General features: G+C 43.1%; 4 protein-coding genes across 4 annotated transcripts; all 4 read right to left on the bottom strand.

Annotated features, from left to right (window-relative positions):
* Positions 1-42,186: 42,186 nt before the first annotated feature.
* dicer1 (dicer 1, ribonuclease type III) lies at positions 42,187-63,327 on the bottom strand. The gene is made up of 27 exons (XM_070919886.1): positions 63,194-63,327; positions 62,828-62,990; positions 62,579-62,709; positions 62,127-62,261; positions 61,866-62,026; positions 61,529-61,697; positions 60,921-61,393; positions 60,579-60,711; positions 59,720-59,962; positions 59,447-59,601; positions 59,224-59,356; positions 58,543-58,618; positions 58,264-58,403; positions 56,731-56,910; positions 56,429-56,642; positions 56,156-56,309; positions 55,840-56,022; positions 55,321-55,426; positions 53,771-53,946; positions 52,844-53,609; positions 51,768-51,920; positions 49,325-49,960; positions 47,770-48,025; positions 46,121-46,389; positions 43,428-43,590; positions 43,189-43,264; positions 42,187-42,482 (listed from the first exon to the last, which is right to left on the bottom strand). Exons 1-27 carry the CDS (start codon positions 63,305-63,307, stop codon positions 42,317-42,319), a joined length of 5,724 nt encoding a protein of 1,907 aa, XP_070775987.1. The 5' UTR covers positions 63,308-63,327; the 3' UTR covers positions 42,187-42,316.
* A 12,288-nt stretch (positions 63,328-75,615) lies between these two features.
* Positions 75,616-115,097, bottom strand: clmna (calmin a). Its single transcript, XM_070920988.1, has 13 exons — positions 114,892-115,097; positions 91,330-91,391; positions 87,713-87,808; positions 87,490-87,573; positions 87,178-87,270; positions 84,930-85,126; positions 84,558-84,751; positions 83,412-83,494; positions 81,007-83,301; positions 79,290-79,450; positions 77,958-78,048; positions 77,781-77,839; positions 75,616-75,843 (listed from the first exon to the last, which is right to left on the bottom strand). The coding sequence occupies exons 1-13, from the start codon at positions 114,974-114,976 to the stop codon at positions 75,720-75,722; spliced, it is 3,624 nt and encodes a 1,207-aa protein (XP_070777089.1). The 5' UTR covers positions 114,977-115,097; the 3' UTR covers positions 75,616-75,719.
* Positions 115,098-133,381: 18,284 nt separating this feature from the next.
* syne3 (spectrin repeat containing, nuclear envelope family member 3) lies at positions 133,382-170,595 on the bottom strand. Its single transcript, XM_070920608.1, has 18 exons — positions 170,537-170,595; positions 168,255-168,412; positions 167,786-167,958; positions 166,684-166,993; positions 164,089-164,244; positions 163,154-163,513; positions 157,343-157,479; positions 151,573-151,747; positions 150,209-150,391; positions 148,591-148,734; positions 147,418-147,552; positions 145,926-146,087; positions 145,114-145,286; positions 143,306-143,969; positions 140,541-140,684; positions 139,407-139,592; positions 138,516-138,566; positions 133,382-133,627 (listed from the first exon to the last, which is right to left on the bottom strand). The coding sequence occupies exons 2-18, from the start codon at positions 168,396-168,398 to the stop codon at positions 133,445-133,447; spliced, it is 3,480 nt and encodes a 1,159-aa protein (XP_070776709.1). The 5' UTR covers positions 168,399-168,412; positions 170,537-170,595; the 3' UTR covers positions 133,382-133,444.
* A 13,688-nt stretch (positions 170,596-184,283) lies between these two features.
* gabrr2a (gamma-aminobutyric acid type A receptor subunit rho2a) lies at positions 184,284-222,090 on the bottom strand. Its single transcript, XM_070919963.1, is given in 10 exon segments — positions 184,284-184,619; positions 186,847-187,055; positions 188,546-188,698; positions 190,246-190,386; positions 196,405-196,487; positions 199,309-199,532; positions 203,195-203,262; positions 218,810-218,916; positions 221,913-222,039; positions 222,042-222,090. Coding segments are annotated over 10 exon segments (1,497 nt in total).
* Positions 222,091-268,244: the final 46,154 nt, after the last annotated feature.

Genomic DNA, 268,244 nt, shown 5'->3' with positions numbered 1-268,244 from the left:
GCCTGTTTTTACAATAAGAGTTTTTAAGTCATTTTCATTTCATTCCAAAAATGTCAAAAAAGTGTCCAATGTTTTTCCAAAGTCAGTTTTTATTTTACCCAATGACTCATGATACTTCCTTTTAATCACTAAGCCTTTTCTCCGTCAACCAAGACGAATACAGACAGTTATGTGATTGGCTGGTTGCTTTTTCAGGCCGAAACAACAGCATTTTATAATCTTTTTTTTTTTAATTTTGAACACTTTGAGACTCCAAAGAAATGTTCTTCCACTCTTTCGATTCATTTTTGTATTGGTTCAGAACTAGAATCAGAATCAGAAATACTTTAACGGGGTGGGGGGGGGGGGGGGGGGTTATACAGTACCGGTGCTCCCATTCAAGAGTAGAAAGTAGCACACATTTTGAAATAAGAGTATGTACAAAATAAGATATAAAAAATAAGAAATAGAAAATAAAAAATATACACATTTACAATATTTAAGTGAAAAAAGTGAAAAATAAAAAAATATATATATATACAATAACAATGCATATATATATATATATACATATCTGTATTGCACTGTTTAAAGAATAAATAATGAGATAGTATATGGCAGGTGAAGTAGTTCCAGATTTTCAGTCAATTTTCAGTCAAAGTTGAGAGAAGGACTGAAGAACACAAAAGTAAAACAAAAGTTTTGAGGTATCGGATGTCAAGAAAGCTCAAGAAATGTATTATTGTGAGTATTGATAAAGCTCTTTAACATGAATGACTGTGCCGCATGTTTAGTTTTGATTACTTTAAAACACGTGTGTTAAAATCAGTTGTGATAGTGATGAATCATTTCAGGGACTAAATCAAAGTTATAAATGTGTTTGGATTACACACTGTTCAATTATACATTTTGGCCTTACGGTCACCAGGGGCCCCCAAATAAAAGTATTTATTCTACGTGTAATTGTACCTGGTGGTTGCTTTTAAAAAAGTTTTCAGGGAAAAAACAAGAACATCGGTTTGCAACGGTTTGAAACATCAAACCGAACTGCTGATGAACAGTGGCCTCTATGGAGACAAGTGGCAACCACAGAGTAATCTTTATTTGTATATTAACACTCTGAAATAATTCATGTATTTATTATATTCGGTGACCCTGAGTGGAACCACAAACAGATTACAAAAAATGTCAAATGTTATCCATGACCTGCTAAAATAGCGTAGCATAGCAATAGCACAACTTGAGAGTCATAAAGTGAGTCACAAACTGATTCACTGATGTCAGTTAGAAATATATTCCTGAAGTTTGCTAAAATTACCTAACTTTAGCCACCATAAGCTACTGGTCATACCAGACCAAGTTAGACCGTAGCAAACCTCTGAAATGTATATTATACAATAAACCACTGATGCAACGTTGTGGTATCTTTTCCGTATGACTTATAATCTCAAAGAACACTGAATTTTTAGAAAAGTCAGGCCGGGGTGGAGGGTTAGGGCATGTGGCACCCCAAAAAAAAGCCCCGTTTGTTCCTCTGGTCTTGGTCAAGTAAACCACAAGTTAGTGAGTAACTGCTTTTCTGTCCCACTGTGACTCTTGCTGACCATTTAGTGACCACGGTTCGGTATGTACCTCGGTTTTGGGGGTCACGGTTCGGTTACTAACCACCTGTAACTAACCAGGGAACTAACTGTGATTCCCCCATAGAGTGGATCTAAATGTTATTGAGCTGGCAACCACCAGGCCAGCTAGCACGCTACAGCTAGCAGACAACAACTGGTGAACTGCCAAAACGCTCTGGGTAAAACAAGTAATTCTTCAGGTCACAGGTCGTACCGATCCAAGGAAGTTTCAGGGGCGGTTCAGGACAAATACACGTACCGTTACACGCCTAGTGTTTTGAGCCCGTCCATCAGCACCACACCAGTGGACATTATGTCATAGTCCAAGCTCAAGTGGAGGGAAAGGGGTCACCAGCAGTCTCTGACCCCACTGCCTTAGATCTCCGAAAAAACAAAAGTCCCAGGAACCGACAGCGTGAGAAAACGTCCAGTCCACAGCAAGCAGTGGGTACAGCGTTCACCAGTGTCTCGCGTGCGTAGGTGTGATGTCTCAAAGCACTGGTCCGAATTCAACAAAACCCTGTGACTGATGTGCCTTGCCATTGTATTTACGTGTTGAATCATTTAACGGGGGGAGATTTGGCAGCGTCGTCATCCCCTCTCCCAGATTTGGAAAAGTAATAAATTCTCATTTGCCGTTCCTGGACGGAAGCAAAGGAACACTCGGATTAATCAGAAGGTTTTGGTTTTGGCGTAAATATGTTGACAGAAATGGAAAAACACTTCCTGCTGGAGTGAACAGAGTACTTGCTAGGTGAGATTTGGCTCTTTTTGCGCTAATGTGGAGCAGGTCCACTGTACAGAAGCTATGAGAGTACAACAAGTACAACTTAATTCAAACGTTATTGTTTGAAAATGACAATGTCTGTTTTGGATTTAAAGGGAAGTGGCTTTCCCCGCTTGATGATTAGGTTCTGTAAATGCATTTTTGAGGGAATTGATTTATCGCGTTTATTGCAAAACATCTCTCGAGACCTTTGTCTTAATTATTAGAACCGAAACGGACATATTCCACGTGGACATGACATGGCTGTGTTCCAACCACAGACTCAGTTCTTCCTCAGGCAAAGGTGAATGATAGGTGAGCACACCTGGATTTGATAGACAATTCACGGCGATGGGTCACATCGACTTACCAACTAATTGAGCCTAAATGATGATGTTGGCCTTTATTTAGAAATGTCAGGTTTGCTTTTGGCCTCATATTCTTGCTTGCACAAGGCGTGTTTTACTGCAGCTACCCTCATTTCTATGTACAATGTCGGCAATGTTCAGCGCCCCCGCGTCCTTAAACCCCTAGAAGATGTCAAACACACACAATTGTTTCTGGCGTTATCTTTATAAGTGTGAGGGCAGTGTAAGACTTTGACAGTGTACATGCACTTTTCTTGACATATTAGTTGCACACCTGCATATCTGACTTTCTGATTTATTCACCAAATCAGCAGTATGAAACACGAAGCAAAGCGTTCCCAAAAGTATATGAAGTTTGCATGGGAAGACTGAGAAAATTGGGTACGAGTTTAACTGTGATCTAATCAGGAGATTGACTACAAATACCAGCAGACCTTCCAGAAGGACCGTCTGTGGCTGAAACAAACGGCAGTCACTCACTACTCAAGTCGGGGTTTTTTTTTCAGAAGATACTTTTGCACTCTGACGCAGCAGACTGCTGTTTTCGGGTCCCGTGTCCTACCGACAGTCCACGGTCATTCCCTGACCTTGACCAAGTGGTTATAACTTTCACCTTGGCAACAAAAGGTTCCCCTGATCTTAGTCCTAGATCTAAGTACTCATTGGAATGACCTTTACCTTTATCGTCGAAGCGTCCTTGTGCAGGACGCTGAACCCTAAGTCGCTCCCGATTGGGGGGGCGGCACCTTGCACGGCAGCCCGGTCGCCATCGGTGTGTGAATGAGACCCGAACTGAACTTTATATTTATCTTTTTCTTTTTTTCTTTTGTATCTAAAACTTCAATAACAACAGTGTCAGATCAGAAAATTGCTCAAACAACATATTTTGTTGTTCTTTTGACTTGTGCATTTTGGTTTTATCATGCAAGTTTGTTTTTACTTACTTTGGCTACTTGGTTTGACCTCAGACAGGGAGAAGCTGTTGACGCCTGTGTGTTTGCTAACTAATGAGATTATGCAGAGCGCTCGCAGCCTCTCTGCCCCCCACCCCCCGCGGATTAATGTCTGTTGTCTCACCATTATGTTAAGCAGCCACATTAAGAGGAGAAGTTGTCATCCCATCACCGAGTGTTTTTTCCTGTGTCTAATAGGCCTCTCTGCACTAATGAACCTATGATTAATTAAAACATGACCCCCCCCCCCCCCCCCCCCCCCCCCCCCCTTTGAGCACTCCTGTGGCAGGGTACATGGCTGTGTTACATGTGGCGAAGGGGCTGGGGGTTCAAGGTCCAGCTCCCATTACATCATTCTACCCACATGCTGAGCTGGGACTCAGTGATGTCACTCAGTTTACCCAGCGTCCAAGCCGTTTGTTTTCCTATGAGTAGCCCTTTTGTTTATTTTCATAATTCTGAATATCACTCTTTGCCAGTTTTACATCGGCTCTAAAACTCAATTAGCTTAATGTCTCTTGCGTTCTACCGGCGCTGCTGCGAGCCCCTGAAAAGTGCCTATTAAAAAAAAAAAAAAACACCCATTTCTGACACTTTGTTTGCTTTGCAGGCCTCAATTATCAATGCACCAGCACCTTTTACGGGACCCCTGGCTGCAAGGTTTTAAGAGCTCCAGGCGATGGTTAGATCTGTGATTTTTCTAGGGCTTTCCAAGGAGGAACCTTGGGGGGCGCTAAACACCTTCACCGCTGCCAATGTGAAAGTCACCAAACACACACACACACAAAAAAAAAAAAACGAGGCAGAAACCCCTTTCTTTTCTTTTTTTTCTTTTAGGGCCCCGAAGACGTAATTTCACAGAACAACAACCTCCCTCCTTCCTGATAGCCGTTAGCCTCCAGATGATCCACAGTGAAATTATACAGCTCAGATGTATTCCAAGAGCATTAATTGAGAGAGCAAGATACGGCATCCTGACCCGCCTCCAGGGGGGTGCTCCAATAGCAGACGGATTGGGTTCAAATTATCTGGCTGTCTTGGTGACTTAGGATGTCAAACTGATAAGATACTGTGACTGTGTCCACACGGCGCACAATAATACAACATAATCAAGGGGGGAAAAAAATTGCACTTCCTCATACCGAGCCTTATACTTATTACCTCACCCGAGGTAATTGTTCAGTTCTGCAGGGACATTATTCTGAGTGAAGGCATCAGCATCATGCTATAAATTCTACCTATGAGTTGGGGGGAGGGGGAGGGGGGTTGAAAGTCCAAGTTCAGTGAGAGTGCAGTGCTGAAGCAGGGGCATGCAGCCGGCTCTGGGTTTCATCTGATTTGCGGTGGCAATAAAAAAATAAAAAAAATAACAAAAAAAAAAAACTTCTTTAAAATCAACGGGCCACATGCCGGTCGCCTCAGATCTGTTTTGGATTGAAAATAGGATTAATGTGCTGAAGTGTGATTAGAATGGTTAAAACACGATTAATTGGATCAGACTCCAATTGCCCGGGGAGCTGGGGAGGTGGAGGTGTACAAGTGCGTTTGTGTGTCAGGGTGTTTCTGGACGGGTTCCAGCTGAACCAAGTGAACAAAGCGCACTAACTGTCCAGGATTTTCCATGTCTCTCCTCCTGTGTGTGTGTGTGTGTGTGTGTGTGTGTGCGCGCACAAGTGCCTTTTCCCTTTGCATTTTCTCATAGCCAGCTTGTCTCAGAGCAGATTGAACACAGCTGAGAATGTTGGTCTAGGCCTGCAGCGCACCATCCTGGGGGAATAGGCAGGAACCACGAGGCCGGACTTGGCTCGCCCCGCGACGGCTGAAGACTGCCATGCACCCGGGGCAGGGGTCCAGGTGGGATCGGCTGGGGAGAGGGGAGTAATTTGGGGGTTATTTAAAATGATCTATTAAACCCCTGAACTTTAATCAGGGTTGCTACTACACTGACAGCCGTGATTTACCTACGAATCAGTAGGACGAGGATGGGAGGGGATGGATGGGCTCAAAATGGGACCGCTTCGTCTGAATCATTTTCCAGGGCACCGGGGTTGCGGCGTTAGCATTTGATGAGGCCTGAGCAAAAGCAACGATGGCTCTTAAGAAATCTGCATTCCTTTCCAAATGCAGCGGCTCAACATCATCCACGTCTGGCTGTTGACAAAGAAATTGCTTTATTATCCTTTTCCATCAGCGCAGCCTCCCGGTATTAGCACGTCCAGGCTTGAGGGAGAGCGCTCGGCGCGGTGAACAGGCAACCTTGGTCTTGTCAGCGCGAGCCAGAATACCCCACACACACACACACACTCACACACACACACACAGGGAGCAGACCCCCACTTGTTTGAGTTCCGCGTAAATACAGGCCGTGAGCTCTGACGGACAACGAAAGTCAAACTGGTTTAAGGAGGGCCGACGTAGCCAGAAAGCAGAACCCCGAGCTCTCACAGGTCATTACCGCTGCCTGGCCTGTCACTGGGGTAATTGAAAAACCACAGGGGTGTGATGTAATCCGCCGCCAGATTACCAGCCAAGTACACACATAAACATACAATCATCACAGAACAAGGACCAGGACAAACCGATAAACACATAGTCATGGACACGGTGAACCTGTGGGCAACCAGCTTCATAAAAAGCTCTTGGCGGGTTGATATCACTGCTAATCAAACCACTCAGTTTTAGAATTTCTCCATTTCACATGCATAACCGCCGCGGACCTCTGTGACCACTGTTTACAGCTGACATGTTTGTTTCTTCCCGTGATTGGCTTCCTGCACAGACCAGTTGTTAAGAGTTTCGAAAACACCAAAATCAGAAGTTCAGATGATGTTTGCAGCCACGCAGATGCGCTACCCGCCGTATTCTGGATGTCTGTCCACACCTCGAAATAAAAATGCTCAGTCTTCGGCTACGGCAGCTCAACAAAAGTGTTTTGTAACTGGCACACTAGAAGCTGGCATTAAAAAAAAAAAAGCCTGCCATCACGGCCTCCTCTTGGCTGCATCCCACTTTCCTCCCCGATCTCTCTCCCTCTCTCTCTCCCAACAATTCGGCACGCTCTGCTCGTCCATGTCGCCTTGACACGATAAATTGTCCAAATGGGGACAACAGCGTCGGCGGTCTCTCCCCTCGAAGACGTGCGCTCCGCTGGGCACATGAAAAGAGACTAGAAGTAAGTTATGTGAAGGACGAAATGTTTTGATCCCCTCACTGGCTTCCCACCCAATTCTGTCATGGGGGAAAGGGGGAGTTTCGGACGCCTTTACGTGTCTTCAAAAATGCAGTTTGCTAACGAGCTCATTGTGTTTATACTCTATATCTATCTGTCCGTATATCTATATCTATCTATATTCTCTTCAAAGTGAAGCTCAGCGGTGGTGACGTTGAAGTCATGCGACCTTGGTGGAGTTCCTTTACAGCCTAACGTTAGCTTTTTTACTTCTGGTGATTCCATTTACGCTTCAGAAATTCTAAAAGTGGTGTTCATTAGTGACGATTATCTTGCCAAACAAAACGTGTGAGTATCGTAAACATGTAGTATGTATGGAAAAAAATCCCATTGGCTTTTTGGGAGCCAGGGTGGTGCTAACTGCAGACATACGTCACCCCTGCAGCACGCTGTTGACTAACGGACTGAAGACACTTTCAACTATTTTGGCTGTTTTCTATGCAGTTTTTTTTGTTTGTGTGTGTGGCAATAAAAACGATAAGACATGCCACATAGGACATAAACAGGAAATATTTTCACTAAACGGTAACAGCAGTCTGTCACGAATGTGGGGAGATTGACCTATGCAGGACTGATGTGACGCTCCCGGCCTGAATTATTATTATCCCAGCCTGGCCCTGACTGCCATAAAAAACACATTTTCTCTACATTTGGAGCCGACAGGTTGTCCAATTTTATTTAACCTCCCTCAATTGGACAAAAGGATTATTTGTTACATAACCTCGCCCCGATGGCTCACCATCGCCGCTGTAACATGGTGACCTGAGGACGAAGATCCTTACTATCCCATAAAAGTATATGGAGTCAGGCAGCTGGAGCTAATAAACGGCTGCTGAACCCTGTAAAACCTTTATAAGTTCCTGCGTGAGGGTGAACAGGGAGTTTAAAAAAAAACAAAAAAAAAAACAGGATGAACGCAGGGGGAAGGCACCAATAAATCTGCGAGGATTAGGATTGAAAACAGGGATCATACGTTTACTGTCAGAATGAGTCGGCCGCGTCTTCTGTCATGCTTGCTGGGTGGCTCTGACAGGGATGGTGTAAATTGTCCAGGCTGGCCACACAGATATAGACAGCTTCTCAGAAAATCACTTTTAACCTTTTAACCAGGCTAAAAGTGCTCCCACCAGAAAATAAGTAGGTGTAATGGGAAGAAAGGAGAAAAAAGAAGAAAAAAAAACCCAAAAAAACCCTAACCAGCACTTATTTGAGTGTTCCAATCCAAATACCCACCATCTACTTGGCAAACACCTTCACAGTGAAAGAGTCATGCTTTATGAGAGTGTTAGATGAATTAACAAATTGCAACGCAAACGAGAAACATGCCTGCAAGTTAAAAAAAAAAAAAAAAAGTTTGTCAGGTTTCCAGTAGACCCCCGCCACCCCTTCCATCTCCCTGGAATCGTAGCCCTGACTCTAAAAGTCAAGTCAAGCATTGCAAGGGCGGTTTGTGACATATGCCCCCCCACCCCCTCTTTTTTTTTTTTTTTTTTTTTTTTAAGTCGAAGCGTTTCTCCCCATTAGATTTATAATGTTCCGTAGTTTCCGAGAGAGCCAAACATTAGCAAGTTGCAGGATTTTGGCCCCAAGGAGACGCATGTAGTGGCTGCGTCCTGACAGCAGAGTAATATGCGCTGTCAGGAGAATTCAGACGCGGCGGGACTTAAAGGGAGGCTTCGCTGATGCCTGTCTGTAATTGCCCCCAGGTCACGGCCGCGGCTTCACTGCAGATGACCCAGGCAGGCATTATATATTATTACAAGACAAGGACTTCAAAACCCCTCATAAAATGAACTATCAAGGGTATTTCTCCCAACTTTTAGCTCTGGAGGCCTGCATTTTGTAAAAATCAAGAACCCCCCTCACCCCCTGCCTCTTCTCTGTGTACATACCCCCCCCCCCCGTCATTTCTTAACATTAATTCCCTTTTCATCTGAGCGAGAGCAGAGCAAGGCAAGACTCTCTCAGCACATGCCGAGGAGTGAGGGGCTGGAGCACTGAGAGCAACTCAGACTTAAGTATTTTTTCTGAGCGGGATCCAAAGATGACCTGGCTAATGGGGAAATATCTTAGCCCATAACGCCACAGCCCAAGGCGCTTTCTCTCCCGACTCAGTTATGTTAAGCATCAAAAAAAAAATATCCCAGACTTGGCTCACTGATCGGGACACTCGGGGCCTTTGCTCTTTTTTTCATGGTTAACACCCGTCCGCCTGTCCGCTCATTTAGAGACAATCGGCTCTTCCCGAAAATGGCCGCCTTGCAGGGAGACGCGAACCTCGCAGGTCACATGGAAGACGATGCCTAAAACACATGTGGACACGTCAAAAACGTCCTAAAGACTGAGGAGTCTTTGATGAGGTATTTGGAAATGGCCATCAGGTTCATTTGATTAATGCTCCTTTTAAACGGCCCACTCCCACCGTGTTCCCAGTCCAACTGTATGAGCGTGACATGTGGACTATTACTGATAACTCTGCTTGTTGAAAAGCTTTGGTTAAGTGGATCGAAAAATCCCAGCGAGGGCTATCGTATATCTGTTGGAAACCAGACCGTAGGTTTTTTTTTTTTTTCATGCAACACTTAATCCCTTTTTTCCATTACGAAGCGAACGCACAACTCTTTTTTTTTTTTTTTTTTAATTCTTCAGCAATATGTTACCATAAGAATGTCTGTGATTTGTGACTAAAGAAATGAAAGTGCATAAGGGGATTTGAGAAAATAGCTTATTGTTTAATGGCGTATTTTTCCTATTTTTGCAGGGCTTATTTTCACATTTAGCCCACTTTAATGCCGACCTGCGCGACCTCTGTGTAAAACATGCGAACGCCCCACAATCCTGATCATTACAAGAAATCACACAAGCATTTACATTCCTCCATTCTCTCCTCTCAAAGGGCTGTGGGGGAAGGCGCACTGATTGCAAACGGCATTTTCACGCATTCGCAGCTACAACTGTGACAAACTTGATCGGCCCGGTGTGTTTTCAGAATTTCTTCATTTGGACAATTCTGCGGGTCACAATTGAACAACATCCAGTTCAAGTTCATTTGAGTGGCAATCTCATCCAAAAGCAAGCACCTTACAAAGTGGCAGGGATTGAAGCACCCAACCCTGCTCTACCCTGCTCTAGTCCCAACCCTCACTTTCCACCATGCCGAAAGTGAGGGTTGGGATGGTAGTTGGGTGTGTAGCGCATCATGTAGGAGTTTGACTTCAGTCATAGATCTGCGACGTTTGCTTTTCTAAACGCTGCTACGACTGTTGCCTAACCATAACCAGGTGTTTAGTTGCCTAACCCTACCCTTGCCAGTTTGTTTGCCATGACTACAACCTTTCCCTAGCCATGAACGTATAGTTGCCTAACCTTAACCAGGCGTTTAGTTGCCTAACCCTACCTTAACCAGGCATTTAATTGCCTAACCCTACCCTTGCCAGTTTGTTCGCCATGACTACAACCTTTCCCTAGCCACAAACATATAGCTGCCATGTATGCAGATATTGTACAAAACAATACAAAATCTGAACAAAATATTGTCATTCAACACAGTCCATGATTCTGCAGAATGGCCCAGTAGTAATGTTCTGGAGATGGGTCATGACAAAATGAAATGTGTAAATCACAGACAAAGCATGTCATTGGAATCACACACAGCTGTTGTGAGCAAACTCTAAACTCTATACAGCCACCTTTCAAGCCTGAGAGAGAGCAGTGCATAATCAAAAGATGGATTTTTGAGTGGGGGTATCGCTTCTCAGACCTGGCCTGTGTATCAGCCAAGGACTGATAGAGACATTCAATCCCTGCTCATCCAGACGAAGCAGGCTTTTAAGGCTCGGGGGCCGAGAGGAGGCTCGACACGTCCAGAGGAAGCTGAAGAGAAAGATTAGAATGCATCCCGGGAGAACACTGAGGGTCAACTTCGGCACAACAACCCGAAGGAGGTGTGGAGTGGGCCTCAAACAACAAGAGTTTGACTCAGGTGCCCCATCACACCCCTCTCCTGCACTCTCCTCCCTGCCCCCGCCCCGCAAAAACCACCAGTGCTTTCATTGACCTCTCACATAATGAAAACCTTTGAGGGACTGGTCCCACCAGCACCTGAAGCCGCTGGTGGATGACCCTCAGGACCCCTTTACAGTTCACTTGATGACTGAGACTGGTGATGACTCCAGTCTCAGCCAACGTGGTGGTTTCCGAGGCCCACAGCAGGATGGTCACCCCTCATGGACTCATAGATACACTCATGTACATTTTTATTCCTTTTCTGTTTCCTGCATACCTTGGCTGCTGTGAGACTGAAACCTCCCTAAGGGATAAATAAAGAGCTACCTTACCCATTCCAATTTTCATGAAACCTTCTAACCTTCAACCTAAAGTGAACCATCTGTAAGCTAATACCTTGAGCTAACTACTTGATTTATGGAGCTTGTTCAGAGCACTTCACAGACTGGAAATGAGTACCTACCTGACAGGCTGAATGTGTGGTAAAAGGCATCTGAGGAACAGTGGACTCTGTAGCCATTTCATGGTAATTTTCGGCAACAAACTTTTGTAGAACATTTTTACTCTTAACTGAAACTATTATGTAACTTTTCCGTTTATTCTTTTTCTGTAAGTCTGTTCTTAAAAACATTTTTTGAAAACAGCGAGACAGTCGTCTGGCTCACCGGATGTAGGCTGCTGGGATAAGTCTGGTGTCTATTTCGGTAGGCACTCAGCTCCCCTTCCGCTACCTGCACGTTCCTGTTTTCAGTGTCCCCGTCACTACGTGAAACAGCGTCACCAACACCACCAACATCCGAGCTAGCAGTCCCCCCTCTGAAAATGGCAGGTTTTGACAAAGATTCGGTTCGTTTGTGGTTTTAACGGGTCCAGGGTATAAGTATAGGCAGGCCTCACCTCTGTAACGCCGATGATCAAGTTGTGTTCGTCTTTTTTAACTGCAAAAGTTGTAAAATCACGTCTACAGATGCCGTTTACTGTTTTATGTGGCATTTTCTTTACCGGGGATTTAATCATTTTAATGTTAAATGTTCCACCAAAACCACCGAAAGGTTCCTCCCCAGACACTGTTTTGCAAGGGCACCGTCGCTGCGTCCTGGGCTTAGCGCCCTGGGCTTAGCGCCGCCCAAAGACAATTGTGATTGGTTGAAAGAGAAACAAGTAACAGCATCTACGCTAACCTCTTTAGCTAGCTGCCAGTAGTTCCTCTTAGGACGCCGATCGGTCCAAAGAGGAACTACTGGCAGCTAGCTAAAGTGGTTAGCGTAGATGCTGCTAAAGGATCAGTTATATCAGAAGTATTTCTTCAATGACAGAAGAGCAAAGAACGGCACTGAAGGCCCTTCTCAACGTCTTACGGTTCGTTGTTCCGATTGGTTGAGGTTAGTCCGTGACAGACGGGTGGTTCGTCCAATCCCCTGTTGAACATTTGCTGAACTCGCCTGCCCTTTTCCAAACAGGTCCAAAGGACGACTTCTCGCGTCTCGCATCAGGTTAGACACATAAAGAACGCACTAAGCAAATAGCCGTTTGGGAGCCAAATGATCTGGCTCGCTGAAACTGAGTCCTAATTCCCGTCGCAGCATTATGATCCATGGGTCATGTGAAAAAAAGCTATTGATTACTACTAATTGCAATCTTGCACCAAAGGCTGCAACAAACTCTACCGAAGGTGAAGAAATCGCCCGTGCTTCAGGAGAGCAGGCCGAGCAGAAAGCCTCACCACTTGGTGTTGGTGCATTATTCATACAGCTGCAACCACGGACATCTCATCCAGCATTATGAAAGCTAGAATACGTAAGCTTCAGATAAACAGTCCTATACTGTAATGCATTCCATGCCAGATTGCCTTAATGTCCCACCGCTCTTTTTGATGCTTTCCTGAGCTGTAAGGCCCTTATCATCTCCCCTAATGCATAGGTAATCACATGTGTGTCAGTTCTCACCACTTCCCCCCGTGACAGGCCAATCGGCCAGGCCACTCCAAACATGAAAAACATCCTTTTTACAACCTGTTTTTTCTTATTCTTCCAAAGCCTGTGATGGACACCCAGGGAGAGGCTGTGTGACACTGATGGCTGGGTGAGGGCATCATTTCCATGAGTAAAAATATCAAGCCCTGTCAGACCTGTCAGCTCTTCCGCACACCATCACACAAACACACACACACACACACACACACACACACTCAAAACATGCTGCGAAAGCCTGCGCAACGCCCATGTCTCGAGATATGTTTTTTTTTTTTTTTTCTCCTTTTTTGTGTGCGAGTGTCAAATGGATGCAGCGCCTCATGAGAAGAAAGAAAGCATTCGTATTCACACTTGAGGGGCCGGCGGGACGACTCCTCTTCGCTCAGTGTCAGGTGGTTTACCGTTCGGCTGGCCCGGGGTTGGGGGGGTGGCTGGGCCCAGAGCAGACGCAGAGAAATGGCAGCACTTAGCCCCGGCGCGAGTCATTTTGTTTTCAGCTGGCACCGTTTACAGACACTCTGTGGGCTAAAGAGCTTTGTGGAGGGAAAAAGTCATTTGTCTCGTGTGTTTTGTTTTCCTTCATTTTTGTTTTGTTTTTTTGTTGACTTGCGTTTATTTTTTCCGTGGACATGTGGCAAATGATCATTCAGGAAATGTGGAAAAATGATAACGCATTCTGTTAGCGCACAGACTCGGGGGGGTCATATGCTGGTACCTTTTACACGTATTTTTTATATTTCCAGATATTAGATACATGAACCCACTTGGGCCTTGCGTGCAGGTATGCTGAGGTCTAGTCCCTCCGCTTTTTGGATGGATCTTTCATATTTTATTTATTTAGTTAGCTGTGCAGCCAAGTTTTATTTAAATTGGGGCATTCGCACGTATCCCAACATTTCTCTGGAAAACAGTTCATAGCACAAACTAAACTGTAGCTGAAAAGAACGGATGGTTTCATCTATACTTTGTACTATAGCACACACTGCACTGAATTTCTTTCCAGGAAACTCTAAAAAGTTATTCGGAAATGATCCTAGTGTCCACAATATGAAGTCTAAATCCAAATCTTTTATTTATTCAGTCGTTTGTTTTAGCCTGAATGTAGTTCAATTGAAGTATAAGGAGTTTAAAATCCTGGGAACTTGCCTGGCAAAATATATAAGTATGTTTTTAACAGCAGTCTAGTGCTGTAACACCCAAATTCATTCCCAGAAAAATGTTGTTTTTATCTTTATTATGCTCATAACCTTTTTTTTTGCTGCTAATGAATACCTGATCTCATGTCACATTGGGAAATTAATTCAACTTTAAGATTGAGATACTCAACCAGCCGACTATAATATAATATCCTTTTACAACATGAATCATATCATTTCCTGACTCCCAATTTATCCTATTGTTTTGTTGTTGTTGTTGTTGTTGTTTTTTACAGTTGCCTGCATTTATAGCACATCTCTAATAAACAAAAGAGAACAGTTGTTATAAAAATGAAGCGAGAGCAGTGAAAGGGGTGAAAAAAGAAAAAGAAAAAAGTGCAGTATTCAATAACGCCAGTGTGCACCGGCGGCACAACACGGAAGCTGACATCTGTGTCAAAGCAGTAGACATTCCATGATTGAAAAGGAGCAGAGAAACATTCTTATATAACCACAATATTAAAATCCTTTTTGCGCTCACAACACACGCACATATACCGTCATCAATGTGCTGAGACACTTTATGGACACTTTAGTCTTTATTTATCCTCGAGCTTATGCTCCATGGCCATAGAAAATGTCATTTTGAATAAACTGAAGGTATGACTTATGATGAGTCGGACTCCACTTTCAATATATATGGTATCATCTATGGTTTTATATATAGTTTTATATGGTATTATATATAGTTTTATATATAGTATTATATGGTATTATATATGGTATCATCTATGGTTTTATACATAGTTTTACATATAGTATTATATGGTATTATATATGTTTTATATATAGTATTATATATGGTATTGTAGGAAAACAACATGTCACGATGTATGACATATTACTATATTATATATAGTATATATATTATATATGAAGTATCATATGGTACTATATGTGGTATTATATGGTATTATATATGGTATCATCTATGGTTTTATATATAGTTTTATATATAGTATTATATGGTATGTATCATCTATGGTTTTATATATAGTATTATATGGTATTATATATGGTATCATCTATGGTTTTATATATGGTTTTATATATAGTTTTACATATAGTAATGGTATATAATACCAGCATTACATATGGTATTATATATGTTTTATATATAGTATTATATATGGTATTGTAGGAAAACAACATGTCACGATGTATGACATATTACTATATTATATATAGTATATATATTATATATGAAGTATCATATGGTACTATATGTGGTATTATATGGTATTATATATGGTATCATCTATGGTTTTATATATAGTATTATATGGTATGTATCATCTATGGTTTTATATATAGTTTTATATATAGTATTATATGGTATGTATCATCTATGGTTTTATATATAGTATTATATGGTATTATATATGGTTTTATATATAGTTTTATATATAGTATTATATGGTGTTATATATGGTATATATGGTATTGTAGTTTGGAAAACAACATGTCATGATGTATGACATATTACTATATTATATATATTACATACATACATATTTTTGTACACATACACACATGTGAACAAACATACAAATGGATGCATATTGTATAAATATATATCCACATGATTTCATCTATTTCAGTTTACACAGCGCAGCCAGTTCGCCCATTTTCTCTCACAGACTATAAGCCTATCAGCAAAATATATATATAGGAGAATCGTAACAAAAAAAAATAATAATCCAATATTGTCATTATTTTTATGATTAATAATCAGAGCCCTGCATTCTATCCCATATGATAACATACTTAGGATGCCTCATCAGCGCCCTTTCAAGTGGAAAAGCAGAATTTGCGTTCGTGCTGTCTGACACTTGTGGCAGCTGCGAATGAAGTGAAAATACACAACCTCTTCGTAAAAGGGTCGGTCAGCCCGTTGCCCCCCACCATGACCTTTCTGGCTGTTTCACCCACCAGTATAGAACCAAACACTGAGGGAGAAAAATGCACAAACAATTGCTGTGGGGGGGGGGAACAAAAATAAAAAAGTGGCGGTCAGACCTCGAAGGCTTGCGCTTCATTTGTCCGCTGTCCGATGAGTTTGACTTGAATATCAATCCAGCAATTAGCTTGGGGGGGGGGGGGGGGGGGGGGGCATCCTCTCACCTCCCCTCCAACCCATCCAGCCATCCATCCACCTCCACCTCTACCCACCCCCTGCCGTTGTACTTGAAGGAATCCACTGTAAAAATGTGATGGAAGAGATTAATTCAGATTATCAAGTGAAAGGGGCCCCTCGGGTCCTCACTGCTGATATGTTTTCCCTGCATTCGGGGTGGGGTGGGGTGGGGTGGGGGGGGCTAATAAGGAAAGCAAACACAGATATCACTGCTTCGTATTTGAGGACAATTGTTGCTGATGAGTTGGATGGATAAGGAGCGGAGGATGTGGAGGAAATTGGGCTCCGGGGCTCCGTCTGCGGCCCCGGCGGGAGGCTGCTGGGTAAACTAGCTTGAATAACAAATGAGTTGTGCTGAGGATTTGGCTAATCATCTCAGGCCGCCGCCCCAGGACAACTGGACTTATCAGAGAGGGAGGGGGAGAGAGAGAGAGAGAGAGACCCAGCACTTGAACTGCGGACCCTGGGCCCTAATTAACGGCGACCGCAAATGAAAAGCAGCTGGCAATAATTACATAATTAAAGTGCCTTTGGGGGGGAAAGAAAAGCATAATTTCTGCAGCCATCGCCATAAATCTTGTGCTGTCCGAGCCCATACGTTTAACATGAACTTTTCCCCGAGCAGGTTAATGCATTACTCATATAAAAAAAAAAAAAAAAAAAACACAGTATCCCTTTGTGTTTTGCTTGGACCTGCTTAATAACAAAAGAGCATATAGGCCCGGGCTGGGCTGGGGTGGGCCGGGCCGGGCCGGGCCGGGCCGGGGCGGATCACTGTGCCCCTCGAGCGTGTCAGAGAGCTGCTGAAGCGTGAAGGTCGGCGACACCTCCTCTTTACCGCCACGCGTGAACTTTCTCTCCCTTCTTCTTCTAATTCTTCTTCTTCTTCTTCTTCTTCTTCTATTGCCCTGCTTGTGCCACAGCAGACGTGTTGCCGGGGGCACAAGGCGCGTCCCCGGGCAAGGAGCAAGCGAGCGACGGCAAGGAACAGTTTCATTGCGACATTTGGTTTTACTTTACTTGGATAATTCCACTTGCCCCCCCCCCCCAGCCACCGACAGATGAGCAATTAAGCAATTACACCCATTTCACAAAGTAAAGCCATAAACACCTCCAAGTGTATTATTGTGAGTAGGCGCAGCACGTTCCGCCGGGGGCCCTCGCCCCCGTGATCTTTTGTCAAGGTGCTCTCGGGGATGATTAATAGTTTAATTTCCCAAAATTATTTAGACACACAAATCATTTGATACAACGAGGGGGGCTATTACCACATCTTGTAATAGACGTGTTGCAATGATGAAAGCTTTAATTTGTTTGTGGAGCACTTACAGGGGTTAGAAAAGGCACCTAGCCACTGCCGCCCCCGCACCCCCCCCCACCCCCACCTCCCCATCATCATCATCAATCATGTGTCACTTAACAGAAGTGTTATATTATGGGAGAAATGTAGATATGCCCGGCTTTAAATGCCTGCCGCCCGACAGCTGGATCTCTCTGCGCGAGTCTCTTTGAGTCTCTGCTTACTGTTTTCACTGTAAAGGAAATTACAAGCAGTCGTCTGGCGGCGGGAGGATTTGATTTGTGTAATTAAAGAGGAGAGACACACTCTGAAGGGTATTCGTTGGATGTGTGGAGATTTGTGGACGTTGTAGAATGGCAGGAAGAGAGGGGATGAAATACAGGTATTGTGGATTTTTTCACACACACACACACACACACACAAAAAAAAATGGTATAACAGATCACAAGACAGTGCAGCCTTCTCCGACGTACGGAAGACAAAAGTGGCTGTGAGTTGTTGAATTCTCTTTTTTTTTCTTTTTTTTTTTTTAGATCTATTTGTTCTTATCTCTTATTTACTTTGTTAAACCCCCCCCCCCTCCATTAGATTCATTCATTCATGAGGCTGGTAAAGAGACATTTATTAGGTTGAGGTCTTTAATTATGGAAGGAGATGAAGGGAAAGAGTGGGGCCTGACTGGACATGGTCCAGCCTCTTATTTATTGTCTTAACATCTAAAAATAAGACTTCGAGCTATTTTGAATGAAAAAACAAACAAAAAAAACAGTCACTCCAGATATCGAGATCATGAGAAAATTAAGTCATGATCAAGACCTTTAAAATGGGGGCCGGTCGTGTTTGTTATGTGAGCGCTCTTCGCGGCCGCATTAGATGAAAAGACGAGACAGCCCCTTGAGAAGCGGGCAAACGTGTTCTTGCAGAGGTGCCGAGTGCTGTGTGTGCAGTTCAAGCGGATTTACAAAGCTCCGTGCTGCTCAAGGTCGTCAAGGGAGTCTCCTCAGCTGAAGGTCAGGAGTGCCCCCCCACCCCCCTCTTCTACCAGACCTCTGTTTTCTTTTCCACAACCAGAGATGATGTCTTGTCGCGTCACAGACGAGTTCAAAAGGTGGCGCGGAATATGACGCTGAAAGACGTTCCTGCGTTAAAGCTAACCATTGTGGGGGGGGGGGTTTCTCTCTCGCTCTCTCTCTCTACAGGGAGGATTTAAACAGTCCACATTCTCCTGCACCCAGCCCATGCGGGCGCTCTGCACTGTCAGTGAGTTCTCTGCGCCTGTTCCTTTCTAACCGGCCTTGTTGACACATCAGCGTGCTGCCACACAAACGCAGACCTGATTGGGACCATGAGTTGTTCCAGCGCATTTCAAGCATCTTGACAGACTTCAGGGTTAAGATGTTCTGAATTAGATTTGAATTACAACCACTAAATGCCCCTGTCAAAGCTAATTACGGCTGACACTGCCCATGTGCGTTTCGGCTCGCTCGCTCTTACAGGGGGAAGGCGCAGAGGCTCAAACAAAGAAATACTCCGAAAGGCATCGCCCCAGAAATTGTCGCAGCGTAAAAAAGGGTAATGGGGGAGGTATTTCTCCGCTAAGAATCAGCTAATCCACGCTCAGTCTCCGGGCCGCGGAAAGTCTGTCACCCGAGGTGTTGCCCTGCCAATAAAAGCCAAATGGCGTCGTTCAGAGGTAAGACGACGTTCTTTCAACGTACTTTCTTCTCGTACATTATTTGACGCGTTTCAGCAGGTCAAATCCCCGCCGGGTCCGTCATGACACGTCCCTCCCCATGTGACGACAGAGACCGGTGGTTTTTTGGCGTGGAGCTCAACACATAGCGCTGGTTCAGACGGAGGGAGCTTTCAGGACGCAGGTAAATCTACCCCCTCCCACGGCTGCAGATGTTTAAGCTCAGTCTTCCTGACACAGTAATTGTCTGGGGTGGGGGGGGGGGGGGGTGGGGGTAGGTGGTGCCCGAGGTATCCTTAAACAACGGTCAGCGCCGCATGAGAGAGAGAAATGAAAGGAACGATGAAGTGAATTAAAATTCTTGGGTGAAACGGTGAAAATAAACAGCGTGCCTGAAACAGTCCACAGAGGGGGGGTGGGGGGGGGCTCTGTGATTTCTCAGACGTCCCGGACTGCCAGTGCTGACGTCGCGCCGAAGCCGCTCTCTCTCTCACTCCGCTGACAGCTCAGGTGTGAAGGTTTCACCTTCTGCCACCCCCCCTGCCTCCATTTACCTTTACATGTCCCAGATCCCAATCGTTTTTTGGGGTTTTCTTCCCTTCATTTTTAAATTTGTGTAGAAGTTTCCATCAAAATGTAGCGCAGGTTTTACCCGAATTTCCAGAAAATGCACGTACATGTTTTCCATCCCATAATGCAATTATTAGGAGTCAGTTATATATATGTGTATATACATGTATATATACATACACACACGTGCTGACAAGAATGACAACCAAAAGCACAAATATAAGACCCAGGTTGTGAAAGAAAACCCTTTAAAATCAGGCCTTTAAAGGGTCAGTTCAAGCCAATATAATGGGCTGGAGGTAAGAGAGAATTTCCCAACCTCGCCTCCCCATCAGGCTTTTACTTTTGCATCAGTGTGTTAAACCAGTCCTTTTACCCTTCAACCTGTGGCTCTACAAATTCATCCTGACTGCCAGAGAAGGTGTGCGACGCCTGGAAGATGGAGATTCAGGCATTAAGAGGTCAGGGAGAATGAACCAGGACAGGCTCCTTAAATGTGAAAGTGAACATTTATTCTTAGATTTGACTGGAAGTCTGGAATATGCCGCTTTTGTAATATTCACCGTGTTGCAACGTTTCATCAAACGGTATTCCAGAAGTCTTTGTGCGTTGTTGGGTTACAGCTTTTCCTGAACTTGGAGATTTTTGAAAAGTCACATAACATGATCCCAGGGTTGAATTATAGGTTTTAAATCAGACTCTTAAATCCTTAAATCATTACCGCCTTTAATTCCGGTTTGTCCCCAAACCGGGGCCTTCACCTTCACTACGACGTCCCGCTCTAAGAGTCAGACTCAGAACCTCATCTGCATCGTATCAGCGGCTGTGGAGCGCTTGGCCGAGTAGCGACATGTTTGTGCCGGTAACATTTTTGTTTATAGTGGAGAATAAAAATGTTAAATCACCTCCGTCGCTGCCAACAGAAATTTCGGAATGTTTTTTAAAACCGAGCATTAATGCCCTTACGTCATTTTCGTACAGGCGTGTTATTGTTTTCTCTCGAATATCGTTTTGGAGACCGGCGCGGTTTATGCGTGTTTACTATGGCTCTCACGAGCTCTGATGTAATTCGACTCTTAAAAAACAGGTCCAGCAACACCTCATTACTCGCTGAGGTAGCCCTGCTGTTGCCTTTGCCCCCTCAACCTCTCGAGGTGCCCATTTCGTGACGCAAACAGGACCCCCCCCCCTTTTTTTTTTCACAGCCCCCCCCCCCCCCCGCCCTCACACAATGCAACAGCCTGCCACTGACCTGTGCAGCTACCTCCCCTCCCTCTGCACATCGGTGTGCATTACATACAGCAAGTGCAAATTAGGTTACTGAGTAATATCCACAGAGCCGGGGCCTGTGGGTCTCCAGACAGCGCTCATGAAGCATGTTTAAGGAAAACAGTTACCGAGCTGTTATTATCAGGGGTAGGATTAGAGCGGGTTTTGGCTGGCCATAAATATATCACAGCTTCATTAAACACGGACAGCACTGGAGGGGAAAAATGAATGGGACAGAGGGGAGGGGGGGTTTGAGAAGGGTGTTGTGGGGGGCCCCTGTAAGTTTGGTGTTTAGGATGGGGGTTGCGGACAAAGCTTCGCTAATTCTCTTATTCTGGACTTGAAGGGGGGTAGATAGGAGCGTTTGCGAGGCCTGAAAAGCCTTCCCATCTGAAAGCCCCCCCACCCCCCCTCCTTCATTCAAGGGCCTCCCCCCCTGCGCTGCAGCTCTGCCCCGGGCCGCTCTGGGAAGGGCACTAAACAGCTGAGGAACGAAAGCCGAGAGAGGCCTGAGCCAGTTCAACCCAAAGTGGAGCCTTGATTTGGCCCATTTATGCCTCATCATAGGCCGGCGGAGTCTCCTCTTACAGCGCCGGTGAAGCGTCGCCTGTTCGGCCAAATTAGCTTTAATGCAGTTTAGGGATATTGCCCAAACAACCAGTTGCAAGTTCAGAGGGATTACTTTGTCTGAAACAATTCAGCTTGATGGCCTCCAAAAGGGGGAAAAGTGCAAAATGCAGGGAGGCCGAACAAATAAAAGTAAATAGACAAATAGTACATTTAGTTCATGAAACGTCTCTATAAAGATTTGCATACATTTGAGCAGCTATAATTACGTTTACCTAAACGTAAAACCTACATTAATGGATGTTTCTGGCCCAGAAGACTAGCAGTTAATGTCACGTCACGTCAACTATTCCACTGCTATTATAACGTGTGATATATTATCACCTTAAAGTTCTTGAAGCTAACGCGTTGGCAAAGGGTTCAGGGTCTTGCTCAATGACACTTCGACGTGCGGACGAGGGAAGGCGGGGATCGAACCCCCCAAAACCCGCTCTACCCTGCTCTACCTCCCGTGCGACAGTGCTAACCAGGTGCTAACCTGCTTACCAGGGTAGGTAATGGCCTTCAAAAAGCCTTGCGGCCCCACCCCTGCGCCACTTGCTCGGGTTCGCCCTCGACCTCACGAACCAGGTAGGTAGTCCACCGCCATTTCAACGTATCTCCTGTGTGGATTGCAGCTACCGTAGGTTTGCTGAAGTACTTGTAGATACATGCACATGTACTGAAAAAGTTCTCCATACCCCAAACGTGACACTTGCCCCATCATAACTCACCATCACATTGTTCACACGGTTACTCTTATCCACATAGCGAAGCACAATAGAGATACTTCGGCATCCGGTGTGGTCTTTGGTCCAGCGGTTAGAGAGGCACTCAAGCGCTGACGGCATGCGCCTGCCACGATGCTAGGTGATCCAGCCGGGGCCTGGTGTCATGTTAGTTGTTTTGTTTAGCCTGAACCAATCGGTAGCGAAAGATGCCAATGTATCCGGCCCTCCGGCGATCCCAAACAACAACGAGTTCCGCCGGATGACAGAGCCCTGCAGGTGTGCCAGTGGCAGCTGATGATAACCATTTATTCATTTATTTATTGGCTCTAACTTCTGGGATAATTGTTAAAAACTGGACGGAGCGGTTTGTTGCGTTTGCCGTAACATTTTTGCGGATGCTTATATTACGTATTGTGCTGTGCAACCTTAGTGTCTTTTTTAACTATGTTGATTTCACCGACGTGAAAGAAAGTGGCCGTTGTAGCTAGGTAGCTAGCTAGCCATGTAGGGGGCGTCCCCAGTCTTTTTCTTTTTTTTTACCGGGCTTATTTGAACCGCTACACGGATTGGGGAGGTAAGTGGTGATTCAGAGGTCTGGATCGCAGACTATGTAAAGAGCTCCGTGGAGCTGAGGGGGGGAAACTGATGTGGAGTTGGTGGTAATTCTCCGTGGGATCGTCACTGTGAATTACCCCTGTCACATTAGACATAGTCATAATCAAACAGAACTACGTTGCCACCCTGAACGCCGTTAGAACCTGCACGCCATCTGTCAAAGGCCTCGTGCAAATATATACCACTGCAAATCAACTCAATGTTAAAGCTGTATGGGGCCGGTACAGAGGTATTTACAGCAGGAGGAGAAGCCGCCCTAATAACACTGTAATATTATACTTAGGCTCCTTGTTTTTCTTTCAAAAAGTGCATGTGTCATGTTGGGCTCCCTCCTACAAAATAGGAATTGAGGGTACTGCACCGCGGCATGTCTGCCTGGCTCGCGAACAGACGGTCCAAATGGAACCCGGGTCCCATCTCTCTGCCCAAAATGGCACGGTTGTTAAGAAGGATAAAACACATGAGACGAGAGGCTCGGAGATCAGATTATCATTAAGTATCACCAGATCCCCTGGTATTTTGTCGAAGATTTTGGTATTAAATCGCCGCTTCAAAGTGGCTAATTACGCTAAGTCCTGATTTCATGGTCACAGCTGCACTGTATTACCAATCACAACAGTTCGACACAGACTGCTGCGCTTTTTTTTTTTCCCCCCCTGCACGCGGAGATGCTGTGGCTTATCTATGGCGGTATTGAATGTCACCGAGATGCTCAGCAGAACCATCTGGACTGACAACTCCGTCTCATCTTCATCAGCCTCGGCCGGTCACCGCAGCCGAGACCCAGATTCCAGGGGTTTTACCCAAAAAAAACGAAGCGAGTTTTGTTCCCCCGCCTCCCTCCACCGCTTTCCCTTCGCAGCCCGTTTTCCGCAACCCACTCGCACTTTAAGCAACGATCACGCTCGATCAACAAGCCGCTGGGAGTCCTGTTATGTGAGCGCATATGAGGAGATACTTCATTTAAAGAATGATAACATTTATTGACATAGTGCACAATATGGAAGTTGAAGACAATAAAGGGTCTTTGGCGATTAGACCCCATCATGACGTCATGTTTTCAGGGGGCTAGTGATGCCAAGTCTAGACTCTGGTGGTGGCAGTGGCGGTGAATGGGTGAAGAGCAATTGTTGAAGACCTGGATGGATGGAGATGTGGAGCAGGACTTCTGATGACCTCACCGGAAGGACCAATGGTTAAGACTGGTTGTGATGAGGGCAGGTTACGGGTCCTTGAGAGAGCATGAATGTCCTGGACACACTTCGTGACGCTGGAATTAGAATGTGAGATATTATTTAGAGGTATTGTAGGTGCCCTCTAAGTTGAAATTTCAACCGAGGGTGGGGCAGGAGGCAAGGTAATGGAGAGTCCTAAAAGGAAGTTGTTCATCCTCTGGGGAGCACGTACATGTCATGGCAATCTGGTCATTAAATTTGGACATTTCTTTTATGAAAGCAAAGATTTTGGTGCTGCTGGGTTCCTGAAATCATTGACAGATCTGAGCAAGAGACATCCTGTTCTGGACCACAGTTAACCAAACCTCCCCTGTGTTTTTAAAACATTTTATGAGCTGTTTGGTTGGCGACTGAGGTCAACTTTTGAGTGGTGGAGCGATGATTGATTTTTTAAATTTTATTTTATTCATGTTTACGTGAATTTGAGAAACAAGTTACACCCTGACGTAGATTCCAGGCCTCGTGGTGGTGGTGCTGTTACAGCTAATCTGAGGCCTGACATGGTGTCCAGTGCGTCTAACCACAAAATGATTCACTGTGCATGATCTTGTTATTCTATTTTAGTATTCCCTGCACTGTGGGTTGAATCCTCATTTCTGCTTGAGAAATCCTTTTGGTTCCTAACCCACTCAGTCCAGCTCCCTCCTCTCCACAAATACCAACGGGGGCCTTGTTGGTTTGTCCAACCAGCGTTGTCCCCTGTTCTTCTTGGTTGTTTTGCTCCTCACAGGTGCAGTAGGAAAATGGTGGCTACTGTTTGTTGTAGTCATCCATGCCGTGAACATGACAGCTCCCCAAAAGTGAAGCCAAAACGTCTCGGTCCGCCCCCTCTCGGCTGGCTGCAGTATAGGTCATAAGCCCCACCCCCTCCATGTTAGCGGATGGGACGTGGGCCAAACTTAAAAAAAAAAAATCAAGGTACATGCAAATACATTTTTCCCAAAGATGGTTTCTGTCTTATCACGCTGATGTCATGATTGACAGCTGAGATTGACTGTGGTGTGCAGTCGGGCGGGACCTCGATACCACGGCTCCAACCCCCCCCCCCGCCCCCCCGATCACCACTGCGCAGACTCTGGCTCCAAATGGCGCCACCAGCGGCCGTCTCCGGGAGAGTTTGTCAGGATTTGCCATATTTTGGTATTATGAAAATATGATTTAAACGGCACAAGACTTTATTGAGCCTCAGAGGGCAAATTCCAAAAATGCTCACAGTATGTTGCAGAACACTATGTACCAGCTCCCTCCCACCACCCACAGTCCATACAGTAACACATCAGTCTAGATTATGCTAAACAATTGTGTGTCCAGGTCACATAAACGTACATAAATGTCTGTTAACTAACTGTAACTGTTAAACACGTGACCTTTTTGCAAGTCGTTTCCTCAAAGTCTGACATTGTGTTAACCACTGTTTAAAGGCAGCCTCTCACACACACACACACACACACACACACACACACACACACACACACACACAGAACCAAATCCTCCAAATGTCACTGCCAATCCCTTCCTCCTGCGCCGGTTCCTGGTCAGCAGTGTAAACGCGATACTCAGGCGGAGGAGCCTGGCGCGATCAGTGTCTAATTTAAACCGACACACCAATTGCTGTGGTCCAACGCTCAAAGTACACAACAATCATTCGACTTAGTTTCTCTTCGAATAAATGCATGTCTGCTGCCCGCGTGCTATGCCTTCAGAGTACTGGGCACAATCAAACTAATATTTTTGTCTTGAGTTACCAATGGCTAATAATCATGGGCTAACATAGTGGAAATATTAAGCTCAGCCCCACTCAGCTGTGCTCCTCCGCAGAGGCAGGATGCCATTTTGGCCTAGGACGGCTCATGTAACAAAGTGCAGGACGTGCCTTTCAGACTAGAAACTGTCGTGCCGTGGAGCACGTCAAACCAAACACAACTGCTGGCTCAACTGGAGTCGGAGTTCTGGGGTCACAAGGAATACCAGCAGCGCCGTAAACTCATCTGAACCTTTATTTACCCTGAGGATAAAGGAAGGAATGGAAGAGGAGTCCCGGGAATGTAGCTTTACAATACGACCTATGTTTTTATATTAATAATGGATCAAATGATTGCACATAGACCGACCACCTAGAGTCTGGTTCTGTGCTTGCTCATGTTTGGAACTGTTGGGTCTCTACATAAACTTAAATTTATGCTAAGCTAGGCTAACCACACCCCAACAGCAGCTCTGTACTTAAAGGTGGGAACAAAGTCCTGTTTATATTCAGCGTTTCCCACCAATACACACAGGCACGCAAGTGCAAGCAAAAAAGCGTTACTGATTAGAGGGACACCTTCTGCGCGCAGGAGCCACAACTGCAAACATTTCTATACACCAAAGGCGGTTCTGTGGGCTCCGAGAATTCGGTGTGCGTCTGAGCAGGTGTTCGGCAAAAATTTGTTTTGTGGTTGCCAAGAATGCAAGCTGTTATCAGGGCCAGAGGAGGGCATACAAAATATTAAGATTTTTGGTTAATAAATGTGAATAAGGACTATTTAGTTGTTCCAGTTTGTCATTTGCCTAATAAATAACAATGCAATTTTTAGTTGGAAACAAGTTTTTGACAGATTTCTAAAATATTTGTGTTTTCTCATTTTTATGACAGGTGGTCTAATAAATTTGTTAAGCACTGTATATATATATATATATATATATATATATATTTACATCCATGTTTGCTTGCTAGCAGTTTTCTTCTTCACTGCAATACTGCCACCAGCTATACCAACCACAGACATCATTTCAGGCACCTAACCAAAAACCCATTCAAAAAAAACCCCCCCACTGACTTCCGGGTTTTTGGTCTCCCTCCTGCTGCACCCCGTGCGTAATAAGCAAACAGGCGAAACGCACAAGGTGGAAATGGTTCCAAGCAGGGGTGGGAACGAAAGAGACGCCTCAATTTAAGGAAGTCCCCCCCCCCCCCGCCATGCTGTCTAACTTGCCGCCTTCTTCCGCCCGTTTGTTTGCTCCTCCCATGAGTCCTCACAACGTTCTCCCCCCACAGACCAACATTTTAAAGGTTCGGAGGGTCATTTGTCTAAAATTCAGCTACTTGCTATTAAAGGATCGGTCCTTTGAGCTCTTAAACAGAAAGCAAGAAGTGCTCTCGGAGGGAAGAAAAAACTTTTGATATCTTTTGATGAAATCTTTTGATATTATTGATGGCTTTCTGGTTAATAGAGGTTTGACATCATGAAATGTCTTCTCGGATGAATACACAGTCTTGTGGGAGGAGATTAAATCAGATTTGTGTTTGAATGAAGTGCACAATTAGTCGAAACGCAATGAGAAATGTAGTGACAGCTTGTGGTCTACGAACACAAGGACGGAGCCCGGCGCTGATATGTTTTTCAAGTATTATTATCTGTATAATAAGGGTTTTTTTTTTTTTCTTCCAGGAGAGTTGACGTGTCTCAAGTGATAACACACACACACACACACACACACACACACACACACACACACACACACACACACACGCGCGTCTGACGGTGTCGGAGTATCCATTTCCATCAGCCAAACCCTAACATCATACTTTTACACTGTGATTCACCCCCTCTAGTTCAGCTGGGCTCATATCATATTTAAAGTCGGCTATGATTGAGTCCCCCCCCCCGTCGATGGCGTATTTCTCATTTAGGTTAAATCAAAGAGACGTGGTGTCAGACCTAACCACCGCTCATTACCATCATCGCGGGAGTACAGCCGGCAATTTACCTGCGGAGACGTGGTAATGCTGAATGGAAATAGGCCGAGCAGGAGCTGAAATGATATTTTTAATTATGTAGCACCTCTCCCGCCGCTCCCATGCTGTTGCACGAGCCTCCAACGCCCCAAACCTCATTTCAATATTTGCGTCTCATCAGGCCAGAGGGGAAGAGTGTTTGAGGGGGCGAGGGAGGGGAGGGAGGGAGGGGGGGGGGGGGACCTGTTTGGGCAGAGGGTGGTGAACGTCTCCACACAGCCGACGTCTGCACAAACAAAGCAGCAGTGGGCGCAGCACTGCGCACGGTCGACATTGTGTTGATTATCTGCCTAAGCGGGCGCCGTCGGCCCATTTTCCCACTCGCTAACACTCTCTAAGGCTTCAATCAACAGCTTGATTCTCATTTGCTTCTGGTTTGCGCTGGTTTTCGCCAAGGAGGCTGAAGCTGCTGTGAGGTCAGGTGCTACTGACAGCGACGACGACGACGACGACGACAACGACAACAACAGCAGCCCGAAGCTGGAAACAAAAACAGTCAGTCAAACTTCAGGAAGAATCACACCACCACCCTCACAACCCATGTCACACTTTATAAGAATTGCATTGCCAATGAAGGTTTGATTTATTCAAATATATTATATGTTTATTATATATACGTTATATAATGACAATAATTATAATAACACATTTAGAATGTTTGCGTGTACACGTATAACACAGTCAACACCAACAGATAACGTGGCATCAACGTGAACATTCGTAGGTAACATAGCTGTTATTTGTTGCACTTGCACCGCGTGACATTAAAACGGGTATTTACAGACTTGGAACTGGGCCCACAATGGAACCGGCCATCCGAACCCTGACCCTCTAGTTCAGGGAGATCATCTTCCACCTGCTGGATTTACCCCCAGCGACAACGGCACCTCCATATTCCCGGGCATACACTTGCTCACATTGATGGGATGGAATCACTGAGACATTCTAGGTTTGAAATAAGGTCTGCGGTTACACACAAGCTGGTGAGGTTTCAACGTTTTGTTCTACGACATAAAATACGTCAGTAGACACCCCCACTCGCAAACTTTGAAGCTTTTTACGCGTCTTAAAAAAGGCGGTTTGCTAACAAGTGGCTACATGAGACTACAGAGGTTGTCGCGGACACTAAACGTCTTCACACCGAACACACCACACACACAATCCACATACTCTGAATGTATAACAAATGGTGCAATACCCATACCTCTCCATGTGCAATACAGTACAATCCCGCCACCTTCATTTCTTTCTTCTGTGAACTTGTAAACCTGTAAATTTGTAAACTACAGTTGTTCTTTTAGTTTTAGTAGCTTTTTCGCCTTTTCTTATTATTTTTATGTATTACATCTTGATTTTCTACTCATCTCTATTGCACTCTCCTGTACGCTGCTGGAACAATGCAAATTTATCCCGCTGAGGGATCAATAAAAGATTATCTTATCTCTTTTCTTATCTCTTAACTAAATATTAAGACCTGTAGATGCACGGTGCCATTGTTCAATATGTCATTTCTTGCTTTGTCATCGCTTATATTCGCGCATTAGGCCTCTGTAGGACCAGTAATATTTGCAAAGTGCCCCTTGGCAAAATGTTGGCATAGTACCCAGTAGGTATTCACAGTCCATCGCTGTCCGTCACACTGGAACTAAGTGTCACCGTCCAAGTACAAAGCGAGACAGGGACAGGGGGCGTGACAAAGTGATTCATTTAGATTTTGGTCTCCATGTGTCTGTGAACTGTCTCGGCTTCACATGAAAACCTCCCAGAATGCCACAGGGCTTTGGAGTTGGAGACTCAACAAGACGTTGCGAGGTGTGTGTTTTGCGGAGTGAGACACTTTAGCACTGACTGGGGACCTCGGCTCTGCAGGTCACAGCACAAAATGTTTCATTTCATGGGGGGGAGAGGCAATGGAGGCAGAACCCCCCCCCCCCACATCCACTCCATCCTTCAACTCGCATATTTATTCACGGGTTCTCTTTTGTTTTCACAGCGCAGAATAAATGGCTCATGTGACACAGCACTAGTCTGCACATTATCAACACAGGCAATAAGTCACCATTAAGCCTGCTCATTCCCACACAGCAAACCCCCCCACCCCCACCCCCACCTCCACCCTTCACAAACCAGCTTGACCTTATTTACATTCGCCGACAGGAAACTACGCATCAGTCAGATGTTCAATTACACTGTTGCACAAGAATGATTTGGCAGAGAGCGTGATGCATTCAGGGCCACCACGTGGCCAATATGAACATCTGACCCTCAGAATACAAGGGGTGTGGGGGTTCAGCAGTTTTAAGGCATCGTCATGTGTAATTCAGTCTTCATGCAGAGTGAAGGCACAGATCAGCCACTCAGAGTATACATGAGTCACTGTCCCATATTAGACCTATTTGATTGTAAGTGCATAATTAACAATCAAGCTGAAGACTACTGTGACACCTTTCTGGCTGGACTGCCAGCGTGCACATGCAACCCCCCCCCCCCCCCCGAACTCAGTCTTCAGATCATTTCCTTACATTCGATTCATATAAGATACTGAGCATAAAAAACCTTGCTTGCGCAGGTTCTAGGAAGCCCATTTGCAACCTTTATAGTACGTCAGTGAGCGCGTTTGTGGTTTTGACAGTAAAAACACATTATGTTTTTTCCCCGAATCCGATTTGTATGTGTTTTTTGGGTCCAATATGCTGATACAGAATGCCAAAGGACAATCAGGACATTCACCCGCATGGATGGATGCATGGCACAATGCAAATAAACACACTCGACAAAGCGAAGATGTCCTTTGCAGATAAGTCCCAAGAAACAAAAGCAACTCAAAGGACGTTCCCACAATCATGAGTTCAGAACTCAGAGTTAGGGTTAACAATAAACAAAAGGCAACGGTTCAGTTCCCTTCAGTTTTCCCCCATGAGTGAGACCTCTCTCTTTTTTCTTTTTTTTTTTTAAGTTAGTTCACTTCAGTTTTAGTTCCGTTTTTTTCCCCCCCACACACTGAGTAAATCCTCTTCCCCCAACAATATCACATAACCATCACTTTAAAAAAAACAACTCAGGGATAGGCCATGGAACGAAAAATATATATATATATATATATATACATATATATACACACACTGTGTTCCAAATTATTATGCAAGTAGTATTTCAGTTAAATAAGCTTTTTTTTTTTGTTTTTCAATAAAACGTTTCGCTTGTGTTGTTTCTCCTGTCTGTTTAAAACACTGACATCAATTTCAGACAGGTTTGATAATTCATTTGGCAGTTGAGCCTAGTTAAAGAGAAAACTACTTAAGGAGGTTGTTCCACATTGTTAAGCAAGTCGCAGGTTTCATGCAATATGGGGAGAAAGAAAGATCCTCCTGCAGATGAAAAGCGTGAAATATTGCAATGTCTTGCAAAAGGTATGAAAACACTGGAAATTTCACGAAAACTTAAGAGAGATCATCGTACTGTGAAAAGATATGTGTGTGATTCAGAGCGCAGACGGGTTCCTTCAGATAAAGGTGTATCGAGGAAGATTTCTGTCAAGCAAATACATCGTATTAAGAGAGCAGCTGTTAAAAAGCCACTGCTGAGCAGCAAACGGGTATTTGAAGCTGCTGGTGCCTCTGGAGTCCCCAAGAACCTCTCGATGCAGGATCCTTCAGAGGCTTGCAGTTGCGCATAAAGCTGTATTTCGGCCACCCCGAACCAATGCTCGCAAGGAGAAACGTTTGCAGTGGGCTCAGAAATACATGAAGACCAATTTTCAAACAGTTTTATTCACCGATGAATGCCGTGCCACACTGGATGGTCCAGATGGATGGAGTTCTGGATGACAAGGAGGTGGTGGAGTGATGTTTTGGGCTGGAATAATGGGGAGTGAGCTGGTAGGCCCCGAAGGTGTCAAAATGAACCTCTGCAAAATATGTGGAGTTCCTAACTGATCATTTCCTGCCATGGTATAAAAAGAAGAACCATGCCTTCCGGAGTAAAATCATTGCCATGCAAGACAATGCACCATCCCATGCTGCACAAAAACACCATTGAGTCCTTGGCTGCTATGGGCATAAAGGGAGAGAAAATCATGGTGTGGCCCCCATCATCCCCTGACCTCAACCCTATTGAGAACCTGTGGAGCATCCTTGAAATGAAGATCTATGAGGGTGGGCGGAGAGTTGTGAAGGTGATATCCAAGAAGGGCTCCTATGTTAACATGTAACTTGACCTGTAAAGATGTTTTTGATTGAAATAGTATTTATTTAGAGAAAAAAAAAATCTCCTAATGCAGAAAACACAACAGATTCTTTATAACCTATTGAATGCTTTGAAACTCTGTTGTGCATAATAATTTGGAACACTGTATTTTGAGTTATTTATATGATATAATAGAGCCATACCCGATATCTGTACCAAATGTGAGAAGGGAAAGGGTACACTTTTCCACTGTATTTGGCAGTGTACTGAAATACAAAAATTTTGGCAAGAAGTGAAACAATGCATCCAAGACATTTTACAGATTCAAGTACCCTTAGTCCCACAGCTGTTTATATTAGGTTTATACCCAAATAATTTGAAAATTAAAAAGAATCAACGAATATTTGTAGATTTAAGCATATTATTGGCAAAAAGAGTAATAGCCCTCTCATGGAAAAACATCAGAAGACCAAGAGTAAGCAGATGGTTGTCCGAGCTATCTACAACTCTCCCTTTAGAGAAAATTACTTATACAATAAAACATCAACAACATAATTTCCATCAGATCTGGGACCCCTTCATATACTACATAACGGGAACAGACTTGACGCATATGATGGAAGTGCCTGGGGTCGGGTAGATAGTGGCCCTCCGCAGTGACCAATATAACAGAAATGTGTTTTGATTTTTTTTTTTCTATAAAACGGACTAGAATAGAGTATAACTCACTGAACTGATACCCAACCAAGAACTGGAATAATATGGGAGGAAATCGGTTTGTTTTGTTTAATATGTATTTGTTTTTTTTTTTGTTAAGTTGTAAAAATCAATAAAAAGAATGTTGGTAAAAAAAAATAAATAAATAAAAAACACTGTGGTCATCATCTGAAGTTTTGTTTCATAAAATCCTGATTATAATATAATTGTTGAGGATTAAAAAAAAAAAATCGGGCCGACTGTCATTTGCATTGACTATTCAGGAAAAACGAAGAAAAACAGCATATGCATAATAATTTGGAACACAGTGTATATATATATATATATATATGAAATGGTAGAAGAAAACAATCAGAATACAGTTATTGCTCTGCAAGTCATTTGTTTGATCAAATAAATGTAGAAATATATTGTTGTATATAGAAGTTGTAGTGAGTTCATATATATCATCTTTATTAGTGTGTTTTGTTTTGTTTTTTCCCATTACAGGCTAACTGCTATGGCTCCTTGCTGATGGAAACGATGATGAGGTGTGGACGCGGGTGACGCTTTCAACACTTTAAACTGATGTCTGTTTGTTTGAACGTAACAGCTGGTGATCATCGTGATTTTGACAGCGGAGGATGCAACAGACTCTGCATCTCTCATCAGTCGCTCGCGGGGTCTTCGGGTTAGACATAGCCACATTGTTCAAAAGATTGTTGCTTGATAAATACATTTGATTTAAACATTACACAAAACATGTGAAGGACTTGCATTGCGAAAGAGACGGCGGTAAATAAAGGTCCATCAACTTCCCAGCACAGACACTTTAAGTAGAGTTGTTGTGGATTTGAAGCGTAAATGGAATCGTTTCAAAATCGAAGTAAAAAAAAGCTAACGTTAGGCTATAAAGGAGCTACACCACTTCGACGTCACCACCGCTGAGCTTCACTTTTAAAGAGAATATAGATAGATATAGATATATAGACAGATAGATACAGAGTGTAAACACAACGAGGCTGTAAAGGCGGCACTAGTGAGTAGATGACTTTCCGTGTTCGGCATGAATGTAGTCTCACGTAGCCGCTCGTTAGCAGCCCGCCTTTTTTAAGACACGGAAAAGCTTCAGAATTCACGAGTGGGGGGTATCTGCTGACGTATTTTACGTCGTAGAACAAAGGCATTTAACCAAAAAAACATTCAAAAAAAAAAAAAAAAAAAACCCCACTGACTTCCAGACGAGGGAACCGGGAGTGTAAAGAGGCCGACTCACTTACAGGTTTTAGGACTCGTTCCTGCAGCGCCCTATAGCACTTCCTGGGCACTTTCTCTATGGGCTTGCACAATGTGAAAGCTATGCAGAAGATCCAGGTAACTTTATACTTGGGAAATAAAACATTTTTTTCTTGGTCTCATGTGCCACTGAGCCACTTTTAATAGGAATGAACTGGATAACTGGTGATACTGGACTCTTTCGAGCTTAATTTCTGTGCTACCTGCAAACCGTCTCGGTTCACCTCATCGAACGAGACGAGTCTCCTAAGAGTCCTTAAAATCTCTAACCACAAAGGCTTCACCTCATATCCGCCCCGAGAGTGCGAGCAGATTAGGGGGAAACGGCTGCTGACCTCAGAGTCAGATCTCAGATGCTTCCATTCGTTGATGCAGGAGGGTCGACTACACTGCAGTTGTGCGGGAACAGCAGCAGCCGGGGATCGCAGGGCGAGACCCTCTATTTCATCTGCGAGCGATGGACACATTGTGAGTTCTTCAAACACATAAAAAATGATAAGTGATTGTACTCACGTCGCCATGATGCGAGAGTCAGCAGCACCTCGGACGGAGCCAATATAGTGGGTGCCGCTGACGAGTCTCAGGGCCAGCGCACGCTGGGGGAGCTGGCCAGGTGATGTGCAGGTCTCTGCTCAGCGCCACAGCATGCCGAGAGGACATGGACCTGAGGTGTCAACATTTGCTCGACCTTAATCGGCGAGTTCACTGGGCAGTAAGGTCGTTTCATTCCTGCAGGCGTCTTCAATGTTGTCCAGGTTTTACGTTAAAAGGATCATTCTGTTTTATTACAACTTGAGTTCAACAAAACTAGCTCGAGTCACGGGGTCCACTTACTTGCTTGCTCATGGGGGAACTTTTGAACTTTTGCAAACTTCCCCACTGACGGGGAAGTAATAAAGGAATCTCTTATCTTGAGGCAACACCGACAAGCCTGGGACGATATGGTTGAAAGCTCCGGAGCGAGCTAGTAAGTGGCCCCTGACACCACGTCAAGAGGTCTCTCAAACTTACCTGGAAGTGAAAAGGAGGAAAGACGACGAAGTGATTGCTGCTGGGGGGCCCCTGGGAGCCTTGGGGGTGGGGGGCACATCCCTGGTTCGTGTCTGGCCTGGGATCTGTGTTGCATGTCATTCCCCATCTCTCTTAACTTACCATAGTTCGTCTTCATACCTGAAGCCGTCTCCTGTGTGAAACTGAAACACCACTGTTCCATGAAATTCACAGTCTACAACAAATGAACAGTTGACGATTTGACCAGAAGGTGGCACTAGAGGAAAGCTTTTCTCTTTGGTGTCATAAAGGAACAGCTTCGTTCTCCCTGGTCTGGAGCATGCCACCAGAATAGCCTTTTCTCCCTTTTTTCCCCCCCCGTGTTTAATTATAAACATGTCATCATAATTTGTAGAAATGTATGGTTTTTAGTGAGAGTCACACCGGAACTACTTCTAGACGCACCACAATGTGTGTTACACGTTTTGGTAAGTGTCAGGTGCAACCAAACCTGGCCACCTCACTGTGATCACGGCGCACATGGCTGCTTGTTTGTCAAGAAATAGTTCCAGCACCTAACACCACTAAAACCAAAGTTGTTTTTTTGTTGTTTTTTTAATACAGATTAAACAAATGACATAGCACGCTCATCAGTGAGCCTCAGAGCTGTTGAGAGGTGTATTTGTGAACTTTGGACAAAGCCAGGCTGGCTGCTTTCGGTCTGCATGCTAAGCTAGGCTAACCAGGTTTCATTTCAGCTCTATATATATGTACACAGTGCTTAACAAATTTATTAGACCACCTATCATAAAAATGAGGAAACACAAATATTTAATATATATATGTCAAAAACTTGTTATAAACAAAAAATTGTATTGTTATTTATTAGGCAAATAACAAACTGCAACAACTAAATAGTCCTTATTCACATATATTAACCAAAAATCTTGCAACCACAAAACATATATATATATATATATATATATTTTTTTTTTTTTTTATTCGGGAACACCACCAGAGTAGCTCTGCATGATTCACAGTTGAACCAGATTTAGCTAGTAGCTAATTTCCATCAGGGTCCTACCTCCAGATGTCAGATCACCAGCTTCTCCACATTCATCATCTGGGGGGGAACATGAGTATCCACATTTCAGCAAAAAAAAAATGTTTTTTTTTTAATTAAAATCTTTCCAGTAGTTTGTCGAGACAAATATCACATTAACAACAACAGTCAATGAACCCCCACAGGACCACAGGTTGAATGACCATACCATTACTTTTATTGTAGATATACTGGGCTACAATTATAAAAAAAAAAAAAAAAAAAAATTCCAAACAGAAACAAAATTAAAGGTATTTGTGATCCATAAGGTGCAGACCGCAAACCACTGCAGCACGGTATTACAGTATGAGTGAGGAGTGAGTTTCTCTTCCCGATGTCCCTTAAACATTTGCTGCAGGTTGTGATGGCCCACAATCCCCCCCCCCCACTAACTAATAACAGTTCATCGCTCCGTCTGTTTAGCTCCACTCTGCTGGTGTTCTGCTGCTCGGTGAACCCCCCCCAACCCACCCACCCACCAAACAGTCACCGTCGGTGTTGTATGCTGGCTTTATGAGATCAATATCTTGCTGCCAAAAGAGTCCCCACCACCCCCAACACCCCCACTTTCACTGTTATCGAGGGCATTTTCAGGTCTCTGTTAACACTGATCACGCTTCACCATGGCCCTTACAGGAAAAATCCACCCCTGAAAACACATAATACTGTTGGAGACCATGCTGGCTTCTCAGGGCTCATTCTCTTTTGTTTGGTGGCGTTATTTTATTTTTAATTAAAAATTTTCTCCCAACGCCTGACGAATACTCCAGATCCGCTTCCTGTAAAAAGTAAAAAAAAAAAAAGCACTTCCAAGGGATGTTTGAATCACTGTGGATGATAAACTTTAAACATCAAATTGATTTGACGATAAAATAAAAAAATTCAAAAAACGGAAGCTAAAAGCGTCGCAAAAAAAGAAACTCACCCATGGTAGGAAATCTAGTTTCTCGTTTGTGAGTAGGCGAGTGCAAAGTTTATCTGGCACTTTTCAGATTGAGAGTTTACACGGGGGAAAAACATGACAAAACCTACAAAATGCAGTTCATTGTTTAAGATTAAACCATGCAGGGCTGTAACTGACGCTCGAGGTAAATATTTGAAGTACTTTTGGTCAAAAGGTCAAAATGACATCCACAGTGCTTCAACATTATGTTATATATTAATAGAACATGATAAAGTCCCTGCAGCGTGAATACTCTTTACAGGCAGCAAAAAGGTGTCTTTTCTTTTTGTCAACAAACCCAAAATAAAAAAAATAAAATAAAATCTTGTCGAAGAGGCAGATTTTTTACCATCTCTGGCTTGCGTCCCATTTCCGGAGGCCTCCTATCTCAAAAAGGACTGCAAGTTCCTGTCCACTCCGAACCTTAGCGCACAGTGGATTCTGGGATACTTAAGACCACAACGGAGAACTTCGGATTGTTGAGCTACAGATCTCGGCTGCAGATGACCTTGCGTTAGGGCTGTCACTAAGGGACCCCGCCAAAATGTACAATAATTGGATAGAAATGATTCAACCGCAAGCTCCACAGCCCCCAGTTCACGGGGAATTCACAAACCGGTGTATAAGAAGACTAAGTCAACACCGCCACAAGAAGCGACCGACGCGTCATTGTGGTCTAGGATTTATCCAAAGAGCACAGCAACAGGTTTGAGTGGATTTTTCCTCTAAGTTCCCAATCAGAAGGGAGCCAGGGGAGGTCCCGTCCCCGTCCCGTATTCCAAGCGGAAACACAGCACGGGTAGAAAAAAAAAGAAAAAAAGAGAGAGGCTGGGAGCGTCGCTCGGATGATGGTCCGTATCAAAGCAGTCAGAGGAGGGTTCAACCAGAGTGTCAGTTCGTCGTTCAAGTCATGATCGGGACGCGGCAGTTTCGACTCGCAATTCATTTCCGAAAACTGTTTTAAGGCAGGGCGCGTCGGCCAGACATTTTAGCCCCAAAATTGCAGAGACTCTTTTTTTTTTTTTTTTTTTAACAGTGTATTTATCAAGATGGCGACTCACAGGCACATTTTCATCTCCCCCACTCCCCCAGCCCCTTACTCTCTCTTGTTTTGTTTTGTTGTTTTTAAAACAGGTTTCGTATAATACCAGCGATTGAAACAGCAGCAAAGCCTGAACCACAAGTTAGTCCTCTTAACATTACGGCATCTTATATACACCCCCTCCCCCCTCCCATCTTTCACTCCCTTTCACACTCTGACAATGAGGTAAAGTATGGCGCCCAAGTGCAATGCTCAATTGTGCTACATGTACAAAAAAGAAAATAGGAAAACAAAATCCGCCCGTACATAGTCCGCTCTGAGTAACACGGGACTACATCGGCTTCAGCACTCCCACACACACACACACACACCTTCCTCCACAATAAACCCCCCCCCCCCCCCCCCCAAAAAAAAAAGGTTGTTGGATGATGATGCCACTTAAGTTTGCGATCCGTATTTTCATCAGTCACAGGCCAAAAAAAAAAAAAAAAAAAGGAAAGGTGGATGTGGCACCGTATGAGTGATTTCACATTCTGGTTTAGCAACCGGCCCCCCCGCCCCCAGACTTTGAGATAATTAGTGTGTTGAGCCAGAGCAAAAGTCTAAAATGGCTGTGTGTGTGTGTGTGTGCACTATAGACTGAGGTGTTGGAAGATATGTGTGACTGGAGGGAGGGAAGGGGGGGGCAGATACACAAATCTGACAATATCTCTCTTAACGGGGGGGGGGTAAATCTTAACAAAAAAAAAAAATGCACAGCCCCAGATGTCAGGGTTTTTCAGGGTTTACATAAGGTGGACAGGAGGGTCAGACACCTTGCGCTTGAGAAATAACGTCAGATTGCACTCTTTTAACATGCGACGCATGCATGATTTCGCAAACTCCTGCTGCCGTTTTTTGGCACCCCCTGACGTCCAGCTGTTGGCAGACGACAGAAATAAAAGATCAGTCCCCAGCACAGTGGATTTAAATGTGTTGCTTTTCGCTCACGTGAACCTTTTGGAAGAGCTTCATCCCCTCAGAGGCACACTGAGTGACCGAGAGTCGCGAATCCTAAAACGTGACAGTCTGCTGTTTCTACAAGTGGCTTTCACTGGTTATTGTTCCTATTTCATTCTTGGTTTTTTTTTTTGGGCTGACCTGAACAGCCATTTAATCAAAGGTTTAAGGTGCTGGATAAGGTGCCTGCTTCAAATGGAAATGGAGGGACCACCAAGACCGGATTAAGCCTCAATACTGGGCCGCAACTGACCAATGTCTCTTTCTCTCTCTCTCTCTACTTGCATCATGCATTTGTGAGTTAACATTCAGTTCATGGTAACTTCTTTAAACACAAGATAATAAATAATAAAACCTCCTTAAGGTCTTATATTTCGGGTCCAAAGGGGTCCTGAGTAATAATGCAGGTGTCGCCCCGTCAATGTAGTTTGTGCTGTGCTTTATTGGCACACTGCGTAATTACAAAATAAGTGTACAATTGATCAAATAACTCATTGCCGCATAGTGAACCGGAGCGTCTGGATCCTATATGGACCGCCCCTTTGTGATCTGAATTGAAATCCGGTCTGTGCTGTCACTGATCTCCCACAGAGAAGGCACTGGGAGTTTCGCTTGACGTGGGACACGAGGGGCCCGTCGACTCAGTGGAGAGAGATATGTGTGTTGCGTGATGTAGACGGTATAGTCAGAACAGCTCAAAGACTTCTTTGTCAACAAATGTTGACTTTCAAGTGCACCATCCTGAGGTAGAAGGGGTGGGATCCCATGACTGTGAATTGGGTCTCAGATGGCTATACTAACACAGTTTGGAAACCACATGGGTATGGGTTAGGGTTAGGGTTCTCTTCCAACCCTTACACGTGAAGATGCGTTTTAAAGAAATAAGTCAAGTACCCCCCACCCCCTTACAAGAGTGCAATCTGATACCTCCACAAGCATTCACACCATCTGACCCATCGATCCTCTGTCTTTATCTGGATTTCAAAAAACAGATTCTCAACTGATGGGATTAATAGCTAATGAATGGGGAAACAAATCAATCATCAAGTGTCAACCTCAAGGTTGGGAGGGGGGCGGGCGAAGAGACGACAATGCAGCTCCTCCTCTACAGCTCGATGGCTGACGCACAGGTCAACCAAACCAAACAGATTTCCAGAAAAAAAAAAAAAAAAAAGGTCAAATAAAGAGGTATTATAGTTACAGTGCAAAAAAAGATGAGAAATTCAAGCTTAATACAAAAAACATAGCACCAAACAAAAAAAAACAAAAAAAGAAGAAAAAACAAACAAACAAAACAACCATAGACAAGAAAATGCATGCAATTAACTGAGGTATTCAAGTGAAAAAAAAAAAGGGCTTATTGATGAGAAGACATTAGGCGAGAAGCGAAATTTGTCCGAACAGAAACCACAATAAAAAAAAATTAAATAAAAAAAAAAAGGCTGGTATCCTTATCCCTAGGAAACGACTTCAACCTCATAGCATCACATCTGTTACAGCTTTGGTAAGATACGGCATGTGAGGAAACACTAGTGTGTTGAAAAATGAATTGGCCTCCCCCCCACCACCCACCCACCCACCCACCCCCACACAAAGACTTGTATTTTGAAAAGATTCTCCGAAAACTTAATGCGAGTATCCAATTCGTAGAAAAGTCTGCAGCATATTGAGCTTTCTTCTTCTTCTTATATCAAAAACTGGATCGATTCGCTCCGCAGTAAAGACATTTTTTAATTGTTTTAAGTGCGCAAGAATGACTTGATTCAATTCCATCTATTCTCTGTATCAAAAAGAAAAACACACGTTAAAACCGAATCATCATAGGTATAATGCCATAAACACCTAATCTCGTTCTCAACACACGCTCTGGAATATATATCCATAGATTTTGAACATTTATAGAAGCCGTCCAGTTTGTCATGGTTTATACATAAGCTACAAGAACATGCAACCTCAAGTGCGGTTAAAAACTAGTTTTAAATTACAGTAACTGGGAATGTTGAAATTCCGATCCCGTGTTTTTTTTGTTGGTTTTTTTTTTTTTTTTTTGCAGGATATGAGGGTGAGCCTTAGCACCTAAGGCCGAAGAATATCATTCGTGTATTTTATCATTATTTGTTTTTTAATATATATATGTATATATATATACATATATATATATATATTTATATACTTTGCTACGTATATGATTTTGGTGTCAATGTGACCACACAATTCTCAAAAAGTAACAGACCCCCCCCCCCTAATGGAATAAGTGCAAAAAAAAGAAAAAAAAGAAAAAAAAAAAGATTAAGAATACCATTTCAAGACAGATTTCAGACAGAAGCGCCACCAGTGCTTTTTTTTTTTTTTTGTTGCTTCCAGTGGTATCCGTTAGCCACGTCTGTCGTTAGCGCTCGCAGATAAAACGCTTTAAAACTGACTGGCACTGGTGCACAGGCTGAGGAGTTTAGCGTTTGTTTTTTTTTTTGTTTGTTTGTGTTTTGTTTTTTTTTGTTGTTTGTTTTTCCTTCCTACATACTTTGATTTACACCTTTGATTGAACTATGTACAATCTAATACTACACAATAAGCATAAGCCTCGTCTCACTGGCATGGAGGTTAACCAAAACAAGACCCCAAAAAAAAAATCAAAAAACAGTGAGGAATAGACATTGCGACCTGACCACCCCCCCCCCCCCCACCACCCCTTTTTTTTCCTCTTTTAAAACACTTTGCTTAACGTTAATAAAGCACTCATGTGATTACACAAAGCAGAGAGGGGAAAGTAAAGATTGTGTTTGCGCAAAAAAAAAAAAAAAAATGAAGGAAAAAAAAAAAGATCCGATGTGAAATCTGTTGTGAGATCAGTCTGTTTATTTTGTTGCGGTCTCCACACAGTGTCCCCCCCCCCCCCCCCCCCCCCCCCCGGCTGCCTTGGTTTGTGCCGTTGTGGGCTGAAGATACAGGGCTAGCATCGCGTTAACGTCGGGGGAAGCCGACGCCGCAGTTTTCTCTCCCCCTCCGTTAGCGTTCCGTAGCTTAGGTGCTAAATGCTGAGCTCAGTTGTTTTGGACCTGAGGTTGATTGGCTTTGAGGCTGCGCAGAGCTCGTCGCGCCGCCGCCGACTTGGCGATCCGGTAGCTGCGGCCGACTCCTTTAAACTTGCCCTTACCGACGACCTCCACCGTGACCCGGACTTTCCCGTCATACGTTCTCTCTGCAGGGCTGCACACAGGGGAAAGGCAACAGGGTCTCAGATTTGGACAGGATTTGGATATTTCCTTAATGTGACAATTCTGATTTACAGCCAATAATGGCACATCCTGATATTTGTGCTACGATTATAAAATGAGTTTTATGGCTGCGTAACAATGCCCTGCTATAGACTTGTTCCAGGCATTTAACAGACGTCCAGACGAGGGAACCGGAAGTTTAAAAATGCTGACTCATTCCCGGGTTTTTTGGGACTTATTCCTGCAGCACCTCTATTCCAATATTGCATGTGTCACATGTGTTTTTATATAAATGCCATTCAGACCATTTTGGTTATTAAGGCTGCACGTTTATGATTTACAGTCGACACGATTCAATTGATTTTTCAATATCTCTGAGAACAAAATGCATTTGTCGTAACTGAACGTCAGAAATTGGCAGAAAACCGCGTCTACATATAAACTCTAAATAAACTTTACAGTTTAACTTCAAATATAATATATATATATATTTTTTTTTTCATCAACATATGACTTGACATGAAACAGGTGCATCTTTTCTGCATGAACACAATAAACTTGTGAATGAAAGTCATAACGCTACGCTAACACCAAATGGTATTTACCCCCTAGCTCATGACGATGTAATGTAATGACAGCCATCAAAAATAAATAAATAAATAAAAATAAGAGTTCTGTGGGAGGTGTTGATCTCCTACCTGAACTTGGCAGTTTCTGGTTCCATCTCGAGCAGCTCCCTCACAGGAGAGCGTGGCACGTTGGCAGAGAATTTCTCTGGAGGGGGGAGGGGGGTGGAGGGTTACGAGGTAAAACATCACATAAAAACCATCCTCAGACCTTTAATTCTTCAAATTGTCAACAACCCGTCCCCCCCCCCCCCCCCCCACACTCATGTATACAGAAGGACAGAAATAAATGTGCTTTCGCTCTTCCTCACCTATAAGTGGCCTCATCATTGGATAATACACTTGCCACACCGTCTCCAGTGACATCCTGCTGTCCATGTAAATTGCTCCGGCTAACGACTCAAAGATATCCCCCATGGCCTTAGGGACCTCGATGTCCTCCTCCTTCTCCTCGTCTTCTTCAGAGCGTCGCAGCTGCCAGCAAAAAAAAAAAGATGGGTGATGTGGACAAAATAAAATGTACACTTAGGTGGTGAAGCAGACTGAAAAACAACACGTCTTTAATGAACAAACACTTTGAGCGACTAGCCTTTAACCCTTTGAACCCTGCAATGGAAATGGTCCGCCAGTGCCTATATAGGAATTTTAGCTTATTGTGACGTCATTTCTTCAAAATGCTTCATATCCCTAAAATCCGTACAGCCTAAGCTAAAAGGTAATGTAAGTCAACATACCATAACTATTGATAAAAGTATTGAAATTGTGTCATTAAATAAAGGAAATACTAAAATCTATTGAACCTAATGAATCTAAATGAACACACAAAAGATCCAAAAGACTTCAAAATGTAGAAACATAAACAAAATATTAAACACTCCTTAAGTTATTTGAAACACAGACATTTTTAGTTTCTCAATACTTATTCTTAAATGTGTAAATTTAGTGCAATACATTTATATATATATATATATATATATATATAGACATACATTGCTGTTGCATATATATTTTACTTATATTTTTCACTTAAATATTGTAAATGTGTGTATTTTTTTATTTTCTATTTGTTATTTTTATATTTTGTACATACTTTTATTTCTAAATTTATGCTGCTTTCTAATCTTGAATGGGAGCACCGGTACTGTACAATCCCCCCCCCCCCCCGGGGAAGGATTTCTGATTCTGATTCTCTCTCTGCCGTTATGATCAACGCTGAAACCATCAAGGCGAGCTGTCGACATGTGCAGTCAAATCAGGCCGATCCTTTCCACGTGCAATTTCGGTGTTCAATCAGTTGCAGCGCGGTGGCTCGGTTGGAGACATAGATATGGAGACGGAGATGGCCGTCTTGTTTGGATCTCTTGGTTGATCTCGCACAGGAGCCAATCAGGACTTGAATACATTTTTTTTTGTACAGTGCAAAAAAAACTTCTCAGATTCTTTGTCAGACCCTGCTATAGTTGCATTTATTCGACACTTATTTACAGAAAATCCACAATACTCCGCCGGGATACTTGCCACTGGGCCTTTTTTCAAGGGTTTAAACAGCCTTATAGAGGTTTGGGGCACCCATTCACACCCCCCATTGCCTCTGCTGCTGAGGCCTCGCTGAGCTAGCAGCCCGGCTCTCTGACCCCACCACCTGGGCCGCCGGTGAAGGTGGAGACTATTTAACTATGGTTCTATGAATTCCGAACAAGCACCAGATTTATACCTCGGCACCGACATGGCTGAAACGCATCCAGCATGGACAGTCAGTGCAAGTCTGGGTTTGAGTGTTTTTTTTTTGTTTGTTTTTTAAATAATGAAGGGGCGTAACCCTCTAGACCTCAGTAGAATTCTATAACGCTGCAGCAGTTCACAGAGAACCCTCACTTAAATCAGCGTTTTCCTACTTAATCCAAACAAGCAACTTTTTCTCGAAAGCATTACGAAACAGACAATCACAAGTTGTTTTCGTTCCTAAAACACCACTTCCTCTTTTAATTTGATACCAAACATGTGGCACGTGTAGCTTTTTAGACCGAGTTTGATTCAACACCAGATAAAACTAAACAAAAAAAAAAAAAAACTTGCACTGAAACTTGTGTAAATAGCTATTTCCTGTAACTTCATTTTTTTTTTTTTATCACATCTTTGATTTTGAGCAACAACAAAAAAAAAAAGTGACCTCGCAATGTCTTATGCGTTTTCCATGACGCACGGAGGTCAGGGTCTCTCTCACGACACAATCTTACGGCATACATTAGATTCTAAAGACGGGGGCGCTTAGGTTTTTTAAAAAAATTTTTACATTTACAAGTGGAAACTGGGCGGAAATCCACAAGTATTTCCGGTTCCGCTTATTGATGACAACTTGAAGTATCTACAATACAAGGCTCAGGACTTTATTTTCCGTGTTTTGACGCTCTGGGAATGGTTTTAAAATGACGGGCGCTCCCGGGGCCCTATGGGGTCTAGAGGGTTAAACCTGTTTTTTTTTGTTTTTTTTTAAAGTATCCGATACAAGGCTACAGACATTCTCAACTGACAGACTCTCAGTCCGACTGTTAATGCACCGACACTCCATGGAGCAGTTAAAAGCATGCTACATTAGCAGCTTCATCATGATACTGTTACTCTTACTTGATCGCCAGTGATTACTGCAGCATATTTCTTTACTATCAGCGTGCTTGTGTACGTGCCTGCTCTCCCTGAGGCGCAGAAGTAACTCTCAAGCACAATGGGAGGAGATCTGGTGCCAAGATAGCCATTTCCAGGCAAATTAAATCCAACTGCATTTTCTCTTCGGTACGGAAATCATTGGAATATGAAACAGATTCATAGAAGCTGACAGTCTTGTTATTCAGGCAGGCCTTTTTGAATGCTGATTGTTATTTTTTGGATGGGGGGGGGGGGGGGGCAACTAGAACACAAAGATTGGGTTTCTTGCTACAGGGCTTTGTTGTTCAGTACCGATGCTAGCTGCTGTTTTTGGTCGAAACGGGGGGGGGGGGGGACTCACCTCGGAGTCCATGCCTTGCATCTCATTCTTCTCCAACTGAAACTGCACAAAGTCGTCGATGACGTGGAAAAGCTCAGGTGAGATGGCCTTGAAGTACTTGTGGTAGTCGTACTTGACGGCCAGAGAGGCAAAGATGGTGTTGTTGACGAGTGCTGAGCGCAAGTCGGTCAGCACACCGGGGGAGTGCTGCCGCGGGTCTTCATAAAGGTGCTTTGTTATGAGGTAGTCTAGAATTGCATCGCCAAGGAACTCCAGCCGCTGGTAACAATCTGAAGCGAAAGGAAAGCCAAGAGCAGTCAGATATGTGGGCAGGTGAAATATACATTTGCAGAGCACATTCACGCACTGACTAAACACGGATCACATGACTGCACAGAGGAAATGGGAAATGTAATCTGAAAAGGGGTCACTTGTAGTGACGAACCCTAGTTATTTCGCCCTGACTGGCTCGGGAACACGGCAGCTAAAAGAGCCAAGTTGGTGGAGACCAAACCGGTGAATATTGGACTTGCATCCATCAAGATTTGGTTGGCACCAGCTATTCATAAATCCATTGCAAGGTTTGTGTGGGAAAGCCCCTTTCTAAGTTCTTAGTAACGTGTGAATGGTTTCAAACAAGCGTTTTGCTAAATTGGGTTGCACAATTTAAGACATCACAACCTGTAACATAACTTTCCAAAACCAACCATTTTAGGAGGCTGAGGGACATATTAAACTTAACTGCGGATCCTTCGTAAATAGTAAGTATGCGTTTGTTTCATTTCTATCTGCATACATATTAGCGAATATTATTTGTTTATTTTGTCAAATTTTACGGGCATGACATTTTGTAGTTTGAGGCATATCGTGTTATTTGGTTAAGTGTAATTAACAATATATATAAAGTTTAGATCATTATCGAACAGCTTTTTGATAAAATGTAAGGTTTAAGGTGTGTCGACCATATCGATAATACCACTTTTATTCTTAAGGCTGAACTGCCAATATAGTGTTTCTGTGGTGCAACCAATTTTACTTTAGTGTAGAAATCTACCCAGGATACGTCTGAACTTCCAAACAGTGAGGCCATACAAATAACTCAGACTGTTGAATGTGTCTTTCGGCAACTGTTTGGTAGATGGTAAATGATCATCAAACTGGATTCCCATTTCGATGGAGACGAGCAGCGCCTAAAGCTGGATTTATGGTCGCCGTAGTGTCTCTACGCCAATGGCGAAGGCTCCGCAAGCTGTCGCGGCGCGTGGTCGTGCGCACCTCGGGACTGGCCCGAGCCGGTACGCCATTTCAAGTGCCTCTACGACCCCCTTCCACGAGAGACCACAGAGGACAACCACCACATTTAATAGATAAAAACAGCAGAGCAAATAAAACATGAGCTTGCAGATTCGCTTTGGTTCGCAGGCTAAGGTTTTAATCGAAATGTGGCGAAAATGTTAAATGTTAAGAAAATCTGCAAAAGAAAACGCGAATGAATGCATGTTTCCATCCACGACCATTATGCCAACATTAGGAGTCGATGTGTCGAGATGAAACAGCTGGTGGCGCTAATATTCCATTCGGGTGCCTTTTTTTTGTTTTGTTGTAAAAATAGGTGGATGGGAACCTACCTAATGCTAAAACTGTCCTGATGCTGTGGGGTGAAGTCTGACCTGTGATGGTGTTGTAATGGTAGGAAGCGTGGGTGAAGGCTTGCAGGAGGTAAGCCTTGTTCTGAAAGGTGTAGTTGATCTTTCTTTCGAAGTTCTCGAAGCCGGAGATGAGGTGGTTGAGAGTTCGCTCTGCGTCTGGGTGGTCCAGCATGCAGCGGGGCGGGATCTTCAGCCAGCCGTAGCACAGGTCGATGGTTGTGGTCTGACGGCTCTGCACCATTGTCCCTTTCAGGGTCCCTCTCTCCAATGGTAACACCTGTTGCCATCAAAAACAAGATTTTAATACCTCTGTCATTTAAAAAAAAAATCATATTTATTCCCAAATAGTGGCCCGGGGTTTTAATTCACCTCCACTGCACAGGGTAACAGGCCTTTGTCGGTTCCCATCTGGTACTTGCTATTGATACTATGGACGTTGCTATTGCCATCTGGTGGCACATGTAAGTTACTGCAAAATACGGTTTGCTGAGACATTAACACCCATACGCTGAAATAGGACACAGCGCTTGTTTGTGGCGACCACCCCCGGCCATTATTTGAGACCCTGCTTTTATTTGACTCCCAGTATTTACCATCTGATCCTCTTTTTTTTTTTTTTACTTATTATTGTTTTACTGTATATCACTTGCAACATCGTTTTTTTCTAAAAGAGCCATATCATTCAAAATTAACTAATTTTTTCTGTGCTCAATGTGTTCTGACAAGACTCAATAGGCTTTCTCTTGGGACAGATGTGAACTTCCAACACCTGGTTGGACAAAATGCACCCATCACTAGCCTGTCATTGGTCAAACTAGAAGCAGTCGTTAACTCGTGCTTAATTTTACACATTCTGATTCCTTGTTTTAAATCATTGCTCATAGGTCAGCCAGCTGTTCCCCAATTGGTCCAGCTTCTAGCCACCAGGCTAAACTATTCTAGCTTTAGGACGAAGTAACGGCATTTCTGCATGGGCAGACAAGTACGTGTGAGCCTTACATTTTGAAACGGTTTCCAAATGTGGGTGGGTAATGAATCCTGCAGTGGCTGCTTGGTCACAACGATGGCTGAAGAGCAAAACCTCCTATCTGAAAAATGCACTTTTTTGAGAAAACTAAAAAAAAAAAACTTGTTTTCTTGCAGAATGCTTTTTGTTAAGGATACCCAATACATAATACACTGTTTTTGGACTATATTACTATATTATGTGTTAACAATACCGACTAGATATTAGTGCCTCGCAAAGTGCATAGTTTTTGAAACCATTTTAAAATTCACTGATAATATTTTTGTTGGGATGCAAATGACCCAACACCAAATACAGTAAAGAAAATGCCATCAACGAAAGTTGGTTGGCAAAAGCTAAAGACAGCCGACTGCAAATGACTTTAAAATGCAGCACAGTGGCAGTGTCTCTGAAATTCTACGTCTGTTGTGTTTCTCCACTATTTTATCAAGGTTTTATCTCTCTTTCAAATTTGTCACTTGCCTATATATCGAGCAGTACACTGAGCCAAGGTATTGTTGCCGAATCATGCACTCTTGAGACAGAGCAGCGTGAGAGGTCCTAGCTCACCTTGAGGCCCAGTGAGCAGAGGAACATCTGTGCGGCTCTCTCCCCACAGCTGGTCAGGTAGCAGCCCAGCAGAGCCTCCACGCAGTCGGCGATGCTCTTGTCGGCGATGCACTGCTCCGTGTGCAGGTCGTAGGAGATGGACTGCTTGCCGAGCTCGACGCCGCAGTTCTCCTCCGACGGGTTCCAAAAGCCCACCACAAAGTCGTCCTCCTCACCGGCCTTGCTGGGGTCCAGGTAGCACATGGCGTCCCACGAGCTGTAGTCGAACTCCTCGGCGGAGGGCCCGCTGGGCGCTGGCTCTGAGGGGTAGTGGGCTGTGGTGGGATGGAGGGGCTTCTTGGGGGCCTTCCACTCGTACGGAGACTCCATGGCGGGAGAGGAGCCCGAGGATTGGGCGAGAGGGGGAGGGAAGCCGCTCAGGGAGATCTTCTTCCCGAACGCACCAGATCCCAGCAACATGCTGTCAATGAATTTGATGTGCTCCTTGTAATACTCCAGATCGTCCTCCATGTTGACTTCATCCTTTGGCTCGTCCTTCAACATCAGCTCGCCGTCCTCGTCCAGCTCCTCGCCCTCCTCATCCTCCTCATCGTAGTCGTTTACAGGCCGCCCGTTGGCCAGAGGCTCCTCTTTGGCCTGGATGATGGGAAGGAAGGAAGGAAAACAGATTTCAAGTAAAAGAGGAAACTAAAGAGTCGTGACTAAGTACTGACGTGGAGTCTGATTTTGAGGTATTTAGGTGTCTCCATTAAAATGACCCTTCCTGGTGTAGGGGTTCCAGCAAGAGTTGGTCATCAAACCAAACCCATGAGACACACACACACATTATTATAGTGGTTAAACACTCGGGCTAGGTCATCAATGTCAGCTCTTCAACAGAAAAGGTACAAAGAACCTTGCTACACACAGGTTAGCCATGTTATCTAGCCGAGCTAACTACCATCCATTGTTATCGCGTGTGCTTAATGCGGCTGCAACTTCTCAGCTGCTCGACTTGATGATTCAAATCATGAAGTTTAGAGGGGCAGCCCCGATGAGCGCTTCGTCACACCGCACAAGGCCACATGTTTTCATGTGTGAGGCAATTGTTGAAACTGCCACCTAACGACAAGAGCTGACACTACTGCTGATTGATCAACTCGTCGACTGACATGAAATTCTTCCGCAACAATTTTCATAACCAATTTAATGTTCGACTTTCCCGAAAACCCGGCTTCTCCAGTCTGAGGGTTTTGCTACTTTTCTTAATAAATCGATTATATTTATATTATTGTAAACTGAATATCTTTGGGACTGTTGGTCAGACTAAACAAGACATTTGAAAACATCATTTTTTATTTTTTTTACCGTTTTCTGACATTTCATGGACGAATATGAACTTATAAGACAAAAAATTTGATTCATCATTAATATCACTGATTATAAATAACAATTCTAACATTTTTGTTTTGGCTGAGCTTGTCGGAGTAGGCAATGGAGATAAAAATCTCGTAACTCTGCGTTTGGAATTTCATATTATGTTCATTCATATTAATCCAAAATCCAAATCCAATACAGTCATTAAATCAGCCCCACAATGGTCCGATGCTCATAGAGGTCGAAAGATATTAACAAGATAGCTATGGTTGGTGTCAACTGTCAGCTGCTAAACTTATATTGTCTCATGGTATCTATCACCCTAGGGCTGCGACTAATGACTTTCATCATCGATTAATGTCTGCAAAAAGTTAAGAAATTGCGAAAAATGCTCGTCACGATTTCCCAGAGACCAAAGTGACGCCTTCAAATTGCTTCTTTTGTCCCAACCGACAGTCCAAAACCCCAAAGACTCTTCATTTACTGGCATAAACAACAAAGAAAAGCAACAAATCCTCACATTTAAGAAGCTTGAACGTCATGAGGGTGACTGTCATTGACTGTGTAGGCAGCGGTTTGATCCAATACTGGGTTGTGATGGATGAATAAACATTTTGAACTTTTGCCTAAATTCCTCTCCTGTATTTTATGCTGTTTTGTTTATGCACTTTGAGCCGCTTTTCCGGCGCCAAGTGCTACATAAAGAAATCATCATCTTGGTGTAATAGAATTCCATATTTGTTGTAATTTATAACATTCATTACAGTACATGTAGGAGTCTATAGTCAAGGGCTATGGGACTTAATACCAAAAAACAAACATGTTGCCATACAAGGTGAAAGTCTGCCCTCTAGTGGCCTGACAACATCATAACACTGACAACATCTATGACAGAAATGAATGGATGAATGGCCTAGGCCTTATCAATCCTATGTCTAACCTTTCCAGATGCCTACTGCTAATTCTTAGTTAAATCCCCAACCCTAAATCCAGCACTCTGAAGAAGTTAGAGCTAAGAAAAATGTCCTCACGCTGCAGGTGCACAGAGTGTACAAAGCAGCGCAGTGTAAAGTAACAGAGCACTGACCTCCTCTGAATCCAGTTTGTCTGTGCTGCTCTTGTCCTGGTTGACCACGTAGCCTGGAGGCAGCCAGTTGACAGGGGGGTCAAAGATGGACACCACCATCCTGCTGGGGAGCCCCTTCTTCTTCCCCAGACGGTATAGGTTACAGTTGCTCACCTGGATATGGGCAGACCAAAAAGGGGACCGTCACCATCACCACCATCATACCGCAGCTTTAACAGTCAAGTGTGATCGTTTTCTGATGCTGACTGATATCGCTGGTATCTTGGTTGACCCAGCTGACCAATCAGAAGCTGCATTGAGTGTTTGTGGATCTGTGCAACAACATTCAGTACCACAACAATTCTATATTGTAGTAGGTAACACTTTATTTTATTTTTTTTACAGATCCCATAGTTTACTGCTAATTCCTAGAAAGGAAGTTCTTCAGTCATTAATCAACCAAATAGTTCCAGGAGTACTCGAGCAACCGGAACTGAACTCCAGAGCCATGAAGATTAGTAACATTTGTTTGATAGTGGATTTAAAAAAAAAAAAAGAAGAAGCTAATTCACAATCACTCACTCTCTGTATCTCTATGTTCTAAAGTTCTAAAAAAGTTCTTAGGAGTAGAGGAGACTTCTTAAAAGGTTCTTTGTCCCTTGGGAAAGTTCCTGCGGTAGAAACGGGGCATTTGATTTTAGCAGCTAAAAAAAGGAAAATTCCTCTGGAAATCAACCGTTTTTTAAGTTTGGTGCACATTTGGAATAACATAAACACATGCACCTGAATATATCAATCCATTTATTTGGGGTTTTTTTCTGGAGCTTTCTTCTTTCTCGAGGCCTTCATGAGCGGAGGGAGTTTGCTTCAATGAGATGGTTTCAGTATCATCACGTAAGGTAAGTACGGAATCTCCATGACAAATGAGCAAACTCCATCCCGCTGATGAAAACCACAAAATAAGGATAAAAGCTCCCCAAAAAACAAACAAACATGTAAGTGGATCTCAAGAAGTTTCTGCCTGTCGATTCTGACCACAACTGTTATTTCACTTACGATGCCCCATCGCCTTTATGATAAGTCGTGACCCCTCTCACCTTCTTGCTGCGCATGTAGCTGAGTCGTCCCTCGTGAGCGTCGGGGTAGGTACAGAACAGGTACGTGGTGATGGCATGCTTGAGGAAAGAGTCTCCGAGCATCTCCAGCCGCTCCAGGTTGAAGCCGTCGCTGGCATTGGATAGCGTCAAGGCCTGCAGGATAAGGCCCGGGTTGGGCCCCAGGCTTTTGGGGGAGTCTCCTGCCTGGGCTCTGTGCTGGGGAACAGCGACAAGGTCAGGAGAAGGTGCTGTGGGAGGGTTGGGACCCGTGGCTGCCCGGCTGCAGACTGAGGTAGCTTTATTTGTGTGGTCAGACGTCCTCCCCGGTGTACATTCATCACTAGGCTGTGGAGGACTGGAGCTGGGCTTCTTCAAGCTGTGAGAGGGCTGCACGGGAACTGAGGTAGTGGTTTGCATTGATTCAGGGCTCTGCAGCCCAGGGGAGCTGGGCTGGGAGCGTTGGCAATTGTCATGTTGGTGAAGGTGCTCATCTTGGTGGCCGTTGTCGTCACAGTTGGCGACTAGGGCAGTGCCGTTGGTTAGGTTCCTCGTGCAGGTGGCTTCTCCGGGCTCAAGGGCCGCGAGGGGCCCTTGCTCCAGCAGGGAAGAGTGGTGACTACTGGGATGTGTTAGGAAATTGGGGTCAAGGTTTACAGTCTCTTGGTGCTTACAGTGACCGTCACCATCCTCGCTGCAGGACTCGGGACAGAAGATGAATGTTTTGCTGTCGATAGACCTCTTCCAGCCAAAGTCCAGGTTCGGATACCTGCCACATAAAAAAACAGACCATCCATGAGTGTGTTTACCCACACACATACTCTAAATATGAAGAGAACGCAAGTATATTTCCCATGTCAGGCGGGTTTTGTGTCTGGATCTTACATTAAACACTGAACTCATATGTTGTGTGGTGTATGTAACAGGGACCTGAAGTCAGGGGGGAGGGTCTGGGCTCCCACTCCAGCCTCACTGGCTGTTTGGGCTCTGAGCTCCTCGGCGGTCAGGAGGCAGTGGAGGCGGTAGAGGATGCTGGGCAGACACACTGCTTTCCTCCACAGGGAGGCGGGGATGGGGTGGATGGCACACAGCTCTGGGACCAGGATCTGACAAACAACACACTGTTAGACTGGGACTGCTGTAAGTAAAGAATGTACGTAAGGTGATGTAGCTTAAACTCATTTCTGGAAGCGAAGTACACACTCGAGTAGTGACTATACTGAATCTGGATCAGAATAGATGCATACATCGGAATCCGGGTTTAACGTTAAAGATGCGACCGCATCAATACGTGGACCCCTGGATCGATCTAAATGTACTAAGAACCGGCAGACGGCCCGATTCTAAAGTTACAAATCGGTTGACTGAAGCTTTGATGCAAATTCTGCACAGCGTCTCCGCTCTTGTAATAGGTCAAAAGGTCAGCGAGAGTAACGTTAGCGCCGAAAAGGTGCGAGGTAACAACAAAACATGTCCGGCACGGTTCACAGTGCGCCATCAAATCTAAAGTTTGGAAGACGTTTGTATTTCTTGAGAAGTCAGGAAAACTGGGCAAAAGTCTGGCCGTTTGTGAGGTCTGTAGAACAGCGACGTATCGCAACACTCCTACCTACGCGGCGGGCGTTTCGGTTTACCCGAAGTCGAGTGACCCTGTTAACTGGCGACTCTCAGCCGAACGCGTCTGTTGTTGTCGTAGTTACGACAGCCGTTGAAAACAGCAAGCTAATACGTAGCTGTCCTCGGAGATGCCTCTTTGTTCAGTTTTTCATCAAAACGCACCTATTTGATGAGTCTCTGGAGTCTTGTTTGAGGAAACGTGTCACGTAGGCGACTAACACTCACAACACATTTTGAACGTTGCTTGTTGTCACATAATTTGTTGTCAGTCTGTTTGAGGGATTCCCGGGTCTTTTATGAAATATACAGTATCTATTTGAAGGTATGCAATGCTGCTTTTATAGAATTAGCTTCGTTGTTTTTTTTCTTTCTCTATTTTAACACCCTGCATGTATCTATGGGACCACACATTATAGACAGTGCACAGTATTTAATGGGCGGGGGTGTGAATCCAGCCTCTGAATGATCGCGCTGCTCTGTTCAAACGGCTAGAGTTTAGGAATGACGACTGGGTGGTTTTGGACTGTATCAGCCACCTTTTACCGCGGAGCAGAGAGACGTGGGTGTTGTGTGTGGACACCGCTGTCAACAACAACAATCAGATGACTTAAAATACTGTCCTGTCGGAAGAAAAAAAAAAACTAATGCTAAATTAAAAATCAGGCTCCAAAATCAACACTGATCACTGTTGGCGGGGGTGTGTTGTTTCAGGTAGAGGTGAGTGGATGAATTGCAAAACAAGGGCGGTTTAACAACAAACAACAACAATCCGATCACGATCTGTGAGTTTAAAGGTTTATCAGACTCACTCAAACGAATGAGGTTTTTTTCCCAGCAAAGTGACCACAAAGGCAGCCGTATACCTGTTTGTTCTGCAGACTCTCCCACTTGGCCTTCCTCTTTTCCGCACTGCTGAGAGGCAGGGCTTTGCCCTTCTGGTTCAGGTGCCGAGGGGTCAGTAGGTTCAGTCTGAGAGCACAAAAAAATGAACTCGTCAGGACTCGACAAAAAGAGGCATGCTTACAAAGTGCTGTCGTTGCACTGTGGCTTTACGACACTGTGCTAAATCACATTATAATACACAAGACTGATTCAAGATATTCTATGTTTTATGCATTCTTCATCCTCCATCAAAATTCTGGTGTGTTATGCTTGTAGTGGCTAATGTAGCCTGGAGCTTTTAGCCCCAAGCAGATGAGGAGCACAACACCTGTTTACACTTGGATGTGTAAAGTTCCCCTCTAAGACATTGTGTAAAACCTGCACAAACTCAGGAAAAAATGAATTGAATCATCACATCCCACTGCTAGAAAGTGGAACAGCGGTTTACAGCTATATCAACTGTCATGACGTCATGACCCCCCGACCCCCGCGCTGCTGACCTGGATGAGGTGTGGTCCACGTCCAGAAGCGGCTGGTTCAGGTTGGACAGGTCCAAGTTGTACTTGGTTTTGTAGTACTCAGCGAATGTCTCGTACTCCGGCGAGGGAAACTTGCTGAGCGGCGTCAGGTCTGTGTACACGTCGGCGACGTAGAAGCGGTGAGGCTGGTCGAAGTTACGATACCTGGGGGAGGAGCAGCGGTGACAAGTCATGAAGCTCAAACCGGTGTTCTATTGTTTCCATGTCAGTTTGCTCCTCGTGCATCGCGGTATCTGATAAAGACTCAGTCCTCAGCAAAAGTAACCTAAAGTGGTACCTTGGAATGATGACAGCATCCTGGTAGTCCTCAAGTTTGAAGGTGAAGGGGTTCTGCTTGGTGTACTGAGTGGTAGGAATGCCAGTGCGGGCCTCAGACTTCTCAATGTCCTCCATGAACTTAAAGTCCATATCTAGTGTGTTGGAGTCCCCAACTGAATGAGCCAACGGAGCAGCAGAGAAGAGGACAACGGAAGGAAACCAATAAGCATCTCTACACATCTGGGGAAAAAGGAATCCATCAAGTTAAACCGAGCGAATTGACTCTACTCACCGACATTCAGAGGTAGAACGCAGTAAGCCGAGTCAGCCAGCGTGGGCTTGAACTCCAGTGCAGGTTTCTCCAGGCGGAGGATGTGGGAGAAGATGTACTGGTGCAGGCGGGTGATGAGGTCGAGCTGGGCTGCGGTGAGCGTGAAGCCGGACTTCTGCAGCTCGATGGAGATGGTCACCTCACCCGAGCGCGTGTACACCGGGAAATGGGGGATCTGGACAAAAGGAAAGCATCGGTTACCGTCCATGACCGCGGTGAGAGCAGCAATTTCGCTCTTTTGAGAAGTGACTCGGGCGACGCACTCGAGGTATGGGTTTGGCAGTCAGGATGCCGAAGCACCTGGTGGTGTCCTCCGGTGGGTACAGCTTCCTTCTGCGGAAGTTGAGTTCGTCGGGGAGAGGGGTGGTGAGGACCATCCCGATCACATATAGGTAGTAAGTCTGCTCCGGTACGGCGTAACTGTCCCGCAGACACTCTGGTATCTGGAGAGGACAAAAAGAGGACGACAAGAGGAGGACATTTACAAAATTCTACAGAAAAAGCACGACATAAATAAATCAGAAATCCTCAAACAAATAAATGTAGACTGGCCTTCTGGATTAAGTCAATTTGACATTATTATCATTTTCGAGTACTATGAAAGGTGAAACATGGAATCAAACACATCACTTTCGGGGAGCTGCCACGTCGTCCATCTTCATACACAGTCTTAATGGTTTCGACTGACAGGGCCAGAGATCAGTTTAAACAGTTTAACAATGATATGACGTGCTTAGAAATTCAACTGAGGACATTTTTTGAATGCGGTGCACTATTCTGTCATTCACTCAACTACAATCTGCTGACTGGCTGAACATAATGCCATCAAACTGATCTGATCATCTGTGACTTTCCAGACATGGAAATAACACAGTGTGGTGTTTCTTACTAGCTCAAGCTATAGTTATATTGCAGTATAGTAGCCAACTCGTGGCACTGATGTAAACCGGCTACAGTTCAATACATTTGCCAGGTTCAGTTTTCTTTATGGCCAGCAAAGTCGACAGTGAGCAACTGAACTTTTAAAAGCTTGTGTTCTTAATTAGGGATGCAAATTTAGATTTTTTTTTTTTCCCTGAGCGATAGCTGACCCTCATTAACCAACAATATTAAAATGTTTAGATTGGACAAATGTCTGTGACCCATTAAAAACAAATGCCTTTTCTTTTCTTTTTTTCATAAGAAAGGGTTTATTTTTCTATGTGCAACGGCAGCACAAACGACGACTGTCCATGAGGATTCACATATCGACTCACATTGAATCCCCCGGCGCTGAGACATAATTGCCTAGCAAACAGTAGCCAGACTTTTGTAACAGGCTAATTCCTGATCAAAAACTGCAGGCAGGTCAGCAAAACGAAAACTTGTCGTTGCATTTTTCAGACATAGAAAATAAACAGTGTGTCGATATGCTCTGGGGTTAGTCTGGTGCGCAGTATGGTGATGTTTAACTGATAGTATAAAATCGGTCAAAATTCTTACATTAATGGTTGAACATCCCTCGTTCTAATTCAAACAGTTTCTCTTGCAGTTTGAAAATGAACGTAAAAATGATCAATTGTTAAACCCGTGACAAAGACGCCATATGAGTAGTATATCAGTGATAAAAGTTTGCATTCTTAGAACAACATGCCCATTTCCCGTCAAATCCGCACCCAAGAAGTCAGTCTGACGGGCCAAAGCTATTCAGAGTTTGTAACTGTACAAATAAATTGTTTGAATATTGCTTTTGCTTTGAGATGCATCCCATTAAGAGTCAGTGAAGTCTTAAATGTAATGGGACAAGACGTTCTTACGGCTTTAGGGTAGCACTGCCTCCGCTTGGTAGAGCCAGGCCGGCCTGGTACGCTGGTCTCCTCCTCATCGTGGAGGTCCAGCTCCTCCTCGTACTTCACTGTCTCCTTCCCCACCGGCATCAGGTGATCATCCAGCTCACCTGGGTGGGTGGGTGGGTGGGAGGGAAGTAAAGCAAGCTATGGCTCAAGATGCTAAAGCAGATGCAGGGGAAATGTTCTATAGAGGCTGGCAGTGAATAGTTTCCCCCAAATCATGCAAAATCTCATTTCTGGTTTTACCTATTTTGTGGAGTTTCTCACAGCATACTAGTGCAACTGCTTTCTCTGCCAGTCTGGCACAGTTCATTGTAGGACCCTGTAAAGACAGTGACACTTTACCAAAATGAATGAACCTGGAGAAGTTGTTCATTCTTAGTAAATCCCCAGGAGGGAGCCTGGAAGAAGTACCCCGTATTAGTGTACACTGATGAAATCAAAGAGTGTTGAAATGTAACCCATCACCAAAAGTCTTAAAGAGGACCTGTTATGCTTTTCCTTATTTTATGACATATATGTAATGTTACAATGTCGGATATTCACACTAAATATTGCCAAAGTTGCCAAATAATGAGGTAAACGTATGTAAAAGTAATCCAGGCACAGACCAGATGTTTATGTTTATGTCAGCGTTGCTTAGTAAACGTTAGGTTTACAGTTTGCCTTTGGAAATTCTTTCAAAGATTTCCGGAACTTGGCCGGGCCAATCAAAAGAAAGTGGGCTTTTAGGGAGGCGGGCCTTAAAGAGCTTGTTTCAGACAGATGGTGAACTGAGGCGCTGCAGGAAGGGCCAGCAGAAGATAAAGAAGGACTTTTTTTGAACTGAATCAAGCAAAGCTACTCTAGTGGAATCACAAAATGAAAATATAGAGCTGGAAATTAGCTTAATAGGTCCCCTTGAAAAAGGTCGATGTTCTTCCTTACCTTAACAGGAACTCGCAGAGGGGAGTTGATGGGTAAATAGAGTGTGGACTGGAAACGCCCGTCCTGCGTCTCCTTAGTTTTACACTTAGGTGCTAAGTGGGTGAATGGGTCACTGGGAAGCCGAGCACAATACCTGAGCACCAGAGCAAAAAGAAAAAAAAGACATTAACAAACGTTATTTTAAAGCTGATTAAAGTTTGTTCATGAGAAACAGTCACCCTGCCTGTTAATGTGTCCGATGGCCGTGTTGATGGTGACCCGGGGACCTCCATCCTCAGATCGAAGCACGTAGGGCGGGAGGATGTTGTCATCGTCCAGCACCTGCTCCACTTCATACTCGCTCACCTCCACCGACTTGGAGCACTTGTTCCTTAAGATCTGCTCAACATTGAAATGACCGTCATCGTCACTACCGTGGCCGTTTCAAAATGTATTCTAATGTTGTTCAAATAATCGACTACTACCGAAATCAAACGAGACGAAGAGAACAGGTTACCTTCTCTATGGCCTTGTAGGTGGTGAGATCCTCCTCGAAGGCTTTGGTCCTCTCGCTGTCGGCCAGCATAATATAGTTGGAGACGGGCGCTCGAGCTCTGCCTTTGGACTGGACATAGGACCTGTACTCTGTGGGCAGGTCAAACCGCACCACCAGGTTGCACTTTGGAATATCCACGCCTTCCTCGACGATGCTGGTGGCGATCAGCAGGTTAGTTTCGTGAGCCCGGAATTTGCGGAGAACCTGCGAGAGACAAAGAAAATCGGGTCTTGATACGGAATGCTTTCCTCGCTAATTTATTGGCCGCGATAATGACAAAATTCTCACTACCTTGATGGGACAGGAAATGACTAATGTCAAGCTAAATACGATCAATTTGTAGCGCTGGACAGTAGAACAGAATCTCGATATTTCATTTTTTTTTTTTTTTTTAGACGCAATTGAATTAAAATACAAATGTACCATCAAAATCCTAAAAATTCTGGTTAGGTGGCTGCATAGCCCATAGCAACAGGCTGCCAAGGACTGTTACAATTAACAGCACTGACATCAAAGCCAATTGATCACTACAGAACCATAGACTGTATATAAAGATGGACGACATGGCGGTTCCCCAAAAGTGAAGCAAAAACATTTTAATTAGTTATTTGGTGCTATGAAAAGGGGGTGAAACGTCATGATTGACAGCTGTGACGGACTGTGGTGTGTATGGGCGGGACTCACACAGCGTCCAACTAGTGTGGACAGTGTGTAAGAATGCAAGAGTGACTAATTGAGTGAATGAATTTGGAACACGGATACGAGAGGTATGCGTCTCCAGCAGTCCAGTAACATAGCCACGTGGTTTCTGTCGGCATACCTCCTCCTGTTTCCTGAACTCCACCTCCATCTGCTTGTTCCGCGGCTGGTTCTTGCCGATGCTGTGGCCGGTGATGAAGTTGCTGCTGATGTAAGCCAGCTCCGGGTCCTGCTTCCCCGCCTCTTTGATCAGACTGACGAAAGAAACACAGACGTTGACACAAACATTTTACAGTTTCTCTCAGCTGTTCACAGGGGACCTACGAGTCATTTCTTATAAAACAGTGTATTCAACATGGCCAAGAGCCGTCTACTACACATTAAAGGCCACAAGCAAGCATACATGAAAGTATAGTAAATAGAAAATCTGGATTATTTTCAGTTTAAGATGACAGAGCCCTACCGATTAAGGACGACAGCTGTGTAACGCCTCTCCACAAAGATGATCCCACACAGGATGTTGGTGAACGGTGAGGGAAAGTTGGCTTCGGGCCTCTCTTTGGACTCCACCTCCTCATCCTCATCCTCATCCTCGGAGTCGCTCCAGGACACATAGTTGTCCTGGTTGCGGTTGTTGTACCACTCCACGCTTTCGAACTGCTGCCGCTCGAAGGGCTTGTACTCGTGCAGGATCTCGAGCAGGCGGAGGACCTTGGGGGTGACGAACTTGAGGTCCAACGAGGCGGGGGAGAAGTGCTCCTCGCAGAGGGCGTGCACTTTGCGCAGGATGGTGTCGGTGAAGAGCAGAAACTTGCGGTTGAGCTCCTCCTGCTCATGTTTGATGTACTTCTGGAGCTCCCGCACCATGATGCCCGCCGCCTTATCTGCACACCAGGGTCCCAGCACCTGCAGCACGGCCCGGCAGTCACTCAGGACCTGGATGGGACAGAGACGGTGTGAACTGTTTAGGTTTTCGTCTCAAAACAGAAGCCTGCTTCTGCCCGGAAACAAGGCTGATGAGAGCGGAGGATGCGGGGCCGGAAAACCAAACAAGTTTAACCACTTCCTGACCTGTTTGGAGATGAATGTGGGATCGCGGTCATCTCTGGCAACAGATATGTTGCAGTCATTCAGGAAGTGGAGAGCTTCGTCCAGCTCCGCCTGCAGACAAGAGGAGAGGCCACTCTTATCCAAGTAGGGGCCACAGTCCAAAACCACTTCTCTTGGCTGAGAGGCGTATCTGAAATACAATACAGTGCACGGGTTACTTCAGCATAGACCTATGAGTGATTGTGACTGTGAAGTAGTTCTGCCTTGTTTGAATGGACTGTAATCAGTGAAATCATATGTTGCAACACATTTAGCCATAGATGTGGTTGTTCACCCGATATAGAATGGCTTGTCGTACCTGTCCAGGACCACAAGGTCAGTGGCAGTTTCAGCGTTGCTCTTCAGGATTCTCTCCAGATTCTGGATTTTCTGCTCCAGTTCCGACGGGTCGCACTTCCCATTCAGGATGGAAGCTGTGAGACCCAGGATACGAGGACTGCACGAGCAGCCCTCGAACAGCTGCAGAGACACGAGAGAGGAGAGCCAGGTCATTCGCAATCCCCTTGGAGCTTGGACTGCTCGCCGAGTCCTGCATTTCACTCTGAATCCACAATCTCACCTTCATTATCTCACAGTAGGGGTGGTCTGTGATGGCCAGGTGACAATCATCAAAAACCACCAGGTTGATTTTAGACAACTGTAAGATTTGATTCCTCAGAACATGCAGGAATATGTGGCAAGTCATGACCAGCACCTGTATGAGAGAAAGTTGATAATCATAGGAGAGAAGAGAAATATTATTGTCAACAGTGATCACAGTGTGATTCAGTCTGACTATAAAATGACACTTAATGAAGGTGCAAATAACTAAGGCTGCCCCGCTGAGAATTTGAATCACCAGTCCTGAGTCCACGTTGTCAGTGGACGCCTTATTTGGTTTGCCATTGACTATAGAACAACTTAGGACAGCCGCATAGGCCTATACCCGACAAACGTCTGTAAGAATGGCTTCATACTAGCTCCATACTTACATGTTGTGACAGTGTTAACTTATGAGAATGTTCGGCACACCTGATTCTCAATTATCTCTCGACTCCACCGTTGGCCGGTCCATGCTGAGGTCTCCTCCAAATCTGTGTACTCTCCCACCTGGAGGTCAGAGTGAGTCCTGACTGCAGCTGCTTGCTGGACTACACACAAAGCTGGACAATGTGGACCAGAGACACAGTAAACTAAATTAAAATCACTCAATGAACAATGACGACGAAAGTACTATGGTGGCACATCGAAACAATAGCAGGTGCCGTGTACCGCAGGTACCTGTGTTCACCAGAAAAACGGTCCTCTTCGCATTCTCTTGGTAATGTCCACGGATTTGGTGGGAGAGCTCTTTTGTTAGAAGTACTGCAATAAAGGTCTTCCCTGAGCCAGTATTTAAGCAGACGATAGTATTATGTTCAAGAGCTGCTTCAAGAAGTTCTACCTGTGGAGGAAGGTTCAGTTTTACAGATGGTGAGCTGATGGAGGACAGTGTCGAAAAATAAAACTAAAATAAATTACAATACTAATCGATTAAAACAAAAGAATAGCAATGACAAGCTCTTAATTTGTTATTCGCTGTTATTAATGCCATAGTCTGTACATTATATACAATAGATCGAGCAGCAAGTCAAACACATCCATTACCTGATATTTCCTAGGTGTATAGATGTTATCATGGATAGCCTCCTGCTGCCATGGCAGACCAAAGAAAGGCCCCATGGGTGAAGTGGCAGGAGTGACGAGCTGTAGGCCTGCCATGCTTCAAAAGAGGTGGAGGTGAGGGGGCTGGGCTCCTCCAGTCGTCCACTTTATCTCATTTCATCATCCTCGTCTTTTCAGAGGTTCACTGGCGGGGGAGATGAGCATACTTTAGGAATGTGCTGTAAACGGCAGATACGACAGGTGACATTCAGAAAGCTGTAAAACCACATCAACAAAGCCAGGGGTGAGAAGGGACACCTCAGGCACACACACGGCAGCCAGCAGCACATCTACCGTTGAGAGCTTCTGGCACAGATACCTGGAACAATGTTGTTGAACCAGTGATGGCTAGGAACGCAGTTGTTTTAACCGGTTTAAGAGCTATGTTCTTTGACCAGAAGACATCTGTTGATTGATGTTGAAAATGACCAGAGAATGTACAGAGCTCAAAAACAGAAGTCGAAAACAGCTGGCTTAGAATGTGAGAGCAGCTTGTTTAGACCATGACAACGGCTTGTTTTGAGCCTCTTTAGATAGAGACTGAGAACAGCTTATTTGGAACTTGTTTAGAATGTGAGGACAGCTGGTTTAGAGCTTATTTAGAACGTGAAAACTGCTTGTTTAGAGCTTGTTTAGAATGTGAGAACAGCTTGTTTGGAATGGGAGAACAGCTTATTTAGAGCTTGTTTAGAATGTGAGAACAGCTTGTTTAGAGCTTGTTTAGAATGTGAAAACAGCTTGTTTAGAGCTTGTTTAGAATGTGAGAACAGCTTGTTTGGAATGGGAGAACAGCTTATTTAGAGCTCGTTTAGAATGTGAGAACAGCTTGTTTAGAAGGTGAGAACAGCTTGTTTAGAACATTGGAATGTGAGAACAGCTTGTTTAGAGCTCGTTTAGAATGTGAGAACAGCTTGTTTAGAATGTGAGAACAGCTTGTTTAGAACTTTGGAATGTGGGAACAGCTTGTTTAGAGTTTAAGAACAGCTTGTTTAGAATGTGAGAACAGCTTGTTTACAAAGTGAGAACAGCTTGTTTAGAGCTTGCTTAGAATGTGAGAACAGCTTGTTTAGAATGTGAGAACACGTCGTTTAGAGCTTGTTTAGACCTTGCTTAGAATGTGAGAACAGCTTGTTTAGATTATGAGAACAGCTTGTTTAGAGCTCATTTAGATTGTGAGAACAGCTTTTTTAGAATGTGAGAACAGCTTCTTTGGAGCTTGCTTATTCATTTCTCAAATTGAATCCTCTATCTGTGTTTTAGACATTATTCCAACTATGTTTTTTAAAAGATGTATTCCCCACTGTTGGTCATTTTATCCTATTGATTAACTGTTCTGACTCCTGTCAATTTTCCTAATGGTTTCAAACATGCAATTATTCGACCATTACTGAAAAAACATAATCTGGATCCCCTATTACTCAGTAATTACAGACCAGTGGCGCAGTGGTTAGCACTGTGGTACGGGAGGTAGAGCAGGGTAGAGCGGGTTGGGGGTTCTATCCTGAACACTGAACCCTAAGTTGCACCTTTCATGGCAGCTCGGTCGCCATCAGTATGTGAATGAGACTTAGCTGTAAAGCACTATATAAGAGAGATCAGTTACCATTTATGTTCATACCTCTCCAATAGAACCTTCTCTGTTTTTAAAGCAAAAGTCTGTTCCTCTGTTGCTCAATTTAATTGTGGTATTAGTCAAGGGTCCATTCTTGGCCCACTGTTGTTTTCAATATACATGCTTCCTCCCAGCCAGATAATTCAGCGTCTCCCACCACTGTTTGATTCCCTGACTAAACATATAAAGGCAAGCTGCAAGAAATCTTGGGAGTAATTTGTGATACAGATCTCGGTTTAGAGGTTCAAGTGAAGAATGTTGTCCAGTCATTCTTCTTTCAGCTCCAGCAAATCTCACAATCAGGTCCGTCATGTCTCCTACTGATTTACGAAAGGTCTGTTCGAGCCCTCAGACTGTGGAACGCTCTGCCTATTGAGATCAGACAGGCTACATCATTGGCGTCTTTTAAATCACTTCTTAAAACTTTCTTTTATAGGAGAGGGTTTCTGAATATTTAATATGTTGTTGGGTTTATCATCCCACTCTTGCCACATTGCTTTTTAACTTTGTTATCCCCAGTGTTGTTTTGATTTGTTTTTGTCTTTATCTTTTTTTATCTTTATTTTTTTTTTCCTGTAAAGCACTGTAATCTTGCTAAACAAATGCCACATAAATTAAGTTTATTATTATTATCATTATTATAAGAGCTTAATAAGCTTTCTTAGAATGTGAGAACATCTCGTTTGGAGATCGAAAATAGCTTGTTTGGAGCTTGAGAGCAGCTTGTGCTAAAAGAGAAGCTGAATAGGCTGGAATAACGCAAAACAGAATGAATGTCTTAGGAAACATACTTACAGGTAACAACTGAAACTTTCTGGATAAGCAGACAACACTTAATCTGGGCTTCATGATAAAATATCTCTTAATCAACTGCTGATGTTCCCCCACATTTAGGTGGAAATAGACCTGAGAGAAACCAGAGAAACAGAGGGCATTGTTATACTAATGCATTTCAGACGTAGAAGCCTATATGATGTACTGTTACACTCAAAAGTAAAACCTCTCACCTCTACACAAATGGAAAGTGACAGGGGATGTGACTGGGTCCTTCAGCTCTGCAAAAACAAAAGCAGAGAGCAAAATGAGAATGGTAAGGTGCTGCTAGGTGCCAGGTGCTGACGGAGGTACATTGTGCAGAGGGAAGAAGGATCCATCACGAGAGTAAGACAAGCTTTTCAACACATTTTTTTCCTTTTTTTTTGACACAGCCTAAAATCACCACCAGACCACATGTGGCCATACTGTGAAGACCGCTAAGCTCCCACACAGCTGTAACCAATCCCAGCAGTCAGCAACACAAGCCTTTATATTAATGGAGGCTGCTCACATTTGCCGTTGATTAAAAACATAACCCTTAACTTAACGCTCATCTATGGAGCAGCGTCAAAGAAGTGGATCAAATCGAACGTGACGATATGTTGGTCTGTGCCAAGAAAGAGGTTTCAAACCAGAACAGAACGGACACGAGGGATTCAAATACTGGCAAGTTGTCAACACTCGCGTAAGGCATTCAAGGAGAGAGGTTCAAGCTCAGTGTGGCTTAAGATAATTGTGGACCACCGCCGGGACCAAGACTACCTGCCTCTTTTGAGCTGCATTTTCTACACTATTACTAGCAGATCATCACAGCAAAGAACACCTTTTCCTGTACTATTACTGCCATTTGAAAATATACCAGCATCAGCATATAGCCAGATAGCCACTTCCCTGAGTACTGTGCTTTGATTCATTCTTCTTCTTCTTCTTCTTCTTCTTCAGTACGTAGAGTGACACTCAACACAAGCTAACGTTACCTAGCAACCTTAGCTTGCAAGCCAAACAGTCAGTAACACAGACACTTCCTTTGAGACATTTAGGGATGATGTCAAGGAGGAAAGGTAAAAGCCAAAAAACCCTCAGCAGTCTTTTCCTCATTGCCATCACCTCCAGTGTTTAAAAAGCTCCACCGAGTCAACAGCGTTAGCCGGAGACTGCATAGTTTAATGCAACGCGTTAGCAATACGACTTTGCTTGCTTTCACTTTGGCCCCGTCATTTTTATTTATTTTTTTTGACTCGAGTCCTCACGAAGGAGAGGACACAATTAAAAGCAATCGGAACGCATCAAGGGCCTCAAAGTGATCAATTTGGATCTCTTGGTTGATCTAGCACAGTAGCCAATCAGGACTTGAATACATTTTGAGTGCAAAAACTTAAGATATTATTTATTTGAATTTCTGTTGTTGTTGTTGTTGAAAACGCAGCATTCCAAGACTGTACATCGTCAGATTCTTTGACGGACCCTGCTATAGTTGTTGACTTTCTTTTTTTTTTTCTTCTTCTTTTTTTTTTTAAAATGTGTGTTGAATAAACCAGACTCCCATCAGCAGATACTCACCACCAGTCCTAACAACTTTTCTGGGGGAAACCCTGGTTAGGGAACACATAGATGACTATTTAAAAAGGTGAAAAACAAAGCATATGACAAGCCAAAGGCTATACACATACAATATGCACATTGTAGTGCATTACAATACTTTGGCCACATGCATGATTTGTGCACAATGACTTTTGCGTGGTGCAAATCGTTCTGCATAGTGTAGTGCAGAAGTAATGAGTGCCGGGGCCCAACAGGCCTCATCAAGGTGAAACTGTGAGTCTTATCGTGATGTCAATTTAAAATGAGTGACACAGGACAGAAGGGCAGAAGCAGAAGCAGAAGCATGACAAGAATCAACATTCATAACCTGACTTGCATAAGAATTCACACAACAAAACTAGTTTGTGTGTTCAGATGTTTGCACACTGTGCTGGATACAGTCTTAAGAGTTACAGAAATGTTAGGTCAACGAAATGGTAAAAAAAAAAAAAAAAAAATATATATATATATATATATATATTATTATTATTCATTTCCAGAGAATAATAGAAGTGTTGGTCTGAAAGGGGCTTAAATTGCCTTAATCCCAATGTCATCTTTAAAATGACTGATTCCCATATGGACATGCCCGGGTCCCGCTGTTTTTGCACAGGGGGCTGCTGGCTGCGTCTCTGGCAGCTATGTGAAGCAAGACACGCACGCCGAACACAATGTCCAGCTCATCAGGCAGAACAATTCATTTTCACTACAATCACATCCAGCAGTTGTCATTAACTCTCTGACCTCGGGCCAGCGTGACATTGATTTCTGTGACTGTCCGCCGAACGCCGCGTTAAACCAGTTACTGACCACTGTTATTTGTACACCGTATTAGCCCCCTCTGTCAAAATGCAAGCAGGAACTCGTACGCCATTAGCTGGACACTTGACCATCGCGTTCAAGCTACTGACGGAGACCACGCTCAGCAACATTAGCTAACTTAGCTAGCTAGCAACTAAGCAGCTCTATTCTCTGCCAAGCATTTGAAGAAAACTGGCCGGGTTAATGCACACGGACATAACATGCGAGCAAGTTGGTTCAATATTTGGAGATGCCTGCTTGAAATTATCTGCACGCTAAAGAGCGACAAAGCCCCCCCCCCCCCAGGTCCCTGGCCTCATTATTGGTGGCAAAGTATGAACCGTGACGTTAGCTTAACTACAGTGACAAACTGCTGGGTGCTAACGTTGCCATATGATAAATTAGCGTATTTACGTTGCATTAGTTCAGCTGATACTGTGTTGTAAAGGAAGACTACTACTATTGAAATACGCAAACAATGTCCAGACAGCCTATTATCCGCTTACATAGCGTTACCGACTGGGCAAAGACTCGCAAAACTGCAATGGAAACCCTCTTGCAGCGTTCAACAGGGTAACTTAACCTAGCATGGCTAGCGAACGTCAAATCAAACGGATCGCGCCTGTCTGGAACCGGTTATTGACCTGGTTATTTTAACGGTCAAAGGCATGCCTATAGCCTATATCTGAGGGTGCTTGCCGGGCCCCGACCGTGTGATTTATGGAGCTAAACTGAAACATGGCTTCACCCCCCAAAAATTTACAGCTTCTAATGCAACACAACGTCTGGACAGTATCTGCAGCCACCATGCACCTTTACCATGTCAGCCAGCCACCTAGCTTGCTAGCTAGCTAACAGCTAGCAAGGCCAACACATGCAAAAGAGTAACGTTATTCCAGAAAGACAAATTCTGTAAGTCGATACATAGCCTTACCGGAAGTATGTTTTTCAATTGATCGTCTTGGCTAAAAATACTTGAGATCATTCGCTGGATGTCCTGACTTCCAGTCACTCTTGCTGTTCCGATTTGGTGGCTACTCGTCCACGATAGGACCACTTCCTTTCACCTGGGCCTCTGCTACGCCAAAACATGAACGTAAACGACGCAAACTGCCGGCCGCACCCTGGCACGCCACTCTACTAAAGCGAACGAGAATCCCCGTCCTTCGTAATGTGCTGGACGTCTGGAGATCCGCACAGTTCCAGTGTCACTGGCCTCATTCGAGGGAAAAACAGAAGAAAACCGATGTCTGACTTCACATGCGAGCTAAATTATTTTAGAGCAGCAAAAACAAAAAAAAAAAAAGTAGTTGCTTTATTTGCTGGTGTTGACATCACGCTCATTCTATTTTGCTTTGTTTAAAAAAAAAAAAAAAAAATTATGAAACATTAAAGGGCATTAACACTTGGATTTAGCTGAATAACGATTACACATTGAAATATAACATACATATAAATTAAATAATTGACTCAACTGTTACAAATATGAAAACTAAATAAAATGCCAAGGCTTTATTCATCCCTAGAGGGGAAATTAGCATCCGGTATAAACACTGTGATACTTGCATCACATAGCTGTTTTCAGTTTGGATATGTATGCTGTATCTGTCCCTATGAAATACACTATAAATGAAATAATTACATTATATGTTTAAGCATTGAGGCCGTAGTTAGTGGCGGTGGGGTACTTGACTGCATTATATTCAGAGGTGTTTATATTCTATCATCCAATGGAATATTAGATTCTAATATTCTATTCCTCTCTGCGTCTCAACATAATGTGGTCCAGTTTAACAGCACCTCTAACTGTGGCCTCATCAAAAATAAACAGTAGGGTTGAATGTACAGATTTCTGACAATATCAAAACAAAAACTGAATGTGAAATGCAGTGTTTGCACCACAGCGCTGAGGCAATCTGTTCCCATGACATGAGAAACAGCTGAAAAGCAAAAAAAAAAAAAAAAAATTAATAAGTGATGCATACATGAACATGAGAATACATGGCACTGAGAAATTGTGAGGGAATTAGTCTTCTCTCTAATGGCATACAAGATGTGGTGACAGCTCTCTCCAGCAGAAATTTTATTAAATTGCAAATTATGCATTATCTGTAAAAAAAGCAAATCAAGCTGACACAGTTAAAGATGTATTCTTATAACTTGTACATAATATACAGAAAAGAAGTTTGATTACAAATAATAAATACAATTGAAAGTATTTGATTAAAGTTGTAAAGCAAAAGTTTTCTAATCATCAAGTTATTAAGAAATTGCTTAGAAAAGTAAAGAGTAGATACAAAATTATTTAGGATTTTTGTTCAGCCTTCCTGAAGTTGTTGTGTTACATGGTGTCCTCTAGATGGCGGCATTTACCACATATAGGCATAGGAGAGTTGCCGTTCAGTTCGAAGACCTACAAAGTGCATCTGGGTATCATTGGCAGATCCTTTAGATGTCTGTATAGTTGTCTTACAACTTTATAAGCAACCAATAAGCAATCAATCCACCTCTCCTTCCCTACAAAAGGCCTGCAGAAAAAAAGGGCACGCTCAGTACTCTAATATCCATTTAACACTACCTGGAACTGGTTCTGAGGCAGACTTCACATAAAAAAAAGAGACCTTTTCTGAATGAATTCATTTGTATTAGATGCATTTCTGTGACACACAGAACAAGACACAAATCTGGAAAATAACGATTTGCTCTATCTTTGTTTATCAAAGCAAATATGAGGACAAAAACAGGAAAAAGAAACGTCGACCCTATTCTATTCTGTGGATCAAATTGCTGCGACCATCTGAAAGCAATAGTGGCCTAATATAATGCAACTTTCTACACAGTTAATTTCAGTTCTTTTATACATTTGCTTGGCTGCATATCACTGAACGTGATCTCTTAATGTTGCTATCTAATTTTAAAGTTGCAGAACTCCAAGGCAAGCTGAAAATGACACACGTCTGACATATTGTCGACGTTAGCATTCATTTGGGGTCGTGTTTGTGGCCACCTGACGAATGTAAGTCCAGCAGTCACTCTCTCTCAACTCTGGTTTGGTCTCGACCAACTACTGAACCAAAACAGTACATTTTCTTTTGGGTCCTAAAACCAAAAACCAGCAACTGAAAGAGGCAAAAAAAAAAACTGAGGGCAACTGCAGCGTTGGGCGATAAGTCTCATCGCTACGAGCCACCTCTGCAGCTTTAAATTGAAAAGCAACCTGAATAACATGGTGAAAACTTAAAAACCATATCTCCTTCATGTTAAGCCTTGCATGTTAATAACTTTAAACTATTCACAGACATCTAAAGGATCTGCCCAGATAGTAGTAGTGGGAAAACAAAACACACACACACAACAAGAGACAAAGGGTTTAAAACATGTCATTTATTGCACTTGGCTGATGCTGTTGAAACAATTAGAACAATTGAGGTTACAATACAAAAGCTAATAGGCTTTTACTAGGTCAGTCCTTTCAGTGTTTTGGTGGTGGGGGTGGTGGTGGTGGTGGTATTGGGGCGTGGGTGGCCGGTATGGTCCTGTGGACATGGTCACTGGAGACACAAACACACACACACACACACAGTCACACAGTTCACTGTATCCTTGTAAAAAACCTTAAACTGCCCTGTACCTCTTTCCTTAACTCCTATCCCAGACTCTGAAGGACCACCCTCAGTACTTTGGGACTCTGGCCAGCTGGTGGCCTTACCCAGTGTATCTTGGGGATAATTGGGACTAAAAATCATCTGTGCATGAAAAACCATTTTAACATTGCTAATTAGCAGCGTGTCGAGTCGTTGTGGGTGGCACTTTGGCAATCGAAAGGTAAATCTGGCACAAACCAATAGTTTCCCGGTCCCTTAAACAACCCTGGAAAGTTAAGTCATGTATGGAGCATTAACTCACTTTTAACTCATATTTAGGATCCCGCTAAATACCTAAAATGACTTAACACTCGTCATAACACTAAAAAACACAAGGATTAATTGCCTACCTTTATATACTGGAGTAAGATGACTGATGAACCAAAAGCACCCATTTGCCTTGACTCAAATCTGAACTCAGTTCCATAACAAAGTCATTTTACAAATCTAATATCAGCTCTTAGCCTAACCTAAATGTAACCCTTATTCTAACCTTAATTGCAAGGAGGTTCCACATGAAGACCTCATTCTTGTCTAAATCCTCGGGCCATGGGTCGTCAGTATGACATATAATTATGTTTTGATCTCGGCGTTGATAAGGTTTCACAGAGGAAAATATGTTACAGATCCAAGTGATATGAATTTTTTAACATAACCAAGTAGCTGAAATACGGATATTCTGAGATTCTAATTCAGACATTAGCAGGTAACGACTGCAAACACAGATACAAACAATGAAAAAAACATGACTGTATATACTAAATGAAACTGTTGGCAGCACAATGTTTAGTGCGAATGGGGCTGACGGTGTGCCTGAACCTATTACAGTGTAATTATACTTTTGACTCTTAAAAACCTGACAGATTCAAAACCCTGCAGAGACTCCTTCAAAGTAAATGGAAAAAAGAATGAATTTTTGTTGTCATCATTTCATTATAGTGACTAAATGTACTTTACTGAGTCATTTATACAAACGGGAGCCATTAAGGGGAAGAGCAGGGTACTTATTATATCTATTTTTTTCTTACCACAATGATAGGTAATCATCACATCCCATCTGATCATCATGTGGAGAAAGTTTGTGTAACAAGATCAAAAAATAATTATATGACGATAACGCTTGCGAACCTACTGACTTTCTCTACAACCCTAATCCTAGAACTAAACTAGCCCTTGGTGGAAGTGAGGAACGGCTCTGTAAAACTGAGCTCTGTTCCATTTCCATATTAAGCAGTGATTCTCTGATCCTCTGACTCTGAGTATATAGCATATTCTAATAATGCAGACATGCGGACTCAACCCACTGGACTTTTTTGCAAGCCTGCCTCCTAAAAATGATGTTCATATTTGCGACGGAGACGAGCTGTTCACGGAAGCATCCGGAAAAAAATTTGCAAGATGTTCACGCTGAAAGTATTCACAAAGAGTTGACTTGTGTATTTCATTCATTTTCGTATCACATCCAGCGGTGGACAGTAACACTAAGTACTGTAGTATTTTGAGGTACTTATACTCTTGAGTATTTCCCTTTTATGGCGCTTTACACTTCTGCTCCACTACATTTATCTGACAACTTTGGTTACTAGTTACTTTTCAGAGATTTAACATTGGAAAAAAAAAAAATATGATAAGCTTTTGTTAAAAAAAAAACCCCAAAAAACTAAACAATTTGTTCTCAATACTTGGCCTGTGACAAAAATAAAAGTGTAGTCGGGGCTCCTCGACAAATTACCCCTGTAACGTCTCTATAACGTCTCTATAACGTAATGGTTTAGTTCAAATAACTTTCCGAGGCCCAAAAAAGTAAAAATGATCCAATACATTCAGATCGGTATATCAGAAGCTCTTTTCTTTCTTTCCCCTTTGGAGGGGGGCCGGAGTTGGGAACCACTGGGCTAAACTGGCTAACTTCACATAAAGTGGTTAAAGTGGATATGAAACTTTTAACTTTACTTAAGTAAGGATTTTGAGCGATGGAGTGCTTTTACATTGTTGTATTGGTACTTTTACCTAAATAAACCGTGTGACGGTCAGTTTGTGGTGATGACCAACTGGCACTTTGTTTTGAAAAGTGCTCCTGGAAAGAGCTTGAAATGGGGCCTGGAAGTCGGATTGCCCTGTCAGACTTTTCCAAGGTCAAGAATGACGTGTCCTGCTTCATGTATGAATCTTTAGAGAAACGTTTTTTTGTTCTCTCTTTTCGAAGCGGTATTCCAAGGTTTGATTCCTGTTAGTACAAAACGGCAACGTGCATTGACCTCTTGTAAACGACGCTGCACTATGACAGCGTTAGCACATAGTTTCCGAACCCGTTTGCATTTAGTAAATAATATGGAATTGGGACAGAGCTCTTGGTTCTCACAAGGATAAAAGTACAAAAAACAAATCCACACACACACACACACACACACACACACACACACACACACACACACACTGGATATGGTGCACTGTGCTATAGGGATGACCCAGTTTGTATCGAACTGGAATGAATGGCTTTTCTTTTTCTTTTCTTTTTTGCTTCCCACTCGGTCGGTATCTATATTCAGAGTAAACAGAGACCTTCGCTCACTGGTCAGCCGGTGCGGTAAGAATGATCGAATGAAAGGATGTTCGTGTTGTCGTAGTGCTTCATTACAGACATTGTTCAAAAAAAAAAAAAAAAAAAAAAAAAAACATATAGAAAGGTGCTCCATTGTAAAGCATTCTCTTTTTCATCGACAGCCTTGGACAAGCTCGGGCGTAGCTTAATCACATAAAACATTTCTTTCGTCATAAAACTTTTTAGAAACCCATTCATACAGCATGTGAGCCATAAAATATTACAAATACATATTCTGCCTATAACTATTTTACAATATAGAGCTGGGCGACGCTTTAGTACGGGACTTATACCAGACGTTCTATGTGTTAAAAAACCAACATTTCATTATTGGGCTTGTGGTGAGTTGTGCACTTTCTGTATTAGCACTTCCAACACTATCTTTGGCAGTTTTCTTCAAAAAGTGTGGCAGATCCCAAAAAAACACCCCTTCATTCAGACTGATCAGTAAGCCCAGTTTCTACTAACAGCCCGAAGCGGTTCATCTGGGTTAAATGGCTATTCAGATAGGCAACTGTGCATCCATACATCCATAGTATATATATCTCTATCTACAAATCAGAGCGCGCTGTACAGTCACGTGGAAGGTCAGCTCTGTCGGCTTTGCACAGCAATAAACTTCCAGAGTGTCTTTAAAACACGGGCAGGTCTGCCGCTGACGTTGGAGATTTCCAGGATGAAATTGTAATATTTTGAGAAGACAAGGAAAAGGTAAGAGATAAAGCTGTAATTTAGCAAGAAAAAGTCATAATATTGTGAGAATGCGTCTGAATTACCGATTCATTCTTCTTAAATCTTTTATAACAAAATAGTGTATTCTCAAAATATTACGACTTTTCCTTATAAAATTACAATGTTATCTTGTAAGATGTTTTCTCAGAATTACAGCTTTAATTTTTGTTAACATTATGACTTTATCTTGTGAAATTTGCGAAATTCTATTTTCATAACATTATGACTTTTTTCCTCAAAACTATGATTTTTTTTCCTTCTAAGCATTGTGACCTTTTCTCAAAATATTGCAACGTTTCTCTCGAGATCTCAGACTTCATTCCCCCCCCCCCCAGCAATGGCCCTAATACATTTTCGTACAGATGACTTCAAGCCACATCGAAAGCTAAAAAGCTAAAAAAGAAAAAAAAAAAAAGCTCTAGTAGTTTAAAATACACATCTTTTAAATGCCTTCACTTGGTCTGGAGTCCAGTCAGTGTCATGAAAGGAAAGAGGAGTGGCAGTTGAGCTGTATGTGTGTGTGTGTGTGTATATATATTAGCTTTAGTGATGATGCATTAAAGTGTATATATTTGACAAAATTATGTTTTCTTCTTCTTCCTCTTGGAACTATGTATATGTGTGTATATATATATATATATATATATGTGTGTGTAAGTGTGTGTTTGTGTGTATGTGTGTTCAGCGGTTGAGGTTCAGCAGCAGGCTGGGCAGTGTCTTCAGGTCCATCTGTGGCAGCAGCCAGAAACAGTAGAGGAGCAGCCACAGCAGCAGCAGCAGATATAGCTCCCAGCTCTCACTCCACCTACACACACACACACACAAACTTTAAGTATGAATCGATTCTCACATTTGTTACAATTAAATATTCACGATACATTTATTTTAGGGTTTTCTCATGTGCTGTGTCCCAGTTTAGGGGCCAGGTCCTCTGGCAGTCTGTCGAGTTGATATGACTTAGTTAGTGCTGAAATTCAAATTCTAGAAACGACACTCAGGAATACCCTCTGCTGTCCACATAGTGGGTTGCAGGGATCATAGATTTTTGTAGGATTGTTCCATGGGATTTTGGATCATTGCAGAAAATAAACTCTGTGGCAAAACAAAAGTTTATGATACCCACACGTTTTTTTTCAGCAAGATGATCGTCACTAATGAACACCACTTTTATGATGTTTGAAACGTCAATGGAATCGCCAGAAGTAAAAAGCTAACGTTAGGCTATAAAGGAACTACACCACGGTCGCGTCACTTCAACGTCACCACCGCTAAGCTTCACTTTTAAGAGAATATAAATAGATATAGATATATAGACAGATAGATATAGAGTATAAACACAACGAGGCTGTAAAGGCGGACTAGTGAGTAGATGACTTTCCATGTTCGGCATGAAGGCGTTTAATGTCCGCGACAACCTCTGTAGCCTCATTTAGCCGCTCGTTAGCAACCGCCTTTTTCACAAGTGGGGGGTGTCTACAGACGTATTTTATGTCGTAGAACAAGACAAAAATCTCTTCAGCTTGTGTGTAACCGCAGACCTTATTTCAGGCATCTAACCAAAAACCCATTCAAAAAAATTCACATTCACAAGCTACAAGATCTGCAACATAAAGATAGAATTTCCTTTTTGTTTTCAGTTATTTCCTTATATATAGTTCGGCAGCCCCCGGTGGTGGTTTGGCAGGTGCTATACCAAGAGCACAGCATCGCCTGACCTCATCTCAGGAACCTTCTTAATGAACCGCGGAAGAGGCCACGAGATACGGTTTTTAACCGCTGCGCGTTTTTGGCTGTTTTGTTTGTTGAAATTCGTTTATCACCCTACTTTTTGGATTCTTTGTAAAGGCCTGTTTGTTCTGGTGAATGTTTCTTTGAAATTTTTCCCCGATTTTGTTGTGTTTTGACGCGACAGTCAGCCTTACTCAACAACTCATAGTACGCCAGACCACCCGAACCACCGTGGATCGTTGAAAAACTGCGAGTGACCGAACGACCAAAGGCGGCGCGTTGATAACACGTCGAGCGTTTCGTCGTTGCTATTTTTATTTTAGCTTATGACGCCGCAGTAGACATACTTGCCAGATGCTTGCTTTCAAGTGATCGTCAGTCACTGCTAAGACTAGACTGGTTGAGCTGTCAATTTCCAAAACCACTAGTCTAGGTGCTGTGGGCCGTTATCGTGGATATAACATTGATTGTGGCCACCTTCACCTGATTTACAGTATGTAAAACACCAACGTCAGTATATATTCAAATACACTCATTCAGTTGTGGCGTCATGGTGATCCTCTATGCATGACATTCAGTCGTATTTACTAGTATTTGCCAACATACTATCACCTTTCCTTCACTGCGGTGGGCTAAAGATCGTTTGTACCTCTACCGTTGATCCTGAAACAAACGTCCTGCGTGTATTTCATAACAAATGTGTCTTAATACGAAGGCAGTTTCGGGCCTTTGTTGTGAATCCACCACGGGAAGCAGTAACAACGCTAGTGAGCTTAGCCAATGAACGCTTCTTCAGCACTTCCCGTCAGAAAAAAACCCCCCTGACCCGCATGGATGAAGTGGATCGTGATCACGTCGGAAAACAACAACAGGGACCGACTACAGTGAACTTTCCTGAAGTAAAACAACCTCTGCCGGCACTGTGAAGTGAAGGTTCGATGTAAGTTCGGAGTGTTTTACAGTTTGGGCAAACTTAAAGCTTGAAACATAATGTAATCTAACCCTAACCCTTACCAATCAGAGTCACCCTTGTCAGCCTTTCTGGTGGCTGCAGTCACGGCTGTCCGGTTGTCCTGTTGAGTGGGAATAAGAAACACAAGGCAAACACTGTCAGCATACAGTACCAGAGAGAACGTTCATCCGAGGATAGTAATAATGTCCATAGGGAAGGAAATGGAGTGTCAAACCAACCACGGGCTCGGTGAAGCAAGCCCCCTTTCTGTGACGGAGAACTGGAGGGATCTGGCTTTCATCTTGCCTGCTGGAACTTTTAGTGTCTCTCCTGAAAAAGACGAGACTCATTAGTTTGGGTCTCAACATGAGAGAGCAGGTCCAGAAATACAGCGGCGAAAGCCATTCTGAATACTTTCAGATCTACGAAACTAAGACTAAAAAGCTACTTTGGCCAAACAAACCCCCTTTACTGCAACTCGTAACTCCAGGTTTAAAGAAAAACTACGCAGGAAGAAGGACCTCCTGCGTAAAGTTCAATATTTACAGCTACTTTAATCTGTTGTTTTGGCCTCCACATGAATTTCTTATATTGATCAGAGCAGCTTTAAGATTTCATTCCTGGTCGAGATGGCAACACCTGTGGTTACTGGTGGTATCGGCAAGTGTGTGCCGATAATACAGGTCCTGGGGCGTTGTTTGAAATGACACGCGTAGCAACCCCCATGGCAACCTCGCCCGTATATTTCGGTGATGTGAAATTCTACAGTCATATTTGTTTGGTGTTTGGGATGTGCCAATTGAATCTCTATGGGACCACAATTTGTGCGTTGTCTACCTGCTTTAAAAGTAAATGAAGCCTAAATGAAGAGAAATCAAAAGAACGAGCGGAGCAAATTATAAGCAGGGAGAAAATTCAAAGCAACATTGAGGGTTTTGAAACATGCTTACTGGGCTTCTTCGCAGTAAGGACACAGTTTTTTTTATTTTTTATTATCTTGTTAAATATATTTTCATTTTGAGAGTTTGCATCGTCTCACCCTCGTTCTCACAAATGTAAGAAATACAATTGCGTGCTGTGAAGCCATCAAGTGTTGTCGGCCACATTCATGCCTGCGCCCTCACGCATTCACAATTGTCTCTGTAGGTACAAAATTTGACTCCATAGAAAAAGATTTTTGCCAGTAACAATCAAAACTGCTATGTACAGAGGCGATTACAGAATGCAAAGACATTGCAGCAACAGCTCAGCATGAATGGTATCAAAAATGGGGTCTGATATATGAAAGTCTGAAGGATTATGACTTTAATTCCACAGCTGAACATGAACAGAATCCAACTCTCTTGTATTAATTGCCTGCAACCCTCATCCCCTCTCCCTCTGCCAACCCTCATTAGGCCTGTCTTCATTCCTACCACCAGCCTACATAGACGACTCTGTTCGGTACATTTAAGGAAATATCTGAGCAAACTGAGAGAGGCCAGGTCAGAGCAGCCCCCCCCCCCCCCCTCCCCCAGGGTCCAGTATGTTTCTCAGTGTACCAGGGAGCTGACTAAGAATAGCAAGCCTACCTCACAGGCTCCATGTTTTTCTCCCTGGCAGAGCCTGAGCTCTGTTGCTCAGCCTCGCTGAGACCACCGCCCCAGAGGCCTTCCATCTTCTCCCCGGGCAACAAACAGTGTTCCTGGGATTCAGATGCTTCGTCAGTCTCCTGGTTGGTCTCAGTGATCACCTAATAAGAGTGAGACACAAAAAGGGAGATCTCTTTTAGCACCTTAGTAATGTGCAGGAGGGAAAGACTGAGTCAAAGCCCAGGGGAATCCTTGCATGTTTTTGTCCCACAGTCGGGGTTCTGCAAGTATGGTGATGGTGAGTGGGTCAGTCACTTAGGTCCAAAGCAAGACATTATACTACCACTACTGTTTGCAGCATACTGAGGACTTGTTTTAGGTAAAATAAGCAGAAACATATTATATTCTTATATATTATATTATATATATAACCAAATATTATTGTTTATGATCTCTACTTTTAAACTCTATTTTATTGCAACAAAAACGCAATTTAAGAACATTTTTACAATTCCAAATTGTCCAAATTAATAATATGACATTTTTAATGACTGTGAATATTTATTTTCTGAGAATGATGGGATTTAAATCCAGTAAAAACACACACACACACACACACACACACACAAAAACATTAGACTCAAATGTCTCAAACAGGAGTTCAGATAATTGTCCCATGAATTATCATATCTTGCCAGTGCTCATAACTGTGTCAGTTTTCAGGCAGTGTTCACTGTTGGTTTAGCTGGGAATATCCAGCTCATCCAATAAATGATTCACAATAACAGTGAGCATTCGCACGAGTACATAACAGTGACTGGCCTCAAGCTTTCAAAAAGCATCAGCGACACAGAATGCCGTGACTGTGGATGACGAATGTCAGCAGGTCATCTGGTCGTCAGGTGAGATATTGTGGAAGTGTGAAATGTCACGTTGCATCATGTTCACACATGAACACACAGGCAGACCGAAGGCAGTGTTTTCTAAGATGCCACTTGTTTTACGCTGGAAGACGAAAATACAGCAGAGCTACCCAGAAGACTATTGTGTTGATTTCATTTTATCATTCAGCAGCAATAACGTGCTGACGTTAACAGGTATAGTTTACCGCGCTCATATTCTAAGTTTAAGCGTGTTTGCATGCAAAGATTTGACCATTAGCAGGTACAGGCGAGTATGGAGACCCCAGTCTCCGCTTTGTAGCTGAGACTGATGGGAATGTCATCAGTTTCGCACATATTTGGTCATAGTCCAAAGTGCTGACAAATTTCCGTTTTGACCAGATGATGGTGCTACATGAAAATACAGGGGATTACTTATTATATCATTAAATACCTGTACCAAATTTCATGGAAATTAATCCAAAAGTTCTTGAGATATTCCCTCAAAACCAAAAATGTCGACTTCATGGTGGTGCTAGAAAAAAAAAAGTCATCGGGATTTATCCTCTGAGGACCATTAATATATATACAAATTGTCATGACAATCCATCTGACACTGTATAGATATTCCAAACTGGACCAGAGTGGTTGACCATCTGACTGATCAACCAACACTGCCAGGCCTACAGCCATGGCCAATAAAAACTCATCCAGAAACGGTCAAAACAATATAGAAACTAAACTGAAATACTTTAAATCCGTTTAAAAGTGCAAGCTCATTTGAAACTGAAATGGTCTGCTCGTACTGAGGCACTGCTGAATAAACTGACGTTTACCTTGTCATTTTCTTGTATCGAATCCGCTCCATTCCTGAGGTCTTCACCCAGCAGGTTGAGCGGTTGGTCATCTGGCGCAGCCGCTGAAGCTGGCGCTGGCTGGAGAGCAGATACACTCAAAACAGAAGGCCAACTCTGCATTTCAGTGTCAAGTGGCTCTGTAAACATGGGCTCCTCTTTGTCGGGGTAGAACAGATCCATGGGTTCGATAGGGTCACCAACTAGATCATCTGCGGGAGAATTCTGATCAAAGTCTATGTCTCGGGACACGCTTCCTGGTTCACGACATGAAACCTCTGTCACACAACTCGGTTTCAAGTTGACTGGGTCCAAAGTGTCACCCAGTTTGTCCTGGTGTCCATCAGGTTGATCATTTGAATGTATTTCCTGCTCAGTATTCACAGGTGGAGACTTAGCATCTGTAGAAGACGTCTTAGCAATCAAGTCCTTCTCAGCGTTCCCTGTCTGAGAGGCGCAGTGAGGAGACTCCCGCTCCTGTTTGGTTTCACTTATTTCCAAGTTATCTGTTGTGACTGGCCCACATATGTGTGCATGTGATGATGTGATGATGTGATGTTCATCTGCATCATCCAAATGCCCACTTTCTATGTCCCTTATTTGTTCTAAAGCTGTTGGTGTAACATTTTCTGATACCAGGCAGGAAGGAATCTCAATAGGGTTTTTGCCATCATTGTCATTGGAGTCACGACTCAATTCATCTGGATTTTGAGGGCTGTTGACGTCTGTGTCAGTTCCCTTACTACCAATCGCCTCTACCTGATGTACCTCATCATCTCCAGCATGATCTTGTCTTTCTGGGTCACATGTTCCCTCTTTGTTCTGCTCTTCTGGCTCACTGGAAATAGAGATCAGAGGAATATTTATGCCCGTACTTGGGTCCAGACTTGTTTTTGAAGCTCTGTCTTGGTTGGTTGGATGTGTGTTTGCTAAAGCACCACAAGTCTCTGAGCTAAAGCTTTCTTGAGGATCTAGGTAGTCTTGTAGAATTCCTTCACTTGTTTTGTCTTGTGTTTCTACAACCCCTTCGTCACTTTCCTTTAAAATCCCTGACTCCTCTCTTGACTCCCCTCTTTTCCCCTCTGAAGGAGAATCTGTTTTCTGACATTCAGTTTCCACTTCAACCTCCTCAGAGTTATGTCTCTCATTCTGACTTATTTGTCCTTCACGGTCCTGTGCTTCCCCGACAAAGTCCACTGCTTTCTTTAAACATTTTGGTTCTCCGTAAGTACTCTCTTCAACACTGGTTTGCTTCATGAGTTCTTCAAAATGGTCAGGGGGTGGTAGTTCAGTGTTGGAGCAGAGTTGGGACTGGTTAGTTTGCTCAGCGTCAAGGAGATCTTCAACACCAGAGTTGGCCAGTACTTCTGCATCACACGGCTCAAAAGAAGGTTCTTGCTCTCTGGGTACTTCGCCTTTTTGAAGTAGACTTGTATCCATCTGTTTAGAGTCTACTTCTTTTGTAACATCAGCTTTACTATGATCAGGTACCTGTTCTAGTGGAATGTCCTGGTTGTGGTTCTCTTTCTCTGCCTCTTTCTCTTTCACTACATCTGCTTCCCTTTTCTCAGAATGCCCTTGGATTCTCTCCTGGGTGCTCTCCAATGAGCTCAGCGAGTAAATCCCTTCATCGATAAATGACTCGGTAATCAACTGCTCATCAGGCGCTCTATCCTCAATGGATGGCACAAATCCTTCATCAAGAGTAGTGACCTCCACTGGGGTGGCACGGTACACATCCCAGGCTGTTCCACTGTCACACAAAGAACTGTCACTTTGGCTTTCACAAAACTTCCCTGGCATCACCCCAAACTCGCTCTCCAGCCAGGAGTCCGGTGAGCTTATTGCTGAATCACCAATTACCGACTCAGTGTTTACAGACTCCTGTGCTGATGACCCAATGGGCGAGTGAGTGTAAGACAGTTGTGGGGAGTTGGAGGTTGAGTTGGTTAAGACCTCACTGGTAGGTTCCTTGGGCTCTTCAACCACACTGCTGGAGATGTCTTCCATATGGGGGGAATCTGCTAAGAAGTCTTCACTGGACCACGAGCGAGTTGCAGCAGGCCTGAAGGGGGGTGACATGGCGCTCCTGTCCTCTGACACAGAGGAAATTAAGATTTTGGGTGGGGGTTGGGCACAGTCCCTCTGGAACATGTAAGACCTCTCCCTCACTCTGCTTCGATGAGCACCATTCCTCATGTGTTCGAAGTTACTTTCACGGAAGTTGAGTCGGCACATAGAAACACTTCGTTCAATCAGCTGGCAGGCTTCCTCCGGCTGAGAAAGAAACAAAGTTGGCAGAAATCACATTCAGAAATTAGCTGGGGTTTTTTTGTCAAATTTCTGATATAACATCATCCATGCACTGTAGAAGAAGGGATTCTTACCTCCTCTATCCCAGGGAAGTGCTCTAGGAACTGTGACACATACGTTATGATGGATTGCTCATCTGGTCTGTTGATAGTTACATCTGGGCAGATAAAGAACAATCACCACGACAGCATTTTACATAAACACTACCATGGAAATTAGGCTACCTCCTAACAGCTACGACTTGCACTCTATTATGTCTGTCGCCCATACCAACCGCTAACAGTATGAAGATCCAGTACATACGACCTGTGAGCAAACAGGAATTGAATGAAAGTCGCAACCTAACGTCTAGTCATTTTCTTAATGACTGCCTATTTTATATGTCAACCCAAATAAATTATGAAATTAAAATCATGGTGCAATCTACGCAGCTGCTGGTGAGGGGCTTCACCGCCTCTTGCGTACCAAACGCCAAATATTGGACAAGCACTGCAGCTCGAATGGCCTTGTCATGGATCAATGAAGCCATCAATGTTACGGTGTTAAGTGGGGCAGCATTGCTCATGCATGGCAAGCAAATACCACTAAGCTCATTTCAACAGATTTTTTCATTTTTAATGTTTAAGAGGGGAAAAAACATAATATAGCCATAAAATTCCAGTGGAAAATAGTGACTGGGAGACTTTTTTGCTATGACAATGGCAATGGCAATTATATATATATTTTTTTGCTATGAATACAAACCACAGCATATTCTGGCAAGTTAGTTAGAAGCTACCTGGACTGCAAGTTGCATCTCAAAGAAACACTGTGCAGCAATATGCAGGAAGCTATGACACTTAGCTAGCATTGGGTGTTTTAGCAGACTTGATTACTACCTCATCCTGGTTTTACATAGAAGCACAAGAAGGGAATCACTATAAGGCTGTTTCCATGCATTGAGACTACCAATCTTGGGCTGCTTACTCTGCTACCTAGTTTTCGTGGCACACACGCAAATGGGCTGTATAACTGGGCTGGAATGGCCTGGTTAAGCTAATTATTTTACTCTAATTTGTGTTATCTGTGCCCAACTAGTGCCCATAAAACCGAGGGCAGGACCAATGCTGGTCAAACAAAAGCGCTATGTATTAAGGAAGTGGATCATATTGATGGTGGAATGTTGTTTTCTTTAGTGATTTTTTTTGTTGTTGCTGTGGTGGAAATACTGGTCTTGTTACCTTCAGGCTCCAGTAGGCGTGGGATACCCAGGCTGTAGTGGGCTATCCTGAAGGCATCCTCCAGATTCTCCCTGGCGGTCCTAAGCAGTGCCTTCCTCATGTCCACCAGGCTGGGGTCAATGGACTTAATGACCGCCAGGAAGGCCAGACCACTCGTCCAGCTCTTCCCAAAGTCGTGCGCTGCCACACCATACCTATGACAGGACATATGGTCAGGGTCAGTCCAGAACCACCATCAAACAAAAAGTTTTACACCAATGGAGCCAGTAAATTATTGCTTGTCCCTTCTTACTGTTCTGGTGAGGCAGCGCATGCTCAGACTTCTAAGATTTCATGAATCAATCTTTATTGAAAATGGCAGACCACACTCACTTGCGTGTCCGCTTCTGTACCCACTGCAGCAGTTTCTTGATGGCCTTGCTGTGCTCTCGCATGGCCATGGACGCCGACTGTCTCTCGTCTGATGGCGTGCTGCAGTAGGACGTGTCAGAGTCTGAGCTAGTGGGGATGGACGACAGACTGGAGGAGGAGGGGAACTGGCTCCTGATGTTCCCTGTAAGCTCCTTAATCTGGAAGGAGACAGAGAGTTGGATTATATTCCCCTTGATTATATTCGACTGTTTTACCAGTCAGTTCAGTTGTTGGGTATCAAATTCATCTCTCCAGCAGACTTACCCAAGTGTTTTATGCTGACACACGAACATACAATTTGCTGAATATTAATAATTAGAAGTTATCAGCAACCCAAGAACTGCTTAGTGGGTTACTTTCAACAGAGTGTAAGACCGACTGGACAGAAACTATCCCAGGTATAAGGCAGAATCTGTTCTGGCTAAAAAATCTGTGAAAAGACAACAAACAGGTCAGTAATGCTCTTAAAACACTCAGCGGATCTGTCCAGTGCGGAATATGTTGTTAGACCTCAGAGAACAAAAATATTACACTTAAAGATCAGTTTACTCATCATGGTCAGTCCCACTCAGCATGTGAAAACCGTTGTGTAATGTATTCTGAGGCTCCAGAGGAGCTTTTCTAAAGTCAGAGAAAATAGCCCTTGATGGTGCCAAGACTTAAAGACTACAAATTTAGAATTCAAAAGCCTGCATAATAAACTTGGGATGTGTATTGCAAGCCAGCTGGCCAAAATTATGTTATTTTTCATGTGTGCTATCACGCAATGTCTTACACACCAAGTGAATGATGTGTGAGATCCCTTCTGAGCATGATGTCGGGAGGGCCTTCAAACGTTCACCAAGAAAGCAGCAAGACCAGACGGTATCAGTGGGCGGTTCCTCAGACTATGTGCTGACCAACTAGTTCCGGTGTTCTGTCCCCAACCCTAATGATATTCAACCTCTCCCTGGCTCAGTCCGTCATACCCAGAAGTCCACCAAGAAAACCAGACCAGTCCTGTCCGAATGACAGGCTGGACAGGGATTACATCTGCTCCTCACTACCTAGCACACTGGACCCACTATAGTTTGCCTACCATCCAAACAGATCAACGGAAGACACCATGGCACACATCCTCCACACCACCCTGTCTCACCTGGACAAGAAACGAGGCTATGTGAGATTGCTGTTCATTGACTACAGTTCAGCATTTAACACCATAGTTCCTTCCAGATTCGACACAAAACTCAAGGGATTAAACACCTCACTCTGCATCTCAAACACTTGAGATTCCAGGTATACCCTCAAATACTGAGGAATTTCTACTCCCCAGGCCACTAGGACCCTAAATGAAGTCCAGCCGGGCCGGCTAGTGTGTTAGCTTGCCAGCTACAGTAATTCACCAAGCTTTCGACATGGAGGAGCGAATGTCACTTTGTGGCGTGCCCGCCTCTTTAGTAGGCTTTTTTGGATACTGGCGTGGAACAGAATATACACGCAGGTGCCATGGAAAATGCATAAAAAAGAAAGAAAGATGAAATAAAAATGAAAGCAAGTAAGTTAACAGTTAATAGTAAACAAACAATTTTGTCAAACTACTCTTTCCAAGGTCAAGAATGAACTTTCTTGGTCAAAGTACGATATCATTAGCAACTCCGCATTTATCAGTGAACATGTTCTCATTCTTTGGTATTAATGGGCAAAACCAACGATCACTTTTGAAGCTGAGAGAGTCAGTGGCCGAACTCGGGAAACAGCTGAATTGTCGGGGTTAACTGAAGCTTACAGTAGCTATTACTGGTGAAGTTAATCATCAGTTCCTCTGAGCAGTTTCAGGAGCAAACCTCTGTCAAAGGCCATCAAAGAAGCTCAGTGTGTTTTGCTCATTATTACCATTCATCCCAGCTCAGACCTGGCAGTGAATGAGAGGGGCAGTCTGCGTGAACTGCAGAGATAATTGTTTCTTAATGGTGTCTGTCCAAAGCATTGAACCGCAGGGTGGATTACATAAACTACCCGGCGAGCTGCACTTTGATGGGCTTTTGTGAATGGAAAGTCCACAGGCTGTGAAGTAGATACTTTATACTTACGCTTGACCTCATTTTGAGTGAAAAGAGAAGCCAAGGAAGGGAGGGGAGACGGGAATTCAAAGTGCAGATGAGAGTGGATGAAGAGGTATTAAATGAGAGGGTGGATAAAACGAAATTGGCAGAGAAGATGAGATTACCTGGAAGAAAAGGATGATGTTCCAGATGAGTCCCAGGATGATGGAGGAGTTTCCATCGGCAACATCAGCTGCATCAATACTGACCAGCTTTACCTGAGGACACACGTATGTATGCGTTAACACAGGGCTAGGTGATCATGATAAAAAGGTTTAATTTCAGTCGACATCGATAATTATTAATAATTCTTGTTTGTTTCAATAGAGACCAGGAGAAAAAAGATTGAACGGTATATATATCGCCCAGGCCTATGTTAACAGTTCAGCCAATCAACAAGTAGTAGGTAGCTTCATGCTACCTGTTGTGGTACTCACGTTTCTCTCCTCCAGGAAAGACAGGACCTTGGCGATGTTGTTGAGTCTGAAAATACGATGGGAGGACTTCTTGAAACCATGAAGCTGGAAGATCATTTAGAACGAGAAATGTATTAGTGAATTGTATAAAAAAAACTGCTAACTCCTCTCACTACCAGTACTGTCAAAGTGATTACCATACATAACACTGTCTGGCACTAAAAACAAAGCGTGAGAGTCTGACCAGCTTGCAGCCGGAGAGCTCCTCCAGCAGGGCCATGAGGATGTGTCCATCCTGTATGTCCCGGAAAAGGTCATTGACCTTAATGGGCGGATCACACTGGAGATGGAAGGAAAGAAAGAGTGGAGGTGAAGAGAGAGAGAGAGAGAGAGAGAGAGAGAGAGAGAGGTGAGAATTAGTCAATCAATCGATTAGTAGATCAACAAAAAATGGTCTTTTTTTTTCTATTTTAATGATTGAACATTGTTTTTTTTTTACCATTTTTTTTAATAAAAAGATGCACTCAAGATGGACTATAATCCGACTGCATTCTACCCAGATGTTGGAAAAGTGCAAATGCATTCAACTCTTAACGATGCATACATAGCTAGTTGTTATCCCTACCTCATTAAAACTACAGGAAACTGGGCTGGAGTAGTGCGATGCCCATTTGCATGTAACCCAGGAAATCTAAAATGGATGCGGTCACATTTGTGATCCGGCCGACAGAGACACTCTTGTGTGTGTGTTTGTAAATGAGGCCACAGGCATTACTGCCAAGGCTATGTGCAGTGAATGCATATAAACAGAAAGATATGAAACGAGTTATCCTTCAGATTTCAGTCCTGTTCAGTAGTCCCGTGGTTACTGTTGTTAACAGCAACTGGGTTTTAATAATACAGGCCCTGGAGAGTACCGTTTGAAATGATACATATATTGACTGCTGGCTGGACAGCAGCTACTCTGTCAAAAATGCAGCAGAGGAAGAACATTCAGTGTATCAGTTTACAGTGCAGCCAAATAAGCTGCGGACCGGGAGGTGTCATTATGTCACGTCTTTTAAATGAAGACGACCTATAGCTAACAAGCTAGCAAGCCAGGAACATGCAAGCTCCAGTCAGTGTAAATATTTTTTCTGTACGGGCCCGTTTAATCCACCCTGACAACTTGTTGTTAGTAATGTACATCATTTCATTCAATAAAGAGCTATTGAAGATGGGGGGAGAAAAAAAAGCTCTCTAACTTACAGTTAGCAAGCTCTTTAGCTTTGGCTGCTAATGAGTTCATACGGTTAAGTCAAAAAGACATATATCACCAACTCCTGTCTCATAACTGCGTGTGCCTCATTTGTGGGGCGGCGTACAGCAACTTTGACAGGGGAGGATAGAGACGCGCGGCTAATAAGCTACGATAGCTTCTTCCTTTTTCGGACTCTCGAGCTCTCTGTTCCCTCAAAGGTAAAAGCTGTCAGGACGGCTAGACACTACATGGGTTTACTTCGCCTCAGTAAGTGAATCGTAAAAAGTTTGCAATTTTAAATTCTGGTGGGAACTGGTCCTTAAAAAAAAAAAAAACAGTCAACACAGCGATACTGAACCCCAACATACTCATGCATTGTTTCCTTTGAAGCCCTCGTGCACGGGTACACCATTTCGAACCTGCATGAAAACTGCTATACAGGGAGCTCATTTCCAAATGCTCAAATCAAGGCACGCAAATAGGTTATTAAGTGTCACGAACTGGGAACGTGTGGAGATTACGTAACTTTTCGAGTGATCTGTTCTACAGAGAACATAAAGGCCGTGATCAGCGTTTAAAATTCAACACTGGGCCAGCACTCCTCTAAACCCCACTCGTGAGCTTTCATTCAACACACTGAATGGCACTGAACAGTTCTCCAATCAGCGCTTTTTTTTCTTTCTATTTTTAAGAACTCACTGAAAAGTCAACGCACACTCTGCTGTATGCCTTCAGTAACAATAAGGACACATGGGTAGAGCCTACTTTCTAAATCAAATAAAAAACGTTGGAGATGTTCATGCCGTGAAATTTGGTTGCCGCACAGCGTTGCACTGCCCGAGCCAACATTTAGCCCTGTTGTCGCAACAAGTGATCACTAACTCAGGCATTTGTGAACTTGTCTGAACATGGTGAATGGGTGAACGGTGGCGGGGTGGGGGGGGTAAAGTGACTGGAACTTTCCAAGATGACAGAAGACAAATGTATGATTGTCAATTAGTGGGTCAGAGATTTGACGCAGTGCCAAAGCAGTGAGTAAGAGAAGAGAGAGGCTCATTGTTTGAGACAAAACAAAGATTTGATCAGATGCTCAGACACCCCCCCTCCCCCCCTCACCCTCACCCTCACCCTCACTCACCCCTGGTTGAAACCAGAAAGGACAGATAGGCTCAGGAGTGAAACTACAGTTCCCATAGCAACACGGCGCATCAGTGTAAACATTTAGTAAACAGGGTGACGCAAGGCTCTGCTGGAGCTCGCTGTGTCGAATCCAATCCAATTGACTGATACTGTACTTTTCTACCCTCTGCTGACTTTCTAGTAGACAAAATGATTAGTCAATTAACACCCGTTAATAGTCTTTGCCCGTCGTGCTTCCTGTTTTATTTTGACATTAACCTCCCCTGTTGTTTCAGTCCCTGCCCTTGTGTTTCTCCAGCCCCTGATGATCCACAGCCCGTATCCACTTACCTGCCCCCCCCCGGGTCTTGCCCTCAGTCAACCCCCGTTATATACTCCTTATATATACTGCTCCCTTGCGTTTGATTGTCTTTGTTCTCCCTAGCGTGTTCATCGCTTTCCAGCAATTTCTTAGTGTTTGCCTGTCTGGTTTTTGGACTTAGCCTGGTTTGTTTGCCTAAATTGGACTGATCTAATGTGTATGACTGCCTGCTTTAAAAGTAAGATTTTTTTTTGGTCTCTGTCCTGCTGTCCTTAAGCTGTTACAATTCTCTGGTTCCAGCTTTGCTGCTTCTGGACTGTTGGTCGGACAAAACGAGACATTTGAAGACGTCACATGGGACTCTATGCTGGGCAGTTTTCACTGTTTTCTGACATTTTTATAAACAAAACAATCAATTGATGAAGCCAGAAAATGAGCAGTAATTGCAGACTTTCTGTTTTGTGCACAGGGAGCAGAGACAGGAACATTTCAAGACTTAATCACAGGTGTGGGGGACTTTGGGTTAGGGGTTTTTCTCTGGTTTTCTATATATTCCTTTATTCATGTATTTATTGTTCTGACAAAATAGTTTTTTTACATGATGGCGATTTGCATATTTCTAATTTATCAGTCACAGTTTATTTGTCCCCTTTGGGCCTCCATACCTCCCATGTTTATAGTCCCATTCGTTGACAGGATTCTCATTGGTTACCACAGAGCATTTGGCCCAAAGCACTAGCAGCAGAGGAGGGTGGGGGGTGGGGTTGGGGGCTCATCCACCCAGCCACTGTTCACATACAGCAGCTAGCTGGGCAGTGTGGTGGGGGGGGGAAACGACCACCTTGAGCTCGCCATACCTCCCATCTCCACTGCCTCTCGGATTAACACTTTACAGCCTAATGAAACTTTAATGCGGCGCACAGACAGTCCCACACCACCACATGTATAATTCAGAGGGCGAGATGGAGAACCTGAGCGTGGCGTGGGACATTCTCAGCCTCGTGATACAGTCTGCGGTGAAGGTGGAGCTACCCTGGGTTTTGGGTGGAGTGGCCAATAAAAAGAAAGATATTGTCTCGTCGCACCCAGGGTACTAGACAAATGAGAGCTCGGTGTGAGCGGCTGTGTAATAACCGTGTGTGGAGGCCATGATTACCGCTTCTCCTCTGTGTCAACAAACCTTTTCTAAGTGCAGGTTCATCCACCGAGTGAAGGTCCTCTTCTGAACCACCTCTCGTTCGACTGCAACACACAGACAGAGAGAGAGAGAGAGACAGAGAGAGAGAAAAATGAAAGAAAAGATTTCAGTCATCAGGAAACTGAAGACAGGGCCAACAGTTCTCATCAGGGAGTCTCAAGAGCCAGCGTGAATCACCGGACTGCCAGAGGCGCATCACCATGGCAAAGAAACAGCATGGGGAAACAGTGGGCACAAACACACACACACACACACACACACACACACACACACACCTACAATCTACAATCTTATCTATCCATCTTTTACACTCTGAGATCAAACATCCGGACAGAAACAAAATCCAGTCCATCTAGTCCAATCAATGAGGATTTTAAGGACAATTAAAGAAACAAGATACCCATACTTCAAAACAGGACAGTTTAGGGGGCCTGCACACCCGCAACAGGTGCTTCCATTCCGTTGAATTTGGGGGGCGGAGCTATGGTGGGAATTTCGTGAAGTCATCCAAACTGCGCGCACCGCCGAGAATGACAAAGCTGCTGTCAGTTTGTCCCAGCGAAGCTAACAGGGTGCGTGGGGCAGAAACGCACAGAGCAATAACTTTGGATAAAGGAATAAATCTTACGATGCAATAAAAAGATGATTCCCCCGTATACATTATACACACATTCATATCCATAAAGTCATAGGCTTGTTTGCCAATATGCTGTTTCTGTTCGGCTTTTGCTTTCTGGAGGTGGATTCTGGGAAGCATTTCTTTACTTCAGCATATAAAATAAAACACTTGAAAATGCACATAAAAGGAACAACCTGAAATCATTGTACGTGGTGTTTTTGCATTTGAATGGCAACCCTGTACATGTAAATACATGGGGGGGTGGAAATGGTGCAGCATTTTTACTTTTCCTGGATTGGGAGGGGAGGGGGGCTGCAGCATGTTTACTGTGGACCTTCTTGGGAAATTCCATTAATTTCTCTGCCCTCCTGAAGGAGCTTTGGTCTGCTTAGTCCAGACTGACTGTGCTGCACCAGAGCACAGGAAGCATACATATGGGGGGAGGGGGGCAACTAGAGAGAGTGGGAGGAACTCTGGAAGGGGTTACCATAGTAGCAAAGTCAGCTGCTATTCATCTTTATGTCCAGTATGGCTCACTGGGGGGGGGGCACTGGGGCTAACTGTGCATTATACACACCGAGGGTAATGAGAGCTTTGGCTGCTGGAATGACATTGATTGCTCTTCATCATGGGGCGGGTAAGGGCGTGGGGGGGGGGGGGGGTTAGGGTTAGCAGTCTGTCCCGTGTCTAGTGCTGCCTCACAGGGAAACGCCTCAAAACGCAGAGAATTTACCCCCACTGTTGTCAGAGAAGGCTGGAGTCGGGGGTTAGCATTCAAGAGGCGTAGCTGAGACTTCAACGCATGAATCTCTGTCAGAGCAGACACAGGATGACAGGATGATGATCACAATGTTGGCGGGTTAGTTATCGGTTGCAAGCTTTCAACAGACCACAGTGTGATACAGCCAAATGACTCATGGCATGGACCCAGTTCCTGGTTGGAAAAATATCCAGATTCACGTCACTTTTGCCCACTTGCGAGTGTTCACGTTATCAGACAACTTACATGACGACTGTATGATTGGCAATTTAACACTACATCTACGAAGTTAGAGCTAAATGACCTTGATCGACACACTTGTCACTGACATGAGGCATCTACTCTTGCTTGGTTTCCGCATTATTCAGCGCGTTCAGCAAGTTGGAGATAAAGTCAGAGTCTGAGCACGCCGATATGGACACACTATTAACAAGTTGGAAACCGTCGATTGCAGTTGCTCTGATATGACACGAACATGGCATCTGTGTTTGTTTGTTTTTTATGAAGTTAATATTTCTGAAAAACAAAAATTGTGTTTCTCCTGGCTGCCGGTGCAAAAAAAAAAAAGAATGACTCAACTACACATAAGGTGCAAGAGTACAACAACGAAAACAATTCTATTTTTCAACAGTCTCGGAATAGTTTTGGTATAAATGTAAGTATACAGGACATGTAGTCGGGTGCAAGTAGTCGAGACAGGCTATGATGACCGGTAAAGTGAGGTAGGGTATGACGTGACTAGCGCGCAACAGAATCTGTGACTTTTACATGCTCTTAATTCTAGTTACTTACAAATGTTGACGGCTGCACCTGATTACATTACATATAGGGCAAAGTTTGACCTAATCACGGTGCTCGACGAAAGGTCTTCAGAATCATTAGGAACCATCCTCTGTAGGGTTAGGGTTAGGGTTAGAGCCTAGCCCAGGTTCTAGGCACCTGAGCCTAGGTACTGTATGCTGCATTCTGGGGCCGGGAAGTGTCTTGTTCTGTTTCTAACTCAACAAAAACAAAAGAAAAACCCATGAGCATAGTGTGGAAGAAATAAAGCTGTGACTGGCTAAGAACAGCATACCCTCGATGAGAGGTAAAATGACTATACTCTCTTGGCCACTCGCATAAAATAAATCACTTGAGCTTACAATATGGTGCATTCATGAGGAGGTAGCGAGTCCGGATGCTGTGACCTAATCTTTCATAAAAGCGCCAAACACTCACTCAAACGCTGCTTAAGACGCCGTGCACTTTGCACTTCGCTTCCCTAACAGAGACCAGAGCTCCGCTTTGGATGACACACCTGGGAAAAAATGACATCAGCTGACGCCATTACGTTTTACTGCACATAACAGGCTTCTTTTAAAGCTGTGGCGAGTTTTATTTCACAAGTCTGCCCCCCCCCCCACACACACACATACGGTGACTAATTACGTAATTACTAGCAAAAAAAGGGTGTCGTTAATGTAATATGGAAAATGTCAGCTGTGCAAAAAAGGCAAATAAAGTGCTTGCATGTACTGCGGCGGATCTGGGATCATCATTTCTTCAGCTAGACTCAGAGTAGAAAAGAAATCCTGTAAAAAAGGGTGGGAGGGTGGGGGGGTTGGCATTACTTCCCTGTGATCATTTATTCTGAGGCCCAGCAGGGGGAAGATGATTCCTAATGATACCGCCGTATATACCACCTCATCGGATACTAACTTGTATTATGCACGCCTTCACCACTTTTCCTCAAGTCTACGGTTTTATGCACATTAACCGACTGTCCTACTTGAGCAATAACAACTCCAACAAACAGCACCAGTGTACATAGAAAGACTGCTGAATGTGCTTTAGTATCTTTACATATACAAACGGGTGCCAAAGGAACGATAAACATAAAGTGTCAAGTTACTGCGTTGCTCCAATATGAGCTTCTAGAACGGCTCCAGCGCTCCTTCTTATAGATCCTCCGAGTGAAAGAAAGTAAGTACTTTAAATGGACTTCACTTACATAGAACCTTAACGGTTCTCAAAGTGCTCCTCATCAATGGCGACCGAGCTGCCACGCAAGGTGCTGGGCCTCCATCAGGGGGCAACTTAAGAGTTCAGTGTCTTGCTCAAGGACACTTCGACATGGATGGGGTTGGGGGGGGGGTCGAACCCCCACGCGACAGTGCTAACCACTGTGCCACTATGCACTTTACTTGAGTATTTTCATTTCATGCTGTTGTACTTTTAACTCCACTACATTTATCAGTTTTGTCTATGAGTTCTCAGCAGTTTCCCCTCGAAACTTCTCAGATTGTTTCATTTTCACTAACTGTTTGAACTTCCAATTATGCAATATTTCATAAAAAACATGATAGGATGTAGAAAAAAAAACATAATATATATTTGTGTAGAACTTCTTCTGCCCCCCCCCCCCGTTAATCACCCGCAGATTTATCTTGAATCTGAAAAAGAACAAACCAATTGCTGCGCCGAGAGACGAACACAGAACCTCCATTCTTGTTCATGAAAATGAGCCACCATTACCACTCTCTCACATTTTCCCATTTCTTTAACCCTTATTCATGTTAACTCCTTTGCATGAACGTCTCCGCGTTACCAAAGAATGAACTAGAGGCTCGTTTACTGAGCTTTAGTAAACGCACCTGTAATAAAGTGGAAACAAATGACAATCTTATGGTATCATACGACAGTGAGAATTAACAGTGAGAGCAGTACGTTGAGTGTATCTGGGACATATTACCCAGTTGCAACAGTTTGAATGTGTCAAACAGTGATTTAGTGCTTAGGTCTTGAAACCAGCAAGCGCTAAGTCTGGTTTGGCTTTGAGCCAGGGACTCTGGAAGTTCAAACCCAACAGAGCCAACTCCGCTAATGATATTGTGCCTGTGTGCAGGGCCGCCCCGGGCCTTCATGCGAGTCCTGAGTGGGGCTTTATTAATGGGGCTTCTCCTCGCCACCAGGACTACCAGCAAGCCTTCTGAAATTCGTTCAAAATCCACTTTTCATAACTTGGATCGAGCCGAGACTTGGAACCGTGAAGAGAGGTAGGGCCTGGGAACAACTCCGCAGATCTTTAAACTGTCAAAATCATCTCCAGAAACCAGGTTGTACCGTAGATAACAGTCACTTTTACCTATGCAAGCCATATGGTTTATGGTTTTTCGAGGATACAGTGACAAAATAAAGAAAATGTTTGCTTTTAAAATGACATCATGTCAATCTATGATCGAACATCCTAGACCTTTCAGAAACACTGCTGTTACCACATAAATGTGACTCATGTTCATTTAGTTAATGCAAACCATGGCCAAGCACATTCGCGAAAGTACCCTTTTTTTCTATGACAAAGATGAGACATTGGACAAACACACTATGAACCAAGACTATACCTGCAACTAAATCTATATTTAACCAGAAAATGCTTTTCCCGCTGGAAATGTCTGTGAATGCTGAGGGCTGAAATAAATCGCAAAGTATTGCTGAAAATGCAGAAACGTGAAATGCATTGCCAGAATTGGAAGCCGAACTGCGTTGCCTGAAGAAGCTAACAGCTGAAATACGTGGCTGGAAAAGCTAGATGCCAAGCCGCCGATTGTTTTCACTCCTGTTGTAATAAATTGTTGAAGTATTAGTAGTAAAATTATATAGCAAGTAGAAAAGGATGTAAGAATTTAACATTTGAATTGTTCCTGCACCTCAAAGTATGCAGAAATATGTTGTGTTTCTGATGACTAAAACAAGACTAACATTCGTTTTGCATGAGGGTAGCGTGTTTCAAGTTTTGGAGAAACGCGACCCAACGTCACGCTGCGGTGGTAGGCTGATTCAGACCGGAAGGAACACCCATGCCAAGAAGAAGAACCTTGTTTACCGCATTCGGCCTGAACGCAGCCGAACAGGAAATCTAAAACCAGTTGACAAAACTCGGACCATTTGTGACGTTGCACAGGCGCAGGGTGCAGGTGCAGGTGCAGCACTACTGTTAAGCCGGCACTGCTCCAGAGTAGTTGTTTTTTTCCCCCTCTTTCAGTTAAAGTCAACTTGCCTGAGTGGCTGCCAGCACACAATGTGCGCAACACATTGTCCAAAATCAAGTGGGAGTGTTCTGAGGCCAAACAAATGTGATATTAATAGATATTAGTAGATATAGATATTAGTCTTTAACTCCCTCCCGTTCATGTCTGACTTTGTCCGAGACAAGCCCTCCCTGACTTTGAGTGCTCTAGGTTGGTCTCATTTGTTTGCCATGCAAACAGAAGTCCACACGGCTGCAGCAGCTTTGTCACTGGTACGTGAACGCATGCATTCAGCATGGCATCTCTTTTATGACGTTCCATTCCATCAGAGAAAAGGGGGAGGGGGGAGGGCACGGAGGGAGCAAGCAAATATAAGTGGCAATTAGCTCTCCGTAGGCTATAAATGAACCCTTCTATTAAAGAAAAAAAAAAAAACTAGACAGACAATGCCTTGTGTGGGGTTTGTGGCGTCAGTGTCTCTTTGCTTTGTAAATCCCAACCAAAGCACACGAGTTAATAGTCGTGTATTCCCTCAAAGGGAGGATTAACGGATATCAGACGCACAGTATGCATTTCGTTCACTACGGCTCTTCTAGAGTATCTTTCCACAAACAAAGTGAAAAGCTGAAGGAGGTACATCTCATATCACAAAGTTTATTTAATCAGGGAGTCTTTTTTTGTTTTTTTAAGAGAGACCCGAGAACAAAGAAACATTCACAATCAGACAACCACATGAACAGTATACGAAACCAGGCCAGAAAACCACAATCGACGGAGAACTAGTAAAAAATAGTTACGAGAGTCATGAAAAACATCAGATAATAAAGCTTCTAAATCTCCAAGTGGAATGAATGAGTCTCGCTTGAGGGCAGTTTGCAGTCCAAACTAGTTCTACCACGATTAGTGCGCATGTATGGAATATTCATTATTAGATTGCATACTGTTGTTACAAGATTTAAATGAGGTAGTTTGGCAGCTTTAACCATAGAGCGTTATAGATAAATATTATGAGATGATATTTCTTCTTGTCAGTCCATCCAACTTTGTGATACAGAAAGCAGCGATGAGTATAAGTTAATATAATTATTAGGGTAATACACAATGGTACATTGAGTTTAGCCAATGGGGCAGCGTGACAGTACAGAATATCTCCGTAATCAAGTACAGACATTAAAGCTGACTCTAAATAGTTTTACGGTTAAGAAAAGACCCATAAATTCTATACAGAAATCCTAGTTTGATTTTAAATGTTTGAGTCTATTTGTATGACTCAGAAAGAGTGATGAGGGCGCCGTTTACAGTTTTAATGGCAGGATAGTCCAAGACACTGGTGGATGTGGAGAATACCATATACTTGATCTAATCTGCATTTAAAACAAGTTTTAAAAAAACAAGTTTATCATTAAGAAGTGATAATTGGAAAGCAGACCGAAGATGAGTTAAGAGTCTGGGTTTAGTAGGAGCCCAGGGCATATAAAATTGTATCATCTGCATAAAGATGGACTGATTAGGAACAATAATGTTATTCATGTCCCGGTGTTTCCCATTAATTAGCAGGCCGTCACGGTCTAGCTAATTAGGCCACAGTTTCATAATGAAACGTAAATATTTTTACCCTTCCAATAATGACTCTATTTCAAGCTCTGCTGCATCCGGGACACTTTGAGGACATCGTTTGAGGTAACGTTAGCTAACGTTACAGTATCCACTGCAGTAACCCACTGGTCCAAACACAGTTTCATCATTACCAATGTGTGACAGCAAACAGATAACGTTGCTGCATAAGTTACATTAATAATCAACATTAATCTAACATTTGCTAGTTACATAATGTTAATACTAAATAACAATGTTAGCTATTAGTCTCCTTGCTTGTGTTGACTGACATATCCGCATAGCTAGCTATGTTAGCTAATCATTATTATTACGTTAGCATTTATTCGATAACGTGATTGGTCTGTGCGCTCTCCCTCTGGTAACTCCAGGTTCTATGAGTATAGGCGCAGCCCTCTGAGCTCCGGGCCACCCTGGTTCATTCAATAGCTGAAGCCAATTGTTTGGCCTCAGTCAAATAGGGTGAGGCCGGGGTGAAGCCCACACAACATGTGGACATGGACTTAAGTTTTTTCTATATATATATATATATATCAAGAGCACAGGTTCTTCATAGATCTAGACTCTTAATTTTGCTCTCAAAGTGCACCAGACAGACCTAGAGATCATCTAGTAGCTAAATTAATGAGACAAGATGTGTCAGGGTCCTCTGAGTCAGCTATCCAATCACATTATACATTTACTTTGTGGTAAAGGGAGAGAAAAAAGGAAAAGCTTGAGCAATCTATTTTATGATGTTCCAATAGTTGTGTGGTTTCCAACTTCTGAAAAATGAGCTTGATTTAAAAGGACCTAATATTTTCATTTTGAGCCATTTTCTTGCCATTTGGAAAAGGATGCTTTATTACAATCAAATTTGAGAAACAAACAGCGACGACTTCATACTTCATAGAGAAGCACGATAAGTACAGTTTCTTAAATCCATAACATCCACGATCCAAGGACAGTTCTTACTTCTGCTTTCAGTCCGGTGACTGGGTGACATGACATGGGAAGTAGAGGACACCTTTTTCTGTGCTGCAGTGTTTAGCTGAGGTTGACCTAGCTCTAGAGTTCTGTCTTCCCAGGTACCAATTAGAGCCGCAATAAAACGTCTTCCACTCTGATTAAAAAAAGAGTAAAAAAAAGGGACGCCTGCAGATGTTCTGGAACAACCTCCGCAAAATTCCGAATTCACTTTGAACACAGACTCGGGAGATGAAAGGCAGCAGGTGGTAGATGTTTGCTGATCGCTTCGTATTTGAGGTCTCCGTGCCACCGCACCTCATAATCAGACCGGGAGCATGACTGTAAGTCTGAATGTAAGGCAACAGAATTTGAGAAATACAAGAGAGCTCTCTTTTCATGAAATATTCATCCGGCAGCTATGACAGGGACATCCCTTTAGACTGCAGTGCTGCATCATCCAGAGGTATTACATAACTGCAGAGTTCACAGAAACAGACTCTTTCGCCTCTGTTAAACCATCATCCTACCTGTTTGTCATCTCCATTTCAGATCTGCGTGAGGGTGTAAGAAAATACAAATGCGTGTTTGCAAGTCCCATGTTACAAACTCCATAAGAAAAATTATGCTTTACTACAACAAAATCTTATAATTTTCAAATCTATTAAGTTAAAAATTAAACGCATCGTTCTTCATGTGCGATTCTTATCACAATATGACAATAACAACAGAATTATTATTGATTATTAGTGTAGTTGTTATTTATAATAAGAATAGCATAAATCAATACAATTTATATAAATACATAAATATACAAAGTAATTTATTATCACAACCATTACATTTAATAATCCATCATTTATATTTAATAATCTTAACTTAGTATACATTACTATTTGCTGTCGGCCGAGCGAAGGTCAGAGTCGCTGAGGAACGAACTGAACGCCTCAGTCGCGTTTTTTTAATGTGGATTCCAAGTAAGAACCTTGAATTTACAAGAACTAAAAAGTTTAATCGCAGGGTTGGCACCACAGACCAAGTCCATTTCAAATGTAATTTCCGATGGGGAACATGTATTCTCTCCACAAATGTATGCCAATCGGAGGCCTGACAGGTCAAAAAGGTCAGGGGTTCACCGAAAAAATACATCGAGGTCCATCAAGTTCACGGAAATAACAAGAGCTTCATAGAACAAATACCAGAACCGTAAATGTCAGAAGGTCACCAAAATCTTTTCTTCTTATGCAGGCAAGTTCCACTTCGTCACGGCAGGGAAAGTGCAGACAGAACTACATTCTGAAAACCAACGTATTGCAACGTGCACAAGGAGGTTATTTTCAGTCAAAGCGTGACGCAAGGACAGCTGGCTAACTTGGCTCGAGTCACGATATCAACTGTGACGCGTTGGCAGGTTGCGGCATCTGCACACCTGCCGTAGAGTTCACAGGACTGTCGCGGGTGGCTAGCTGGCTCTGGCTATCTCGTGGTGAAACTGACTTGAGCCCCGTTTGTGTTGGCCGACGAGGTATGACGTCAGATTATGAAAGGTGAGAACCGCGGAACCGTGTGCAGATTCTACCGTGTTCAGTCTGTTCCTACCACGTTCAACTGCTCAACTGTTTTTGCACATGAAAGCCTAAATGTTCAATCAACAACAAAATGTTCCTGCATTCTAAAGGGAAAAAAAAAAAAAAAAAGAGAGATTTATATTATGAAATGTCTTCAAGATTGAAAAAAATAATAATACAGATTTAGTTTTTTAGGGGCATATTGCAAAGCCCTGACTAACGTGTGCCACAAGATGTTGGTAAGCCAGCACACAGAATACCAGAGTGCCTGGCTACACCTGAATGGAATGCAGCCGTTGTTGATGTTTTCAGTTCCAACACGTTTGACAGGTCATCAGAATGGACAATGTCTGCGTTACATACATGACCTGACGCCCAAAAGCACTGCCACAAGAAAGACTGGCTCCGGATGGTTGATCAATCATTTACAGGAGAGTGATCGACTGTTTCCTGTGTTTCCCTTGCCAGTGCTCACCCACAACTACGACTACTGTGTGTGTGTGTGTGTGTGTGTGTTCATATCAGTGGTTAATGTCTGCAAATGATTGACTGGAAATAAAAAAAGTGAAAGATAAGACGTGAGCCAATCACCACCTGTGTGGCGGAGGTGACTCACCCAGCTTATCTGTTGCAAAGGGTTAACAAGTCACGGGACAAAAGGCTCAGTTTAAAATACAGCATGGGGGGGCTTTTGAAATTGGGAGTGACATTTGCTTCACATTTACAAACAGTCTGAGTCGTCCTGGCCTCGAGTGTTGTTTTTGTGCTTAAATTAGAAGCCTGGATAATGAGCAGGTATAATTCCAAACTGTCCCTGGTGGGCAGCCTGTGCTTTTGTAGGGATTTGCGTTCACTCCCCTGGATTAATCTGTGCAACAGCTGGCTCACTTACTGCTAAGCTCAGTCAAATGGGTTAAAGGAACGTTTTGGTTTATTACAATTGTGGGATTGTTCCGTGGGACTTTGGATTGCTGCAGAAAATAAGCACCGTGGCAAAACAAAAGTTTGTGATGCTTCCACGTTGAAAACACATTGACACTGTGTAAACCCCATCAGAATATATATAACGCTTCAGTTTCGCTTTAGAACACGTTTTAAGGACGTCCCTCATTGCATCATCAAAGTCATGTTTACATATTAGGTAATGCTGCTATTTCAGAGCGCATGTACATGCACAGAGCTGACAATGTGGATGTCCTGTTCCAAGGAGTGTGGCTCATGAGGGGTAAGGATGTAAACAACAACATGATATGACCCCAGAAGGAGATGATTTGTGGGTTCATGCCACTATTCATAAGCCACGAGACGCAGCAACAACAAGTAACAGTTCAGGGTGCAGTGGTTTTTACCAAGCAGCAACAGCCAAGGTTGGGACGCTGATTCCTGTGACAAAGTGCCTCAAAAGTCACAACTTTCTCCACAAAACGTTAAGCATTCAGTAGTTATCTTCGCGCGTGTTGCGGTGACGATTGCAACACATCAAAGTCCGAACTGAAATGAACATCAAACTACTTATCGGATCGAATCCAATTACAAAAGGAAATGAATCCAATCCCCTACATTAGGGGTTTACCAGGGTGCGTGAAATTTGGCAACCAACTTACGAAGTCAGTACTGTAATTTGATTGGATGCTGCTTTGAGTATGGCTGTTCAGAACAACAATAATCACTTGTGACTTTTGATGAGGTCAGGCAACACACCGTACCATCTGGTTCTTTCACAGCATAACCCGACCCTTAGACGCTGTTCCCACAAATATGTCCAAAAACTTGAACAATAGGCTCAATGGACTCCTTACAGTTGATATTTCTGTACACAAAAAGTGGTGAGGCAAATTCAAATATGTTCAAAGCTTATTTGTTTGACGGGAGTCTCAGCCAAAGGCAACTTGCGTGTCTCTCTTCAGCTGCACCCAGGCTACACCCTCCTTACCAAAATATGGATTTCTGGCTTCAGGGTGGCACAAAGGGGTGAACCCAAACTCAGGGAACACAAAAACATCACTTCAGATAACCGTGGATTATGTCATTGACACTACATCCGTGTGTTTCTGCAGCTTACGATTCAGGGCAAAGGCAGTACCTGACAGACCACACCGAGTGACGGTGGGTTTTTTTTGACCCCATCAGATCGAAATCTGAGAGACCGCCTTTAGAGAAAGCGCCTGTCTGAATTGACTGAACTGAACGGAGAGCTCAACACGACACACATTTGCTGATGTCATCCCGCACCAAACATTCCAGCAGCTTCTCAAACAAAGCTCATGGGTTAGGGTCTCTAAATAATCATCCACCAGTCTCCAACCTTCAAGTCTTTAGAAAGAGTTGACTCGCTTGACTCTCATCGCTGCAGTTATTATTATTAGTCACAGTTCTGTTACTATTAAAGTTATTGCTATTATTAATCCTATTTCAGTTATTATTACAGCTGTAACTATTATTATCAGTCATATTTCCATTATTATTATAATTATAGTTGCTATGGCAGATGACCCCCCCCCCCCTCCCCCACCACCACCTAAAGTCTGGTTCTGCTCGAAATTTCTGCCTCTTAAAAGGAGGTTTTTACTTGAATCTTAGCAACTTTCAGTCCACATATTCAACAGTAATCTTTCTGAACCTCTTCAGTCTGCTTTCAGGGCCCGCCACTCCACCGAAACTGCATGTATTAAAGTGGTAAATGATCTTCTGGATCTTCTGCTTACTATGGATTCAGATTCCACCTTGCGCTTCTATTATTGGATCACAGCGCAGCTTTTGATACCGTGGATTATTGCATACTCCTTGCCGACTGGGAAATCAAAGTGGCGTCTCCGGGCCTGTCTCTTGGCATGGCTTAAGCACTACCTATCTGAAAGTTTCCTATAATTATACGACAGCAAACTTTTTGGATGGAAAGTACGGAGGGCCTCAGGGCTCTGTTATTGGCCCTACACTGCCCTTCTTCTCTTTATATTTCACCTTTTGGCCAAATTATACAAAGTCATGGAATTCATTTCCACTGCTACGCTGATGATACTCAGCTGTATGTGTATAAAGGCAGATGATCATTCCCAAATTATTAAATTAGAGGCCTGCTTGATTTCCTGCTCCTGATTAGACCTACACAACATTGCTAAAATTAGGTCTTGTCTGCCCTTGGTTGATGCAGAGATCCTAATTGACGCCTTTGTTTCATCAAGACTTGATTACTATTTTGTTGTCAGGTCTGCCGCATATTTGTACTAAAAGGCTTCAAATGGTTCAGAATGCTGCAGCTAGAATCTTCCCTAAGACTTGAAAATCTGATCATATCACTCCTGGCTCTATATCCATGTCAGATAAGACTTTAAGGTGCTTCTGATGACCCACAAAATTGTAAATGCTGCCCCTTCATATAGGACTGATCCCCTTAAACCTTGTATTCCATCCCGTGCTACCTCAGAATACAAGGCTCCGTCTGTGTGTTCGTGTAATCTTACAGGTCTTATAGGTGGAGGTTGTGTGGCTCAGGTCCTATCGGTTTGTTCATACTGTAATCATACTATGTTGGTCTAAGGATAGAGGGTGTCATATGCTGTAGTTCAAAGAGGAGGATGGATTTGGCAAAAAAAAAAAAGAAGTAACTTTCCCTTTGCACTTTTAAATTGCTGCTCATCCTTTGAATGGGAGAAAAACATAAGCAATGATAGCATAAAACCTTTTCTGACTGCGAGGGGGGAAAACAAAGCGGAACAACAGGAGAGAGAGTAACAGCAGCTCAAGTTGAATCGCTGGAAAATTGAAAAGCTATCCCTGGTGGGCGGGTGTTTTTTCTGGAGTGCTTATACCTGCTCAGTAAACGCCCCCGGGGGCCCGCAGGTCAACCTGAGAGCACCGTCTCTGAGAAACACTGCATGGTGAGTCATCACTGCTGTTAACCCTTTGAAGGCAGCGCCGCCTCAGTGGAGTGTGTGTTAGTGCCGGGCCATTTCTCTGGCACAGCAGTGGAACCACCTGCATCCCATAAAAAAATACAAATAAATCAGCCTTCCAGACCAATCATAGAGTGGAGACAAAGAGTGAGCTAACCCAGGCTTACATCACCCACCAGTGGAGGTTTATCTCACAATATAACCACTGACCTTTAAAAAAAAAAAAAAAAAGAGACAAGGTATTTTTAGGAGGGGGAAATGGGCAAGGTTTTATAAAAAAGGAGCACACTCAGAATATCTGAGCACTTACCAGGTTAAGACAGCGGGAGGGAGATAAAGCTGGACTAGGTGAGAGGAATTTATGTCAGAATACACCCAAACAGTGTATTTAAATGACTTGACTACATTAAATCCGAATGGTGTGTAACAGCATGTATACTTGACTCAACTTGTCACAGCGTGTTTGTGTTGAGTATATTGAGTAGTCCTGCAACTCGTGATTAATTTCATTACAGCCAAATCTGGAAATGATTTTTCTCGATTAACACTTGATTCGAAGAAATGTTAAAAAAATGTCTTCAATTTGCTGGTTTTTGTCTTGCTAACCTCAAGCTACTCAGTTCGCTGTCACATATCCTCACAAATTAGAAGCCGAAATCAAAGACACATTTGACACGTTTGCTTGAAAAGTGATTGCTCAATCGTCAAAATAGTTGCGGATTCATTTTCTGCCGATTGTCTGATGGATGAATCCACTAATCATTACAGCTAATCATTTCAAATCTTTCTTCCATTATTTACAGTGTAGGGTTAGGGTTACACCGTGATCAGAGATGTCCCAAGAAGAACCTAAGGATCCGGGCATATTTGAATAAATCGGAATGCTGGCATCAACAATTTCGCGTGCAATAAAACACAACGAGATGTTACTAACAGACGGTAACCAGGAAAAAATATTAACAGCTAGAGCGTACGTGGGCTGTTGTTGGTGAATGTGTGGGGCTTGGCACGGACTGATGAATAGAATTATAAACGGCCATTTTGATTGTTATGGAAACAATTGCCGTTTCCTCTGAGGCAAGCCGCAAATAAAAGTGTGAGAATAATACTGGAGCAGCTGGAAATCCTATTTGAACCTGAAGGGGATTTCTTTGCCATATATTTATTTCGCTTGGACAACTTGGTTTCATTTTCTTCTGTGTTAAAAAGGCCACAAACCCCCACCCTCCTTAAAAAAACAAACAAAAAAAACACCCTGGCTTGGCATGAGTCATAGTCACATAAGATCATAAGGACCTCTATGATTTCAAAGAACAACCACGGACATAAAGGAACCTGCAGACCGTGGTACTGCCATGTAAACCCCCCCCCCCTTTCTTTTCATTGTTTTCAATGGTTTTGCACCATGTCAGGCGTTTTGTCTCAACCCACGACGACCTCGCCTGTTGTCCTTTGATCTGTCTGTTCCGTTTTTGTCAAAAAAAATCACAAAAAAGAATTATTATTGTTATTATTCCAGTCTCTCTGAGCTCATCATAGTTAAGGGTATGCATGTATCTGGTAGCTTACATTAGCTAACAGAAGGATTATCCACATGAATGTTCCAGACAGTCCGGCTGCTGCAGTCTTTGACCAGTGACGTTTAAAAGATCATTTGTGTCTACGTGTATATCTGACACACAGGGGTCCTACGTTGCTGTCCTTTGCATTCAACTTGGACGAAAGCAGGTTATGCAACCTGACAGCTCTGCTTCCTGCTTTACATAGAGGCAGCACACCTGTTCGAATACTGGACCGGCCTCTGTCTCCCTTTGGTACAGTTTGTCAACACAATGGCATCAATTAAGCTGTAAAAGACTCGGCTCAGGAATGCGACAGTTAAACACCACTCATTTCGTCCATCCAATCACTGCAGGACAGAGGGCCCCATCTCCGCCGTCTCAGAGGTTCCAGTTGAAGTGAAGATCTACTGTAAGATTATGGGTTTTTTTTTTTTGGAAGCAAAGAAAAAATACTTTATAGTAAGTCCCCTCCAGCGCGTTATTGTTGGGTGACATCACTGATCTCTCATCGCCTCCTCCACAGAAACCAGGTGCTTATTCATGATCTGCCTGTCAGCCCACACTGCACACCTACGCCTGATTACACCGAGAGACAGAGAGTTTCTATCTCACTCTTCAGCTTCAGCTTCAGTTTCAGTTTCACCACTTGCTGTGAGAGAAGGGATGTTATATAGAATCTGAATATAGTTTAGTAGCGATTTAATTGCAATAAACGGATCAAAATGGATGCCGAAATCATGATCATGATGCCGATATATAAAAAGTCCGAATTCACGCTTTGTCACGTCCGCCCGACAAGACGACGAGCAAGCGGCTTTTAAAATGCTTGTTTTCTGAATGGAGTTCAGCTCGATCAGGGCTAACGCTAACTTGGTTCACAGTAAAGTACAACTGCTAGCTGGAATCAAGTCAACAGATATGACATATTCTGTCAGGCCTCCGCGACACATGCGTCATGTCAATTCGTCACGCAAGTTGAAAAATTTCACTTCAAGTCACCGCATCGGTAACTCTGCTGCAATACAATCGGAAATTTGTTGAAATTAAAAGACCAATCTGTGGAAACTAGAGAGTGACTGAGTGACGGTGAGTCAGTAGCTTTTTCTGTGAATGGTGGGTGACTGAAGGAGAAAGAAAGAGAAGAAAATAAAAGAATATATATATTGGTAAAACTACGCAGGATTACACTGTAGCCTTCGGCCATTACACTGTTAAGAAGGTGAGAAATGAACTTGAATTCTGTCTCTGCCTGTACTGAAACATCAGAGAGTAGCAACAGCTACTTTGTTTAAGCAAATGAACATTACATGCAAAGTCTGGAAATGGTGGTGGTGGGGGGGGGGTTGGAGGTGCGGTTCTTATCTTTCACACAATGCAATGCAGAGTGAGATCCACTACACGCACTCAGAGCAAAAAACTGGGGAGTTAGGGACAGTTTAGTTGGGACGGACAAGGACTCTGGGAGCATGCAAAATGCTATCGTTTTGCAGCACACTGCAGGCTTTAGAGCGCAGTCCACTGTCATGGTGTGTGTGTGTGTGTGTGTGTGTGTGACATGTGCTTCCTCATCACAAATGTCTGCCATTTCCCAGTGAATGCCAGCCTGAGGGTTTGTGCAGAGGGAGCTCGTTTGCCGCGAATTGAGCACACATCTGAAACAGTTTATGGAAGCTCTGGCTGCAGGAACGACTGGAAAGAGGGAATTCAAAAAGAATTGTGGGGGGGGGGTAAAAACAAAAGAAGGGACCTTTGTTGTCACCACCCCCAGAAAGCTCGCAGCAGAGTTTGTGAAGGCTGAGGCTCTTTGGCCATCCAACCTGCTCCTAGGATGTAGGGGGAGAGGGGGGGGGACTGGGCGCACATTCAAGAACGCCACATTCAGCCCTGATGTGAGCCGCAGCAGAGGCCGTTCGCAGACAGTCTCGCTCAGACAATGGAGAGTCAACAGAGCGCGGTGGGAGAAGCCTCTCTGTTTGCGGCCTGAACTCTCCTCGACACACTTACGGGGAATCCTTTCCACGTTCCTGCCTCTCAGGATTAGACACCGACATGACTTCTCCACTGCCCATCCATAAATCGGCATAGAAATCATAGAAAAAAGCAAAGCAATCCAATTCCAAGTGCATCATGGCAAGTCTATATCCTTATTTATTTATTCTTCAAATGTGTCTGGCGAATTCTCTATCAACAAAATGTTACTTGAAGTGCGTCCTTTATTTCATCTTCAACCCTGCTAATGAATTTCCCCGCTAATATGTCTAATGGGCTTCACTCACCACTGCGATATAGTTTAACCTCGCACCACGCCCCGCAGCGAATACTCGCGATTGGCTTGACGGTGAGCATGATTGTCAGGTAACCACATGAACGACGTAGCGGCCCGAATCACTGTATCAAGAGAAAGTACGGTGGCCCGGAGAGCTCAACGCACTTACAACCCAACATTTTGGGAAATACGGATATCGAGGTGGATATTGGCGCCAAGTCTATGCGTTAAGTTCATAACTGGAGTAAGAATGTGGCTAGCCTAGCTTAGCGTGAAGACTGGAAGCATGGGGAAATAAAATGCCTGCCGACGCCTCGAAAGCTCGCTTATTAACACGTTGCATCTCGGTTTGTTTAATTCATACACATAACAAATGGAAAAAACTACAATTTGTGATTTTTTTTCCGGGGGGGGGGGGGGGGGGGGGGGGACTATGCTGGACTTTGGGAAGTTTCAGTCCATGTACCATCTGTAGTTCCAACATGTCACGGCCCTCATAAGCATTTTCATATATATCTGTTTGTGTGCGATATAACCACAGACTGTATATAAAGATGGACAACATGACAGCTCCCCAAAAGTGAAGCCAAAACGTCAAAATATGAATAAACAACACTTTTTGCTTTGACGGCTAGCAGAGTGGTCATTGTGAAACCAGGACAAGGCAGTGCAACCTTTAAAGTTAAGGGGAAAACAATGGGGCTCTTGGGTTCTTTACAAGAACAGCTTGGTTCTGGATTACCTGTCTTACGATGGCCAACAACATGACAAGAGGGATACAGCGGGCAGAGATCAGGACCAGAAAAAAATCCCCCGAATATGCACTTTAGATGATGTACACTATGTTCACGGCAAAGGGTCAAATACAGGACAGTACACCACGAGCCACGCTGTTATCCAAAAAAAAAAAAAATAAAAACCCAGAACACCTGTCACTACTTTCCAAAAGATTAAAAAGTGCTCTGCCCCATATTTCGAGGCAGAACATTCTTAAAATAGAAACTCTGGAGTTGGCGCCGTCTTTCCCGACCATCTGATAAATATCGCCGGGCTGCTAAACTAAGTGGGGGAGAAGCTGCAGCTTAGTCAAAGGACGAAACAGATTTTACATTCATCCGGTTCTATTTCGGTCAGTTCGTGCTCAAATCAAGTTGACTCTTACGAGGGTTCTTGATGGATTTCCCCATCTCCGTCTTTTCTTCCTTGTGTACTTCATGTTTCCATGACTGTTGAATTGCTGTTGGACTCACAAGGGGCCAGTGGAGAAAAAAAAACCCATGAAAGGTCAACTTTGAAGCAGCGTCCCGACTTTCAGTGCATAGGATGAGGCAAGCTTAAACAAATGTTTGGATCCTACATTTCCCACGTGGGATAGCGTCTTCCTTTGACTCCTTTAGACGCCTTTTGCATTTCTGCCGAGCCCGGATAACCCCGATGACATCATCAGAGTTGCACAGTCACATGAAAATAATGGACATTCTCTGGGCCAATCAGAATCCAGTTTTATGCCATGATACAATTGCTATATAATGTGGCAGAACGCAGTACCAGCGAAGTACTTGAGCTTCTCCCCAGTAATGTTAATTGCACTCAGAGAGACACCCAGTGAGGTGGGAGGCAGTGTGTGTGTGTGTGTGTGTGTGTGTGTGTGTGTGTGTGTGTGTGGGTATGAACGTGTGTGGGAAGTGTGATGCGGGGATGTACAGGATCAGGGATTCCAGTACTGTAATGTCGAGGAGAACTGCTCCCCCTCTCTCCTCGTCTCATCGCGTGTTATGTAACAGCCTTCCGAGCCATTGTTTTTAAAGCACTAGCTGCCCCCCCCCCCCCCCCCGGCTTTCATGCAGAGAATCACAGCCGCTCGTCAGATGGCTCGGGGCTCGGCCCGTCAGCGTTGCAGAGAATACGGACGAAGACGTGCGAAACTTCTGCATCTTTTTCACAAGGCTGGGGGGAAAAAGTCCACAGGAAAAGCTCAGTTTAGTGCCGGGGGGGGGGGGGGGGGGGCTCAGTTTATATTGCACCACTAGCACCATTCGTTTTTCATTGTGTTCTGCTACTTTCAGGAGTGAGTGACAGATAAAATGTTGTCTCAAAGTTCACATAATGCATACATTAAAGTTATTGCATATATATAGAAACTGAGTATAATTAGCCTGATCAGCCACCGTCAGTAATGAATACACACGTTATTAAACCATTAATCAAACCAATAACGAACAGCAGCACTTCAGCAGTTACCTAGTGTTTCTGTAGCTACTACCCGGTTCGCTGCTTCCTGTTTGGTGCTGGAGAGCGTGCACCCATTGGTTGTTGACGATGCTCACGGCCATTACCGCAAGACTAAAAACTTCCGACGCTGTTGAACAAGTTTGATTTTCAGGACGAGAAAAAGACCGACCTAAGACAGCTCGCACTGAGTTTTAAGACCACCACACATCAAACCAGCGTGACACAGTGAGACCATATTCCAGCAGAGACAGCACAGGTTGTGGGGCCGCTGTGGAAAGGTTTGCTTCCGTCCAAATTTTGTGCTGGTGCACCTTTACATGAACGTTTAAGAATGGCTGTCGCCTGAAACTGGTCTTAGGGCAGAGGTTATATAGACAAACCTATAGGACATCCACATGTATGTGTACACAGCATCGTGCCACAGTAATTGCTGAGATCCGGAAACGCGGCACGGTCAACTACAGCAAAGTCCACCAGGGCACAAAAACATGAGCGGTGTCGTTAGTTCCACCAGGAACAATGGAGAAAATACATAAACAAGACCCATGTTGTGATAAACCAGAATGATCCCTCTATTTGGACTGAAACCTTGGGACTCCTCTCAATTCCACCTGATCACAAAACAGCTGACCAACCTCTGAATTGTTACACAAACGTATGAAATAACTATAATAAACATCAGGAGCCAATACGGTTTTTATCCATGTGCTTGTCTTTGACTTCTGAGCCAAGACTCGTGTTGTGACACACAGCTGCGTGTTTCCAGGGCAACAGTTGCTCACCAGGTGTAATCAGATACACAGTTTACTGTAATCCACTTCTGTGTGTTGTTTCTGGCACACAGACACAGGGGTGGTGGTTGGGGGGGGGGGGGGGGGCACTTTATCCATCTTCATCCAGTGTCTGTCATGTTTCAAACCCATTAGGCATTAGAGGGTGAGAAAACCTATATAGGTGCTGGTCTCCATCGGGAGCAGGTCAGGGTTCAGCGTTTTGCTTAAGGACACTTTGGCGTGACGGGGGGGGGGGTCGAACCGAATCATTCTACGGGACTATGGGACTTCTGGCCACAGTGGCTGCCGCTCAGCCAGACTCGCTTTAAAGTCTTTAAAACAGCTTTAAAAGAGCCAGACTTTTTCTTTTTTCTCAGAAGTTGGTGAAGACCAAAACCAGAGCTAAAAAAGAAAAGAAAAGAGAGAATGAATGGTAAATTGACTTCACTTATATTCAAATTCACATTCGCACGTGGGGCCGAGCTGCCACGCAAGGCGCTGGGCGATCCGTTGCAGTATTGTCCGAAACGCCAGTGGAGGATCGTCATAAACCAACATGGCCGCACTACAGCTTGCTGCCGCTGAGGAGGAATGGATCTGTTGTTATCTTATTAAATGTGGCGGGGGTCTCTCCCTCTCCACGAGTCCGGCATCGTGTGGCCGTCCGCCTCGGTCTCTCATGGAAGGGTTGCCTGGCCTTGTATACTCCATCTCACACCGCTCTTCTGGTATTCTGCGCCAACGCATCATATGAAGCGATGGTTTGAATGCATCAGGAGATTCTTGCCCTGCCACGGGGCTTTCGGGATTAACCGGGTTCGAGTTGAACAAAAGCTTTTATTCTCGCCACGCTCATTAAAATCAATTACTTCCACTTTCAAGAGCAATTCGTTGTTAGTCTGCCCCTCTAATCTTTGTAAAGCCCTGTTTGGCACACCGGCAAGCACTTAACTGTATATTAGAGATTCCCACATGACTTACAGGTTCACTCCAGTTCAGCAGAGGCACTCACCTCAAACCTCCCAATTTCCGACGGACCTTTGCTTTTCTGGGTCAAATTTTGGTTGGTTTATCTGTGCGAATAACTGGCTAAAAAAAAAAAAAAAAGGTAAACAATGAGATCATCATCATCATCATCCCAGAAATCCCCCAACAGCCACAGTCTTAGTCCATCAAAAAAATAAATAAATAAAAAATCAAGCAGCAATGTGGGCTTCTTTCAACTTGCTCCCACAAGGCCAATAATAAATCCACTGGAGAAGATGCAGAGAGAACGATTTGTACACCCACAGAGGCACAAAATAGACCAGAATGTAATGCAGCTACACAGCAGGTGGTGGGGGTGGGGGGCTAGCTGATTAGCGCACATGCTCATACATCAACTTGTGACAGGAAGCAACAAGATTTAAAAAGCTGATACAGACACCTGACCCAGTATTTGATGTTCTGCCACCCATATCCACCGATACAATGTTTGTGTTGAACAAAAGGGTGAAGATAGTATTTGTTGCATTGTGGGAAGTGTAGGATCCAGTGCTGCTTTTTGGGGGGGAGCTAAAGGTCAGGTCAATCTCGGCCTCAGATTTGCTTAGATTTCGTAGATTCGTACTCGAACTGTGTCCGAGTGAGTCTGACGACTTTATGGACGAGCTATGCAAAATGACTAAGGCGCTCCTTTAAGTGCTCGTAGCAAAGGCGTCCATCTCGAGTTCCTACGGAGGTCAAATGCACAGTGGGCCAGTTCGGACTATAGCCCGACCAATACTGGATTTTTTGAGGTCGATATTTGGGAACAATATATGGGCTGATAGTACCGTTTTGTGAACAAAAACAACATTGTTGTTCTTTTTTTTTTTAATTGTGACCAAGATATGATATGAGCCTACTGTTTGCCGGCCATGTTGGACGGCAACAGTGTTCATTAGTTGTTTCCAGAAACGGCGATAATTTAACATTCATTTGAAGTTTGCACGAGAGTATTAAGAGAAAGCTGCACTTTATAGCTAACGTTATGTATTAGCAGGATAATTACATAAGCTTTCCCTTATTTTCTGTCATATATATAACATTACAATGTTGGATATTCATACTAAAACGTTGCCAAATAATGAGGTGAACGTATGCTCTGAACGCTCCGTTTCAGTTTTTCGCAACCGCCGGGTCTCTCTGATGTCAGACAGGCACGGATGTCCTTATATGGTATCTCTGCTCCAGGCACAGACCAGATGTTTATGTTTATGTCAGCGTTGCTTAGTAACAAGTTAGGTTTACAGTTTGCCTTTGGAAAGTCTGCTGGGAACTTGGCTGGCCAATAAGAAGAAATTGGGCTTTTGGTTGGGGGGGGGGCTTAAAGAGACAGGAGCTTGTTTCAGACAGAGGGTGAACTGAGGGCCAGAATAAGAAAAAACAGGACTTTTCTGAACTGTGAACCCTGCAAAGCTGCTGCAGTGGAGTCACAAAATGAAAACAGAGAGCTGGAAATGAGCACAATAGGTCCCCTTTAATATATTTGATGCCGTTCTTTGTAAACAATACGACATCACCGTAGCAACATGTGGACACGCGTGTTTTCGTTTTGCCGCCCCCGCCAGTTCCGCCGCACTGTTTGTTTGTTTGTTTGTTTGTTTGCTTTTACAGAAGGTGTTGTCCGTCCGCCGCGAACCCTACGTGAACGCAGCACGGGCCGAAAATGAACGTGACGCCATGATGTCAGATATACGGGACCTTTTTAAAGGGGCGGGGGGGGGGCTTGGCGCAGACAATAATAGTGATTCCTACTGGAGGAGCTGTGTGACGGACAGCCTGCCATGATAGTTCATTATTTAAAAAAACAAACAAACAAGCAAACATACAAAAACAAACAGTTTGGAAGTGGTGCTTCAGGGCTGAGAGGAGAGACCACTGTTCCCTTCCGCAACAAAGTGCGCACACTCCACGACTTCAAAACCCGCACACAACAAGTGCGGTTGCGAGATGAAGCGTCACAGATGTATTTATTTACCTATTTATTTATTTATTTAGTTACTGTGTTTCGAAGGTCCTGCGTAACCACCAGTCGCTGGCTTTCTTGCACGCGTGTGCTATGAGCGCCGTGGAAAGTTGCGGGACTCTGCGGGGTTTGCTGTGCACGTTTGAGGAGCACAACCAAAAAAAAACACACGAAGCCGAAAAAAAGTTGCACAAGCGAAAGCGAACGACCCCGAGTCACTCGCAGCACACACACACACACACACACACACACGCAGGTTTGTGCATGCGTGGCCAGGCCAGCTCACTGCTCCGGAGCCCGTCGGGATGCTCCTTACCTTGCAGGTTCTGCACTCGCATGTCGCTGATCTGTCCGATGAATTCCTCCCGCTCGAACCAGTCTTCCCACTCGTGTCCGGCCATTTGGAACCGCGGAGAGTGCTGCAGAGACCCCAGCGGGGCAGGATCGCTCACAAAGCTCACCACCACCCCCCCGACACACACACACCTCGGCTGGAGGAGGAGGAGGAGGAGGAGGAGAAGCTGCTGCCGCTGCAGTCTATTTTCCGGTCGGCCGACGGGGAGCCATGCAGAGCCGGGTGCGAGGGCAGAGATAACGGTCAGCTTCTCAGCCTCTGGCCGGACATCGCCGGTGTGTGTGCTGCGGGTTTGTTCCGGCGGGAGCGATGGAGCTCCGGAGAGAGAGAGAGAGAGAGAGAGAGAGAGAGAGAGAGAGAGAGAGGGTGGGGGGGGTGTGGGGGTAGGGGTTGGGGGTGGGACAGCAGAACAGTCCCGTGGACAGCAGCGGAGGAAGGAGCTGCAGCACCTGGTTGGTATTTCCGAGGTGGGATGGAGCTGATCCAGGGCCCGCCCACCCTCTCTCTCTCTCTCTCTCTCTCTCTCTCTCTCTCTCTCTCTCACACAATCCAATATTCAATATTGACAATATTTGTTAATAGAATGAAGTAGATAATGAAATGAACAAATTAAATAATATATATATATATATATATATATATATATATATATATATATATATATATATATATATATATTAGTAATCAAGTTAGTATTAGTACAGTAGATGATAAAATACAATTAAGAGATGTTAAACTAAAGAGACAATACAAGACAGCCATTAGTCTATAAATAAATACATATACATACAAATATATACACATTCACATACACGTAAAATAAAGAATGTAATTAAATTACATACGATAGGCTCACCTGTTTCGAGGGGAAATAAATGGTCATAGAGATATAAAGTGTATTTTGCGGGTGTAATTCTATTAAACAATTCAACAGAGATCCACATTTTGAGGCGAATGGCCTCAGCGATGTGAGTGATGTAAGCTGAGCTTTAGTCGCTTGGCACTTTTCAAAACAGAATGTGCTTCAGTTACAAAAAGGCGACGACAGCATTTGAAGAAAGAAAGAAAGAAAGAAAGAAAGACGTACAAAATTAGTCATTTTTGAAACACTCCCTGCATGGGCTCTAGCCTCTCCGTGTGAACAACAAGCAGTGTGAAGTCACCTTCAGCTCGGGGATATTGTGGTTTAATTAGTTGAGAAAATTAGCGGATTAATTAATAGTGAAATAGAGTTGCTGCAGGGAGGACGTGTTTTTGGAGGCGAACCCGGAAGTCAGCGTCGCCCCTGGTTCTCTCGACAGAAAGCCAATGGGATTGTTCCATGGGATTTTGGATTATTGCAGAAAATAAACTCTGCGGCAAAACAAAAGTTTATGATACTTACACGTTTTGTTCAGCAAGATAATCTTCACTGATGAACACCACTTTTATGATTTTTGAAGCATAAATGGAATCAGCAGAAGTAAAAAGCTAACGTTAGGCTATAAAGGAACTACACCGCGGTCGCGTCACTTCAACGTCACCACCACTGAGCTTCACTTTTAAGAGACTATAGATAGATATAGATATATAGACAGATAGATATAGAGTATAAACACAAATACTGAGTAGATGACTTTCCGTGTTCGGCATGAAGACGTTTAATGTCCGCGACAACCTCTGCAGTCTCATTTAGCCGCTCGTTAACAAACCGCCTTTTTTAAGACACGTAAAAGCTTCAGAATTCACGAGTGGGGGGCATCTACTGACATATTTTATGTCGTAGAACAAAATGTTGAAATCTCTTCAGCTTGTGTTAACCACAGACCTCATTTCAGGCATCTAACCAAAAACCCATTCAAAAAAACCCATCGACTTCCAGACGAGGGAACCGGAAGTGTAAAAAAAATCCTAACTCATTTCCGCATTTTAGGACTCATTCCTGCTCTTTTTTTTTTACAAATCCCCTTTGTTCATTTAACTAAAGAAAAAAAAAGAAGCCAAAGTTCTCAAATGTTAAGTGTTAAACAAAAGCAGCCCTGGAAGAACGTTCGGTCTGATTAAAAAGGCAGTCTAAAATTGGCAAAAGTAGGATTTACATCAGGAACTCTCTGATCAAAGAACAACCAGCATTACAAACCTGACCTCACAGTCGGTGTTTGGTATTGACAGCACTTCCGCACACATCAAACACGCACTAACAAGCACTTTTATTGTGGGGGCTCCTGCCAGGAGGATCCACACAGACACTTGTTACATACGGTCAAAGCTACATTGTGAATCTTTGAGAAAAATATGAACTATTCCCTTAAAGCATCAGCTTTCGACAGATAATTCCTGAGGCATCATTATAACAATGAAATGCCTTTCGTTCGGCAGGTTATGTAACAGTCATTAATCACAGATGCAGAGGTGTAAGCTCCATCCGTGCTACCAGCCTAGGTCCCCATCTACTTATTCCAATGTGTAGCAGGCATCAGTGGCAGAAGATTGGTTTCTATGGCGACCATGACGAAGTGTTTGAGCTTGAAACAGAGCACAGACACAAGACTCGACCTGGCTATGAGTTGAAATATTAGTTACCTGGATGTAACTCCGGTTCCACGAGTGTGGAACTCACCGTCCGATCAGGAGATAGCATCCTCAGTGTAAACCCCAGTGTATGCACTGCTTGTCTCCCTTTGAAACTAGGGACAACTAGGACCAGCCGGGCTTGTGGTTAGGGGGCTCTTGCAGGTACTCATGGAGGTACTCTGGAGTATGCACTGGTCCCCATCCAGGTAACTACTATTTCTATGTCCTAATGCTCTGCCCTCTTATGGGCTTCACTATTAAAATCTAAAGTAAAGGTCATGGGGATGAGATGTAGTCTCAGCTGGTCCAGAACCAACATAAGTCCAAACCCCGCCAAAAAAACAAAAACACAACAGCAGTCCCGCGGCCGAGTACTGTTCGCCTGAGGGTCCGGGGTTCGCGGTTTTGGTTTGATGTCGTCTGTTTCTGCTGTTCATTCATGGGGAAACATGACGTTGGTGAGATGGTGAGAACCCTGGATCAAGACCGTGAGATGCGGTTGAAAGCTTCAGGAACAGCGAGTAAGTCAACTCTGAGTGAACGGATAAGACTGGTGATACTTTTTCTTATTGTCAACAAATCCGACAACGAATCGATGCGACTAACAAGTATTGTGTGTGTCTCCAAAGCCCCGATATGTCTTATTAATCTGTGCCATAGGGCTTCGTAGTTGTCCATAAACTATAAAAACACATCAATGAGCCACACCGCTTTAATTTCCATTTGTGGATAAACAGCTGCCCAACAAGGCTTCAAATGAATGTGATACGTCTCTTCCTGCTGCTGTAGTCATTAAAGTCCGGGCTGGAAGCTGTGTGTGTCTGGTGTCTGTGCACTGTCACCACGCAGGAAATGAGGATCATTCCGGGTGACGCGTGTTTATACACTTCAGACCGACAGCCATGTTTCAGTTTACAGTGAGGCTACGAGGCTTAAGAGGTGTCGTCGTAGACAGTTGAATGGAAACTGTACAAACAGTTTAGGCAAGGTTATAATTATTCTTATGTAAGTAGAATATGTCAGGATGAACCCTTTTGATTTGAGTGGCCCCATGATCCTTACCATGCTTCCAAACAGTCAGTGTTATTTTACATATTATCAACATCATTACAACAACGACCAAAAAAAAACTGTCAAATTTTTCTAATATCCAATTGTATTTTTGTTAAAAGCATTTTGGGAAACGTGTTTATTTGGATTGGGATGGATACACGGCTGCCTGTCAGGAAATAAATATATATAAACTCGGGATGATGTTCCCTTTTCTTTTCGTGTACTTATTAAACAAACAGCAACAATGATCAATTCATGAATCAACAGAAAACTAATCCGCAACTTTTGATAAGTGATTCGTCATTTTAGCCATTTTTTCAAGCATAAATGCCAAACATTTGATGTTTCTCAAGTGTGAGGATTTGATGATTGTTTTTTTTCTTCACTATTTTCTGATATTTCTATAGACCACACATTTGATTAGCCAAGAAAATAATTGGCAGATGACTCAATAATTAAGTCAAATATTTAGTCGTAGTATCTTCAGAGGTGATGGTAGGTGTACAGTATTTTTTTGGACAAAGCCGGGCTAGCTGATTCCCCCTACCACCAGTCTTTATGCTATGCTAAGCTAAGCTAACTGCATACTGACTCCAGCCCTGAATAAGCATATTTCTCAAATTGTTGACCTGTTTAATACTTTAATGACAATTACTAAAACTACGTCTGTTGAAGGTGAACAAAATGGCTGTTGAAAGTCCAGGTACATTTCCTAAAGGATATTGTACAACACCAAGAAACCTGACATGGCATAATAATAATAATAAAAAAACCTCGAAGAACTGTACACCAGATATTTAAATACTTTGCATGACAAGGAAATTTATTTCAAAACTTTCCACTCTGTTCAGCCTACACTCTGTTCAACCCACACAGAAACCCACACAAGCGAATGCACAAACGGGGATTCCTATAAATAAATACATGTGAGAGAGAGAGAGGCAGATTTCCGAAAGGGAGCACGTTTGCATGCTGACCCACATTACCCCGGTGTAACAGTTAGGAGGTTATTTTCGCCCTCTCGGATGCCATTTTTCCAAACAGCGGAGTCAATGCACCCCTGCCCACACGATACGAAGCAGAGGCAGATGTTATGTAACCGTTTCAGAGAGCAAAGTAGTCGTCGTCCTCCTACTGGCAAAAAAAAAAAAAGTGATTCTTTCGAGGCGAAAGACACCGAAGTGACTTTGTTGAGCTAAAATCAGCAACCTGTCTGCCGATATCATCTGGAATAATCTGTTTAAAGATTACCCCCCCCCCCCCCCCCCCGTTCTCAACAAATACTCAAATCATATAGCAATACTTCCACCAGAACCATGTATTTCTTATAATTACTGTCATATAATCAGCACACAACATAACTCTCTGATGTAATCACATTCTTGTGTTGGTCATTGACCCTGTTGGTGTGTGCAGCTTCTATCTGTAAGAGCGTCAGCCTTGTAATTACTCGGGGGGGGGGTGGGGGTGGGGGGTGCAGAGAATGCCACAGATGAGAGGGGGAAACTCATTATGTGTGTCAGAAGGCTAAGGAGCTGTTATGCTGTTATGAAGGGACGGCCGCTTGCTGTGCAATAACAAGGGAGAACGATAGCTGCAAGTTGCTAAACAGTTAGGAGGAGCCAGTGAGTTTTATGACCGGGACGTTTTAAGGCAGATTCTCATTGTTTCTCACAATGAAAATAAACATTCGTGACCAATTAAGTGAGTGTGCGTTCTTGTTATTTCAGTGTGCAAAGCTCTGTGCTTTTAAAACGAGACGAAGAATCTATCACCTACACCAGAAACTCTGTGAAGTTGTACTGAAGCACAGCGGTGCTTTGAGCTGTACATCAGCTTGACATCATGTTTGCTAAGGCAATATCAACATGTTAGCATGCTAATTTTGCTAATTGGTAGTAAACGCTTAGTACAGTTGAGGCTGATGGGACTGTCATTGGTTTGTAGGTATTTGGTCATAAACCATTTTAACTTTAGATGAAAAGTCGCCAAGGTCATTAGGGTTCATCCTCTGGGGACTCTGGGGAATATCTGTATCAGTTTTCATGGCAATAAATGAAATTGTTGTTGAGATCAAAAAATGCAAACCTTCTAGTGGCGCTAGAGGAAAAGTCAGTGGCACTAGTCCGCGCTGTGTGGGTCAGGAGCCCCTGGTTGGTAATCCAGCCTTGTTGACAAGATGGCGGTGCGTGCAAGAGGGTCAGCGTCTCCCCAGATTCTGCCAGTTAGTAGTCATCTGCCCATTTGTTTCAAGTCTCTCCACTCAGAACAGCACCTTTGGACGTTGGATTTCACAACAACTTCGAACAACTTTATCGGCTCATTCAAGAGATCACCAAGACATCTGAAGCTACTCAGCTCCGCCAGTCGGAAGTGGATCGCAGGCGGCATCAAGACTGTGAACAAAGTCAGGGGAAGAGAGGAGGGCTAAGGGCTAAGGTAAAGCTAACGCCAGATCTGCTATCTCTACCCAGCATTTTCCTCGCCAGTGTACCATCTCTGGTGAACAAAATGGATGAGCTGCGATTGCATATCGCATGGTTAAGTGTAAGCATTTCTATCTACCCAGAGAGTTTACATGCACTGCTGTGACTGCAGCACATGTCCCCTCTGGATGCAAATGCTAAGCGTGCTATGAAAGGATTGCATGCTGCCATTCACAAACAACAGACTACACACCTGGAGGCAGCCTTTATTGTTGCAGGTGACTTCAACCGCTCCAACCTGAAGACAGTACTCCCCAAATTCCACCAACATGTCTCCTGCCCCACTAGAGGAAACAAGACCTTTGACCATGTTTACACCAACATGGCTCAGGCAAAGCCCCTCCCCCGCCAAGGACAGTCTAACCACCTCTCATTGGTCCTACTCGCCAAGTACACACCACAAAGGCCGGGTTTCAGGCTAAAACAATAATTTAAATGTCCCCTCACCTTGGAAAAATACGCAAACAACAATGTGTGTCATTTCCTCTCAATTGCTGTAATTAACCTCGTCAGTGTAGTTTGCCTAGTGTATCGGTTACAACTAGTATTTCCTGTATTTCTTCTCTAACATATCGTACATACTACTATGGTTGCAGATTTCCTGAGAGACACCCCCAAGCCCGTGCAGAAATACAAGGAGTCCACGTGCCTCTTCTGATTGCTGGGGACTGAGGAGAATCCGATCTTCAATGAGCAGCTGACCATAATACGTGTCAAGGATGAACATGCTTTCTGTCACCTAAAGGCATGATGGAGAGTCCTTACTCAACATTCACACATCCACCACTGTTTCATGCCAACAGTAGTGGTTGCAATGCAACATGCTACCACTACTTGCTTGCATTAACTTTGGTAACCACCTTGTCACCTTGCTGAGCTTGTCAGGACGTCAGATGCTCTTGTTCAGCATGTGACAATCAGGGTTCACCAGGGTTCAAAAATACAGTTGTTTTGCTTGTTTTGCAAGTTGCTTTTTGACACAATTCAGTATGTTTTCATGATGGTGATGAACTGTTGTTTTGTTGTATTGAACCCCCAAACGTTACCGTGGGTGGATAGGACAGTGCCATACCATCTGTATGGCGTGTAGATGTGGTGGTTGTGGGTGGTGAAAGGGATAGAAAGCGGACTACCGGTTTGTGGACTACCGTTTTGAAGCATTTTGGTTTGGCATTTTGGCCGTCGCCATCTTGTTTGTTTGTTAGCTGCTAACAAAGTTAGCTTGTACATGTACTTACCGGAAAAGATAAACAGCTGGCTCCTAGAATGTCTTTTTGTACAACGGAACGCCTCTATCCTGATTGACAGGTCGCCATGGCAGTCCCTTCTTTATTGTCTATTTTACTCTAAATGGGACCATAATTTACAAAATGAACATGCTTTATTGAAGACGACTTGAAACTAATGATTGAGACCATACACTCATTAGGAAAATGTTTTCTGAGGTAATGAACCAAGTGAGAAGTAGGGTCATTTTCTCATAGACTTCTATACTGTCGGACTTCTATTTGCAACCAGTGGAGTCGCCCCCTGCTGGCCATTAGAAAGAATGCAGGTTTAAGGCACTTCCGCATTGGCTTCACTTTTCAGAGGTTGGTGCTTGGTGTGGATAGGATGTGTTGTAACTGCCCTGCCTTGTTAATTCCTGCCATAAACTCAGCAGCTTGTGCACATCAAGCACTGATGACTGATTTAGGACAATAGAAGTTGACTGCAAGGCCTCTGACTCTTCCTCTGACTGCTCCTTGTTCAGTTTAAAGAGAGAATCCCACATGCATGGTGCAAGTACCAGAAGACCTGCTTCTCACTGAAGGCTGACTCCAGTACTCTCGGGATCTGGGTGGACTGTTACTCTGTCGTTACACTGTCTCCACCTGAACCTTGGATGTCTTGGATGTCAGGTCTATCCTGTACAGCTGTTACATTCTGACCGTGGATAAAGATCATTTGTAGTAACATCATGGCAGCTAAAAGGCTGCTCCTGTGTATCCTCGCTCATGGCTCCTCACCGATCCCTCCTTGCTCCCTGGGGGGAGCAGGAATAAGAGCCTCGGGACGGCTCGCAAGATGGTGGACCAGAACGACTTCCGGGTTCAGGCGAGGATCGAGAAGCGCGGAAATGATCAAATAAGAGACTTGAGATCAACAAACATCAACATCACTGCTTTGGACTGAACGCGAATGCTAGCATGCTAACATGCTAACATGCTCACGATGACAATGTTAACATGCTTATGTTGCATTCATATCATATGGGAGTTACCGTAATTACCAGTTTCCAAAGCTGAAGTGTTTTAACTCCAGGGCTCAATAGTACTGAAGGCCATAAGCGGCTTTCCTCAGGCTGTGAGACTCCGCAACTCCACCAAATGTTGTATACATGTTCTGTGTGTGTAGTGTGAAGGAGGGGGGGACAAATAAACGTACCTTGGACCATGAACCTTGTCCGACTGACTTCACTATACTCTTGTTCCCCTGCTGGCGTTGCTGAAAAAAAAAGGCTGAGGACCTAATTTACACTTGTGTCGGCGACTGACCGGCACGTGAGTCTCAATTCTGAATGAACTTATCAACTTATCACATTCCTCTCGTACGGCGTGAATGGTTAACATCTTTTTGTCAGGAACATCGTGTCATTTAGTGCAGAACATTTGGCTGTGACAGAGTCAGCAGTGTGTGTAATAAATCCTGCTTGATGCACTCTGTCCCAAGGAATATCCACCCACCCATCCATCCATCCATTAGAGTCATGTAACAGTATGTAGGCGTTAATGCAGTCTTTCTCCGGGGTGCCACTCATCTTCAGAGGTCGTCTCCAATCAGGCCCAGAGACAAGGTTAGTCCTTCATTAAGAAACAGGCTAAAAAGACAGAGTAGCTGCCCGCCGGGCCGGATGACACATGACAGGGCAGGCTATATTTGACCGTTGCTGGGTCAGACTCCAGGGATACTGTACTGGATAATGTTGAGCCCTACTTTTCAACCTAACATGTCCTAATGGCTGCTCTAATCAATATTTTTTTTGTGTTAACAACGGACAAGGGAACAACAGAAACCCTGCTGTGTTTTCAGCTTGCCCTGCTACCCATAAAGTTAAGGAATGCAGTTTTAAGTAGGTTCTAAAAGTAAGTTTTACGCACTGAATGACTGAATTTCCAGAAAATCAGCAAACGCGATCCACTACCGTTGCTGTGAATAATTGCAACGCTTTTATGGACTGCACAAATGCAGGTTGAGTCGTGCCCCGTCTTCTCCACACCACACTTTCCAAATAAAAGTCCTACTCAAGACAAATCAAAGCATAACACGCAAACAGCCAAAGCACAGAAACAGGTTCGCCCAGTCACAAACACTTCCTTATCCTCATCTCCACAACACACACACACACACACACACACACACACACACACGCTGTCACAAACACAAATTCCTCCTCTTCCTATCACAACCACGGTGTCCATCTCCCTGTCCATCTGTCGTGTGACTGCACACACACACACACACACACTCACTCACACACACTACAGTCATCGTCGGTTTCTACATGCAGTTAGGAGAGGGGGCCAAGTCAACGCTTGACTGCACAAACACAGAGCTGATTCAGTTTGTCTTCATCATGCAGCTAACTACAGTCAAATCTCAATAACCATGACTGCATGCTCAGTGAGTGTCCACATCTGCAGTTCGGAACAGAACGAAAGCTTGTGTTGTAGTGTGTTTGTACTTATTTACAACGAGCAGGACTGGTAAAACCATGATCAAATACAACAACGAGATGTAAAACAGTCCTCGTTGTGACCCAGGTCCTCCCTTTGTCATATAACCTGTTTAGATTTGCATGCTGTTGATGACCTTATTTCTCATTTTACTCTCAAATCAGCTTCAGCATCAGCTGATGTCCTCAGGTTTTCCCGTGGCCTGCATTAGCGTCGACACAGAGCTCTGCATCGCCAAGAGGTGTTTAATCCACCCCCACTATATGAGTATCTGATTTTAGATATATTACATTATGCAATATCTTGTATATATATATATATATATATATATATATTTTTTTTTTGTAATCCTTCATAACTGTACTGACTGATGTTTGTCTCGCATTGTTCCACTAACCGCCGCACTGAGGCTTTTGAAAGCTCTCTGACCAATCAATGAAACTCCACCAGGCTTCTGTCCAGTACAAATCAATCCGAGCGTTAAGCCTAAACCTCGCCCAGCTCAAATAGTCAGCCACTGTCCCTGATTGCCTGTTTCTGACACAAAATGCTGCCTTGGCTGATGCAGAGATTCTAATTCACGCCTGAATCCAGCCTTGACTGTTGTCAGGTCCGTCGTATGCTGGTACGAAAAGCTTCAAATAATAAAAATAAAAATGTCATCCTGTCTCACCAATTCTAGCTTCCCTTCATTGGCTCCCTATACGCGTCAGACCAGCTCCTGATGACATACAACATTGTAAAAGGGCTGGCCCTCTTCATACCTGTCTGATCTCCTTAAAACCTTCTATCCCATCCCGTGCGCTCTGCTTTCAGATGACAGGCCTCCTGTCTATCCTCAGAGTTGAGAAGAAGTCAGCTGGCTTCACAACATTTTCCTCTTGCACCCTCTGGAATAACCCCTAAATGAATCTATGAAGTATTTGTCCTGCCAGGAAAAAAAACAGGAATATTGTAAACTTTCTGAAAACCACTGCATCTCTGTACCCCTCTGTTTTGGTTCTGTGGTATGCTGTAGGGATTGTAAAGCCCCCTGAGGAAAATCGGGCTATATAAATAAAATTGACTCAAAAGGACTTCAGGGATGTTGTGTCTCTTGTGTCAGGTGGAACACGGAACTTATTCAAAGGCTTCTCCTTTATCTACTGTGACTTGGGTTATACCTCATTGTACATCACTTTGGACAAAGTTAATACGTGTAAGAAGAAGTTTCAGAAGAGTAACTTTAGGAGGTTTCAACAAACTTTAAAGTTGTTTGAGTGGGTTCCCAGGGTCCTTGAAGAAGTCCCATGGACCTCGGAGAATGACCCAATGGTCCTTAGAAATTGGCAAAAAGTCCAGGTGTCCAGGAGGAACAACGGGTCCTTGAGGAGGTTCCTATGATCTGTAAGAAGATCTACAAGCCCTTGAATAATTTGTAAAGATCTTTCAGGATGATCTAAGTTACTTCGAAAGGTGTAGTTGCAAGGTTTTTAAGGATGTCACATGACATGAAAGTTCCAAGGATCTTGTAGAGGGTTGCCAAGGTCCTTGACTTGATTTGCAGGGGTCTTTGAGAAGGAACTAAGGGTCATTCAATAAATTGCAGGGATCCTTTAGAAGGATCTTAGACCCCTGGATAAGTTACGGATATTTTTAAGGAGGTTTCAGGATTCATAAGCGTTCCAGGGATCTTTGAGTGTGTTACCAGGGTCCTTGTAATTTCTACAAGGACCTTGGTAACACTCAAAGATCCCTGGAACTCTTACAAGTTCTTTCAGGTTTAAGATCTCCTTGGAGAAGCTCCAGATCTTTCAGGTTCCGTGGCTCCTTGAAGAGGTTGCAGTGATATATGGGAGCGGTCCTGGTACTTTAGAATGATCCAACAGTCCTTAAGAACCTTTGAGGTAACACTTCCATGGCTCCTTCAAAAAGCTTGGGAGGTTCAGTGGATTCTTGAAGAAACTTCAGGGATCTTCCAGGTTCCTAGGGTCCCTGAAGAAGTTGCAGCTAGCCACTGTGTATTCACCATTGAGAGTGAAGTGAGATTCAGTGACTTTTAATCAAGCGTTCCATTAAATAAGATATACACTGTTTATATATACAAATATTTAAAATTAAAATAAAATACAAATAAAATTAATTTATACAGTTACGTATATACATATGTTATACAAGGGAGTGGTAATGTAAAAAACAAAGTATGGAACTTATGCATTTATGGTGGAGTGCGGAGGAGCCGAGCTCCCTGCCCAGTACTAAACACACGAGAGGCCCAAACAGGAATCAGTAAGTCCTCTTTGACCTTAAGCTCATATTCTATGTAACTTGATTATGAAGGGTTTTATGGAAATCAGCTGCTTGCTGTGAATCCTGTGTTACCATCATATTAATTTGACCATTTTGGTGGATATAATGAGAGACAACACATGGTAAGCACAGGGCGCAGGACGCCGTTCATTGTTAATTCGACCTTGATACACGCTGGTGCTGCCCACTGCTACGCGAAGACTCGAAAAACAGCTCGATGCGGGGAGGTCCAGAGGGGTTCGATCGCATTCAAATGCCCTCCTATGACTATCAGGAGACAACCGGTCAGGCCTGTTTTGATGAAACCGAATTCATTTTCACGAAACAGAGGCACCCAGTTGTTTTCTAAGTAAAAGTACTTTCAACAGGAGCGGTGGGTTTGACGCTTGCTACCAAATTCTCCACTATATGACTTAAGTCCAAATGTCCATACAGTAACCTAAAGTCTCTCAGGTGGGCTAACCTGTGACTACTCGACTTAAAACGAAGGGAGGCCGAGCATTTACTCATATCTGCCCCAAAACTTATAAATTAATAGTTTACACCTACCAACACCTCCAAAGATCATTGATTAACACGTTATAGCTCATTTGGTTTATCCGCACACGGAAAGAAACATGACAAGTTTACGGGTTTAAGGGAAGTTAGGCGCTTACAGTGCTGGTTTCCAGATACAGTCGGCGACCACAGGCTTTGGTATCTGCAGCTTTCACGACGAGGTTGCCAGGTTTTGGTACCATTGTGCCTGTACAAACAAAAATGTTCCAACATGTAACTCCTCCTCCTCCTCCTCCTCCTCTCAGAGAGAAGGCAAACAAGCGTATTTCCAAATCAAATGTTGACCATTCCATTAAGTATCTATCAATTAAACTAAATGTAATTAAGTAGGAACAGTGCATTTATAATAAGGAATTTGCATTGCATTCTTTAGTTGGACGACGACTATATGAAATGTTGTAACCAATGTAATCATAAACTTGAATATGATGAGTTTGGTACCTGTGTGCTGGAAATTTTCCCATACACAAAATGCACAACAAAGTTTGTTTAGCGTTTTTGTGTTCATCATATTACAACAAGAGAAAAATAGTTCCTATCAGGAAGTGGTTCGGCCGAGTTAGAATGCTGCAGATCGATGAGGACCGGAATCTGCTTTGAGAGAGAGAGAGAGAGAGAGAGGCTGCTCTGGTATTTTTAAATTATTTTTTTTTTGCTCCATGTATTTGGCAGAGCGTGAGCTCCAGATTGCAGCACAGCTCGGCGGGCCCGGCTGGGAGGGGAGGTGAGAACAGCGTAGGAGGCTGCACACTCACACACACTCCGCGATAACATTCACACAAACAGACACAGGTAGATTAGATGATGAAAAGCATAATGTCGTCTCTGGAGAAAAGTGGACTGTAGTAGCGGGAGGTAGTGACGGAATATATCCAATAACACATAAAAAGGAAATTGGGGCTTTATACAGAAAAAACTGGGGTCAGCTTCCTGATTTATATTGGTGCAATAAATATTGGCCACATGACTCAAGCAGGTGCTAAAAGAATGTCTTTAAACTGGTCTTCAGTGGAGAGTTTTAGTCCCAGGATGGTCCAAATGCTGTTCCACAGGCCTTTCAGAATAAAAGCACCGGGGAGTGTACATTACATCACCAGAGGTTTGATTTAATAGGTCCATTTCTGTGTCCACTTTACAGTGTACTTGTATTTTGGGTTTGAATGATAAAAGCTGGTATTATTCTAAACCCATAAAAAGATCAAAACCAACCATCTTGAAACACACACACACACACACACACACACACACACACACACACACACACACACACACACACACACACACACACACACAATGGACTCCAGCACAGAATATTGAAATTGCATATTTTATTTCACCAGAATAATTATAAAAAAAACATTTGGTTAAATACAAGCTCTCTCGAATAATACGAAGCACTCCTACTCGTTAATAAAATAGAATTATATAATCTTACAAAAAAAAGAAAAAAAAAGCTCTCACTTGTCAATCATCACTTTGTGCATTTTCATAATGAATACCTCGATCTGAGAGCGGACATTTAGGCGTTTAGGACATCTTTGCATAACATAAGTGTACTTCTGCATGCTTGTGACACAGTATGTAAAAAAAAAAGGAACCAGTTGTGCTCGGGGGGGGATTCAAGTCATTTCATATGTTGCATAATGTATCAATGGACACTCTGTAATTTGTTACGGTCATTTTGAGCCAGACATTGCATAAGCGTCTCCGAAAGGGACACGTGCGTAACAGACAGAGAGAGTTTACGTACATAGATTCAATATACAATGCAGCATTAACAAACATGCCAGGACTAAACCTTATATGGTTGTACAGCTGTTATACGACACGTAGGCTGCGAGTGCTTGACAAAGCTACATACTGGATACATACATGTGGTTATGGCACCGAGCACAGCCGGATTAACTGGATGGTACACATAAAGCTTTAAAAGGCCACGATAACTGTGGTGTCCTCGGTGACATGATGTGATGCTACGTGCTTCACACATCAGAGGTCAGTGGGGCGGGGGTTTAGTGAACGTGTGCGCGACATTAACTCTGCGTCTCCCGTGAATGGGATCGGTTTACGTTGTGAAGACGATCTTGTTAGAATCCTGATGCCGAAACCATAGGCAAGTGAAGGGAGAACACCCTCAAGGACCCCTGGGGGGGGTGGGTTATAATCTATTTTCATTATAATTCCATCCATAAGTAACACAGTGACAGAATGTATGACTTTATACACTAAAAGCTAATTTGCAGCAGTTTAGGGGTCCTTGACGAGAAAAAGTTTGAGAACCACCGCTGTAGAGGGCGACCCTACTGATGCTCAGTTGCCTCCCTCTCTCAGTAATCGTCCTATTGGCTGTCGTCCTCGTCGTCAGCGCAAAATGAATGGAACTAGTGAGCAGACAATTGTGGCTGCAGACAAAAAGGTCAGTCTGTTGTGCCTACTTCATAAAATGCAACTGCCTTACAGCCAAGTTACCATGACAATTCTACAAATGGTAACATGGTCTTCACTTATACGGCTCCCAGAGGGCTTTACAGTTTGGTTTTCATTCAGCCATTCATGCACACATTCACACTCGGGGAGCAAGCTGAATCTGAAGGATGATACGTCGCCCAGCAAAGGAAAAATAAAACTATAAGAACAGCACCCCCCTCTCTCTCTTCCTGTTCTGGGCTACAAGAAAAAAAAATCCAAAACATTTCTCTGGTGGCAATTAATAAAAAAAAAAAAAAACACAGTGCGGAGGCTGTTTGAAGCTGCCAGTCATCTTGGCTGTCATTTATTTTTGGGAGTTATGCTATTATGCCTAAACCGCCATGGCGATGATTTAGCGATGCTGAGACATCGTTCAAATCCTCACCTGCGCTCTTTCAAACAAACGCTGAATTTAGTATCGAGTTAGAAACATGCCGGAGTAGAAGAAAACAAAGGCTCTTGTATAAGAAGACGTAATAGACTAACTTGATTTGGCCACTGTAGCCACGGCAACGTAAGTCAATAATACACACCAACCCAGTGACTGTATATGTGAGGGTGTGTGGAGGTGTTTGGGTGTATTTTTAGGGGGGTGCGCGTGGTGTGAAAAGACGGAGAACGCAGGATGAAAAGAAGTTATTTTTGGGGGTTGTACAAAAAAGGTGATTGCCAAGGTTTACAGCTCGGGCGTTGGCAACAAGAGCGCACTACTGTGGTCCACAAAAATGTCAGAAAGACGTCTGCTGTGGCCCCTAATTGTTTTCACTGGAGGGAGAAAGAAAAAAAAAAAAAAGACAGATCTTGTGCGTTAAAGCCAAAATAGCACCTCCAGAAAAGAAAAGCATCTGAACTGCTCTCATGAGATGGTTGTATAATAACCCCCCTAAAAACCCTTATTCCTGCATCAACAGATAGCAGATTGGCCATGAAATGGAATCAGCGCTAAAAATAAAAAGGTTTAAAAAATCTTAGGCATACACGCGAGAACACAAAAGAACTTTGAGCACATACTGTCAAACGTTCAACAGACAGAATCCACCTCAAAAAGGAGCTTTTTTGGGGGGGGGTTTTCAAGGTTTGTTCGGCAAATATTAATACACACACACACACACACACAACTTCATGGGACAAATGTCATCAGTCAACATCGTAAGAGTAAAAAATCCCATTCGATCATGCGCTTATGATTCTTCATGCGCACTGCTTCAGTCAACCACATCCGTGTGTCCCGCACTGTGAGCGACGCCATCGACCGCTGTCCGACAGCGTTCAACGTGAAAAGGCCGCAACACCCAGCAGGTTCGTACCAAAAGGCTCGTGTCTGGGATCGTACCATTTTTGTCTGCGTTCATTTACTCAGAATGCGCTGCCGTCCTTGACGCCTGAATTCAAGCCAAAAGTGAAACCAGACCTTTTCGGGGTTCTGCTCCTAAGGTTAAGAAAACCTCGTTGAAAATCACACTGACATTTCGTAAACACATATCACTAAAAATCCAGCCATGGAACATTACTGTGCATTATTGTGTACACAGAATTAATGTAATGTTGTATAACTTTGAACTTTGCCCCACGAGTCAGACTGAAGACAGTCAAATGGGGATGTATGAAAATGGACAGGGTGGACAGTAAACATTTTATGGACAGCTAAGACGTTTTAAAGACAGCATTAGAAGAGAGCTCAGGTAGATATGATGGACAAGGGAGAAACGGTGGCTGGCTGCAGTATAGGTCATAAGCCCCGCCCCCTCCATGTTACAGGATGGAACATGGGTCGGGCGGGTCCGCCCCCGATCGCCACGACACAGACTCTGGCTCCAAAAGACGCCACCAGCGCAAGACGGCAGCGGCCGTATCCGGGGGAGAGTTTGCCTTCATTTTTTGTACAGCGGGAGGAAGTGGAGACGCGTCGGCCATCTTTATATACATGTCCATGACGGTGACGCAGTAAATCAGTAAAATCATCAAATGAAAAATGACAATTCAACTTTTTTGACCTTAAAATCTTCACAAACATTAAACACAACATATATAGAAAGCTGCACTTTGTAGTTACTTTTGCAAACTAGCTATTCAACATTGCTACATATCATTAGCGCAGCTTTAGCTAAATTGTTGCTTGACCTCTAACCGGAGTCTATGCTCCTAACCGGGTTTTCTAAGCCAGTCTAATTAATAGTATTAGTTGTTGCTAAGAAGGCACGAGTTCGACAGAAATGCAATGCCAGCTTCCACCGTTTCATGTCCGGGACTGCTGCTGCTGTAATCTTTGGTTTGGATCTTCTGGTACATGTTCCACTTTTGTATTCATGAACCATTTCACTTAGCATCTCTCATGTATAGCATGTATTAAATAGGTTTTGTTTTGTGTCTACTCAAGTTTCGTGTGTATGAAAATGATGATTTTATTTTTTATGTTTAGGCCCTACCAAATGGAGTTTAGGGCCTGATTATGACAGTCAGAAGAGCTGTACAGAGTCGTTAACAGCTGGAGTGCAAGGTATCACAAAACCTTCAAAATAAAGGTTTCTCGTTGACCCCAGTGACCCAGATATAGATGATGGATGGTACTCACTGTCAACTTTTGAAAACAACGAGATAACGTCATGTATCATCGTAACGTGTTTTAACATGATTTGTTGGTTTTGTGTAATAACGAGAAAGTTTCAATTGTATGCGTTGTTTACGATTGTTAAACACGATATATATGTTATAATTTCTAGCAAGTACTGATTATGAGATTTTCGTTTATTGGTGGTTATTAAAGTAAAGCTATTTAAAGTTCAGATGAACAGAATTTTGACAAGCATATTTAAACTATCAGGAAGGCATAGCACTGAAAGACGACAAAAAAAACGACTTTGGTTTACAGATGTTAAAGCTTCTACGGTCTGGTTATAGTACTTTGAAATTCTTCGAATAAGCATGAGATTTGTAGTCCTATTAAGAGTCTTGTTGATCCTTCGTGACAGATAGGTAGGTTGACGTATAGATCATGATTTCTTTAGCTGCAAAGTATCATGGGATGTATGGTTCAGTAGAGCAGACGTCCGACGAGCAGAATGCGTAGAAACCGATTGAACGGAAAATGTGGGATTCGTTCGTGTGCAGACGCTACTCTAGATTGTGGTGTCCTTCATGAATTGCGGCCCATCCTTGTGCAGATGATATGAAAGGGGGGAAATTTGATTGAGTATGAAGCTGCGCAGCCTTTAGGTTGAACGGAAGGGTCGCGTGGTCCTGTTTGTGATCCGTTACACTCACACGTGATGATCGATGGGCCGGTGGGAATGTGGGATCCGTCAGATAGTCAAGTCAACATTACCTACATAAGCCGTGGTCCATTATAGCCACATCAGTTGCTGTGGAGGGTGAGATCGCATATTACTCTCTCTATGTGGGCGGTGGGCCGTCATAACGGAGCATGATGTTGAAGGACCGGGCAAAGTTGTTGGAGAGGGAGCAGCTGTTGCCTTCGTCCATGAGGGGCAGCAGGAAGGCCAGGAGCAGCAGGGCCAGTAGGAGGAGCCACAGCGGCAGAGCCAGCCGACACACCCGCTGACACAACCCAGGCTTCTGCAACAACAGCAGCAGCAGCGACACAGGGTTTAATGCACATACACATGCGTAATGAAGGTATTATCTTTAATACAAACAAATATGAAAATGACTGAAAAATTTAATTTTCATGTAGTCCATACTAGGTCACAGCACAGAGCACAGAGTGTCTTTCAAATCTTCATATAGTCTTTATGTAATCACAAGAGGGAGGCAAGGTATAGTGCTTCCCCTACAGTCCACTAATAAGAGAGATACTGTATATACAGATGGCCAATGTATGGCAAATGTAATTATCGCAAGTAAATAGTACATGAACCGTTGGAACATGTACCGTATTATAAGCAAGTGACATCATATGACATTCCTCAGATACTGTTGCTATTACATGCTGCAGTTTCTTGTGTTTCATTGACTCTCAGCATTGTGATATATCAACTTTTCAGATTGCATTGTATTTGTCTTCCATACATCTCCTCTCTACTGACTTTTTACATATAGTTGGCTTCTCTTTCTTTGCACCCGATTCATTTCTGCTGCAAATTCTTTGGCATGTTAGGAATGTTTCTTTTTGTTTGTCCATATCTGTGAGATTCAGGATGAATAAAAAAACAAACAATGATGCTGTGATTTTGTGATTAATTAATTAGCTCAGAAACAGAAAAGGGTTTACAAATGACACGTTTTGTTGTCGGATCTACGTTGAGAAAACCTGGCAAGTGTATGAAATCTGGATAGTTATAAGATGAAAGCAGAGAGCAGCTCACCAACACAGTCAGAAACACCGTGTACCACCGATACACCGACTCAGCTCAGCCCTCTAGACTCTTTCTCTCAGACTTGTTATTCTGTGAATCATGTTTACCGCCTACGTCCATCTTTCACCTTTTCGAACGGTGCCTCACCCAGCCTCGCTGGAAATAATAATAATTCATGTGAAACGAAACAGTTGCCTTCAAAAGGTAAAATGCACTGAGGCCCGGCGTGAAACGCTGATACATTAGGCTTGAACTCCACCGAGCTGACAGCTCCTGGTCTGGCATCATGACGCGAAACAGCGCGCGCGGGGGGGGTAATAACAGCCAATTATCATTAACCAATCAGCGCCATGGGCAGGGCTAATACCGCTGTCAATATTCAGGTTGGATATGTTGGTCTCTGGTGATTGGTTTGGAAAAAATTGGAACAGAAGACGGAAATGGAGCCAAACGAGTTGACAATTCAGTCCGACATCAGGCAAACATTTTTTTTTAAATGTATTAACATAGTTCCAATACAGAGCATGAAACTTCACTATACTGAATAGTACACTATACTGAAAACTGTAACTACTGATATTGTTTACTACTTGAACTGATCTATCACTGATCTATCATTTGACATTTGACAATGATGAACATACTGGCCAAGAGCTGCTACGATGCCTCATACTCTTAACACCCTATGATGGCTGCTGATTACACCCTGTAAAGGCCAAAACTTTACCATGTTACTGATGGTTTGATGTTTCAAGGTAGAAGAAGCTGCTAATTATTATTAAACATTTTTCCTCACATTTCATAGTTTTCTTTTCTTTTTTCTTTTAAATGATATCCCCAGTGTTCCGCAACACAAAAACTGGATAATTTAACAATATTATATGTTTTAGCTATTAGTGTTAATCAATTCAATTTTATTTCTGAGAAGTCGTGATATATTTACTTTGGTATGATAAATGGCTCTGATGGATATACTGTTGACTATATATGAGACTCCTTCCGTAACCTTAACCCCTCTTCGAATGTTACCAAAGATATCATGATCAAAATCATGAGGAAGGGGGTATTGTTCAAGACCTGTCTGCCTCAGGAACACACTTTTGCTGCTGGTGCTGAACCGGCGGTGAATTGAAAGTTAAAACGGAAATGAAATGTGTTTCTTTGCTTAAAAACGATATTATCACATATATATGTGTACATATATATATATATATGTATATATGTAGACAGGAAGTGTATACCATGTCATACCATTGGCGCAGCTTGTAACACGTCATCTTAGAGGATCTTTGGCAGCAAAGATTTTGGGCATGCACAGCAAATAATGATCACATAAGTTTGAATTTTTCATCCAGTTTTATCTTCTTAACCATTTTCAGGTGTTTAAACAGCTTCCAAAGGTTTTATGTTTAGTTCAATCTTGTCAACTGATTCAGTTTTAGAGTTTTATAAAGCTGCGAGTGCAGATCTTTCACTGTTTGTAGCCATTTGAATGAAGACTGCCTCACGGCAGGGAGGAAAATGGTAGCTCCAGGATGTGTGTCAGACATGCAGAGTGTGTTGGACTGTGTGTGTGTAAAAGGTTAATGACTGATGGAGAAGGAAGTGAAACTAGCTAATCATACACACCTCCATATGACAAACACTCACCGGGCAACACCACCTCAACATACTGTGATTGAGTGAATACACATGATAGAGGGACATGTATAACTATCCTTTTAGCAGTCATTAACACTGCAGTATTTGAGGGAATCAAATTTGAATGTAATATAAATGGATTTGAGAATATGGCAGGGCAGTGTAAAACCCTGAAGTTAGAAGTTAACCGTTTATATGTTCATGCTGCTGGCACATGTAGTTTGAACTACTGATATAGGGTACAATGACTTTAGAGTAGCTTCTTGGAACGTGAATGGCTTCGTTGAGAGGAGTAGAGTAATGACCAAAATGAGTGGGGTTGGGTACCATTTCAATTCTATTGATTCTTATCAAACCTTGGTTCCGATTCCAATATTTGTCAGCTGTTTCTGATGTGCTATAACACAGAAAAGTATCCAAGAAGGCTAAAGTCCATGGATACTGCTGTGAATAACCAGATATCAATAATTCATTTTGCACACCTAAATGGAAGAGACTCAGCCATTCATGGCTAAAGTGAAAGGAGTTTCTGTACTGGGGGGGGGGGGTCTCTGGGGAAGATACGGAGGTGGAGGGGTGCCCTCTGAACTCGTATCAAAGAAAAAAATATACATATGTATTAGAAAAATTGTATTCTTTTACCTTTACCGTATAAAAGGCGAATGTCTTACTACGTTGCTAATGTTAACGTTAGCTGTATTCTGGGGGCGACTGCAACGCATCGAACGCGGTGCACTCCTTCAGATTCCCGCCGCGTTGAAGGAAATTCTTCATCATACTGAAGGTGCTTTCTCCCTTTCACGAAATGTACTCACTGCAGGTGTCGCGTCACGGAAATATGTAAAAGTTAGGAACCAATAAGCAGCATCCAAATGCGCGAATTCACGGTTCTTGGACATTTGGGATCGGTTCCAACTCGGAACCAGTTCTTGATTGAGGGAAAATAATCAAGGCATATTCCTACAGGAAACCGATCCATCTCAAAATGAACATATTGCACAGAACCATTAACGCTGCATCATTTTAGCGGACAACAGCAGGGCGGTAAAATTAGGGGTGAGGCCGGTGTTTGCCACAGTGGCTGCTGCGACCATGCGCGCCGTCATTTTGGCAATCCCAGTATCTGTACCATAGTTGCGAGGTAAAATATAAAATAAATTGACCACCCTTGTTTATGTTTAACTGCCTCGAAAAAGTGAAAGTGAAAAAAGTTACGAAGACAGTTGTTGAAATGACCGCTTCAGAATCACAAGACTTTGATACATTAATAAATGTCAAATGGGATGCATCCAATAGTAAGGAGGAAACTGAAATTGGCCTGTTGGATGTTTGGAGGGACCTAAATCCATCCATCCATCCATCCATCCATCCAACTGAGCCCAACAGTAGCAAAGCAGACGGGATGTATACTGTTCTCCTAACTGTGCTTTAAATCAACAGATGACACCTATCATTCCAAAATGAATAAGAATGTATATAGAAATAAATACCTTGATTGAAAAGACTCGAAGAATTATAAAAGACCTTCAGTTTCTCCAGCACATCAAGTATTCTGGTAAAGTACGACAGAGTATTAGGGCCAGGTAAGATTCTTTTTGTGTTTCACATTAGTCCAAATGTCGAGAATAAAGTCGAAATGATGGTGGCAGCGTCAGAAAGTGATGACCCCCCCCCTGAAGATAAAGCCTGATAAAAGCAAGCAGGAGCGGAGGAACCCTCAGCCTGTAAAAGACCAAGTGAGAAATAGTCAGGACCATCTTGGAGGGCCAGGGGCCGGGTCATCTGAGGGTCAAGAAGGGGGGGGGGGGCATTCTTTAATCTGCTCCCCATCCACTGCTTACTAACTGAATGGTGGGTTGGGGGATTGGTTTTCGATATGCTTGACTTGAAGCTAGTCCTGGGTGGTCGGGTCAGGTGCTCTCTACAGCCCAAAGACTTCTGGGAAATTTCCATATGTCAAATGAATGCAGGAGAGCACTCCACTACACAAGAAGAATACATGTTATGTCTCCCTATACATCCTTTTGGAATAAATAGAAGAACTGGGTGTTTAGGATAAAGCTTCAAAGACAAAGGAAAGAGCGCCATCTGCAGAACTTCCACCTCTAATACTCTGACGTGTTTAATCGCTGGGAGTTGTAGTGCAAAAAAAACATTCACTGATTCCAGCTTCTTAAATGTGAGGATGTGTTGCTCTTCTCTATTTAACATCATTGTAAACGGAATATCTTTGGGTTTTTGGACTGTTGGTTGGACATAACAAGACCTTTGAAGACATTTTTCACTATTTTCTGATATGTTATGGACACAGCGATTCATCAGTTCACCAAAAAAACATCACAAATGTGTTTCCTAACAATTAAATATTGTTGTGTTTTTCCCCAGTGGGTGATTAATCATGGTGATCCTAATCCCAGTAAGCAAATTAATATTTCTCATTATCTTGTGCTGTCCAGTTACATTATGTTGATTTGTTTTCTTATAAATCCTAAATAGTTTGGCGTTACCTTTTGCACCTTCTCTGCGATGGCCGGCTCCTCTCGTTTGGCTTGGGCTCTCTGCGGAGATATGAAATATTTGAATGAATTGCGGATCATCTTCCTGAATTCCAACCACATCGGAGCTCTCGCTGACAACTGACTCATGCAGGACCACGCTGATGAACTGACTTTTTAGTGTCATGTTGCACAGCCCACTGGGTCCATCTTAAAAAGTAAGTAAAGTAAAGAGTTATACGAGTCTGTTTCATACAAATTGCTAGTTTTACTCAAAGTTCCTGCAGGTATTAAGTTCACCATTTAGGTTCATTGTTCTGTGCTGTTGTTGGTTGTTATACAATGAATATAATGAAATATACATAAAGATATTTCAAAAGAAGTAGGCTACTTTTCCCCCTTTTTTGTAATTATATATGTGTGTGGGGGGCGGTGGGGGTCGTCAGTGTATATACTATGGTAAAATAGGGGTCCCTTAAGAAAAAGGCTGGGAGCCACTGCCCTAAATGATGTTACACCGCCACCTTGTGGTGAAAAAGGAGGACTTCCATGACAACGCATCACAGGGAAGCTGTCAGTTAAGGCAGGACCCTGGCGACAGCAACTATAGACAGTTAATTAAGGCAAAAACAATGATTAAAATATACACATTTACATAGCCTGTATCTGACTGACAGGGCACTAACAACTTCACAGACAGGTTGTGGAGGGATCTCAGGTACCAAAGACATAGTCAGACGAGCACAAAGGCTCCCAGAAAAGACAATGTGTGCATTTGCGACAAAGTCTAAAGACAGTATAGCGAGCTTTATGAGAAGATTGTTCTACCCATTTAGGATTGTCGCATCCATAAACCAAAAAGTTCTTGTGAATTGAAACTCAGTTTTAACCCTCCTAACTCACCTTGGCACTGGCCCTGGCCCTGACATCTCCCACATCCTTCAGTTTGGACTTATAGAGCATCCAACGGTAGCGAAGTTCCTCCAGGCACACATCTTCTGCCGGTCCGGAACCAGCCTCATTCTCCTGACTCTCCTGGAGCAACAGCTGGAACTGCTCCTGACCCCAGGCCACTCCTGCCCTCAGAGCCTGCACCGGGGCACAGCAGAGAGTTTTAGGCATGCTGGACTAGTACAGGAAGTTCCTGGTGTCCTTTTCAATACAGATGCAGGAGTAAACGGTGGTTTCTGTTGTGTATTTTGTTGTCGTTTTTCGTTGTGATGTGAAGTCACACCTGAGGCCTGTACTACGAAGCACAATGTGAGGTTAGCAAAGGTAACTTCAGGGTTAACCCTGGGTTTGTAGGGTTACGATGGTGGTTCACTTTGCCATGGTAACTTATGCTGAAAACCTAACCTGCTCCGGAGCAGGATAACAGGTCAACTACTGGCCATAAGATCGAAGCTAACCCGGCTTGGAACCTAAGGCTGCTCCACTACCCATCCAACACCTGGCTAATGTCCGGTCGCAGGGAAATTGGAATGGATGAAATGAAGGTAACAGGAAATCAAAGAGTGTTTGTGCCCACATCTGACAGAGACCTGTCTCCACCACGACATCCCGGATCAAGCTATTGCTCTCGACTTACTTTCTCTGGGTGTATATGTGTACTGGTAAATATGTTATGAAGGGGCTACAAATTACAAATTAATTGTGCAAATGACAAATAAATGGCCTTGATTCCTTGATAATGAACTGATATGGTCGCCAATGGCTGCTTTGTAAGCGAGAAAATGTATACAGAAATCTTACAAACCTGGTTTGCTTTAGAATGATCAGCAATAACGTTCAGTCAATGTGATGAGTAGCACATGCACAACATGCAAAAACTTTGGTAGGGTTCTTTAATCAATTTTCAACAAATCACCCAAAGAATGTTCTTCCAGTCATCAGTAACAATACCGCATTATCCATCTGCTGGTAAATGAAGGTTACAACCGCATGCATTTAAGCATTTTAAACATCCTTTGCACTTTAAAAAGAGCTGGTGGGTCGTCATTCATCATTTCAGATGTTTTACTGTTAACAGAAACTCACCTTGAGTGTGTCCTGACGGATCTTGAGTTCTTTGGCGCTGAGCGTAGCTCCCTTGGTGCCGAGGATCCCTGAGAGGAGGTCATTCTCTTTGGACAGCCAGGCCTCGAACGCCCTCCTCCTGGACGTGTACTGTTCTGCGCCCCCCTGTCAAACCCGAAGCAACTCATAAAACGTTTGCGGAGCACAGTATGAACAAGTCAGTGGTCATTGTGTGCCTTTTTCTTTTAGTTTTGAGTCGGTGTGTGTGGCTGATGTGTGGACTGTTACCAAATCCATCAGCGAGAAAGGTTGGCTGCCACCAGACGTCTGTGCTTCTTTGTTTTTCTATCAATATGATTTCATTTCAAAAACAATTCTTTGGCCAGACAAGGGCAAAACGGGTGCCAAGGTGATTGCAGCCCTTCAAAGCTCACTGATGCTCGACAACTAAAATTGCAAAGATGACAGAATAGACATCTCAAGATGCCTGGTGCCTAGACAGCTGCATCCATCACTGGAATGAACAGTAAGCTCTGAACTAACTTTATGCTGTTTCTTTATGACTAATTCTACCCCCCCCCCTTAACACGTTTGCACTGATTATATAGCTGCAAAAGACCACAGTGTGTAAGAAAAGATGGCATGAAAGCCTCGCAACACAATAAACAACCCTCAGAATAGAAACGTGGGCAGAGCGGTACCAGGCAGTATAACTCCAATAAATTAATAAATGACTAGGGGGCCAATCACTCTATTTTCGTTGACGAAGCAAGATGTTGCCTTGTAGTCCCCATGAAATACCCTGCAGCCTTATAGCAGCCCCAGGAACTAAAGCACTAAATACACATTTAAACAAACATTTAGCAAGTAAGCACAATGTGAGCTGAAACGGTATAAAAGGTACTTATCATTCCAAGTGATACCTTGGTTTGAGCTGGGAAGGCTATACGGATTAGGGTGCATTTTAAGCTTTTTGAAATGGACGTTTTTTTAAATTTAAAAAAACGTACCTAATACCTACAGCATTCATTCTTTTTACAGCTGTCTTTCGCGCCATCACGTTGTACGTTGATGAGGTTGTTACGTTTACGTGCGGTGCAAAATGCACACTAAGCCGAGGGGGGGGTTTGGAGGTCTTGTTCTCCAGAAGCACTTTGCTGCCGGTCCGGACTCCTTCGGTGAGGAAGAAGACCATTTTGTTGAAGGAAACTGATCAGCATCAGGATATGCAAGAACAACATCTTATGATTCCAACACCTGACCAATTACACATTTTAGAAAGTTGTTTTTGTGCTAACCAATATTCCAATATCATTTTCACTGTTTTAACCCCACTGGAGATGAAGGAGCAACAGCGGACCCACCGGAGGCACTACACCCCAGCACTTCACGGCAGAGGACACAGCTTCTTTCCAGCACTCCCTGAACATAGGCACACAACGCCGCCCCCTTTTCAGCGATTCAGAAGAATTACTGACGGATGTGGAGTCCTTTCCACAAGTCAAAGGCCATTGCTGTGGTGGCTGGAGTGGCCACGGGAGTCGAAGCCGTGCTTATGGGGGATGGTCGAGGGGGTCGCGGCCAGGATTACTGATTCAGGAAATCTTGCAGTCTGCATCGGACCCTACTGTATCCCACAATGCAAAGCGCTGGCGGTGGTTTGCCATTAACGTTATATAAACGTCCGCTTATTTCCACTAAAGTCTGTTTCTGAACAAATTTGAGGTGAGAAATAAGCGACCCAGTTACTGAATCTTCACTCATATTAGATCTACAAGGCCTCATTTAAAAGTGTGTTCCGACTTTTGTAAGGCGGGGACAGACTACCTGCATGATTATTACTTCTGCTTTCTAAAACAGAAACTGGCTAAGCCGATTTGACAGTTTCATACTGCATACTGATACATGTGGCATGAAAAAAAGTATCTTCCACGTCTCCTTTCCTTGCAAGGTAACAGTTCAGAGGCAGGCTCCTCTCTATACGTCGAAACATAATGTATATTTGAGTGACCCTAAGGAGGATGCGGTGAATGACAGGAAGAAAAACAACACATCAAAAAACAACCCTCGTCTAATTTTAGAATTTAGCTGAATTTCCGCCAGATCGGCTGTCGTTTGATGTCCAATTTGAGGAGGTCGTGATGCCTAATTGCCCGAATGATTATCTGGCTTCTGGATGATGGGATGGATTACAGAGCAGTTTCATGCTCCGACTGTCACATGGCTGCTGTCAAGAGATCTGTTATATATTTTAGTGAGCTTGTTTTTAATATTATTGGAGTCGCATTTTACATGTAAAACACATGGGGGTGCACGTTGCGACCGGTCAGCTGATCTGTACAGTAGATCTTCTGCATAGTATTGGTCTATTTTTGTTGTCATGTTGGATGTTTCCCACCTCTGGCATGGGAAACACGATCCGTCCTGTTAAATTATCAGTACAAACAACTGAACCACTGGGCTGGAAAATTCAGGTTTGTTGAATAAAAGAAGGACTAGAGCTAGACTAGAGTTGACTACAAGTCCCAGAGAGCATTATGTAACCACTTACTGCTTTCAGCAGCTAGAGTTTGGATCAGTTTGGGATGAATTCAGCATTTCGGTTGTGAGGTGTTGTGCAACAGCCTCACGGAGGGAAGCCAACATAACCCTATAGTGCTGTTAATCGTTACGGTTATTATCCAGGAGACTCCTGTGTTTCTGTGTGGAGGAACACTGTTTATCAATTAAATTTACAGAGAGAAATACCTGGACCACTGGGCAGAGTAAAAAATGCTCAACAATACCATTGTGTGTTGCGTTGGTGTTGCTGATGGTTGCTTGGCGTGGTCCCTTCTGAACAGCGTGAACGCTCCTCGTCCTGGGCTCAGGCCTTCCCCTGCCTCCACGCTGCCTTCGTCAGAGCCCATTCTTTCTCCCTCGCCATAGCCGACCTTTGTGGTGATTGCTGTTCCCCGTTTGTCTCCGGCTAAGGTGCTGCCGTCGCCCCCTGCGGATTTGTCACCGTCAGGGCTTCCGTCAGCGGTGGAGTCTTTGGAAAGCTTCTGGCCTGCCCTGTTGCGAATGATCCAAGCAGAGCAATCTACTTCATCTCCTTTGAAAGAGCACCCACTGTCCTTGCCTGTCCTTGATGTGCTGAGATGTTCAGTGTCTTGTCCTGCCACAATGAGGTGACCTTCTCCGTGGCCCTGGATCCACCCGCCCTGACCCGTCATCAACCCCTCTCCCTCCAGGCTTCCTCCTCCCACAGGCCCAGAGCTAGCCATGGCTCCATACACCTCTGCTGGCTTGTCTTGCTGTTGGCCTCTCTGGCTCCTGGAGCCTCCTGTCCTGACCTTACTGTCCCCCTCCACCAGACTGACCTCTGTTGTTAGGGATGTGCCGTCTACAGACAGGCCTCCGACCCTCCATAAGTCAGACTCCGTTCGCTCTGTGGAGCTGCTCAGCAGCCTGGGAGAGAAAGAGAGAAAGTTTTCATAACTCGCCAGCTCATCACAACATCACAAGAAGAGACAGCAGAAAAGCAATATTCCTCTTGGCTCCATCCAGTTTTTTTTTTCCTGACATAAAACTTAGCAATATACTTGAGGTCAGAGAACCACTTAACAACCCAGTGACTGAGCTCGAGCGTTCTTTCTTGACCTCAGAAGCAGCAAGGTTTGACAAGAAATGTGAATCTCAAGTTCGTAAACGCTGAGTAACTGAACCTTGCGATACAATTTTGTTTGTCATCCTTCGGTGATTGGTTCGAAATCCACACATGATTACTTGGTGGCTACAGTCATGTAATAGCAACACTCAAAAAGAAGCCAATGTCACTCTGGGACAAACACAACTTTGAACTGTTGAACAATGTTTGAGTGTTGATTTCATGCAATTTATACATTCCTTAACACGTTTTATTTCACTTATTCTGATGTCTTTCTGTTTTACACTTTATATTCAACACCCCAATCAAAGATGAAAGACAAAAAAAAAAAATCATGTAGAAAATGTGGAATGACTACACCTGTATTCTCTATTTTGCTGTATTGTGTATTGGCCACTGAGCAGTGCCCGACATGCTTCTGTTGTTTTGCGTGGACACCGCTGTTGGGCAGTTAGCGTGTCATTTTTTTTGTCAGCAACAAGTAGTCCCAGTAACCGCCCTGCTTACTTTGACATTTGGGGGTTTGGCTGTCTCGTTGGAAGTTAGTGAGGTGGATTAATATCAGTTCGGTCTCAGTGTGAAGATACCTGGTTTTGATGCAGGGGCTTGAAGCGTGGGGAGGTTCTACAAAAGTTGTCTTATTTAAAGCTACACTTGGCAATATTATTGAATTATAACTTCGGTTAAAATAACTCATTTTGACCACTGGACCAGGTCTGAATCAAACAACCAATCGGGGTTAGCTAACCTTCTACAGAAGGTTCCATCTTCTGGATCGGAGTGTGAATCGAATCAAAACACAGAAGCCCTGATTACCCTGATCCATGGGTAGATTCAGGAGTCCCTTAGTTTTGTTTACAGTTGGAGGGTGAACCCCGCCACCACACACTAAGCGTACCAAACTAAAAACAACAACAACACCCTCATTTTTTTCCCCCCAGGTACCTGTGAAGATTGAGACTAATGTTGTACAGGGCCAACCAGGACTCTCGTAGGCGCTTCATGTCCCGCAGAATGTGGACCCGTCCCTCCTCTGAAGTCCTCTCCAGGACCCCCTGACCCTGGATCTCCATCTGCTGCAGCTGAAGCTCCTTCTCCGGAAACTCTCCAAGTGCTCTCTGCGGACAATGGGACACTTCAATATACACGCAGGTCAGAGAGAGGAGACCAGGTGTTTTTGACTTATCTTATTCGTGTCGCCATCAGAGCCACCATGAAGTTCATTTGTGTGAGTGATTCTTCTAGTCTTGCATAGCCAGGCCTATCTCCACACTTCGGAGACACCGCCATGCAGCATGCAAAACCACTGGTGCAGTCCTTCAAGTGTAAAACTTAGTATATAAAGTATATAAAGAAATAGTATATAAAGGCTTCTTTCTATACGTTTCTCTGGACTGACAGACTTGGGCTCGTTCTTCCATCATTGCCTCACTAATCCAGGTTACTTTGTTGTTATTTGTTGTTATCATATGTATTGCTGGGCATCCAATATCCATAAGTTTGGGTTTTGGGGTCCAGGAGTTTTGTGGATGGAGACAAACTGATTCACCTCATATGAAAAAGGGCTATATCACAGCTAAAGCACACCACTCAAGGCTCAACCAGAAAGTTTTTTGAACTGGCAACTTTTCTGCTCTATTTTCCAAACTGGACAAATCTCCATTAATGTGTGCAACAGGTTCCTTCCAAAATCCTAATGTTAAACTAAACCCTTAGATAAAGACGGACTATACTGTCCCCTAAAAGAAAACACACACCTCAGCCTCGTGCTGGCGGCCCTCTATGCTCCACTCTCCCGAGGGGCCGTGGAAGGACTCCAGCTTCTGCTTCATGATCATCAGCCACTTCTCTATGTTCAGCAGAGTGTCGTGGAAGCTCTCATGGTCTGCGATGCTCTCCTCGCTCTCATTCACCTTCATCTGCAAACCAGAGGAAAAAGATCAGCTGGACCAAACTTTTGACAAGTATACATTAGTCTGATGAGGGTCCAGTTTTGTCGGCTTGTTTTTTAACAGTGGCTGAAGATTTTCTCGGAATATGTACGGTCACTCACTCGGTTTAAGTTAACATGAACCAGTGGGACCAGTAGATAATTGGCGGACTTTCTGGAGGATACCCGGTCTGATGAGGAGAGACGGCATTCATCCCGCTTTGGATGGAGCGGCTCTCATATCTAGAAATCTGACCGACTTTATTGGTGAACCAAAACCGTGACAACCCAGAGTCCAGACCAGGAGGCAAAGTCACAGTCCTACACGCTTCTCTGTCTGTCTGTGTCTCTACGCTCTCTGTCTCTCCGTCTGTCTGTCTGTCCGTGTCTCTATGCTCTCTGTCTGTCTCTCTATGCTCTCTGAGCATGCACACAAACTTGTTGTTACCAACTGCGCTATACTGACCAAAATGCCACTGACAGTAGTGCATCTGTCAAGCCTGTGGAGTCCTTACACTCTAGCTCCGTCCTACAGTGGCACATGCACGGCGAGTTACCTCTGCTACTGTAGCTGCTGGTCACAGCTAAAAACACAGGAGGAACGGGACTCCATGATGGGTGTTAGTTTGGTGAACGCTTTAAACCAATAACATGACCTACACAGGACACAATTCCCATTCAATTGCTGTGCAAGTTTTGTGCGAAATTCGGAATTTATGGCAAAATAAAATGTAAATCAGCGCATGTTACAGTGCCATTAACTACATGAATACTAATACACTCAAGAAGACACGACAGGATGACACATGACTTGTGACTTTTCCCTCATTTTCTTATGAATTAATTTGTCCTTGTGGATCAGAAGAGATTATTATTGTCACATCTATTTACTTTGATTGCATCCAGGGCAAATAGTTCCAAAGTTGATTATAAAGCTCTGAAGTCCTTAAAGGGGGACAGGTCTCGGGGAGTTCCACAGCGCATGTGAAAAGGGTTGTGTTAAGCCTTCGGTGTCTCCCAGAGGGAGCTGTGCGAAGTCCGATAAATGTCCTCAGTGAGCTTGCAGCCCTCAGAGGATCTCAACCGAACTCTCAGGGGTCGAGTTGCATCGTGGGAAATGTAGGCACCCTGCAATTGTCCATCGTGAGTCCAAAACCAGTACAAAGCTCAGAAGAGCTGCAGAGGAACTGCAGAGTTGGCGATGATTCATGTGTCATGTTTTGTCACAATAAGCGTCATCTGATCCATCGTTAGTATAAAAAGATTGGCTTCATCAAATACTAACGATGAGCTGTAGTCAGAAGTGAGTCTTGTCTTACCCTGACTGCCTTGTACAGTTGTTTCCAGTCAGCATAGAGCCTCTCATACTGAGGCCTGTTGCTCTGACTGGACGAGACCAGAGTCTCCAGCGCTGTGATGTGGGCGTCGCAGTCCTCCAGGTCTTTCTGGATCACCTGAGGACACACAGTGTGACAGCATACACAACTGTGGTTTTGGTGCACACTTCCAGTTCAGGCAACACACACACAAACACACACACAAACATTATTTTAAAGAATTAAGTGATTGATTACCTAACTCAGGTCTCAAGGCTCTGCAGTCTGATTCTCATTGTGAACTTTACGACAAGACCAACCTGAAAATTGCTAATACTCCCACATTCCAGGACTTGGGCAGATGCAGACTCATGTTCATCAAGAACTCATACAAGAACAAAGAAACGGACTTTGTCATATAAAATCTAATAAACACTTATTGATAAGTGATGTTTAATTTCCCCCTTTAGGAAGAATGTGAAGCTTTTAAATCAACATGGCTGATTTTGATGCTGTAGATTACTAAACCTAATTTAGCGTTAGCTCAGGAATAAGCTCTCCCTTCAACACAATCGTGATAAAGAATCGTAAATTACTTCCCTCTGCTTCCTAGTAACCTCTCAGCTGCTGAAACGGTGCATTCAGGTGCTGCATTTACCCAAATTTAAACACACCTTGCCAAAATAATCATTCACTGCGTCATCCGGCGTACACTGGTTCCTCATTTCATGCATTCATTGTCTTTCATTGTGTTCATGATTGAATTATTAATTGTTCATCGCTGTATTCTTTGGTATTGATTCATGTTTGCATTTATTCATGTGTTTGTATGTTTAGTAGTCGTAGTTGTGTGTTTATAGTTGGTAGTTTAATAAATATTTCATTTATAAAGAACCTGATCACGTGGTTTGTGTGTATGAAGTATTACGGTCACTGTACACGAGTCAAGAACTCCGTAGTGACCTTTCAGACTGAGACTGAATTAATAATTTGCTATAATTTTCTCTTTTTAGGGTGGTGCCCCGTATTAAAATATAAATATTAATTATTTCTGATAGCCAGAGTTGAGGGTCATCCCTCCACTTCATTTTGTACTAATTTGTATTTAGGCCATTCCTTTAGCATTGCCTTAAATATGAAACCTAATATTGCTCTGAGCGCTGGGATTAAACTCACCCTGAACTGGTCGGACTGGCTTTTCTTAGCCAGGATGTCAGGCTGGAGGCTGTCAGCTGCCACCAGTCGGTCCCGGAGACCGGCCAGCTTGGAGCGAATCAACTCATAGGCGTCACCGAAGTCCTTGGTTCTTGAGATTAAGCCCTGAGAGTGTGGGGGGGGGGGGGGGGGGGGGGGGGAGTCATTAAGTGTGTTGTCACACAGCCAGAGTTTTCACCTCCTCCATAATGAAATGAGTCCTGCAGAAGGAGCTTGGGCCTAAAAAAAAAAAATACCCCATAGTGCTTTATCACATCTTTCAAGCTCTGTTTTGAACTCAAATTTTATTATTATTATTTTATTTCATTTGATAACGTTGACTTAGAGGGCTAATAATGTGCAGGATGCAACTATGAGCTTGTGTGTGTGTGTGTGTGTGTGTCCTCCCACCAATGGAGATGGAATTAGTAAAAAAAACTAGAGGGGGTGTGGTGTTATTTTTGGATCCTACCTGCAGCTAGTGGGATGGCCTAAAACTCAGCTGTCATTCATCACATTTACGTATCATTCACTGATGCCGAGGGAGAAACACTGACATCACACTGTGGCTGCTTAAAAACTACTAAGTCATCTACTCACTAGTCCGCCTTTACAGCCTCGATGTGTTTATACTCTATATCTATCTGTCTATATATCTATATCTATCTATATTCTCTTAAAAGTGAAGCTTAGCGGTGGTGACATTGAAGTAATGCGACCATGCGCCTTTTACTTCTGGCGATTCCATTTACGCTTCAAAAATCATCAAAGTGGTGTTCATTAGTGAAGATTATCTTGCTGAACAAAACGTGTAAGTATCATAAACTTTTGTTTTGCCACAGAGTTTATTTTTTGCAATAATCCTAAATCCAGTGGGACAATCCCATTGGCTTTTTGTCGAGGGAACCCGGGGCAATGCTAACTTCCGGGTTCGCCTCCAAAAATGTATCACCCCTGCGACACTACGCTGACATGCATGTCTTTTTGTCAGGACGTCAGGAGGTGTGCGATTTTGGGGCGGTGCCACATGAAACTTGACACTCATGAGAGAAAACACGGTTTAGACAGTGTTTTCCTTTCCTACAACTTTAGTGGAGTCCAAGAATGAAAATAAAGAGCTGACATGAGCAGAATATGGGACCTTTTAGAGTAGCTCTGCATGATTCACTGTTCAAGAAAGTCCTTATTTATCTTATACTGGCCCAGGGGGCGTGGCTGAGTGCAGTGACTGTATAGTTGTGACATCACAAACTTAAAGAAGTCCTGACGGCTCATTTAAAGACACAGTTTCTGAATACGGGCTGTGTGCGTTTCTCCGTGGACTGAGTGTTTTGATACTCTCACAGTATTTATACAGCACCGAGAGCTGCTTTAGAATCAAACAAGAGATGGACATCTCACTTTCTACAATATGGGACCTTTAAACGTTGATTTATACTCAGCTAGATATCCATTGCATCAAAAATGAAAAAGTTATCAAAACCAGCTACCTCCTTCTTGTCTATGGGATATGTTCACAGTTTTCTACACGGTTTGGAAGTTTACATTAAAATGCGAGACACAGTAAAAGCCGAACGAACGGCCGTTAACGCGTTGGTACCTGAAGCCGGCTCTTCCTCTGCACGAGCTGAGCGTGCAGCAGCTCTCTGTTCCTAACGCCGGTGGTCAGCTCGTCCTGCAGGCCGTCGGACCGCTCAGGACCGAACACGGAGTCCAGCAGGTCCCCCTTCACCTGCAGCAGACTGAGACGCTCCTGCAGCTGGATGCTGTCCTTCAGCAGACGCTATCATAAAAAAAAGGGGCAGAAATGGAGAACACATTATTAGTGCAGTTTTTATTTTTAATCAAAGCCACACATCATTTTCATAAAGTTTAACTCCAGAAAATATCTCTACACAGAATTTCATACAGAACTTCATACAGAATTTTGATGACTACACTACTGCCACAGTGACGCAACTCTTACACAAGCTTTGACTTTGAAATGTATTTGACTGTAGTAGACTTGAAATTGGAGAGTTATAAATCTTTCTGATTTTTTTTTTTTTTTGGCAGAACATAGATTTGTGTAGCCGGTATGTTATTTTACGGATCTGCCACCCCCCCTCCCTTTTCAGCCCCCCCCCCCCCGTATTAAGTCACAGTGTTTATCCGCATTGTTTTATGTAATAGTGTAACAGCAGTGAGAGTGAGACAGGAAGCTTTGTAAGAAAGCAGATGCTGGCATGCAACAAAAGGTGCCTGGTGAGATGGGTCCTTGTCAAGTGTTACAACAACTGTGTCTCTGATGCAACACATTCAGAGCTCGTCAAGGTTTCCGCTCACACTGGGCTGAAAAACCAATTAAATCTACTTTTCTTGTATATCGCTATAAACTACACTGACATTAGAGATATTATCAGATTCGTTAGCGTTCTCTGTATGGAAGAAAACTCTCACAGTTGCATGAAATATGTATCTGACAGAAAAATCAAAAGATGAGTGGCAACCACTCTGTATTCTGTGTAATTTAGAAAGGCGTTGGAGCGCAGTGGAAAAGATTTGTAATTGGGATCGCGGCTTAAACAGACTGAAGGTCCATCATGTGCCGTAGAAGTTCCTGAAGGTTTTCTGAGGTCGCTCGTCAAGTGTGTGTGTGTGTATATATAGATATATACACATGTACATACACATACACACACAGTTATAGAGCAACATTACCCAACAAGTCCAATATTCACTTTCTTTCAGCTCTTTTAGCTCTTTTGGTCTCTACCAACTCCTGAGGGAAATATCTGGCTCTTTAGCTGCTGAATGCTCCTCCATGTTCACCAGCAAGTCTCTAACTGTGTCTGTCTGCTGCTGGGCAGGTAGTGAACAGTGGCTTTTTACAGCAGGTCCATCACTATGATGCAAATAACATTACACATTGTTGTAAAAAAAATATCGATTATAGCTGCATTTAAGGAAATGTCTGTGTTTTACCTCTATGTTCTGGACCAACATGGCGATGTGGGAGAAGTCGGTGACCTCGGCGGAAGCCTCCAGGACCCGAGAGACCATGTGGCTCCACTGGGCGTAGACCAGCAGTGGGTCCTGGAGGATGTTTCTCAGCCCCGACTCCGACTCTGAACATAGCCTTGTCGCTCTGCATTTCACGCTGCAACACAGAGACCTTTTTGTTTACAAAGATTTACATGAGAATTTCAAAACTGACCTAACAAGGCTGTCATTATTTTGTACATATAACATAATATGTGCCAAACATATATATATATATATATATATATATATATATATATATATATATATATATATAGTGAGAGGCTTCGTCACAGTGCGTCACAAGTGTGTCAACAACACATTTCCCCATCAGGTTCTCCTTAAAATCATCCCACACAAAGAAAATAAATATTCTTGGTTGAGCATTGAAACTGCATCAACTGAAAACAGGTGGATTCAATCTGTACTACAACGCTACATCACGCTCTGACTGAGTCACGACTCTGGCGCGGTTTCAATGTCTCTCTGGAAACGTTGCAGAAGCGCAGCCACGTGTATGACATGGTAATAATATAGAGCTGTTTGGTGAGACGTTTTTTTTTTTTTACAAGCATGAGTTTTGTGGCTCATTTAGATGGTGGCAGGTGCTTTGTGGTTATACTCGAATATCACAAGCTTTTGTTGCTTTCTGACTTTCTGTCATCATTATTTTGAAATGCCCGTACAGCCAATCTCACAGCACAGCTGTTGTCATTAACAAGGACTTTCTCTGCAGCTCAGTAACAACTGTTGCTGAATGTAGTGTTCATGAGCCACGTTTCTGTTGTATGGCAACAGAGACAGATAAATATGTAAATGAGGGCCACTATACAGTGACTTCGAGAGGGGGAGGAGATTCCCTCCTTCCCTCGCTTTCCTATCTCCCTCTCTCTCTCATAAAAAAAATTGTTTTACTGTGTATGTGTGAAAACACAATCAGAAAGACATGAAAAACACAATTAAAAATGACTTTCAATTGACAGGCAATTGCCAGTAAATACAGGTATTTATATATGCTCACAAGTGAATTGAATGGTTCAGAGATGCAAGCTGCTCCAGCAAAATATATACATATATATACACACACGTCTGTTTGTATATGTGTTTGTGTATATATGTATATACATACACCCACACACACACATATACATATATATACACATTTTGGTTCTGTGTTCTGTGCTGTCTCTGTGGGCCTTGCTATTTTTCATTTCACTGCACATCCTACATGTGACAAATGCAGTTCTTGAATCAAATTGTGCAGAAAAATGAAATATCTGAAAAGCTTTCAAACAGACCTCCACCTCTTGTAAAATTGTATTGTATCTCTGAAGCCTTTTTCAGAGTCTGAAAGCTTGTGCAACTGCCGGGAGCGAACGGTCTAATTAAAGTTTCAGGCAGTTGGTCTGTGCAAATCAAAGTGTCACTATACAAGCACGCAGGATTTAAACCAGGAACAGCTCGTATCCAGGTTAAAAGGTGTTTTTTGGATAAGATGTTCATATTATCTAGGGCACAGTGTTTCTAGATGGAAACGCATAATCCAGCACACAGATTGTATTGTTTTATTGTGTCGGGAGTGCTGTCACGCATTTGTGAACATGACACAATGTGTTATTAGGTTACGCTCAAAAGCTAATGGTTTACATGAGATAAATGGTACCGACTACAATGGAACGTAGATAATTACAATGTACATTTTCAAATCTGGCATCCTCGTCTTATTATTATATTTTGGCATGCTTGAGATTTTTTTTTAAAATACCTGAAAAACAAACGAAAAACAAACAAATCTGTGTTAAATGCTTAGAAGCAAATGTTAGCATGCTACCATGCCACACTAAGATGGTGAACATTGTCAGTGTTAGCATGTTGACTTAGCACTTAGCTCAGAGTCGTTAGCGTGGCTGTAGATACAGTGCATCCGGAAAGTATTCACAGCGCTTCACTTTTTCCACATTTTGTTATGTTGCAGCCTTATACCAAAATGGATTAAATTCATTTTTTTCCTCAAAATTCTACACACAACACCCCATAATGACAACGTGAAAAAAGTTTGAGATTTTTGCAAATTTATTAAAAATAAAAAACCTGAGAAATCACATGTACATAAGTATTCACAGCCTTTGCTCAATACTTTGTTGATGCACCTTTGGCAGCAATTACAGCCTCAAGTCTTTTTGAATATGATGCCACAAGCTTGGCACACCTATCTTTGGGCAGTTTCACCCATTCCTCTTTGCAGCACCTCTCAAGCTCCATCAGGTTGGATGGGAAGCGTCGGTGCACAGCCATTTTCAGATCTCTCCAGAGATGTTCAATCGGATTCAAGTCTGGGCTCTGGCTGGGCCACTCAAGGACATTCACAGAGTTGTCCTGAAGCCACTCCTTTGATATCTTGGCTGTGTGCTTAGGGTCGTTGTCCTGCTGAAAGATAAACCGTCGCCCCAGTCTGAGGTCAAGAGCGCTCTGGAGCAAGTTTTCATCCAGGATGTCTCTGTACTTTGCTGCATTCATCTTTCCCTCTATCCTGACTAGTCTCCCAGTTCCTGCCGCTGAAAAACATCCCCACAGCATGATGCTGCCACCACCATGCTTCACTGTAGGGATGGTATTGGCCTGGTGATGAGCGGTGCCTGGTTTCCTCCAAACGTGACGCCTGGCATTCACACCAAAGAGTTCAATCTTTGTCTCATCAGACCAGAGAATTTTGTTTCTCATGGTCTGAGAGTCCTTCAGGTGCCTTTTGGCAAACTCCAGGCGGGCTGCTATGTGCCTTTTACTAAGGAGTGGCTTCCGTCTGGCCACTCTACCATACAGGCCTGATTGGTGGATTGCTGCAGAGATGGTTGTCCTTCTGGAAGGTTCTCCTCTCTCCACAGAGGAACTCTGGAGCTCTGACAGAGTGACCATGGGGTTCTTGGTCACCTCCCTGACTAAGGCCCTTCTCCCCCGATTATTCAGTTTAGATGGCCGGCCAGCTCTAGGAAGAGTCCTGGTGGTTCCGAACTTCTTCCACTTACGGATGATGGAGGCCACTGTGCTCATTGGGACCTTCAAAGCAGCAGAAATTTTTCTGTAACCTTCCCCAGATTTGTGCCTCGAGACAATCCTGTCTCGGAGGTCTACAGACAATTCCTTTGACTTCATGCTTGGTTTGTGCTCTGACATGCACTGTCAACTGTGGGACCTTATATAGACAGGTGTGTGCCTTTCCAAATCATGTCCAATCAACTGAATTTACCACAGGTGGACTCCAATTAAGCTGCAGAAACATCTCAAGGATGATCAGTGGAAACAGGATGCACCTGAGCTCAATTTTGAGCTTCATGGCAAAGGCTGTGAATACTTATGTACATGTGATTTCTTAGTTTTTTATTTTTAATAAATTTGCAAAAATTTCAAAAAAACGTTTTTCACATTGTCATTATGGGGTGTTGTGTGTAGAATTTTGAGGAAAAAAATTAATTTAATCCATTTTGGAATAAGGGTGTAACATAACAAAATGTGGAAAAAGTGAAGCGCCGTGAATACTTTCCGGATGCACTGTATTTAGTCTTGGCTCCTGTAAAGGAATTCATTCTTGGGGGAGCAAATAATGCCCGTTAGGTTTGAATATTTCTTATTTTCAAGTGGACGTTGTGTTCTGACGGTACAGAAAAGGCAAAAGAGTCGTCAAAAAACATGTATTCATCTTCTGGCAACCATGAATATCATTTTTATCGGGCCAGTAGTTGTCAAGATATGTTGGTCCAGACCATGTAAAATACAACTTAAAGATCTACAATGGAATATGATTCATTTGAGAGCTCAGTGGCTTTAACAGTGTGACGTTTTATGGGTCCATAAAGCCCAAATGATGTCCTGAATAATAAACATTTCAACAGAGTTTTCAATAATGAATGGATATTTACTTGGGTTTTAAATGGAGCTGTTCTTTTAAGGAGGTTGAAAATCAACAACTGCTTTTAAACCCAGCACAACTAACTAAATTCACTAAAACAACATCTGAATATCTGAACTTTGATGGGGGCTGTTGTGACAGCAACTGGATAAAAAAAAAAAAGGCACAAGACCGGAGGGGATGGAGGACTTTCCACGATGGCCTATGTTCCTTAGGGCATACAAAGGCCTAATGTGTCTGAACTTTGTCGTCATTTTCCGTACAATTACCGCCAAATCTCATAATTCTTTCCAGGAAACTCAACAAATTATTATTAGGAAACTGTTAGGAAATGATGGACCCATTTAATAAAGTGTTGCCGCCATTTGTTAGCACCGAGGCCAAACAGGGTTAGGGCACATAATTAGGGCGCTAAAGCCACAAAATTCACAAATGGGATGCTTAATGGTTTGTTGTAGGTCACGGAGCAAATTGCGAAGCTGTGTCATTTGTCTTCATGTGACTTCATTTTAGGCTTGTTTTTTTTTGTTTGTTTTTTTTTTTTTAAATCAAAATACTATTTAAAATTATCATTACCTCCCAGCTAAGTGAACACATGGCTCAAAACAGCCGACTCATGTCTGAGTTTTAAATATCCAAAAACTGGAGCACTCCGATTAAGCCCCATAAATCTCTGAAAGCAGCACTAAAGGCTAAGTAGGACGACCTGCGGCAGGGAAATAGAATTTAGACATGTGGAATATTTACTTTTTTTGTTGAGTAGTTTATATTGCTAATAGGCAAAGAGATGTGCATTACATCATGACCTGATCCCAACAATTTCTGGGCTCCGAGTGATAGGCAGCCTGTTTTTTTGTTTTCTTTATAATTTCGATATTTTTGTTATATAGTGACAGCTGGAGACAGACAGGAAAGGGTGGCAGACAGAGAGAGAGAGAGAGGGGGGGACATGCAGCAAAAAGGGCACGGGCTGCTGCGCTAAGGATAGGGACCTTGTGGACTTATTGAATGTGGGATAAATGGAAGATTCTACAGGGCTATACAGGCCCTCTGCTGTTATCCTATTGCATATGTGAGATTAAATGACACAAAACTGATTCTAAACACCCCCACATTGTTTGCTGTTTATATAAATGATTTGGCTAAAAAAAAAAAGTTTTATTCTTTTATGCAGACAACATTATTTTATTATCACCATCTGAAAAAACTGTAACAACTCCTGCTGCATTTTTACTAAAGGAGACTTTTGGATGACTCAGCCTCAGATACAAGGGCACCCTAGCTGAGGCGTAGTCCTTACCGCAGCTGGTGTGGGTTCCATTCCAACCCTGCCCATCTTCAGCTATATAATATAATAGAAACCATATCATTAACTGTAGCTGCACTGTAATTTTAAGCCAACCATTCTACAATTTTACTTTGTTGTAATCCTTCTCTATATTGTCTTTTTATGTTATTTTTTTATGTTTCTTTAATATCCTGTCTCATGTAAAGTACTTTGAATTGCCTTTGTTTGTTGAAAGGCATTATGCAAATACATTTGTCTGGCCTCACCCTTAATTTGTTTAAGCTATCAACAGCGTCAGTGCGGTGAGTCACACTTAAACAATTCATATTCACATTAAGTTATGCAATCAGTAATTTAAGGAAAGTCCAGTAAGGACCATGGTTGATAAATCAAAACTGAATGACATGAACGGGAACTAGTCTGAGGCAAATCCAAATATTTGGTACTGCAAGTGCACCTGTGCAGGTATTATGTGGACCCGCAAGGTCTTTGACTCAGTTGGTAGGCTTCCTGTCACATACCTCTGATGTTCTTTCACTACAGCCAGGACGTCGTCAGAAAGGTGCCGCGAGTCCTCTGAGAACCTGAAGAGCTCTTTGAGCTGAGCCTTGAGAAGTTCCACTTGGGACTCCTCCCCTGCCAGGGTATTCCTCACGCCCTGCAAGATACAAATAATGGGAAAACGAGCAAAGTGAGCTCAAGGGGCGACAGTTGCACACTTGCGCAGCCAATGTCTGCACTGTTTAATGCTGGTGTTCACGTCACATCGTTTAGACTAGTTGTAATTCTGGAACATTTATGAGCTATCTGGAACAGTGGCACCACCGTCCATTATTCTTCTCCACTTCCTGTTCCTCCATGTTTGTTTTATTTTGCTATGGGAGACTTTTCCTAACGGTGGACATTCATGACTTGTCATAGCATGAACAGCACAGAAGCAACTAATAACAGCAATGATGACTATGTTCCATTTATTTGGTCCAGTCAGCCAGCATGCACAATAGAGTGCTGCAGGAATGAGTCCTAAAACCCAGAAAGGAGTCTGCACTTTTACACTTTCGGTTCCCTCGTCTGGAAGTCAGTGGGGTTTTTTTTGAATGGGTTTTTGGTTAGATGCCTGAAATAAGGTCTGTGGTTACACACAAGCTTGAGAGATTTCAACGTTTTGTTCTACGACATAAAATACATCAGTAGATACCCCCACTCGTGAATTTTGAAGCTTTTGAAGATTATCTTACAAAATACGTCATCCCTGCAGCACTCTATACCAAAGCCCTGGAAGTGGCTCATGTATATAGACTGCAGCCATTACTAATGCCAAGAATGAATGACACAGCTGCAGATAATAAACAACAAGCAACTAACAGTGTGTGTGTGTGTATTGTTAGTATTATGAGTGGCTGCTAATTGGCACATCTAAATGAAGCATAATTACTCTGCTATGACAGGTCTGTGAAGAGTCCATCGAAAAGCAGAGCTGCACTATTGTGAAAGATCCCCCCACACCAAACTTCATTAACAAATCTAACTATTGATACAGCTACATATGTACACTTTAATCTTTATTTATGGAAACTGTCTTCAAAGAAATCTGACAAACAAGTTCAATCCAGTCCAAAATGGTGTCTCAGCTCAGTGACTAATCGGTGTCCAAAATCCAATTCACTGTACAGTACAATGACTCACCTACCGAACAAGTGAGTGACTTGAGACACACCCAAACTTCCTTTATAAGAGCTGATTCAATAGATGTCGTTACATATATTGCTGTTGCGTAAATGCGACTTTGTTGTCCTTCCTTTTCACATGAAGGTTAAAGACTTGCACATCCAGTATGTCAGAGAAGAACTCAATATCAAAAAAAAAAAAGAGTGAGTTTATCTGCTCCGAACTCAACGTATCAATAATTGTTTTAAATGCAAGAGCGGTGACACCTTCAAGTGACACCTGGCTATCATGTCACCTCGCCTGGCTTCAGCCATTGGGAACCAGTTGGCAAAAATCGCTGTCATATTTAGGAGCTGAGGTTGAAACAGTGAAATGGCATATTCAAAACTAACCAATGCAAAGAAAAGACGAGTTGATTGTGAAACAGTGCGTCGATGGATGAGCACACTTAAGCCGTGTTTATGCTCGCGCGAGCAGGCCTCCGTAGATGTCGCGTGAGCTTTGAGATCGCAACGAGGAGTTTATGCTTAACAGGCGATCCGTTGTAGTATGGTCCGAAACGCCAGTGGAAGATCGTCATAAACCAACATGGCTGCACTCTGCACTACGGCTTGTTGTCGCTGAGGAAGAATGTATCTGTTTTTATCTATTAAATGTGGTGGCAGTCTCTCTCCATGAGTCCAGAGTCATGTGGCTGTCCCCTGCGGTCTCTCGTGGAAGGGTCGTGGGGGCGCTTGAAATGACATACCGGCTCGGGTCAGTCTAGTTTCACAGGTGTCCATGTTGATGTGTCGCCTAGTTACAAAAATTCAGAGGTGCACGACCACGCGCCGTGACAGCTTGCGGAGCCTTCGGCATGGCGCGATGGCGTAATATTGGGCGCACGGACCCTCGCGCCAGAGATTCTACGGTGACCATAAATCCAGCTTGACGCGTTTGCCCAAAAGGAAGCACAATTAAGTGGTCTTAATTTGCAATGAAGCAGTGGCCAAGGTAAAGAGTGAGGATGTAAAACACCACTTCCACACCAGAAACAACCCATTTTTGAACTAAACTATCTCCCAGAGCACAGAGGCAAGAACAGGAAAACGTAACTAGCTGAAATCTTCATCAACGCTGCCACAACAACATCAATGTTTGTGTTGTATTTTGGTTGTTTATCTGGTAGTATTATCTCTGTTTCCTCTGCGCTTTTGCTCCAACTGTATGTGTTTTAGAGTTTTTTTCGTTATCGTGGCTTTTTTTTTTTTAATCTAAAGCGGTCATGCTCACACCGATAGCAGCAAGCTAGCGCAGGGTGCAACCATGGGAAGCAATTTGGTGTGTCTTTTCAGTGTCTTGCCCAAGGACACTTCAACATGTGGACAGGGAGGAAGCGGGGATCAAACGTCAAGTTAGTGACAGACAGACCAAGCTCATACCCCCAGCACACTAATTAATAAACACTTACATCTAGTTTTTTTTTGCCTGGCCATCACACCTCAAGTACCCAGGTTTAAGGTCTTGGTCAAACAACGAAGATGTCACTTCCATTAAAATAGAAATGACTTTTGTGTACATAGTTCTGGAGTTTTTACAACTTAGGTAATTGCTTAAATCAGAGCAAAACTGATGCCAAGAAGTGGCCCGCTGGTTACAGTTAGTCCAAAACTCTGCAGCAAGACACTTCCGATTCGATTCAGGACTCAAATCAAGATCCTCCTCCTCATCTATAAAGGCCCTAAATAATCGTGCGAGTATGTCGGCGAACTGTTATTGCCCCATAATTCTGCTAGGCCCCTCAGGTCCTCTGAACAAGGCCTGCTAGTGGTACCTCGTTCAAAAACAAAAAACAAAACACGTGGAGACTGTGTGTTCTCAGACCTGGGTCTCCCCCTCGGACTCAGATCAGCTCCCTCTGTCGGGTGTAGAAGACCTCTCTTTTTTTTCTATCCGTTTTTATGCTTGACTCATGTACCCTATTTTGATTTGGGATGGCCTAACTGTTTTTATCGGTTTTGGTAATTTATTGTGCCGTGTCTCCTGTTTTAAGTGTTTTTTGTAAAGCACTTCGTAACGTAGGTTTTGAAAGGTGCTATATAAATAACTATATAAATAATAGTTACTTACTTAATCCATCCTTTGTTGAACTGTGACACTGTTGAAATGTGATATGACATCTACTATCTCCCCATTTACTGAGGCCAACGGTTTCTTTCCAGAAACTGGCATGTGCTCTCATGAATTATTAAAAGCACACAACTGAGTCTCTTTCTTTAAAGTGAGGGCCATTAATGGAGCATGATCTATAATTGTTTTGGCATTTTACTTCCCGTCAATCCAAATTCTGAGCGCGACAATATTTCAGCTAAAGCTCGCGAAGCAGGTGAACTGGAGTTGTTTACAATCCATTTCACGTCTCCAACTAAAAGTGAAAGCAGATTGTGTCACAGTGGGGCGACAGCCTGTCTAGATTGCAGCAGATGACAGACGGATGAGTCCGCCAGGTCATTTAACATTCCAGTCACACCCTACTGAAGCAGCTTCACAGGTCCACAGCTACGGAACCCTTCCATTGGAAGATTCTCAGTGAACACCCTCCTGCCGACTTTATCTGTCACATGCTGCAAACGGGTATATAAAAACACATGAAAGCTAAATTCTATAGAAGCAAAGCTTATCACGTCTATTCCCACTTTTTCTACCACACAACGGGACGCGACTGCGCATCAATCCACAGCCAGGGAAGACTTGTCAGACAAAGAGGTGGATGAACCAGGTATATGTCACAGTGTGAAGCGCCCAGGCAGAAATAATCTGAGACTCTACCACACCTCTCGGAGGCATTCAGCGGGTCCACTAAAGTAATCAGCTTCCCTGACAGGGCTGCAGGATTCTGTTCCCAGTGTGTCAGGCATGGGAGATAAAAATAACTGTGATGGAGATAAAGAATCCAGTCAGGAGTCCTCATGTCAGGGCATGTAGACTGTATCACCTCTATGAGGGACTAGAGGAGGAACAATGTTTGTTTAAAGGGGGAAAGTCATTGCAAGAAGGCATCAAAATAAATAAATAAATGGTGTTCAAGTGCGGAGAAGAATCGCTAATAGCAAGGAAGAGAGAAGAGATGGAGGAGGACAGACAGAGTGCGAAATATTTTTGGTATGCTGGGAGGGAGTGGAGTGAAATTGACGATAACAAACCCAGTTCCTTCTTTGCTACCGACCACAATGTGCCCAGTATCAGAAAAAAAAGTAGTGAATTTGGACTGAAATGTCCAAATGGCCAGATTTGTAATCTTAGGCTGTACCTTATAGAAGGTAAAGTTCAGTGGAGCTTCGACGGGGGACTGTCAAGGTCCCTAACCCTAACCGACAAAACTATCACCATTGTCAGTTTAAGCCTATGGCATTTTACACTGCATAAATTAGCCTAGCGGCAAGCAGACTTTCCTCTACTCGTAGCTTAATAAATTACTGAATATCTTTTATACTTCTTCGAACTCACCGTTGGTTTAAGTCTCTGCATCTCCCGACAGAACACCGAGGCTGAATTTCAGCAAACCACACCCTCAAGGGTCTAATGAAGGAAATTTGCCCTGCTATTGACTGTCAGCTCCTAACAAATAGGAACTTTTATCCAAAACTTTAACTCTAATTGTTGCTTTTTTTAGTCATGGATATCTAATGTTATAGAGACATAATAAAGATTTAAAACCATGGTTTCAAAATCTCTTGACGGTACATGAATGTATAATTAAGTAACCACATTACAATTGGCTTTGTTCAGCAAGCTGGTGTCTTTAACGTCATGTAAACGAGTTAATACAATACTATTAATACAGTTAGAATAAGAAATCAGGATCAAAATGTCATAAAAACTTTGAAACTAATTAAATCGTGTAGTTTAAATACTGTGAATTTATTCACATCTTGCACTTGATTTGTTTAACTAGTACTGTGATGAAGTACAAATGTATCAAATTGAATGATCATTTACCACCGCAGATGATTTACAGTTTACAATGTCTTATCTGGTCAGAGGACATTAAGTTTCGTCAATTCGAATGTACTTATTGTGGGTCAGCTGACAATTTAAAAAAAGGTATTAAAGATGGAAGAGCATGTTGGTATTGTAGTCCGTCTCAAACACTTCGAGTGCCCTCCCCCCCTGCTGGCTGTTACCTGTTGTTACCATTCAGAGCGCTGGTAATCTGGATTTGGTGATCCTAAAAAAAGTTGGATTTTTGGATCAGGGTGATCCCGATCCAATTTTCTTTGAGGAACTGGTACAAAAGTAAGAAGGATTACCTGATCCTGGTTAGGAAAAAAAGGGATTTCCAAATCCTGATCTTTCTGATCTAGATTACATTTTTGAACAAGTGACCCCAGGCTACTATGGTGAATGTAGACGCGTTGTCCAATTATCTGCATAACCTGCTTTCTCTGAGTAATCTGGTCCTATATCGAGTTTAACTTTCCAAGGCACTCTGAGTTTAAGTCCTATTTTTTTTTGCATTCTCTGCATTTCATCTGAAACTTCATGAGAATTACATGTCAGAAATGGGTACTTCACTTGAGTAGCCATCCAAGACCACAATAAGTGTGACTTCCCTGCATCTAGACTACTACATTTCCACTGAATTTAATGATGCTGCTGATATGTTTAAAAAAAAAAAAACCTACCGTGTATTTCCTCCACTGGCCCACCATCTGCTCCTCGGTGCGGTCCGCGCGGTCCCCAGCCTCACGGCCCTCTTCCAGTTCCTGGTCCAGACCCAGCAGCAGCACCCTGAGGCAGCCGATGTCTTCTCCCAGCCGCTGGCAACGGGCCATGTACTGAGTGTGGGAGTCCAGGCTGGAGCGCAGGCCCTCCTCGGCCTCACACAGGCCCTGCCTCAGCCTCTGCCAGCCCAGCCTCAGCTCCTCTGCCTCCTCCACCACCGCCTCCGCCCCCGCTGGGGAGGTGTTACCCCTCACCGCCTCCACCGCACCCTCGATATGCTGCAGGGTCTTCTCCTCGCCGGCCACGCTGTCGTCCAATGCCTGACATGGGCAGAGGACAGTGAGAAGTGGAATTACCTGTAGTATAATATCTCACACGGCAAATTCACTATGTGTTCATGTATGTTCTGCTGCTCTCACTTTCTTTTTAAAACTGAAATACGATGTTTTATTACCAATGAATTCCACTCGCTTCACATCCTTCAAATTAAAAGTCTGCCATAAGCTGGAGGCGCAACTACTCCGCACAGTCGGCAGTTTAGCAAAATGGAATAGCAAAATTAAAAGACTTTTTGTTACATTTACACTGTAAATGTGTCTTTCATTATATTCACTGCATAAAAAGCAATTCAATGGAGCTTTGGCGACCCCTGATGAACCACTTGCTTTCTACTGTATTCCTCCATTAATGGTCTTTGTATATTTACCACGAGGAGAATTCTATTTTACTTTTCAAAAAAAGTACAAAAGTACTTGTTACACATCTGAGAATATGTATTCAAACTCTAAATTGAATATTCTCCCTTTCCCCACTGCTGAAAATAACACTGACACAAGACTATGAATGTGGCAGACATCAGACAGCAGCTTCCTAATTCACTTTCGGCGAGTCTCACTTGCAAGGCCCTGAGTTTGTCCTCGGGTGTATCCTCCCTCTCCATCAGATCGGTGAGCTCCTGGGTTTTTGACAGCAGCCAGGACTGGAACTTCTGAACCCAGCCTAGGTATGTCTGGTGCTCCTCAGTGATCTTCTGAAGCAGCGCCAGGCGCTCCTAGCAAAGCAGGAGAGAGAGAGAGACACGAGCGCCTTGTGCTAATTTGTCACATCGCACTGTTCAACATGAATTAAGGTCTCACATCACGCAGACAATTCACAATTGGGTGGGAGCCTGAATGTGAATGTGACTCTCTGTTGTCTGTTATTTCAACTACAAGTTTTCTTGAGAGACACAGAGACTAACCAAAAAACGAAAACCAGTTCACATGTATGAGGCGCTTCCAGGAAACATTAGCCCATAAAACGCAGCATTATTTAAAAAAAATAAAAATAAATCACAGCTTTTGCATTTGGAGTCAAAAGTACAGCTCTGCCAGCAGACGAGTGTGTTCAAGTTGAATGTGTGAGGCAGGTGGAAACTTTTTTTTTGAAAGAGCTGTCTGGAAACAAAGGGGAAGAGGAAGCCTCATTGTGCGGCTCACGGAGGAGAAGCGTCGACTAATCCAACAGTATCTCTACTCTGAATGGAAATGATTCCTTCCAATAAACACTGTGTGTGTGTGTGTGTGTGTGTGTGTGTGTGTGTGTGGTGGAAGCAAAAGAACGAGAGCACAGCAAAAATGTCTCCATTTCAAGCCACTGACTATTGCAACTGCAAGTGTTTTCTCAAGCCCCGTGCTTCCTGTTCCTTCTATTCAAACGACTTTTGTTTTTACTCAACAGGATTAACACGCTTTCATTCCGTGGTTCAATTTCACTTTCTTTCTTTGGAGTGTTTGTTTCCTTTTTCTTTTCTTTCTTTTTTCATTTCAGGTAGCCTACTTCCTTTGGAATATATTCATGTATATTTCATTATATTCATTGCATAAAAACAAAAAAACAACAGCACGGAACAATGAACCTAAATAGTGCACTTAATACCTGCAGGAAGTTTGTGTAAAATTTGTATAAAATTCTGAACAGACTATTTCCTGTGGATATTGCAACGTATCAGACGATGTTTCCTTATATTTTTAAAGGAACACAATTCTAGGTCTGTATTATGATTCATTTCTAATATGTTTTAACAGTGCAAGCCACCTGGCTTTATAATAAATAAATAAATAAACTTCTAAAATAACCCTTAAATTTAGTTGTCTTCCTCACAGAAATTAATCAAATACATGTTTGTATGTACAGGAGGGCTTCGTGCCCCCCCTGTAGTACTGGAATGAGTAATAATAACAATAATAATAATAATAATAATTTGTATCGCACTTTTTAAAAAACACTGTTTTACAAAGTGCTTTCCATACAATAAAACCCAAAGGCAGCAACAGAAAAAAACAGAAAAAAATAGAAATGAGGTGAAATATAAACAAATACAACTAACAACATGTCAACAAACAAGAGATACAAATTTAAAAAATCTATGCATGTAAGTATTGCCAAGAACAAATTCAATCAAATTAAAAAACAATGGGAGTGATTCATATAAACACTTGTTTATAAAAGTGTGTTTTTAGAAGGGATTTAAAAGATGAAACTGATTTTGCCAGCCTAATGTCCTAAGGCAGGCACCATCACCTTTAGTCTTGAGCCTGGACTGTGGAACAAACAAAAAAGGAGCTTTGGCTTGAGGATCTAAGGCTGCGTTAAAAAAAGGTCAGCAATATAACTAGGGGCTAGACCTTTCCGTTGCCTTAAAAGTAATCAGTAAGATCTTCTTTTTGACTGAGGTGAGGTATAGAGAGAGTTGCAATAGTCCAGACGAGATGAAATAAAAGCACGAACCACCTTCTCTAAAATCAGCGTGAGATAAAAACGGATTTTCCCAAATCTAGACATATTTTTCTCAGTATACGGCGCTGGATAGTCGAGTATATGATTTCGCTTCATCCGTGTTATTTCCAGGACTGCATCAATAAAGAAGGAATATTACACTTGTGATTGCACACTCTCTCTTTGGAACGGCAATAGAATGCATTTGAGATCTATTCACATTGGCACGAGGTGGTGACTACTGTATGCATTTGAATCTAGGCTCATCTCACAACAGTGACTTTATGCGGTAATTACTTTTTTTTCCGTTTTTTCTTTTTTAAAGTGCCCCCGAAATTTTGTGAATGCCCCCAAATACTTCTTTAATTCCCTACACTGTTTGCAGCCCTACTACAGCCTGGATGCAACACGCATTTCATTGATGCAACACATCATTGTGTCCTGAGGTCAGTGACATGTGCAAAAAAAATGTTTTGTTTTGTTTTGTTTTTGTTTCCCTGCTTTGACTCACGACTCATGCTGTGCACGTTGTGTTGTTGCCTGGCTGAAGTTTTAAAAACAGGACGATGACCTTAACCCAGGGAGCAAAATCATGTGACCTTGATTATGTAGAAAGCTTACAGACTAGAAATTCATTTTTGAATATGTTGCAATAGCTCTCAGCATATGCATGCCTTGTATGTAAGTGTGGTACTTCTGCAGTAGAGAAAAAAAACATAAAAAAGCACCTCACCTCAGCTCTGTCTCTGACATTGTTGTAGGCCTCCTGCAGCCTTTCCTGGGCCTGGGGCTCAACACTGGGGTCCTGGGTCCTGTTGTGCAGCGCGGCGGCTTCGTCCAGCAGCCTCTCGAGCAGCGCCGCCTGGCTGTGGATGTCGCTCACCGCCACCCTCTGCTGGTCCACCTGCCAGAGCTTCTCCTTCACCCCCAGTTGCAGCTCCACGCCGACGTCCAGGCTGCGCTGCTGCCTCATCAGCCACAGCTCGAACTCCTCGTGGGCCTTCAGGTACTCGCTCCAGTGGAGCCACACCCACTCAATGCGGCTGGGTGCGAGGTGAAACACATGAAGAAGAGCGGCTAACATTGAAATGCGACCACAAGCCAGAAGCTCATTGCAAACCAGATGTGTCAACAACACACACAGCGATAACTGCCTGATAACACACTAAGCCCATTTAGCTAGCAAGCGTGTAATTAACACCACTGATAAAATGATACGAGCTCAGTCAAAACAGAAACTGAACATTAACCATGCCTATGCCACAATGCGGTTCAATTAGCAATGTATGCAGTTAGTTGATTATAATACACCACAATCTGTAATTAAGACTGGTTGTCAAATCACTTCGACTCCTTTCGATAAAACGTCTGGATGTGGCACACATACAGCGCTGAAGTCGTTTCAAAACAAGACAAAACATGCCAAATATTCTCCGGTGGGAGGATTCGCTGCTCTTCTCCGTTTTATATCACTGTAAACACAAAACAAGCCACTTCTAAGACGTCACCTTGGGCATTTGTGAAATGTTATAAATGAGCTACAGCCTAACGCTAACATGACAATCTGTGTCACCGTGATAGTAAGCAAATCTGACATTATATTACCTAAAATAAAAGTGTCAGTATTTTCACAGTTTGGGCTGAGTTTGCATTTGCAACCATGAAGGTGAGACGGTACAATTGAAAGAACCTCCAAACAATGATCCGGATGATATCTGGGGGGGGGGGGGGGGGGGAATGATTGCTCAAACAAACCCATGTTCAACAACAACCAAAGTTATGCCACCTTTGAACGATTAGTCTACAACCATGCACAAACCCCTTGTCTCCAGTACCTGTGGCAGTGGGTGATGTAGGTGCAGGTCTCCTCCCACAGGCTCTTCAGGTCTCGGAGTTTGGCGTGGGTGTGGTTCCGCAGCTCTTCGTCTCCGCTCTGCAGAAGGCCCTCGGCTGCCACCAGCACCATGTCCATCTTCACGCGACCCTCGTGCTCCGAATGATGGATTTTCTACACATTCAGTGGGGGAACAAGGAGCAGCACCTTAGTCCATCTGAAGTATAAATATAATTTTATTTGTATTGTGTTTTCGGCGATAGTCAACCGATATTCCCCCAAAGAAGGTCATTAAAGTATCATTATCTTATGAATGAAAAAGTCACATTTCAGAATCTGTTTTTGAGACCTTTTTGGAGAACGTGCATTGAAGATCTGCATTAAAAGGTCGAGGCATCAACAAAAATAAAAGAGACATATAAACCATATCATAATGCCTCACTTATCATAATCTAAGTGAGGTATCCCACCTCTGTCTCCTTGAGTCGGGCCTCCAGAGCATCACGGGGCCCCTGGGTGTTGTCATTGGCCTTCAGCCTCTCCTGGACGGCCCGCATCCAAGAGAGGGCTGCCTCCAGGCTCTCCATGAACTCCTGCTGCTCCTGCTGAGTCATGACCAGTCCCGGGCCTGTGAAGAAGAACGGCAGTCAAGACTCTAAAATCAGCAGGCCCTTAATGTTAAATGGGGAACTCTGCTTTTATTAACAGATAGCCCTGCGTTACAAACCGGGAGCGTGACGTTTGAGAAGACATGGGGCATTTACGAAGGCAGGGTTTCACAAAAAGATGACACCGGTTGCTTCATGGGACATGTAGGATTAAGTGTTTTTGAAGCTTGTCCCATTCCAGGGACTAAAAGTCAGGATATCTCAGCTTCCGCTGCTTCGATTTTGGCCATTCTTTTTTATAAAAAGTCTGTCTCTTGCGAGTCCCTTCGCCATCTCTGGAAGTGCGATTCTAAATGACTTCAGTACCTGATCAAGGACGAGAGACATACGATAGATAAAAAGAAAGTTGTTTTCTTTTAGTAGAAATGATTTAGTAGGAATTTTACAAATCCGTGGTTTGTATGAGATGACATGGTCATGCAATCGCTCCTCACCTTTTTTTTCTAGTCTTTGCTGCTGCACTGTTCATTACTCCACTGGCCTAAGGCATAGAGTTGAATCAACACCTCACTGACATGGCAACAACAAAAACTTGTTTGGTTTTTTTTTTTGGTTTTTTTTTGTCCGCTGGCTGTAGTGGACACAAATAAATAGTGTTCTATTTCATACATTTGGGGAAAAAAAATTAAGATCATTCAGGCCCCCGTCTTGTTATGTGCATTTTCAAGAACAAGGCAATAGAAAAATTCCTGGAATTCCGTCAGCTGCATTAAGGCCAGTGCAGGGTTGTGCAGGGTTGTGCAGTGTGCCCTCAGGAGATGCAGCTGGGGGTGGGGGGAGGTGGGACACCTTGGTAGAACATAACTGACAAATGTAAGTCAAGAGTCTGCAGTAAAATGTATTGGAGGGAGGAGTCCTGGCACTGCAGGAGCACAAGGAGGCACCACACCATTTCTTAGGGGGGGGGGGGGGGGGATAAAACGCACATGGGCCATTTTCCTGAATGACTCATTTGTGCCCACCACAACATTCCTTCAGCCCTCGTTTTGCCTCAGACTCTTGAACTTAGTAACATTTATAGCCCCGAGTCTTCGGTGGAAGCTAACGAAGAACATTTTAAAACCTCTCTTTGTACTGCAGTTGTTTTTCCCTTTATCAATGTATTTTTGTTTATTCACTAGTAATAGAAGTAGCACTTTATCAGCCAACTAAATGTACTGGGTTAGGGTTACGAGCTCATTTTCTCTTTTGGAACATATGGTTCAAATGTTTAAAAACATTCATTTAAATGCGCCTCGGTTAGCTTAGTACCAATTAGCACTAATTTATTACTTTTACCCCCCCCCCCCCCCCCCCTTCTCTCTGTCACTATACCACTTTGTCTCTCTTTGTCTTTAGTTTTAACAAACACACAACAACACGCATGATACGGGCTACTTTTTGTGACCTCATGTAGCTGCTATAACAGAGGAAAATGATGCAAACAATGCGCCATGATGTCTCACAATTCCGTCCATTTGTTAAGAGTAGCCGAACGTTTTGGTCTGAGCTTCTGACCCGCTGCGGGCTGCTCGGAGACAGAAGAGGCCCCTCCTCCCTCCGTTTGACAGCTCGCGCAGTAAACTCGCATTAACACTAACTTAAACATACTACGCCTCGCACGTGCCACAGACTGCGACGGCGGTATTATTCACTCGGTTTGTTCGCCGTGTCACGCGAACTGCGGTCAGCGCGCTCATTTGTAATTCAAGGACACTTCAGAATACAGTCTAGCGCGCGCGCACACACGCGCACACACACACACACACACACACACACACACAGTCCAGCTTCCACATATAACTTCAGTCTGGTATTAACGACCTTACGTTATATGCTATGCTAGTTTTGAGGCGGACACTCAACGTTAGGACCGCACTAGTTGACGCTAATACCCCCGGCCACAACGGACAACAAACCCATAAGGGTAGACACGGATCTCATTATAGTACAGTAATCTAACGCAGAGCTGGCGTAGGCGCGAGAGGGGACACAGAGCGCCGCCGTGTTTGTAGGAAGAGGCAGGCCTGTCATCATTAAGCTAGCCGGACAACGGCGCAAGCTTTATTGGTCACGCGTGGCTTTATAAGGATAACAACACTTACGGCTTCGCGTTCATCAGGTGTGAGGGGCCGATAGAGCGAACACTCTCCCGCTGGTGCTGTGTACAGTGAAGTTTAGGGGGCAGGCAGGAAGTTGAGCCGAGGCCGGAGGGAGGAGGAGCGAGGGGCGGACTCAACGTGCAGCGTGTCATGCTGCCTTCCCTGACTCCTTGTAAACTACACATACAGTCCCGTCCAGTCGAGCAGAAATGCAAATCGTTCGGCGTGCAGCTCGCACAGAAACAGACTAAACTTCGACGAAACAAATGTGCCGCAAAAATAGGATAAAAAAGTATATTCTTATCCAATTTTAGTATCAAACAAAATATACTACAATAATAAAAGATGCACTTATACTTATTGTAGCACCGTAAATTCTGGGCTACACTAGCAGTTGTTATATTTTCCAGTAATAAGGGGATTTTACATGTTTTATTACAAGCTATTTTTTATTAAGGGCTCACATTTGTCATGCTGGTTGTGCCAGTTATTCTGGATAGATTGGATTGGACATATTCCCCTAAAATCATTTCAATAAAAAGGCGAGATAGTCAACTGAAGGACAGCCATCAAAGAAGCTTCCTCCCAAGATCAACAGCAGTCATATAAAAAGGTGTAAAGAAAATGGAAGAAAACCAAGATCTTTTTCCAATTTCCTTTTTACATTTAGGCTTCATTGTTATGGCGTAGAATTGTGTGGACCCATACAGTGAATTGCCTTAGTTATGAAGTATTTGTGAGGCCTTTACCAATCAGGGAAGTTTAGCTGTAAACCAAGTAATGCCTTCACATGTTGTAAGAGCAACCAGCATTCCATGGTCTTTTCATTTTACAATTTAGCACTTTTTTTTTAACCAACATTAACATGGGAGGAAACAGCTCCCAAAATAAACATAAAAAGGAGAACAGACCGTCCACTCTTCACACTATGACACCACAAATGCTTTTATTGAGCACATTAATCAAAAGCATGTGTAACGGCTAATTCTGGCCTCTCCAGAATTGTTTTGTTTAACTTTGCGCCGTACGTCTGTAGTGGGAAAATACAACACATCCCTTCTACACCCTGAAGAGTTTATTTTAGGTCACAGGTATTTGCTGTGGTGCCCTTTGACCCTAGCAAGGGACCATAGACTTCTCGACGTGTTCTCAGTGGTGCATTTTTCAGCTGTCTGTAATCATCATTTATTGTGGCCTTGATCCTTACAAGGTGATGACTGTCAAAGAGAGTGACGTATGTCTTACTAGTGTTCACATTCTTTGCTGTACATGCTGTATAAAAGCAGACCACTCTGAGATGCAGTACGGTCAGCCGGGCAGGGGCCGTCCGTCTGCAAACGTGAATAAACCACAAGAACTGCTTCCTTGTTGCCAGTCTTCTGTTTTTCCTAAAATTCCCACGACAACGTCCTTCAGTCTTTCTGACAGTTCAGTTCATACCGTGCTTATCCACTGGCAGTGTATATCAGTGTTTCCGGGCGGCGCATGAACTCATCGGCAGACTGGATTGAACCAGAGGAAGAAACGAATCCAGAGCAGCTGCTGACCCAGAGCAGCACTGATTCAAACAAGCAAGGCGCGCCCTGGAAGTTTGATCCTATTGGTGGAAATAACAGCAACAGTTCCCACCCAGTTTCCATCCAGTCTATCTCAGCGTATACTGGGCTTCAATAACTAAATTGCCATTGAAAATCCCACACACAAATCTGTGTTTAAAATTTAATTGTTTGCCAAATTACAACAATACATTTTGGCGCTCACCTCTGGTGTAGATGGTGTTGGTTTTTGAGATTTCTGCATCCATCTGCCTTACAGTGTTGGTATTTTACTATTCACTTCAGTATATAATTATCACTAAACACAATTTTTGGTTGAGCACGTTTATTTTTGTTCCGGTTTACAGTACGACATTATGTTTCCAAGTTGAGCGTTAACAGTTAATTGTCATAGGTTTATCAGAGTGGTCTGAAATGTGTTAATATAGTTGACCTGGTTGTCTTTGTTTCTCCACATGCTGCTGCTGCTGCTCCTGAGTCGTCTGCCCAAAAGATGAGCTGAAGGTTGAGGCAGCCTTTTGTGCTGAAAACAGGAAGTGGAAGAAGCCAACTTCCTGTGCTAAAGAATGGCAGCATGTGGATATTAGTCTTAGTATTTTCAGTATTTACAGTTACTGTTGTTGTAGTTTTAGGTATATGTACCCCTCTTTTTGTGTCATTTGTTAGGTCAGGTTTGTTAAATTCAGACTTCTGTTGGATTATTGTTTTGTTGACCTCAGTTTAGTTAAAAGGGCCCAGATTTAGTCGTATTTTTCTTTGTGTATGTGTTTGAAACACATGCAACTGGCCAAATAAAGCCTTAACTTATCCTTGTGTCCCTTTTACTCTGGATAATCCCAAGAACGCCGCGTCGACAGCTTTCATAGGGACTAGTTGTTTGGTAGAAAGTAGTTCTAATAAAACAGTAAGGTCTGTATCTCAAAATGTCAGCAGATAAAACAAAAAAAGTGTTCCTGACTGTGTACCACTGGAAAAAAACAATGATTTGAATTGCAATATGGGCGTGCTGACGCTTTTAAGAAAAATGACTGTAATCTAACGTGCGTGTTGTTAAATCTACTGTTAAACTGCATGCGATTTGATATCTTTGTGTCTCCTAAATATGGGACTGGCCTCCTCCTCTTTCCAGTCGCATCCTTCTCCTCCCTTTTCTATCTATCTATGGAAAATCACAAACCGTCCCAACGGACAATTTATTCAAATTGCAGCTAGCATGGAGCCAAGCTAAAGACGGAGCAGGACAGAAACGTCTTCTGCTTTGTTTTCAGCGTAAACCCTAGCTTTAGTTTGTTTTTAGTGTCGGTTTACTAGATTTAGTCAGGTTTGAAATGAACTGCTCATTGGTTTAATTTTTGTGTTCTACATTCTACAGGTACACTATACAGTGAACATTATTCTGTAATGCTCAGAGTGTATCATAAATCCTTTTGCATTATGCTTTTACATTTAATACTAATTCATTCGAGTCTGACTCTGGGAACACTTTGAAATTGTGTTTTTTTTTTCAACCCTGGTTCAGTATTTTGAGGGTTTTTTGTGCCAGGTCTACTTTCATCTCATGGCGAAATCCATGCAGCAAGCGTTTCCAATAAATTGAGATCAAGATGCACTTTTTAAATGTGAAATTAGTCCTAATGCAAACAAGACTAAATATATGTTATTCTCTAGAGCCAGAGATATTGTGGACACTAGCTTGCATACTACTACTACTCGGAATAGACACAGCATTGAGAGGGTCTCAGTGTGCGAATATCCCGATAATCTGGCTGGATCAAAAAACGTCCGTTTAGATTTCACATTGACACACAAAAGTTGGATATTTGTGCAGAAAAACAGCTCATTTTCCTTCTTGTCCGTCCTGGATTACGGTGATACTATCTATAGACGCGCCTCTGCCTCCACTGTTAAACCCCTATCACTCCACCGGTGACAGTTACTCCATTTATCATTACATTTTGTACGAAAAGGTTGGGTGGGCTTAATCTCTTAACGGTAAGACGTGACAAGCATTTATTCGTAAAGCCTTAAATGGAAACTTACCATCAGGTATCACTTCCTTGTTAAATTGGTCCTAAAATCATTATGCGACCTGTTCAAATGATTGGCTAATGCTAAGTGCAAACACATAATATGGGGAAGCTGCTTTTCAGGACTTAAATAAAGGTTTGAATGGATGAATGAATGCATTTCAGTTGATGTCAGTGCTTTTGGCGCTGAGTTTTGTCCATTTTTGACCACAACTAAAACAATGGCGGGGACTTTGGAACCGTAGCAACCAAAAGAACCCGTGAGAGGGAGAAAAGAGAAAAAAAAAGAGAAAAAGGACTTGAGTAAAATTTGAAAGATCACCTGACCCGACACTAAATCAACATGTGACTCGAGTCTTCAGGGTGAAATCCTCCCTGCGGCTCAGCGAAGGCTGTGAAGGCTTCTTTGACCAAAACAATCTGGCCAATGTAAATTATCACAGTTACACATAATTATCAGTTATTTTGAAATTGTACCACGCACTCACCAAAATCACATTTAATCTCACTGATAAAGGTCTGACAGTTATAGATCGATCTCTCTCTCTCTTCTCTTTATGATTATAATCACACATTGTCGCTGTAAATCAAGACACAGATTAAACGCCCCCCCCCCCCCCCCCCGTGTTTTTACTACAGTAACATATTAATGTAGTGCTATTAAATAAAGAAATACTTCATTGTGAATCACGTGAATAAATTGTGTACAATACGAAAACGGAACAATCATTTGTGAAATGATTTAAGAAACTCAATTTGAAATTATGCAAATTCTTACTTTCATGAAAACATAGATTTAATAGTATTCATTCGTTTTCAGAGTTGTGCGTCTTTCTCCTTATAAAATGCAGCCGAGCTCACTCTGAATTAACCAGCTAACGTTAGCTGCTGCTGCTAACACTGTCTCTTTACTTTGAAACTAAGTAATAATCCAAGCTCACGAGCTGAACCTGGCCAGTTAGCCGGGCGGGTAGGTGTGTGCAGCATTGTTATGCTTCTCGTGGCACAAGTAGACAGGCTAGCGAGCCTCACTTTGCAGGTCGTAACGACCCTTGAGAGTCTTCCCAAGCTTTGTTTGGCTCCACCAATCAGAGGGCCTGTGTGTAGCCTGACAGGTTAAACCCAGGGCAAAAACGGACTGAAAAGCCACTCGCTCTTGCTCGTGAAGTGGCCTTGTGTTTTTTACCAACTCGTGAAAGCTGGAGGACAAAAAATGGGATCTAATAAAATTGGACAGGATATGTCTCCCTATCCCCCAATTGAAATAAACCCCTTGACCGTTTCAACTGGCTTTCTTAATCCAAGAGTTAATTCTATGAATGCTCAGTTTGTATGTTCTGGAATAGGCTCTGCTCCTGAGGGTACTCCTTAATGAATGCAAGCAGGAGTGAGAGATTCAGCAGGGGGGGGGGCACAACAAACCCTGGAGGGCTACAGAAGAGAACACAATACCAATCCACCTTCTTTTCAAGGCCTCATGTCTCATAAGCTTATTCCTCTGTGCCACAGAGCCTCCATTGTTGTCCAAACAAAAACAAATCAATGAGTCACACAGTTGCACTGGGTAACATGTTCTGCACAATGTAGTTTATTTGGATTCAATCCCAGGTCCTGCTGCCCAAATGCTTTCTGGAGCACCAAATGTGGATTAATCCACTGCTGAAAATAGTCCCCAACAGTAACATTTGCTAAAAACAAAATTGGCCAGCTGTTTAAGGAAATGACTGAGCCTTGAAACTAAACAACATATTTGCGAGCTGTTTTTAAAGATGCACATCTTCAGTCGGAACCAATGTGCCGGGTGCTGAGAGCCACAGAAAGGTTTTATGGAAGTCACAAAGAATTGAGAGACGGACTCAGACATTGTTTGTTTTGGCCTTTTCATGGAATTTTGCTGACTACAAGAAAAATGAGTAACAACAGCGGGCTTATGGTTGAAGTTACAGAGGCTGAAATGAAATCGATCTGGACTCACGCTGCTGCCAAAACAAATCATTCAAACCCAGCTGGCAGCATGACATGTTGCAGTGAAATGTTGTCACTTGGAATTTGGCATCGCACTCACTTAAGGACATAGAAATGGAGACTTTTAGCACATGATATATATGATATATGATGTATTTTCCCTCATGATTAGTTCCCATTACAAGATACAAAATCGCTAATCACAAGAAAGGATCTCAATTTCTTTTCTCTTTTTTTCCCCCTGTCTTTTGACCAATACTTTTGTCCACAACAACTTACCGAATCAAATAATGAAATAATTGCCCACCGGAGAGCACTGGCCATGCTAGCGGTGTAGGGATGGCAGTCAGTCAGTCGGTCGGTCCACCACTTTGGTCCAGGCTGAAATATCCCAGCAACTACCGTATAACAAAGATTCTGATTGACATTTTACACAGACATTCATGGTCACCAAAGGACGAATCCCGCTGGCTCTCATGGCCCCTGACGTTTCCTCTGGCGCCATGAGGTTGAGATTTGAGGTCTGAGTGAAATCTGTAGACAACTATTGGATGGATTGCCATGAAAATGTGTACAGATATTTATGTTTTCCTCAGGATGAATTGTAATAACTTCTAACTTTATGTCTAGTCCAATCATCAGGCCAAATGTCCAATCGTCTCATACTATGACCAAATACCCATACCAACTGATCATGTTTCTTATGGCCTCAGCTGTACATATTTCCAATAAAAGTTGACAACTGATTGGGGTGGATGTCAAGACATGCTCGGCTGAATTTGGTTGGTTCAGGCTCGTGGAAGCACGCCTCATATTTTGTTTCACAGGAAGAAAATGTGATTGGATCTTGATATAAGAATACAATTGCAATTGTTTTGGCATACATTGTTAGATGGGGGCGCAACATGACCGGGGATGTGATCTAAAAGGGTTAAAAGGGAATTTTTCATTTCTTCATGACAAATCTGGTATGGGTTAGGCTCTAGTTTCCAGGGGATGAATCCTAATGTGTTAAATGATTCCCAGTGCTAGATTAACCCACTAGTAGGGCCCAGGACAAAGATTTGCTGTGGGCCCTTAGTGACCCACTTTTCCTCCCACTCTCTGCATTGTGTAAATACCTATGTCACTTGACTGAGCACAATTTTATTTGTAAAACACACCATGTCAGCATAATATAAAACGTATGATAATATATATACACAATATAAAAAAGGACTTACAACTAGATTTTTAACTCAGGGCCTGTCAACAACATGGGCCTCAACGTTTTTGTAATAACACAGGTGATTGGAGCCCTATCCTTTCATTTTATACTGCGGTTTGAATGAGATCAACGTTAATAATTGCGATTATTGAAACGACCCCAAACTAATTTCCATAAAATAAACCCAGCCTCGATGGCACCATCTGGCCAAAACTTCCATTTGTTTAAAAAAAGAAAAACAAATACCAAAATCTGAAAGGGCAGAGCTTTCCTCAAGCACCATATAATGATCATTACGATCCGGAATGTCACTGCGGAGCTGCGTTTTGTAACAGATTTGGCTGCATGAGCGGCTTCTCTCTTTCTGCGTTCAGCTCGCCCACAAAGCAGTTCTATTTCCAAAGGCATGCGTATTCAGGTTGATACATATTCATGAGCACCTGCTTGTGCCGTTCTGCGGTTCTACGTTTAGGGCCGCTGAGAGGCTGTCAGAAGCTCCGCAGTGTCACAGTGTCAACGCAGCATCCCACCTTGTCAGCTTTCATCCCAGGGCTTAACGTTTTGCGCTTCTCACTGGCTTCGAGAGTGGTGACTTCTTCGTACATTGGACAATTTTTGTCCCCAGCTCCATTTCTCCCATTTCTCTCCTGCCAAGTAAGCCATGCTGATTCCTCGCACCTCTTTATACAAACAGTAAGCCTGTCATATCTATGCTTTCACCATAAAATGGTCCAAGAATGCGTCAAGTATTCTTACTCAACGCCAGCTTGTATAAAGAAGGGATTGAGGCTGTGTGTGATATTGGGCTATAGAAACAAAGTTGACTTGACTAGATCAGCCTTTGTGGTGGGTTTGGATCAAGCTTGCGGGCCTTCCATTAGCCATGGACCCGACAAGTCTCTCAGTCTCAGGGCCATATGTTCGAGAGGGTCTCAAACAGCGTCGGAAAGTAACTAAATACGTTTACGTTTATTTAAAATATACATAAAACACACAACGGACACCATACCGTATCAATATTATGATGAGAGAACATACTGTAAGGGCATGTCAGCGTCACATCCGACCTGTATTTAAGTTACTTGAGTATTTCCTCCAGGGAAATATTGTACTTTGTTTTTTTCCTGCACATTTATCTGATTGCTATATCTACTAGTTACTCTGCAGATTGAGATTTCACATTAAAAAGCACATGATAAGCTGAACCACTGGCCTCCCAATCTTTTTAGCCTGTGACCCTTTGCAAAAAAAACTGCATCTGCTTTGGGCCCCACGTTTCATTTCCACTAAAACGATTTGAATAGCAGAACTTTTTTTCCCTTCTCTGCTAGCCCTTTAATCATCTCATTACGCCATACAGTCCTCTTGTGACCTTTTCGAAGGGGCACGACACATAGGTTTGGAACCGTTGGGTCCTGAGTCAACAGGGGCCGTTTTTTTTTTGTCCATTTACACACATTACACAGTACATTTAGCTGATAATATTTATATAGTACTTTTACTTAAAGAGGACCTACTATGCTTTTCCTTATTTTCTGTCATATATATAATGTTACAATGTCGGATATTGACACTAAACGTTGCCAAAGTTGCCAAATAATGAGTTGAACGTATGTAAAAGTAATCCCTGTGAGCCAAAAGCTCAGGCTGCAGACTGCTCTGAACGCTCCGTTTCAGTTTTTTCAACCGTCGTGTCTGTCTATGATGTCAGACAGGCACGGATTGTCCTTATATGGTATCTCTGCTCTGTTTGCTTTGAAACGTTAGACTTCCGGAACTTGGCCGGCCAATCAGAAGAAAGTGGGCTTCTACGGAAGCGGGCCTTGAAGAGACGGGCCTGTTTCAGACAGAGGGTGAACTCAAATCATGCAAAGCTACTCCAGTGGAATCACAAAATGAAGATATAGAGCTGGAAATGAGCATAAGAGGTCCCCTTCTTCTGTTTTATTACAACTTGGGTCTCACTCTCTTTTGTATATTTTTGTATATATTGTATCTGTTCATAGTCTCTCATGTGAAATACCGCAACTGTTGTAACTTTATGTAGCCCCCCCGCCCCACGCTCACAGTAAGAAGCTGGTAAAGAAAACCAGGGACTTTAAAGCTGCATTCATCCGTTTTTTGGCCCAAAATACCACAACCTGAAAACCACGTACGTCTGACATATAAAGGCTGTATGAAGTTGATATGACTAACATGTTACACAGCACATAACCAAATCATTTCATTTTCATTGTACACACGATCACATAGATTCTGGTTGGCATATGATGGTAATACGCAAAATTCATGTTGTGCTAAAACACATTTTCTGCTTTTTTTCTGCTCAAAATGAGCTCGTACGTGTCTGCTCGGATTTGAAAGATTTAATTCAGCCAAATTTTCTGTGGGCTGCAAAACCAAAAGACTGAGCTAAAAAAAAAAAAGTCTCCATAGAGCTGATGGGGAAACTGTAGAGTTGGTGTATATACTAACTTTTTTTTTATGATAAATATACTTTAAATGTTTATAAATCAGAGGCATGCTTAGTTTGTCATTACTATATTTAATATCCCCTGATAAATGCATCGTAACATTCTTTAATGTCAGTAGTAACTTATGAATGCTTACAGCGACGGGCATACAGAACATCTCAACCACAGGCTTCGTATTTAATGAAATAGGAACAAGCTTCCAAAAAAAAAAAGGTACATGTTTTATAAATGTGCATACTGTGACAGTGCGTATGAATTAAGCTTGTGCGTGGACAAACGTTATCAAAATTTTCAGATGAGCAATGTTCACAGACCCTATCATCATTAAATGCAGCGCCAGACGCCTGTCATATGATAGAACCAGTCAAATTGCTGTATTTGTACAAATCAAGTCATATTGCAGCTTGGTTGATCTATAAATGGCTAAACTAATATACAAAAATCATTAGATTTTTTTTTTTAAAAGCTTATAAATACTTTACATTGTTACAATACATTCTTTAGCACGTCCAGTATGTTTCAAATGTCACTCTGATATATAATGGGTTTTTTTTTTTTTCTTCTTCAAAGGGCTTTTTGGGTCTGAAAGAATCGTCTACATGACCTTAGCTTCACATTTTGTTTTTACTCGACACATGTATGACCCCAGAAATTTTATGGTACTTTACAATTGTCCACAAAATGTGGAAAACACGTAGGGGCAATACAGCGGCTACAGTGCTTAGCACTATTGTCCTAGGTTTGACTCCACGGGCCAGTTCAGGCCCATCTTTACCCTGCAAGAGGGTAAGTGGTTATAGAAAACTGATGGATAGAAATACATTACACATACACAAAATGTATGTGTAACGTATTTTTATCCATTAACATTACAGAAAAACACGACAACATTTCGACATTTCAGAAAACATGACACATGAGAAACCATAATGCCGATTGAACTTGTTTTCACATGGTCTGATTCATTTCCATCAAATTGCTGATAAGTGCTCTCAAGATCAATGGCAGGGGAATAAATGAACAGTCAAGTATGGCAGCGAATAGAACTTTATATTAAACACAATGTTCTGACTGCACTTGAAACAGCAACAGTTAATTAAGCTAATGAAGTGGGATACAACTCATTGTTTTTCTGCACATGGCCAGGGTGAGCTTGTTTTCCTCCCCAGCGCGAGCCTCACAGGTAAGACGCCCTGCTACAGCAACAGGCTGCTATAGGCATTGTTACAAAATGTGGACAAACTAGTCCACATCTCACCAAGACATCTTATAATACACTAAGCTTCAGGAGAACGAGTGGAACCACATTACAAGCTGTGAATTCAGTCTGGCTGCCCATGTGGGGGTGCACAAAAAAAATAAAATAAACGAGCGAGTGACCTTGTTTACTTTGTAAGACGTGTTTTCTAAAATGTGTTTTGTTTTTTGTTTTTTTAAATGCTTTTGTGTGTTATGTTTTTTTTTTTTTGAAATACTACTACTTTCTGATGTCATGTTTTATGAACTACAATTTTTTTTTTTCAGTTTTGTTCATTTGTTTTCTGAAATCTCTCTGAAGCCGCCATATATGAGCCACCATATATAGGGTCCCGAAGCTCTGCCACCATTAGAAGTGAGTCCCTGTTCCACTGGCTTTGACCAGACAAGGTATTTTCTTACGGACCAGTTTTTTGTCATCGGTCTTTGTCAAGCTGAAATATTAAATTTCTGTCCATGTTATTACTTAAATGAGTGTCTAACACTGTCCTGTAGTTTGTTAGCATTAGTCTTCCACAGAAGTGCTGTCAAAGCCTTAAGGGAGCAGAAGTTGAATGCTAACTAAATAACTGGTCTTCTATCTTTGTTAAAAGGATGAGATGTTCAAATGTTACCAACCACTACAGTAGCTAACACTCCAGTAATGTGTTTCAGCTTTTCAATAATAATGATGCAAGAAGCTGTAAAAAAACCCAACCCATTTAGCAATGAAAGCTAGTGGAACACGAGCTCAGCATGAGGTGGACAGGGACACTGGTTCTCTATAGAACATTTTCACTTTTGAATGCACATGGACTCACAATGAGCACCCATAGTTTGGTGGTCTGGGGAACCGTGTTACCGTATTACCCACCTAGCCAATAAGTCACATGCAAGCTTAAGTCTTAACGAGATTCGAGAGTTTAATTACGATGAAAGATCAATTACCAGAATAGAGTTAAGAGCTTTGTAGCGTTTGAAGCTGAAGTGGAGATTTGTGTACATAAGAGTACCTATGTACAATCAAAGTGGGTAGAAACCGCAACTTCGAGTGGGTAAGCTTGTTTTTCCACACGATGAGAAGTGCAACTGACGTTACCAAACATATACATTTCTAAAGAAGTTCAGGGACACTCAACTTTGTGCCCGGCAAGTGCAACATGGACAAGAAGCTGATTCATTTTGTCCCAAATCTGCGCAAAACCTTTATTTCAAAGACAAAGACAAATCAGTCCCTCTGTTGATATGATATTGAATAAGTGGCTTTCAGGGTTGCTGGTAGATTCTGAAGTCATTTTTTTTTAAGATAGCTTAAGCTGGGATGAATGACTACACTGACCTTAGGAGAAAATGTCCCACTGGCCAACAAACCTTTTAGATATAATACAAGTATCACTGCAGTCGTCCATACAGTGGTAGTTGGTACATATCTCCTTCACATGCTAAGGCAACTAGCAATAAATAAGATGGTCCTTTAAGTAATCCAGTGTTGTGTTGTGCAATGTGCGCTACGAAAGTCTACCAAAAGGCCAGTTTCTCAAAGAGTCATTGTAGTCATGACATAGCAGAACCAGTACCAAATCAATGAAAAACACAATTTGCACGTTCAATCCTGCGGAAGTTGAGATCGGCCAAGACTGCTAATATTCTTTTAGGCCTGTTATCTCAAGATCATTACGTAATCATCAAATTTCCTCAAGAGATCATGTGGTGTAGTTTTTTTTGCATTGTATTGAATTATATATTGTCATAGTTTACGTCCTTTCTGCTGTATAATAGCTGTTCTGTTCACTTCCGGGGTGCCTCAAAAAGTGCACCTCCATCCATTTTCAGTTAGAGCATTACAAAAAAAAAACCTGAGTGGGAAATGCTGGAAATCTGAAATAAAAGTTGAAATATTGCAAAAAAACCAAACAGTTTTTACATTTGGCTGAGGTGGGGAAGTATGTGCATCAGTAAAAACAAAAAGTGCAATGGAAACTTAGACTTAGCGAATAAATCATGACGCATGTGAAGCATATGACTTGAACGTCCATTGAAGCTTCTGCTCCATTGAGGAGACAAAAAAAAAGTGAATACATGAAACAAAAATATCATATTTCCATCATTTGAGGTATGACTGGTGCTCTGTTCTAGGGATGGTTCTAAGGATGGTTACTTGGGTCCAGAATGACACGTCTTGGCAAATATTAGGATGAATTCTACTGGGTTATGTGATCCTCTGACATGATCTGCCTCTAGCGCCACCACGAGGTTGACTTTTTTTTTGTTTTGAGTGAAATATCATTGACATCTAAGGGATTGGTTACCATGAAATTTGGTACAGCCATTCAAGGTCTCCAGAGGATGAACCGCAGTGACTTTGTTGATCCTTTAACTTTTGATCTACATCCACCAGCTGGTTGACATTTTTGGTTCATTGGTGATAAGACATTTGTCTTAATCAACTATTGGATGGGATGCAATGAACTTCTCATTAATGTTCTCCACAGAATGAGTTGTCACTTTGGTGATCCCCAGTTTCCTTCTGGCGCCATCACTACTTTGAAGCGTCCATTTTTCCAGTACTCTGGTTTGAGACCAAACACCAGCAAAGCTAATGGCACTCCCACCAGTCTCAGCTATGCTAGCAAATACTTGCATGCTAAATTAAGATGGGGAACGTCAACCTGCTAAAACACCATCAGCATTAATTAATTAATATGAGCATGTTAGCATGTTGGCATTAGCGTTTAGCTCAAAGCACCACAAAATGCAGCCTCACAGAGCTGCTAACATGGCCACAGTTATAACACATTTTGAGATAACAGGCTTAAAAAATATGGTCAAAGTTTTTTTTTTTGACATATTAGAAATGAAGCCATCGTCACCGTTCAGTCACAACTGGTAGATAATGGGCCTGCTGTTCATCTCGGCAACAGCAGTAATGAGGACAAAGAGCTTTTCAACAGAAATATTAGCATCAGTAGTTTAAAAACACCGTTCAAATGATTATTTTCTTTGTTTTAATTTAGAGTGTTTATGAACATTCAAATTGCTGCATGAGGAAAAAAGTCACAAAAAAAAGGAGCGCTCTGATCAAGTCCTTTCAAGACAACTCATTTTTTCAGGCTCTTTTACGGTCAAAGTCCTTGAACCTAATGATCTATTCTCACCAGACAATACAGTACAAGAGCTCTCTTGGAATTAGTCCGGAAGTGTTCCGGAAGTGTTCCATTTTGATGCAGCATTCAGACTGTCTGTGTTTTAATCTCTCTGTCCTCAGTCCTGACTCAGGAGTGTCGTTCAGCAGTAGACGGACCAGTAGATAAGGTTGAAGAAGATGTACGAACCAGGGAAAATCATCCGGGAGTATTTGTCAATGGCATGCGTGTTCTGGATGATGTTGAGGGCGCGCAGGCTCTTCTTCTTCTTGGTGGTGGTGGACTCGCTGCTCACCGACAGATGGACCACCATGTGTTCAGGTTTTTCCGACACCTCGTGCAGGTCCTCATGCTCCTCCTCCGGCACCATGGGCTCCTCGGTGTAGCCAGCCAGACTGTTGGTATCGGCCTCGCTGTAGGTACCATCCAGCATGGTCATGGTTCGTGTCTGGGAGATCCCGCAGGTGCAGGGCAGAGACTGACAGGGAAGAAATAAGCATATAGTCATTACTACGTTTGGAATTTCAAAAGGAATACATCAAAATTTAGGGAGATTATCAGGCGACGTGTGCTTTAAGAGGTAAAATATGTCACCAAAACCGATCAGTGTCCTGCTAATAGTGGGCCCTAATTATGGCAGTGCTTGTTCATTTACTGGTCGCCCCGACACTTTGGTCCAGAGCAAGAATTCTCAACAACTACAGGCAACAATACCATGATATTTGGTATGAATATTCATTGTTCCTTGAGGATAATCCAATCAACATTTCCTCTTGAGTAATGTTTTTTGTCCATGACAAGGTATTTCAAACACTGGTAGCTGGTATGGATATTTATGGCCCCCAGAGGATGGCCCTTTACCTTTCCAGTAGAACTGTGGGACCTAATGACGATAATGGCTGTTGATTTGCTGGTTGCTCCAAAAACTCTGGTCCAGCGCAAGAATTCTCAACAACTACTAGCAACAATACAAATGATATTCGGGACATTTCCTTTTGACTGACACTTTCGTTCATAACAAGGTATCTCAAAACTTGATGTCCAAACTGATGTCGACATTTGTTGTCCCCAGAGGATGAATCCCTATATTGTGGGTCAACTCTCATCTTTTTTTTTTACCTTGTTTTATGAATAATCTTTCGGGGCTATATATTATTATAGCAGAAGAGGTAATATTATCCAGTAATTCACAAGGAAGCAGCCATAAAGAAAATATTATTTTGTGTAGCTGAAATAGAATCTCGCAACAACACTGATCTTGCGACGTTGGGGGTGGGGGTGGGGGGGTTCCTAGCTCCAGAATCAAAAACAGACTTTAAATCTAAAATGGTTACTTTGGTTGCAAAGTATGAATTGCATGTTGTTATGTGGCCTGTTTAGACAGCTGCATTGGTTAAAAATGGATGCCTATCTGTTCCATGAGATGAATGACAGATGCAGGTGTAACAGTGTACACAGGGTTTTAAGAATAGCAAAATATCCAGTACGTTCTCACCTGAAATAATATTTATTAACTCAGGGATGTGGGTTCATTCATCACAAAATACTGTACATGTATCGACGTATAAACCTTTTTCTGGTCTTTTAGTTTCTGGCAAACCGAGAATCTTAGTCCCTAGAAAAATATTTTTCTGCTCACTAATAATTCATAGGTGAGAAGCTCTGAATTGATTTCTCGGGAGTTATTTGATCAAGCAAAAATGAATGATAAACGCAGACAAACTATTTCAGGGGTGTTAATATAATGAGTCTTTCCATTCCCTAAAAGTACAGGCATCAAACAGTGGATGAGGGAGTGTGGAAATGGTGGTGGACATTGATTCGATGACGGTGCCAGAACCTTCTACTGTCAAGCCTGGGCTAATGGACATGGTGTTAACAACATTCATACTGACGTCCTGAGATGACCCCAGCAATTCACACACGTTCAGTGTTTCTGCGAAAGACATTTTGCACTGAAACATTTCATACGAAGAAATCTTTTTCAAAATGAGGCTGGTATATTCAAAGTTAGTAAGTACAATAACCCTCATCATCCCTATTCTTTTGTCATATTGACCTAATAATGATTAACTAATCCCTAAAACATCCATATTTATTACCATGGTGCATTTACTGTAATATAAATTGGTGGCTTAGTGTGTTTGTACAGCATCTTCAGTATATTAATTATTTAAACCTTTTTTTTTTTTTTCCTCCTCATTTCACTTTAATCCACTTTAAGTCAAGGTCTAAAAATGTTTGGAATCTTATGAAGGAAGGAATCACATGTGATGTTGGGCAAACTGCATGAACATATATATACTGTACATTTAAATCTTTATTCTATATCTCAAAATATTCAAATTTCACACGGGGAGGCTGGAAGTTTACACAAGTGGTACTCAACCTTTTCTAGCTTGTGACCCCCTTAAAAATAAAGCAATGTCTACCCCCACCCCCCCAGGTTGGATTTTTGTCTTATTTCGACGACATTTAGTGGTGAAGGGGTGAAAGAATCCAGTATTTAACTTAATTGTCTTTAGAGACCGGAGTGAATAAGGTATTTCACATATTTTGAGGATTTTTTTTTTCTCAAACCGCTCAGCTAACCTTTGGAGCGTCTCTCTCTTTGCCTCGCTGCTGATCTTGTTTGTTTGTTTGTTTTCTTGTTTGTTTGTATCCACACAGCCTGACAGAATTTTTATAAGTGACAAGTGGCAAACCTGAGATCGCGCCCGCTCTCTCATCTTGCGCTCCCGGCGGTCCTGGACGGTGGACAGGTAGTTGACGGCGGCGTATTCCAACACTGACAAGAAGACAAAGACAAAGCTGACCCAGAGATAAATGTCCACCGCCTTGATGTAGGACACCCGAGGCATGGACGCATTCACTCCTGTGATGATGGTGGACATGGTCAGCACGGTGGTGATGCCTGGACACAAGACACAGAAACATTCTAGTTAAAACTACAGTAAAACCGCAGGTTGGAAAGTATGTTTGTCTATTTTGCTTTCACAGTGTAGACATGGTATAATGGGCTGCCTTGGGTCAGGGAGCTGGCCCAGTATTGGGGTAGCTTAAGTGCAACATGACCACACAATATACAAAATGATGCAATGTGGTCCAGCAGCCCTGCAATAAATACTCCCCTATGGAGCTCCCAGTCAACGTGGTTTCAAAGATTTGCAGGTGAGAGGGTGTCAGCGGTGGAAGAAGTGACTTGTACTTAAGGCATGCATTCAAAATGGTACTGAAGTAAAAGTACAAACGTATTGGCATCAAAATATACTTAAAGTAACAAGCTCATTTCAGAATAATGTGTATTATATTGTTGGATCACAATTGACTTTAATGACTTTATTACTGGGTAGCTATAATATAATAATACATAAAAATGTATTTTGCTGATTATATTTCGTATTGTTAATCTAAATCTGGAAAGTAACCAGTTACTAAAGTAATCAAATAAATGTAGTAGTATAAAATGGAAATACTCCAGTACTTTACTGCACTTAATTGCTTCCCACCACTGGAAGGTGTCTAGACACAATCTTAGCTAAAAGTGGTTATATCTAGGTTACACACAGTGTGCCCACAGCTCCAGCACCCTTTCAGTGACGTGCAACCAGTCCATTAACTAATCTTTGAAATGCTGCTGGGACAATAGTTTTGCGAGTGAACTGAGGGGGCTGCATGAAGGGCCAGTAGAAGACAGATCAGGATGTTTTTGAACTGTGAATCGTGCAAAGCTGCTCTAGTGGAGTGACAAAATGAAAATATGGAGCTGGAAAGGAACATAATACAGTAGGTCCCCTTTAAGGAAATCATTCAGCTTTAGTTTCATTTACTCTGAATTAAATTATTTTCAATAAGGATGCATCTCTAGGTTTAATTATTTCTCCTTTCATGCACTGCTGTGGCAGCGATACTGCAAAAACAAATACAAACCATTTACGTGTATACATGAGAAAAACAAAAACTTGAATTGCTGTGTATATAATTATATAACGCACAAAGCACAAAAAAAAAACAAAAAACTGCAGTTAAGATATATATATATAAAAAAAAACAACCTCAAAGGGACTTGTAAAAACATCCCATCCTAACAGCTGAATTTAATAAGAGCGATGAGATGAGCTGGGAAAGGATCTCAGCAAGGAGGGGGTGGGGGTGGGGGGGTTGGGGGGGCAGAGGCCCAGTTGACAAGTACAGCAACAGCCCCGATACAGAAAATAATTCAAAAGAAATGTGCGAGTGGTAGCGCGTGGGAGGCTTGTGTGTGTGTTCCCCCATGCATGTGTTCCCAATCGGTGGAGCCATGTCACAGCAAGCTTTCATCATTTCACATGCAGACACATTCTCCTCAGGCACGCACAAGCCTCTTCAAAGGACATTTGACAAGAGTTTTTTTTTTTTTTTTACCCAGGGAAACTCTGGCCGGCACAGCCCGGCGGTCAATCCAGAACGACACCCACGAAAGCATCACCATGAGCGTGGCGGGGAAATACGTCTGCAGCAGGAAGAAGAAGATGTGGCGCCGCAACGTGAAGTTGATGTAGAGGCGATTATACCAGCCTGCAAAGAACGCAGCAAGAGACCCGCTCAGACTGGGAGGAAGGCTGAAAGGTTCAACAGTGATTACAACATTTTACACGAGGTGTCATTTCCTAGATTTAAGAAATGTGCTTATTATAGAGGACCTACTCTGCTTTTCCTTATTTGCTGTCATATATATAATGTTACAGTGTCGGATATTCATACTAAACGTCGCCAAAGTTGCCAAATAATGAGGTGAACGTATGTAAAAGTAATAAAGTAGCTTCAAACTGCTCTGAACACTCCGCTTCAGTTTTTTCAACCGCCGTGTCTACCTGTGATGTCAGACAGGCACGGATGTCCTTATATGGTATCTCCGCTCCAGGCACAGGCCAGACGTTTTGCTTAGTAACGTTAAGAGTTCCGGAACTTGGCCGGCCAATCAGAAGAAAGTGGGCTTACTTGTAATGACACGTGCATTCAATGTAATGATGACACTTTTTTTTAAATTTTGGTCTGAATTATTCCACACACATTAATAAATAGCAGAAATAGTCTTAGACATATTTTATCGTTTGAAAGGGATGTAAAATGAACCCATGTTTCTGTCATTCATTATAGCGCTGCACCCGCTGAGAAGCAACAGTTTGTCTACAGATGATTCACGATGCTGCAGCGGATGGAGCTCCAGTATTGGCCTTGGCTGCCAGCGGAGCTGACATTTCAATACAAAACTGCGAGTTTGTACCCATCAGGCACCACGTGGTGCTGGGCCCAAGTGCATTTCTGAATTGATGCCCCCCCCCTTACGCACCCTACTCTCCCAGTTAATACTGCTCGAATCAATATTTTTTATATTAACAGTGGATCAATGACCATGTTCCCCTCAGCTCGACAGAGATTTTTTTTTTTCAACGTGACCTCGCGTGAAGCACAGCTTAAAGAGGCTGAGTTGGTGGAGGCCATACCACAGAGAGAAAAGATGCTGAATATTTGACTTTTTTAAGGCGGATACGAACATGGCTCCAGATGAATGGTAATGTTGCTCCGTGTCAGTTGCCATGGTTAATAAACCATTAGCATTTTGATTTTTAGGTTCACGAGTATCCAAGCGTTAGTCAGGTGCCCATTTAAATAACTACTTCCCAGTCTGATGCCCCTATCAGCAGGACGACATGCGCTTTTTTTTCTGTGCCTTTCAAAAAAACAACTTTCAGAAACAGCTTTTACAATGTAACAACGCCGTGGTTGAGGTTTTAGATGCGTTTGCGTGGCACCAAATGACTTACTGGTTCGGTTTTTGGGAAAAGATTGTGGTTTGGGATAAAATCATTTCTTGGTTAAGGTTAGGGAAACATCGCGGTTTGGGTCCCTCTGTCTAACACATTTCACCTGATTTCATGACTTTATATAACACTTTTCCTGAACGTGGAGCTGGGAACGAGGACAGGTCATGTAGTTACAAGTAGCCTATATTTATGTTGAGTGACTGAAGACTGTAATGTCTAACAAGCATAATTTAGAAATCATTTTAATCCAAACACGTCTGATGCCTTTGTTGATCCTGTGTGTGTGTGTGTGTGTACCTGTGCTGCTGTAGAAGGCCAAGCGAGACGTGGTGTGGAACTTCTGGATGAGGAACTGTGACAAGGAGATGCGGTCATCAGTGCTAAGGGACTCATCGCCGCTCTTCCAGTACAGCATCAGGTCTTCATCTGTGTAGGCATCTGCAAAACATCACGTCGTCCAATCATATTTCGTCATGGACGTCCAACAGTGCTTTAAAGTGGTGGCTTGTCACTAATTGTCATCACACTTCAAAACAAAGGGAGGGGACTATACCTTGGGGTGGAATTGACATTACAATCATCATAAAACTGAAAACAGAAACAGGCCCTGCTCACATGTTTTCTACAGCTGTTACTTCAAATCCCATCGAGATCGAGATGTTTTGCCTTCACTTTGGAGAGCGGTCATGTCGTCCATCTTTACATACGGTCAATGATCCGAAGCTTGTTGTATCGTATTCGTCTGTGCCATAGAGCTCCATTAAACTGTGAATATGACCAAGAGCCTGCAGCCATGCTAGCGGCTCTGTGAGGCTGCGCTTAGATACAGCAGGGCTTTGAGCTGCATGCTAACATCAGCATGCTAACATCCTCACAATGACAGTGCTATAACACGCTGGTGTTTTTAGCAGGTGTCGTGTTTACCATATTCACCGTCTTAGTTTGGTGTGTTAGCATGCTAACATTTGCTAATTAGCGTTAAAGACAGTACGGCTGAACCTGATGGGAATGTTATTACATTGATATTATGTGGTATGCACTCTAACCACTCTTAAGGTGACCATATTTTCCCTGAAATATACCGCATGTCCATGCATGATATGCATTTCAGCGCTTAGCACACCTATCGAGCGCACCTTTCAACACCACAGATGCCTTGAACGCAGCATTTCCGTTGCCGGGTGCTTTACGAATGAAGGAGTGAAGCCTCCTGGAGCGCTTCAGAAAAGACGAAAAAGACCACCTTTCTTTCTTTGACGTGACAGGTTCTGTAGTAGCCTAGCAACAGCCGTGACAACGTCACTTTTGATCGATTGACACGGGTACAGACCAATCAGTGTTGAATTCTGACGCTTTGTTCATGTTTTTAGGCGATAACGAGTGAGACAGAACATGAATTACGTCTATGTGCTGGAAACAAGTATAATAATTATTATTTTAGTAGCGGTGAAAACCGGAACAGTTTGGTAGCGAATGTTGGGACACCCAGCTTGAAATCGGGGACAATCTCAGACAAACCGGGATGTCTGGTCACCGTAACCACTCTGCCCTGTGATCAGCCAAGTGACAATGGCCCTGGTGTTTCTGTATGTTGGACCTAAAACATAATGAGCCATTGTTGGGCACAAGTGGTGATAAAACACAGAGAGCCCTGCGGAGGTACCACTCAAACAAGACACCGAAACTAAAAAAAAAAAAAGTATGCAGGAGTAGTAGGTGACGGAAAAACGTACGGATGAATAATAATTAAGCTAGGTTTATGCTTGACTCACCAATCAGAAACTGCTGCAGGTGTAATCAGTCAATCAATACAATGTTTACCATGACTTGGCAACACAGTCAGCTGCTCCGGGACTTGTCTAGAATGGTCTCTGTCTTTGGCTATTGTGGTCCCGCTCGGAAATCACCGACGTAGTGATCCAGATTTTAACCCTTAAATATCAAACATGTTTGAAATTATCGAGGCGGCCCTCGACGAGTCTGTGGGCAGGTCGGGAGGTTTGAGACTGGATCTGTAAACCCCTCACATTACCAGGTAGTGCGGTACCGACCAAGGTCCCAGGCCTAAAAAACTCCTGTCGTCTGAGCCCAGCTTGTGTGGAACCTGTGAGTTCGAATCATTTTTTCTCCCTCAAAGTTATCTGTTTTCCAGACAGGTCGTTATGCATGGTGATGTGTGTTGAAACCATGCTGCCACTGGAGGTGGGGGGGGGCAAACTCTTTTTTTATTACACTTTTTTTGAACAGTGCTCGATAGCAACCCCAAACGTCCTCCCCAGTTAACTGTTGTTGATGTCTTGAGCCTGCACACAATTCACAGTTGAGTTTTAAAAACATCAGAGGTTGTACGTTTTAATCTTCAATGTATGGGGATGCTTTGTGAAATGGCCCCCTTGTGTGTGCTGGGTCTTTAGCTGGGAATATCTTTGATGTCTCAAAAATAAAGAAACTGTAGTGCCTCTTGCTCAGTCTCTTTTCAGGTATTCCCTGCCCACTCTTATCCCTCTGATAGTCCAGATATTTGACCTGAAAGCACTTGCTGGTGTTGTTAATTTCTTCTTCATTCCCCAGATGTAGGCGATGATCCGATGATGGAAGGAAACTCCGCTGATACTGACTTTTCACATAATATTCTTTATTTGCATCAAAGATCAGGATCAACAGGCTTGCGCATCTTAACCTGTACAACACCCGTAGCCAAATCAGTACTGCTGCCTCGAACACTGTTCAAGCTCGTCTTTTATACCTTTAGACATACATGGGGTCCTACTATAACACACGAGTCTGTAAACTTCCGTTCCCCATATAGAGGTCAGGAAAAGAGACCTCTCAGAATGACCTTTCACATACCTTAACCTCTCAGAGATAACCTTTCACATACCAAGACCTCTCCTGAACAACAATAAATCTTATCTTTATGGGCCCCAACATCTGCTAGTTGTTTACCTGGAACATTGCATACGTGGCAACTTTGTACTGCATATCATTTTACGAAAAGACTACTTTTATGATTAGTATCAAATAATACACATCACTGGTTAGTGAGGAGGACACTCAGTAACAGCGAACCGCATCTTTTTTTTCTCGAGGTACAGGACTACTTTCAAGCAATATCCCAGGTGTGGCCAACCATACGCCAGGGTGAGCCACGTTGCAGCAAACCAATTGAACCTGGTGCTTCTGGGTCCTCTGGGGATCTAGGGCTCCAGGGCAGTTAGCCACTTTGGTAATCCACCCATGTCTGCAGACTGTTGGCTTTTCACGGCACATGGCTGGCCTCTGTGGTAGACCTTTCTCACTAATAACAGCGAATAACGGCTGTGTTCTATTTACCGGGTGGTAAGGTATTGTGGTACATATGTACCATGGGAGCCACACTGGCAAGACAGTCAATAGGAGAGCCAGCTTTTCACCAAAAAACAAGTAATTTGGAGTGATTTGGAGATGGTTTCTGAATTTGGGCTGTATGCATTTCCCCATGGATTGAGTGTTTTGATACTTTCACGGTATTTATACAGCACCGACACCTGCTGTATAATCAAACAAGACATGGAGATCTCACTTTCTACAATATGGGACCCCTAAAGTCAGAATTGTTTCGGGTTTTCTGTTAGGAATAGAGAAGAACAGTTGGCACAGCCGGAGGCTTGAAATTACAATGCTAATAAATACAAACAAGCAAGTCTACCCCTGAACACCAAGAATTCACAGTGTACAGCACCTCAGTAATGGCAAAATGGCCTCCTCAACACTTAAATTTAAAGGTTACCAATACATTTTGTATAAGGTGCTCATATTTGTATCATGTACGTTAAACTTTTTATAATACAATATATTCAAGTGGGATATAGCTTGACGTCTCCGCCACAATTCATTGCTGCAACATATGCAAGATTACAGAATTTCCTTTGATGGTGTTCACCAACACTAAAGTTACCAAGAAGACAGAGACGCAGAGTGAGACTGATTTCCAAGCTTGATGAAATAACAGAACATATGTACTCCCAGAAGGGGGTAAGTTTAAGGAGACCATAGCATGCAAAAAGGACCCCTTTTGTCTCTGAGTGCATAGCATTCAGTTTTAGCTGGAGTATAGTACATTCTAAGCAGAATCTCGAATTGTAAGAGCTTATGCCTCCAATTGTATGATATACATTAGAGCAAATCTGTGACGCCTGTCTGTGACATTCGTCTTGTTGATTTCTCTGATTGTCTTAGTGTTAGGGCTTTGGTTGATCCAATGTTTTACTTCTTAATTTGCAATACATGTATAGTGCAATACATATATAGTTATACACTACAGTGCAACACATCCATACATATATATACATTGTTACTGTATATATATATATTTTTTTACCTCACTTCACTTAAATACTGTAAATGTGTATATTTTTTATTTTCTATTTCTTATTTTTATATTTTGTACATACCTTTAGTTCTAAATTATGCTATTTTTCTACTCTGGAATGGGAGCACCGGTACTGTACAATTTCCCCCCGGGGATCAATAAAGTATTTCTGATTCTGATTCTGAATTTGAATTGGAATGAAATTATTAAAAGTTCTGTGTTGCAATAGCTGAAATCGATGTACACATTTCAGTAATTAAAATGAACGAGACTTTATTGATTCCCAGAGGGGTAATTGACGTAGTATGTAGATTAAGTTGATGTAGAGGTTGGGGGGAGGCTGTACTGAATCTTGGTCCCAATGGATTCTGTGCTGTTAATCCATCTGATGATGCGGAGTCAGACTCAGATGGTCAACCAGATGTTGTACAAGGGATACTTGTGGGGGAGACAGTTCTTTAGAACTTTACGTCTTTGTGTGACTTGCTCTCTGACTCTCCCTGATCATCGGTCCGTGCGTCCAAAATGACGCCATTGCGCCATGCCGAAGGCTCCGCAAGCTGTCGCAGTGCGTGGTCGCGCACCTCTGAAGGCGACGCGACATTTCAATATGGACGCCCGTGAAACCGAACTGGCCGAGCCGGTACGTCATTTCAAGCATCTCTACGGCCCCTTCCATGAGAGACCACAGGGGACAGCCACATGATGTTGAACTCATGGAGGGAGACTGCCACCACATTTAATAGGTAAAAACAGATACATTCTTCCCCTGGCGTTTCGGAGAATACTGCAACGGATTGCCAGTTAAGCACGAACGCCTCCGTGCAATCTCATAGGTCACGCGACGCTAGAAATTCTACTCAAAACCAAAACTGTGTATATGTTCCAAGTTCTAGCTGGTAAAGACTTCTAAGTTTGGCACACACTGCAGTCACTTGGGAAATCATTAAATGTGTAAAATATGGCAGGGTAAAGCTATTCATAGAGTGTCTACAGGTTCTGTTTGGGAGGAAGTCCAATATCCAGTTTCGGTGTGGTACTCAAGGCCAGAGTGCTGAGCCTGCCAATGAGTTTTATGGGGGAAGATTGTGTTGAATGCTGAGCTTAAAATCAACATATAGAATTCTGATGTAGGTGTTGCTATTTTCAAGGTGTGTGTGAAGAGAGCGGAGGGCAGTGGTGATAGAATCCTCTGTTGGTTCTGTACGCAAACTGGTGAGGGTCCAGGCTGGCTGGGATGTTGTTTTTGATGTGTTGGAGAACCAGTTTCTTAAAGCACTTCATCAGAGGGCGGTAGTCATTTAGACCCCCAACCTGCTCTAACCAGCTTTACCTCCCGTGCAACAGTGCTAACCACTGCGCCACCATGCCGCCGGATGTTATCAGGCCCGGCAGCTTTACTCGTATTCACTCTCGGGAGGGTTCTTCTCCTCACATCCGCTGTGCATACAGTGGCCGGTCCTCTGGAGGCCGAGTAGACTTGACAGCTGACTCCTTGTTGAGGAGACCAAAGCGAGCATAGAAGTGGGTTAAGCTCATCTGACAACGTGGCCTCGCACATGATGGAGGCGCTCCTGCTTTTGTAGCCTGTGATTTCGGATCATATTCCTGTTAGAACGTGCGGTTGTGATGTTTTTTTTTTTTTGGTTGAGAAGAAGGTTATTGTGGTGATATTCACGATAGAAGCTGCAGCCAACCTCGGTCAGAGTGATTCCCCGGCTGCAAAGATGCTGGAGGACCAGATGCGGAAGACTGGAAACACGGCAGTCTGTGTTTGGAGTTGGTGGGAGGTGCCTGCTCAGGCCTGTGGGGGACCTTAAAGAGACAGGCGCTAAACCAGTCTGTTTCAGACAGAGGGTGAATAGAGGTGCTGCAGCAATGTACAGTATGAGAAAAATAATGGGTGTTTTGAACATTAAAGCATGTACAACATTTTCTATTAGACACCCAAAATAAAAAAATATGACCCTGAAAATTAGCATAATATGTGGCCTTTAATACTGACGTTGACTAGTATTAACCCATCTTCTAGTTCAGTCCTGGACTGGCCAGGGATATGACCACGAAATTATTTTTTAAGAACCATAAATTAAACATTTACTCACAGCTTTCCAGCTCCAGTGAGCAGGTCTGAGAATCCAGAGGAAAGCGGCTGAAGTCCATGTTACAGGCTGCTGTCACCGTCACTCTGTTAGGCATTAGAAACAACAGACAGACATGCATGATGAGAATCAGGACTGGGCAGACGACGCAGGGGGTCGCGTGGGGTGGTTCTCCATGAAAACACATGGACATGTAGCTGAATGAATTATTACAACTTGGATATTGTTTTGGTAGTTCAGACAGTTTGGTTTAGCTTTGACCTGATGTACTTCCATAATTATAATGAATTATCTCACATCATAACATGTGTTGGCTGGTTCACACCATAAGACTGTATATAAAGATAGACGACGTAACAGCTCCCTGAAAGTGAAGCCTAAAGGTCTTGGTCCGCCCCCTGGTGGCCGCAAAGACTAGAAAAAGCCGCGGCAGGTTAAAATAGAAGTGCCCCGTCAAAATTTAAACTCCCATTATCATTTGATTATAGGTCCGGGTCCGTACAGGACGGCGTCTGGGTCCAGACTCGGACCGCGGCCCGCCTGTTAGTGACCTATGATCTATAGTATTCCCACTGTTCCCACAGTTTCTCTGTGGTTATTTCAGTATAGCAGCAAATGTGGTTAGAAACAGAAACGGGCTGTCCTATCGATGAAGTCTTCCGAAATGTTTTGATCACTCCACCTTTCCCTATAAAATCAAACTATCTTTCTGATAGAGTGGTTTACGCTCAAGGTTGACATCATCACATATTAGGAAGTAATGATGCTATTTAGGATGGGAGACCAGAATACCAGCTCCAATACCCTCCTGAATTTTTTTTAAATTCACACAACGTTTGAATGAATCTTCCTATTCTGCCGGCTTTCTGACAGTGTCATCATCACCCCCTAAGAATCCTCCCTTTTCTTGTTTTCCCCCACATCCTTTTTTCTCTGTTGTCTCCAAATCTGCTGCCTGGAAAAAGAAATCTGTGAGAAATCCGAGAAAGACTTTCATCTTCGGACATTAAACTAGTTCCATCTTAATCCATCTATCTCAATTTCATTCCTCGTACTTTTTTCCGTGTGATGAATTTATGGTATGGTATGTCGACAATGTACAGACTGAAGCTTATTCTGTTTTTAATGGGCTTTTGGAATATCATTGACTCTCTAAACTGCAAATACTGAAATGGGGGAAGAAGAAAAAAAATAAAAATAAATAAAACGTCTAAAAATAATTCATGAGTTTCCATGTCATGGATTTGGAGAAGCAGAGCTGAGCCAAACTACAAACAGGAACATCGCCAGAAGACAGGTCCCCTGCTGCATCGTGCAGAAGCAAAGAATCGTTTGACGAGGTGAAGGAATGGAAGGAAGTGAATGTGAAACTAGAATTTACGCAAGTAAATAAGCAGATGAGTTAACACACAATGAGTTATCTGGCTGCACTGACCGAACAGTATGACTGTACATTGATTTGTTCACGGGTGTGATGGCGTCTGCAGGGCTTCGGCAATGGCTTTATTTGTCGCGTTGCATTCTTGTATTTAGTGCACAAAGTGAACGGCTGAATAAAGATTATTGAAACCCGGGCTGGGTTAAGATGCCCCATTAATCCCCATTCTCCCATCGAACTGTCCGTGTCCGGAGTTGCATTGTGGGTAATGCAGGTGCCAGAATTTGGCACGGAAAGAAGAATGTTGTGAGTCAAAATGAGTAACACAGCTTTGAGAAGCGCCATCATTTTCTAATTTTAATTAGAAAAATATGGATGAACATGTGTCTGATGGAAGTGAAGCAGGCGTCCGTTTTTGTCAGTTTGAAGATGTCTGCACTTGTATGCCTTTGCCAGCTGATCTGTATTAACACTTTCCCCCCGCACTTGATTTGTGGCAGCACGAAAATAGGGCCCTTGGTTCTGAAGGGAACATGATTTTGTGTCAGCATTCTTTTCAAATTAAAATATCATACAATGGCAAGAAATGGCGAGTATCGAGTGTCATTCTTGAGAAAGCCTCTGAAGTGGCACGTGTACAGTGACCCCGTGGAAACGCTCCGATTAAAAGAGAGAGACCCGCCTCGTTGTTCAACGGTGGGACATAATAAGGCCTCGAAATCACATCTTTCACAACAAAAAGCCGATATGATATAAAAGCACCATTATTTCATATGCATGTGTCCTCCATTTGCCACAAATCTAGTATAATACATGTGACAGCTTATCATACTGCAAACTATGCTACTATGTTTTGCACTATATATTTGTCTTCTTAGGTTCCGGGCATCCATTGGTTTTCATGTATTTAAATGAGGTATGAAAATCATTAGCGGATTCTTGCTCTTGATCCCTGCTTCACTTACACAATCCATCTTAAGTGAACATCGAGTCTGCATTGTTTTCTTTTGGTCAAAGGAGCAATATGATTATAAGGTAATGCGGTGTGGACCTTTCATATCAATCTGCGCTTATGCTTGGTCACCACATAATGATAATGTAACTGTAACAGTTTAAGACGGCACAGAAATGATTGGAAACCAATGTCAGACAAACAGACTTGGTTTGGTCTCGCAACATTTTTTGTACTGAGCGACGTGCAATTGACCATTTTCGAGGCTAAAATACAGGGAAAACACAGATGTAATTAATAACATTAGAAATGGCTGCATTCCATTTAGTGAGCAACTTCCGCTCCTCCTGTAATTTTGCACGCCTACAAGTGTTAAAAGAGTTAACCAAATTTAGCCTACAGAAATTTTAGGGCGATGAACAAAACATTTCAATTCTGAACATGCGGTTGTTTCACCAAAACAAAACGGCTCTTTAGATGCGTCCATTGTCATCCCAGGGAAAACAAGTCAGCGCTCACAGATCAACATGGATCGAAAAACATATGTCAGTAGGTCGGACGCTGAAATGCTACAGACCTCAAGCTGTAGAGGACGTGTCCGTCAGGAAAGACCCGCAGCATGATGTTGTCGGTGGTGGTGTCGTGGATGAAGGACCTCTTGGAGTGGACGAAGAAGACATCGGGGACCCAGATCTTCTTCACCAGGCGACCGTCGAACGTCATGCTCTTGTTGGTGCTGCTGGTGAACGACAGGCGCTCATCCTTCCAGTAGTGCCTCAGGTACAGAGTCATGGTGAAGTCCTGGTGGAATTAAGGGAAGTGTGTATAAAGAAAGAGTAACTTTTCCTAACACTTTGTGCATGATCAGTAAGTGTGATCTTAAAGACATCATCATTGGGCAACTGGCCTGACAGTAAGTGGAATGGAACTGATGTGTATTATTTGATACTAATCATAAAAGTAGTCTTTTCATAAAATTATATGCAGTACAAAGTTGCCACGTATGCAATGTTCCAGGTAAACAACTAAGCAGATGTTGGGGCCCCATACTGATAAGATTCATTATTGTTTGGATGTGGTCTCCTTGGTATGTGGGAGTTATGCGATAGAGGTCTCTTTTCCTGACCCCTAGACTGCTGTGCAAATAACTTGTCTATAATTGGTTTTGGGGTACTGAGGGACCCTAGGGAAACAGAAGTTTACAGACTCATGTGTTATAGTAGGACCCCTGTATGCCTAAATGTATAAAAGACGAGTTTGAACAGTGTTCGAGGCAGCAGTACTGATTCGGCTACGGTGCTGTACAGGTCAAGATGCGCATGCCTGTTGATCCTGATCTTTGATGCAAATAAACAATAATATTTGAAAAGTCAGTATCAGCGGAGTTTCCTTCCATCATCGGATCATCGCCTACATCTGGGGAATGAAGAAGAAATTAACAACAGAACCACATACAATAAATATGTCTCCATGTATGCTGGTTTTACTTCTTTGGTTAGACTGCAATATCTGTCTATATTTAGCTAACATTAGCTAACATTAGCCACTATAAGCTACCGGTCATATTTTGACAAACTTTTGTTTTTTGCAGCGGAGCTTATTTTCTGCATTAATCCAAAATCCCATTGGCTTTTTGTGGAGGGGACCAGGGGCGACGCTAACTTCCGGGTTTGCCTACAAAAAATACGTCACCCCTGCAACAACTCTAGAAGACTGTAACAGCAAAATACCCGAGTGCACTGAAGTGAGCAACAGTGTGTTCTATTGCTTGTAAATTCAACAAATTGAAATGTCAAATAGTCGCACTTTAAAGGACCGTAGCAGACTCCATGTACAACCGACCTGACTGCTGACCATTTACCAAGACGCACCATCATTTTCTTATGTGTGCAAGTCATTTTTAATGCCCTTTGCTTCCTCCCGTTTCCCTCTTTGGCAGGAGTTGGCCGCCATTCATTTAAGTATACTTGTGATTATTGTGCTAGCTCTCAACTATTCAACTATATACAAACATAGACTGTATTTAACATGGAGAGCGTATGATTGGGAAACAGCTGAATGTTAAACAAATAAATGTTGTGGAGAATTTAATTTGTAGTGAAAGCCCCTGTAAGGACCATCTGTCAGCGACCAAATAAACATGCACACTAAAAGCTAATAAGCAATGAAAATAAAGAGGCTGAGTAGCTACTGTAAGTAACCATTGAGTCACGAGGGGAGAGCCATCGCTGACAGGAGCTGAACAACCAAGGAAATGTGGCTGCGGTGGAGACCATCAAAAAGCCAAATCAGTCGGGGGGAAAACTGGCCACTGTTCAACTGCTTTTGGTCCTCAGTTGTCAGCATCTAATTAGATTTCCTCACTTTCCTGTTTCCCTTCCTCCCACTGACTTCATGTTATGAGCAATTACTCTGTCTGACAAACTTCCCAAGAGACAAACATTGGATTCAGCTATTTAAAGCTTCACATCACGGTACATCTTTTGGGTCCCAAAGACTTCCGAGAAATATTCCCATTGACTGTTGTCGTTGTTAGGTGCAAGAAGTTGAAAGTTTCATTCATTTTCCCTCTTGATCGCACTGGAAGAAACTGTACGGAACCACATAGGTGACTGTTTGCAAATGGATATATATATGATGACCGAACACATTGTTTTACACTGATTTTCACCTATTCCAAAAAGATCAGCCACAAATTCATGTTATTGGCCCTGACCACCCGCACACGCAAATCCCATCCCGACACATTCGGCATTCTGTCAGACACCTTGGCATGACGTTTGATTCCAGCCTCAATCCAGTCTTCAGCTACATCTAAGGAGTACTCCCAAGAGTCCCTTCAAGTTTGAACTTTAGAGCCACCAAATCCACTGCTAAATCATACATGCTTAGGTTTTCTCACTGCAAAGGCCTTTCAACAGGCATTCATTCAGGCAGCAGCTACGTCCCAACGAAAGACTTATTCCTCGCCCTTTTATTGTCTTTACGCCAGATACCAGATTTCTATATATCTCTGACTTCCTCTCTCCTTGCACAACCTGCACAGAGTTGTATAATTAGTCTCAAAACCCACGCACATAAAAAAACAGGTGTGTGCACGTGATACGAGCACACGAGTGGAAAAAGCATCCTTGCGAGGGAGTGTTTTTTTTTTTTTTGCTCCGGGTGTACAAATGTGGTACCCGTGAACATGGGGCCCGCTCATCAAGGTGACTTTTGAGACTGTGGAGGCGGGGGATGCAATATTCACGTCCGACACCTCGGGTCTCCAGCCAGTCTCTGATGTGTTTTTTTTCAAGTCCTGAGCTGTGACTGGGCTAGCGCGTCACTTGTGATTGGATGCTAGCGCCGCTGGCTTTTCCCCCGTAGAATATTCCTCAAGTCCTTCAAGCAACACTGGTGACATTACTGTTGCTGACGATACTGTAATAATAATACAAATATAAATATATTTTTAAATCCTTCTAATATCTATAGAGGGGATGCAACTCCATTTAACCCCTTGTTCATATTGCTTCTCAGCAAATCATGTGTTCATATATTATAGTCTAGACCTGCTCTATATGTAAAATGTCATGAGATGACTTTTGTTGTGTGGCGCTATACATGAATAAAATTGAAATTGAATAGCCACAACTTTATTCAGTGAACACTGAGAAAAGCAAAGGGTTAGAGACATGTATAACATAACAAAATAGGCAAAATTATTCCAAATGAAAGCATTATTTTATCAAGGGACCCTCAGAAGTATTAGCGTCAGTGTGGCCAATGAACCGATCAGATCCTCTCAATGTTGTAATAAAGACCGGCTACAACACAGTAGGTTACGAGCGAGGGAGCGCCTCGAAGCTGCGCTCACAGCTGGCATCCAATCACAAGGGCACGTGGCCAGTCAATAGAAAATAGATTTGAAGTGTAAAAAAAAAAAGAACAAAAAAAAGAAAAGCTTCCGAAAATGTTAGATTTCATTTTATACTATTTTATATTATATGTTCTATGATTCTATTTCTATATAAAGGCTTTTATGCAAGTTCATTTTAACTAACTAATATGTGCATGTAGGTATGAATATGTATGTGTATAGTGTATGTATATGAATATGTATGGTATGCGTTTCATATATACTGTAGAAATGAAGTTTGTAGAAATCTTTTTTTGATATTTCATAAGTCTCCTTTCCTCATTTTGTTCTTGCTATTTTTTTGAGTTGTGTTTGCCTTTTTCGAAAAGCACATTGTTACATGAATACACTTAATTATCATCATTATATAATTACAAAACAAAATACAATTTCACCCTCCTCCATCCTGTTTCTACACATTACTACGACACATTATTACGACACAATATATTTCCCCCCAATATGCAGCAATAAACCTAGTTCCATTTTTACCTGTATCTCAAATGGTGACATGCACCGTCTGTAATAATCTGTCCCATTGCACGCAGGTGTTTGTTCTTACCATATCAACCTCGGAGATGCTGTCCAAGCTCTCCACCTGAACGTCCACTCCGACAGGGATTGCGGGACCTGCCAAACAAAAGTGTATCATGAGCAAACAGATGCAGAAGTACACCGTTATTTAACAAGCAGGCAACGCTGCCAAGCTGATTTATGAGGGAACTATCTGAATTTTACCAGTTGGCTGGCTTCCTCTGCTCAGATTCAGAGTGTGTTTTAGACACACAGTTTCCTTCTACTGTGACTTGACTGCAGCTAACAGGTGGACTACACGTAAGTCTACCAGATACCAGAGTTGCACTTTTGTATCGTCCATACTTCAATCTTCTAAAAAACCTAAAAATCCTTCCCTGAGTCCACTTCCCTTCTGTATCTTCATCTCCTAATTTATGATTTTGCAATAATAATAATAATGCACAGTGACAAATTCTTGATTTGTTTAAAGATTCATAGAACAACCATCAGTTTATACGCTACCTTAGGGATAACGGCCATGGTACACTATAAACAGCAGTGCGTACATGTCCTTTTAATGTGCTGCAAATGATACCGAACAGTTAACAGTGTATGTGGGAGATTTAAATTGTAAGCAGAAAATAATAAAATAGAGGATCAAATCACCAATGTCCTGATTCTGGAACAAGTTCAGAGCTAACGCTTGGAGCCACATCACTACTTCACCCAAATCACTTATTGCCTTCTATTGTTCCTCCAGCCATTTTTGGTGCCGGTGTCCGACACGTTCTACTTTTCCAAGCTTTAGCGATGCAAAGTCTCTGCATCTCGTATCATTCCCACACAAAACATCCAAATCTGTTGATATTATGCTACAGCGTTGACAGGGTGAGGCGATTACGTGCGAAAACCCAAACCTTAGGGCCTATCATTCGGGGAACGTCCTGAATGTTTCAATCAGGTTGTGAGCTGATTCGTTTTTCTATTTCGTTGCCCTTACTAGCAGCAGCTCCTAAGGATGGTGATGTCTGTCCGTGCGTCTAAGACTTTGGTCCAGAACAAGAAAGCTCCACAACCGCAGGTGAGGCTGTCATGAAATTTGCTGCATATTCAAGGTTTCCAGGGGATTATTTTTCACGTTTTGACCTTCTTTCCGGTGGTTAAAATGACCCCTTGACCAACACGTTGGTGCGCGGTATCACAACAACTGGAATTGGAATATAATATGGAATATAAAACTCATACATATATATATAAGACATATATAACTAGCAGTAGCAGTAGAGTAGTATAAATAGCATGAATCTAAATACAGATAGTTTTGTCAAATAAAGAGATACAGATACAGACAATAGCTTTGTGTTACACTTCTGATGCCTTCAGTACATTAAATGGACAAACAAAGAAGGTGATTTGTTTCCCAACACTCAACAAAGAGTCAGTACTAGTAAGCTACTACACCCTAAGTGAATTTCTCCCATGTCGCATATTGATGTGAGCTTTGGGGACCCAAATACAGGGAGTGAGACTTACATTTAAAAAAAAAAAAAAAAAAAAAAAAGCACTGGTGACACCAATTTTAATTTAGTTCCATGTGAACTCATGGTGACATTTGGCCCATTTTCTCAGTGTGATTTAACTTGCGTGGAATGCAGGAATTGGCAGCTGTCTCACTTAAGCGGTGTATGAATGAGGGATCACAACACATTACACAAGTCTGCAGGAAATGGAACAAGTGACCCAAAGACAGATCTGAACTCTCCTGATGGGTTATTTTAGCGGAAAAGAGGAAATTCGGGGCAACACCTGCAAAGATTTGAGATGTCATTCGATGCGTGGTCATGTTTGTACATGTTCAAACCAAGTTAGGGTTAAATGAACTGCCTCATGCCTCATGCAACTGGATTCTTGTAAATGTTTAATATCTCTATCATGACCTCTGACCTCTACATAAAGATAACAGCATTACATGTGACCCTCTCATATATCACCATTTGACATGCACACACTGCATAGATGGAGATAGAGTGGAGGGAAGATTTACCAGCGATTTGAACCACTTTGCATCACTTATCTATACAGTCTGTAATCCAAAGAGATTAGCAGAGACACTAAATGCTAGATTAGAGCCACCAAAGCTCTTCAGATGAGGGGCTGTGGAGGGATCTCTGTGTTTGGGATTATTCTTCACTTATACTGGAACAATGACATCAAGTGTGTTGCACTTGTTGTCACATTAGACATCAATGGTCTTCTGTTCTCACAGTAACCTCGCCAACCAATGTTTCAACTGATTCAATATGAACCCATTCATTCAGGGAGCTCAGAGCAGGACGATGGCCTGGATTTTCTAAGTGCCTCTGATCTGAGATACAAACTACAAAAAGAAACTTCTTCCTGACTGAGGAGACAGTGAAAGACCGCCGTGCTCTTAGGTCTAAGAACTATGACTCTAAGTCCTCACTTTTGAAAACTTCCCGAGTTTTGAAAGTAAAAGCTCAGTCAGTCAGAGTCAGGTGGGGGGTATGCGAGGGCCGTTTTTTATTTTTTTAGGCAAAATAGACAGTGGCCTGGGGCGCCGCCAGCTGGAGGGAAAACATTTCATTTCAAAACATCCAGTCCACCTTCAGATGTCTTGTCACACTAACGTCCAACGTGCGCATTTTCCAAAAAAATAAACCCACGGCACACTACACCCGACGCTGAAAGGAGTCTGTATAGGCAGTCCCATAAATAAAAACTTCTGGTGCCTGCTTATTTTGTGACCTACGTCCTTCATTTCACTGCCCATGTATGTAACGAGGCGTTTACTTGTGTTCCACGCGAACATCATATTATTTGATCAAAACTGGGTCTCATGAACGTGACGCGGTGCGGATATTTGCGCTGCGTTGCACCCTCAACGCGAGCAGTAAATCAATTTTAAACAATCTACACCTTGAAAATAGAATGAAAGGAAGGATGTCCAGCCGATCTACAGGCTCGAGATTGGGCCAACCCAGGCGTTTTTGATTCATATAACCTAGTTATTGGCCATAAATCCGGTTGAAATTACAGCTGTCAGAAATGACCACTTCTGCTGGAAGCAAGTGAGCCATGCAAAACAGTGATATTTTGCAGATGAACCACTCCTCTAAAGTACCGCCGTAGGGTGAGTCTGTCTAAATCCTGTCCAAACATCCATGTCACAACACCCTCTATGGATATTATGCAAAATCCTATAGGACATGATGCAAACTATTATTGGACACCATCAAAGGAAAAGCTGTCACACAGGTTATATTTTCTTAATGCAGAATTATCAGCTGTCACACACACCATGTTTGCTTTACTTCATTTGTATGCTGTGCATACTGAAAGCTGTGCAACGCAAAATTGAAAAATTGAAATAAATATTAGCTCATAAAATATTTACAAATGAAAAGTCAAGATACTGAAAATAACGCATAAATATTAGACTGGGATGTCCGGGATGTGGATGAGCCTTCAGGATCAGTAAGCTGAGAATGTTCCAATCATCACAGAATATGAATAACCGTGTTCCTTATGTTCCATATCATATCCTGAATGTGTGTTAAAAACAAACACTAGTCATAACAGGAACTGCCGTTCAAGTGTTTTTGATGACATGACGAGGAGGTTGAGTTGAAGTGATGTCAATCTGAATTCTAAAATATTATTAAATCATTTGGGAAAAGATCAATCAAAATGGCTGGAAACAGCCCTGGGGATGCATTCAGTGCTTTTTTTTTCCAGGCACCAGGCTATAATTAGTTGGATTACCAATTGCACATGTTTTACCAATTACATCTGCATCAAGCTGAAGTCGGTTTAAATTTCAATATTGATTATCCCATGCTGACTGTGATGGCTTTTTCTATACCTGTGAGGCTGGACTGTGAGAGTCACCGGGCCTCGCGCACTGAGGCAGGTTCTACATCACAAACAAATAAAGAAACAGGAAATGAGAACTTCAAATGACTGCTTTTTTTGCTCTGATTGCCAACCAGTTGCCAACCTCTTGTTGGACATTACTGAAAGTGGTGACAGCGTGTTCTGTGGATTATCCAGAATAACAGGGATGCAGAGCCTAGAAAACCCCCCCCCCCAAAAAAACAAGCTGCTGTCAAGGTTTTCAAATGTCTCTTTGTAATGCTGTGAGCATAACAAAATGAATTCCATTCACATGCAGCTGTATTAGTGTTTGTGGAGGCTCAAATCTCAGGGACAGATGCGTAAAATTCTGGTCGAATAAAAAACCAAAACTATCAGCACAGATATGGAGGACCGAAACTGCTAAAATCAAAAATAAATAAATAAGCGATTCACTTAACGCTCCATTAAATCCATCGCTTCATCATTATGCAAATGAGGGGGCTGTCATCCAAAGTGTGTCATGGGGTCAACTTTTTGCAGTTTTGCCCTTTTCTTTCTTTATTGTGGGAAGTCTTTTCCCGGCTTCTGCTGCACAGAGGAGCTGACAGCATACTGAGCATACTGACAGTTTACATTTCACTTCACTGAAAGTCATGAGCTACATCAAATGCTTCTGAAAGCAGATGTACATACCTCAACAGAGCATCAGCATATAGTGACGAATACGATGAATTATTTGAAAGCAAATTGAGACTTTTGCTTCTTGTCAATTAAATAAGAAACAAGCGTCCAAAGGCTTACGACGTGCCTGGACCCCGATCGCTGCCGCCTGCAGATATATTTAATATTATTTTTGGTGCACTTAATGGCATATTAACTTACTGAGTCATCTATTTTTTTTCATTTTTGATTTAGGCAGTTTTGGCCCCCCACACTAAGAGAGATACCACTTGAGGGAAGAGATTTTCTCATTTTGTTTGTTCTAATTCTAATTTTTTTCTGTTTGTTTCTCATGTGTCACTGAGAATCTCTTCTGACTGGTGATTCCTCTGAGTGCTGTGACATACAGTAATGTGGATCCAGTCAATGACTCAGACGTTCAGAGATTCCAGAGCCTGAAATTGTATTCAAACAGATGTCCAACAAACAGGGTTGTATTTTTACAGTATACCTGTAGCTCTCCTAAACAAGTATAGTATATTGAATATGTTTTGTTTTGTATTTCATTGCTGGAATTATGTTTGAGTCATTTTATGCATTTGGAATGACGTAAAATGGCCAAAAAAAAAGGCCAACTAAAGCATATTGCAGCATTTCTGATTCATTACTGTGAGATAGAAGTTCCCCTTCTTTTTGTTGTAATGGAATCTTGGTTTATGCTAAATAAATAAAACTACTTCAAAGACAATAGTGACACATATTGTTATGTACTGCTATCATGAAAACTTAAATTTTCATGGGAAACGAGCTAGAATCAGGACACAAATCAAATTCATGTATGCAAAAACCCAGTTTGCAAATTCCTTTTCAAAATTTAAGTTGCACATTGTCAAATTGAAAATGAAACGTCTGTGGCTGTTTTACACTTTGGAGTACACTGAATATGTACTCTCAATGTCAATTCCTGTTTTCCATATACATCATGTGCACAAATTAAATTTCGACATGGTCGAATTATATCATTTTAATATTGGCAGCCGCACATAACAAATGCATAGTTGCTGGGCAATAAAGCACACAATAATACAGCTAACAGAAGATTACAACAGACATACAGAACACACTGTAGGCATCAAAATCAGCTGAAGGAGCTGAAGAGCTGGAAAACAATGTTGAACAAGTTTCTTTGTGTAAATATGTCTCAGCGTCCCATATTGATGACCGGCATCCCAACACGTCGTGCTGCATTCAAGTTATTTCAGGGGGTTAATCTACCATAGATCCAAAGATGAGGCTGGCAGATCGGAATAAACTGACACTGTAGCAGATGGCGGCAAACAGTAAGAATGAAGAATGGAAGATTCATTTTTCTTGTAATATACAAACAGAAACTTGATTTATTACTTGTATGTCAAATTCTCAAGAGGGCGGTAACGATTAATGACAGGTTGCGTTTCACTTGCTATACAGAGTGTAGTAGTGTTTTTCCTGAAGAAAAGGAAATTAAACTGCCAGACTTTTGAATGGTATTCTGAACAGGGGTTACAATTTGTTGACGTTACTAAAATAAATGTACTAACTGATGCCTGTTTGCCTTCTTATTGGGCTGTTCTCACAAACACAGCTGATGTATTTCTCCAAATCTTTGGTTTTGTGTTGTTGTTTTTGTTGTACCAATGCGTATCCATAAAAGCGTTTGTTCAAGACTCATAAATGCTACAAGCACAGGAGCTTTGGACTGTCAGGATTTTCAGCAGGGAATGCTGGCGGGGAGCGTTGCAGGATGGGCACCAGAATTGGAGCCGGGCGAGCGGGCAACTTGACCGGGCTCAACAGCCTCCCAGTGTGCCAGGAGCCAAACCCAGCAAGAAAACGACCTCGGCCGATCAACTGTCAACCACACAGTTATTGTTGGATTCATTTGTAAGTAAATGGTAAATGGTAAATGATCTCACATATATAGCGCCTTTCAACCTTCACGGTTCCCAAAGCGCTTTACAGCTAAGTCTAATTCACCCATAACCCATAAGTACACATCATCCATCGTGTTGATAAGTCTGCAAGTATGTGGAAGAAATTTAACTTGGACCATTATTTAATAACTTTTGAATTCCTATTACGGGACTACACGCCATTAGGCAAAAATTCCTACACCAGATGTCTATCTGATAGTGCTGTCGCTAAATTTCATCATTAATAGAAGAGAACAAGAACAACCCCAGGTTTTCAGCAGGGAATGCTGGCGGGGAGCGTTGCAGGATGGGCACCAGAATTGGAGCCGGGCGAGCGGGCAACTTGACCGGGCTCAACAGCCTCCCAGTGTGCCAGGAGCCAAACCCAGCAAGAAAACGACCTCGGCCAATCAACTGTCAACCACACAGTTATTGTTGGATTAATTTGTAAGTAAATGGTAAATGGTAAATGATCTCACATATATAGCGCCTTTCAACCTTCACGGTTCCCAAAGCGCTTTACAGCTAAGTCTCATTCACCCATAACCCATAAGAACACATCATCCATCGTGTTGATAAGTCTGCAAGTATGTGGAAGAAATTTAACTTGGACCATTATTTAATAACTTTTGAATTCCTATTACGGGACTACACGCCATTAGGCAAAAATTCCTACACCAGATGTCTATCTGATAGTGCTGTCGCTAAATTTCATCATTAATAGAAGAGAACAAGAACAACCCCAGGTTTCTCTTCAGCACTGTAGCCAGGCTGACAGAGAGTCACAGCTCTATTGAGCCGTGTATTCCTATAACCCTCAGCAGTAATGATTTCATGAGCTTCTTTAATGATACAATTCTAACTATTAGAGACAGAATTGACCACCTCCTGTCTTCAGGTGGTACCTTACCTTCAAACACGGAACTCTCAGAAACAACTGTAAAACCTGACGTATATTTAGATTGCTTTTCTCCCATTGACTCACCAAATAACTAAAACCATTTCTTCATCTAAGCCATCAACTTGTCTCTTCGACCCCATCCCAACCTGGCTGCTTGAAGAGGTTTTACCTTTAGTCAGCACTTTACTCACTTTACTACACATTATCAATCTGTCTTTATTAACAGGCTACGTACCACAGTCCTTTAAAGCAGCTGTAATTAAACCTCTTCTTAAAAAACCCACTCTTGAGGTTTTAGCCAACTATAGACCCATATCTAACCCTCCCTTTCTCTCCAAGATTCTTGACAAAGCAGTCACCAACCAGCTGTGTGTGTGACTTTCTACATAACAATAAGTTGTTTGAGGACTTTCAGTCAGGTTTTTAATTGGCATTAAAGGAACCGCACTAAGCTGGTTTAAGTCCTATTTATCAGATTGATCTCAGTTTGTACATGTTAACGATGAATCCTCTATGTACGCCAAAGTCAGTCATGGAGTTCCACAAGGTTCTGTGCTTGGACCAATACTATTCACCTTATATATGCTTCCTTTAGCCAATATTATTAGGAGACATAACTTTAAACTTTCATTGTTATGCAGATGATACACAATTTCTGTTATCTATCAAACCAGATGAAACCAATCAGTTAGCTAAACTTCAAGCATGCCTTAAGGACATAAAAACCTGGATGACCTGCATCTGCATTTTCTCAGTTTTTAATTGATTTGGATGTTTAGTTATTAAAAGGACCTGTCAATCAATTTCAGAGTAGGAATAGCAGGTTCCCGAGTAAAACCCAACATATGGTGGTCTTTCTGGTTCTGTTTATTTTCAGAACATTTCTCTGACATTTGTCTTGCGTTATAAAGTTGATATGGCCAATGTTCCCTATTTACACATCCAGCAACATTATCATTCATGGAGTTGTGTTTTTTGCGTCACCTGAAGTCCAATATTACGTAGCACTGGTTTGGTCTCTATCAACTCCTGAGAAAAACGATTTGACTCTTTAACTGCTATAAATGCTCCACTAAGTTCACCAGCTGGTCTCCAATGTTGTCTGTCTGCGCTAAAAGAGTATTTAACTCAGATAATTCAGTCTGGGTGTTATTCTAATATGTTATTCTAAGTTTTATCCATTATGAATATTGGTCATGATCATATTTTACTCCCCACCTACTTTGTACGAGTTCTCCGGGCGAGAACGATCAATCAAATTTTCAATAACAGAAATCATCTCAAACCAAATAAATGTAATGTCCCTTTAGTACAGAATTTCAAAGTACCTTCACCAACACTGAATGCACTTTTACAGACAGTTTTGGACCTCTCCTCATTTCTGTGTCTGTTCTTCAGATGGGACAAAGTGTCATTTGCGGGGTAACAGCTGTCTGATGGCGTAACAGATTGGTGCCCGTGCTAATCTAAGCTGTAAACAGGAGGACCCGCCTGCGGCTTAATCTGCTCATGACTGCTGGAGTGGGGCCTGCCATGAAAGCTAAGCAGAGTTAGGCTAGGCTAACACCGCGGGCCAGCTAGATTTCACTGGGCGAAAGCTAGCGGGTAAAGCTATACTCTAGTCACCTCAAATTAAGCCGACATCTCCAGATGGTATCTGGGTGCTACTGACCCATCCATCAGTGAGCACTGCTTAAAGCTTTAGCTGTAAAAAAAAAAAAAAAAAAAAAGGAAACAAAGACTGTGGTGATTATTATGATGTCCCCTCACAGATGACACACAGGTCACTTTGGTGCTCGGGGATAAAGCGAATGACAAGTTTCTGTTGTTCATGACATTTAATAAGCCAATATAAAAACCATTTGACTGTGCACACGTTTAAAAAGAGTGACAGCATTTAATTTGGCTTGAAATAATAAAGCAGCGATGAGCCTAAATCAATGGATTACTGCAGTTTCCTTTGATGTATCAGGCTCGATAGGATCTTCTAATTGAATTTCCACAGTTCTGACATCAAACTATGGCAGCAGCAGCAGTCACAGCTGCAAATGTTTGGTGGGTGGGGAGGGGGGTTATAGTATGAGTTTTTAAGAGCCTCTAAAATATAAAATAACATATAAAAATTGTTATGGCACAAAAAGTGTATTTCAGTGATGCATCACTGGCCCTTTAACCTTTTCGCCAAGACCAACAGATTAGAAAGTGCTCACTGGCAACGCTCCCAGAATGAGGAGGTGCAGCAGGGAGGCACAGGAAAAGACCCAGGGCTCTGTTGACATTCACTGGATAAATAAATACCAAAATAGTACTTAATTTTTCTGTGGCAGTTGTACCTTTTTTTTTTTTTAAAAGCCAGTATTCCTCAAGGTCCGGTTTGTTTGCCAGTTATCATCATAATACAGCTCCACTTTCCTTTGGCCTTCAGTGATATGAGTTTACGGCTAAATGGATAAAAAGACGACTCAAGAGAACGTCGATGGATAAGGTAGAAAACAACACTTCCACTAGCTTCTGTAACTAAATACAACCTCTCACAGAGGCTTTCTTTCATTGACCATCCTGATAAAATTAATGTTCCTGGAGTTACTATGTCTGAACTTGCAGCGGGTCAATCCTGGACTCACGTCTCCTGGTGAGTTGGTGACATTTAACCCGTGATGGCCTATGGCTTGTGGGAAAGGTTTTTTTTTCTTTTTTCAATCTACCATTTACCTTACTAAGAAGGTTAGGTTTTGATGACTGCCCACCTAGAGTCTGGTTCTGCTGGAGGTTCCCGCCTCTTAAAAGGAAGTTGTTAACATTGCTACTGTCTCCATAGTGCTTGCTCATGGTGGGAACTGTTGGGTCTTTGTAATAATATTAAAACGAGTCCAGTCTAGACCTGCTCTAATATGGTATAATGGGGATGCTAAAGAAAAGGTAAGAAAGTCATCCAAAAGATGACTTATCCTACTATAGACTATGGAAATTCGTGGTACACTTTATGGGCATCTAGGCATTACGTTTTAGATAGCGTGCCTTGAACCAAATTGTTGGTCAATGGAAAACTGTGACCCAATGATGGTGGTAGCTGTAAGGACAGGGGGCTACCAAAATAAGTCTTTTCTTCAGGGGACCATGAATCTCTCCTTTTGATTTAAGTATAACCCACAATCAAAGACAATATATGAAAAATGGTCAAAATCAATCCAACAGAGGCTGAGGTATCCTGATATTTAGTCACTAGTATGGGTCAAATCCCCAAAACACTTGATCCAGCAATTCCCTTAACGCAACCAATAGCATATTTTCATTAGGCACTCCATTAACCCTAACCCCAACCCTAACCCCAACCCTAACCCTACACAACCATTAGGCATTTGGTTTGGGTTTCAAAACTCACACCCCCAGTTTGTAACACAAGCTAATGTCTGGATTACTTCTGTTGTGATTTGGAATCGAATTGGAACAGAGCCCAGAGGTTCCGGTTTTACTTTGGCTCTCTATGAGGATTGAGTTACAGAAGCTAGTGGAACAGCTGCTAGCCCTGAGGTGTCATCCGGACTCTGTCTCTCTATGGCAGACAAGTTACCTATTTACACATCCAGCAGACACGAAGCAACATTACTGAAGCATTCAACTGTTTCTCTCCATGCAGTGAATATAAGTCTCACATTCGCTCTTGTTTTGGCTCTGGTTACATTTACATTATGTAACTCTTGGGTCTTTAGCTACTAATGTTCACCGCCTAATCACAATTTGTCTGCTGTTTGACACTGGGCGGATAGTTCACAGTAGGTTTATCAGGGCTAAAAGGGCTGCTGAAAATAAGGTCAATGAGAGTGGAGTTGTGGGTGGTGACACCTACACAATGAGCTAAAAGAAGCTAAAAAGCTTTGTAGAGCTCAGCAGAACTGTAGAGTTGGTGATGATTCTCTGTATGTTTGTCACTACAAGTGACTCTTCTCACATCACACTCGTTTACGCTCAACAAGGGGCGATCCGTTGCAGTATTCTCCGAAACGCCAGGGGGCTTAAAACTAGTGGAAGATGGTCATAAACAAACATGGCTGCACTCTGCGCTAGAGCTTGTTGTCGCTGAGGAAGAATGGATCAGTTTTTATCTATTAAATGTGGTGGCAGTCTCCCTCTCCATGAGTCCAGAATCACGTGGCTGTCCCCTGTGGTCTCTCATGGAAGGGGTCGTGGAGGTGCTTAAAATGACGTACCGGCTCGGGCCAGTCCAGTTTCACAGGTGTCCATGTTGACATGTCGCATGGCACACGTCGCCTAGTTACAAAAACTCAGAGGCGCACGACCACTCGCCGCGACAGATTGCGGAGCCTTCGGCATGGCACGATGACGCCATTTTTGGCGCAAGGACCCTCGCGCCAGAGACTCTATGGCGACCATAAATCCAGCTTTAGGGCCCTATTTTCATGGTGGCGCAACGACCAGTGCAAGCAGTGCTCTGACAGTTTGGTATTTTCCTAACCTAGAAATTTTGTTTCTGGAGCAAAGTCACCCCGTTGCAACTTTAACTATTGATGACTACAGCTTGTAGGCAAATGAAAGAAGTTACTCATGAGAAGGTTTAAACAGTTCAAGGGTTCTATACATTCTGTTCTTGGATTTTTCTCCTCGACCTGAGACAGATCTGCTTTCACTGAATACATCAGAGTGCCTTCAGTAGCTGGGCGGAGGATATATTAAAGTAATAGGCCACATGAAGCAACCCCACCTCTGACTTTGTGACCTCCGGTAAATCCGCAACACTGCTAAGCCACATTTTCTGAAAAGCACACAGTGGCTTTGGTGTGCAGTTAACAGATCATAACATGACTCGCTCCATGCCCATACATCAAATGATCTGGCCGATGGGCTTTCTCTCTCTTTCCCCTCAATGTGGATTAACAACAAGCTTAATGTGTTATTTTACAGAGGATCAAGAGCAATAATACACCCCACACGTTAGCCACCCCCACCCTCCCCCATGTCCACTGAAACTGACATGTTGCATCTGAATTTGATACAGATCTTTGTTGAATGTGTATGCGTAAAATCATGCACATATGTAAGACTTTCATATATAATAATAATAATACTATGTATGTACTCATCAGCACAACTGGTGGTGAGATCAGGGGTTATTTCGGCTTGAGCTTGTGTTACAAACTGGGGGTGTGAGGTTGGGGTTAGGGTTAATGGAGTGCCTAATAAAAATATGCTATTGGTTGCGTTAAGGGAATTGCTGGATCAAGCGTTTTGGGGATTTGACCCATACTAGTGACTAAATATCAGGATATCTCAGCCTCTGTTGGATTGATTTTGACCATTTTTCATATATTGCCTTTGATTGTGGGTTATACTTAAATCAAAAGGAGAGATTCATGGTCCCCTGAAGAAAAGACTTATTTTGGTAGCCCCCTGTCCTTACAGCTACCACCATCATTGGGTCACAGTTTTCCATTGACCCACAATTTGGTTCAAGGCAGGCTATCTAAAACGTAATGCCTAGATGTCTATAAAGTGTAGTAGGATAAGTCATCGTTTTGGATGACTTTCTTACCTTTTCTTAAGCATCCCCATATACCATCATCATATTTCCCACTTTAAAAAAGGTAGTTTGCTTAATTAAACCTCCTTAAATGCTCCCTGGAATTTAATGAGGCATTGTTTCAACCCTCAAGGTCTTTGTCAGGGTAACCTTGACGGCCGAAACGTTGCCTTATTAAAGTCTTGGGAGCTTGCAATATCTAATGTACTACTTTCTGAACACATTCATGCTGCCATGGGGATGGGGATGGGTGCTTGGGGCAGGCAAGCCACAGGATCCTTAACCCGAGGCCAAGTGACCGGAGTGCAGGCTGGTCGCTAGCAGGCCGTGGTGCAGGCTGAAGGTTAGCAGACGACTGGTCTGCCCAGCCAGGTCGCAATTTCTCCAACCAAGGCACTGAGGACACTCATTTTGGAATTTTGGAATGCAGCGACATTGCTGAAGATAAATCCAACTGGGCAAAAAGCACAAGCCAGCAAACAGGTTGTAAACAAACCCCCAGGTCAAATTTATTTGGAAGAGAAAACAAAGTCAAACATTGAAAATATTTCCCAAGCCTGCATTCAATATTTTCAGCCTTTTTTTTTTCATTCTGATGCAGCTAAGCCAGTAGCTTACTGATCTGTTTTGGTGGAAAAACCATGTTAAAGTATTATTCGATTTTTTTTTTTTTTTAATGGTTTAAACACATCTGGAGGGGCATTCCTCTGTAGGGAATCAGGGTGGAGTATGAGACTCTATACTAATGCGACTGGAGCCGTGTATCCTCTGATGGGACTTTGTGCCAGCACCCGGGTTATTTTTAGTTCCATTTCCACTGTGACCTCCTGCTACACGCTCTGCCTTTTGCAGAAAGCAACAATTGCTCAACGGGGGTGGGGGTGGGGGTTAACAGCGGTTTCATCTCCTGCTCTCAACAAGGTACAACTTCACAGGAAGAAGAGTCAGAGACAGATTTGTTCCTTTCCCGCCCTATTTCAGAGCAGAGATGTGGGTGTACAGCATCTCAGTATCCAAATATCTTTATGAAAGCTGGATCGAGTTTTTGAACAGATCCTACAGAGTTTCATTTGATTGCTCCAAAGAGATACAAGAGGAACACACTTCTAAGCACATCAACAAAGACCGAGCTTTGAACGACTCTCTGAAGTATTTCAATGAAAAAAAGCACACCACTATCTTTAGATTTAATCCCTGCCTTGGAAAGATATTAAGGCATGGAGTTTGAACACAAGTGTATGAAACTACGGTCTTTAGATAGCGTCTCTTAATAACCCCACGGGTGACAACTTCTTAATGCTTGAGCGTCTGCTGCACTGAGAAACATTCCTCTTAAAAACCCAGAACAGGAGATTAGTGACAATGTCAACCTGTCTGTGGACTGCGGTAACAACCTGGTGACGAGCGGGATTAACGCGGAGGGCGTAGGTCTAGAGATGCTTCGCGCTTCGAGACGATTCCCAAGAGAGGGATGGTTACTTTAAATTGGTGTAACATCAAAGAGCCCTACATATCAGAGGCTCTGGACACCAAAGACCAATCAATTAGGAGACATGAGAACAGACGGAAGTGCTGACACGACTTGGTTTTTCAAGCTTGAGGGAGGACAGGTAAACCAAATACTTCCCCTCTTTCCTCCATCCCTGTCTTCGCACACAGGCCACTGTCGCAACCCGACAACAGGATTAAAGGAGCACTCCACCAACATGAAAGTCTGTTTACTTGACATGAACCCTGATGAAGTCATAATGATGTAATCCAGGGCTATTGGCTTGCGCTACACATTTAATGCAGAAGATGTGTGTTACAAAATGGGGCGTGGAGTTTGAAAGACGGGGATATCGACAAGGCAGGGAGGGTCTAATGATAGATCCCATTGAGGTGCATTATGGGAAATGAGCACTGGCTCCAGGGACTAAAAGTCAGGAACTTTATGAAACTGCATTATGGAGTCTATTAAAGCCTGACTGATACTGATACTAATATTGATATTTGAGAGCTACAAAAATGTATTGAAAAAAAATCTATACGTATTGACTGATTGCAACCAATATATGTGGTGAGAGGGACATTTCCACACTGTAGAATGTCAGCGCTCTCTGGTGTACAAACTATGTGGTGGAGACACTGTTTCTAAACGACCTCTAAAAGACACACCTTTGGCATTTTTCATAATTTCAGCTGATATATCAAAGACAAATACATCAGTCCAGCTGTTTTGTTGGGTACATGTTAGGAAAATGTCTACTGCTATGCTAACACTTGCATTTTACAAGATTTGTTGTGTAATGAAATGAAAATAAAATGAGTTGGGTTTTTTTTTCCCAGGGTGTCAAACTGTTTCATAGGCAGATCAAAACTTCATATGTCCTGCTGCTTGGATCTCATGTTCAAGTCGGAGCTGCAGGTTTTGAGCACAAATAACCATTGAAATTTCAGTAATTCTGCTTCTCTAACAAAAGCTGACGAATGATGGGACTCTGACAATGACACACATCAGCCAGAAGAAGTTTGCTGTATCAACATTTTGATACAGTTACATCATCCACTGCTAGCTTTTTCTGGAGCTTTTTGCCCACATTTCATAAGTGTTGTCTTGCTCTTAAGTGTATAGAGCAAGACAACGAGGCAACTAAGCGGATGAAATGTGGCTGAAAGCGCTCGGGGGGAAAAAAAACAGTAAGTGCACCTTGATTTTTATGTCCGTGTACAAGAGTAAAAATAAAGCTAGCCTACCTCCAAACGCCGGCCTCATGGTGAAGTCGTGGTCGTCTACTTTGAGCAGATGCTCCGTCTTCATTTTGCGAGACTTGGTCACATCAGGAGGCTTTTTTGCCAAGGAGCTGAGGGAAGATGACATTCACCGTCAAGAGGATAGTCGGCTAAAAGATTTGGGGTTTAGCAACACTGCGGAAGACCGATTCATTGACAGCCGAGAACACAACCATTCATCTACGACCTCTTTCGTTTTTTCTCTTACTTACTCTTCTTTTCGTCACGTTTGCGTTCCGACCTTCCAAAAGACCACGCATAAAATGTCAGTAGCTGAAAGCTCACACGGACACTAATCATCCTGATCAAGGTTGTGAATGCAAATATTTGAGAAATGCTCAGAGCGACCCTGTGTTCAAGCAAAGCAGTCGCTCTGACTGCAGACGTGCCACTCCTAAAATCGTGTTTGTGTCCTTGGTTCAATAGAATGTCATGCTGTGGTAATTGTCAGCTGTACAGTGTCGATCTAACAGTGATGGCGGCGGAGCTGTTTAGACCTCATGCTGTGTTAAATCACCACTGAGGATAGACGGACATGACTTGCAGGGGACCTGGCAAAACGATAACAGGCAGATATATATACGTTTTCTCTACAGCAAGCAGAGAAGAAGAGATAAATGTATTGCCCTCGCATCCATTAGGGGTTTTGGTCCATATGTTGGAATGCAGACTCCGAAATTCCTCATTTTTCTTGGGAAACCTCCAAACTTGATCTAAAATAGTGAGAGAATCTCTTGGGGTTATATGGTCAGGGCTCCTCCAGACAGAAGAACTCTGTCTGAGACACAGCTGCATACTCTGCATTTCCAATGCATTCTCGATTGAAACTGGTGCTTTGCGTGCTTGCAGGAATGAGTCCTAAAACCCGGATATTAGTTAGCTTATTTACACTTCCGGTTCCCTCGTCTCGAAGTCAGTGGGTTTTTGGTTAGATGCCTGAAATAAGGTCTGCGGTTAATACAAGCTGAAGAGATTTTCTACGACATAAAATATGTCGGTGAATGAAAAATGAAGCTTTTAAGTGTCTTAAAAAAGGTAACGAGTGGCTAAATGAGGCTACAGAGGTTGTCGCGGACATTAAACGTCTTCATGCCGAACCCGGAAAGTCATCTACTCACTACAGCTGCTTTGTGTTTATACTCTATATCTATCTGTCTATATATCTATATCTATCTATATTCTCTTAAAAGTGAAGCTTAGCGGTGGTGACGTTGAAGTGATGCGACCGTGCTGTAGTTCCTTTATAGCCTAACGTTAGCTTTTTACTTCTGGTGATTCCATTTACGCTTCAGAAATCATAAAAGTGGAGTTCATTAGTGACGATTATCTTGCTGAACAAAACGTGTAAGAATCATAAACTTTTGTTTTGCCACAGAGCTTATTTTCTGCAATAATCCAAAATCCCATGGAACAATCCCATTGGCTTTTTGTTGAGGGAACCAGGGGCGATGCTAACTTTGGAGTTTGCCTCCAAAAACATGTCATCCCTGCAACAACTCTATTCGATCAATGTTTACCAGCTTTCAAGCTGATATCATGCTGTCAGAGTTGTTGTGAGTAGCTTGCACATTACGTTTTATCATGGCTAACACTGTGATTTAAAAGTCCCATGTTGTAGAAAGTGAGATTTCCATGTCTTGTTTGATTATGAAGCAGGTCTGGGTGCTGTATAAATACTGGGAAGGTAACAGTCTACAGAGAAATGCACACAGCCCGTATTCAGAAAGGTTGTGATGTCACAACGATATAGTCACCGCCCTCAGCCACGGCCCCCAGCAGGTCATTGCTCCAATCACAGCACCACCCACCACGTACAGGGACGCTCACCCACCCGCCCAGTCTGTCTGAGTCATTGGAGCGCTCTGCTCAGGAACTACTCTTCAAGTGTTTGGAGGTTGTTCAGTTTGTCTCAAACGGCTCGTTTCAGACGGAGGGGGGAACTGAGGGGCTGCAGAAAGGGCCGGGAGAAGATAAATCAGGACTTTTTATGAACTGTGACTCATGCAAAGCTGCTCTAGTGGAGTCCCAGAATAAAAACATAGAGCTGAAATGAGCATAATATGGGACCTTGAATTCCAACAAGTCCTCCAAAATACATTGGTTGTAACTGCACTCCAGAACGACACACGTTAAGATTTTCTGTAAACGCCTTCCATAACCTTTACAAATCGTAGTTTCACAAAATGATTTCTAATAGTTGGTCGGCTAAGTTTATGGAACTAATGTATGTAACATTTGCAACAACAAATTAGGCAAGGTTGACATGACAGAACTAAACGACAAAATAGGTTGCGAGCCACTGCCTTGTAGAAGGTCTCATATGAGTGGGGGTTTAGTTTCTGATCTAGCGGCCCTATCAGCGCGACACGCATTGCTTTGTCGGTGTCTCCAGCCCAGTGTGTCAAGTGTCCTTCTGAACCCCCCCCCCCGACGAGCAGGTCAGTGTCTTGCAGGCAGCCTTCCCACCTTCACTGGAGTGTGGGTGAGTGTCTGGCAGAGAACGCGCAGAAAAAGCTGTTTTGCATTTGCCAGATCTGAACCTTCCTTGTAGGATTTTATGATCCGCCGCTCCTTCTGTGTGACAGATGAATCAGTACATTTGCTCATGATCGCGTTTTTAAGTGTTTAACACGTACAAACTGTTGCACGGCCTGTCAGCAAAGACATCGCAAAGCCAAAGAGGTGCACCTCGGGCCACACCTCATTTACGCAGCGCACAAAGTTCAGACTTGAACTGCCGCTTTACGGCCGATCTCTTCTTATTTTACCACTAAAATAATACTACATTGCACCGACATATACTCCTTTACATTTTGCAGGTGTGAAGCAGCTGTGACTTGGCTCGGTTTGGCGTGCTTCTTTTGGTAATGGTAGTCTAACGCACCTGAACGCTAAACGTTAAAGAGCGTCCACATTAACCAGCAGTTGCACATTATCTAATGTGCGTGGCAAATCTTGTGATAATGGCAATTCAGTTAAAAAGCGTTTCATTGAATATATCATTCTCTTATTTATTTATTTATTTATTTATTTATTAATTTATCCCCCCACCGTATCTTCCACTTACGTGCCATGCTTCTGGGTCTCCACGGTACCGGTCCATCTCCGCACCCGGTGGCCGTGCTTGCGGCATTCACCGGTAACAACCAGGCATAGGAGTAAAATCAGAGGTTTGGTCATATAAGGCATCTTGGCGGCGCAAATCCACAGGTGAGTCCTTTGAAAGCCCCCTCCAGTCGGTTCATTCCAGCAGGGCTCAGCCGGCAGCGCATGGTTCCCTCAGCAGCGGAGGATGGACGCGTCCTCGGTCATGGCATCGGACTCTCTCTGTCGCGCGAGGCTGCGGGAGAGGAGCGCGCGCGTGTGTGTGATCCTATACACTGTCTGTACTACTTCGTCAGGAGAGAGAGAGAGAGAGAGAGAGGCTGAACATCTGTAGCCCGCATGCTCCAAGGGGGAAACACACGCTCGCGCGCGCGCCCGACCGCATGCGCCACGCAGGGATTATTTGCAGTTGGGCATGACACAACAAGAGAGGCAGATTATTCCTCCCTCTTGTAAATAAAAAACAACAACTCATCATTGGAATCACGTTTCAACTCAGGGACAGTTTAAATGCAAGCCCCCCCCCCCCCCACCCACCCCACACACACACTCACACTCACACACATTTTCATTTAGTGGAAGGGAGTAGCACGAGCGTGTCTGGGACCCGTGGGCAGAATCATTCACCATTTCAGAATTAGTGTAGAAAGAAACTATAGCCCCTGGAGAGAGTCTGCATGCTGTACCTGGGTCTCCACAACGTGCGTCAGACCTCCTTGTTCCCACGTGACTCTAAGCGCCTGAAACCTTGAACCTTCAACCACATGGACAAACCTAACAACTGTATGTTATGCTGCTGTTGGTTCGATTCCCAGTTCGATTCCCAGTTGCCCTTGACAAAACCCAAGTGTAACTGTCTGCGGGTGACTGTAAAGCTCCACTCTCATGATGAAGGCAATGTGTATCGTTTAAAAAAGCCGCAATGAAATGAAATCAAATTTTCCCTCTTTCTGTAAACCCCCCCCCTCCCCCCAAAAAATCAACATATTTGTTCATAACCATGTACTTAAAAGGATAATGCTGGTGGTGTACCTGTGTTACCGTCAGCCTTTCAATACTTTTGACTTCCCTATCTTGTCGGCAGCTCTCAGCTTCGTGCCTCCTGTTGGTTCCCACGGAAGATGTAAGTCTTTAAAAGCTGAATCACGAATATACGACTTTTTCTACGTTTTGTTTTTTTGTCGTTGTTGGTGGGCGGAGATGAGACGGAGGCAGAATAACTCCCGGAACACGTTAGCTGACGGCTAGCGAGTGAGTATTTACGGCAGGATGGTGTATGCGGGATTAAGTCAAAATAATCTACAGTGTGTGTGTTCATGGTAATTACAGAACATGTGTTTTTAATAGTTTATGGTATGGAGCTCTATGGCACAGAGGAAGTAGATATATCAGGCTTTGAATACACACACACACAATACTTGTTGGTCGGATCAGTTCATTTTGTGGTTTGGATCTGCACATCTGGATCTGACAGATAGAAGTAGAACATGATCACACTCCCATCAGCTTTACAATACACAGACTTCATGGCATAAGATAATCCTGAAAAGAAGAAACCCACCGCTTGCTGGACCTCATCGACGCAGGGCACAATGGGGACAGTTAGCTGTCACTTTTTTACCGAACCGTCCTTTTATAGCTTAATGTGATCCGCGTAAAATCGAGGACATTAATGATTGTGTCAAAAAACGTGAAGGTTTTGCTGAGTTCAAACTACTCACACCATTTTGCCAAATAGGCTCCACAAACTTTAATTGCTCTGATTTATTACAATATGAGGTATCTTTTGACTTTTACATTGTAATTTCTTTTTGTGTCGTTTAATAACCCCCACTTTCACTTGGTGCAGGGCTTCTTCTCTAGTATTATGCCTGCCACAGTTTACAAGGAGGATTTCATTACGGGCTGGGCAGCTTTGCCCATAACGAATCAGTCATACGTGCCACCGCTTCGCAACTTTCAACAAAAGGCCAGAGTGAGCAGAAATGTAAAGCCAATTAAACCCATCTCCTCCCACATGTTTCCAGCCAGATTGTTTAATGATTGCAAAGGTCCGTAAAAAGCTACCGCAAATTCTCGCTAAATAAACCTCCAGTGTTCAGGAAAAGAAATGACGACATTTTGATGTCTTTGTAACTGAATTTCAGACATTTCTAGTTTGCAATCTGCCTTTACACGCAGCCCTGGTGAATGCGTAAGTCATAGTGTGAAGCCATCTAAGGTGTCTGACTTGGCAGCTAGCTCAACAAGATCATGACTTGCCCTTGGTGTCTAAGGTTGTGAAGTTCGAGCCCTGGGTGATGCAGAATAAACATGCTAATGCCCATAACAGCTCCCCAAAAGTGAAGCCAAAACGTCTCTATCGCCCCCCTAGTGGGTGGCTGCAGCATAGGCCATAAGCCCCGCCCCCTCCATGTTCGCGGATGGGACGCCAAATAAATGGTTCCCCAAAGATGGTTTCTGTCATTTCAGGTAGTTCTTATCATGCTGATGTTTGTTCAAGTGTTAATTTCTCTGATATATTTGGTTTTAATTTGTTATTTGATGCTGTAAATTTGTTGCTTTTCTTTTTTTTTCGTCTTCATCCTCAAAATGGCCCCGACTCGCTGCTATAAGACGAGTCTTATTGATGAAAATTAAATAAGACATTTAAAAAAATCATAGATTACATTAAAAAGCTATATACATTATAAACAGTACCATACTGTAGACCTGGCTTATGACCCCTTAAAATGGAGCAGTGTCATCACTGAGTTTATGAGTTGTGAGCAATTCAACCAACCAGTGACTCATCATTCTCAGACTGCTTCATTGGGAGGATTTTTATAGGCCTGAACAGTATTTCACAAGAAAAAGCAATATTAGGAGAAAAGTCATGAAGAATAAACAACTTTCTGTTAACAGATCTCTTCTTAAATCCCTTTTATCATCTGGTAGCGTAAAAAATGGAGTCACATTGAGCATCGCTGATTGCTGGATTCAAACACCGCGCTAGTTCTTGTTTGATGTCGATAGACCAAGTAAAAACGGAGATAGGACGATACACATTTGTTATAAAAATCATGTTTTACGCATATGCAAGATGGGGTGGGGCAGGCGTTGCATTTATTTTAATATGTTTTTCGTTGCATCACGAAACCAAAAATGTTCAGCCTGAACAGCTGGGGAGGCGCCAACTGAGCGGAGAAGTGGAAGTGCGCTATTTGGAACACTGTTTTAAAGAGCGGCATAGCTAAGAAGAAGAAAGAAACAAAACAAACGCCTATGGCTACACCTGCTAGTTGTATATTGCTTATGATATGATCTCAGTTTTACCTTTCACGTTATGTTTGCAACCAGTGTTTCCATTTGCAACCTTTAAAATTCTTCATTTGTGGTTTTGACAGTAAAAAAAAAACCCAACATAACAAAATTTTTGTGTGTTTTTGGGGGTCCAACATGCTGATACAGTATGCCAAAGTGAAAAAATAATTTTCAGGTCATACGGGTGATGTCGTGCTGAAGAAAAACATACCAAACATTGGTGTGATCCCAATGCAAGATGGCCTACATTGAGTACACGAGTACTCATGTGACACGCAGTCGCTGGCCAATCACAACCAAGCTAGTTAAACTTGTGCTCCCCTTATAGGTTCCGCCGTAGCCTACTACTCCATTGCTACTGTCGTGGCTGTAAAACAGTGGATAAATTGCACGGTGCATCGCAGCCTCCACGAAATAACTTGTTTTTTCACGATCAGGATTTGATCCGTTTGGTCCGATAACATTTGGAAAGTCTAGAAAAGTCCATATGATTGAATTATTGTGTCCCCATTCAAGTCAGCGTAGGGCTGAACTGGAAATTAGTCTCTGGTGTGCATGCTCTGCCCTTAGAGCCTTTTTATTTCAGTAAGTAAGAATTAGGAAGAACGAAGAGTTGTGCTGTTTCATGTTAACTAACTATTTCTTCAGTGTTATCTACCTTAAAACATGACACAAAATGTGATAAACATTATTTGTGTAGGTCAGGGTTGCAATATGGAACCTCATTAACTCCCCCAACCGCTGCTGGTAAATATAGAATAATGCCAGACTTATCTTTTGAATTGGACTGATATTACATCTCTGGAAACACAGACACTCTTTCTCTATGCTCTCTGAAAGGTCGGGCAAAACAGAAAGTTAAAGTTCAGATCGTTTGAATTATGAGTGCAGCGGAGAAGTATAAAAACCGATGGTGTTGGCGCACATTGGCCAAGGTAATTGCTCTTCCCAGAGATAAAGAGTGGCTCAAGTCACGGCAGAGCGATTCCGCTGCTGATCAGCTTAAGACAAGTCAAGCCAAACAATCAAAATGTATTAAAGTGGGTTGCAATGACAAGCGCAATGAGATGTTAAAGTGTATGGATGCAGTGGCTAATATGAGGCGCAATGTTGTCAGTGTAAAACATAAAAAGGACGATGCAAAAAAACCAAAAACAAACGATCAGAGCTTGGCGAGTGGTGAATGGATAGACAGTTGAGTATGTCTCGCAGAAAGTGCTTTTTCGGTTGTGAAGGAAAGTTAGTTTTCTTGATGGACAGATGGCTTTACTTAATCGCTAACTACTGCTAACTGTAGCTGCCGTTCACTAGTTGGCTAACTTATGAGCTACCTGACTCTGCCTGGGAGTCAGCGAGCTGCCTGCCTCTACCAGGAGCTCAGAGCCCGGGCTCAGAAACCTCCTCCTCGGCGGGCCAAAGCTCCTGTGATAGCGGTGTAAACGCCAACACTCCCCCGGTGCTCCCGAGATCCCAGTCCAGGCAGAAGCTAATAGGACCACTATCTGCAACTGAGCTAACTAGCTAACAGCATCTATTGTTTTTCCAACCTAATTCTTGTCTCACTTGTGGTCTGATAAACAGACAATGTTCATCAACTTTATCAACTTTGTCAACTTTTGGGGGGGGGGGGGGCTAAAACGGCTCGTTTCAGACAGAGGGTGAACTGAGGGGCTGCATGAAGGGCCAGTAGGAGATAAATTAGGACTTTTTTGAACTGTGAATCATGCAAAGCTAGCTCTAGTGGAATCACAAAATGTAATTATAGAACTGGAAATGAGCATAATAGGTCCCCTTTAATTACTTACCTATGTTGCCTACGCAACACAAACTCACATCACCCTGACGGCAAAGCAGCAGAACCTCCACCTGCAGCGCGGGGCGCAGCTCCTTTCCAATGTTGATGACTCACCTAACAATCACTGACTCCACATCCGATTCCCTTCATTGACCACTCAGCCAGCACCCACTGTGCAGCTTCCGAGAAGTGCAGCTTATCCTGGATTTCCCTGCCAATCGCCAGGCACCGCTTCCCCTCAAAGAGCCACTACATGATCTGGCTTGTCGCCAGCGCTGCCATGGGATGGGATGAATTATGTAAAAACTTTGGTCTGACATATTAAAATGGGATGAACCCTTCTGGTTAATTTAGCTGCAAAGCTCCCAGTGCCTACCGCAGCCATTCTCATGCCGTTAATAGGTTTTGCCACGGGTTACTGTGGAGCTGAACAAAAGCTGTGCACAGGGAGCACTGCACATGTAACTCTCCACTGTAACATTCAGCCGTTGACTCATCAGTGGATGAGACAGCCTCGAACAGAGCTAGAATCATTCAAAAGAGACCTTATTTATGAGGATAGTTGGCTGGACTTGAACCTCAATGATGGCAGACTGTAGGATATCCAGGTCCACGCACAGTTAGCTGAATGAAAAACATTCCACGTTACTAAAGCAACATAGTACCTTTAGCCTGAGCTGGATAATTTAACGCTGTTGAAACTCGGCTTACCTGACACCAATGCTGCATTTAGGTTGGTGAGCTGCCAAGGAAAACACTGAATTTGACCTTGTTCCATGGTCAAAGTCGGGGGTCATCCCGTACAAGATTCCTTTAAAAACTTCAGCAAACCTCTTAAGGAATGGTTTTTTTATGATAGTTCAAATATAAGCAAAATATGTTATAATATAATTTACCTTCGTAATATATACAATGTAATTTGCACTTGGTGAATCTAATGTAGAGACATGGTTGCCGAAATGCAAGTCTTTCGTCCTTTTTTGGCCCCTCCATGCACCTGGAACGTCCAAAATCCAAGCAGTGACGGCTCACTTGACTGCGGTCCACTCAGCACAAGTTCGTGTGGACTGTTCTTAGGCCTATCGTCCATCCATCCATCCATCCATCCGTCCATCAGTCCATCCATCCATCCATGCTATAGCAAGCATAGCCAATGCAGAGATACAGTAGGGCGGATAATATAGATATATAACAATAAATGCGTTTTTTCCTAGTTTTGCGTGTGGATTTCCGTTTTTAGTTCACGCCAAAAATGGAAAAAATGAAAAATAATGCATTGTGTATTTCTTTATCCTGTTGTCAAACAAGTTGAACACAGCTTTGGACGGAGGGTACACGGACCCTTGTCCACCCGCCATGCATGTTAAATGGTTTGGCCCGACAGCACATATGTTCCCCTCATGTTTCATCAGTGAGGTCAGTTTTGTCGTTTGTTGAGGTCTTTGATTTCACACATCTCCCTTTGACTTACTTTGAGTTTTTAGATTGTTCACTTCATGACACGTTAGCAAGCAAAACGTGTCACTTTCGGAGGCAATCAGAACAGAAACGCTGAACGTTCGGGATGTATAAATCCGTTGTAGTTGTGGCGCTGCAGACCAATCTGTCCAGAGATCTGTGAAAGTCAAAGGTAACTTCATATCCTCATACAGCATGATTCATCTGATGGAAAGAAAGTAGCGTGTGTACACTTTGTCCAGACCGTACGTGATTTTAGGCTTGGCTGCCGAAGCGGCGAGATTGGAACGAGGTAATGAGTACTTGGAGCCTTTTCAAGTTGCCCACCATCAAAGTGTGATTGGGGTGGAGGATGCCATCCAGCAGTGCTATGCTCCCCTCTCAGAGAATGCTGCCAGCTCACTCATTTTCTGTTTTCAAGTGCATTCAATACTATCCACAGCATTCTGCACTCGTCCAATCCTGACAGCTTTCATGATGGCAAACTGGACTTGTTATTATCTGTGTGGCGGACCACAACATGTGCTGCTGAATGACACAACGATGAGTCTGTAACAATGCTAATTATATACTGAATGGTCAATGAGATAGCCGTCGGAGCTCACGAATCGCCTCAGCTTGTGACTGTGCGTGTGGAATGACAAATCTCTTCGAGATGAGCAGCTTTGTAATTAAGAAGACGATATGATAGGGACGGCCACTTCATGGTGGGGTCTTGAGTCTGTGTAATTTGGGGCTTAATTCGTGTCATAGACCACTTTGTACACTATATATTATCACAATCTACGTGAATACTAATGCGAGATTGGTCATATGGCGCGTCTATGGTGAGGTATCCTGTTACGGCAGGTCAGACTACTGTAACGCTCCATTTGCAGGATTACCCAAACAATCGGTCGGGCGGCTCCAGCTCACTCAGAACGCAGCGGACAGAATCCTTAAACTTACCCAATGACTTGAACATATCACTCCGGTCCTGAAAGCACTTCACTGGCTCCTGGTACAAGACAGAATCCCCTTCAAAGTCCCACTAATAGTCTATAAAGCGCTTCGTGGTTCAGCTCCTAAATACATTTCTGACTTGCTCCCTGATTATAACCTGATCAGGCCTCTCAGGCCGTCAGGCCGAGGTCTTTCAGCAGCCCAGAATTAGATACACTTACTGTGGTCCTGTTCTCTGGAACAAGCTGCCTGCTGCTGACTCGAGGTCCGCCACAACTGTGTGCACATTCAAAGGCAAAATTCCCTCAGGCTGTGTGTCATGTTTGTGTCTATATTTTTATTTTTTGTCCAAAGCACATTGAGTTTACTTGTAATGAAATGTGCTTTTTTTTATATCTTATTTTTGTACATACTCCTACTTCTACATTTATGCTACTCCTCTTGAATGGGAGCACCGGTACTGTATAATTTCCCCCCGGGGATCAATAAAGTATCTCTGATTCTGATGTGCTTGCTATTTAAATAAATTTGCCATTGCTACTGTTTTTTTCCCCGGTATCTGGACATCCCATTGTATTATTGCACTTCTAGCATGGCTACATATTGCGTTTCAGTTGTCGTCTAAGTATTATTTTTTCATTTGGTCTGTTGAACCATGGTTAGTTTCGTCGTTGGTAACATAGCATGCTACATGCTACATAAAAGGACCCACTCCTTTCTGCACTGGCACTGAACGTTGGCACTGGACATAAAACCAAGGTCACCCAATAGGAAGTAATTCCGAAGGAATATTGGGCTGTGCCATCACACGTGCAAAATGCACACCTTCTGCTGCATTATTCCTTACATGTGCTGCTTAGGACATCCCGCAGTGAACTGTGGGGCTCGTGTGAATTCCAGGCACAGCGTGGGCGCGCTTGGATAAAGGCCTGGGATCGGAAAGAATACATTATCATACATTATAGGTGAGCTGATTAGAGGCTGTGACAATCATGTTCAATCACATTCACTACCTTCATCCCCTTTGAACACAGGGCTCTCCCCATCATGAGTCACTGACAGTTTGGGAATCCTGTGGAGAGATTTCCTCCGAGGAATCTTTTTGTCATCTCTCACCTGCGGAGTTTAACAACGGAATACAGCTGGTCAAATGTAGATTGATGACGACTCTTGGAATTGAAATTGAATTCACATATTTTGGACATGTTGGAGATCCAAAGGTGACGTGTTTTCTGTGCATAATAGTGCACAATGGTATTTGTTACTCTCCATACAAAAACCATGTGCGGTTACATACCACCGTAGTGTCATGATTAAAAGGAAAGTAGAATAAACCATGTGGTCTAGTTTTTTTGCATGTTATATTTTTCTTTTCTGAAATCATTTTAAAGTTCAATTCAGTTGCATTTGACTGTTTCACATGCAAAAATAATTGCGGACAACCTGGGAACGGAGTTGTTGCCTCTTTCATATTTTCATACAGACGCGATCCCGGCAATGACCCATAAAGAAATGAAGATTTTTGAAACAACGCTCTTTTGTCTCTTACTATAAAATAGTACCTGGACAATCAGGTGCAGTCAGCAGAGCTCCAGGTGACACTTTGGCCAGACTCATTAAAAAAGATGAAGCCCGGGACTCTGTGTTTTGGATGGAGACGCCATCGGGTTTTAATTGATCTACAATTTTTGGCGGGACTCACGGGACTCGCTTTTGATGCGTCTGTCTCCAATACCCCTGTTGATGTGCGTAGAAACTGTGTAGAATTGTCCCACTATGGGACACACACACACACACACACACACACACACACACACACACACACACAACTCCGGACAAACCGGATTTTGCAAAAGTCTGGTGCTGAATGGTAAATGGTTTTTACTTATATAGCGCTTACCTTAATGGTTCCCAAAGCGCTTCACAGATCAGTTCGCATTCACACATTCATACACCGATGGCGACCGAGCCACCATGCAAGGTGCTGGTCTCCAATGAGAGCAACTTAGGGTTCAGTGTCTTGCTCAAGGACACTTCGACATGACGGGGGCCAGGAAGCCAGCGGATTTGTCCCGCGTCATTGTAGTTTGACCACACGTACCTGCTGCCTTCAGATAATTGTAAAAAGATCCACCAGAGTAAAGCCCTTCAGCATAGGCTGAATGTGTGCTGAGCTGTCATGCGGGCAGTGAACCATGTAAGACGCACTCAATCTTGATTGCAGTACACTGATGTGCTGCCACGCCCTCTACCTCGCCAAGATTCCAAAGTGGCGCAGTCAAGGAAATAGCCTCAGTGCGCCCAAGGAAAAGTGCCAGTTCTCCAGAAAATAGGGCCCAGATAATAAGACACCCAGGATACAATTCTGTTTGACTGACTTTATAGAATTGCAAAAGTAAACTCTGTATGCACATACATCTTACACAACAAACATTTTTTTCAGCTGGAGTTCTGCTCAAAGCCAAATGTTATTATAATATGTACTACCTTCTGAAGTTTCTTCCATTTTTTCCCGTTAAAGGGCTTTATCGTATTCGAATCGAGGGTTTAAGGACAGGGTGCTGTGATGTGAGATACAGGGCTATACATATATATAACTTGAAATTTACCCTTTCAAAACAGATGTACTGTAAATAAGTGTTACAAGCAGCAATGCATTAGAATTATATAACATAATGGCACAGAGAGGCTGCACGAACAGCTGCTACGCCTGCTTACGTTCTGCCTTCAAACACTTACATGGATTGAGTTGCTGCAGGACACGTCTTACAGTGCGCATTAAGCCCGATCAAGCCAGAATGATCAGCTTTGCCTTCAACGCAAAAGGCTCATGCGTTCCATTTAGTTCCATAATTTAACACATCAGTCAAGTTGACCGTGTGTATATTGCGCTATAAAGAACTCAAAGTTATAGAGCAGTATTATAAAACGGGGGAGGGCAGATTAAGTACTTTAAACATTAAGAGCTAAATAAGTCAAAAGCATGAAAGTCCATGTGAGGCACGAGCCGGAGCTACAAAGTGTCTTTTTTTTTTCTGTGGCTCGAGGTGAGAGCTCGGCCGCACGACTGTGTGTAAACTGATGAAACGAAGTTTAGCGAAAGTTCAACTGGGACAACTGTCTTCACGCTGCTCATTCATTTCTCTCTCTCTGTCTCTCTCGTCCTTTTCCCTCTTCCAAGTCAATCAGCTGACCGAGGGCGCTCGCCCTTTCAGTTAAACCAATCAGATTTTTCGTGGCTGTCAGACTTTAAAACTTGTTCGTTTCTCTGCTGCCGTCAGCTGTCATTTCAGTGTCAGACTGATTCCATCTGTTTCCTCTCGGGAATAGCCTTTGAAGGGGAATTGCTCCTAAGTGTTCTCTGCCATTGCCAAGCTGTCAGGCCACGTGTACAACACAAGACTTTTAAAGAGAAGACAACATTATGACTAGATCAATTCGCCAGTACATCTTCTGATTCCACTCGGCTCCCGGCTCCCTTAATTCATTCACATTGGCTGTTGATGCAAGCCGTCCAATCCATGTATAACCAGAATGAAATGTGTGGCTATTGTCAGCAATCTATTCAAGCTGCAATTTATGAATCTATAGTTATACTAAACCCGATCTATATATACACGAGAGATTTTCTTAAAATGGAGTTAGGGGCTTTTAGAAAAAGGTGTAACCTCTGCAGCAGTGGTGAGTCGAAATTCCCCCTACTTTCCTGGTTTGCATTTGTACGGAATTTCTGTTTTGGTTGAGTTCAATTGGAGAAAGTTCTTAGACATCCAGTTTCTTACATCTGCTGTAAAGAAGTCTAGAACTCCAATTACCAAATGGGAGCTTATATAAAGAGATTAGAATTGGTCCCAAAATTGACCCTTGAGGTACCCCGCACTTAACAGCAGTATGATTAGTGGACACACAGAATTTTCTGCCTGAAATATCTGATCTGACCCAACTCAGTATAGTACCCCTTCCTGCCATCCTCTGGTGTAGGGGTTTCTGAGCTAATGGACCACGGGGCAGGTCCAGGGTGGAGTGCTGCAACATATGTCTTGCTTCCACACTCGCACTAGCAGATCCTGTGTTTCTTTAAGGGTGCCTTTTCTTTCATCCATGGGCTTCTCTCTGAACCCACGACATTTGGGTAAGGGGGATGGTTTGTTGTGTAGCAGACAATGCTTTGCTGGGTCTACTCTGTTAAGCTTGCTTCGTGCTTTCCGTGTCCGCAAGGGTACGCGTGATTTAAATGTCGTCATCTACAGCTACTTCTATTTTTATTTACCCTTCTCAATTTCTCCTGTCCTCAATGATTAACAAAATGATCTGTTACTGGTGGGATTGTTTTACTGATTATGATTTTTTCTAAATTTCATCTTGCTGTGGCAGTCTCGAGGGGGTTGCAGGGCAGGGTGAGGGCAAAGACAGAGTCCACTGGATTCAAAACACATTTGAAAATACCTCCCAGCCTCGCCTCCGAGGGTTTGTGGGCAGACTCTGGAAGGGGCCATAGACATCTGCAATGGTCCAGCACCCACCTAAGGCTGAAGACGTGGCCTGAAGCAGATTAGCCCCCCCAAAAAATCACTAGCAAGCCTAACTCTGGCTGACCTCTGCCCAAGCCCTAGTATCCCTGCAGTGCCTTGAATGGGGCCCAGAGGTGCCAATTTATATATCTCTGATATATCGCACTCATAGAAGGTATACGTGTATTGATTTTAAGGAGGTGCTGTATTCTGTTCCAGGAGACAGGTGCACTAAAATTAAAAGTAGTCTTTCCAAGTTCAGACCTAACTCAACTGGAACATAAAGCAAGAGCTTGTCAGTAGAGCAGGTCTGATAAAACCCATCTGAGGGACAAAGTCATTCTGAGATGCCATTTTCCAGCAAGGGCTTAATAGATGAAAACATACCAGTGAGTATCATGTCTCTCTTGGAGAGACCACCCAGCCCTATCATATAAATACAATGATGTGTACCATAGACATCACTGGTAATGAATCTCAAGCGAGAGAGTTGAAGAGGATGTGTGCCCATAAATCACATCACCGTAGCCAGACTAACTTAAAAACGGCCTCTACAACCCTTTTCGTACAAAATGTGTGAAAGTTGATTTTATTTCTGTACAATTAGCAACCTTTTGGCACGCAAGATTATCTATGTGAAATTTGAATGTGAGTTTTTTCATCAATCAAGATGCCGAGATATTTGTATTCTGTAACTCTCTCAATCATAAGTCAGTTCGTAGTAGAAATATTGAGATCATTAAAGACTATAGCTCTGGCTCTGGAAAATACCAGTTTCTTAGGTCTCAAAGAGCATCCAGTTCTTATTGAACCAATTAGCCCCTGCAAAAGCAGGCGGTGGCCTACAGTATCAAACGCTTTGGATAGATCAACAAAAAGTGCCACACAGTGCTTTATTTTTTTTTTTTAATCAAAAGCTGCATTTATGACCATAGAAACAGCAGTTACAGTACTGTGCCCTGCTCTAAAACCAGACTGAAATGGGTTCAAGATTGAAGCTCCGGACAGAAATACCTTCAATTACTAAAGATTCCAGGACCTTTGCCAGGGTTTGCCAAGGTTTGCCAAGGTTGGATATTGGGCTATAGTTGTTAAGTGTTAAAATTTCCCTTGTCACCTCCCTTATGTAGGGGTAAAGCAACTTCAGTCTTGCTATAACCCTTTGGTGCAACCGCCCCCCCGCTTGTCTTGTCCTAACCACTCTTGTGTCTCTCTGTCTTGTGCTGCCAGAGTGTCCTGCATGGGGTGGGACATGTTCTCCCTCAGGGATGATAGCTTAGCCATCATTCTCCTTTCTCCCACCACTTCCATTGAGTCCAGGGGGGCATCCCAGAACAGAGCTGGCCTTCTTAATCAGTCTGTCCAATTTCTTTCTGTCAGCAGCTGAGTTGCTGCTGCCCCAGCAGACCGCTCCATAAAAGATGGCTGATGATCGCTGATGGGGGCGATGGGGCCCCCTGCACTCCAAAAGACCTGAGTCTCCTGAGCAGATAGAGTCTGCTCTGGACTTTCTTGTACAGAGCAGTTGTGTTGTCAGTCCAGTCCAGTTTATATTTCAGGTGAACACCCAGATACCACCATCTCTTTGGTGTTCCCTGCGTTGATGCGGTGGCGGTTCCGCCGGCACCAGTCCACAAAGTCCTGGGTCAGTTCTCTGTATTCCCTAATTGCAGAGTCATCAGAGAACTTCTGCAGGTAGCAGTCGGCTGAGTTGTGTGTGAAGTCTGCAGTGCAGAGGGTGAAGAGGAAGAGAACCAGGACCATTCCCTGTGGGGCCAGCGGCCAAGTCCAGCATCTTATTGTCTCTTGTGCGGCATGTGACATACTGGGCGAATGTGGGCGGGCGAGTGGAGGACGGATAACATGCTCATTAATTGATTTTGTTATGCAACAATATCACCTCTGGATGAGACAATATTTAGTTGCCATAGTGATTTACCGTGGCAAGCAATTACTATCCTAAGGGCTGTCTCTGCTTCAGTAAAAGAGTCACTTAGCTGAAAAACAAAGCTGATTTAGTATGCATATTATCTCCCACATGTTCTGAAGCCGCAGTCGACCACAACTTCACTTGGATGGGAGTTTCTGAGAGAGATTCATTTCATCGCCTTGCAGTAAGGGAGCTACTTCTCTTCCGTTGTGTAAAATAAAATAATTTTATTAATTATGAAACAGAAACATACCCCGAAAGCCTAAGACGCGTATTCTTCTCAAGCTAATACGTTCCCTTTGTGCTCATGGGTTCGACAATTTATAGTAAATTAAGGGATTACAACCAAATTTTAAGAAGTAACGCATAACAGGGATTAGCGAAATATCTTTTCTTGACTGGCATAAAATATAGGTAAGATTATGAGTTGCCAGAGATTTCCAGCTCAGCATGGCTGCATCTTTAAAGGGGAGTTAGTCAGTCTAACTTTATTTCCCTCTCTTTAATACTGTTTTATTTCTGTTTGCCACCTATAAAATATACCCACGGTTGTTGGCAATGGGGCTCCATAGATCAGTTTGATTTCAACACTATTGGTATGATTTATTGGTCTAAGAGCATCACTGTGTTTCATGAATTATGAATTTTTTTTTTTTTTTTCTCAGTGAAATCCTCTGGTAAAGAAGAGATGAAAGCCTTGGGTGTTGTGTTTTTAATATAGCCTACAGTGTACATGTACAGCCTATAAATTCTGAAGACGGTTGCTCTAATCCATAGAGCTACTGCTGGCTTTGCTTCAACCTAAAAAACACATTATGAACAATAGTCTCACCAAAAAAAGGCAGGAAAGTTAGTTGGTCTGCTACTTCAAAATAGTTTTTAGTTAAAACTATAATTCATATTCTATAATGTATATATGTATATATACGTATATATGCACAAACATATATATAAAATGTCTTTCATTATTGATTGATTAGTTTCAGTCCTTATCATTATTATTATCATTATTATTTTTTCATCAATGATTACTGTTGCATATTACATAACCCCCCCCCCCCACACACACACACACACACACTTTATAAGTCTATAAACTGATTTGTGTCCTTTTATTTACTTCTCCCTTATATTTTGTACTTTAGGGGGGCTTTATTGAACCAGACTGGTATAGGGGAAACTTGGGCCGACAACAACAATATCATAACTCACTCACAATGGACCAGCTCCCCCCCTAATGGTCTGACAGGCAGCCTAAGGTGGTTAAAAAAACTGAATTCAAGGAGACAAAAAAAAGTAGCCCCGCAAAACCCAAGGAGCCATTGTTATTAATAGTAGAAAAACATAATATAGATATAGATGTCCACATGTATGTATTCTCTTTCTTCTTCTTTTCTTCTTCTTATTATATTTACCTATTGTTTTAGAAGGGATCATTATTATTCTATTTTTGTAACACATAATAGAGGGGCCCGTTTTGCTCTTAACCTATTGTTTGCTCTCTGCTGAAGCACAGTCCAATCACGTCTTACTTAGCGAGTTAGGGGGGATTGACGGACTGCTCCGCCAATGGCTGACGCGCACAGGAGGCACGGTTCTGCTTCTTGATGAGATAAATTCAGCTAGTTAACAGGTTATCTATTTTTTCAGTTTCTAAATATGGCATGATATTCATCCCATAGTAGACTGCCCTCTTTCTAGGTCTTTGTGGAAGAGGTTTGGTTGTCCAGGATCAGTGGCAGCATGTGGAAGATGTCTGACGTTTTCTCTCATCCACATTCTTCATATCCGTTTGCAATTTATTTACCTCATATTTCGACAGTTGTTATTTCTCTGTACACACGAGGACAGAGGGTGATGTATGTTTTACAGATTCCTTTAAAGCAAATTTGTGATTTTGGGGTTATATACAATTGACTTAACTCGACTTGATGCTTGCTGCAACATGGTTGATACAGTGGAAAGATTTTGCAAAGACCCTTAATCACATAGGCAAAATGCTAGCTTGTCTGGATTGGCCGGCAAATATGCAAATTTCGGAGCACTACTTGACCCCTGTTGGTGCTGACACCTGTCCTCAGAGAACCAGGGATACGTTAAATAACCTTTAATCTTGAGCTCAGTGCCATGAGTCTATTTCCGTTTGTCACATACTGTATGTATAACCAGTGTGCGGTGTTGGCATAGATGACAAGTTACTGTTAATACATTCTGCTTCCTGTGCTCAGATTTTGTCAGCCAATCTTGAATGCGTTGTTGTACATTTCATATTATTGCTTCTCATAATGACAATAATCTATTCAGCAATATCTGAACCCATCGGCTATCGCCTGACGACGATTTGAAAGTGGATATATTTCAAAAAGGCTAATAAAAAAAGTGATCTCTAGGGTTCTGAGATTCATAAAAAGCTAAATCATCATCATCATCATCAGATGATAGCCGATGTTCCAAGATTGGAGTTCCGCCTCTTTTGCTCTCCACATGAACTGCTTACCTGCTTGCAAACCAAAGCCCACTCAAACATGAACGGCAAATAACACTTACACTACGAACGGAAAGCCAGAACACTTCTGATACCAAAATCTGGTCCCTTACCGACAGATTCTGCATTTATATGCAGATATCTGTTTCTAGAGATTACCTATTCAGTAGTCTAGGTGAGTGCCCCATGTTCTGAGAGCTTTGTTCGGGCCTGGGGCCTTGCAGCAGGGTGCATGAGCCAGCCAAACACTACTCAGCTGAACAAGCCATGTGGGTTTATTTATTTCCAAAGCGGAGAGCTATGACTAAAACCTCTCCACATATCACAACTGGAGGTCACCTCTCTGGCTTTGCTCTCTGTACTTGAGTTATGTGGGAGCTTAAAGGGTACCTCTATTAGAGCTCATTAGTCTGTGAGGTTTAATGAAGTCCAAGTGCTGTAATTTCCTTTTTCATTTTAGCCACTGTTCCCTCAACCTCCCTTATCTACTTACGAGATTTCCTGTGTTTCCCAGAAAACCTCTCAACACGCCCCAGCAACGGTTTTTGTGCTCTCTTGTGAAAGCAATAACAAACGTTTTAGTGAGTGTAAAGGTGGAAAGCCTCAGCCACTGAAGCAGGCGTTGGAATTCACATACCACACACGCCATATCTGCTCAGATCTACAGATGCACCAAGAACTAAGATACAATCTGCAACTGCATATTTCATGACGGAGGCAGATATTAGTGAAGAAATTGGTACTTCTGCCTCTTCACATAGGAACATTTTTGCACCGGCATCATGAGGTGCTGTGCATTTGCATTAAAATTGACTTTATAGATGAACAACGGCACAGAGAAATATCCGACAAGGTTTTAAAGAAAGAAAAAGGAAAAAATCCTTTTTATTTGGGAGATTTAGTGGGTAGTTTCCAATACATACTGTGTTAGTGATGGAACATTACCATATTTCCCGCTGGTGTTGATTGAATGTGCAGTACAAGGCTGGTTATTTTCTCAGATATTACCCACAACTGTAGGTGAACAAGAGTTTAGACTCATTCATTGAAATTCAGCTGACGACATGCTGAACATCACAAATCTGGGAAATACATATTTCGGTTATAAATATTTATCATGAAATGAACCCTTATTTCGTCATACCTAAAGGGATCACCTGCAGTATATAACAACCACACACTGTCCAAAAAAATTAGGGAATAATATACCAAAGTGCCTGTCATATGTTTCATGGTATGAAATAAGTAAAAAGTTATACTTTAGGGAATGTACCAAAATTATTTGAAATTGAGGGGAGTCATTGAGGGGTGTCATGGCTGGCGGGGCAGGGCTGCAAGGAGCACGAGGAATAGCACTCAAATGCAGACACTGAGGCAGAGTAGATGCAGTGCAGGGGGTTTATTAGCAAATCCAGGGGGGGGCAAAGACATACAGGAAGGCAGGCAAGGTTCAAAAACCAGGAAGCAGTCCAAAACAGGCAAACAGAACAGACAAGGAGCAGGCAAGAATCAGAATCCAATGAATTGTCTGAAAGTAAGTCCAAAACACCGGTAACATGGGTAGAACACAGAACTCGCCTCCAATGATTCCTGAGAGGGAAAGGCATTCCCTTCCATCGCAATGACAATAAAGCAAGGTTGTTTCATCTCTACTTGGCCTCCATCAACACTCTGCCAAAAGCAACTAGCGGGCCCCCAGCGCTTCCTCACCAGGGCCAACCAGCGCCAGCGTTGTCACTACCTTGGCTTTCTAAAGCAGATATCACCAGCGCATTCAAAGTCTTGCCCATCCATCCAGACTTCTGGCGTTTTTTGGGGGTTTGCTTGAAAGGAACCTATTATTTTTCAGTGCGCCTTACTTTCGGCTGCAGAAGCAGTCCCAAGATCTCTTGCAGAAGCCCTGTGCAACTACAGACTCCCTTACATACTCCATCTTCTCCACAAATTTCTCATCATCACTCCACCGTCTTCCCCTCCTCACCTCGGGCTCACTATTCTCACGACAGCTGTCTCAGACCTTGGCGTCCCTCTTTCCAGTGAGAAAACCTCGGGGCCTGGCACATCTATAGAGTTCTTAGGCATCACCCTGGACTCAATCTCCTTTCAGGTATCTCTGCCCTCAGCAAAAATGCAGCGCATCACTCTTGCATCTCCTGGCAGACAGATGCACAAAACGTCAGCTACTAGCCCTCCTTGGCCACCTCAATTATGCTATTCGCATAATCCCACAAGCAAAATCTTTCCTGTCCAGCCTTTTAACTAAAGCTGCAGCCGTCCCCTCTCTCCATGACAGAGTAGTGTTGGACGATGCATGCAAAATGGAAATGTGTCTGTGGCAACATTTCCTGTCTTCTTGAAATGGCATTTCCTTCTTTTACAACAACTTCATTACTCAACCTGAGGACATTCAACTCTACACGGATGCAGCTCCTTCCATAGGTTTCGGTCCAGACTTACTTGGCAGGAATCAACTTCTTCTTTAAACTAGTCACTTGCCTCCATTGTCCTTCTACCTCCCATTCCCACGTTACAATGTTAATCAAAGGCTTGCGGACACAGGAACCCACTCAGGTTACATATCCCCTATGGTTGACTTAACCTTAGAATCCATGTTCTTGCTGGCTGTCTTTGGCTTCCTGAGGTGCTCCGAATTTGCCCCGAATTCATCAGCCTATGACCCTTCCCTTCATCCCAGACCATCTGACATCACCATCCACACTTCCGACTCTCTCATATTCACGCTTTGAAGGAGTAAAACAGATCAGCTGGGAGTTTCTTTCCCTATCTACATTTTCCACCTCAACTCCCATCTCAGCCCATACGAACTGCTGACCAAATACATCAACTCCAGGTATGCCGCCCAGGCATCACCACAACACCCTCTTTTTCTTAGAGAATCAGGAAAAATGGCCACTCTATTCTGGTTCCAGAAGCATTTACACAAGGTCCTCCACATTTCAGGCATATCGTCAGAGCACTATTCAAGCCATTCCCTCTGATTGGCGCAGCGTCCACAGCTGCCAGACTGGGCATCTCAGATCAAACCATCCAGGTTCTCGGCCACTGGTCATCTCAGGCATACGGCTCCTACATACGCAACAATTTTAACAATCTCCGTCAAGCTCATACTCAACTCGGCTCAACTTAATCTGACTCTTTTTGGGGGTCTGTAATCAGCTCGGGTGGAAACACACCAAGAAGGAACCCCCACACTGAGTCTCCCTCCGCCCCGGTCTTCACTACGACCTCCCAGACCAGCCTAACAGACGACATCCTTCTTCAACCTCCACCTCTCCCCTTTACATTCAGTCGTCTTTCTCTGACATCCAATACCAGAATTTTCATTAACCCTGTAAATGACATATTGTTTTGTGGTCCTTGTTAGTGAATTACAGTGTTAATAACTGTTCACATTAGGTAGCTCTTAAAAACAGTGAACCAGTAAACAGGACGCACCATTCCGTTGTTTGCTAATGTAACCGGGCCAGAGGAGGTCTCAGCTAAATGCTTTATTACGGGGTTAAACGCCACCTTGGGGAGTTTCACCCAAAGAGTACAGGCACACTTTTTAGTTTTCAAGTTCTCATTCTCAAGACGAGGGGACTCCCACCGAAAGCAAGCAAGTCCACAATTAAAATTCCACAGAGACGTGGATTCTAAACAGATGGATTTATTTTAAATCAGTAAAAAATAATATAAAACACACATCTCTAACCACGATCAAACAAGAATAGAAGACGGCCATAAATAACTGATACAGAATGTAAACAATCTTTAAAATGGAGGAACTGTTAATCGACTTGAAGAGGAGCTGCAGCCGACGGGGACACACACACACACACACACACACACACACACACACACACACGGAACACAAGATTCACAGAATGACAAGCAAATTGACATGTCTGATCCCCAAATCTGAGCCCTTATTTCTCACCCTTACACTCTCTACTACGTAGAAATGATCACCCACGTCTGTCATCGTCGGCTGTCTTCCCATTCCCTTTTGTTTGTCACTCCCTTCACTGTGTTAATGATCCAATTTCACCTGAGGGGGATCAGCCAAGTTTCATTTCAGGGGAATATGAAGATACGTCTGTTCACAGAATTTTATTTTTTAAAATGTCCTCGAGCGAGTGCCTTCTGTGTATTGCATTTACCTCCATTTAAAGCCAATGTATTGAAATGGTGTATATTCTTCAGATAAGAGGAGGCCGTCTCTTTGAGCGAACACTCTCCCTCCTCTTTTCCCTCTGCTATCTCCTCACATAAGATGTAATGACACCGATAGAGGCCAGACATACACAGATCCCTTCGTAAGTGAAGGGAAGATTTGGTGCTGTGGCAGGATTTGTGACAGTGAGGATGTTTTTTTTTCTATTCAAAAAGAAGAAATAGAGCAATAACCTTGGCACCCCTGTTCTTGTATCTTCAGCTTTCAGAAAACGAAATGCCTTTTAAAGACATTTATAATGTTACACTGAATTGCCTGTGAAGCCTTTCAAACAGAGATAGAAAGGTGACAGAGCACAAAGGACAGCTGATGGAAATGCCATTAGTTTTACAGGTATGTGGTCATAAACCAAAGTGTTGGACAAAATAACATTTTGACCTGACGACGAAAAGTCAGCTGAGTTATTTCACTCTAAACCAAAAAAATGTGATTTTATCATTTAAATGAAACAACCGGGATAGTTGGCCTCAAGTATTGTTACTGACATCTGAATAAATATCTTTAACAGCCCCTCTGTGGCCGTCTGTGTGTATTTAACTCCTTGCTGTGTAGTTGCTGATGTTATGCTGCCTATGTGATGTAGGCCTACTTTGCCTGGACCCTGAAGCTGTTGTGTCATAGCTGTTGTCTTCATAGACAGTCGCACGGACAAAGCCTGCGAGGCATTAAATAATTTAATAGTTCAGTCTTGTTTATCTTTAATTTGTTAATGAGCCTGTGCAGCTGTTCTGCTGCTACATGCTTGTGGAAATTCCTTTGGCTCTTGTTTTGTTTTAAGACGTGCTACACTGTATGCTGAGTGATGACCTTTAATAACTACAATGCTGTTGTCCTTGTAGGTTATTCTTTGAATGCCGAGCATAAAAGAGCGAGTAAGTTGTGTATTTGATACGTACTTTGATGCTGAAAGTGGCTATCAAAGGTCTGTGGAGCAGTGTCGCATTCAAGCAGAGTCCTCCAATGCTAGCTCTACCCCTGCCAACACCGGCTACTCTGTTGATGTTGAATCAGATGATGGAAATGGTAAGTAGCCTATTACTGTGAATAATGCTGATGGCCAATTGTATTGGTTTGACATCTCAGGTATTGCTGAGCTGATACAGAATCTACACTGGATGCAGCGCCCAACACAGAGGAACCAACTGGAGACAGCAGCCAAAATCCCATTTCCCATTCTTGGGAAGAAGAAGCAAAGCCAGCACAAGGAAAGTGTGTCTGTCTGATGATTTTCAGCATTACTGTGCCAAACAAAGAATGCACCTGGAACTGACGCAGGATGCCGAACAAACGCGGCAAGCCCGAGAGACTGCTGCCCTGGAAAACATGCAGAGGGTAGAGCAGGAGGCTGAGGAGCAAAGATTTCAAGCCACGCAAGCCCAACAACAGGCAAACAATCAAATGTTCATGCAGCTGATTGGCACCTTCATTCAGGGTTTTGGAATCTGCAGCCACATACCTCCTACAACGCAAGCCCCACTCCCACTCCCGACAAGCCACCCAAATGGCCAGCACGTCATTTTCGTACTTATCACCATTCAGATCAGAATCTCGTTGGATATCAGACTCACTTTTAAGAACCATGTGGAACACCTCACTAGCAAATTGAACGTCAGAATTGGATTTGTGCTGGTTGGAGGGCCTTTGTTAAATGGTCTTCACTTGATTATGGTGATATCGTATTCATGCATGCCTCTTCCACCACCTCAAAGCCTCTTGACTCAGTTCACTTTTCCCTTTATCACCAGTGATGAAATCCTCATTCACCTTTGGGTCTTGGTGGGTCCTCTGAATTTGGAATTTGCTGGTTTTAAAGCTGGTATTAATCAGTCATGCTAGTGGCATGGCACTAGGGATGGCAATGTCAGTTGGTCGGTCGGTCAGCCGGTTGGTCGGTCAGTCCCTTTGCTCCAGATTGAAATTGCTTACTTACTGGATGGATCGGCATAAAATTGAGTACCGGCATGCACGGCAGTGGATGAATCCCAAAGACTTCAGCAATCCCCTAAATCCGCTAGATGAAGTTTTCATTTTCTTTGACCACAGAGTCAAAGAAGGTCTAGCCTCTTTCAGTTCATTGTTTTGGTTTTACAGCACACAACGTTGCTGTTTTGGTTCAGCGTTGTTTCCAGCAGTTTTCAGACCGCAGACAGTCACAGTTGAAGACTAGCTGGTGAACACTGTGGCGCATTTGGCAACTTAAGAGCCAGATATTTCCCTCAGAAAGGAGAGAGAGCGTTGCACTTAATTTATCAGGTGGACAAAATTCGACAGGCGGACACAAACACGGCCTCGAATAGTCAGTGTACACCAGATTTCATTCCTGCATGGAGCTCTGAGCGTGAGGTCTGTTATCATACACATGGCACATATGCAGGAATATGTCGAGAGTCAGATTATTATTTTTTTTTGCATGAAGATATTTAAATAAATCTCTGAAAGCTGTTGTGGATCCTGACTGACAGACTGTGCGACACGAGCCGGCGTGGCGTCTGACAGCCGTTAGCCAACATACAGCCTGCCAGCATATGATGATGGCGAGGATGAATGTACAGTTCATGCATGCGGGTTTGTAGTTGCGACGGCTGTTTGTGTGATTGGGAATAACCCTTTGCGATCGTATTAACCTCTCTCTGGATGGACTTACATCTGTGACAGTGTGGGAGCAGCAGTGATTGTATGTCCAAGAGAGATTTGCCTTTTAATGCGGGTCACATTAATTGTCATCTGAATAAAGTCACCATTTATTGTTAAATACTGTATAAGAGTAGCTGAGTGGAAGAGTTACACGAAAACATTCTCCCCATACAAGGTAGTTGTATGCGGTGCAGAAACCCTGTGGCGGGATGACCAACACACACAGCATGGTACCACCGTCAAACATTTTCACACAATCATGTCACTCATCCAGAGTATGTACAGTATTATGCCATATTATTTCTTTAAAGTTTTATTGGCAATGTGTGTCCGATTGCGGGTTTAAATACACTAAAATGGAATGGAATGAAACTATTTTCTTAGCTTCTTCTGCGCGACGCGACTTTGGCAAGGTGCCCAGCCTCAGAGTACAGATCCCCATCTGATGTTTAAAAGTCACAATAGCAGATTTATTGGGAGTCTTACCATGGCAGGTGACCATTGGTTGGATTGAATTCTCTCAAGTATGGATCTTTCTTTGCTGATTGACCCGATTGATTGGTTACACAGTCTAAGTCTCTCCCTCTATCCGCACCTACCTCCACCTGTCTACCATGATCTCCTGTGACACACTTTTCTACTCCTACCTCCGTCTATCTACTTACCTTCATGACCAGACAGTCGTCAAGGTAATTGGAACTCCTGAGCCCTTGCAGCCTCATTGGTGCGAGGGCTCCTCCTCCTTCTCCTCTCGTGGAAGGTTGCTTTCAAGAAGGGCTTGAAATGACGTACTGGCTCAGCCAGTCTAGCTTCACAGTCCATGTCCATGTTGAAATGTCACGCCGCCTCGTTACAAAAATTCAGAAGGTGAGCAACCACGCGGCAGAGACACTATGGCGACCGCAAATCCAGTTTAAGAATAGGGGAAGGCAGGGAGACCTGCCAAGACCCTGAACCCTTCAGCCATTTTCCCAATTTAGCAAAAAAGAGGGGAACCCGCCAACTTCACTCCATAAATCCGTCACAGGCCCCTCTTATTATAAAACAATCAATGCGCAACAGTGGGTTCTTCCTGGACAATACTGCAAAACACAACACACACTGGTCACGGCCATCTTCTAATGGCATAGAAAATCCACAACCCACACGAGAGTGTCCCTGCTGGCTTGCCATACCTTGGCATCTTGTACTAGCAATATGGGAGTCTTCCTACAGACAGATGCCCCTAACTATAACAGGTAAGTGGATTCAACACTGTAAACAAACAAACACGCACTACATTTTTCTTTCTTTTTCGGCTCGATCACAACAATCAGTGATTCTGTGCCAGCACAGGTGTTTTACAGCTAAACCGTTGGGTCCACATCTCCTGTCAGGATGTCAGGGTGGAAGGTAAATGCTATTTTTAACCTATAAAAAGTCGACGGGATAGAGGATATTATTAAAAACTGCTGTCGCTCTGTTCTGCAATTCTTTAGCGCTATTCACTGTAATCTTGGATTTCCTACAACAGACGATGATTGATTCCATCAGACCGTTTAATCAGTTAGTCAAATAACACTGCTGGTTGGAATGTTTATGGCAACATGGATCTGTGATTAACGTTTGTGCTTGTGTGTTTCAAGAAGTGAAATTGAAGGTGTGAGAGGCATCATTACACAATCTGGCTTCAATTTCCTTTCGGTTTATTGAGCCTTGATAGAAGAGTGTTGTGACTTAAAGAATAAGAACTACAAAAGCAAACAACCAAGGGTGAACAGCAACACAAATCAACGCAGAGACAAGATATTTTATTGTTGATAATAATAAAGGATGAAAAAGCATCTAAAACTTTCCATCCGTGCACTATATCACAGCCACTTCTATGTCTTTTCTCCCGCTTTCTATGTTCTGACATGTACTATTTCTGGTCATTGTTTCCGTTATATTGAAAACTTAGCCGCTTCTCTTTGAGGCCCACATATCTCTTTGAAATTGTGCAGTGAATGTGGCAATGGGTCACAACACAGGTCAGTCCACACAACAAAAAAGCAATACAAAGCACTTTTTCTTTTTGGATGATGAGAGTTTGACCTGCAGAAAGCCGCTGCTGCTGCCACTGCAAACGAAAAACAGCCTCAGCTGCTTGTCAGTGTTAATATCTGTCATGGCTGACCTTGTACAGTATGCGGCTTATTTACTCTGTAAAAAGCTGTGAAAAAAAAAAAATCTCTTGGGTTACTGAAACGAAAGCATCAAACCATATTGACTTCGTGCTTTGATGAATGTACAGCTAAAAGGAAAGCCTTGCAGATATTAGAAGAGACAGACTCTGGTCTCAAAGCAGCAGAGCAATAATAAAGGCGAAAAAGCGGTCCATACCTGAGAGCCTCCAGGGTTTTGTAAAACTGACATTTACTGCAAAAAAATAAGAGAATTTAATTTGCAACGTAAATCTGATAAGCCTCTCAGGATTTCCCAAAAAACGCACTGAAGGTGTTCGTCCAAAAACCTGTTTACTGCGTGTGTTTTCAGCCCACAGCCAGATTAATGGAGCCAGAAGCTTCGCTGGACTGATGACTGGAAATTTAAAAAAAGCACATTGTACAGACAAATAAAGAATGTTTTGGGGGGGGGGGGGGTCTTATTGCTGTACATGAGAGGCGATATATATAGCAATTACTGTAAAAAACTGGCCTCTGAAGTACATTTTTATTGTCACACATATTTAAACAGAACCCAAAGAGAACCCTCGGGTTCCTCTCAGCTCGACAGAGCTTTTTTTTTTAGCCTTTTTCAGCTCACTGAGTTCTATCTTTGTGTCGCTGGCGTTTTCCCCGGGGCGCACTGAGGTTATCTCCTCGACTGTGCCAGCTTGGTATTTCAGTGACTTGCTGTGCACTTTCAAGTTTGGAGGAGAAGCAATACAGCGGCGTACTGCAAACTTGACGCCAAGAGTGAGTGCGCCTCGCATGATCTGACGCTCCGCCTGCTCACAGCGAGTTGAAAGCTCAGCTCACTTGTGTGCCACAATATTTAGGTCACTTTATTTAGTGGAGGCACACCCAAATTAACCTCTCTAAAATCACACACACCCCTTTTCTCCCCCCCCAATTCTATGTTTTTTGGCCCGCTGCTTCGATCACACTGGGGAGAAAAGGGGTTGTATTCCAATGACAGCATTAACGCTAGCCAGACAGAAGAGTGACGAGTGATAACTTGCTAGCTCTGTGATCCATGTGATAGTGTATTCTTTCTGATCCCACCCTGTAACCAAGTGTGCCCTGGGTGCGCCAGATCCGAGCCTGGCCGTGAAATCACCAAAAGTGCATCTGCCTGCAATCTGCGCTGCACATCAGACCCGCCAAAGCTCATGACCACGGGTGAGGGTTGGAGCGAAAGACGAGCGGCAAATCGAAAGCTTTGCCTTCAGGCTCAGCGCCCTCTTCACCGCCATGGTTTGATACAACACCCGCATTACTGCTGACGCCGCAGTAATCCGCCCATCTCACGCTCCATTTTACCGACACTTGTGAGCAAAGAAAACCCCCAGAGATACTTGACCTCTTGAGGCAGTAACTTCCTCCACACTCAGAGCGAGCAGTATTACATATTACATTACATTCATATGCATATGCATAGATTTTAGGTGATCCCCTGACTTTTCATGTAGCGTACCAGCAAGTGAAAACTACCAGCAAGGAGTTTTCACTTCTGGGGGCTGTCACTGAGATGGTGCAGGCCGAGAGTCAGGCATCATGTTGGATTCAGTCACATATCTGTAACCACATTTCTGCCTGGCCTGTTAGGTTAGGTAGTGAGGTTTTGTTTCCATTTCTAGTTTCTGGTTAGTCGCTCTTATTTTAAGGCTCCTCTTTTGGTTGCATTTGTGCATTTGATTTGAACAGCACCCGCAGGCCCTCCTTCCTTCGTAGCTTGCCTCACGCATTCTTTGTTGTCAAATCCAAGTTCCTTGTGAATAAATAACTATTTCACCTAACACATCTGGTTTTAAGTTGCTTCCCTTATCCCTAGAGAGCTGGGTCGTAACAGGGCCACATACATATATGACTTGCGGCGATCCCGAGAGAGAGAGAGGCGCTTACGCCAGTTCCAGGTTGATATACACTAAGACATGACTGCTAGCCGCGGGTTAAAGTTAGAGATAACGTTTTTCCCTAGCTAAAAGGTTTCCTGAGGGTGCGACAGTTACGTCACACTGTGGCGACACTATGACTATGCTGTGTCTGTCCCTTTGTCGCCGGTTCCCTTCTGTTATGTCACGTTCTCTTTCACTTTCACTATTTCTCACATTCCCAAACGCTTCATTATTTGAGCGAACCTCTCTGTTCGCACCGAATGGGCCACCGTCGTGTCGTCCTATCAGGTCGCCCAAACAGATACAGAACCACAAACCCATTAAAGAAAAATTGTGCTTTGCGAACGGGGCTTCCAAACCTATTTCACTGTCACTGTTAATATAGTATAAATGAGAAAAAAAAACAACAACTCAATGTGATGCTGGCTCAATAAATGAATACTGTTAATTGGGAATAATATTGAGTGTGTCTAAAAGGATGCACCGAGGTGAAATGTGAGGCTAAAATCAAACTCTAACTTCACTGTCTGAAAGACATCACACTAGTTCCCTTACCTCCGTGAGAGCTGCAGTGCGCACAAAAGCAACAAAGACTCATTGATTACCGCTTCATGCAGCCGCTGAAGGTACTTATTAGTTTGCTTAAAGACAGGAAAAGGAATTTTATTTTGTATAACAAATGCCACAGCCTTTCATGCTTCAACCCGTCTGCCTACCTCCTTTCATTCAGTGAAGACCGAGACCCTGCACTCCCACAGCCTCAATCAAGGGCATTTTTTTGCTTTGTCTCATCTCTGCAGATGGAAAATGTTAAGTGTCAACTACTACACAACTAAGGGACATACGCGCATTACTCCGAGACGTGTGTCCTGTAAAACTGTCCATTTTCCGGTCAGATAAGAAAAGATGAGTTTTAAGTTTTCAAATGAGCAACTGTACGCCCTCTCAGAGATTTCACATGGTTTACAAGTATTGGTGTTTTACAAATCGTAGGGAGATGCTGTCAATCATGCAAGAACCAGTCTATTGATGTTATGGTGACACTTTTATCACAGGGAGGTCATTTTTTTTATCCAAAGAGACAGACGTGTGGACTTTAACACTTCTACAAATAAAAAAGAAGAGCCTGAATATTACAAATTCCATAGACTTTCTCTACCAGATTTTGGGGGTTGTTTGGCATGAATCAAAAGGCAGGTGTGTGGTCGTCGAAGACCTTGAAACGACGGCCACGACATCCTGGATTTCTTCGGCCCGGGTTGGTTCCCCATGTGCGGTCCATGTTCCTCGGGCTGAGGTATCTCTCGGTGTCCGAAAAAGCCTCTTTGTCTCACTCGCTCATTCTGTATCGAAGAATCTTGCAGCGGTGGATCAAGGCTAGCGCTCTCTTCCGTGCTCGCTCGCGTGCGTTGTAGGTACGGATAACGTTATGTGTCTCAAGGTTTGTCATGCCCACCTACTCTCTGAGGAATAGGTGATTTCTCTCGTCACGCTAACTCTTTTATTTAATTATTCTGCCTCCACCTAAGCTCCGCCCACAAGAAAATCTTAATATTTACGAACAGAAAAGGGATGTATTGCGGTCCCAGTTTTTGTGTGTGTGAAGAGTTACAGTACAGTGGTGCTTTGTGCTAAATGCTACCATCAGCTTGCTAACATGCTCACAATGACAATGTTAAAATGCTGATGTTTAGCAGGTACAAATGTTCATCATTTTAGTGTATGCTAACATTTGCTAATTGGCACAAAACAAAAAGTACAGCTGAGGCTGATGGGAACAAGGGTATTTGGTCATAAACTTAAAGTATTTTGACCCAACAATGTTGCTAGACAAAAGTCAGAGGATCACCGACATTACTACAATTCATCCTGAGGGGAACATGAATATGTGTACCAGATTTTGTGCCAATCTATGTAGTAAATGAGGAGATTTTTCACTGGATAATTGAAATAGAATTTTGACCTGATGATGGCCCTTGATGAGGAGTCAAAGGATCACCAAAGTCAGGATTCTTCATGTGAGGACCATGACTGTCTGTACCAACTTCCATGGCAATCCATCCAATATTGTTGATATATCTTAGTCTGGATCAAAGTGGTGGACCAACCAACCAACACTACTGGGCCACTAACTCTAACCCGTTTGCTCTCCGAATACCGAGTCACATCATAATTAACCAAGTCAGGAGAGAAAAGGTTTATGTGGAATTCAGTTAGAACATTTTTAATGATTGCATCTGATGAAGAAGAAAGAAACATGCTTTGTTCATGCACCACCACATGTCAGTTAAACCCCTGATCAACACATGCAGTGTGTTTCCCATGGCTGAAATGCATGTTTATGCACACACGTTAGTCTGGACCCTTGGCCTGTGCTTCATGTTTTCTAACATCAGTCATCAACAACTCCAATCAGGTTGATTGGAGTTGTTGACTTCACCACAGCAGAGGCTTTTTAATCAGTGGTAAGATGACGGGCATGCTGGGCGCAAAGCCGGCACAGCGGGAGGCTGGACGGCACTAAAAATGACAAACTAAGGAGATTTGCAATCGGAATTGAAAAAGAATGAGTCTGTGTTGAAAGTCTGTGAAGAGCTGATCAACACTTCAGCTTATGTTGTACTTAGTAGTGTGAAATGATGGATAAACGCTGACCTCCAGTTGGTGAGAGCAGTCTCTGGAAGCAAAAGCAGATGCATACCCAGTAAAAACCCTTCTGCAGCTTTGCAGAGCTTTATTGCAATTTTCAGCTCATTGTTTAGCTTTCTGGTCTGCCAATGTACTTGTTTAGGTTCACTCTCACCACTCTCAGAGCTGTTTTCATCCAGTAAAAAGATCAGTTATGGCAAGGTTTAAGTATTGTTTAATGCTGGCAGCAACCATGCGATTCATTTTATTTTGATAGAATTAAAAAGTAAAAAATGGACTAATTAGTAATGTAAATAATCATTAGTTGCAGCCCTGATTAGTGTGGTTTCATCTGGTCTGTATATACTATAATTTGTTAGTTACTTATTACAATCATTACTTCTGTAATGACATAATTTATCCATGGAGATCAATGAAGTTTCATATCAGCAGGGCTAAATTCACATCAGTTTGATGCATAGTATGGCTCACTATGGTAGGCTACCTCCAAAAACTGCTGACGTTATATATCTTTGAGAGTCTTGACCTATCCATCGTTGAAACGACAGGCTGAGTCGGATGTGAACAGCTTACAGCATGCAACATGTCCAAGAGGTGCCTGCCAGTATAATGACTGCTGCCGGCTTTATCCAGATGTGCCCCAATCCGGTGTTTCAGTAAAACCACATCAGAGGGTTGTTCCCATCCTAATCCGGAGGGGTGCCCTGGTGTGGCAGCACAGCTAACCTGGCTGAGAATTTCCTCACTCAGACAAACGACTATGAAGTCAGGCCATGAAGCTGTAATGCACTAATCCTGTTGTTCCTACTCTGATATCCTATTCAAAATTACACATACGGCACATGCAATGTGTCAATGCTTTCTGACTTCCCTGCCCCGTCTGTGGCTCCAAGTTCATTGGATCCTACTGCAGATGCAAACCTTTAAACAGCTCACAAATGAAATCAATGTGACAACTGTAAAAGAGAGTGCTACACAAGTAGACGCGAACATTTGCAACACATCGTCTAAGAGTGAGCATTACTCAAACGGGGGAAATCTTTATTGGGGAATACTCTTGTGAGTATTTCTGGCAACAGGACGGTGTGGGATTGACTTCTGTGAGGACCCCAACTTTATGAAGTGCCATAATAAATCACTGGAGTAGCCCTCTAAAGATGTCACTTTCTGGATACCTTTCCATCACTGAAGGGCAGGTAGATAAAAGTTACACATGGAGCCTGTAAAATGAGAAATATATTTTGTAGCATAAAAGTGGAATTTATTTTTCAATTTCAAATGAGCCCTTTGAGACAAACACACATCCAGGGACTTTGTTTATGTCAAGTGATGTAGCCTGTGGCCTGGATAAAAGGTCCCACTCAGCATGCAGAGCTGCACATGCATGTGTGTGTGTGTGTGTGTGTGTGTGTGTGTGTGTGTGTGTGTGTGTGTGTGTGTGTGTGTGTGTGTGTGTGTGTGTGTGTGTGTGTGTGTGTGCACTGATATGTGAAAACTAGGCTTCAAAACACCCTCATCTTTTCTATCGGCAACCTAAACACCCTGGTGAGTTCACAAGGCTGCAGGTGACATACATACACACACACACATCACCTCCCACTGTGCGCAGCAGCAGGCTGGGTGATTGTCAGAAGGGATCTTCAGATGCTGTTGGTGGATATTCATTCTGACATCCTCTTCATCTCTCAGATCACAGACGCCCTCCCAGGAGACACCTGCAGTATATTTAGGGTTTATTTTTACTGGGCTCATTTTACCTGTTGGAACTTGGGGTTTGTCACTCCAACATTACACTACACTCATACACAGGATGATGTTAAAATGTTCCAATCCTGAATGGACCGTCACAATTGTCAGGAGGATTCAGGGCTGATGGAGGGTCACGTTGTTCTTCCTAAAATGGAAATACCAAGGTGCATTCACCAAAAGCGAAATATATCTCCCAACAAGGCAAAGGTGGAGGACGCAAAGACAGAAACAGATGTAATACTGAGGCTGACGGGAATGTCATTAGTTTTCAGCCAAACCAAAGTATTTGACACATTACAATGACCTGATGATGGTACTAGATAAATGGTCACCATGGTTTACCAAAGACCTGAATGTCAGTATTAAACTTCATGGCTAAAAGATACAATCTCGGTCAAAAAAGGGTCAACCTCATTTTGGTTCATTATGGATCACCAGCATCGATAGGATTCATCGTCTGGACACCATAAATGTCTTAACATCAGTTTGTCCCAATCCTTTCATTAAATGTTCAGATATTTGACCAGCTGGTGGGGCTAGCGGAAAAGTCGAGGGGGGATGAATGTCTGTACAATCGGTACAACTGGCAATCGGTACAACTGTTGTTGAGATATTTCGGTCTTGATGTAAGTGGTGGACTGACAACAAACCGACAGACCGAAACTACCACCCATGGAGCCACGCCACTAGTATGGTTAGAAATATGGATAAGTGAAACTTTAACTCAGAGCCTCATCATTTATTTTCTTTGTTTTCTGGGGGTGGTGGTTAGGATTGGTATGTCTAACTTGGTAAGGCTTGAGCAGAGGAGAACGAAACCCCATGTGAAATGCTATGAATCAATCCACATACTGTAAAGTGTCAACTGCAAAAGGTCTCGCAATAAGAATTCAACCTCTGGCACACTCCAAAATGGATGCAGTCGTGGATGGCAGCATATTTCACACTTTTAGGTGCTCACTGAATGTGTATGTCACACAGACACTGTGATGGAAATTCTTGAGAGCCGGTCAACTCGAGAGTGAAGAAGTTTCTGGATCGATCATGGAGAATGGAGATTCAACAATACAAGTTTACGCAGTGTAGAGCCACCTCAATTCTGAAGGAAGTGGGCAAACATGCCGTCTTTTATCCTGTTGTCTTGGAACACAAAGACTGCTTCGTATTCAAAATAAGGTTACCCTCACACAGATACATATGTGTAAAGATTCTATTGGGTATCGGATCCTAAACAAGGAATATGCTTACCTACATTAATGCAAGTCACGTTGTCGCTTACGTCATATTCAGTGCATATCTTAGAGGAAAACAGTCTTTCATAGTGCAGTCTGAGCCCAGGCGGAAGCCTATCGCCCTCGACCTTGGTCTCCTAGACGATGGAGACAGCCTCGCCTTATCCGGACAGCTGCACCATGACCAGCCTTTCTTTGCAGACAGAGTTGAACTATTGCTCTAACAGAGGCAGGTCACGCCCTACCACTATTAGGTGGGTGTATGACTGACCTGAATGTGACCTGGAGGAATGACTGTGGCATACTACCTTTAGTCTAAAGAAGGAAAATTCCTTCATAGACACTTGGACAGTATGAAGAAATTAAGTTATTATAACTAAGATCCAGGAACAAGACCACACCTTTCACACTCACCAATCCAATCACCTGTACAGCATAAATTCAACCCCCTGTACCTCTCTACTCCAATCAACCGTGCATACATATCCCGTTCTCTCCTGTTTATCTCATTTCTCACGACCCTTCGTTAACCTTAGACAAGTTACGGCATACCAGATTTGCGTACCTCACCATGGAAAACGAGCTGATTCTTTACTCAACGGACTCAGATCTGTTTGATGATCTATCCGTAGTCTTAGAATCTCCTCCGTCCATAGTCGCGCCATCTCCGACGCGGCCAGCCACTTGACCATCACGTTCGCGCCATCATCCACTACTATTCCTCCAGTAGCTCTGGCCACACACCGTCTCCACAGAGAGACCGTAGTCCTCTTCGCCGTCCTTTAGGAGAAAGCCCCTCATACAGACGCCGTACGTCCGACCAACCGGAGTCCCAACGCTCAACCCGCAGCTGCACAGTGGTGGCGGTTTCCACCACTGTGGAGAGTTGGCTTCTTCCCGTCCAACAATGATCTCTGACTGGACAGTCGCCCGCCTCCAGTGTGCCCTCAAGGACAGGGAAATCCCGTTCCACCAGACTTTTCCAGCTCTACACAGCCTCTACTTCCACCACCGCTTCACTCACTTCCGGGTTCCCTACCCAGCGCCACCTGCACAAGCCTGCCAATGACGTCATGACCCAGCCCACTACAGCGGTGCAGCCAACAGCTTCAGCCTTCTCTGAGGGCCAGGTCGTATCTCCCCTTGTGGCTGCTCCCTCTGTGTCTGAATTGTCTCATGTCTTCTCCTCTTTTCTTTCATCCCTGGATCAGCAGGCTGCACATCCCACCCCCCCCCCCCCCCCACATGCAACCCTCCATCCTGGCATCCTTTCTTCTTCCCTTCCTTCAGTGGCTACTGTAGCTGCTTTAGCGCCACCTGCTCCTGCAGCAACCACCACCAATGCTGTCGTTCAGACCACCACAGGCACAGCGAGCCATGGCGCTCCTTTTTTTCCAGACCTCCTCAAATTCCTCTTGTTCTGTCCCTGTTCCCCCCACAATCTGTTCAGTCTTACCCGACCATAGGGCCAAGCTGGACAACTACCTATCCATCATTTTGGATTTGGCCCTACCTTAAAACACCCATAAACATTCACGCCTTGAACTCAGCTCTGAAGAACTACCCCAACCGCGAGTTTGTTCATTTCCTCATTCATGGTTTCACTTTCGTTTCCACCCAGGCATAGAGGTCATTCCCGAATCATCAGTCACTTGTCATAATCTCCAGTCAGCCCTTGCAGAGCCCGATACAGTGGACAGGCTCCTGGCTAAAGAAGTCGATGACTGCTTCATGATAAGTCCTTTCTCTAGCCCCCCTTTCCCAATCCATCACATCAATCCCATTGGCATCGCTACCAGGAAGTACTCTGGCAAGAAGAGACACATTTTAGATCTCTCTTCTCCCCACAGAGCCACTACACCAAGCATTAACAGTCAGTCCAGATTTTTCCATGCATTATGCCACTATCACTCGTACCATTAACCTAATCCACCAGGGTGCAAGAGCAGCCCCAAAATATTCGATTCACTTTCTGAAGCACTCTGCTGGATCCTACTTAACAACTGGATTTTTTTCTCCCCTCAACCCCCTTTTCATCCCTCCCCTTGACCCCCAATCATCCAACCGTACTCGAGCCTCATCCTATACTTCCAGAATCTATCTGAATAAATTACCTTTTATACCTCAGTAATGGCGTGGTCTATATTAGTATTAAGACAGTATAAAGAAAGTATCAATTTAAAATACTACGGCCCTACTAGCTGCTACTAGGTTCATTACACCAATACAAATGTGCTGCACAGAATGAACAACATTCTACAATTTCTATGATGATAGAGCTTAACTAACAGTGGGGTTAAAAACCTTCCTCCTCCCTCCTGAGAGCATAAATGTGCTCAGTTAATTGATGGATGCATACTAGTAGGCAGAGTTGGCCTGATGAAGTGAGGGATTCGCCAAAACTATCCAGCCATTCGGAGACACTCTGTCATGGATCAAAGTGTTGGTCAAAGGGGACATTCTGACCTGCCTTTGTATGTGGAGTAGTGTCTGTCAGCGTGAAACAGCTCTGAGGGGGAGGCGAGTGCGAAGCCCGGGACGAGGACAGGCTGGAAATCCCAGATGGGGAGCGCTCAGGCAGCACAGGCCGGATTATAACTCTGAACATCAAATTGTCTTATGTAACACATTGTAGTGCAGACCACGGCCACCAGCAGCTGTTACGCAATCCACTGTTGACCTGGCAAGGAAGAGACATGCCTGCACACGTGCCCACACGCACATACAAATATTTAGCACAAATATTTAAACAAACAGACACACAGATAAGTAGGTGCCAAACAGGAATAAACAAAGATCTTATAATTATGATCATATAGCTGCATGTCATATAAAACATAAAAATGTTGCAACTCCACTTTTGGTTACTTTATTGTTTTGTTTTTTTATTTATTTTAATTTATTTGAAGTGTTACATGTTTTCGAATGAGCTAAGAACAATCTTTGACATCTGAAACCGTCACAAAAAAAAATGTTATTTAGGAAATGCAAGACTTTTTATACACGTACTGTACAAGTTCCCCTCAGATGCATGATTATAGAATTTATTTTCACATTCATCTAGTGAACATTTAATCTCACTTTAACTTGCGTACGTAACAAGATGATTTTATGACCTCACAGCTGATTTGGAGCCAACAATGGTCTAAAATGCCACGGAAGAGACATCAAGGTCCAGCAGTTTCACTTTTTAAATTAAAGACATTTGCGTATTCATACATGCAAATTAGATTACCTTTTGGAGAGAAAAAACAAATAAACAGAATTTGCATATTCATAAGTTCTGGATTTTCCAACAAGGGAGAAGTAGATATAACCTTCGCGGAAAAGCAAAATCAGACACAAATTATTGTTCTGAGCGGAGCATTTTTCTAGGTCTCAAAACATGTCAGGAGGGGATCTTCAAAGTTATATAAGATTTCAGTTCCGGTTGATTTGGCAACATCTGCGGTTACTGGTAATAACAGCAGCAGGGTTTTCACTGTAAGTGGACTTGCTTGGGGATCGAAGGCTGTCTCACCAATAAACAGAACTTATCTGGCAATGGCAATGATATATATATTTGGCCCATCAGCTCAAGACAAAAGTAGCTTATTCTGGCCAATAAGCCATTCCTCCTGTTGTGTTTAGTGGCAACAACACCACTGAAATTGCAGTCAACCAACAACGAAGTTTAGGATAATTTCAGTGAGGGAGACTAGCGCATTCGTTCACATCCCTCTCTCTCTTCCCATTTCTCTAATCTGCTAATCATGGGCGGTTACTCTCTCGCTGTTCAACCAGATTTTGCCACGATCTCCATCAGCCAAATCACATTGCTGCCGCCAAAACCCGAGTCTGTTCTCCTCTCGCTTGCTGTCAGCTGTCATTTCAAAGCATTGCTGCGACCCTTGTCCGCCCCATTCACCTCCAGTTCGTCACGTCAGTGTCCAGTCGAGCTCATCAGAGGTCTGCTTCTCATCACGTCCAGATCTTCAGCCATCCTTCCACCACCACCAGTGTCTAGACGCCATCGAGGGCATGCTAACGATCTCATGGCTTCACTAACCCCCTTTTAAAAGTATGATGGCGCCACGATGGGGGTCTAATCGCCAAAGACTCTTCACATTCTTTACTTTGCGTGTGTCAATAAATAACTGGAAACTCATGTCAAGTCTCCCCTGATTAAACTCTGATGTGACACTAAAGCATCTCATAGTAATGACAACTCTTTTGCCTCACCTGTCGGGCCATACCCCCCCCGACCTCCCCCTTAGGCAGACTGTTTCTATAATAATGTCACCAGACTTCCTCCTTTCCTCCAGACAAAACAAAAGTCATAATTACACTGGCTATGAGAGGACTTTGTCACTTGTGAACAGATGTCATTTAGCAGCACTTGCTGAAAACAACTGATGCTGCTGTTTTTCGTGGGAGGACAGTCTCATTACTGGCCACTAGCTCACCAGGCTAATGCAAGACATTAACCATGCTCTGTCTGTCTCTTCCCTCTACCCAGTGGGCATTGTTTATCTAACTGCAACACAAGATGCACGTGAATGCAGACTATTGAGAATGGGGTTTCATATAAAAATCCTCAGGATTGTTAGATAAGACATAAACCTCCAGAACAGTTGGCATTTAAGGAGATATACATCAGACAACAGCATTATAGCTTTGGCCACAATGTTTTGTGGCTGACCCACATCACATAAGGCACATTTCAACACATTCAAAATGTGACGAGGGTGTTTTATATATGGTATGTTGGCTTGTGAGCGGGGACAGTTTTGTCATGCAGTGAATTCCACCGTAACAGCATTGCAGCCTGCAGATGAAACACACCTGAGCTGTCACTGAGTCACCGTGCTGCTGATGGGACTGCGGTTTGGGCTCATTACCATCAGATGACTCTGTAATGAGGTATTCCAGCTCCACAGTCTAATTAAGGACTGCTGGATTGATGTGACGGGGATGTGTGAAATCTGCTTAAAGCCAAACTAACTCCTCTATATTTGTAAAAAAGGTGGTAAAGTCATTCCTGATCCCAGTCATGTCGTGTGAGGAGCTCATCATGTCACTGCGATCACCTAGCAGTGCCTCATTAGTGTCTAGGGGGTGTAACAATTCACCGATATGAATTGGAATCCGGGTTTAACCTTAAAGACATAATACATTGATACGTGGACCCCTGGATTGATCTAAATGTACGAAAAACCGGCAGACGGCCCGATTCCAAAGTTACAAATCTGTTGACGGAAGCTTTGATACTAATTCGGCACAGTGTCTCCACCCTCGCAAAAAGGTCAAAGGTCAATGCAAGACAAAACATCTCCAGCACGGATGGCACGCACCATCAAATCTAAAGTTGGGAAGACATTTGGATTTCATAAGAAGTAAGGAAAACTGGACAAAAGTCTGGCCATTTGTAAGGTCTGTGGAACGGTGACTAAGTACGACTAAGCAACCTTCACGGTTCTCAAAGAGCTTTACAGCTAAGTCTCATTCACACATTCACGGACACTTCGACATGACTTCCACATATCTCAACACTTACCTGGTTAGATGGCATGGTGAACGCGTCTGTTGTTTGTCGTAGTTACGACAGCCGTTGAAAACAGTCAAGCTAATACGTAGCTGTCCTCGTAGATGCCTTTGTTTAGTTTTTCCTCAAAACGCACCTATTTGATTAGTCTTTGTTAGTGTCACGTAGGCTAACTAACATTTGTTGTTAGCCAATAGCACAACTCTAGTCTTGCAGTCTTTATTTGAGGCAGGCAATGTAACCTTTAGTCAGGTAAAGGTAAATCAAAAGCCAAAAAAAACTGAGAAAACACAACAATAGGAAGATTGCTGGACAAAGGACGGACTGGCAAAGCAGGAGGACTAAATACCAGGTGAGTAACTAATGAGGGACAGGTGAAACTAATCAGGGAGGGGGCAGGTAATTAGGCAGGCGGGAAACACTCCAGGGGCGGGAAGTGAAGCGTCTGAGACGAGAGGAGAGTTAAGTGCTACAAAATAAAACAGGAAATGTGCAACATACGACACGGAGCAAGACAATAAGACAAGACAAGCGAAGAGGACGAGAAGTTCCATACTTAGGATTCCCGGGTCTTTTATGAATGATGTTGATTACTGCAGGAGAGAAGGTGGAGGAGTTTCAACATCGTGTTGTTACAGTGCGATGAAACCCTCTTTTGTGTCTGACACTGCCACCAGAAACTGCCGTTTGCTTTCTTTTTCTTAGCAATAGTCAGCATTGGTCTTTTTGACAATGACTTCCATACTTCCAATAACCCTTAACCACCCTTAACACTCACATGAAACAACCAGCCTTGTTGGTAAGGTTTTCTTGTCGCATATTAACATTTCGGTCTTGACATTTGACCATTAAAAGTGGATAGGAAATGTTGGTTTCCCCATGTGTTAGTTTTCCGTTGCTTTCATGAATATCTGAATTAATCTTAAAGCAAAAATGTCCCTGTGTGGGTCCTGTGTGATCTGGTTCGAGCACTTGGCTGATTTTGAATGTGTTCCACTTTTCAGAGTGTACCTGCTGTTTACGGACCGTTGATGTGTTTTGGTGGTCCCCCCCCCCCCCCCCGCAGTGCTGGTATGTGTATGGTGGGCGTGGTTTCCACTCCATTTAAATTCAGCACACAAAAATGGCTAATTGCACTAATGCAAAAGTCAATCAACAGCTTGAGCTTCCAAGTAAGCACGAATACGCACAGCTTAGTTGACAACGGGGACTAGTAAACATATTTAACGCAGCGTGTCATGGCTCAATCCTCATGAAAACGTCCAAACTGTTGACAGCAAGTTCCGCTGACGGATAAAACACATGCATTCAAAAAGCTTCCAATAAAGAATGAATGTAACACACTTGCCCAGACACTCGCTGAATCAAGCTCGACTGCATTCGTGGAATCATTCTCCCGGTTATTTCCTGCGGCTCATAATGACGTAGATGGCTGACAGGCAGACAGGCAAATGGGGAGCCTTCACCTTCACAGGCGGCCTCCCTCCCTCAACCTTCTCTGGATTAAAAGGGTGAAAGAAAGCAAACTGGGCCCCATCCAGTTGACGCAAGCAATTTGCCCGCCAGAACAACAGAGTGACCTGCATCTGTCAGACGTTGACATGATGAGTGGCCAGTCAACTCTCCAATTCAGTCCAGTTTTCTAGAGGAAAAAAACAAAACCCATTTTACTGCTTAACAAGCTAATAGCCTGCTGTCAAACTGGTCCAGGAGGCTACTGCCCAGGCTTCACTTATTAACAATACTTGATTGAACACCCAATGCGACAAGGTCCTTCAAACAATCAGTTGACCCTACAAACAAGTATTGTGTGTGTGCATCCAAAGCTCTGTTGTTGTCCAAAAACACATCAATGAGCCACATGCACACACTGTAGTTTATTTCAGCTCAATCGCACATACACCGTCCTGCTGCCAGAAATACTCACCAAGGCCCCAAATGTGGATTCATCCACAAGTGAAAATAGTTCCCAACAAGTCCCTCTTACTCTTGTTTTGAGTAACATTTGCTAAAAACTACAGTGACCGGCTGTTTTAGGAAATTGCTGACCTTTTTTTTTTTAACAATGACAAACAGAAACAAACTGTTTTTAAAGATTTTAAAGACCAGGGCCTGATTTTCCAGCTAGTGGGCTCCTATTAAACTCTAAAATTTTGCAATAGCCCGGGAACCAGACAAATCTACAAGCCCCTTGGTGTCCTAGAGGTTGAGGCCTACCTACACTTCAGCTCTGGAGGAGCTCACTGGACCAGTTAAAACCACGGACTTTGAAACCAGTAGCGCACGGTTAGCGGAGGGGGAAGTTGCCAGACTTATCCCCTAGGAGATGAGACGGAACAGGTGCTTAACTGGACACTGTGGAGAGATGGTTTTGTTGTCTACCACAAAGTAATCGCGACACAGAAAACGTGGGTTCCCGAGGTGTCTGATAACAGAGCACTATGCCACGATCCCCTCGGATCAGATATATTTAGTCGAAATACAGCATATGAATGAAAATGTTAACAAAATCTTAATTTTAGCTTTTTGAGACCAGGAAGCAGGTACGGTGACGTGTGTGTATGGTGAATGAAAAAAAACAAGGCCATCATCAATGGAGCTCTGATACTTCTATTCACCATGGCAACAGGTAAATAAAGGAGCCTTCATTTTAATCCAGAATAGTATATATATTTATGTATATTTATTCAGTTGTAACCTGACTGGGACAAAACAGCAACTGAAATACGAAAAATATACATCACGCGGAGAAAACAGTTTAGTCTCAAATCGTAGTCTTTTCAGCTGCACCACCATATGATATGCTAACTATGATACAAATGTTCTTTCAGTGTGATCAATAATATGATGTGATTATTCACTGATCAGTGTCTTCCATGTCAAAAGCTTCATATTGATTTTTTTCTCTCTTTTCTTTCAACAGAGATCACCATGGTATTGCCATTATAACAATAAATGTTAGCGCGGGGGAACTGTTCCGTCTCACCACAAGGTCTATTTCGCAGCTGTTCTGGAGCTTTCGATCACATCACATAGTCTTCATCAACTGACGGGGTTTTCCCCAATTGGTATGGAATTGTAGGCGTTCAAATTTCCATTTGTTTCTGCGCACTTTGAGGACGTTTTGGCCATGTTGGCTTATAAGCTTAGGTACAAAGTGTATTCTTCTATTCAACATGTATTTATACAGCTCGAGAAAAAGGTACAACATCGTGTTAAAATGGATTTAATCACAAACATAAAGAAAAACATAAATAAACGACATATAAATTCGTCAGCAAACAGTGAAATGAAATGTTTTTGATCACACAACAACACACAATGTTCAGAATGAGTAAGGTGCTCCGCGTTCAGTGTGCATTCAATAAAGTATGTTTGGTGAAGAAGTTGGATTTCACCATGATGAACAGTTGGCACAACTGAAAAGTGTAAAAGTATAATATAGCCGTATGTGTTGATTAAAATAACCCACACAGGGCTTGGCATTACAAGATTATATTTCTTGTTCAGAAAACGACATCCTTTATAAAAGTCCTTGAAGACCAATAAAAGGACACTTTGGTTTTACAGTGCAAGCGTCTTCGTCGATGACACACAGACCATACTTTGTAACGAGACAAATGTACAACAACTCAAATTCTAAAGCGCATTCACATATTCTGACAGTTTGGATCAGGATTATTAAACTTTTCTCTGGTCTGTGACCCTTTTTTTTAGCTCCCCAAAATTCTCATCATAATAGCAAAGATGCGTTCAGAGAGTGGTGACGGGGCCGGGTTTAAAGAGTTGAAATACAGGCCAAGTTCTACTGTCGATTTGAAAGCCAAAGGGACAGTTCTGACACCATTCCCTCGTGACTCCACAAACCAGCCAGGGACGCTAAAGCCTCGTTTGTGCTCGCGCGAGTCCCCACGACGCAGGCCTCTGTAGATGTCGTGTGAGCTATGAGGTTAGTTACAAAAATTCATGAGGTACACGACCGCAGTGCCGCAGCAACTTACAGAGCCTTCGCGCTTGATGCGAGACGCACGATGGCGTCGTTTTTGGAGCACGGACCCTTGCACGAGGGACACGGCGTCAAGCACATCGCCATCCTGAAACACTGTCCCCAAAATACCCAAGGACCACACGACTTAATGACTACAGACCCGCCTTGTGCTGTCCCACCTCAAAGCCATCACCGATCCACCCCCTGCAGTACAGAGCCAACAGGTCTGTAGACATCAGCATGGCCTTCCACTTCGTCCTCCAGCACCTGGACTCTTAAATAACCTATGCCCGGATCCTGTTGGTGGATTTTTTATCTTTGCCTTCAACACCATCATCCAGCTGAGTGTGTCTGACTCAGGGCAGACTGCGGCGCATCATTCGCTCCGCTGAGGTGGTGATTGGCTGCAATCTGCCATCGCTCAAGGACCTGTGCACTTCCAGGACCCTGAGGTGGGCAGGAAAGATAGTGGCCAACCCCTCCCACCCCAAACACAAACTTTTTTTTTTTTGCACATTCTATCATTTTCCTTTCAAACACTGTTCAGCTCTTTTCATTTAAAAAACCAAAGATTTTACATAACTTTGACAGTTTTCATGTTTTATTGTTATCTTTTCTATTTTAAAAGTATGATTCTTGACTTTTGTGGTACCCTACTTGGCTATAAACTTGACTGTTGATTCTGAACTAGAGCTGCCAAGTTGTCATGTGAATTTGAGTACCTTTGTGTTCTAGTATAAAGAGCACAGTAGGAGCTCCAAAAGGGTTCTACAGAAATGGTGATATACTTTAAACCTATTTATTATTAAAATACTGAAATTATTAAAATACTAAAATATGTCAAACAAGTGCATATTCATGTCTTTAAGTCTTCTGATCTGATACCCCATCACAATATTCAGTGTTATTCATTTCTTCATATGTGCATACAACCTTTTATGTCAACTAGAAGCAGAAAATGTCAATAAATTATGTTTTCAGCCATGAAAACACATCTGCATAAACACGTGACTCAGACTTGAAAATCTGCCTTTTCCACTACAGGAACTTAGCCACCCACAACCTGAACCTGTAAGAACCTGTAAGGCCAAGGTTCCACGCTCAGCCTCTTTTTCTACAGTGCTTTTACATCCAGAATGCGCGATTGAAATGACAAACGTTGCCACTGGTGACTTTTAAAAGTTAATGTTGTTAGATTCGGAAAAGCTCATCTGCGCTCGTGTCCTGTGTTACTGATTGCGGCGTTCGTGTTGCAAACCAGCTGTTGCCCTACTCCTTCTCCGAGTCGTATATCAAATTTGAACACAGACAGAAACACATATTGATATTATTCAGTGATATACACTTCCCGAGGATATCATGATCTCTGAACTCCAGACGCTTCAGAAGTTGCCTGAGAATGATCAGGTTTTTTACTTTTCTTCAGTACCAAAATAATCCAGTGGTAGTGGTTGTTACAGCCATGGGTACATTAAACAAACAGAAACTTCTAATAGCTAATTCAGGCGTACTTTAAATGGGGCCAACTGTGTGAAAACCAGTACCTACCTGTAGCTGACATTACAACTGCACATTCGATGAGGGCATACTCCCTTAGTTGCTTTAATTTTGTCTATTGTCATATTTGGTTTCCAAATATCAAATTGCTAACTTATCTGAAAATAAAGTATATGGAGCTCTTCTCTTAAAATACAGAGGTCGCCCTGGACGGGATTTAAATTACGGCAGGACCAGCAAGTATGCAGAGAAACAGTAGGAAGCCGCAGATCTGATGAAAAACGTACCCACATATGTGCTCCGGACGGTCGCAGGTAATGTTAGAAACACCCCCCCCCCCCCTCTCCTACATAAATCCAGCCCCAAATAGGGCTTAAATCAGCTCAAGCGAAGCTGTCTGCTAAATTGTATAATTTGAGGTTGTAAATTTCCCATAATGCCTCTCAGATTGATTTTAACAGGGGTGTTAGCACTGCACCCACTGCTCTCCAGAGACCCAGGTGTCTAAAGGGTGATCCATGGAGCTTCACGGTAATTCAGACAGGATTGGAAGTCATTTTATACTGTATACACTAGTCATTTTATACTGTATACACTATCCAATCATGTATGTTTAAAACCTGTCTCTCAATAGGCATCCCCGCTGCTAATCTGCTTAACTCCCTCCACCCCCCCCCCCCCTGAGCCTCCTCCTGTATTAGCATTCATATGTGAATTTTGAATGTTTTTAACGTGTGTTCATGTTCATTAAATGTTGTGTATCTCAGGCTCTGCCAGGGGGGTGCTGTTAGCGCAAGCTTGCTTGGATTTGTTCCAGAGCATCACATGAGCATAGTCGCATCGTCCAAACTAAAAAATGTACATTGTTGCGATAAATAATAAAATATTAGTTTTTTTTAATTGCTAACTCACATTTCTCTATCCTGAGTTCACTTTTTCAAAACTCTTCACCCAGTCAGCACAGCACAAGTAAATGTGGACTACGCTGTGCTTTCGCACAAAACGCACTCAATGACCACGTCTTTCCGATTTGAATGAACTGTTTCGCTCACTCAAACTCAACCACCACCAAACCTCTGTGGGTTTGTTTACATACCAACACAAAATGACTGTAAATGAGACTGGAATTTGCTATATTCTGCTACATCTAAAATGAAATCAAGAAATAAAATTGCATCAACTCCTAATTGAGGCGTCCGTTTTCGTTCCTTTATGACCTCTGTGAAAGGCTTGTGCCGGGCAGAATCCAGAACGTTTTGTACTTGTGACGCTGGCGATGTGGCGTCTGACCTTCTCTTCCAGTCAGTGTCAGTGGTTTACAGCCGGCCCATCCCATGGTTTAAGTTTAGTTTATGACCACCAGCCACATGATCAGATGTCCCTCACGGACACAATAAATGCCAGGGATGGATCAGGCATACAAAAATGTCATTTCCCAGGTGTATCGCAAGAGAGGACTGAAGGTATGATGTGGATGAGAACTTGCGGCCAAATGCAGAAGACGGGGTTGACCAGCACTGTTGGACAAGTACAAGTATGTATAGTGTATATGTATAGTCTTGTATTGCATGACTGGAATTACTTTAGTTTTATTTTGTGCATTTGGAATTACTCTGTGCAAAAATAAATAAAGCCTATTTAAGCATGTTGCAGCATTTCTGATTCATTTATGTGACAAACGCTGGCAATAAAGAAGTGACATATTTTTGTTGTAATGGAATCTTGGTTTATGCTAAATAAATAAATAAAAGATAATTTAAAGATAATTCAAAGAGAATAGTGACACTAATTGTAATGCTACCTGTTGCTAGTGATTTTTATGGTCATTATATAATAAGTGACTGTTGTGTTACTGTTGGCAGACAAATGTTGTCAGCACTCGGGCACAAGAGTTGACCCTGAGATGCGTATGAAGTGTTTTGGATGTGAGATGAAGAGTGAAGTGAAGTCGTACAGAGAAATGTGACTTAGCAATTGTAAAAAAAAAAATAAAATAAAAAAAAAACTGTAACAGCATCTATAACGATTTGTCAAGACTACATGCTATAAATTTTTCTGTTTTCCACCATAAACCCGAGTACCTCCGCCTTCTAAAGAGGGCAGGGAGAATAAAATCAATCAATCCTTCCTGTATACTTCTCATGGAGCTTAATTGGAAACCATTGGAAACCTGAAAGACAGCTTGTCCTCTCCGCTGCTGACAGACAATTGTGTCTGAGGACAGAGATGGCGGAGGTCAGGGTCCGACAGTAAGATGAAAGAAGTGAATATGTTCCTTTGAA

Source organism: Enoplosus armatus, chromosome 15, assembly GCF_043641665.1.
Source record: "Enoplosus armatus isolate fEnoArm2 chromosome 15, fEnoArm2.hap1, whole genome shotgun sequence".
NCBI classification, from domain to species: domain Eukaryota; kingdom Metazoa; phylum Chordata; class Actinopteri; order Centrarchiformes; family Enoplosidae; genus Enoplosus; species Enoplosus armatus.
This window is presented reverse-complemented; position numbering and strand designations above follow the sequence as displayed.

What these genes read in the sequence shown, in the direction of transcription:
- dicer1 (XM_070919886.1), bottom strand. Translation starts at nt 63,307, where the DNA reads ATGGCAGGCCTACAGCTCGTCACTCCTGCCACTTCACCCATGGGGCCT. An exon ending in CCACATTCATCTCCAAACAG is followed by an intron (nt 61,394 to 61,528) that starts GTCAGGAAGTGG and finishes TGTCCCATCCAG; the next exon opens with GTCCTGAGTGACTGCCGGGC. An exon ending in TGAGAAACTCCACAAAATAG is followed by an intron (nt 58,404 to 58,542) that starts GTAAAACCAGAA and finishes CCACCCACCCAG; the next exon opens with GTGAGCTGGATGATCACCTG.
- clmna (XM_070920988.1), bottom strand. Translation starts at nt 114,976, where the DNA reads ATGGCCGGACACGAGTGGGAAGACTGGTTCGAGCGGGAGGAATTCATC. An exon ending in GCGAGTGCAGAACCTGCAAG is followed by an intron (nt 91,392 to 114,891) that starts GTAAGGAGCATC and finishes TGTGTGTTGCAG; the next exon opens with TCGAACGAGAGGTGGTTCAG. An exon ending in CTTTCCTGGAGGAGAGAAAC is followed by an intron (nt 87,271 to 87,489) that starts GTGAGTACCACA and finishes GTGTGTCCTCAG; the next exon opens with GTAAAGCTGGTCAGTATTGA.
- syne3 (XM_070920608.1), bottom strand. Translation starts at nt 168,398, where the DNA reads ATGACTCAGCAGGAGCAGCAGGAGTTCATGGAGAGCCTGGAGGCAGCC. An exon ending in ACAAACTCAGGGCCTTGCAA is followed by an intron (nt 163,514 to 164,088) that starts GTGAGACTCGCC and finishes TGCCCATGTCAG; the next exon opens with GCATTGGACGACAGCGTGGC. An exon ending in CACCAACGCAACACACAATG is followed by an intron (nt 140,685 to 143,305) that starts GTATTGTTGAGC and finishes CGGGTTTGACAG; the next exon opens with GGGGGCGCAGAACAGTACAC.